Source organism: Anser anser (genome assembly GCF_964211835.1).
Source record: "Anser anser genome assembly, chromosome: 2".
Taxonomy (NCBI): Eukaryota; Metazoa; Chordata; class Aves; order Anseriformes; family Anatidae; genus Anser; species Anser anser.
Genome location: NC_139721.1, coordinates 25,940,201 through 26,165,622, shown reverse-complemented (window position 1 = coordinate 26,165,622; position 225,422 = coordinate 25,940,201). Strand labels below are relative to the sequence as shown.

At 38.0% G+C, this 225,422-nt stretch overlaps 2 protein-coding genes and 3 long non-coding RNA genes across 12 annotated transcripts; 3 read left to right on the top strand and 2 right to left on the bottom strand.

Moving 5' to 3' along the window:
* The first annotated feature begins 2,605 nt into the window (after positions 1 to 2,605).
* OTUD6B (OTU deubiquitinase 6B) lies at positions 2,606 to 11,979 on the top strand. The gene is made up of 7 exons (XM_083824793.1): positions 2,606 to 2,830; positions 5,070 to 5,224; positions 7,083 to 7,178; positions 7,798 to 8,110; positions 8,450 to 8,511; positions 9,193 to 9,299; positions 9,832 to 11,979. The coding sequence occupies exons 1-7, from the start codon at positions 2,737 to 2,739 to the stop codon at positions 9,914 to 9,916; spliced, it is 912 nt and encodes a 303-aa protein (XP_083680919.1). The 5' UTR covers positions 2,606 to 2,736; the 3' UTR covers positions 9,917 to 11,979.
* Positions 11,980 to 17,448: 5,469 nt separating this feature from the next.
* On the top strand, positions 17,449 to 107,959 carry SLC26A7 (solute carrier family 26 member 7). 7 transcript variants are annotated; one of them, XM_083824784.1, is made up of 19 exons: positions 17,449 to 17,872; positions 41,588 to 41,880; positions 53,810 to 53,920; positions 57,378 to 57,550; positions 65,179 to 65,343; positions 72,195 to 72,347; positions 73,739 to 73,821; positions 74,671 to 74,818; positions 76,965 to 77,078; positions 80,104 to 80,181; positions 82,003 to 82,098; positions 89,135 to 89,241; positions 92,033 to 92,099; positions 97,051 to 97,188; positions 98,935 to 98,983; positions 101,913 to 102,013; positions 103,931 to 103,985; positions 104,075 to 104,178; positions 106,043 to 107,959. In XM_083824784.1, exons 2-19 carry the CDS (start codon positions 41,691 to 41,693, stop codon positions 106,076 to 106,078), a joined length of 1,968 nt encoding a protein of 655 aa, XP_083680910.1. In that variant the 5' UTR covers positions 17,449 to 17,872; positions 41,588 to 41,690; the 3' UTR covers positions 106,079 to 107,959. The 7 variants fall into 7 exon arrangements, 6 of the variants coding, with proteins under 6 accessions (XP_083680910.1, XP_083680911.1, XP_083680912.1 ...); XM_083824785.1 differs by lacking the exon at positions 17,449 to 17,872 and adding an exon at positions 28,478 to 28,558; XM_083824786.1 differs by lacking the exon at positions 17,449 to 17,872 and adding an exon at positions 31,598 to 31,647.
* A 15,382-nt stretch (positions 107,960 to 123,341) lies between these two features.
* LOC310894552 lies at positions 123,342 to 140,214 on the bottom strand. The gene is made up of 3 exons (XR_014580002.1): positions 140,121 to 140,214; positions 131,327 to 131,378; positions 123,342 to 123,677 (listed from the first exon to the last, which is right to left on the bottom strand). It is a non-coding gene; the product is annotated as an uncharacterized lncRNA (long non-coding RNA).
* Positions 140,215 to 165,068: 24,854 nt separating this feature from the next.
* LOC310893684 lies at positions 165,069 to 185,941 on the top strand. Its single transcript, XR_014579205.1, has 3 exons — positions 165,069 to 166,570; positions 167,254 to 167,331; positions 180,743 to 185,941. It is a non-coding gene; the product is annotated as an uncharacterized lncRNA (long non-coding RNA).
* Positions 183,653 to 198,970, bottom strand: LOC310893685. 2 transcript variants are annotated; one of them, XR_014579206.1, is made up of 4 exons: positions 198,293 to 198,970; positions 195,945 to 196,071; positions 194,626 to 194,727; positions 183,653 to 183,779 (listed from the first exon to the last, which is right to left on the bottom strand). It is a non-coding gene; the product is annotated as an uncharacterized lncRNA (long non-coding RNA). The 2 variants fall into 2 exon arrangements; XR_014579207.1 differs by lacking the exon at positions 183,653 to 183,779 and adding an exon at positions 192,162 to 194,050.
* Positions 198,971 to 225,422: the final 26,452 nt, after the last annotated feature.

The window sequence follows — 225,422 nt, the reverse complement described above, 5'->3', positions numbered from 1 at the left end:
GGTTTGAGTTTCTCTTTCCAAAACAGATTAATAAAATCCTAAATTTTAATACCAGAAAGGGTGATTATAATAATCCATTCTGACTTCTTTGAATTCTGAGAGAATTTTAATAACATTTCTTGCATGGAACCTGTAATTTACAGATGAGCTACTGCATATCCATAGGAAGGCACCCAGACTTGATTTAAAGACTTGTGTGAGTGAACCTATCACATCCTAGATAAAGTGCTTCAAAGTTAGTTACCTCAGATTTCAGTTGTTTTTTTTTTTCCCAGTTTCTAACTGTTAGATTTTATTATGACCTTATTGTTAAATCATCCTTTCTGCCCAGGAACCATAATCAGCTGAACTGAGCTTAGACACAGTAAGGCTTTATTTAAACATTTTATTTAAGTGCTGGACAGGAAGAAGGCACAGGATATTTTTGGGAAAAAAAATGCATGGACCTGATCCTGATGTACATGTTCCTGATGAGCTGGCAGGTCAAGACATCCTTAAGGAGCCAGGGATCATGGGGCAAGCAGGCAGGGGGCATCGGGACCCTTAGCACGGGCAGGGAGAGCAGGTAGCACACTTGCAGCCCTGTCAATACCCCCACATCATGACTGCAGATCCCCATAATGATGGTTTGCCCGAGACAGCTGGCAGGCAGCCTTTGGACTACACCCCTAAGCTGCACGCACACCTTGTGGTACTGCAGAGCCCTCCTTTCTCAGGTCTCAGCAAACGCCTCCTGTTGCTCAGTTGTTATTCTCTTGCTTAGCTGCTGTTCTTTGGTATGCTCAGAGGAGTCCTTCTCATAGCTTGCATCCTATGAGAACCAGTTGTTTATACTGCTGGGCTCTCGGTTTTCAACCTGTTCCAATATTTTCAAGGCCTTTGCTGTTATCCCACATTAAACTCTAGTTCATAATAGATGTCTGGCACCAAGCTCCCATTGACAGGTCAGGTTCTCACAGCAGGTTGATAACAAACCCCGTAGAACAGGACTGAGGCCTTGAGAAGTTGGCATCGAGCCTGTGGCCTGTTGCTAGCAATGGCAGTGCTCTTTTTAGTAATCTTCATTCATTCTATGCTTCACGGCAGCAGAGGAAACTCAGGTTTAGCTGGCTGTGTAGCACAACCTCCCCAGCACTTATTATACGACTAGTCTCAAAAATGTACTCCCTCATACTTACTGTGTACTAAAATCTCCAGTCTCATGAAACCTTGATAATTAAGATGTGTGGTGTTCAAATGTGGGTAGTGTATCATGAGATCACTTGTATCAGCCCACCTCTATCATCACAGCACTTTGCATTTGGTCAGCTTAGGAACTCACTGGTATTTGTTTTATCTATATTTCAGATTACTGCTGAAGATGTGACAGAAGTCTGACAAAAAGTGTAGAAGACAAAAACAGTATTTATTATTTTTAAATATAAAGCATTTTTAATGTATTACATCAGCATATTCATATATGCATACATGTGTGACAAACAGGTCATTAACAAACTGATAAAGAGTACATATATATGTTAATCAAGACAAATCTATCCCAAATCTGAATTTGTCCTTATTCTGTATTTGTTAGTAGTATACAGAAATACTTACAGGGCCAACACTATTGAGTTCCAGTGCTAGCCTTTTTTTCTATCTGGAAGCAAACCCCTCCTCATTCTTTTTCAATTAGACTTTTTTTTTTTGGTTGACAATCCAGATAAGGTCTGTGATCTGGTTTTATTCCAACAGGCAGCAAAAGGCAAATGGAGGGAAAAATAGAGCATATATTCAGGATACAGATAGTTGTGTGGTTCTGCATAGCAAAGGAGTCTGACCCATCATCTTACAATTCTGCTTTAGGTCAATGTTCCCTTTCTTCGTGCTTGGCACTGTACTTCTTGCAGAGGATCTGCTAATTCAAGTGGAAAACAATAATAGCAATGCCATAACAGATGAACACAAACATTTCCACTAGCAAGATTTTTGCTCAATTTACATAATTTCAAAAACAATTATTAAAGTTTTCAATTTTATTTTTACCCAGATTAACTCAACACAGAAGAATGTCAGTGGCAGCAGTGAACAGAGCATCTCACTTACTCCACGCTAACTCGCAGCAACCTGTAGCTCCCACAACATCCTTAGGAAGGTTTGCATGCTCTTCAGCACACTTTGCGGTGGGGATTTAAATCCCAAACAAGACATTTGGGTTTTACTATAATAAAACGACAAAAGATAATGAGAAATCACTTCATGGTGGCGAGGAGACACGAACTTGGAAAAGCCGGAGTCTATAAGGTACTTTGTAGCTTTAATTAACTCCAGGTAATAAATAAATAAATAAATGAACAAACATGTACATAATACTGTATATTTTGCACAAAACTCAAAAGGTTAAATAAGCTCCTCATCGAGCATTGGACAGGAGGTCGGAGCACGGAACTCGGCGCTTATTCTCGTCAGGGGGCAGAAAGGAGACGGGGGCTGCTCTCCCCCTAAACATCCCCTGCCCCCCCTTCACGGCCCTACAAAGTAGAAACTCGTCCGGGGTGGCTCCCGCAGCCATGCCGGCGGCTGAGAGAGCGGTGAGAAGCCCTTGGCCACCGGCGCCCCCCGGCGACAGCGGCGGGGAGAGCGGTCGGTGCGGGCGGGCAGGAAGGGGAGGGAAGGGAAGGACGGGACGCGTCATGGCGGCCGCTTCCCCTCAGCGCTGAGGCGCCGTGTGCGCGGGGCGGGAGGTGCCACCGGGCGCCCATGGAGGGCTGCGGGGCCGAGGAGGAGGAGGAGGACGGCGGGCCCTTGCAGCGGCTCGTCAAGCGGCAGCGCAAGGAGAAGCGGGAGCTCCAAGGTGAGGCGCCTCGCCGGGAGGAGGGAGCGGCCTTCCCCGCCTAGCGCCTTGCTCTGCGGGGGGAGGAGGAAGGTTTCGTGGTGCTCGGGGGGGGGGGGGGGGGGGGTTACAGCGGCCCCAGCTCCGGGAGAGCAAGGGGCATCGCTCACGATAGGAAGGAATGCGATAGTCGTGATATTGCTGCCTGCCGGCCGAGGTGTGAAAGCTGTGTTTGGCCGCGTAGGAAGGGCACGGAGGGTGAGGTAGCGCTGATACGGGCAGCCCCGCCATAACAGCCTGGCTTCCAGCGCCAGCACTGCGCTGCCTTGCGCTGAAGTTGAGGGGGGTGTGTGCTTTTATGAGGTGTTTTGGGGAAGCCTGCCTCCCTGCTGCCCATGCGGCCACATTTCATCATCCCAAATGCGGCTGATCTGCAATGAGCTTCCACCTCCTGCTCAGCCATACCTGGAGTAGAGGACCCATGTGGGCTTACAGTGCCACACCTGACTCGTTCCTGAGCCCCTGTTTACTGGCCCCATTATATATTAACATAATTAGTTCTGTCAGCTGGATTCTGTTGAGTTTCATTGTTGATTATAACCTTTTCATTAGCTACATTGATACGGCCTTTTCCTTGTTTGGTTTCTTTGGTATGTAATATGTCAATTGCAGCCTTCTTATCAAAGGGTTAAAGAGGCGGAGAGAAACTAGGTGGCTACATATTAAATTTGTAGGAACTTAGTATTTTGAGATGGCTTTTCATCCCCTAAAGTTAAGTGACACTGAAAAGACAGGTAGTAATCAAGAATTAGGTTAGGTATCTGGAGCACATGGTACGCTAGCTGGGAGATGCTGAGGAATTTCAGTCCTCCCCTGCCTAAAAGGATGGCAGGTTCTTTACAGAAGACTGATTCAGTCTTCTTGGTGGAGAGGCAGGTAACTTAAAGCTACTCACTTGAAAAACACATTCCTGAGAAGTACAGTGATTAACTGACAGCAAAACAATTTGTTCCTAAGAATTAATGTAAGGTGCATCTCAGCCTCAGAGAACCCAGCGTCTCTTCCACTTAATGATCCTTGTAGCTGCCACCCCACAATGTACTCTCCTTAGGCACTGGTGAGTCCGTGCATGGATTTCCTTCTCCCTCATTACATCAATCTTTATGAACAGAACTGCGTCTTTGTCTAACTCAAGTGCTTCATCTGTGAGGCCGAATACTTGACATAAATCTTTTAGTGTAAGTATTCTTGTGGCCTCTTTTTGAAAAGTTTCATTATCATCGCCATCACCCAGTCAAGGGTGAAGGGCAGTAAAAATGTACTGGTGATGAATGGCAAGCAGGGTGTTAAACAGTGCTGGAATGCTGTAACAGTGAATACAGAAGTGAGGAGAGCTATCAGGGCATATTCTTGTAAGAGCAAAGGCTGTGGAAGCTGAGTTTATTCGGCCTGGAGAAGAGGTTATGGGGATCTGCTTGTTTCCACTACTAAATGGAACAGGTGGAGCCAAACTCTTTGAAGCAAAGCATAGTAAACAGGCTAGAAACAAGAGTTGGAAGTGGTAAGAAGAAAGATTCTCTTGAGAAGAAAAAAAAGGAAAACATTTTCATAACAAGAATGGTTGAATACTAGAAAATAATGCCCCCAAAAGTTTCAGAATGTCCATCACTGGAGATACTCCACAGGCATGTGAATAAATTCCTGATCAACCTGATCTAACTTCGACATCAGTCCTGCTTTGAGCAGCAGGTTGAACTAGATCACTTCTAGACATCCTTTCTAACCAAACTATTTTGTGATTGAAGAAATGAAGCCTTGACTTAAGGCCTAAAAATACTTAAGGAACTTAAGCAAATTGATGCTTTTTCTTCTTGAGTACCCATTCGGCTTTTAGAAGCTTTGTTTTAAGGACAGGTAATCTCTGTTTTTACTTTCAGTCTGTTATTAAAAACATACACATCTTTGATGCGACAGGATTTGAGAAATCAATGCCCAAATAATTTTATTTGAAAGAAACAGGCTGAGGTCTGTTGTGTTGTTAAAATTCATAAGTATTTTTAATAGCAACCCCATACAAGTTGTTTTCTTCTTTGGATGTCATGATTGTGTCTGTTAAGAAAATATATGTGATTTTAAAATGTGATAATTGTGATATCTTGACACGTGTAATTTCTTTTAAGACTTGCAGTCCTCCTTCCTCCAATGATTGTGGAGTAGCTATATTTAGAGGTAACATTTTATCACACTGTTTCCTTAACAGCAAAAATTCAAGGCATGAAAAATGCTGTTCCCAAGAATGATAAAAAGAGACGAAAACAGCTGGCTGATGAAGTTTCCAAACTAGAGGCAGAACTTGAAGAGAAGCACAAGGAGGAGTTAAAGCAGCTGAAGGAAGCTACACCTGAGCAGAATAAGGTATATGCCTTAACTCCAGCTGGAGCTACACAGATACAATTTGTATTAGGAATTCTTTAACTTTTTTAAATGATTATAAAGTAATGTGTAATGATTTAAAGCATTTCTTGTTTTCCTTGCAGTGTTGGTAATTCTGGAAAGATCCAGCTGTTACGCTGGAAGGGTTATTTATCTGTATTCTTGTTGGTGAGCAGTATTTGGTTTTGCTCTTACGGTATGTTAGTAGCTCAGGCTTCTTAACGATTTTTTTTTTTTAGTTCTGTTCTGTAGTAATTCTAATTATCTTATGTAGGCTACTAGGGTATTGATGGACTTTGACAGGCAGTTGACTAATGCAGTGTGATTGTCTTTGCAATTCTGTCTGCAGTATAACAGACCTTGTTTTTAAGAACACACTTTCTGCAGACATGGGAGTTGGCTCAAATGCTACTGTTCTGCCGTGTTGGCAGCATAGCTACTTACTTGTTTGCCATCCATCTGGAAACTGGAATCCTACTTAATTTTTAACAGAGGCTTAGTTTTACTCAAATCTAACTGAGGGAAATACTGAGTGGAGTAAATTAGATACAATTAAATACTTTACAATATATAAAAAATTTACGTACGTTTTAGCACTTAATAAATAAAGTGAATCCCGTTGTTGCAATCCATAGACTTAATTCTGTATATCAAGTACTGAGAAGATCTCTTTATTTGTATTGTGCGCTTGAATTTAAGTATGGTTTGTGCAAGTAGGCCTGTGCTCCACCTCTCTCCTACTTTCTCCACCTAAACAGCAGTACAGCTTACGGCTAAATTGGTGCAATATGGTTCTCTGTGACTGATGCTAATGCTCCATGCTTTTCTGTCTCCTTGAGTGATTCCATAACAGTATGTGGCTTTTGGCTAAGTAAATCTTGTAAAGAAACAAAAATCTGTCTGATTCTTTCTGGACCAGGTGTTTTCAGATTTGTAACTTAATGGAGACTTAAGCAGATTGCCCTTTTGCTTGAAAACAAGACTGAAAAAGATTTGTGAATGACTTTCAGGGAAATGATATTGACTGAGAATCATCTGCTGAGAATCCTTGTGAAAAATGCAAGCACTATAAAAATCTTACATAGTAGTCTTTGCTCAGACGCTTAAGGAGATGATTAATTTGTAAGCGTTAAACATAACGTGTCTTAGATTAGTTACAGGAATTTATTTCATTTTGCTAAGCGAGCTGTCAAAACATTGTGATGGAGGACTTTTCAAGCTAACGTCTTTGCCATGGTCATAGACTTCCCTGAGAGGATTTTGGTTTGAGGTATATGGCTTCTTTTGTTTCTCGACTTTCTTACTCATGTTGAAAGTATTACTGCGCATGCCAAGGCGACATCTGGTTGATACCATAATGAGATTAGTTTTGACTTTCTTTTTGAGAAAGGTCAACCCTCTGTCTTTTGCAACTGGTATTTATGTTTTGTTATGGATGGTGGAGCCTTTTCCTGCTTTAATTGTTACAGAACTGGGTAACAGCTCTCTGGGTGCTTAAGCTTAACATTCATCTGTTGGTAAGGCGAGGAAAACTTTCCCTTGCAGTCTATAAGCAGTGTTCACACAGCTTGAATTAAATTTGAGCTATGTGCTTCATAATCATTTATTTTCTGGGGAATAGTGGAAAAAGTATTCAAGCCCATTACAGTGGGGTTGGGGTATGAAATGCTTGACTTGCAGCTTTGACAGGCTTTGTGCTACATGGATCTTTGTGGAAAGCATTGTAAATATACACTGGAACTACCTGGAAACAGCTTAAAACTGTTTCAGGAAACGCGCATCTCTTTTATTATTTATACTAATAGAAACTTTTAACACTTTTTTTTTTTTTCCTTTTCAGATAGATTCTGTAACTGATGGGGTTGCAAATGTAGAGCTTGAGCAACTGGAGCAACAGATTCAGCATCCTCGAATATCAAAAGCACAGAAGAGGAGGGTATGTAATGTTTAAACATTTTACAAATATGTTTCAGTTTAAATTAATATAATTGAAGTTTAACGATTTTACAGGAGACATCACCTGGCTAATTCAGTATTGATTTTGTACCTCCTGAATGTGTTCAAAATCTGTAGGTTTGCTACACAGAAATATGTAAGGATTTTTTTTAAAAGGTCTACTTTTTATGCTCAACCATGAGCTGGGAAAAAATAGGAGGTAAAATAGGAATCAAAATAGGAGATAAAGACGTAGGAGATAGGAAAAATGTCTAAAACAAATTATTTCTTTATTAGTATTTTAGTGAAGTTCTTATGAAAAATATGTAAGATACTGTGTGGGGGGAAAAAATTGAAGTAGTAAGACTTTACAGATTTAACAAAGGAAGCTTACTTCTGAAGTTCTTGTAAATATTTGAGTTTTAGGATGTATTGGTCATCTAGCATTTGTTAGTGTTTAGGTTTAGAAGGATTCTGAGACTTAGTAGTAATAATTCAGCAGAACATTTCACCAACATGAACATACTGGGGAAACATTTGAAGAGTTAGAGGCAAGTACTAAGCCAAGAACTGTACAGACATCTTAATATTTGATGTAATTTATGTGTTTTCAATCTAAGGAAAAAAAAGCTGCCTTGGAGAAAGAAAGAGAAGAAAGGATAGCTGAAGCTGAGATCGAGAATTTAACAGGTGCTAGACATGTTGAAAGTCAGAAACTTGCCTCCCTGTTGGCAGCAAGACACTTGGAGATTAAGCAGATTCCTTCCGATGGCCACTGCATGTACAGAGCTATTGAAGATCAGCTCAAGGATCGCCAGAATTCCTGGACTGTTACAAGTCTGAGAAACCAAACGGCAAAGTATATGCAAAGTCATTTTGATGACTTCCTGCCGTTTCTTACAAACCCCACTACTGGAGACATGTATAGCAGAGGTAAGAATTGCATAAGAGACTTCAGAAAACTTTATTTTATAATTATTCTTCTTCATAATGGTATGTTTGTTCCTGAACTTTATTACTTTGTTGGTTCTGCTGTGTTCTACAGAACACAGAAGATTTACTTTGTTACTTGGTACACCTGAGTCATAATTTTATTTTATTAAAGGATTCTAGCAAACATTATTCCTTCTCTTCAGTGAGCATATATATTTTCCTGCATTTGGACTTCTCTGGTTCTAGTTTTTCACTTCAGGATCAGTATTTTTCCTCACTTGCTTTTTCTTTGCTTGTTTAGAGAGAACTACTAAAAGTTGACTTTTTCTTTCTCCACAGAGGAATTTGAAAAATACTGTGATGATATAGCAAATACGGCTGCATGGGGTGGTCAACTGGAAGTAAGTATTCACTCACTTCACAATTTCACAAATTATCAATATATCCTCAAAAAAGGATTTATGAAGAAGTAATACCTGTAGGCATAAGGAAACACATTCATAATTTTATCAAGAACTTTCTCCTATGGCTATAAATAGTTTCCCCACATCAGTAGGTTTTCTGATGGTCCCCTGCTGTCCTGATAAACTTGATGACATAGCAGTTAAAGAATTTGGTTGTCTAAAATATCACTAGAAAGAATGACAGAAGGTGAGGGGGAAGAATATTTCTTAAGGGGAAAGCATCTTATTATGCAGACTTAGATCGTAGCAAAGCTGACTATGATGGAGCAATGTTTTTTTTTTTTTGTAATATAAACTTTGAGTTTGAGAAAATGTTTTCATTTATGCCTTTGCTTCTTATCTTTTACTGCTTTCTAAAATAGCAGTTATTAAATTACTAAAGCTAGCACAATGTTACCTGTTTTTATCATCAAAACAATAATTAACTTATGGCAACCTGTTTTAAATTACACCTCAAAAAGTTGAAGCTATTTTGCTTATTTTAACAAAATTTAATTTCTAACAAAATTTGAAATGTTATGCCTAAACTCATATTTGCTAAAACTAAATATCTTGTTTTCTTCCCTCCTCACCATGTTGGATTTAATCCTGTTGTTGAATTCTTTTTATGCCTTACAGCTAAGGGCTTTGTCGCACATTTTGCAAACACCTATTGAAGTAGTGCAAATGGATTCCCCTTCCATTATTGTTGGTGAAGAATATTCAGGCAAACCAATAACACTTGTGTAAGTGTGTCATTTTACCCATTTTTAAAATTATTGCATTTATTTCTGTGTGAGAGAATTCACCTTTGATTCTCATTTGTTTTGTTTCATTTTCATTTATATGCCTGACGTTGACCTGCAAGATCAATACTGATTTTTTTTTCAGAACTGGTAGTTGTGATTTACAATTTAACTTTGAAGATATTGTGATTAACATTCTTAAAATGCTGACAATGAGTCTGAAGTGTGATTCAGTCACTACTTTTTAGAATGCTGCAAGGTTATTTTACCTGCTAATTCCAAAATCATTGTGAAATTGATTTTTAAAAAATGCATCAGGAAACTTTACTTGTGTTCAAAGCTTATGTCAATTTATGTCTGGAAGTCACCAAAATTAGAAACTCTTCATTGACCGTATATATTTATATTTATTTTCACTCTTTTTTTCTGTGCTAAAACTTGAATTTACTTAAGCTGTCTTCAAGTGCTCTTGATGTTTGTCATGCAGTATATTTTAGCTAAACTAAACATTTGTTTTCTAACTTTTTTTTAGGTATATGAGACATGCCTATGGATTAGGAGAACATTATAATTCTGTAAAACTTCTAACAGACACTGCTACAGAAAATGGCAGCTAACATAAAAAAAAAAAAATCCACATGGATAACAGTTGCATCTTGATACGTTGGGCTCCAAACAATTCTCAGACAGACTGTAAAGTAAAACTACCTGGAAAGGATTAACAATAAAAAGAGATGTACCAGGGTTTTACTGTGAATCAGAAAAAGCTCTTGATTTGAAACAAACAAAAAACGCAAACAATGCAACAGTATTTTGAACTTGTTGGTATTAATCTCTAAAATGCTGGCTGTATAGATCAGAACTTTTTGTTTTAATAGAGCTTTATCCCATGCCACAGTGAAAATACTCAGCAGTAAATGTTTCGATTAATCTCCAGTCTACTGAAGAATTAAGGTTACCTGAAGGTTCCCATCACATTATTTCTGGCAGATTTTCATGATCATGGAAGAGTTGAGGACTTTAAAAAAATTGGTTTGTTCACATTGACAGACTATCCTTTGCAGTGTTTCTTTAGTTCCATCAGAATCTAGCTTTAATACTGTAATAGGGATCTGCTTCTTTATTTGGGCAGCGAAGAGCTGGAGAGAAATTCAGTAGTAGAATCTCTTGCTTGGCTGAAGGAATTGCAAACAGTCATACGATTTTATGGACTTAAAAGTTTTTGCCAAGGTTTGAGGGATTCACTTCTGTTTTGCAGCTGGCAGTAGGAACAGTTGATGCTCTTCCAACTACTAAATCTGTTTGGAAGAGGATTGCTGTTTATGTACATCGTAGCATTGATGCGAGTTCATCCTTCTTAATCTTCATCTGTGCATTTTGATAATATAGAAATCTTACAAACAGAAAGATCCTCAATTTCTTCAGTTCAGGTAGTGAAATTTATCTGAACTCGTCATTTATGGATCCGCTGATCTAAATGTCACCTAAAAGGCAGTATTTTGCAAAGCTTAAAAGAGACGGTTGCATACAGGTATAAAAATAACCACTTTGTTTTATGCCAGTAACTTTGAAGGTGAGCTGCAAAATAATTAATTTTATTTTCTTTGCTCCTTATTATGCACAGAGAAGACTTGAAGGGTGTGTTTTTTTTTTGTTGTTTTTTTTAAATATGGCTTGTCTTTTTACATTGGAAATGAAGATTTTTGTATTGAGGTTGCTATAATTATGACTTCAAAATTAGCAACATTACTGTAATGCAATCAGTTGGTTTTAACAATAGATTTTTTTTTTAAAGCCTTTGCCAATAACATCATAATTGTCTGTGTTATTTTAATGCTGATAAGTTGTTGTGGAGAAAAGCAGTTCTTACCAAATTTAAACAGGTATGCCCTGAATTGAAGCTTGAGCTAACAGTGCACATTTTGCAATCCTTCGGTGAACTTAGCCAGCAGATTGACCTTCTTGGGACTTACAAATTAAAAAAAAAAAAAATCTGCTCTTACTCAAAGAGATAAATGTTCACTTTATGGATCAGATTATGTCTGGTTTAAAGCACTTTGAGAGAGGAAAAATAAAAAATAATTATAGCAGAAGTCTGGTGGGTGGACAGGAGCTGGTTCAACAATGAGAACCTGTGTATTTTAAGTTCTTTAGACTGGTGCCTGTTGGGATAAACCAAGTATTAACCAGATCAAGAGTTTGCTACATCCTTATTTATCTGATACAGTATAGCAAATATGGCTGTATTTATAACAGCTATTTTACTGCAGAATTTTTTTACTACCTTGATTATATGAAACAGTGATTTTAATTTCAAACAAAAAATTGGTTACATTAATATGTAGAAGGTGTGTCTATTCATAATACCACTGAATTTCGCTAAAAATAATAGTTTGAAATACCCTTCTTGGTATTGCTCAAAATTGATATGAAATGCATATGCTGCTTCTCATAGATACCTTGTGAAAGAAGGTTGGTTTACTGGATTTTCATTCTTGTTTCTTTACCTGAAAGAGAGAGAGACCAGAATCCTGGAATGCCTGTACCAACAGTTTGTGCTGCTACTGATGTTTACAATCTGTATAAAGCAAAAGAATGTTTTAATATAGTGAGCGAAAGATCCTTGCTCATGCTGTATGGAACTTGCCAAAAAGTAATAAATTGGTTTATTTGTGGCAAATCTTGTTGTGGTCACTTTTAATTTTAATTAACTGCATAGTAGTGTCATTTTGTGGACACAGTTTTTGAAACATTATATTCTTAAAGTGAAGAACTGAATTCTTGTTGGCCATCAAATCTTGGATCTTGGAGTGATATTTGAGCATGTTTCCACTGGCAGCCAAGCTGGAGATATAAACTCAATGTAATGGGTTTAATAAATTAGTCAATTTGATGGTGAGGATGGGGACTCGATTCAGCTGTCTCCTTAACCTGTTTTGGAGAGTTCTTGGATGAGAGCACGAGGCTGCGTTACGCAGCCCAGTGAACATCATGAAATTGCTGCCTTAGTAGATGCAATGGAGGACTGTGGTGGGTTGACCCTAAGACAGTTTTCTCCCCCTCTCCTCAGGGCAGGGAAAAGAATAAAAAGAACAAAAACAAGAAAACCTGTAGGCTGAAATACAGGAGGAGAAAAATCCATGCAATGCAAAGGCTATCTGTAGCCGCCTCTCACAACGATACTGATGCTCAGCCATTCTCCAAGTCCTTTTGAAACAAAAAAACCCACCCTTCTTGCGTCTGCCTCAGGTTTTGTCACTGAGCATGATGTTACCTGGTAGAAATACCCCTTAGGTCAGTCTGGGTCACCTGTCCTATCTGTGTCCCTCCCAGCCTCTTGTGTACCTGCAGCCCACTCACTGCTGGGGCAGAGTGGGAAATGGGGACTCTAGTTATCTCTAAAGAAAATCGCCCTATTGTGTCTGAATAGGTGGTTGTTGTCCAGAAGTGTCCACTACAGATGAGCGATTCTCAGTCTTTACTTCTGTCACACGTGTAACACACAGCCAGCTTTTACTTAATGGTTAAGGTGCAGTGTTATTGTGGCTCTTTGGAAGTCTCACTATACACACGGGCTAAATACGTGTTTTTTAGAGGTCCTTCCTTTGGTCCAAGTCTTCTATGGAGAAGGGGAAAAACAAGAAATGATGACTACAGTACCTATTGCTCTATTTGTGTTAATCTGAGAGGGGAGTCCATGTTAAAATAAGGCGTGCGTTGATCTGAATGGCAGGGGAGAGACACATAGGCATGTGTAAAATTTTCAGTTAATTGAAATGAATAAATAGAATCTTGAATAAAGTTAGATTTCTAGCTGCTTATACTTTTTGTTATTAATCTATTGTAAACTGGTATATGTAAAGAAGGCGTTCCACTGCTCTAATAGCTAAACAGGGAGACCATGTGTACAGTGTCTGACATTTATTTTCTCTTAGTAAGACAAAGTGGCAGAGACCCATCCTTTCCTGATGAAAACCAGTCAGACTCGATAAGACCGTGTTGATTTCAACCACAGCAGTCTGCTACTGGTATTCAAGGAAAGGCTTTAGAAGGTCAGCAGATGAAGGCATGATCAGAACACTAAGCAGAAAGACAATAAGCAGATTTGAGTATGTGTATTTGATATAAATATTATAGTTTTATAGAGACATCCAGGTCAACGTGCCACGCTTCGTTTAGTTACTTGACAAGTGAACGCCATGTATTCTGCTGAAGGCCAAGGGGAATTTTCTCTTTATTGTCTTTGATTTGTTGTAACAAACTAGTTAGAATTAGTTTTTTGTTTTGTTTTTTCCAAGTTCGTTATACGAGTTCCAATAAAACAGATATAATATCTTTTAAAATAAACAGGCAAAAGATTTGCCTTTCGTATTGTGTCCTCTGAAGGAAGAGCCACATAAAGATCCTTTCTGAAGAATCCTGTTCGCAGTGGATTCAATTGCAGTGCCATTTACGTGGATTAAGTGTATGTTCTCAATTATCTCTTGCTGGAATTCTAGATGTTTTAGCTTTTGCTTATTGCCTTTTTTCTCCCTGAAACTGCTTGTATTTGTGGTGGTTGGGGACCTTTTATTCACATTTTCGTTTGCTTTATAAGGAGCTAGTGCAATTGTGGGTGATGTTTTATTATGTCAATACTTGGGAGAAAAAACTTTTAGGTTCTGTGGAGAATTTAGTCTGTGTAGAATCATTTTCTCGTATAAGTGTCTATAAGTCTCGTATAAGTGTCTATAAGTCTCGTATAAGATATCTTTCGTATCTGGTCACTGGAATTAATGTTGAGAACAACAAATAGATATGAGAGAAAATGGATTAGTCTGGCTCTGTTGCTTGAATATGGCTCCTGGTAGGCTTTGGGCTCTCTCTGAAAGATTATTTTTACGGCATTACAATTGCTTAATATGGATTTCCATTGGAATGTTAAACCAATTTCACATCTGATGTGACAGCACAGATAGCTATTACTTTACAGAGACCCTAACCCTAGTCTTCATGAATACTTTCCAGCAACAAAAAGTTTAAAATCCTGAATCTTGGTTTTTAGTATACAAGACTTTCTAAATTTTATTTTTAAAGAGCAACAAAAGGTTGTCATAATTTGGTTGAATTCTATATTACTTTTGAATACTGTATTACTTACATAAACAAAAGCTTATTACAGAGATTAGACATTTCTCTTGATGCAAAATAATACAGTATTTTCCTGCCAAGCCACTCTGCCTGAAAGCAAAAGCTATCCAGTGTGTTGGCTTTACTTTACCTCTGGGAGTGTGGGAAAGCCCTGGGAAGCAGGGCGGGTGGGGGTGGGAGGGAGGGCAGGAGTGCTCACCTTTTGCCATAAATTATTTAAATCTTTCATTACTTTCAAGATTTTTTTTTATTATTATTTTTAGTAAATACACAATATGAAACGCAATAAAGCATTTATATTCCTTATGCGTGCATGTATGATTTTCATAATCTGTTGTGTTTGCATATATTAAAATATTATCCCAGAGCTAAAACACCGGGAAGAGGGAAATCTGTTTCATAACAGCTTGCTTTGGGGCAAAAATTTCACTGGGGATACATTTTGCCAGCTGTCCATGCTCGGTCCTTACCTTCCCTTTTTCACAAGCAGTTTAACTGGAGTTGTGACAGGCCACATTAAATAAACCACAAGGCTGAAATTTCAAGTATATGCAGAGCACGTCACCTCTGGTCTTACTCTGCCTCAAGGTGTAAGAGGTGCTAGCAGCAGTGTGATGGGGCAGAGCCGACAGGGTAGGATGCTGGCCCTCCAGCTGCCGTGTTTTGCTCGAGTGTAATGTTTTTACGAATTGCAAAGGTGGGAATTACAGTTAACTGCGCTGGCAGCAGGTGGGGCAGGGACACTGCCTCACGCGGTTGGTATCGGCCCTGTGGATTTTGCCCAGCTCTCCAACCTTCCTCCTTGGCCAGCTCTGGACACCTTGGGGCTCACGAATTCACTGATGTGAAGGTTGAGTAAGCAGAGAGAGGCAGCAGCTCTTTCATAGATGGTGTGGGGGATCACAGTGCAGGGGGTACGTTGCGGTGTGTGTTCCAGGACATCCCAATCAGCTGTGTAGGACAAGTGGCATCTTCAGGGGTTCAACAGTCTTTGTGCAAGAGGAATGATGCTGAACACCTGAGGGATGCCCTGAAGGCTTTGGTGAGAGCGTGTGTCAGGATGTCCCATTTGCATCACCTGGTTAGTCTAAAAGACAGCACTTCGGGCCATCATCTTTCATAAGCCATGAAACTGTTGCAAGTACAACTTTTTTGATTTTAGTTCCCAGACACAAGCTGCCCTTTATCTCCCAGCTGCTTTCCTGTGATGTATTTATTAATGACAAGCAGCCCGTGTTGATTACTTAATCTATGTAAGCAGCTGAGCAGACATAAAAATAAGACCTGCTATATAAAAAGCATTTTCTTCTGCTTTCTTTGGCTCTAGGAAGAACACTAACCCACCAATTCCTTTGTTTTGAGACGCTAATAAAAACAGCAGATGGGTTATGATTAATCACCCGAGGCATATGGTATGTGTACTTTCAAATAGAATTAAAATCCTTATCAGCTGCCTCCATATGTTAAAAACAGGTATATCATAAAATGAACTGTTCACACATACACACAGACACAAATCAGTAAAATTGCAAATAAACTGACATAATCTCTATGTTCCAAATTAAATACATAAAGGTGTTGACTGAAAAGCTTTATCCTCTTTAAAAATTAGAAAAATTGGAGTGCATAGCCTTAGATAGTAACAAAAATTAAAAATTATATATTTCCAGGGAGACAGATTTTCTGCAAAGGCTCCCTGAACTTTATCTGTCTTGCAAATGTTTTGTCATGGTACCTGAAGAGATTAGATTTATGAAAAGTCTGAGGATGTTGTGTTTGTTCAGAAACAAACTTAAGGGCCTCTCAGATGTGAGTAATGCTGTTTTATGTTTTAAAGGATTTTTTTTTCTTTTTGGAGAATAATGTTTTTTTCAAAAACATTTGTGTATATATATACACACACACATGCATAAGTATATATTTAATGATTATTAAGTCCTGAAAATTCACTCTAGTAATTGCATTCTGGAAGGTACTTGAGGACCATTCTGATGAAACTAAGTCTTTCTTCCTCATTCACATGCATATCCTATAAAAATCAAAATACAAACGAGACCTGAGTGGTACAAAAAGTCAACAGTTTGTTGTTAAAACCTATTAAGGCTCAACTGAATTTGGAAACAGTGGGGGACAAAGAGCGGCACATCTACCAAAGAAGCATTTTTCTCTTGCATTTGTATGCAGAAAGTTGGAGCACAAAACACCAAAAGCAGAATAGAGAAGGCTGTTGGTAACTGGGGATGCCTGTGTGAAATGCACAAAAGCATCCAGGCAAAGAATGCAAATATGAAGGCTAGGTTAGCTATAAAATTAGCCACGTACAGAGATGGCAAATTAAACCAGTAGCATGCTTTCCAGAAAGAAAACATGATCTGCACAAGGTAGATTGTGTGCTCCTCCACAGGATCTGTTCTTATGCTAAAAGACATTTCTTCAGAAGGGGAAAGAAACAAAGGCAGAGGTTTACAGGATTTACTGCTTTTTCTAGCTCATAATTTTCTTAATGAAATGAAAATTAACAATATACTGACAAGAAGTTGGAGAATGTAATAAGAGGATATTTTAAATCCAACTTGAGAAACCGAGCTATTTCAGTAAAAACAATAATGAAAGGGTTCATAAGGAAAAGCCAATAACAAAAGGGTTCTCAAGGAAAATGACCTACCCGTTATTCCAAAACTTTAAATTTTAGTTTTTCTGTTTTAGTTGCGTCAAAGATAAACTTTGTTTGTTTATTTTAATAAAGAAGAAACTGGATGTCACGCCTCTGATAGTGTTAATAGTTTTTGCAGATTCTGTTATTTCTAAAAGAAATAAAAAAAGCTTTCCCCGTCATAACAAGTGATCTTCCCCCTTCTAGTGCAAGGACACATAACAAAAATTGTGATAAGGGTCTCTTTCTATTTGGACAGCTTTTAGATCCTAACATCTTCACTAAAATAGCCTTGATGCTGTGTGTAAGAGTAGGGCTGCATTTCTTATTTTTGTTTTTTTTTAATTAAGAGAAAGTGAATTCTTCACACGATAGGTCCTTTGGAAAAACGTCTTAGCTACTGAGTTTTTCCCGTGGTGCTGGAAGTCTGTGGACCGTTGCAGATCTAGGGCATGGTTATAAAGAAACTAGGACTAGGTTGTGCAACTGAAGGGGTGTGTTGGCTGGCTGCGGGCTGTCCAGGGAGGGCAGGCTGGGAAGGTGAGGAGACGAGGCTTGTGCCCTGTGAGAGAAGAGCCCTGACACTTGGTGCTCTGCTGTGGGACCGGTGACTGCTCTGTCCGCAGCTTGCGGGTCAGAAACACCGGGGTGCCTTCAACACACCAACCAATATGGAAAAGAATGTATGCGAAGCCTTTACAAACAGCTGGAAGAGCCTGTAAAAGCCATTGGAAGAGCCTTTAAGAAGAGGTTTCTTGGTTGCAGGCCCTGAAGTTAAGGTCTATCACTGGTAAGTTGATTTCATGCATGACTTCTCAGGCACTGCATCGCACTCATTAAAAGAAAACCATTTCTGTGATTCAGCGTGCCAGTGATGGAAACTTAAAGTATCAGGATTTTGATGTCTGACGAGATCTGAGCACCTCCTTGCTAATCGCTTTCCGGGACACAGACTTCTCTGTGTTCCTGATGCAATATTTGAGAACATTTCTAATTACACTTACCACAGGCTTGATGTGAAAATATGTTGAGTTGATTGTTCAAGACAAAAGCTTCCTAGACAAAAACACTTGAAAAATGCAGATAAAATAGCAAATTAAAGAGTGATTAAAAAGAGCATGCCAAGAAATGTAAAGGTCATCAAAACCTGGCTGTGCCTTTCAGAGAGAAAAAGATTTTCCCAGAGAGCATTTTAGTAACTGAAAATGTATTATTGAAATAAGGTCAAACAATTTTTTTCCGATGTCATTTTTCTCCTTTGAGCAATTCACAATTGTTTTACTGGATTTTTTTATATAGAAATTAAGGTCTTCCATTTTGCTTCATTTTCCATGATTCCAGAAAGAAACAGAATCATAGAATGGTTTGAGTTGGAAGGAGCCCGAAGGATCACCTAGTACCAACCCCCCTGCCATTCTAAGCACATTCTAAACTGTCATTCCCTTACAGAGGTTTCCCTGTTCACTTCATGCCTTCTGTAAAAAACATAAGACAAATTACACCACTTTCATTCTGAGTATGTTCTAATAATCAATAGTTGCTACTGTTACTCAGAAACACATGATGACCATCTAATAAAGCAGGAAAATTTAAATTGTGGATGTGATTTTGTCAGAGTATTGCATAGTCAGCTACATTTTAAAGCATTTTTAATCAAGCTAAAAGATTTTAGTGGTTAATATAAATTAAAACTTGAAGATTTTATTCCTTTTTTATTGTTTCCAATTTTCTAAATATTTTTTTTCTGCTCCATAATTTATCTGAGAGAATAGTATCTACAGATATTATTTATCTGTATGTACCTGTCTTTGACTTACTGTGTCTTGTCATATATTTTTTTTGCTTACTGGAAAGATGCTAAAATTTAATTTTCAGATAATGGCAGTTTTGTTGTAGTTGTTGTTGTTTTTCTTTGATTTATTTGTTTCCCAAAGAGGATCCCACTGTATTTTTTAAGTGCTGGATGCTGTAAAATTACTGACACTCAAAAAGAATAATCAAAAATCAGATTGCTACAAAGCTGGAAAAGACTTCAACAGACCCATGTCTATCCTTTCTAAGCAGGATCATGCTCCCAAAGACCATTTCTCACAGATAATATACAAATTATTTTCTTTTTTTAGTACTCAGGGAAAAGGCTGGTAGCAGTTGCCCCCTTTACATATCGGAAAACCATTCTGTTCTTTCTGATGAAAAAAAACCTGAAGGCGCTCTTCTTTTCCCTGCATGTCATAATTTCTAGTCATTCCATCTAATTGTTTCCATCACTGTCTTCTGGCCACTCACTGCATTAACTCATGAAGATAGGCACCACTTTTAAATTATTTACCCAATTTATGGCTTAACTTCTCATTTCCATAAGTATTCTTCCCTCAAAAAAACAAAGAAAGAAAGAAAGAAAGAAAGAAAGAAAGAAAGAAAGAAAGAAAGAAAGAAAGAAAGAAAGAAAGAAAGAAAGAAAAACAAAAAATCTGCTTTTCCATCAGCAATGGAGTTAGGAACCACCCTGATTTGGCTGTGGGGCTCTGTTCGTTTTTGGTCAGCCTGGCTGACTGCACTCATGGTGAGCTGCAGCAGCCCATCCCACCCCAGATGGTATGTGATAACCATATCTGTCCTGCCAGAGAATAAATGAACACGGTTTCATCTCTGATGCTTATTGCCATGTTTTTCTCGGATCTTTCCATGGTCATTTCCAGTGGCTGAAATGCAGAACCAAAAGCAGCTTCCCACCTCCTTGAAAATCAAAGGTGAAGTTGCTGCTTGTCTGTATACTCTACCAGAAAAGAATAAGGGGGAAAAGATTTGATGGAACATTTCTGTTTATTTGTTTATTTATTTTAATACTGTTTTTTTTGCAGAGTTCTAGTTCCCTGGCTAGCTCTTGATCTTTAATGAAATAATAAGACAGAGTAGGCTAAATTTGAAAACTATTGCTTAGTAAATACATTTTATAATAAAGTCTCCCTTTAATCCCTTATGTGTCTTTTCCTGCAAAATTTATTTACATATTTTGAGAAGAATACACAAGATAGTGTATTTGTACAACAGGTGAAATGACCTCAGTAGAGGTCTTTTATTATTGCCGATCCCTCACAATGTGTAATACATATTGCAGTGATGCATGAAACATTAAATGTTGTCAGATGGGCAAACTAGGCTATTGCCTTCAAAGACTGACTGGGCTTCCCCAGACTTATTACAGACATTACATGATATAAGAAGAGTCTTGAGCTAGTTTTTACAAATTTCATCTGCAACAGTGTGTAACATTTTTCATATCAGGTCACTATTAAGAGATCTCTTCAGTGACTGTCATCAAACATGCATTTTAGTGATGGGAAAAGAAACAACAACACTATACTGTACACTGTAAAAGGAGATGAGAACTGCTGACTACTTTTACAATGAAACCTAAGTAACCAGGCCAAGAAGAGAGCAAACAGGATATCAGTTAGATCTGTAAGCTTATTTTTTAAAAATATAATTTATTATGCATAAAAAAATACATATTGTGTGCTAAAAGTTGTTTTAGTGAATTAAAACCATCACATTGAATAGTAAGGCCATAACTAGAATGGAATATTAAATACAAAGTATTTCCCAAAGTTCCTATGATTCAGTTTTAAAAGAAACAGCAAAGATCTCTAAGGCAACTTGCCCATCTCTCAAAATTTATGCTGTTTCTCACAAAGCATTGACTAATGCAAGATCTTTGATTTCATCGAAAACAATAATTTTCAGAAAAAAATCTATAGTTCAGTACGTTAAGTGAAGCAAAATGCACCTTTGGAATGGCGAAAAAAAAACAATTTCCATACAGTTGCCTACTCTGTTCTGCTTTGTTTGTGGGTAGATTCCTGTTAATCATGACAGTGAACACCACCAGAAGAAATAGCAGAGAATAGCATCAGTAAAGTTGATAATCAGGAGTTTCTTAAAATGTTTTGCATTTCAAAATAATTCAAATAGTTGGGTTTAGTTATATGACTTTAGTCATATAAAGGAATATTTGAATTATCTCATTACTAATCTTACGAAGACAAACCTGTTCTTTCAGAATGATACTGATGGGCTTTTTCTAAAGCAGTAGATTATCTCACGTTATGATTTCCTTAACCTAAGAACCTCCCTTTACTTCAACACAAAATGTTTGCAGCATCTAATATCAATAACTAAGCAATTTTGCTGCTTCAGTTTACATCAACTGTTTTACAAATGAAAAAGCAAGTTAAAGAAATGTAAGCAGAAAGAAACAGACAATGCTTCATAAAGTAAAAGCATAAAGAAGTAAAGACATGCTCCAAGCAGTATGTGAGGTTGAAGCTCCTCTTCCTTTGCAATAATTTAGGAGCAGATAGTCCCCTAGTGCTTCTGATAAATAGTTCACATATTTTAATCAGACAGCTAATCCTTACTTGCTGTACTAGATTAATCTTGTCAGTTGAATGACAGTTTACTGGAGAGTTAGAAATTGTCAGAAACAACCCATCAAGATCAGAATCCTTGACATTAATACATTAAAATATCTTCTACTTGGCTTATTTTAGTTGTGCTTAAATTTTATCTTTAACTGTTTCAGTGCAAATGAAGAGCAGTATACTGTCTCAGTAGTGAAACACTTCTTGCTTCCAATTTTTACCATGAAAGCTGACAAATTATTTATTAAAACACTGTACAAATTAATTATTCATTGTCAAAGATAAAACTGTCAATCTTAATGGAACAGACTTTAAGATTATGGGAGCAACTTCACTTCTAATTTTATCTAATTTTATCTAATTTTATTTAATTTTATCTAATTTTATCTAATTTTTCTAATTCTAACAAACATTTATTTTTGAAATATAGAAGTCTGAGAGTAGATAACCCATAACTATGCTGAGTAACTCCACTTATATTTTAAATTATGAAAGAATTCTGCATGCCACTCATCTTCCTGTGGACATATAAAAAAATAAAAATCTACCAATTGGGTACTTTTGTTTTCTTCAGTTTATGTTCTGAAGTAAAACAGTAGTTACACAAGCTCTTTTCTGGAATCAGTACAGAACACATTACAAGAACACAAGATTAAAGCACATAACTTTCATTAATTTACTGCCTGCAATGATACTTTAACCAAATATTTGAGTGATTTTACACCAAGGTTAGTGATATGTATTAATTCTCATTTACTTTTTATCTCTAAAGGATAATACCCTATTTTCAAAATAGTGGGAAACAAAAGGTTATGGTGAGACGGGGTTAGAATATGATTATTGAAATTGGGTGAAAAAGAATTCTTAATAAGGTTATCAGTAAACTCAGTAACACCCACGTTTCAATAAATCTGAGTTTACTACTCAAGTACTCCCCGACAGCTCATTTGCAAAATGTCAACATTCAGTCACACTTCTCTGAAATTCAGTACAAAACAGAGGAATAAATATGAAGCACAAATTTCATAGTTACATTCTGTTTTAGTGTATGGTATGGCAGAATCAGAGAATATTTCAATTTTGAAGAGATCATAGAATCATAGAATCATAGAATATCCTGAGTTGGAAGGGACCCTTAAGGATCATCAAGTCCAACTCTTGATACCGCACAGGTCTACCCAAAAGTTTAGACCATGTGACTAAGTGCACAGTCCAATCTCTTCTTAAATTCAGACAGGCTTGGTGCAGTGACCACTTCCCTGGGGAGCCTGTTCCAGTGTGCAACCACCCTCTCTGTGAAGAACCCCCTCCTGATGTCAAGCCTAAATTTCCCCTGCCTCAGCTTAACCCCGTTCCCGCGGGTCCTGTCACTGGTGTTAATGGAGAAAAGGTCTCCTGCCTCTCGACATCCCCTTACGAGGAAGTTGTAGACTTCCTCGTTGTAGTTGTAGATCTCTGAAGGTCCTCCAGATGAACATCTAGCTCAAGGCACCACTAATTTCAGATAGACCAGATTATTCTTTCTTCCACTTTCTGAGCATCTTCCTGTATGTGAAAAAAAGAAGGGGAGGAAAGAGTATTAACACTCTCTACATCCAGGCAGAAGAGAAACACTGGTTCTACGTGTTTCTGACTGTGGTTCCCATATTTCTGTGGCCTGGCAGGTCAAAGGGACCACAATTCAGAGAAGTTATTTAGCTGATGACTTCCTCAGTTTCTGCCGAGTTTTACAACTTCTTTGGACTCTGCCTCCTGGTTCATAGTGACTGCGGGGTTTGATTGTTTTTTTCTACTTACTTTCTGTCCTAGATTGATAGATCCAGCTGACAGACTAGAACAGCTTGAGAGGTATTTCTCTCTCTTCAGCTTATTTATGATGCTGTGTTGTGTTCAGTAGGATAAAATCACCTGACGCTTATTCCTTTAGACAGGCCTTACATCCATTCCATTCTCATCCTTAGCCATCCATTTCTTATATGAGCTATCATACTTAGGTCTTTCCAGATAGATCATCTTATTGGAGAATCATTCAGTACTACAGTGATGGATCGTCATCATTTTCTGCTGGGGCTGGGAACAGTTGAAGTTGTTACTTAAGAACTTCAGCTCTTTGACCTCAGTCATTTCCTGAGACTCCCAGAGCTCTCCCTTGTATCACTTGGCTGTTTTGAGCACATCCCATGCAAAGACGTGTTTTGTCCACATTTGTGCAAATGGTGAGCAACTCATACTTTGTTTTCCACTTGAATTTCAGTTTGTTATTTTTTCATTTGTATTTCCAAAGATCTTTTTATTATTGCATCTCCATCCAATTTGGCATCAGCTGCCTATCTCATTAAAGCATTTTCTATTTCTTGCACCTCATTAAATGAATGTTATGTAAGACTGGGCTGGACAGCAGTAATGTACTTTGTCACACAGCATTAGCTATCTCACTTAGCTAATGCAATTTGCCCTGAGTCTATTTCTTGGAGCTCCAGTCCCAACAAACATGGAGCATTTCTGGCAAATTTTGTTATGTGGTATTGAATAGCTTTTTGCCTATTCAGACCTAAACTGCATCAACTATCACACATTTAATATAACTTACACCTCTTTTGAAAGCACTTCTCCACCTCAGAGTACATAACAATTTCTCTGCATTGCCAGTTCTTAACACTTCTGCTGCAACTGCCAGTAAGAATTCCCACTGTACAATGATTTTTTTAAAAATCTGGGCTTCATCCATGAGTATCTGGATTCAGGCCATGGAGCTAATACCAACTAGTTTGTAGTAACAACTCTCAATTATTACTCATAGAGTACATAATGAAAAGAGTGACTTAGAAAAAGAGGGTCCTAAATTCCATTGCTATCTCCTGCAGCCTTTCAGTCCCCAAGACACACTTTTATATATATTTACTTTCTGCAGTGCTGATAATTCTAACTTTTCCCTAGATCCTCTTAAAGTTACAGAGTTTTTGGAGTAAAAGATTTGTGTGTTGGGTAATGAACTTTCAACCCCATATTAAATGATGTAATGCAGTTAAAAACTACTCTTGAAAGAGATTGAAGTGGATATTCCTCATTACAAATGTGTGTGACTTAAAGGATCACATTATGGAAAAACAAATATAGCTTCATAGCCATAATTACTTTAGCTGACGTTCAGCTGAGTAGCAATAAAACATAGATCTTCTTAATATGTATTGTTGTTAATCTTACCGATGATTTATAGCATGCAAGCTAAAATTACCTCACTGGGTTAGACAGAATGAAGTCAGTGAAAAGCAGCTAAGCTTGATAATTAAGCTAGACAAGTGGCAAGTAGGTTTTTGTTTTTTTTTTTCCTGCTTAATATGTATTACTGTAATTTATTTAAGTACTAAAAGACAATGTGAAATTCCTTATTTTTAGCCATGATTTGTCCTGCTGAGAATACATTCAAATAAAACAGATATTTCAGGTATTTCATAACAGTAAATACACAGTGTTTTATTTAATTAGCAGAACAGTATTGGAATGTGTTAAGATTTTAGGTTAGGAAATACCTCCAGCCTTGAAATTCTTCTGGTAACTTGTGGAAGCAAAGCAACAAATGAGAACTTCATTTTTTTTTTTTTTCATTTGTTTTGTTTTGTTTTGTTCTTTTTGTTGTTGGTGGTGGTGTTTCTTTAATAAGTTTCTTATCCTGCTTGGGATATGGCACTTTTGTTTAGGCGGTTTTCTTGTTTTCTTTTCTGATCTGAAGCAAGCATAAAGCTGATAGGAACTGGGGATCTTTGTAATAAAAGAAAAATCAAATTGTGTAATCCTCTACCTTTTTCCATTTGATGGTAATAATTATTTTTTAGATCTAATGCACAAGATTTTTATACTTATCAGGATATTTTCAAGTACTTAAGGGCAAAATGAGATAGTTATATTTCATCAGTCAACAATATCTTTCTTTTCAATGTGGTCTTTGGGACTATATCTGCAGCATCATTGTGCAAGATGGACTTCTCTGTTCACTAACTGTTTTTTAAGAAATCCATGGTGGAAATCAGATGAGCAGTTCCATTTAAAAGAAATAAGAGTGGTAAACCAAACTTAAAATTTGGAAGAAAAGAAAACCCATCTATATTTTTGTTGTTGTTGTTGCTGCTGCTTGATATTCTGGAAAAACTTGGAGCAATGTCTTAGTCCAAGATTTCCAACAGGACCCGACTGGCTTTTCAGTCACAGACACACCGTCACTGAAGTGCACTAGCACTTCTCTTCTGTAAGCCAGAAAGCACAGGGGAAGATAAATCACTTCAAAACAAAGGCCTGATCTGATAGCCTATTTCAGTTCCGCTTAATTTTTGCTCATGACCAAGTCGTAAAGTATGTGCTCGTACACAAACCTAATTTTTATGAGTTGTTGTGAATTGTGGTTGCTCTTTCTATGCTATCAGTTGAAAACAGGTGCATCTTTGCGCTAGTTACACAGACCACCGATTTGCTATGGTAGATAAGGTCACGGAGGTTAAATGACTTGTCTGTAATATGATGAATAGTACAATAGAACAGAGAATTGGGTTACGTGCGGATGTGGGTTGAGAAATTGAGATGGAATTGTAAATCTGTAGAATGCATTTGGAAGTGCAGTACTGAAAAACAGGAAATCCTGAATGTGTATTATTCAGCACAAGCATATGTTTCTTTGTAAGTAAATAGACTTTAAGGAAGTGGCTGAAGTATTTGGACTTAAAGCTCTGTTGGAGGATCCTAGGTATGTGAGTTTACAGTAGTTTTCTTAGAAGGACTTAATATTTGGTTGTTTTTATATAGCTTCCTATTCAAAGGCTTTATAGTACATTCTGCTTAATGATTTATAGAATTATAAGGCATTTTCAAGACATCACGTATGAATGCATTGGGTCCCCATACAGGTGATGGAAAGAGGTTTGAAGAAGTTCAGCACCTTGGAAAACCAAATCTCTTAACAGCCACTTGAAGGTGGACTTGTTCATATCCAACAAAATTGTTGGATTTCACAGCAGCTTCAGCAGCCTCCCAGATGGATGTTGCTTCTGCTGCCACTGTCAGGAGCTGGTGTGATCTCTCCTTGTGTTACTCCAACCACTGCTTTCACTGCTGGACACCATCTCTCTGCAGCTTCCTGTCCCTTTCCACATAGTGGAGCTGTTGGCTTTGGTGATCTTCTTGGTCCCACAGTGTGCCTGTGGCTCTAAGGAGCAGCCCTTATTCTTTGTGTGCTTTTCTCATTTTAAAGTTTCTGTAACAAAGTGAGGGCTGTTTGTCCAGCCCACCAGAAGGCATGTAAGCATGTTTTATACTGCACCATCAAGATTTTTAGGGGATGCAGAAACTTCTGGGCTGTAGTTCTGAAGCACTGGGTATGCAAAAGAAGGCAGGACTGATGTAGCCTTATCTGTGCTGCCTTTTGGCTCTTTTTTTGGAGTGAACCTTCCTCCTAACTTTGCTCAGTTACTTGAAGCAATCCAAGAGATCAAGGGAATGAGCTAAAAATGAATCAATATGGGCATCGAGGGACCAAGGCATAATTTCATTTTTAGGCCCTCAGCTATTTATCTGTGTAGATGGTTCCCATGAAGTCCAGGCTAACTAGGCCTGTAGTGCTGCTGTGCAATCATTCCTGCTTCTTAATTTGAAAATAAGCTATGTTCCTTCTATGGTCTCAGGCAGCTGTATATTCCAGAAATAATGTTTTCACATATGAAGAGTTTTTGTTTGTTTGTTTCTTTGTTTTTGGTTTTAAATATATTTCCTGCTTTAACTGTAAAAATCTGTCTGAGTTATAGAGTTGCCATCAGCAGCTGCATAATAAACACACTTTAAGAAACTGTAATTGCAGATCACCCTGACCTAACACTGATCATCCAGAGTCTCTGGACATGAAATGCAATCACTGACTGCCATTACTTAGTATCTTGTTAATTTAGATATTTTAAAGAAGCAAATTCCTTAATATCTTGTAGTACTATCTCCTGTTATAATGTCTCAATTTTTTGAAGTAATTGAAAATATAACTATTCAGACTCTGTCAAGTCTTTTCATAGTATGACCATATTTAACTTCATTATATCCTAATGCTCCAATTTTTTATATAAGCAGTATTGCTGTCTGCTCCTAGCTTAATGTTACATGTGACCCAGGAGATAGCAGTGGTCCCTGTCCTAAGGATCTTTAAAAGAAAACATCTGTCTTAAAGATGAAATTTTAGTTTAAATTGTGCCCTTGGAAGCCTTCATGCCTTGCAAACTTTTTAAAAAAGCTAATAATATTTACAGGTTGCTTGACAGAATGAGAAAGTGAAAAGTGATTTCAAAATACTGATGTTACAACTTTTCTTTAAAAATTATGTAAAATATCACTGGGTTTTATATTTAAAAAAAATCATTTGTTTTACTGTTACTATCAGAAGAAAATGAAAAGAGTCCAAATTGTACACCTGCTGTCTATAGGGACTTTGCTGTGCTCCTGCCCATCATGGTCTTTGCTGCTGCTGCACCACAGAGTAAGGAAAGAATGTGCTCAGTAGATCAATCAGATTGCTCTCTTTGGTATTGTTTACAATAATTGTTAATTAGTTTCCTAGCATAGTACCTCATTTGTGGTCAAAATAAGATGCACACCAGATGGAGAGAAAATTAATTCCAAAGTAGTAATCTATCCATATACATAATTATTCCTTGTAACTGTGTAATGGTAGTGGTTTTGGCTGTTTAAGCTCTAGCAATGGATAGATCAAACAGATGACATTGCTTAAACATTATTCAGGGTTTTATTGGGTAAGCTGTAAACAATTGATATATGATTGCTTTTTGATTGGCTTCTTCTTGCAATCCATGCCTTTTAATGTGATATTGTGATTTATGTTTTTTGTTTACAGACTTTGGGTTCAAATTTTAAATTTGCATAAAGTGTTGCCTGTTAATGTATTTTGTCATTTCCATTATAAATCCTACCTTCCATAAGTTTATAAATTGTCTTTTAAAATTTGTTATACAGATGTCTTGATATGGAAGAAAATGAAGAAATGATGAAAAATATGGAATAAGAATCAGGTTTGAAATGTTTGGAGTTGGTTTTTTTTTGCTTTTTTTTTTTTAACCTTTTTTTTCTCAGTGTGTTTTGTTGTTGTTGTTTGATTGTTTGTTTTGTTTGTTTTCCTGGAACAACTTTACACTTAAAGAGTCTCTTATGCCTCATGGAAAACACTGAGAAAGCATGAATGAATTTATATTTACAAAAAAGATTTATACTCTTTGTTCTTACTTCTATGGACCTTTTCATGTGGAAGCAAGATTACTCTTTCTTTTATGGTAAGAATCTGATTATTCATGTTATTTCTCCCTCCTCAGAAATTACAGTTGTTTGTTATTTCCCACTCTTTGGAAATCATTGTGATGTTACACAGACAGAGCTGATTCAGGAAACATAATCCTAAACTTAAGTACATAATTAGTCAGTAATTTCAGAGGGATTCTCAATGTGCCTGAATTTAGGGATGTGCGTTTTAAGCTTCTTCAGCTGGTCCAAAGTTGCTTTGAAATTACTTTGCTAATTACTACTCCTATTATAGATACTGTAAGGCTTAAGAATGAGTAAATAAAAGTTCTATAAACATGCAGATTCTTCTGTAATTGAAGTACTTCTATAAGATCTCTGTTTAGAATAAAGGATCATTGGAATGCAAACATTTCTGGAGACTTTTAGCTTATAGCATGGTCTTTTCACTTTGAAGGATGCAAATTGCTGAGAGGAGATGAACTTTTATACTGCTGTGCGGGTTGTGAGAGGTACAGGTTGGGTTATCTCAGCAAAGCTCCAAATATTCTGACACCTTCCTGGATCTGAACATTTGAGCAAGAGAGTGGTTTAAAAGCACTCCATTCGTTGTTGACACTGAGGCAGAATGGCTATAAGAACTGTAAACATGGCATATTAAATTTATATTTTTGTCATGATGAAGATGTTGTTAAGAAGGCTGTGAGAGGTGCCCAAATGTATGAGAATGACAAAACCAGAGTCAGAGGGGAGATCTTAGTGTTTTCCCTTTAAGGTCTTTAGAGATTATTGTCTTATATGCAGTCATATTGTGCTTCCAAGTACAAGAAAATCAGAGTCAGAATACTTTCATATGTGACTAGTCTAAGATGTAATATTATGCATGATTTAAAGATCAATTATTTCAATAGTTTAAAGAGAAAATATGCAGTTTCTCCTTTGGGTAGGGCATAAATCAAAATCCATTTGCGACAAGTAGAAAAACATCACTGATGTTTACACAAGTGCTGTCTGTGTGGGCATTTGTACAGACTTTGTCTTTATGTAGGAATACACACACACATGCAGGCTTACCATTTAAAAACCTCTGGAAAAAATTGTATAATTTGAATACAAAAAATATTTCATGTCTGCTACAGGTTTTGTTGTTAGATGTAGATATTGTAATTGATGCTGTTTATCTCATTTTTCCTTTTCAAAAACACCTTCATTCCAGCATCAGGTTTCTCGGTGCTTCCTGTTTGACTTTATACTGACATTGGTTTAAGTGGCTGGCTCTTTAAATAACACACTTTAAAAATCAACACACATGAAAATAAGGCAATATAATGGCAGATATATATGCAAATAAAGTAAGTTGTTACTGGCAAACAAGAGCCTCATTTATCAGACACTGAGATATAAGATGGCTGGAAAGGAGCTAAAAGAAGAGCTGAAAAACAAAGTCATGGTGTGGCTCTAATAGCTGCCCAAATCTCTGGTCTTTCAATGTCAGTTCCCTTTACTTCAGTTTAGTTCTGTACGGTTTGTGTAAATGAAGGTCATCAGGACTTACCACTGCTTTCCCTTTCCATCAACTTCTCTGTAAAATTTCCTCCTTCTCTTTACTGATGTCCAGAGGGCATCTGCAAAGTAATAGAAGAGCACATATTTTGGCCCATGAAGACTGAAATTTTAGTTGAAAATGACAAACTGATGTCACTGCACGTGGGTGAAATTAGCCTCCTTCCTCACTCAAAATGTTTGAGTAAGCACACCAAATTTCTTTGAAGTATGGAAAGTCACTCTCTGAATCTGAGTTTCTCTCTCATGACAGATATCAAGTTTTCTACAGAAATTGTCCCAAAATATGTTTTAAAACAAGATTATTTTTTAGATAACTGTATCTTGGAGAAAGCTTCCCCTCTTTCCAGTGAAATCCTATTGCAATTCCAGCTTTGTCAAAAATGGCTCAAGATTGAAGCAACAAATCTGTGCTATATGTGCCTTGTTTGAGGCACTGTTCTGCCTAACTTGTAACCTACAAAACCGTGAATTTCTGAAGGGCAAGGAAAGACTCATTTGAGGGAAGTAATTCCAATCTGGGAAAGTGCACAACTGACCTATGTGAGAAAAAAACATTGAATAATCAGGAAAATTCCTGTCCCATCAACAAATTTGAGCACATGGTTTCAACCAGGTAGAAGGGAAATGTCTGTACAGAATGTGAGAATCAGAAAGTGGAAATCTTGCATAAAAGGAAAATGAATTGCAAGCCAGTGGAAGAGAAAGCAAAACATAAGCTAAACAATATCAAAACTTCAAAAGTAACAACATAACTATGAGGGGAAAAGACCAAAGAAGGTGGTTTGTGTTGTTTAAAAGAATAAGGAACTAAACAAAAGCAACCGCTAAGCACCTGAATCAGCAGACTATCCAGCCATATGCTCAAGTGCATTTTTTATTTAACAAAACACTCTACAGTCAATTGAGTAATCACTGGGGTCTGCAGAAACCTTTCCATAGCTGCTCTGAGAATTAGTTTAATCCCTTGGACAATTTTATTTATTTATTTATTTATTTATTAAATTCAGTGAGACATAGGTTTTGTAGGATTACAGAAAATGAAGATGAAAAGATGATTATAAAGATTTTTAAGAGTTTAACCTGAAATTTTTAATGCATATACACTGAAAAACACAGTCTTCCTGATTACTTTAAAAACTGTATTTGGAAAATCTGCATATAATCAATTGATATTTTTCTGTTTTGGCAATACATCTTGAAATACATATTATGAGGAGATACTGAGGACATTTGGGCTGTTTAGTCTGGAGGAGAGAAGACCGAGAGGTGGCCTCATTGCTCTCTGCAACTTCCTGAGGAGGTGAACTGGAGAGGGGGGTGCCGGTTTCTGCTTGCTGGTAACTGGTGGTAGAACACGAGTGAACAACACAGAGCTGTGCCAGGGCAGGTTCAGACTGGACATTAGGAAAAATTTCTTTGCTGTGTGGGTGGTCAAACACTGGAACAGGAACAGGCTTCCTAGTGAGATGGTTACCCCACCTGCCAGTTTTCAAGAGGCATTTGGATAATGCCCTTATTAATTTGCTTTAACTTTTTGTTAGTCCCAAAGAGGTCAGACAATTAGACTATATATGATTTTTGAAGGTCCTTTCCAACTGAACTATCCCATCCCATCCCACTCTTTAAACGTATTTAGAAGAGAGCAGGGTCTTGAAATGGTCTCAGCTGTCTGTGTTCCCTCACCATGACAAAGGACAGATGACAACATCATAAGAGTTGGGGGTGTCAGGGGCATTGGTTGGTTGGAAAACCAACTGAAGTTCTGCAACCCTTTATAAGTATCTGTGGTGGGTTTCTCTTGCCCCAAGAAGCACATTTCAAACATCTTAAAATCATGATTTAATTAAAATATGTGCAATTCAGTCAGATGATTATGAATTTATCTTTTGTTTTTATTGGACCATGACTGAAGGTCTTATCCTTTCTCCCTGCTCCCAACCAGGTTTCAACGCTATACACCACAGCAATGCGAAGATGTAGTTGTAGTGATTTAAACAATAATTTACTGTTTTCATTGTAGAATAATTCAGTCATTTCCAGGAAAGAAAGATATCTAGTTTTAAATTGTCTAATGTGAGCAACAGTGGATATTTAAGAAAGCAGCCTTTTCTTCATAAATGCAGTCTTTGTCATTCACATAATAGGAGAACAGAAGTATATACTAATAAACACGTGGAGCAGAGGTACAAAGATAGAATGCATTACTCAAGATGATCTAGAACAGATTTTTCTGCTGCAAATATAGGCCAGTAAAAATTGGAGCAAAAATGTCCAAATGATAGAGTCTAAGCCATGGAAGTCTTGCCATATGTAGACTTGCTTTCTCTTATATTTAGTTGTATAAAAGATGTGCAGTTGCATAAAATGGTCAAGTAGCTGCATTTGGTTGGGTTCTCATCTCAATTATTCTGTATTTTAATGCAAATTAAAACCGGACAGTGCATTTGAGTGCATTTGGAATTGGGGAATATGCATCTGTGGAGTGGAAACTTTAAGTGAATTATATGGAGTTGTCTGGTGGTAGTCTTTGGGTAAGTCATGGCTTATTAAGGAGCTGGCATGCTGAGTCACCCTGTGCTGGGTGACTGCACCCAGACTGGGCTGGTTTTGTTCCTCACACTTGGGAAGAAATTGCTGGAGAGGTAGCAGCACCATTCCTGGTTTCTGAGCAGTTGGCAAGTACACTGGAGGACTTAGTTTGACTTATTTCTAAACAGTTAGCATTTGCAAATTTTTTTATAAGCTATGGAGACATTATGGAGTAATTTAAAATACTTCATATCAAGCCTAATTATTTTGTGTGTCTAGATCACTCAGTCCCAAGCAAGGCTGAGACTTTTTATTGAAGCACAAAAAGACACTTCAGCACAACAGTTTGTTGAGTTTTCTGAAGTTACTATCCTTTTTGGTAGCAAAGTTTTTTATAAAAATAATGTTCTTATGAATATATATATCTGCCTGGTTTATATTTGGTATCTGTAAAAGCTGATGTTACAATTCAGAGTATTAACACAAGTTTTGTCTTCTCTCTACCTTCTTAGCCACTAGGATAGCATTGTGTACAATACACTGGATTTTCATATATTTGTGTTGATATTTTTTAAAGTGAATTTAACAAACAAGTTTTGGAAGGGAAAGCATTCAAGTCTTCTGGGGCTCATGCTTGAAAAGTAACTTTTTTTTTTTTTATTTAGCATGGACTGTACATTCTTTTTGTGAAACATTTTTGCAAAGTATGCAGATTACAAGATATTAGTCTCATGAAGTACATTTTAAGATATTTGAAATTACAATGAGGAAACCAAGGATTATAAGTATTTGTTAATATTTTTAGACCACTTTTTCAAGAATTGTTTTAGCTGTTTCTCAGCTTCGGGGAATTCATTTGGTTGCCACTTTGGAATTTCTCTGGCTTACTGTCTCTGAGGGCAGTAAAATGCTAGCTATTTAATTACTAAATTTTAATTATTACCCTTTATAGGCTTTCCTTTTTGAATGGCCATATTTTCTGTCATAAGCTGTAAAATATATTACCATAGTAATTCATATTATGGCAGCCTACAGATCTGGTTTAATATGGTGCTTGATAATTGAACTCTTTCTTCAGTTAAGTGATTAAGTATCCTTTTCACTTGGTTGAAATCAACCCAACGAATAAAATCTATGAACACTCCAAAGCTGCAGGTTTTTGTAACTAACACTTGCACTGAATCATGCATCTCTGTAAAACATGTAGCAGCACGGTATACAGTAAGAGTGGGTGGAAATTAGGTATTTAGAGGCTTTCACACAGAGAAAAATGAATGAGATACTACCATGGGATGCAAAATAAGGGATTTCATCTGTTGAAGTATCTGGAGGCAAGCTATTGCTGATTATTCATATGGCAGTATCTTAGGTCTGTAACAGTGTCAGAACAAACACATTAGAAAGAAGGATACAAAAAGTGGGATAATATTTGATTTAGTAGTCTATCCCCCTGCCATAGATGACGTAATACTAGAGACAGCGTGAAAAACTTTCTACATTGCTCACACTGTTGAATGTAGTGTATGTTTGGAGGAAGAAATGGCAACTTATGGGATGCAACAGCAGTGATTCCTTCACAATGGTGCACATTTTTGAAGCAAAAGGACAGCAACATCACATTTTAACATTCTTTATCTTTTCCTTGAAATTCATTTGATTGATCTGTTATATGGCTCTGAAAATTATCTTTTTTCATGATCCTGATGGTGCTTAAGGTTTTCCTGTTTTTAGCGTGTTCACAGGCTCACAGTAGCTGTGGCACTGTGGGTAGCTCTTTTGAGTCACACATTGCTACCATTCCAGGAACTGAAGTGAAGTTCATTCCATTTTCCTTCAATAAATATTTTACGTTTGAAACTTGAAATCAATTTATGTTGTCTATTTATATTAAAAACAATTACCGTTTTGAATAGCTTCATGTATGATCATTTTTGTAATAAGACTATTTTGTTTTTATTCTTCTTGAAAGTGGAGTAATGTAAAACTGAAGCAAGGGGCTCTCCTTTCTGAAGAAGAAATACCAGAAGGTGACAGAGAAAATAGAACCAGGCTGTTGTCAGAGTTGTATAACAAAAGGATAAGTGGCAATGGTCACAAGTGGCAGCAAGGGAAATTCTGTTTGAAAAGAGACACACAGGGAAAAACAAAATGCAGTGGGTAGTTAAGCACAGGAATAGTTTGTCCCCCAGCCTTGGAGGTTTTCAAAATGCTTCTGAACAAGGTCCTGAGCAACTTGAGCTGACTTGGTGTTATCCCTTCTTTGAGGAACTGTTTGGATTAGATGGCCTTCTGAGGTCCTTCCTGACCTAAATTGTTCTATGATTCTAAGGATATTTGGAGATAAAATTCCCCAGGAATGCTTGTTTCACAATAGTTGTTCTCAAATGCTTTTCTGGTAAGACAAACTGTAGTTAGTGAGCACCTAAATGAGAACATTTATTCAGGTAAAAAGTAACTCAATGTATGGGTCCTTTGTAGGCTTGGGAACAGCGTGGTGTATTTTTTGAATGTACCTACATTTTAGATGGGGATTTTGTCTTCCCAGCAGCATCAGTGCCTCAGTGTCCCACAGCTGCGGGTGGGCCAGGTCCTGGGGCAGTGTCTCATGTTTTAGGTCTCAGACACAAAGATGGCTATTTCTTCAAGAGATTTTAATGCTCGGCACCCACTAATCTTCAATGGAATAAGATTTGGATTGAGCAGAGAAGCTCATTCTCGGGAGGACGAGGTTAGATAGGTCACTTGAACTTAGGCCTATCAGTGTCCAAAACTGAAGTCTGCTTTGTGCACCTGGAAATCGGAAAATCTGGTTTATTCACTCTGTCTCAACGTTCAAATAAGCAAAATAATAACAAAAAGCTGATGTTTATGACTTAAGTATTTTATCAACTTGCATTTTTGGTGTTGAGTGCTTAAATAGCATCTGTTTTGGACAGATGAGACTGTGTCAAGGTTACCACAAAATATTTCTGTGTTTAATGTCATTGTATTGATGTGTCAATATATTTCTGTATTTTGGCTATGAGTTGTCAAATGTAGTTCATAAGCCTCAATTTCCAGCCCATTTTGTGACCTTTATCCCTAATTTAAAAAGAGCAAAATAACCTTTTTTTCTTCCTTTGAAGGAAAGTTCACCTTCAAACAGCTGCTAGAAGCAATTTTAAGAGAGAATGAAAAAAATGAGATTTTCTTTACAGAAGACTTCCCTAAGAGCTGGACACAGTTAGGTTTCTTATGCTCATTTTAAGTGTGCTAAAATAATTCAATATCATTTCACCATCATTTTTTTTCTTCATTAGCTACTGTGTAGCAGACAGTGGTAACACAACAGGAGTGGAATTTAAGAGAATGGGTGCAGTATTAGATTTTCTTCCTGTTTGTGCTTACGTTTTTCAATTATTAATTAGCTGAGGGCAGACTGTACCTGAGCACTGGGAGCACTTATGGTTCAGTACTTGCTAATCTAGCAATCCACCTTCAGTCTTCAGTTTCAGACCAGCAAATACATTTGAAATGTACTGAATAATGTACTGTATGTACTTGTATTGCTGCTACAGAACTTTGATTTTTACCAGACAGTGTCATTAAGCTGTATACTTAATGTTATCCAGTTCGAAAACTGTCATGTAGTGTGGCAGTCCGGTCTGGATAGTGCTCTCAGACCCTGCGACAACTGAAGAAAAATCCCAAGCAAAGCCACTGGGTGACAGTGTTGCTTCACACAGCTGTGGATAGCACAGCCTGATTGAAGAGTTCTGAAAACCCCATTTGAAGACGAGATGCTAAAGCTGAACCCCAGCTTTTTGGGTCAGGATCTGACTTCTGTGCTGCCTGGAGGTTCACCTTTATCTTGGCATAATTCTGGCCAGTCCTTGGCACAGGAGGTGTTAGTGTCAAGCCACAGCAGCTCCTAAATATCTTATATGGTGAAGAGAGGGAGTTTTTAGCTTAATCCGTTTTGTGAAGGGCTAGGATCTTATTTTTTCACTCTATATACACATTTAAGTATTTGATGTTTGAAATGAGCATTCTTAAGCTTAAGTATAACTGAAAATAAAAGTATTACATCCAGTTTGGAAGATGTATTGGGAATCTTTGGACTTTGTGAAGTATATTTGGTTTCAATGCTAAAATTGTAGGGCATGAAGTTCCTTAAATTTCAGTAGTAAATAATTAGCATACTTAAGGGATACAGCCTCCGTGGCCCAGTTTAATATTTTATGTAATATATGTAATTGTTAACACTTTTTTTTTTTAATTCTCAAAATTCATGAATACATTTTTGAAGGCATGGATTTTTGTCACTATTTTTGTTTTGTTCATTTTTTTAGCACCTTCTTATCATTCCAGTAGCTTGTATAATATAATAGCGATAGTTCAACTTGTTTAAATTCCTACATACCACACTTCATTTTAAATACGACTTCCATTCATAAAATCACAGAATCATAGAATATCCTGAGTTGGAAGGGACCCATAAGGATCATTCTCAATCTAGTTGTGTTTTGTCAAACATACTTGGAATTTTTCATATGATTTCTCTTGGAATTTTAACCAGCTTTCCTAAAGAAATAACGATGGTGTGGCCAAGGTTTTTGTTCATCTTTTATTCTTGTCTTTCATGTGATATCCTCTGAATCCTTTAACCATTTTTATCTGAATTTGGCAGAAAGATAGTAGTACCAAAACTAAGGTCAGATATCAGGATAGAGGACAAGAATGAGTGGAAATTTGTTTCACCACTTAAAAAAAGGTGAGGAGACCTCAATAGTTGTATATTTCTTGATCACAGCATGTACTTTCCCTTGCTCATTGAGGCTGGGTGAGAGACCATGGGGCAGTGATTTGGATGAACACAATGTTCTTAGGGAACATATGATGTAAATCAGCAGGAACACAGGTTCATTTAGCCCAAAGTCCAACTGCTTTAATATTGGCTGCTTGCAGATATTTAGTAAGTGATCTGTCTTCTTGAAAAACCTTGCAAAAAGCAACTCACATTATAGCCATCCTGACATCAATGACAGTCTAAGGTAGAAATAATTTAATTTATCTTCTGTGAGGATAAGTAAACATATTTATAGAACTTTATAGAACATCTAGAACTTTCCAGTTAGTTTATGTGATACAATTTTTGTGCAAAAGTCCAGTGATTTCCTACAAAACTACCTCCATATGAAGTGGGGATTAGGACTTCTGTCTTAAAGTTTACCAGATTTTTTCTTTTTCAGGCTTAGGTGGAAATAAGGTGTAAACATTTTATTTTTTTTCACCCTTTGAGGCCAGAAAATCAAACCTTCTAACTCCATGTATCCACCACGTATGTGTATCCACCATATCCAGTGTATGCAAATATTAGAGGAACTGATGAAAATACAGCCTGTCCCCACAGAAATTAACCCATTTGTCAGTGAACCTATTTTAAAACAAGTATGAAAAGCTCTCCAGATTTGATGTACAGTACAAAAATTCTTTCCTTTTGCATAGTATTTATATACTGAATTTTGACTTATGTAGTTGTCATTTTAGCATTGTACATATGTCCACTATTAGAATCATAGTGCTGTGTATTTTCCAGAAAAACAAGTACTTAGTCACTTGAAAATAGGTATTACTTCTGTAAGACCATCAAAAAAGCTAATCGTAAACTAACCTTACAAATATGTGCGTGAACACACTGACTTAAATGCATAAAACCAAAGGTTTCTCATGGTTAGCATTTAGCATTTCAGAAAACTGAGTTTTATGCACCTGTTTCAGGAAAGGAGAGGTTTTTGGAGCCTTGGTAGCTCATAGGCATTGTAATACAGTTTGCAGTATGACAAGTCTCTGTAGTTTGGGGGTTTGTGGATTATAGATTTATAGGTTAATGGGAGCCACCTGATGTGAAAATATTTAAACATTGTGTGTCTGGTATGGTATGTCTTTCAATTAGGATACTGATTTGTTTTACAAAAGAACAAAAGAATTTTCGATGTTTCCTTTAGGTTGCACTACTGTGTAGTGAAAGGTTTGCTCTTCTATGTATGTATGTCTGCTTTCCCTTAAAAAAAAATAAATAAATTGATTTCTTTGTCTGGGGTGTGGTAAATGATATATTGCTTTGTGTCACTGCTGTGAGCACTTTATTAATTTCTGAAGTTACAACGAGGAACAATGTTTTTCATGACTGCTGATGATATTGATCAACTCCAGATCTAATGATAATTCAATCTGTCTTTTTCTCATCAAAGCAATTGTTGGAGTAAAATCAAATTTCCACACAAATGCTGCAACATCGTGGACATCCTAAAGACTCTGCATGTTCAGTTCTGTCTGAGTCTAACTAGCAGTGCTTATTTTCAAGTCTTAGCTGTAAGATGCTTGCACTCGTGTGTGCTCACACCCATAGAGAAAAACCATCCATTGTTATTGGTGATGGACAGAAGTGTGTTGATACAGCTAATCCTAGGAGTTCAGATACTAATCTGGGCTTGATGAAACTTTCCAAATTTACTGACACTGCAAATACTAGCTGGGAAAATCTCAATTACAGAGTTTCTCAAACAGCTTCAGCTTTTGGATGTGACAAACCTGAAGAATAGCGATTATATTCCTGTGTGTTTAGTGATGAGTCTTTGGTTCCATAATACTTTCTCTGACAGTTTCAGAATATTCATTCATAGCTTCTAGTGAACCATGTATTTATTAAATTAGGATTAGCCTGTTTTACATCAGTACCCATATTTTTGTACATACATATCTATGTGTAGAACTGTATTTAGATGTATTTTTGTTCTGTAAATGCTGTTACAGTTAGAGGTACTGAACGTTTAATTAAAAATAAGCAGCTCATGACAGGTAACTCACTGTAGCTAGACGGATTCCTGTCCACTGTGGATCATTTGAAAATAAGCAAAAGTCTGTGTTTTGAAAAACTTGGCAGTTATAAAAACCTCGATTTTGAACTCCACAAACTGTACTTTTAAGCTATGGCAAGGCCTGTGCCCCCTCACCCCCCCCCCCCAAAAAAAAAAAAAAAGTCATTATCTTGAGGTTTGTTACAGTGAACAGAAGTAAAACAAACCTGTCTTGGGTGTTTCTTCTGCTCTTTAAAAGATGTACATGTTTAAAGGATGGGCAGGGCAAAAAGTAAGTGTACTGGTGTAGTCCTACTTGGGAACTTTAGTAGAAGATATTTTTTGTGCCTTTCCTTTCTGTTCCGTTCCTTCTTTTTCCATTTTTCTCTTTCCAATTTTGAGTGATACAACAGTGGACATCACCTGAATGACACAGTCTGTAGTGCATTTGCCCTTGTGGTTTTTTCCTTTTTTTTTTTTGTATACAAATTGTGTTTATTTATTTATTTATTTTGGATTGGTTTGATTTCTTTTCAAAATGTATCAATTTTAAGGTTGTACACCCAGGAGCCACAATGTTTTGTCAGTAATATTTTGATCATTAGATGTGCTGGCAATGTGATTTAGAAGAAAATTTCATATCACAAAAAATTAGCTAACCAAATGAAACTTTTACATGTTAGAAGAAAAAAACATTAAATGTGGTATGGACTGATATGATATAGGAGATGTAATAAAATTCTGAACAAGAAAAATCAAAATGGAACTCAGGAACAAGGATGTAATATACATTGTAAAAAACATTTATAACTATGAAAACCATTAAAACCATAATATTTAGGACACCACCAAGGTCATATTGAGCATTGATTAACTCTGAAATGTTAGAAACCTAATCAGATATTTGCAAAACTGGAGCTTTGTTTCAGAACCACCAAAGCCAGGAGTTAAAAAATTGAGTCAAGTTTCAGACTACCAGGAAGTTGAATTAATAGATTAAAAATGAAATTTAATTATTTTTATTTGCCATTTTAAATTAATTCTAACCTTTTCAGGGGCTATGAAATAGCTTTTATTCGAGATGAGAACTGAGATCTCCTTTAAAATAGATGGCTCAGCGCTGCTGGTGATTTGAGCAGAATATCAAAACCACGTTACCGTGCTGAATGGATGGTGTGTTTAGCTTTGCTCATCTTAAGCTAAACAATAAAACGTAAATTAATGTATAGGAGTAAACCTGAAATATTTAAATATATTTTTTTATTTTTGTTGCCTGTTGCAGAGCAATGATAAGGAGGGCACTTTTGTGAAGATGATGGATCTTCTATTTTAACCTAATTATTTTTTCTGCCATCCAGAGGCACGAAAGCCTTACTGCCACCGTGTCCTTGCTCCGTATGGGACAAGGCGTATAAACTTGACATTTACACCTCCCCCGTGCTCTTATCCCTCTGGATCTGCACGCTGCCTACCACGGACGAGGGGTACAAGAGCAGCAGCTACCGCAGGACCAGCACCCCGAGGGCAGGGCGGCCACTGCGGCCGCGGGGGAGCCCCGGGGGACCCCCGGGAGGGAGCCGGGGGGGGAGCCGGTGCCGGTGGGGGTCCCGCCGTGCTAAAGCTGGAGCGAGGCCAAAGGCACAGGGGCTATAAAGCTGCCCGGGATATAAAGCGGGAGGCGACGGGCAGGGATCCCAAACTAAGGGGAGGCGAGCCCAAACGGAGTCGGGATCTCTGCGTTTCACTTTTAGATGATTAAAAGCGCTTAATAAGTACTTTTATCCAGCGTGGTTAGAGAACGGCTGCAGAAACCTTACGTGCCCCTGTTCCTTTCTATTTTACTTTTTTTTTTTTTTTTTTTTTCCCCTGTAGCCTTGGAACTGCAAACCCTCAGAAGCCACCTGGAGAGCGCCCCGGCGCGGGGTGGTGCCGAGCCGTGCGTCCCGCTGCAGGGGAGCCTCGGCCGGGGCTGGCAATGCCGGGGGGCAAAAGGACACGGAGTGAGGGCTGGAGGAAAGTTCGGGCTCTTCGCCTGGAGGACATCAGGCACTGGTGGATGAGGCGGCTGCCCGTTTTGGAGTGGGTGCCCGCCTACGACTGGAAGGAGAATTTGGTTCCCGACGCGGTTTCTGGGATGATGCTAGCCGTTCAACAGGTGACACAAGGTACAGTTAGCACAGCTGAGAGTCCTGTTTGGAACCGGGGTCCTGCTGAACTTCTCTGGTCTTCTTTTATCCCCCACCTTGTTTACTATTATCCTAAAACTTTCTTTAAGACAAATACATGCTTACCTTTTCAGTGCTGATTTAATCTAAATAAAAATATGAGTTTACAGTATTAACTCTTATGTGTATATAATAGAAGTACAAATGTGGATGGAAATACCTCGTGTTATTTTAACTGATTGCTCTGAACTGAAACTTTACTATCCCATCCCTCTGACAGGTTTTCAGACCTAATATTGGAGGTAGGAGACCAGTAAATCTGTTCATACACCTATATGGTTGTATCTGATGTTTTAATCAGTTAAATGACCATATTTTCCTATTTTACATGAAAAAAACCAAAATATATCTATATGATAATTGCACTGTAATGTGTCTATTTTATAACTGAATTTTAAGAAATGCCGTTCTGGAGTAAGCATTGGCATGCTACTATTACCTGTGTAAACCCAGTATGCAGCAGTAAAAGTTAACAATGTTCTGTAGTTAAGAGGTGTTTCTGCCAGAAACATTACCCATGGAGAGGGTCTGTGTGCATACGCAGCTTGCATATTTCAGTTCCTATGTTGATTTAAGGCTGTATTACAGTACCTAGCACACCTCTTGTCAAGCAGCGATACAAAGTAGGGGTGGAGCTAGATTCCATTTGGCAATTTAAAAATAAAGAAAAATCAACAAAAAAGAAAAAAAAAACACTCTCGGAAAGAAAACCCTGAGGAATGACCTGCAGAAACCAAAAGTCCCAATAATGCAAGTTTGCAAAGTGATTGCTACTGGGAAATAAAAGCTTTCATCCATTTTTTATGTCTTTTATAGTGTCACCTTCTTTAGGTAATATTTTATACATGTCTGAGGCAAATCCCAGCTGCTTGTCTGCTTCAGATGGATTTCAGCTCCTTGCCTTATATAAACTATATATGCTATTTCTTAACAATTTCCAATATTAGCTATGCTTAACTATCATCCACGTTGTTAAATTATAAGCACTACTTTAATTGAATTACACTGGAGCTGGAAACAACTGGTTTGTATAAGTATTTGTGCTTTTAAGGTAATTAGGAACATCTGCATTGGCATGATTGAACTTTAAGAACCTTAATACTCTAATACTGTAAAGTATCTAATTTCACTGGTATGTACATATACAACAATTGTAATTAAAATGCTGTTAATAACAGCATGGTGAAATACATAAAAAATATTAAGTTACCAGCAGTTCTACATTGCTCATGGTTTTAGACAGAAATTTATTGTCTGAGTCTTGTACCAAGAAGTTAATTAATATGAGAGATTAATTTAAGATGATCCAGTAAAGATAGAAAATGGAAAAATCAAACACTGGTATGAAAAAGTCAGAAACGACTGATAATTGTCATGCAGAGCACAGTGTCACTGGGTGTCACAGCAACATGTTTAAATAAATTCAAGTATAAGGAAATATACTTCAGTTATGGAAAAATCTGAAGTAGTATGCATACACAACAGCTTTCTGAGTGATAAGAGCTGCATGCTCCAGGGCAGAGAGCAGTCCAGTAGCTTGAGAATAAAGAAAGACCTTTCCTCAGAGCTGTTTTTCACAATTTCCTACTGTGGGATATCTTACTCATCTGGTATTGGCCATATTCAGAATATTCAAGATGGCAGGTGCTCTGATCTGGTGTAAAGTGTCTGCGTTTCAACTTCTAACCAAAAAATTAGGAGAGAGCTGTCTTGTCTTTGTAAAGGAAGGGAAAGAAGGAAGTCACTGCCATTAGTGTGTCATGGCATCATACTAAATACGGCAAAGGTTACATTTATAATTGTTCCTTGTAGACTTTTTTAGAAATTGCGTCTGCATAATTCTTACACAAGAGCAGTTTTTGGAGTCTACCTTGTGTAAGGGAGAAAGAGAAAAGACTAAATTAATGATATTACTAGTGATCAATGTATGCAGATAATGTTTGCTCCCCAAAAGTTTTTTGCAGGGGTATTGAATAGTTTAGAATAGCTGTTTTTATGCTATCTTTTGTTTTGGACAGAATCTTAAAGAGCTACTTCCACTTATGTTGTGATTTTCAGTGTAGGAGTGATTGCTATCTAAATGTGACTTATGCCTTTAAACTCTGTAAGGTATCTTATCTTCAAGTCAGGTACTCGAAAATTAAATCACAAGTTAAAAATTAAATCACCAGTGTATATCACTTAATTTAGGATTAAAATGAATTCTATCATGACATAAAGTAGAACGTATGTCCTGTGGGGCAGAGTCTAGGAACGATGCACAAGAAAGGCCTGATACCTGGATATTTAATTGTCTTTACTTCCGTGTGCAGTGTGGAAGAAATAGACCTTTAGAAGGCTTCCAAGGTGTTATGTTTACTTTCTCATATTATCCGACTAAAATATAATCATGATCAAAGAATCCATAATGTAATAATCTCTGTAGAAAGTGAACCTTCTGAAACTGCCCTTCAAATTCTGTTGAAGCTTGTTTAAAACATGCTTAATTTGTGTTTGACCATGTGTAGGGAATTCATTGATCATCCAGTGTAAGTAGTGGATCCAGTACTGAGGTAGGGGAGACTGGACAGGGTAGGGTAGGGAGATGGGAAAGAAAGTCATGGGATTATCTTGATGTGCTATTTGGCATTTGCGAAGAAGGAGGGCTCAACACCAAGTCTTTGCTGAAACCAAGCAGTGCGTCTCCACATGCTCCTATAGTTGTTTTATTGTCTACTACAAATGCAAGTTAATCTTAATTCATGAGTCTCAGAATTCACTGGTGAATTTTTCTGTCCTGTTTACCTATTGAAACAATACCTGTACAGTCTCTGTCTACGTCCTCTAGTTTTAGTGTTTTAGCTAATTCAACAGAAGATGGTGAAAGAGGTGTCTAATATGATTATGTTTCTACAAATTGTATGAAAATAACCATTGAAAACAGACCTGCATGTTCTAAAAATTGTTAATAGAAACTCATATCTTGTTAGACATCAGTTAACGTGTAGTAGAAAAAAAAAAAAGCCTTTTAATGCCCTAATTGCTGGAAAGATTCAGTTGGAGCTTGCACTGTTGGACTGCAAAGGCAGTCAACCTTTAATCTAAAGTGACAAAAGAAACCAAGATTCATTAGTTCAAGCCCACAAAACTATAATTATTTAATAATGTCGTTCTCAATATCTCATTTTTCAAACATAGAATCATTATTCTTACTCTGATACCTAAGGCTGAAAAATAATCTTAGAATCTTAAATGAACTTGGTTATCCAGTACTGAAGTTTGCAGCACATTTTCAGAGATAGCTAAGGAATCAGAGTTTTCATGTTTTTGTAATTACTACCTAATTTGTCTGTTTCTCAAAAATCTGTTTTTGATAGACTAGAGAAACAAGTCTCTAAATTAGCAATTGAATCCTTTATTTGCTTCTCAGACTAGTACTTCATTCCCTCTTAAAACTCATTAATACCCCATCAGCAGGAAGATGATTTTAAAATATGAAGACTTTTCTTTCTGTTTTGTTCTTTGTTTCTTACCCATACACGCAAATTCAATTACTGTCTCCGTGTAGATGATTTGCAAGTCCCTAATAAGATTTTTCTCTCCAAATTAAACTTGTGTAAATAAAATAAACATTCTGCAGTGTAGGTATCTAGTTGTCAAGGAGCTGCTCTTGCATTCCTTACAGTCAATGGAAATCTAGTTGGTAAGAGTGAAATTTATGGTGTTTGACGTTGTGGGAGGTAGTGAGTGATTATCTTTACATCACTTTAGTTTGCTCGTTTTTCTCTTTCCTTCACTTACTAAACTGTCTTTGTCTTGACCCACAAGTTTTCTCACTTTTGCTTTTCTGATTCTCTCCCCTATCCTTTGGGGGGACCAAGCAAATGGCTTGGGGGTGCTTAGCTGTTGGCCAGAGTCAACCCACTACAGGTGTGATTCATCAAACTCCAGGCATCTACATTGTCAAGGCTGATTGTACTGGCAAGATTTCCACTGAAAGTAATAGGGGACTGGCTCAGGTGTAGCCACAGATGATGTAGACATGAAAATTTAGGTGAGGTATTTCCCAGCCATTATAACTGTGGTATTGTGGGTAATAAACTGTTCATGTTTAAAATAGTTAAAGGCAGATCATACTCTTTAGTGTATCGCATCCATTAACCTGTCACAGTAATACCAAATTTCTGCTTGTGGCTTTGCCATGTGACCTGGACTTCATCCACATGTGCAAGGAGCATACTTTGATAAAATTTTGTCTGAATTTTTCTGAGTTTTCTTGCATGATAACATTAAGGTGTATTATGATGTAGTCTTTCCGTGCAGCTAAATCTCATAAACCTGTCAAACTGATTTTCTGTATCCTCCTGAACATGTGCTATAACCTATTCATATCTGTTCAGAATGCAGCTGCTTAGCTCATTTTCAGTCTGTGGTAACTTTTTATTGCACTAAGCAAGTTATTCATCTTTACTTTCAAGGCCTTACATAGGTGATCTTTCCTGGCATCATTTATTCATTACCAATCTGTTGATACATCTCTGATTAATCCATTTTGCTAGCCTTCTTCATCCAATGTAATCTTTTCAAACAAATACCTCTGTGCCTTCTCTTGGGATATAAAGTATACAATGTATACTGCTTGATATATTGCATGCCCATCTCAGTTTTTGCTTCTCTTTTTGATTCTGTTTAGAATCTCTTTTTCTTTTTTTTTTTTTTTCCCTCTCAGAACTATGTGTACCGTCCACACAGTACATGGCATCTAGAAGCCATGTAGGTAATGCTTACCCATCAGTAAGCTTCTCTGACTGTCGTGGCCTGCAAAAACATAAATCTGAGTTTGTCTGAAAAAGGCTATGCAATTTTACCCTCTGTTATGCAGTTGAGTTCATAGCCACAGAAATTATCCTTAATTATCTCCCATAATCTGTTTGAATACATATATTAGTGTGCATAACTTATTTAGATATGTCAGTTCTCTGTATAATTAGGGGACACAGATGTATCCAAAGTGTAAATCAGAGTACTTTGGTTAGGACATTACATAATGTTCAAAGTAAGTTCTCTGATTAACAACTGAAGTTGTCTTACTCTTTCTGGAGGTAAATTCCTAATATAGATACCTAACTTTAGACAATATGAACCCTTCCCCCAAAACTTCTTCCAAGATCTTGATCTAGGTTTAGATAATTATAATCCTCTTCTGTAAGCTATTAATGACCAGAGAGAATTCTGCTTTGGCAAATGCATGACTTAATTTATGTTTTGTCATTCACCAGGTGATGATAATACTTGCACCTTTCACTTTCCATTGTAGGATCTTGGAGATCCTATTTTAAAGTAAAAAAAACAAAACAAAACAAAAAAACAGTTGCAGCACATGAACAAATGAGTATAAAGTAGCATGAATACATTTAGACTTAAAATCTAAAACCAGTCAATTAAAATATCAGGATAAGGAGATATATCTCCTTATCACATAATTCATATATGCATTAAATTACATTTGCCTGTTGTAAAGGGGATCAGAGCACAGTGCACAAGGGGATCCTTCACAAGTTTGTTTCCCTACAATATCAGTTGCTGCTCCAAAAACTGAAGTTTTAAACTACGGTATAAGATAGCGGTATAAGATAAGTGTTTATCTTAAAAACAAACAAATAAACAAAAAACACACAGAAATCTTCCACAAATCTTCACTGTATTTCTGATTCCATCTTCATCTGGTTAAGTTCCTGATATTTGGTGGATTCATAAGCATTTTGTTATTTGTTCTGAAATAAAGGTGTGACTATGTGCTATACTGCATATACTCAAAGGGTACCCATATGGAAGCATGTGGGTACAAGATTTGGACTTTCATGTTTATTGGATTTGAGATTAGAGTGGTGTTCTGCAATTTTTTTAAAAAGTTTATTTTTGTAGTCAGTGAGAACATGGATATACTTCATATAGAATTCATATGTAGTGTTATACATTAGCTGGCTTTCCTATGACCTATCATGAGAAAGAAATGCTTTGGCTCAAATAGGTTTTGGTGGATTGTTTTTTGGAGGCGTGGAGGGCCCTTGAGGCATATTTCCTCTAAAAGTGAAATAAGTAGATGGCATCTGATGAAATCAGGATTGTTATTCTTGCCAACTTTTTTTTCATTCTGCAAGCCCAATAATAACTTGCCTAGGATTGGTGTGTTTTGTATGTTTTAATTAAAGTTAATTTAATCTTGAGCTGGATTTATTGCTGAACAACTAATTCCTTAACACTAGCTGGAGACCATGCTGATAAAAAAAATGGACTATACTGCCTTCATGCATTCCGGAACTGGTGCCCAGTGTTTTGGAAGGCACGATGCCAAATATATATATATATGTATATATATACACACACACACGTATCTTTTCATGGAGGAACCCCAGCTGTCTTCTCAGGGGTGATAGTTGCTGTTTCTTTCTTTTTTTTTTTTTCTCTTTTTTCTTTTTTTCTTTTCAGGCTCTGACCATAAATGTAGACATAAATATACTCTGAGCAGACTAACTAGAGCTAATAATTTTATTAAGGAGTAGATCTGTCTTGTAAATATACATCTGGCTTACAAATAGCATGTGTAGATGAAATTGAATAAGCACGTTTGGAATGAGAGCCAAAAAATTTCCTAGAGAATGCACTGGAGAATCCATGCAGTTCATAAATGATTTGTGGAAGAAAGTCTCCAGCTGAACTCTGGTATAGTTCTCCCTTACAGAGAATAATGATGTAAGCTGATAATGAAATGTAGCATATTAGTAAGTAAATGCAGGGCAATATTTCGTATTTATACAACTTTCCAGCAGACGACTAAGGCATTGGTGCTGCTGTGAATGCACTATTTTCATTCCTAATGTCTGTTAAGATTCTTCCAAGTTGCACATGTGCTAATGTAGACCTGTCTGAGTGACTCCTAGGAATGTGAATTCAGCTTCTGAATGACCTCTGAATCCTCTGGAGCTTTAGGTACAGGTATACGTGTCAGTATGACCAGATAAGCTGTGCGATGTCCTATCCCTGCGCCTGGGAGGTACCTGAGCACCATGGACAGAGACTGACAAACCCAGGGAGTGTTGACTCCCTGAAGAAAAAAATGACTTCACCTATAAACTTCTAGGTCAGAGAGATCAAGAAGACTATTAGTACTGAGCTCCTTGACCATCATTTTGTCAAAATGGATGTTTTTCATCATACGTCTCATAAAGTCGGGTTCATCTTGGGTTAAGGCCTGTTATCAGCCAGTGACTGGTCTTTATTTCTCTACAGTGCTGAAGCTACTCAAGAGGCTACCTCATAGTTTAGTTCTCTGATTATTCTTACTGAGGTGCAGAGGAGTTTTCCTGTAATACCCTTTCAAAATACTTATTTAATTTTATTTTGGAGATGGCCAGGTTCTTCATGTGTTATGGCTGACCGGTGTATAATAGTAATAGGTCTAAATCTTTAATATCTGCCTGTCTGTCGATGGTCTTTTTGTTTTTTTTTTTCCTTTCTTTCCTAGATCTTCATGAAAAGAAAAGAAAATTCTAGATTTTTTTTCTATCTGTTTTTGGGTGTAAGTATGTAAAATTTTATGTACAGAAAGGTCAAGATACCTTGATTAGAGAATTCATAAATGAGTCAGACAGTCCACTTGTTTCTACTACCGTAATACTTGATTATACTTTCTTTTGAACATAAAGATACAAGTGTCAGTATCTGGAAATCTGCAAAGTGGAGGAGTAGAACAGTGCTTTCCCAAAAATACTTTTGATGTAATTCTCAGATGGCACATGGGGAAAGATGCAATTCATATACTGTATGACTAATACAGCTGAGATACTCCAGTCTCCGTGGACTGAAGGTGATGGTTGCTTGGGAAGGTGCTGCACTGAAGCATTCCTCAAAAACCATTCTCTAATGGTTGCTAACACTTGTGTGGACTCTGAAAGATTTTGCTAAATTTTGCAGAATGTCCTCCCATTTTGCTATTAAATTCTTCATTTTCTTCAGGCTCTGAATGGCAGATGAACTAAGAAATGATTTTTAGCTCTTTGTACCTTCTCTTCAAATAAGTTAGGCAGAAGGTAAAATCCACGTGCGTAGCCCCAGAAAATTATGCCATTAGGAAACAGGGATCTTGCAAGCATGAGCTGTATGTGTGCACCATAAAAGAACTGATACCGAGCTTTCCAATTTTTGGAGGAAAATATTATTATTTACAAAGGATCATTTTTTGTGCTAATAGCTCTTAACACGCCAGTGCCAAATAATCTCCCAGGGCTGTAGATTTGTGTTAAGCAATTGTTATGAAATATATATATATATATATATGTATAGTTAACTCAGTAAATATTATTAGCCTGGAGTTAGAAATTAAAGCCTTAGATATGAATCATTGGCTGTTTAATTTGTTGGTTTTCCAAGAGGGATTGATAGGAGACTCATTAAATATGTGTTAATTCTACATTTCAGGACATCTAGAGGAAATGCTTTTCTTATTAAATAATTCAGCTTTGAAAATAAGGAGAAAAATTGACTTTTTTCTGAAGCATCAGAGATTTTTCTTGACTGCAGATAGCATTTTGAGAGGGATAAGATGTATTAGTGTTGTTTGGAGTTCCATAAACTTGATGTTTGGCCCTCTTAATGTAGTCTCATTCAAGAAAAGAAAAGTTACAATAACACATTTTTACTTGAATATATATGCTACAGGAAAATCTATTAAATGTATAGTTTTTCACAGTAAATAGTAAATGAAGAAAATTTTTAAACTCCTAGGATTAATTGTAGACTTGCTACTTTTTCTGCTTCTGGTTTGCATACAGAATTTCTAAAAGACATGGTATAGATATCCTCTGAACATACATATGTGTCACCAGCTTTTTTCCAAATGCAGAAGATTGTTAACTACTTGATCATACTATGCCGATTCATAGTTCTTTTTATGGAAAGTATTTTTTATTTATGTGACTGTGGTTTTGCCTCTAGCCTAATTAGGAGAAACTATCACATTAGCAAACTGAGAGACCTTTCTCCTGTGGTAGGCCTTATTTCTATTTGTATCAAGCTTGTTATTCTATAGTTAACTTCATTTGACAGCTACCAACAGTGGTGTCACATCTCTTGCTTTTCAGTGTGGCAAGCTGTGATTGTTATGCATCTGGTGCTAGCCAGAGAGCATGGTTTTCAATGAAACTGCGTGGCACACTGTTATCTTATGATAAGGAGTTAGTTAAAGCAAAGAACCACAATATTAATGTACTGTATTTGAACTTATTGTTGTTTGCATTTCTTTCCATGGAATTTATATTCTTATATGAGAACCTTAATGTCACTGCCATTGAGGCTTCTCCACATTACCACTGAGATTACATGGGATCCTTGTTTTATGATATATTTCTTCTGAGTATTATTACTGTTTGGAATGAAAAAAATTAAAATAATGTTTCTTGTCTTTTGACTAGTTCTTGAGCATATGGAATGCATTGTAGCAAAGTTTAATATGAAAATTAATGAAGTGAGCTGAAATATACTACTGCTTATATCTTTAAAATGTATTTGAACTTTTAGAACATTATATATCGAACCAGAAAGCCTGAAGTCTTTACTAATTCTGTTTTATAATGCCCCTCTGCTCTTACACACAATTGACACTTTTCAGTAACAGGAACAAAAACCCAACAGAGTTAGGACTGGAATCAAAGACTGGTAATTTTAGCTCTGTCTTAACTGCTATGACCTCACCATGAAAAGAATGAGCCACCACTTCTAGAAACTTAATACAAGAAGACTATGAAAAGTCCACAAGTGAAAAGACAAGAACAAGGGCCAGATTTATGTTCAGATTATCTGCCTATAGATGAGATGTGTTTCCCAGCAGTAAGTCTGTGAGCAAAGAAAAATTCCTTCATGGATCCTGGGGGTTTGCTGGTCTGGATAGCCCCTTTCACAGTTTTACAGAACTTGGCTGTAGGAGTTCAGCTTGTGCCTCCCTGTTTTTCTGTGGCCTGTTCAGAGAGCTGAAATGAGATGTTGATGCAGTTTTTGTGTTGCTTCTTGTGCTCTACACACAGCTCGTACAATTTATGCTGGATCAAACACATTCTGGCCATAATTGTCAAAAGTTTCAATTGTCATAATGTCCTAGGAAACATATAAAAATGTAAATACATGTAGAGAGGCAATAATTGGCTTTTACAGTCAGGTGACAACAGAATATTTTGTGGTAGCTGAACCTTTGTTTTCCTTTTAAATACTGAGAGGAAGAACAATGTATGCTGTTCTTAATCCTGTATTAATTGGAAATATCAAATAGGAAAAAGTTAGTGGTCCCTCTTCTAAGTATTTTAGCTTAGCTAAAGTGGTATAGTATAGTGGTATAGTGGTATATCACAGTAACCTCTAGTTTTGTTTTGTACAACTTCTAAGGTAACCTCTTCTTGAACTGAATTATAAAGTTTCTTAGGGTGAAAACTTATTAAATGTGAACCATTTCCTTTTATGAGGAAAACTCTTCAGTTCCTTTTAGAAGGAAAGCTTCAAGGTCCAATATTAATACAATTTAATTCTAATGTTAGGTATTATAAGACTTTAATCTGCTTTCTGCAAAAATGGATGTTATTTTAAAACTTGCTTTTCAAAATTGTTACTTTTTCCTAGTGAAGAGGGAGCTTTTGTGCTTCCCTTGTAATCACTGATGGAGGCCGAACACTTAATGCAAGATGGAGAGCATATAAAAGAACTAATGATTCCTTAGATCCATAGGTGTGAACCACCTCTCTGTCCCAGACCATGCACGATCATTCTCCCAGAACACACACATATATCCATATAAAAGCTTAGACTGGTCACTCACATTGATGGTGGACTTCAGAAAGGCACCTTGTGTGTTGCACAAGCCAGTCCTGTGTTCCCTACTGCAGGATGTGGTATCCAACAAGATTTACGGAGGTACTCTGCCAGGCAATTTCTCCTAATCTTAGTTGCTAGAAGGAAAAACTGAAATGACAGACAGAGGAGTCTGTCTCTCTGCTGCATTGTAAGAAGTCAATGTAGAGTTGCTTGCTATCTTAGATATCTGAAATTGAACAGCAACCACAGCTGCTGCTCTGCAGATATGTCTCTGTTAAAAGAAGATTTCCTGGAGCAAGATAGACATTGTCCTCTATAGCTAAGCAATGAAGGTAACTAGTAATCTGTAAAGTTAAATCCTAACCAATTCAGTTCATTTTCCATTTCAATATAAAAATCAAATATTTTCTGAGTTTCTGGACCCACAGCTTTACATAATGAAAAAAATGTTAATATCTGAAGGATTAAAAAAACCCAGGCACCTAAAAACAATGAACTCTGGAATATTTTTTTGTTTAAAAAATTAGAAGAAAGCAGACTGAAAGGGCTCCGTCCAAACCAAAATTATAGGTTTTGAACTGCTTGTAAGAAATAACCATCTGACTGCCTGGAGCCCTGGCAGTTTCAAACCCTTGTTTGTTGGGATGGGGATGTGTGGAATGGTACTGCCTCCTCCTGTGAGGGTTTTCTATTAAAATAGTTTGGAAACACTTATGGAGACAACCTGAAAAAACAGTAGCTGAGGCCATAGATCATATCTGTGACCAATTTGTTTCTGTTGGTGGTGAAGATGCAGAAGAAAGTGTGAAGACTTTGATGATAGACAATAGATGAAAAACCTTTCTCAGTTCTTCCTGATCCTCATTGAAAAGTTGTCTTTGCAGTGGCTTATGGTCTAGACTTTTGTAAATGAAGGTGTTTCCTTTAGTGCTCTTAATAAAATCATAGACATTTCCTCATTTAAAAAAAAAAAAAGCAGAACAATTTTATTTTACCTTCACGCAAAGAAGTAATTTCATTTAACTTTCCATAGGGCTGGCCTTTGCTGTTCTGTCTTCAGTCCATCCAGTTTTTGGTTTATATGGCTCTTTCTTCCCTGTCATTATTTACGCCATATTTGGAATGGGACGTCATGTTGCGACAGGTAAGTGTCTATTCGTTAAAATGTTTTCAGAAATAAGGAACTGGCAATTGAAGTAAAAGTGTGTTATAAGATCAATGGAAGGAAATTAAAGACTAAACAGAAATATATTTATATATTTTTTTCTTCTTTTTACAATGATTTCTTTTTCCATTTTACACAATGTTGAATTACCCAAACACCAGGAGATCCACCTCTTCCTTAAATGAGGTTTCACCTAGTTCAACAGGGACAAGCTTGAGGAAACGATAGCCCAGAAGTACCAGACTCCTGACATCAGCAGAGCTGCATATAAGCCTAGTCCTGAATATTCTGTCCAGTCCTGGACAAGTAGTGTGCACTCCATGTTATATGATCCACTCTTGTGGCATCCCGTATTGCTCCCACTAATGTATGCTTGTGGGACCAGTGACTGGATCTGAAAGCATTAATAAAGCTCTTTTTACCCATTAGAAATATCTATCTGTATATCTCTATATACAGTACAAAGCAAAGTGCGTCTGAATTATTTTAGTGTCTTTAGGTTTTGCAATATGGACAAAGAAATTTGGTAAATTCTGTTTACCTTTTAGGGGAAAAGCTATCAATGCTATGTTTGGCTGACTAGTAATTCTTATGCCAAGCATTCTAATATTCAGTTAAATTATTTAAAATTTCTGAACAGCTATACATTATTTTAGAGCGGGAGGAAAGCTGGAAGTTTGTTTTCCTTAAAGGCGCAGAAAGTTTTTGAGCCTTCTGATGTCTGAGAAGGAGCTGTGGATGCTGATATTAACTTGAAGCTATAATGAGTGATGGAATGTACTCCGCTGATTTAAGAAATATTTTTTAAAGTGAAAATTTAGAATATGGAAAATAATTTTGGCACTTGAGTAGAGATAGATTAGTATACTTTTATTTTTTTTCAGAACAGTTTTTTTTTTTCATTAAATATATTAAAACACGAATCTATAACAAAAAGTTGTTTAAAAACAATAATTTGGCAGTGGATTGTCAGCTGTTTGTTATTGTGAGATTACTAGGAAGATAAAAATGTCTCATATGTAGGAAAGTGGATAAATCAGTATCTGGTTGACCTAAATTCTACTAATGAAAACAGATAAGGCAACAGGTAAGTGCAAGCAGCTAAGGCTGATCTTTTATCCTTTTGAGAGAATAGCATTCAAAGAGTGATTTGCTGAGAGTTCCTCAATTCTATGGCTGAGGATTCCTGCACAATCCCTTTTGTGAAAACCTGGAAACCTGTTCAGATGTCTTCCAGACAAACAAATTTATTATTATTATTATTATTTTAAATAAACTTGTGTGATAAGTGTTGTTGATCCTTTCAGTAGAAATGTCTCATGTAATTATCCCATCAGCCACAGTTAAGTAATTGTGGTAAGCAGGCTGAATTGGAGCCATACTGCCTCTCTCAGATCTCCAAATGCTCCGTAATTGCCCTTGTACATAGTTGAAAATCTCTTCTCCTAACAGCAGCTTCTATAATATCAACGGGACTCTCTATATGTGCACAGGCTACAAGGGTGTCCTTTGTTAGTTAAGTCACTTACGTTAGCATGAAATGGGAAATTTCATCAATGGCCATGTTCTGTCAACTTTTACTTGAAATATCTCTTCTGTGACACGGTTGATATAATTTGAAAGATTATTTACCTGAATAACAAATCCCTGCATGTTTTTCTTGTCTGCTTTTGATATAAGTGATTTTGGAGGATCCTCTGACAGCATCTTTATCTGTGATAGGAAGGCCATGAAATGTGGTAGGTCAGACATATGCAGGAATTTTAGAAGGCTAAAAAAATGAATTTGAAAACTGCCATGGAGAAGATGATCAAACTGGTAGTTAAAAGTTCTTTAAATACATAAAAATGAGGAAGACAGGAAGGAAACTGTTGTGACACCTTTCTGACAAAGACATAACTGGGACATTCTGTGACAAGGTCACAAGACTGTTGAACTACCAGAGTGATTTCAACTGCCAGAAGGGCTCTGGAGGGAATCCTAGAAACTGTATTTCTCCCCTATTATTACAGACTACAGTAAAAAATAAGATCACTGAAAGTTATGTATGATCAGAGTTTGCTGGAAAGGTGTTAGCATGACTTTTATGTAGGAAAAATCCCATCTCACTAACCTCCTAGAGTTCTGTAGGAGTGTTAGAAAGCACATAACAAAAATAAATACTTTGTAAGATATCAGAATGGTCAAACGGCTGCTGATATGGTTGCACACCAAAGGTTATTAAAGAAACTAAATTGCCCTTGTGATAGAAGAAAAGTTCTTTTATTAATTATTAGCTGGTTAAAGGACAAGAAGACAAAGATAAGACTCAATGGTCATTTTTCAGGGTGGAGGAGTCCTAGTAGGGTCCCAAAGAACTTGTGATGGGAGTTTTACTATATTGAGGCCAAGTCGACGGTAGAACTGTTCTCACCAGGTTCTGTACAAATAAGAAAGAATAGGAATAATGAGAGCTCAGTGAAACTGATGAAAGATCACTTTAAAAGAAAGTATAGAATAAAGAGAATACTATGGCAGATGCTGAACCTCTGGAACCTGCTCCCAGAGGACGCTGTGGAGGAAGAAAATACAAGCAGGCTCAAACAGAGATTTAACAAATTCATGAATGCTAGTCCATAAGGAAAATCTAAAAGGACCAGGTAAGGATGTACCCACTAGCATCCTCAATACAACACCTATGGATGCTGTGGTTTACGAGGGGAATAGACCACAGAAAGTGGCCAGGCTTGTGTACTTTCCTTGAGTAATACCTCTGATTTCAACAGCTGGAGTCAGAGTACTGGACCAGATGTGCCATTGAGGGGCGCTGACATAACTGGGCATTTTCTGTGCTATTGGAGCTCCATGTGATATATTTGTCCTTTAAAATATTGGATTATCATCCTTCTTTATCTATGTTTCATTAAACTTGCTTTACCTCTCTAAGAAAAGATTTTTTTTTTCTTAACCTGCTTCCAGTGCAAATTTTCTTTTTTTTTTTTTTTTAAACATTCACATCTGCTAACTATATTGTGCTAAGTATTAGGTATATAGCATGATTTAATTACCCTAGAAATTTGAATGGTGAACATTTGGGACCTTTAGACAAAAAATATTTCATCATACACATGGTAAGTCAAAAACATCTGTGATATCTTCAAATAATTGTGAATAATTATGTTTCAACCTCTTTTATTAATATGTCTAATATTGTCTAATATGTTTAATATAAGAATAAGTATTCTCGTGAAAAGTTTGCATTTAATTTACATGTACAAATGGTATTTTACATGAAGAAATTAGTAATATGTAAAAATATTATCTTAGAAATTATTTTTAGGATTGCACAAAATGACACTCACTCAAAATGGTGAAGTTTTGAAAAAGGGACCTTTAGTGATGAGTACAGATATACAATCCTTGGTAACTAATCTGCGGCTTTTTTTTTTTTTTATAGGAACATTTGCTTTGACTTCCTTAATATCTGCCAATGCAGTTGAACGTCTTGTTCCCTCAGCTGGCACTAATTTCACTGCAAACAATAATTCAGGAGTCTTGGGCCTATCAGAGTTTGAAATGCAGAGGATTGGAGTTGCAGCTGCAGTTTCATTTCTGGGAGGAATCATTCAGGTAAATGGTGAACACACATTCTGTATGCTGCTGATGTTTGGCATTTGTGACAGCTCTGACTTCTGTAATATACTTTTTTCACTTCTCTGAGAAAAACTGACCATGGGTCTGGTCTGATGTTCATGAATGATAGACTGAATGTGCTTTAAGAATTTGCTGGTTGAGATGCAGTAATAATTTGTATACATGCTCCTAGGGTGTTGTAATGTGAAGTAAAACTACATTCAGTCAGCTCTAATATAACATTCAGTTGCTGTTGGTGTTCCCTTTCCTTCTCCTTCAGAAACAAAACATGAATCAGCTCTCTGGTAAGCACTGACATATTCCTGAGGTTTTCTATTGCTTTTGGCCTGAAGAGAAATACTATACAATATTCAATAATTAAAAACAGTAGGGGAAACATCTTTAAATTCTCTTTAGAGTTCATACACCCATCATTAAAGCAAAATAAATTAGTAAAACAGATGTCTTCAAATGATTCTCCAAAGCTTATTCAAATGATCAGAGGTCTTTTAAATTTTTCTCTCTTCCTATTTTCACCACAAGCACTGAATTCCTTTATCCATTGCCAGTTGCTTAGGTCTTCAAAGAAGGCTTCCATCTTTCCTTGTAAATATTAAAATGGAAGAAATGTTCCAGCACTTGACATTGCAACACCTCCTAGGTACCTCACCTCCTGGAAGAAACCCAGATCTCTACACTTGGTGCTTTGGGTCCCTCTACCATGCAAAGGATGAGCTAAGGAGCCCACATTGGCATCTCCAATGGCTTGGGACTTGGAAGGGACTGGGGCATGTGCTTATGCTAGTTGGTAGGGAGTATCAAGAAGCGTGGCCATTTCTGCTGTGTTGTTGTTGTTGTTATGTCAGTTGTTGTTGGTTTTGTTTTCTTTTATTGGTTACAGACTTATAACTTGAGTTTGCCATATGAAGGAACCCCCAGAGACAACATATAGGGTAGATAGACCTGGTGCAGATCACATCACGCCTTTCCTAGAGAGACTGTGGAGTCTCCCTCCTTGGAGACGGTCCTGGGCAAACAGCTCTAGGTGGCTCTGCTTGAGCAGAAGGTTTGGACCAGGTGACATCCAGACGTCCCTTCCAACCTCAACCATTCTGCGATTCAGTGACTCTGTAATTGTGCCTGGCTTCTGTATGTACACCAATGAGTGTAACACACCACTGCATCATGTGCAGAGTGCTTATAACAGCTAAAAGTCCTCTGAGCATACACATTTGGGAGTGCTGTGCTCAGAGAATGGCAGTCTCTTATGTCATCCCCACGTGTGTTAAAATGCCCAAATGCCTAAAATGGGAAGTTTCCTGCATTTGATCTAAGTTCAAAATCCAATGCAGAAAAATTTTACTTAGCTGCTGCAGAATCCCATTAGGTGTGTAAATCCTCTAGACCTCTTCCTCTTTCATTCTGAAAAGTTCTGCTTTTTCATATGCTTTAAACTGCCCCAGCTGACTTGTCTTAGCCTCCGTCCTATTTATGCCTGATTGGAATGAGAAGAACTGGAAAATCCTCTGCCTGAGTCTTCAAAGTGAGTCTGGGAGGGAGCTGTGCCAAGTGTGTGGGCAATTCTCCCAGGTCAGTAAGGTTGTTTTTATTACAGTCCTACTAATAGAGTCGGCGCTTGTTGTGCTGCCACTAGTGCTTAATGCAAGTGCAATGATCAGAGCATTTATCTAGGACACAGAGAACAGATTAAAATATGTATTTCCCATATCCCAGAGGACTGCCTAGAGGCTACGCATCAGTGACATTCAGGTGGAAGTCCAGATAAAGGCTGTGATTAAATTTTGCCATCATCTTAGGTGCTGTGAATTGTGAGAATCCACATTTCTCTTCTTGATTCCATTCTCCTGGCTAGCAGTTGCTGCAATTATCAGATAAGGAGACAAGGTGAATCTTGCTGGTAGTGGAGAGCTACATCAGTGACCTGTGTCGTCTTCTGATCAGATAAACCAAAAATTAATGAATCGTATAGAATAGGTGTGGTGTTCTGTTATGAGAAGGTTTATATGATGTATTTTAGGGCAAAAGATTTCCATTGAGGACATTCTGAAATGTGAAAGGAAGTGGAATCATCACTGTAGATGGGACTGTACTAGTCTGGGAAAGGAGCAAACCTTTGTTTTGTTATCTGCTCATAAAGCTGTTTCTTTATACTGAAACACAGTGTTCTAACCAGTCCCTAATTACATATAAATGGCTGACGCTATGACTATTCCTTACCATGGGCATTTTCCACCCAAAGGACGAACTGTCCCTCTCCAAAACAGCATGATCCTTGTTAGAAAGGGTAGGTAAAGACTTGAACCTACTTGGCCAGAAAAATGATTTGACACTATTTTTCAGCTACTATATTTAAAAAGCATTAAACTCTACTTTTACACTTGGTTATTTATGTGACCTGCTATAAGTTTGCTTAATAAGGAAGGAGTACCTTTGAACATGAAGTATGTTTTTGTAAGGCTAATATTCTCATCCAATACTTGTCTTCCCTGTGGAGACAATTATGTTGCGCTATTGTATGTAATATGTAGTTCTTTCTGAAAACAAACATGAATCTTTATTATACGGTGGTAATCAGGAAAATAGTTCATTTTCCTTTTCCAATGGAAAGCTTTGGTTAATGACTTTCTGCAGGCTGATATTCTGCATTTTAGAAAGGACAGCTAGGCTGGGAGTTCTGGTTCCCACAATGGCAGCACAACACAGCATGCTACTTGTTAGTCTGAACCACAGAAAGAAGTCTTCTTCAGGTCCTGGAGTGAAGAAAGCTCATTCCACACACCACCAGAAGCTACAAAATACTTCTAACTCAACTATAATGAACTTAAGAGCAGTAATCCTAGGAAAAAAATATTTACTCAGAGGGTGGTGAGGCACTGGCACAGGCTGCCCAGAGGAGCTGTGGATGCCCCATCCCTGGAGGTGCTCAAGGCCAGGCTGGATGGGGCTTTGGGCAACCTGGTCTGGTGGGTGGTGTCCCTGCCCGTGGCAGGGTGTTGGAACTGGGCGGGCTTTATGGTCTCTTCCAGCGCAAACCATTCTGTGATTCTAAATCAAAAGAACAAAAGCTACCAATTATGTCTATTTAAACAGGCCAAAAAGAAATTTAAACTGGTGACTCAATGAAGCTGAACTGTCCGTGTCATGTTGGTCTCCAGAAGTTCCCCAGATATCTTCACTTTTGCAACCTCTGATTTTGAGATAATCTACAGAAAATACCAAATGAGAGGCTCACAGTCTGTACTGTTTCCTTCCAAGAGATATTGCCTCTGCTTGAACTCATCTTCTTAGCCCAGGCAGCAAATGATCCAAAAGAGTACCACCACTTCTTGTTCTGTGTAATGTTCAAAAAAGAATCATCTCCTTCAAGAACATGAAGTTTTGAGGGTTTTAAAATGTTCTCCAAAACTGAATTCATGCAACAGGTAACACGTTATCAGACTCAATTACTTTGGACAGAAAGTTTGAGATTAGTGATTTCCAAAGAGCCTGTTCTGCGTGAAAAATTCTTACTGGCCATAAAGTTAAATTGGCTACACAATGAGAGTGGAATTTTAACAATAATAAACTGAGCTCGTTGTCATGGGAAGTAAGTATTGAAAGTGGACAAGAACCAAAAGTGCTTGAATTAATGAACATAGAGGAGTCTGCTTTTTGCAGTTACTCATATCTCTTCTCCTTGCTAAATCCCCATCTTTTTCTTCTACTCCACCACTTCTGTTTAATCACTTGGTTTTATAATTTGTTTCTGTGATCTCTTTTTTTTTTTTTTTTCCCTCACTTTCTCCTGGGTATTTTCCCTTTCCCTGACAGCTCCTTCTGATTTCATTTGCATGAATTTTATCAAGAATGTATATCTGGTGAAAACAAAATCTCAAGAAAATTTACTTAATGCAATTTTTTTCCTGTTGTGAGGTACTGAAAAAGACACAGAAAGAAACTAGAAAAACTGTTTTAATTTTATTTATTTATTTTTTACTGAGATTACTCTCTCTTTGAATTACTTATCCCCTCATCACCTAAGAACTAAATTTTGAAAAAGGAAAAAATCTGGAGACAATCTTAAACTATCTGAAAATTTTATTCCTTTTACAGTTTTAGAAAAAAACAGCATTAGTACAAATAACAAAAAGAGAAACTTATTTTCTTTTGACAGTATTTTGCATTTTATTATTTGCTATTCTGAAGCTTCACAGTCAGTTTTCTCTGTAGTTTTTGTGCATCAACAGGGAAGGAAAATCATACAGTATACCAGAAAAGACTAGGAACCTACAAAAATGAGCATCATGACAGTAATGAAGATAAAGTAGATTACTGTAAATTTCTTTAAGAATATTAAACTCTGCATTTTGATTATTGCTCAGTGGGTGAAAGATTTTATGACGTAACCTGGTGTGCTGCAATTGTGCAGCACATTAGCTTACTCTCAAATAGTGTTTATCCAAAAACCAGTGGTAGCCAAGCTATGGACTGTCTGTTCTCCAGCAGAGAAGGTTAACTTGAGACTTGATCTATGACTGTATAAATGCTAAAAATACAAAGTATATATGTCACAAGAAAACTCACATGAAAATGGTTTTGGGAAGTTGATTTCCAAACAACTTTTTGCCTCCTCTCCATCTAAGCAGTTCTGTACATTACATGCAAGGACAACAGGAATTTCACACTTTCACACTTATGCTGAAAATTACACCCTTCCTTTCAGGTGTTTTCTCTTCTGGTTGCTTCATGGATGCACATTTAATTAATTTAGCTATATATATATATAATATATTATATATATATGTAATTTAGCTATTTATATAATTTTTAATTAATTTAGCTATAAAGTAAATAAAGAGCAGGATGTACATGCTGATGAAGAGTTGCCTTTGTTTCTGGAAGTCCTGAGTTACCTTCTACAGTAAGAGACTGATGATCAGCATAGGCTGGTGCTTGTTGTTTCATTGTTGTTTTATTGAGTGGCTACAGAAATTGCCCATCTGAAACCATAGTCATGATTTGTATTTATTTTATATAACCCGTAGTTATACATAGTTATACAAAAACAGTAAGTGTGCTTTAAATGTGACCAACCTTTTAGTTTCTACCTGTGAAGTAAGGTCACATGGCCTCAAAATGCTGAAAAATTAAAGTAAAAAAAAATAAGGTCAAAAAAAAAAAGTAAATGTGAGTGTGATGCAGAAGTTGTAATGTTCTGCAGTCGTAAATCTCTGTAATTCACTATAGTAATAATAACTTTATCTGAAATGCTAATATTAACTACTATTTCTCAGTGATATTAGTTACTTCACTGAACAGCCTCCGTGGTTTTGATTCCACAACTAAAGAAACATCCATTTCATCCTCTGGAAACTAAAATATAATATGTTTAGAAATTTCACAACAATATAATACAAACTGATCTTAAGAAACAAAGAAAAACTCACTAGAGGAGGGAAAATTTATTTCTTATTGAACTTTTCTCCTGTGAAAAATATTTTAAATATCTGAATAGGCACACTGTTGGAACAAACAGATAAACAAAATATTTTGAAGTTAGTAATTACTGGTTTTAGGCATGACTAACTAAATTACTACTCACTGAGAGTATAACAGTAATTATCTTTATTGGGGTCCAATCTGGAATGGCAATCAATATTCTGATTTTTTTTTGTAGTACAGAGCAGTTCACATGCTATTAGTTGGGAATAGAGAAAAAGATTCTCATATTTCATCTCTTGAAGGGATTAGGAAATTGCTCACTAGAGGTTATTCTGTTAAATAAAAGCCACTCTGTTTTTATTTTATTTTATTTTTAAATTTATTTAATTTTATTGTTGTTTTTTTTTGTGAGCTTTTATACTTGTAGCTTGCTGCATACAGGTGAGAGTTATGGTGAAAAAACAAATGGTGGTCATGTGTAAGGAATAATAACAGTTGAAAAGGATTGTCTTAACCTCAAAACTACAACAAAAACAAAAATAAAGGAGATTGATGTGTTCTGAAATGACTGTATTTAATATGGTAAACACAAAATAATCCTCATGGAAAGTATTGTTATAAACAACTCTGAGCAGAGTTGTTTAACTTTTCAGGCAGAAGAACAACAAATGCAAAAGGATATAAAAGTTAAAAAAAAAAAAACAATTTTTAATCTAATGATTCTGCAGAACTCATTGTAAGGGGAATAATTTAAATGTAGTTTAATGTCATCCAGCAAAGTATTGCATGTTATGCAAACCACAGTAGCATCTGTAAGTCAGTAACAACCTTGGTCAAAGAAATAAACTCTGTCAAATCTCATTCTTTAAAAAAAATAAGTGATTGCAGTCTGGGATAAAGGGAGATAATGTAGTAGTAGGACACTTAATACTTTGGGGTTTTGTACTATATTCGTATGAAGAATCTACAATAGTTGTAAACAGATTCCCAGATTAGAGAGGAATAATATTCTATGATCCCTGCACTCTGAAATAACTTATGTAAAAGTTGCAGGGCAGCTGAAATTATCTTCAAGATCAAATATAGCTGAGCCAGTGTCTACTTTTTTTTTTTCTTTCTTTCTTTCCTTTTTTTATTTTTTTTTTCCTAGAGGAGAAATCTAGTTTGAATATAGGATTGTGTTTATGTAATTAGATTTTGAGTTTTTCTTCTTGTTTTAAATATTCTGATTGTATACAGATATTCTATTTTAAGTTAGTTCAAGTATTGCCCAAGTACATAGGAAGCAGATTTTTAAAATCTTTAATATATCTTACTTTTACTATAATTTTATAAGTTTTGTTGAAACAGGACATGAAACTATATAAACTTCTCTGGTTTTCTGTAAAGAAGAAAATATTTTTGTACCCTCCATCATCTAAAGCAAATTCTGTAGCTCCCTTACTTGAATAGATGCAAAAACAGAAACCTCTGCATTTGAAGTTGATGTAACTAGAGATACTGGATTGGTCATACGAGAAATATTTGATATTATGATATTGTAGCACAAGAGCACCAAGTATCATGATATATCCGACAATATGCTCAGGGTCAGTAGGATATCAGATGGCTAAATTCTGCCAGAGGAGCTAAGATGATGTGTGACTTTGTGGGATGGGGACACTGGTAGCACAGTGGCCTGGGGCAGGGCAAAGCTCAGTGTAAGCCTCATGTCTCTGCAGTTTTAGCACCTAATAAATTTGGTAGCTATTGACATTACTGACATTGGGAATCATGCTATTGACAAGTTGGCATTGGTTAGGTGGACCATGACCCTTTGCCTACTCAGTATGAATATCAGAGGAGCAGTAATGAATCTTAGCACCATGCTTATTCAGCTGATGTTTTTATAGTATTTGTTTTTATCCCATATTTGAGCAAGAGAGAATAATAAGCATCACATGAAGACAGCTTTTCCAAGTTGGCTTTCATTACTAAGCTAAAGGTAGAGTCTGGTAAACCCGTGATGTGAATGAGATAATGCAGATGAACCAGCGGGTTCAGTTTTAAGTTCAGTTCATCCTTCAGAGGACTTGTGTGTTCTATTCTCAATTATCTTACAGTTTATTAAAAGGACTCACTGCCCTATCACCAGGAAGCTGCACTTTATTACGCTTGCTGATGCATATACCTTTGCTTTCCAGGTAGCAATGTTTATGCTGCAGTTGGGCAGTGCCACCTTCTTGTTAACAGAACCAGTGATCAGCGCAATGACAACAGGAGCAGCAACACATGTGGTGACTTCACAAGTGAAGTACTTGCTGGGAATGAAAATGCCATATATATCAGGACCACTAGGATTTTTTCATGTGAGTTCTGTAAATGAGATGGGTTATTTCATTAGCTAACATTTTCTTAACACGCTATGCTTTTTTTTTCTTTATATATATATATATGCAGAACTTGTGATGCAAGTGTGTGAATGAACAAAAAAGTAATACCAAAATCTTTGTTTCGCTACTTCTGTTTTTAGAAACAGATTAGAAAAACTTGATGAAGAGTTAGCAGGACCAGTCATATTTTGAAAGGGTACAATAAACAATTTGCAATATAAATGTATTATAGCATCAATAATTCCTTTCATTAACATGAGCAATTACAGATTTTATATACTTTTACAGGGAGGGTTAACTCTCGTATGACCAGCATCTGAGAGGGAACACTGTATATTACAAATGTCATTATTTTCTTTATATTTTGCTCAATGTAACCTAACCATCATTGTAGTAAAATAAACGTGACTCATGATTTGTGGACTTGTTATGCAAAAAATTACCCTAGATATGTTACGTGTTACTTTATGACATGATTTATTTATTTATTTATTTTTGGCCAGAAGTACAGCAAGTATACAGCTTCAAGGTAGCTTTTATAAAGCGCATAAAACCTTTTATATATTATCATGTTGGCTCCCTTTGGAAAGTAGATATTGATGGCTGAAATCTTTCAGGGTTTCTATACTGTATGATTTTACTGCATAAAAGATCTGAGAATAGATTCTTTAAGTTAACTTACTCTAGCAAACTCTGAGTTTAGGTGTTGTGAGTATAATATCTTGTCTGAAGAATTAGTAGTATTACAATAATATCTGTCAAAATGACATTTTACTCATAGCAAAATTATCTTTACTCGCTCAGTATTTACTTTGAACTGATAGCAACAGATGATTCGGTTACCAGATGAGGGAAGAGGTGAGGCTTGTTCTAGTTAGCTACTAAATTAGGACACTTTATTTAAAAAGATTGACCAGTTTCTTGCATTGCTCAACACTTCATTTTCTCTTCTTATTTTGGGAACTTAGTTAATTTAGACTATGTGATTAAAAAAAAGATGTTGCTTTTCAGAATGTTGTTTTATAGTATTTTATACATTTGGTAACATTTTATTTGGATAATACATCAGTAAGTTTTTCTACAGGAACAGTTTATTGATGAGAATTAGGGACATATAATAAAGACAAGTAAATATATCTTGTAAGAATAAGTAAAAATGTCATAGTCATTTTTATGAGTAGTTGGTTGGCCTGTGAGACTATTACAAATGATTCACCATATATTAAAAAGTTGTTTATTCTTTAAAAGCCTGTTCATAAATACTTCTTAATATAAAATGAGAGCAGCTATTTTTTCCTTTTTTTGTTTTTCATGATATTTCCATGGTGATTCTACTTACATATAGGCATATTATCATCTTGTGGAGATGACTAGCGGTCAGCACCACAGCCAAGACATAATCAAAACATACATTATGAGCAATAATAAAGAACAGAAGTAGTAGAAGGAAATATTTCCATGTTGGTGTGTTGATGATATCATAAGTGAAGTCATTCAAATGCTTTGAAAGAAATCTATTCCCTTATCCCTTGTATTTTTAATGTGTTTGAAACAAGGTCTTTGCCCTTCATTTCACTTTTGAAATCAAACTCCTCTGAGCATTTTCCAAATATATATATATTTTTAAGGTTTTCAATTGCTCTGTAGAATTGTGTAAAAACAAATGAACAACAACAACAACAAAACTCTGTGCAACTTAGAATAATAACAAATGAGAAAGCCTTCATATGTAGAAGGGACAATTTAACCATAAAAGTATTTTTAAATGCTTCTGGTATCTGTTTAGACTTATGGATTGCTTCAAGAAACTCCAGTATCTCAGTCAACAGCACTGAATTTGGCAATGTGTTTCTGGACATGTTCTTTACTCCAAATTCATGAAACCCCAAAGACTGGTATTTTTGCGTTTTATTTGTATTTTTTTCCTTTCTCCACTCCAGACCACCTCCCACTCACAAAGCCCATTGTTTTGCTTCAGGCAGCCTTTGGGTTGGCAAAGCAAGAAAAAGAATGTTTAATAAAGTGTGATAGGAGAGTTAAAAGTAAAACAAGCCAGTAAAATGTATTCTTTTACAGTGAGTGAGATCACGAATAAATATGTAAAAATGAGCACTGTATATGGAGAACAAATCTACTAAACTGGCATCGAGCCTATGGGATTGTTGTGTTTACACATAGCTTATGTAATATATTACATTTCATTTTCCCTGTATATGATTTGTAACACTGCAGTTGAGCTGCACATTGCAGCATCAATAGAGATTTTACAAAATGGAATGGCAAGGTAAATGTGAGAAAAGACAAATGGTAAGACAGCGCTACACGTGAAGCCTAATTTTCACAAGGGACAGGAAGAAAACTATCAACAAGTTTTACTTAGTATCCGAAAACAGAAAGATATCTATAAAAAAATATCTATAAAAATATCAGAAAAATATCTATATTTGCCCTTTATCCTGGTGTAGATATGTTTATCCTACCACAAGTTTCTGAGAAAATGCAGCACTACAAAGTGATCTCCTGCGATGTAAACAAACCTACTTTGCAAAAACCAGTCTTTTGTGGTTGTGTTGCAACTTGGTTGTAAAATCCTTGTGGTGCTGCAAGTTAGCTGAGAAAGTCTTCATGATCCCAATATCAGTCCTTTACCCCCTCTTTTTCATGTTTGTTCCCTCTACCTGAATTTTTTTTCCTCACACAATGTGTTGTATTTGTCAAAAAACAAACAAACATTTTTTTTTAAAACATAATAGGGCCATATACTCTTAAGCTGTATAAGGTGTTATAACTAATTTGTTGCTTTTAATTCTTCTTTTGTTTGCCTCAGCTTCCATACTCATTTTTGAAATAATCTTTTTTGGCCTTTGACACTGCTCTCCACAAGATCCTCAGAGAATCTGTCTACACTACAGTGTCTAGTGGCCAAAGTCTAGTTTGAGACCAGTAGATAGCAGCGTACCCCAGGTATCAGTAGTGGGTCCAATCCTGTTTAACGTCTTTGTGAACAATGTGGATGATGGGGTAGAGTGCACTCTCAGTTAAATCACAAATGACACAAAATTGGGGGAGTGGCTGCTTCATCAGAGGGCCGTGCTGCCATCCATTGGGACCTCAACAGGCTGGAGAGGTGGGCCGACAGGAACCTCATGAAGTTCAACAAGCAGAAGTGCAAAACCCTGCACTTGGGGAGGAACAACCCCAGGCACCAGCACATGGTGGGGCCACCCAGCTGGAAAGCAGCTCTGCAGAAGAGGACCTGGGGGTCCTTGTAGAAACTGAGTTGAACATGAGTGAGTGATGTGCCATTGCTGCTAAGAAGGCTAACAGTATTCTTGGCTGCATTAGGCAAAGTATCATCAGTATGGCAAGGAGGGTGATCTCTCTGTTATACTCGGTGATGGTGTGGCAGCACTTGGAGTACTATGTCCAGTTCTGGGCCCCCCAGTACAACAGAGATCTGGAAATTCTGGAAAGAGTCCAACATAAGGCCAGCAAGGGACTGGAACATCTGTCCTATGAGGAGAGGCCGAGAGAGATGAAACTGTTCAGTCTGGTGCCCAGTGTGAGGACAAGAAGGAATGAGCACAGACTGGGGTTTGTGCCTAAACACCAGGAAGTACTTTACAATGTGGGTGATGGAGCACAGGCTGCCCAGAGACTGTGGGGTCTCCTTCTTGGAGACTTTCAGAAGCTGTCTGGATGTGGTGCTGGGCACCCTGCTCTGGGTATCCCTGTTTGAACAGGGGTGGGACCAAGTGGCCTCCAGAGGTCCCTGACAGCCTCATGCATTCTGTGAAAGTTCTAGGAGTCTTGGCTATATATTTTTAGAAAAATAACAAATCTTATTTTTCAGTCAATTTGTAAAGAAAGAAAAACATTCTAAAAGTTTATGCACATTTCTTAGTAATCCTTCATTAGAATTATATTTGTTCACCCTTCTTTATATTTCAGTTTGTCTAGGCAAACTAAATTCAACACCAAAGCCAGAGATAACTAATGCTGACAGTGCTCATTTTAAAAAGGCCGACATCTCTTTGACTTTAGCAATTAAGAATCAATCTATTTCTTCCCTTTTCTTACCTCCTTACCTTAGATCTAGCTCAGACTTTAGTGACTTCGTGGGCACAGCTTGCAATGTAGTTTTCCAGATTGCTTTCTTTGTCCTAATTAATCACAGCTCCTGCTTGGGCACTGAGCCAAGGTCTGCACTCTCTTAAAAATGCATTTTTAGAAAATTATGGATCAAAGACTCATCCCAAGTCACTCAAGACACAGTCCACATTGTCTGATGACAATGGGACAATATGTGGTTAAAAACTGTCATTCGATTACCATCCTTCAGACCTATGACATGTAGATCATTTTATTTAACAAGTCGATTTTAAAATGTTTTTCTTCCAGATTCTGAGAAATGTTTGTGCTGGTTTACACTGTTCATCCTCAGTCAAAAGTCCAAGGCTAATGGGGTGGTCTACATTTTCCCTTTTATGAGAAAAAAATACATTTCTTCTCCAATTTCTTCTTATTTTCCATAACTATTTTTAGAGTTTTTCGTTGTATTTTTTTTTCCTTATAAATTATGAAAAACTTCATAGAAATGACAAGAGGAAAAATCAGGAACCTATTTGTAATTTACTCATTCTTCAAAATGAGCATTGTGTCTTCAAGGAGTGATAGAACTAGAATGGGGAAAAAATGCCATCATATTGACTACCTTTCTCCTAGAACCTTTCCTAAGACAATTTTTCTAGTCTTTTTTTTCTCATCTAACATAAATATCTGTATTTAAACTCGAAACCACCAAACCTTGTTAGCATTATACATTTGTTTGAAAACAGATTCTGTGGGGCAGAAAATTATTAATCTATATTTTGATAAAACTACAAATGCCACTTCTAATTTATTTTAGTGATCTTTGTTTTTGTCAGAAAAAGAAACACCTTTCATTTGTTTAATTAAATATCTCAGTCTCAGTTGTTTGATTTTATTATCCTTTATGCTGTCTTTTTAAAGGAAGATACTTGTAAGGCAGTCTAAATCTACAGCCTAGATTTCAGCTTCTGTTCTCTATACAGTTTGCATTTCAGGCTACACAGTAGTTACCAAAACCTTATTGCAGAATTCAAGGGACTGAGCCTACCTTGTTTTTTCCCCTGCAGCTTTATTAAGCATATGCATTATTTCCATTTTCATTACTCTTTTTTTCCTCTAGGCAATGGACTGCTGCTTTTATTCATAAGGCCTGAAAATACTTTGTGATGGGGATATAATTATTCCTTTGTATATCATGATGGAAGTTTCCGCCAACTTTCACCAGCCCTTTGTAGCCATTACAACTGACTTGTGATTTTTTTCATTACTTTCTGTTAATCTGTTATCATACTGATTTATGCCTCATTTTCAGGAACCTTAAATTCAGAGTAGAACTGAAATTACAGTTCACTGATAACTGTGTCCTCAGTGCTGGAGTGAAGGCAACTGTGTTTTTCCAAGCCTGTTACTTATAATTTTGTATTCATCATCATAGATCCCTTTTATTCATTCATAGTCTTCCTATTCCTATTCATTCATTCTATTCCACAGGTTCCTTATGTTTAGCATTATGTTTTCTTTCTTTATCACAGATGCAATATTATTCTGACCATGCTTTATGTCACATTGCACCATGCCATGCCATAGACTTCGAGCAGCTGAGGCCTCCCATTTGCAGCTCTGTAGCTCTGCTCCAGTCTCCTTTTTTAGCACTGCATTCTGTCTCTCCCTTGCAGTACTGTAGGCATTCCCCAACATCCCAGAGTCTGCTGTGTCAGGACTTTTAATCTTGTGGTCCAGTGTGCTTTGCACCCTTGCACCTGCAGATTCCCACACATCACCATGGCTGTTTTTCCCATAGAAAAAGTTTCCACTGATGTGTGAATCATCCTTTCTCCCCCCAGCCTCTTTCTATCTCTTGCTTTGTGGCTTTTAACCTATAACTTCATGCTAGGGAAAGAAATAGAGCCTTGTAGATAGCATTAGTCATTTAAATAGTCATTTAAATAGCCAACAATACACACACAAAGCATGACAGCTAATTAGTGTATGCAACATCTGGACCTGATCAAAGTGTGCTCTGTGGAGCGCTGTTAGTATAATGGGCAAGAGCAACCAACACGGAGACTGAGTGCATCTTGATGAAACTATACGGTTACTCTAGAAACTGTACCTCCCTGAGCGCTGAGAGGAGGCCATGAAAAGGACAATCATCTGGGAAGATTCCTCTTGCTTCTCTTCCCAGCCAATACTGCATTTATTCATTCTCTTTTTCTTCTTGCCCTCTCTCCTTCTTCTTCTCCTTCCTTTCTGTCTTTTAATTTTTTTCCTTAGATGTTACTTTTACCATTGGAGTTGATGGATGTCACAAGCTATGGACACCTAAAATAAATCTTTGTGTGAGCTTTTCTTAACACTTTTGTGCAACACTCATTTATGTCATTGAATTTAATAAAATGGAATAAGAAAAGGATAAATATCAGATGTACTGGAATTTTCTAGCTTCCTTCTACCAACCAATAGAAATGTATGAATTTTTATATACAAATATTCACTACAGATTTTGAGTCTTTGAAAATTCATAGAATTTAGCAATGGTATGCTGGTGACTTTTTTCCTTGCAAAATGTTAAGTGGATGCCAGCGTGTCAGATGACTCAGATCCTGGAGCACTGATTCTCTTCTCCTGGGTAATTCAAAGCATTTGAAGTTGTGTAGAAGATGTCATAGCACGTGACCCAGAATGGTGTATTTTGTAATCTGGTTCTAATTTGTTGTTCATCTCAATCACCGTAGATTTATGCCTACATATTTGAAAATATCAGATCAGTTCAACTAGTGGCCTTACTTCTCTCCTTGCTGAGCATTGTGGTGCTTGTTCTTGTTAAGGAACTGAATGAGAAATTTCAGAGAAACATTAAAATTGTTCTTCCTATCGATCTAGTTTTGGTAAGTATGAAGCCAAATATCAGACGTTTTTCTTTACAGAGTTTTCAGTGGTTTAACTAATCTGCTAAAGTTTACTGTGTTGTGTATAGTTACCCACAGCCACACCTGCCGCTTATTAAATGGATAGCTAATTTTCATGGCTGTATGTTAAATGTAAGAACAGGAAACAGTTTGGCTAAATAATTAAGAAAGAAGTGACATACATTCCCAATTTGTGTAATATTTTTCATGTGCTTACTACTTTTTACATAATTACAAGAATATGGAGCCTAGAATGTTAAAGTGTAAGTCTGAAGTAGAAAATGAAAAGTAACTGACACATTGTAACTCCAGGCAAATCTTGTACTGGGTAGTTCTGGCTTAGATATTGCCTGTTAATTATCTGCAAGAAATTTAAATACCTAAGCTATTGCTCTCTGTAAGTTTACTTACAATTTTCCTTTCATATGGCAGAGGCTAAATTGAAATTAGGTATTGCATTGTAAATCTCTACTTTAAGGATTAAGCTATGGTCAGATAACCAGCACCAGGACAGAAGTTTCTGATTTTCTCTAGACATCTAAGAGAAAATTTTAAAAAAGTGAAAGATTCTTTTCAGAGTGGATCATCACAATTACTCTTTTTAAAAAAAAAAAAAAAAAAAGTTTACAAAAGAATCCTTTTTCATGGGAAAAATGCTGGAAAAGGAGGTTCTGGTCCCTGCTCTAGGATCTATTTCTGTATTGTCTTTTAAACAATACCAGAAAATGCAGCAGACCAAGGATGATGGACTGGAGCTTGATCCTGTTCTTTTGGGATTTATGTGATTAGCTCACAAAAAGTACAGGAAACAGGTTGAACCTCCTTAGGCCTAAAATTTCCTCTCCCTCAGCAAGGTTTATCCGTGCTGGAACATATATATAGGAGGCAAACACACCACCTCTTACTGGGTTTTGTGCTGAAGTCAACTCTGCCAGTCTGGATTAGATGTGCTCAGACAACATCATCTGCCTCAGACCACTCAGGAATGGCTAAATTATGAATTACTTTAAGCTGTTGGCATGAATGGAAGTGGCCTGAGGCACATGCTGCACAGGGACAGTTTGATTCTGATTGTCAGGAGGCTTTCCAGAGACTTTTGAAGATTTTATTAGCACAGAGCAGCCAAACTCCACTATAGACCTTATTCAGACGTATTTTCTAAACCCATTATTGCATCCAGATCTTAGATTCTTTTGCCTCACTTCCACATTTGCTGAAATTTTAGTAATAATACTTCCCTGTCATAGTGAATTGTAGTAAGGATAAATTCATGAACACCGTCATGTGTTTAGCTATGGCAATAACAGGGACCATGTGAGAACCTGAAAGCAACAGAAACATAATGTCTTTTTCTGTATTGAATCAAATAGATAATTGCTACATCTGCTGCCTGCTACTATGCTGATATGGAATACGCCTATGGGCTAGAAGTTGTGGGACATATTCCTGAAGGGTAATGTGCTTTTTATTAGCTTGTGGCTTTTAAATATGTTTAGTTCTGCAAACAGCTTGCTAAGAGGTCAAAGTAGTTTTCTGAAATAAGAAATAGCAAAAATCTATCATGTCCATTTTTGAACTCCTCAAATACCCTCTCACAGTTCAGTCCCACATTAAAAAGGTGTATTGGTATAGATATTATGCAAACTTTCTTGTACATTTTTGTAGTTATTTCAATACTTTATGGAGTACGTATGGAATACCTGATGATGTCTGATGGATATATGATAGAAAGGAGATCCCGAAATCTTTTCGTGGAGTGCAGAGGCGGGCTGGGGTGATTCAGTTCTTAACTGCAGCATTTCATAGCAACCCCCCTCAGATTGTTTGATGGAGTCTAACATCTCCCTTAGATGGAGTATGTTTCCATACTGTCTATAACCTATGAAGATACTAAATGGTTTAAAAGATTGAAAATGAACTTTTCAGGAAAGCCAAGTATGAAAAAAGAAAAAGGATATACAGTCGAATCTCTTCTATTTCTCATTACAAAATTAGTGAATTAGGGATTTTATGTCAGTGGAGAGAGCTAATTTAAAGGGAGTTCTCCACAAATTCTCAAACCACAATTTACAAATCGAATTATCTATCTAAAATTTTCATCTGCCAGTACAATTTTTTCCCTGCAGTTCCCAATATACTGTTATCTTACTAATCTAAAATATTGATAAATGTCACAAGTATTTAAATGTTAACCAGGCATGCAGAGATTGTTTCTCTGTTTCTCTTGTATTTTCATGAATTGCAAAAAGATTGTGTTTTGTTTTGTTTTGTTTTTCTTTTTTCTTTTTCCTTTCTTTTACAGGCTACCACCACCAAAAGTGCCACCCATGAATGTCCTGTCTGAAGTAGTCACTGAAGCTTTTGGAGTAGCACTGGTTGGTTATGTAGCATCGCTAGCTCTAGCCCAAGGCTCTGCTAAAAAGTTTAAATATACTGTGGATGACAACCAGGTAAAGCTCTTTCTCCTCACTTAAGGAGACCTTAAGGTCAGTAAGCCTTGAAATTGCTTCACTATTTTGGAAAAATGTTATAGATGAACACCCAGTAGGAAAAGGTAAGTTTCATGTGGCATCCTGAGGCCTTCCAGTGATTACTGTAAAACCACAATCTAGTACAAATCAGCTCTGCAGAATAGCCTAGTTGGTTGAGATATACCTTTTGGGAAAGTGAATCCTTCAGGATAATCTCACAATGCTGCATTTGGTCCAGCCAGCAGCCAATTTAGGCGTTAATGTGATTTTCCAGTGTTTTAAGGCAAGACAGCTTCTCTTCTGGCAGCTGAGGTCTTAAAGACCAGCTAAGATTTTAAATCAGCTACTGATTAAAGAAACAAAGCAGTTTTAAAAATAAACTAGGTACTTACAGCCCCAGGACATTTATAACATTTATCAGTTATAAAATAAGGGTTATGCAGAGTAGAAGTCCCATCTGAAATAAAGCTTTATTTATATAAAAGAAGCAGGGTGAGTTCAGAGAGCACTGCCAATTTTTCAGCTGTAAGAGCTTTCTGTGCAGAGTTCCATTCTGCAGCGGGCAAGCTCAAATAGGAGTGGGATGTTTGCTTCCTGCACTACCCCACTGCTGGTCATCGTGGACAGGTAGCTTCAAGCCAAGTGGAAATCCGTGGTAGAAAACATTCAATTTTAAATAAGGTCTTAACTACCAAATACTGCTGTGTTATGAGAATGCTCTCCGCCCACTTTTCTGTTAAATGGTTTGAGATAAATGACATAAAGCTGGATGAAGGACAGGTGGTTTTGCAGCTGGAGACATATTTGGTCATCCTATCTCGACAGATCAGTCTTGCTACATCAGTGCATGTGCTTTGCAGCTTCTGCTATCACTGGAAAATATGGTGACAATGTTCTTGTCTACTCAGTTCTCTAAAAAAATGTTCAGAATGAATACTTTGTTTCACGAATTTCTGTTGATGCTGCAGAACAGTGTTTCCTAGGTAGCAGTGTAAAGTGCTTTGTTTGAGCTGATACGCTGTAGTGTCTCAAGGGCACTAAATGGAGCACAGCAGCCTGTGTGTCTTTCTGCATGTTTGGAAAACTTGTAACTTATGCTCCTTAATTACTGAAGTGGTGGGAACGATTTGTATGTCTGCACAGAATAATGGAGCAAAGAGCAAACCCTTCATGAGAACAGAGCATACAGTGTGGCAGCATAGTGGCAAAGCTGCATTGCATTCAGGGACCAGGCACAGGGCTGTACATGGTGACACGTGGGTGCGCAAGGCTATCTTGTGTCCTTTAAAGTGGTGCTCTCGTGTGCTGTGGAGACCCACATATAATCACGTGTTGTCCTGGCTGGATATAATACCATTTGTGTACTGAGCCCTTCTAGAAGTACAGATGTCTTCTCTTACGCATTGCCCTCAGGAGATGAATGAGCTCCTTACAGCCTGGGACAGGAGGCTGACGCTGGGTAGCCAAGTTGGGGTGCTTTTGAACAGCTTTAGAAGCTGTTCATCTCAGGCTGCAGATACAAGGTAGTTTCCCCACTGCACTTTTTTCTTCTGTAAGTCATTTTCCAGACACGTCTGCATTTTGATTGTGAATATACATCAAATACGTTTGTAATGAAATACAGTGCACAGATAGTGTTTCTGCCATACTTCACTTTCACTAAAGCATGCTATGAAAGAAGAGAAAAGAAAAAAAAAGACAGTGGCTGTCTTCTTCCAGTAGAGTCATAAGCCAGAAAAAACTTGGACATTCTCCAGATCCCACTACTTGAGACTGCTGCCTGTTAAAAAGCAGATGTGGATCACGATGTAAATATTTTTGCTGAATTTCATCTTCAAAACTTAGCACTATCATTTGTTCTGTGAACAAAATGTGTCGTCTTCTGCTTTTGATGAATCTGGGTTCAGCAGCTCTACCTTTCAAGATAGCTCTGTGTTGCAAGAAGATATATTATACTGGGAGATCTTTTATCATGTATGTATGTGATATTTTCCCTCAAAAAATATGCCCATCCTTTATCGTTGCTAATATTTACATAGGGGACTCGTTTGTTGGCTAGAAGCCTTGAAATGGCAGAATAATAGAAAGAAAAAAAAGAAAAACATTCTTTTTAACTACTTTGCAGGAATTTTTGGCTCATGGTCTCAGCAACGTGATTCCTTCATTTTTCTTTTGCATACCAAGTGCGGCAGCAATGGGACGGACGTCACTTTTATATAGTACGGGTGCCAGAACACAGGTAAGGGGTTAGAGTGCAGTCAGTAGGAGAAATAAGTCTACGATGCTGCTCACTGGAGCTTGCACTCATTGATCCATTGTACTCCTCTCTTCTCCCTTTTCCTCTATCCTGGAAAATGACTCTGCCCTATTAATTCTAACAATCTGCATGGAATTACTGCATGGATCAGCAACTGCCTTACTAGAAAAGCTAACAGTGCCCCTCATGCACTTTTACCAGTTTAATTCAATACAAACTCTAAAGTCTGGGGCAGTAAGGGGTCTGCAGTGCTTTGTTTTCAGACTGCAGGAAACTCTACAGAAGCCTTTCTGGTTTTTTTGGTGAATCTGTCAGCACTGTAACAAAAGTGCCCTCTAATGGTGTCTAAGGAATTTAATGATTCAGGCTAAACTGTTGTTTTTTGTTGTTTTTAATTAATTTGGTGCTCTTATCTGATTTTCAAAATAAAGAGGAAGTAATCTTAAGAGCTGCTCCTAGAGGAAGCAATGTTTCAACTTCTGCCTTGTGACAGAACTTGTACTTGTGACCTGTACTTGTCCTGTCCCTCAGCATTCATTGAGCCCACAGAGATGACATTTCATTTTTTCAAGACTTTTTTTTGTCTTTCTCTTTCTGATGGAAATGAAATCCAAAAGATCCCATGGCAGTAGCTTGGAAAAGAGGGAACTGTAATTGAAGAAAATGCTCACTGTGACCCTGTAATATTGTTACCTGTGCCTGGGAACAAGAAAGGCAGCAAACTGCTCTGCTGAGACCTTGACATATGGATGGCACCATGTGGGCCACGCCAGCTGGGAAACCCTAAACACTGCCTCTCCCTCCTTCCTCTGAAAATCAAGTGTCCTGCCACATAAATATTATGTCCCATGGAGTTTGTTGCAATTGTCCTTTTATAACTGCTGTCCTTGCCTGTATAAAGGTCATTAATTACAATGAAAGTGCTAACAAAATATGACTGACAAGCTTAAGCACAGTTCATAGGTACTGATTCTTCTTGACTGTATTGTGCAATTGTTTCTCATGCAGACACCACAACACTGAGAAATGATACAGAGTTTTATTTCAAAACTCTGCATGTTAATTACTTGCTAATTAGCCAGCACACTTCTCTGAACACAGTTAACAATAATGAATAATTTATCCAATAATCATCTTTGAAAGCATTTATATGCAAATAGTTTAGCTACCACTTTTTTATTATCCATTTTGAATTTTTGTGTTGGATTCAATGTCATGCCATGTACCTTCACAGATATCCTCTTCTGTTACCTGCTCGTATCTTTTGTTGGCAAAGTGCAGTTTTACTGCATTGTGGGAAGCTTTAGGGTATCCTGAAGGCCTATCTGAGTAACCTGTATGGGTAACCTGAAGGCATAAAGGACATCTGAGTACTGGAACATATAGGAAAATGACCCACTAGAACATTGTTCATGATAGGAAATGGAAAAAGAAACCAACATGGTTTGAAGTCAAGGTAGGGAAGTCCATGGTAAAAATAACAAGTATTGGCTTGGTTTATCCAGAGGTTTCATAGTATTACAGAGTCTGCATCCACAAATTGGAATGTGGTCATACGCTAGGATTATAAGAATACTTTATAAATAACAACATTCTCTCTCCTGTCTTCTTTGCCTTTGTTTTGGAAAACAACATATCTGCTCCAGACCCTTCTTTTGGGTCTGTCTAGGCAGAATGAACAAATTAGAAGAATATCACTAATAGATGTTTGCCAGATCATAGGTAAAAAAAAAAAAGAGCAACAGCTTGATTTAAGTACACAGAGAGACATGAGAGAAATGTGAAGAGCTTTGCAGAGGCTATGCATAGCCTTCTTTTCTCCAAAGACTACGTTTTGCATTCAGTGATGTCGCTTATTCTTCACTGACATATTTTCCAAAGAGACAACAGAAGTGAAGGACTGTATCATGGACTGAGTTGTCCTTCAAGTAGAATCAACACTTTTTTTTTTTTGGCTGGGAGGTGTGCTGCTTTTTTGAGAAGGCAGAGAAAGGGAAAAGCTCCTTGTGACTCTACCAGCAGATTTTGTGTCCCTTTTTCTGTAAACACTCTGTCTATCCTCCTTGATGGTATTTTTAAGTACACCATGGCTCTCTTCTCTAGTGTTTTAACAACTTGTCTGGTTTTGTTTTTAACAACTTGTCTCTTAAAATTAAACAATTATTTTAGTAAAGAAAAATTTTATCAATATAAAAATAAAGTGAGCATCTGTCTACTTACCATCAAAACCTTCTGTGAATCTGGACTGTATCTTAATGAGACCAGAAGTTCTCTACTTTGTGAACAGTCAGAGTGGAGAAAGAGATTACAATTTTACTGTAGTTTTCCATCAGATTAATACCATGAATACTGTGAAGTAACATACTATTCTTAAGCCATATGTTTGTCTGGATTCATGTTACTTGCATTAATTATCATTATATATACATATAAATGTAATTTGCTGCTACATTTTCTAAAATAAAATGCATAGCTGCTAAAACACGAGGGTCATTGGTGGTTTCTGACTTAACCCAATCGCTTCCTTTCAGTGCCAATCCCAGTAAAAGAAGTTAGAAAACTTTTCCTGTGCAAAAATAATAATACAGTTCTTCATATATAATTTATACTCAGTGTTATGACAGATCTGTGATTCAGTGCTACATAGAATGCAATTGCTATAAATATGTTATGGAATGACACTGGATGCAGCAAAACATCTGAAATGAGATAATGCTTACACACGTTCCATTTAACAACTACGTCAATGGTGTTGTGGTCTCAGTCTGTGTACTGACATCATGGTCTAACCCAGATATTGGTATCCCTTACTATATTTTCACTGTTGTTGGCTGAAAGTAATCACCCTAGATAGAAACTGAAACTACATATTTCTGCAATCTATAGATACATTAATAGCTGACATATTCAGCATCTCATTCTTGACTATGTCTACAACTTTTAACAATAAAACTTTTTTTTTTTTAATTGACTGATTGGACTGGATTTTCTTCTTCATTTATTTTAGGTGGCTTGCCTTATCTCCTCTGCATTAATTCTTGTGGTGATCTACACAATTGGACCAATGCTATACTGGCTGCCTATGGTATGTTCCTTATCTTATTTTTTAAAGATTGCATCAAATATTTTCTAAAGAGTTAATTTCTTTGAGGGAAAGAAATGTCATACTATCTGAAATAGCTCCCTTTAATTTCAATGAGAGAGAAAACAGCAAGGGTAGAACATGTCCTAGAATAATAAGATATAGAGGTTACTGCATAGTATATGTAGATTTTACACATACACATTCATATACATAAGATATCACTGAAGCATATAATAAAGTATTTCTCTTCTACTTACTTTTGACATGTAGTTTGTGAAAAGCATTCAGCCAGATTGCTGTGGTTTTAAATTGACAGAGCTTGGTAGAAATTAATGAAGATCCACAATATTACTCCAGTTTTGTATATGATGTATGATTATACTTTTGAAATAAATGTAACAGAGATGATTGAAGATAGTGATCTAAGCTTAATTACAGAAAAATATGAGATATTCCTATAACTGTCATGGAATACATCTTCTACATTAAGAATCTATGAGGTAACATGATGTATTTTCACATAAGATATATCTAGCTTTTGATATTGAAAATGAATAGTTATGTATTTGTTTATTTATTTTTAAAGGGACTCTAACAGGGAGTGTAGTGATGGGACCAGGAGTAATGGCTTTAAACTAAAAAAGGGGAGATTTAAATTAGATATTATTAGATATAAGATTATTAGATATTATTAGATATAAGATTATTAGATATAAACTCTTTACTCCGAAGCTGGTGAGACACTGGCACAGGTTGCCCAGCGAAGCTGTGGATGCCCCATCCCTGGAGGTGTTCAAGACCAGGTTAGATGGGACTTTGAGCAGCCTGGTCTAGTGGGAGGTGTCCCTGCTCGTGGCAAGGGGGGGTTTGAACTAGATGAGCTTTAAGGTCTCTTCCAACCCAACATTCTATGATTCTATGAATTTTATCTAAAGATGTCAAAGATGTTGAATACAGCTCCAAAATTATCTAAAATATTGCTATGTTTGTATACAATTTTAAAACTTACTTCATGCTATTGTTTGCAGTGTCAGATGAAGGCAGAACACTTTTAAAAACATCCTGTTATAGCTTATTCTAATCATGCAAATCAGAGACATTTGAAGATGCACAATATGTCTTTTTTCTTACTATACTCTTTTCCCCCCTTCATTTTTATATGGAATATATGTAAGTTTTGACTGTTTTCCTATAGATTTTTTCCATATTAAAAAAAAAAAGAAAAATGTTTCATATGTTGCTTTCTTGATATTTTATTACTATTCTCCTACGCTTTTTTGGTTCTCCCCACCTCCCCGCTGCAAGTTGATTATTCTCCATCACTCTTGAGCTCCTGAAGATTTCTTCATCCCTTTCTGCCTCCTTTTTTGATTTGGAGAACTATAAATTATCTTGTCTGCCACAAAATTAATGGATATTTATTTATTTTTTATTTTTGCATGAAGCACTTTCTGTAGGTAATTATGAAGGGAAACTTAATTTCTTCACTGTGGAGAAGTTGGGTGCTGATTTGCTTTGGGGTCCCCCAAATGTGTCAGAATGTAGTTGGTCTGATGATCCATGGAGAGTCTTGGAATGTCCTGAAGTTTTTGTCATTTTCTCATAGTCAAGTGCCCTCTAGAATGCCTTCAAGAAAGAAAAAGAATGTCTGTGATACTATTATATTTACATCAGAAGAATACTTGAACTTATCCCACTTTTGAAACACTAACTTCAGATTTTCAATAGTTTAATTACCATATTGATCATTGAACTGAAGAAAGAACATTCATTTTCCCTACTAATTCCATAACAAGCTCTTTTTTTTTTTTTTTCCTTCAGTGTGTGCTAGCAAGCATTATCATTGTGGGCTTGAAAGGAATGTTAATGCAGTTCCGTGACTTAAAAAAATATTGGAATGTGGATAAAATAGACTGGGTAAGTGAGACTCAATCCGAGGAGTTTTTCTTGAGAGCCTTTAATAAATACTTGCTAAATAAACTTTAATAGTTCTATGGCCCTAGAATAGATAAGTGCAAGACATTCAAGACATTATTATTAGGGTTTTTGTGTATTAATCAGCTTATTTTCTGTCTCAGAATAGCTGCATCTGAAATGTCAATTGTATTAAAAAAAAAAAAAATTAGAAATTTTGGCAAGTGATAAAGAATCAAACCCAATTTAATGCTGAAAATGTATATACAGTCAGACCAGACTAATTGGGTCAGATATGTATCTAATTTTGTAAGCCTACTCTAGCCAGTTAGCGTGTTTTTGCTATAGTTATATTTTTTTAATTATTATTATTTTGTTATTGTCAAAAAGATCCCAGTATCTTTGTTCTCTTTGGATATGGAATGACCACACATTACAAGCAGAACTGGAAACACCAGAGATGCAGAAAGATGTAAATTGCCTTACCTCAGAGATTTTGCAAAGAGAATACGTATTTGATCATAATGAGAGATTCTGCAGTATTAGAGATAAAATAGAGCAGAAAGAGCAGATAGGTAGAAAGAGGCATAATATGAAAATACAGTTTAATTCAAAGTCTGAACAATCTGACATACCTTTGCACAGAATTCCCAGCAAATATTAAAGAGGACTCCATGTTTAGGAAGACTTCCAGATTTCTCTAGCAAGGGAACCTTTGAATACATTACCAAATTAGTGGAACCAAAACTTCTAACAGCTTTCTAGATCACACAAACACATATTGATATTCCATAATCATTCTGAAACTTCTGCTTATGCAGTTTCAGTTAGCAAATATTTATAAAAGTATTTGGGGCATATCCCCCTGTTCTGTGGTGGGAGGTACAGGTTTCTGGAGGTAATATTCAATTTTGTTGAACTCTCCAGTGACTTAGTATTCTGCAGGGGTAATGGTTGGTCTAGCCTGATTAAAATATATATATGTTTATAAGGTATCGAATTTCAGTATGGAAAATGGAATTGAGTAAACATCATCAAGTTTGACTGTGTGAGGTTTCTCATATTCAATGATAGAAGACTAGGGTTATTATTATTATTATTGGTATCATCCAGAAGAAAAGAAGAAAAGGTCTGTCTTTCATGAAGCCTTATATTCCTCAAGCAGCAAAATTCTGAAAATATTTTCTATCACTTGTACTGTATTTGGTCTTCAGCTTGACCCAGGCTGCCACTGACCCAAATGATAAATGATGTGGATCAAGAATTATTTTGGGGACAGTGGACTTAAGAAATTTGGTAGTTATGGGAGGCATCTATAGCTTCCCTAACAATGCATTGAGAAAATAAATGGTTAAGTTTTCCAGCAGAATGTTCTAGAAGCTCACCAGCCTTGATGCATCTTTATAGGCAGACTAGCCTGACTGATTTTTGCTTTCGTAGTTTTGGCAGAAAAGGATGGGTGAGTAGTTATTACATCTCTGACATCTGTCATTATTTTTAAGAGAGTTTATAGAGAGGGAGAGTTTGCTGGGTTTATCTTTTTGACTGAACGTACTTGAACAACGATTTATCTTCAAGTAGTTGTACCATCAATCCTTAGCCTGACAGGGTAAATCATCCTGCTCTAAATAGCATAATCTAAAGCTCTAAACATGGATCTTATGTTGCTGCCTAGGCTAGGGAGCCCCACCAAGCCCAGTGATTTGAGAAATTACAGTGGTGTTGATTTTGGCCTGAAAACATTCACCCAAGACCTGACAGCTTGTTGGAAACAAATCAGTTCCATTACCAGGTTATCCAGAGCATTTTGAAGAGAGAAACTCTAACAAAACATTTGGAAGTAATTAGCAGCTGTCCTTTCTGGAACTGATTCTTTGAAGGGTGTGTGTCATGTAACATAGAAGTCAGGTTTGTTATGCTCACGTGTCTGGCAAATGATAGTGCATGGAAACAGAATGTTATAGTTTTTGTTACCTTGTTCCCTCGCACTTAAGCTTCTCATTGAACACAGTTTGTCGACTAGTGATTTATACATCATAATCCTTTTAAATGTAAAAGGTACAGCTTGAAATCTCTCCATTCAGCCACGGATTGCTTTTTCTTGCAAATTTAATATAACTACATATAGTTGTTAATATAATTACATATACTTGTTTCAGTTTTCTTTCAACTTTTTTTTTTTTTTTTATCAGATTTCAGGAATGTCCTGCTTTTAAATCCCATCCCTCAAATCACAATGAAATTCTTTCCAGCTAGAACCTCACTGCTCTTGCTCCAGAGTCCTGTCATTCACAACTTTCACATTAACTTTAAAGGTCTCTTGCTTCAATTAAGATCTTCTGTCAGCCCCAGCACCTTCTCAGATTACTTCAATGATTTCAGATAAATAATTGTTCTATTCCACTGATATGTGTTTTAAAATAACAGTATGTTTACATAACTATATACATTACAGATTTTCTTCTCCCTCCATCTTTTGGTTGTTTCTAAGGTGTTGATCCCTGTGTTATCTGTGTTTTTTACGCTGACCTGAAAATGATTTGTCATGAATTTTTGTCTCTTTTTTTCTTTTTTTTTTCTTTTTTTTTTTTGGGGGGGGGGGTGGGGAAGGAGGGAGGCAAGGTGGGGTGGGGGAGGGAAAGCGGACTTTTTCTGTGTGTCATCAGTTCAAGCATTGATTTCTGTACCCTTCCCCGCAAGGCTAATTCCTTCTACAGGCCTACTTGTTAACATATCTTCTCTTTTCTGTTCACCAACTTGAGAGTGCACTTTCCTAGTATCAACAAAAAGGCCAGTAAAGTTCTTGTTAACTCTCTTTAGGGCTGAAAATCCCAGATGAGCTGCAGCTATTCTAACTAGTCAAAGACTGATAATGGACTGCTAAAGAAAAATATTCATTTTGTTGTTAACATTTGGAAATAGAAATTACCAAATACAGGGAAACTGTTTTTCAGAAGGTGAAAAATGACAATAGAATAAGGATTATTCTCATGAGTTAAACAGCTATATAAAAGGGATTTAGAGTATTGAACAGAAAAATAATATTTTATTTAAAGATAAAAACTGTTACAAATTGTACAAATGACTTGGCCAGGAAATGACCTCAGCTGAGGCAGAGCTAAGTTGTATGCCTGACTTGTAAAACAGAAAGAACAGCAACAATTTATGGTAAAAATTACACATTCCTTGCATGGTGCTGTGATGCGAGAGGTAGTTATGGATGAATGAATTGTAAGTGTATGCACATTTATTAATATGTAAAAGATGTAATCACTGATACCAAGTCAGCAATTAAAGTAGAGCCAGCAAGGGAGGGCTTACTTTCAACAAGTGCCCTCCAGCATCTCGCCAGTGTGGGTTTCTGAAACACAAAACCACCACACTGTCAAATTACTTTGTCAAAATAGATTGGAGTAAGGGGTGCAGGGAAGGTCTTCCATCGGATTTTGGAGCCCATTGGTGTAATTTCATGCATTTTTAGAACATTTTATCTTCTTATCCTCATGAGAATATCCTCATGATAACATTGTAGATTTGTTCAGGTATTCATCATGGTGAGGCCCTGTTTCATGAGAGATCTCAGAGGGCTTTGCTAATCAAATTTCCACAGAGTAGCAAACATTCCAGCTCTTCTATGACAATAATTTTACACAAATACTTCTAGGTTATGAAGTCCTAGATTTTCTATCCCTCCTGCATTAATGAACATGCTACTCTGTGTTACATTAATTTTGCTGCAGTTTGTCTAAGTGGAGTGGGAAGAGGTTTACAAGTGCCTAATCCATTGAGAGTGTGATTGCCATATAAATTCTTTTTAAAAAATAATATTTATATCAGTCCATCTGTCTCCAGGCAGTCTGCAGAAACAAAAACCCTCTCAACTCTTGAGTATGGAATGCTTGTGAAAAATGATATTAAAAAAGTACCGTATCATCTACTATTCAGCAGTTCTTCTTGTATGACTATAGTTGACTTGAGCACTCAAATGCTGAGTTTTGCTGCAGGGTACTCTGAGGAATGTATGCAGACATCAGTCATTTGTCTGCAGAAGGATGTTAGGGCATGGATGTACTATGTATCCTCCCTGTAGTCTGAGCCTCCTCCTGGACTCCAGCACCTTCTCTGCCAAGGCAACTGCTGAATGAAGAGGACTTTAATAGGATTCTCCTGGCTACATGCAAGTGACTGGCATACTTCACAGTATATACAGTGCAAGGCTTGTCAGTCAAGTCATGTTAGGGCATGATTCATCTCTTCCTTAAGTAGTCACCAACATAATCAGGAAGAATCATCCTAAATTCCCCTCTCTCACTGATAAGCAAGTCTCCATTGATTATAGTGGGAATCTAGATAGCTTACCCAGATGCAGACATCCGTGCTGTAGATAATGTTAAGTGAAATGAACCATACCCATACAGTCAATAGTTGATCATTTCAGTTTGCAATTAAAAGTAAATCTATCATCAGTTTTCAAAGTGGTACAGAAACTTTTAGTATCACAATATTTTAGTGTTGCATTGTTTAATCATTGACCTAGAGAGTATTCTCCCACTTCTGTTTATGTGCTTTTATCCCACCAAGTTCCTATTGTAGCCTTCCCCCAGTGGTGGATGTGTAGATCCTATGAAATTCAAAGGTCTACATGGAAACATACTGCCCATAGAGTTTCAGAGATAGTTGCTACATGCATGCAGTCACAATACCCCCCAATGCTTCTGATACTTTCTGATACATGCAGGATTCAACATAAATCTGTATCTTCTACTTGTTTCTTTTCTCCCTCTTTAAAATATAGTACAAGCATATTTTAAAGTTGGATTTTGTTTTGATTTTTGAGAGTAACATGTACCTATATAATACATTATCTCTGAGGTTTGAAGAATGAAGTGGTTAGATTCTATCCATCCTGGAGTATGTACTAACAATCTTGAAGTAAGTTGCCAAAGAAACCTTTGATGTTTTTATGACTTCTTTGTGAATTAAAAAAAAAAAAAAGTCTAGCAGATTAACATAACTTCTTCCTACAAGTTTGATGCTACTCTGCATAAAAAGTACTGACTCAAGGCCAATATAAATCACTGAAAGGGTGATTGGCAGATGAGAATATGCTTGTTTTGGCTCGTCCTCTACAACAATAGGAGTCTGGTTACAGTTAAGAGGTAAGATACTATGCTGCTAAAGGGGTACTCAACTAGCTTTCTCAGTACTCAGCAGTACTTCAATATTTTTGGCTTTGATTCTTCCAGTGTGGACTTTGTTTTGGGATTTCATCTTTCCTTTTTTCTTCTGAGACTAAGAAGAATTTTGCAGGTCTTGCAGCAGATATTTAGTTAGATGTGATATCAAGAATAAGGTGACAGCAAGGCACAGGTCTGCAGTTGAAGTGGATTGCTTGATCTCAGGCTTTGTCAAGGGTTCAGCCTTACCAGAATGGGCCAACTCTTGATCCAAATGAATTTCAGGTTTGTAGTCCTTCTGTTAGCCCTTTCATATTCAGAAAGCTCCTTTATAAATATATAATAAATAAGTTTAGAATTAGTTTCTTTCTGATCAGTCAGTACTAAACATGAGTTGCTTTTTTTTTTTTTTTTTTTTTTTTTTGTGCAAATATATCCACAGTAATTTGTATAAGATCTCATTTTAAAATATTACTGGAGACTGAGAACTGTTTCAAAGAATGAACCACCTCATTTCCTGGCAGCTGGGTCATTGAGGAGACTGCAAAACCTTTTGCAGTAGTTAAGAATTTTTGAAGATGAGGGAGGAAAAGGTTTCTCAGTAGAGTCATGTAACACTCTGTCCTCCATGAAACGTGAGTTAGTACAGTATGACTTACAGTTTATAATACATAAAATAACAGTTCTGAAATCTAATTGAGCAAAATTCCTGTGGTTAGGCTGAAAGTATGCTATTGTCTCTGGCTTTCCTGAGCTAAGTGAAAGCATCAGAAAGGGTAATTTTAACACCAATTGTGCCATTGTAATGTGATCTGTTCCTCTGCAAACATTAACAAGAAGCACTGTAATTGTTCAAAGGGGCACCTGTGGAGAACAGTATATTCATAGGAGTGAAAATACTTGCCATTCTTTTTTAACACTTTTTATATAAAGATTAGGTGGGAGTCATTTCTTAAGGGTTCCTCAAGGAAAGAAATATGTGCTGAATATCCCTAACATTAAAGTTATATAAGAAATCCAGCCATTTATATTTCTCTCCTTTTAATTTAAAAATCTATACATCGCTATGCCACATGGAGTGTTATAGTATGGAAATATAGATGATTATTTTTGTTTAGAAATAAATTAAGAAAAAAAAAGAAATGTCTTTTTTTTTTTTTTGCCTTTTAAATATTTAAAAACCCTTTTAAAGTGACTTTTGTTTCAGATATTCTTATTTGTATTTTTTTTTAATTATATTTAAAATGAATTCAAAGTATTATTTATCAAGCATTGAAAGATGGGGAAGCAATCTGAAATCTTACAATTTTCATGCGAATAAATTCTTTCTCCACCATTTTAAAATTGTTATAGAATTGATTTAGTCAGCTATAGTCTGCTAAATGCCACTTTTAATTAACTTCCTATCAAATTATAATTCCCAATTAAATAATTAGTGTGAGACGAGCTCTCTGTATGTGATCTTTAGGGTACTTCATTGTGTAAAAGGAAAGGAGGATTTTAACTGCGTGCAGTGAAGAAGCTGACAATAACTTACAATATGAGAAAATCAAATATAGCTTTAACAAACTGAGTTTATTCTGAATTACACTGTTAGTGCAACTTCATATACTGTTTTAAGGAACTCCAAAATGAACTTCTGTGAGCATTAGGATGATGTGTTCTCTAGTGGAGTGACGTTATTTTGATCGATAATTCAGTCTTCTGTATTTGTCAGTTCAAAGATCCAAATGTTCACCTCTCTTTTTTTCTTTTTTTTCTTTTCTTTTTTTTTTTTTTTCTGACTCATATAATGTGGACTGTTACAAAATTAAAGCTAATCGCCATTCACCTAATCAAGTTTTTTTCTTCCCTCCTTAAAGAGCATATGGGTTAGTACTTACGTGTTCACAATCTGTTTTGCTGCTAATGTGGGACTGTTGTATGGTGTTGTCTCCACTATAGTAACTGTGATTTTCCGCTTTTCCAGGTAAGATATAATTTATTGAAATGTTCTAGTACCACATCATTTTGTCTTCTTTCTGGCATATTGCTTCACTGATGGGATATATATATACAGTACACTAAATTTAACAATGAGACCTCAGTTTTTAGTTGCATAGAATCACAGAATGGTTGAGGTTGGGAAGGACTTTTGGAGGCCACCTGGTCCAACCACACAGGGACACCCAGAGCAGGGTGCCCAGCACCACGTCCAGGCGGCTTCTGAAGGGCTCCAAGGAGGAGACCCCACAGCCTCTGGGCAGCCTGTGCCAGGGCTCCGTCACCCGCACAGCACAGAAGTGCTCCTGGTGCTCAGGGGGAGCCTCCTGGGGGCCAGTTTGTGCCCAGGGCCTCTTATCCTGGCACGGGGCACCACTGCACACAGATCGGCTCTGTCCTCACTGCACCCTCCTTTCTAATTGCAGAAAATTATAGGATAAGATCATTCAGAAGGAAAAGTCACACCTGTAGGCTAAAACTTTTTATACTACGGCATTATTTTGTGATTTCTCTTAATATTACACATCTCTAGGACCCATTAAATGAAGGTAGCACAAAATCAACAGGGCAATCAATAATATAAATTTGCTTCCATTCAATACTTTTTTGCCTTTGAGGAAGAGCATTTCTGAGAAGACTAGCACAGGATTGGCAAGCTGATATTTGTTTTGCTAAAACACGTTAATGAAAGATAATTACACAACATTTTCTGATGTCTGAAATGTTCATTGTAAATTCTATGTATGAATTAGAAAAGTCAGGACAAAGTAACTAAATCTAACATATTCATATATTATTTTCAATATATTACAGTTGCTACTTTTGATCATGAGCAAAGGAAAATATCATCGTTCATGATCATTTCGTACTACAAAATTAATCCATAACTCACCAGTCCTACAAATGACTTGTAGGCAAGCAGGCAGTTGTTTGCACGAACATTTAATTGCACTGGAATTAAATACCATATAGACAGTTTAGTTTAATGCTCATTAAAATTGTGCAGAGCTCTGTTCTCACAGAATTAATTTGCAGAATCGGCATGAAAGTAGCTCAAAATTGCAAGGCAATTGCAAATTATGGCAGATGGTTTCTGCTTGAAACAGTCAGAACCTTTCTTGTAACCTTCTGCTACTCAGCAAACTAAACTATGAGTAAATTCTGCTAGTAAAAGAAAAGATAAGTTTCCAAGTTATTTACATACTGTGTTTGGATGACTGAGGTTCTAGTGATAGGACTAGAGGGAATGGCCTCAAGTTGCACCAGGGGAGGTTTAGGTTAGAAATGAGGAGACATTTCTTCTCAGAAAGAGCAGTCAGGCATTGGGACGGGTTGCCCAGGGAGCTGGTGGAGTCACCGTCCCTGGGGGTGTTCAAGGAAAGGTTGGACGTGGTGCTTAGGGACATGGTTTAGTGGGTGATATTGGTGGTAGGGTGATGTTTGGACCAGATGGTCTTGGAGGTCTTTTCCAACCCTAATGATTCTATGATTCTATAACGGAAGGGTAGGGATATTTGACAAAAAAAAAGCTTGATCCTCTGCTATTGGGCAGAGACCTCAGCCTGAACCTGCACAAATTAATAAATAAGACTCTTTCCAGTGATTTTTGTGGTCTTTGATCATGTTGCACATGATTGTCCATTAAATATAAAGGCACTGAAAGATCTAACAATCTTAAAAGTTGTACTGCACAGGTAAGTTTAGCATGGGAACATGCAGTAAGTCACCCAGTCACGGACAAAAATGTTCTCACTAATGACTTGCAGAAGAGTTAGACACTAAAGCACAAAAAATGTTGTAGATGATTTATTGTGAAACCTCTGTTCAGACACCAGAGTATTGGACATGGTATGTTATGTCATGTATCAGAATATATTAAAAAACAGCAGCAGCTACAGCTAGATTTATGCAGACAGGAGAGAACAGCTGAGTTTTGCAAGCCTCATTTAGCTGACCCCAGTACCTGCAGTGACCCAGTACCTCCCTGTGCATTGCTGCATCTACTAAATGCTTGTGTTCTGGGATGATTTCCATTGCTTTAGGCACATAGCTCAGGTGATGGCTAATTTTATATATATCTTGTTCTCTACTTAAATGTGTTCCTGCAAAGGATGTATGGAAGTAGAATATCTTACACTGAACTGCCTTTTCAAGGCAACTTTCTCTTTCCACTGACCATATAGAGAACATAGGGACACTGGCTTTTCCAGTTAAGTCCTGCACTTTGACAGCTATAGCATAATGTTTTGTTTTATCATACAGAGGTGCATCAATTTTAATGACAAAAAAAATCCTTGAGTTTCATAACTCATATCTATTGAGTATCTTTGTTTCCTTTCCTTACAATATGATTTTGTAGGTAAAAAATATTAATTAAAATTAAATTGTACATTTGAAGTTGTAATTTATATGTTACATATCTTGACATAAAACTAGCTCTCTGGCCAGATATAAGTCAATAATGAAATTTAATATAAACATTTAATAATATAAACAAATAATGAATTTTAATATAAACATTTTATTATTAATATTTGAATAAATATATAATGTTATTAAATTTTCAAATTGATATTCTATAATTCTAAAATTTGCCTTTTACTCTTTTAACTTCATTATTATTATGATTAATAAGCTTTTTATGCACAAAAATATATATGGATTGCATTGTCATAACTTTAAACTTGCATGTTGTAATTTTGGTGTGTTTCACTTTCTGTTTCTGTTCACAACTATTACTGTTTGCCTCACAGATTTTCTGTTTGTATTGGTTACAGAGTAAGGACACTGAATTTGAAAAATATGAAAGAAGTGGAATATAAATACAAAACAGAAGATAATTGTGTAAGTTAAATTATCCTTTTCTTTTCCCTTTTTTGTGTCCTACTAATTTATATTTGTTTATCTTCTGTAATTGTTTACTAGCTTATAATCAGTATTTTCAGAACATTTTTATGAAATGATCACTTTGAATCTAAATCCTGTGTGACATAGAGAATAGAAAAGTAGCCTCAGGAAATTGGAATATTTTCCTGGTTCTGTTGCTGGTCTGCAAAGTTAAGTTTGGCAAGTCCTTTTATATCTGCCTGCCTTGGTTTATTTGTTACTTTTCAGTGAGGAATTGCTCTTTATAAAGTTTCCTAAATCCTGTCTGTCTAGGGAAATCTCTCCTCAGCAAGAACAAGGGTTATCTACACAGATGATAGCTGTGTAGATAATAAATATTCTTTTCAGAGTTCCTCATTTCTTGAAAATCCTTTGATGCCCTCATCATCCACCACCTCTTTTCCACCCCTGGTTCTGCCACCAGCCCCTTGTGACCTGGCTGTCCCTGAGGACACTGTGTGTAGTAGGAAGAAGAGAGAGCAGCATGCAGTTGTCAGACCACTTCACACATCGCACCACCCTGGACTCAAATGAGGGTACTGTCATATGAAATATGGATGGAAGCATCTCTCGCAAAGAACGTGGTTTTCAAATTTGCTTCTTACAAGCTTAAACCTACTAGTCAAGGATTCTATTTTTTTCCTTTTATTCATTTTTTTCATTACCATTATTATCAAAGTTTCTTGTGGTGGGGTCTGTGGTAAGAAGGGAAGGGTAATGACCCAGGGAGGTGACCTTCCTCCTCCAAAACAAAACAGTAGGTCAGCAGCCAAGAAAGTAGAATCATGTGTCCGTTCGGCATGGAGTCCATTCACTAGGACACCCTGACCTCTTCATCCTGGCAGTTTCTACTATGCCTGCTTTACTTTCCCAACACATATGAAGGGTCTTCTCTACAAGTAAGCAATGTGCTCAGCAGTTATTACCCTATTATTAAGAGGCACTCTTCTGAAGAATTTATTTTGTCTGGCAAATGTTTTCGATCAGAGCTATCTCAGGCTCAAAATCTGAATTTGGCTTGGGTGGGTTTACTGTTTTGGCATGCTGAACAATGCTGGAATGTGAGAGGTACATGAGAATGGGGAGGATTCTAAAATGTAAATTAAAAACACTATTGTTGAGGCTAGCCCAACTGTCAATTATTATTATCACTTTTCATTCTTAAGAAAATTGGTGGAGTAAATTTGTCAGAGATGGTAACCAATATTTGACTTGCCTACTTTTTTTTTTGTGTGTGTGTGTGTGTCAGTTAATAAAATATCTGTACAAATCCCTATGCATCATTTTTAAGCTAACTGTTCCCCATCTTTTTATCCTGAATGATTAAGATTAGTGCCAGTAACCAAGTAATAACTAAGCAGTGTCTGCAGACACTGGGGAAAATAACATTTTGTTAAGAAAGCAAATTGCTCAAGAGGTTATTATACAGAAAAAAAAAGGAAAATATTTTTAAGACTATACTAAATATTTTTAATTTAATTTATGGAGTCAGTGGGTAATTTGGGGTAATTTTTAATGTATGAATGTTAGAGTAATCCAAGTTCCACTGGTAAATAACAGCTTAGACATAAGTAACAGGACTTTTAAACATGAAAATATGCAAGCTTAATGATCTACCCCACCATTAAGGTCTGTGGATTTATAGGGATTATTTCATCAACAGGAGAAAAGATACTTTAATGTGGAAAAAATTAAAAGGGTATTTAGAAGCTTGTTTGAAACACGTTGTACCAAAGGCATTCACTAAACTGAATTCTTACCCAAGTGTAGAGAGAGCTGTGCCATGTGTGCAGGGCAATTGGCAGCAACCTTCTAAGTGACAGAGTAAAAACACCTCCTGAGATGATTTTTTTTTCTTTCTGAGCAAGAACAGACAAAAATAAGTTATTTTTTTCTCAGAAGAGTTTTTACTGAGAAAGGAGCTAGAACTAAACCAGAGCCAGGACTGATAGACAAATTTGGCTTCCCCATCCTTCCCCATGCATCTTCCCTATGAAGAAAGGCTGAGAGACCTGGGTCTGTTCAGCCTGGAGAAAAGACTGAGAGGGGATCTCATCAATGCTTATAAATACCTGAAGCGTGGGAGATAGAGGGATTTGGCCAACCTCTTTTCAGTAGTTTGTGGGGACAGGACAAGGGGTAATGGCCACAAAATTGAGCACAGGAAGTTCAGCACCAACATGCGAAAGAAATTCTTCACGGTGAGGGTGATGGAACACTGGAACAGATTGCCCAGGGAGGTTGTGGAGTCTCCTTCTCTGGAGATATTCAAGGCCCGGCTGGACGCCTACCTGGGCAGCCTGCTCTAAGGAACCTACTTTGGCCGGGGGGCTGGACGACGATCTTTCAAGGTCCTTTCCAATCCCTACAATTGTGTGATTCTGTGATTCCATACAAAAGGTTATACCTAAGTCTTCCATCAGCTTGATTTGGCCTTATGATTTGAGACTTTCAAGTCTTTCACCTCATATTAGCTCGTTGAGGATCACAGGCTTTGATCTCTGCACATCTGCCTTATTTTGTCTTTGTTTGCACATTCTACTTTGTCAGTTCTGGTATGGCACCAAAGCGTCCACTTGTCTCCATACTAAGCCATGTATAGAATAGTTTTTAAGGGAATGTTAGACTTCACAGTATTTCTACATTCAACCATATATTGACCTCTGTTTTACCCCTATTTAAGAAGTTTTATTTAATTAATTTATTTATTTTTCATATACTCTTACCCTTTTTAATTGCTGGTTAGGCTTTACCGCTTGACAGACTGAACTATGTTGGTGATATGATGATTGCATTCACAGGTAAATTGTACTAAGTCACTATATATAGTCTGGGGTTCATTGCCTCAGTTCTGGATGTCTGAAATGTTTCATTAGCCTGTATGATGTCTACTATGGTGGTGTCTGAGAGTTTGTCTGCTTCTCAGAAGTCTACAGTAAGGAGACCGTTTGTGTGGTTTGTGGTAAAGATTTTCAGTCATGTTTTGCTTAAGGTCTGTTGGGAAAACTGTGTATCTTCAATGCAATCCCATGATTCTTTGAACTTCTACAAAATTGCCTCTCTGTCAGCTCCACTTACTTATGTTTAAGTACGACCTAGTTAAGTAACTTTGCGTGTCTTTGACTTTCATGAGGAAGAATAGAGGATTTTGGAGTTTATATTCTCTTGCAAACTCTTGGAGTTTGTTTGTTTGTTTGTTTGTTTTTTTACTTCCTATTACCCATTGTCATGAGTAGTTCACTTCTGAGAACTGATACTTGCATAAATCATATATTTTACTTTGGTATTAAAAAAATATTTCAGTAATGAAAATAAACAGAATCATTACTGTGAAAAGTTCAGTTGTGGATTCAACTATCCTCTTTTTTTCTCATCTGTTCTCATCTTCTCATCAAAATGCTCTGAACTTCCATGTGTAATCCAGAGGTCCAGCCTCTATGAAAGACATACCTGAAAGGCAAATTAATCCTATTGTGTTTTTGCCAACTGGAGCTTATTAGCAGTGTTGTTATGGATATTTAAAGATCTCTAGTTTCATGCCTGTTGGGTAGAACATGCTACTGAAAATATGATCCTGCTTATTCCTGTTTTACAACACTAGAGGCATAAAAGAATCGTTATTTATTTGAATATAGATAAAAAGCATGCAGATGTAGTATCTTTTACTAGATTAAATAGTACAACTGGAAAAGTAGAAGACCGTAACGGCCAGCAGACTTTTCTTCAAGTCTGAAATACAAGCAGCAGGCATCAAAGCAGCTGAGAACAATTGCTCCACAATGAGTCAGGTCTGTCTCAGATGGTGATAGAGAACAAGTGGTTGGTATCTATCACATAGATGGGATATTTGCAGGGAAAACGGCAAGAATAGGGTTCTTTCCCAAGGAAGAGAGACACACAGTTGGTTTGTAATTTGTCAAAAGTGAAGACATCAGTAGAATTAGGTTAATTCTACTTAGAAAACCTGCATGTCAACTGATGTTGATATCTAATATATTCATATATAAATATATATATATACACATATCGTGACTGGCTTTTTACAGTGTGAAGTTTGGATGAAACTTTTTTTGATAAAATGCAAAGACAGGATCCAGGGCAGATGATGGTTCTTGTGTGGATTATTGATTATGTTGGTTGTAGATAAATGCTAGCAAAGTTTTAAATCAGGCTCAGTCTGGATCCAGTCAGTACAAGTGGGACCATCAGGAATTTGCTTTTGCTGAAGGGCTTAGTGAAGTAAGAGTGGCTACAGAAAGGTTTCTTCCAGGGCAGGTGCTTCTGCTGCAGGATGTACTTAAATGATTTTCTGCTTCAACTTCAGCTCAGGGTGGTATGAGAACCAGACAAGTGGGGCTGGTGGGAATTTCCTCCCATACTGAAGTCAGTGGTTGCTTTTTTCATTTCCATGATAAAATATCCCTATTGTACTACAGTCATCTTCAGATGACCGAGATTAGCATTATGACTGTTTCCTCAAACCAGCCACATTGTATGCTCCAAAAACTTGTTCACTTTTTACAATACATATAATACTTACCTAGTAGAAGATTTTCCCAGTCTGCAGACCTTGTCTTGCTTGTGTCTGGGAATCACACCAACTGAAACAGTGCTCCTACTATCTGCCAGATGATAGTTCTTAGTATTGTGCATTGGAATTAATATGATTTTGCTTTTGCGCTAACCTGAATTAAGGATAATTTTCCTTATAGATTACTTTTTTATTCAGTCATGTGTGAAGCTGATCAAGATGGTTATCCATTAGATCATCTTCACAATCCAAAGTTCCTTCTAGGTTGATTTACAGGAATTTTCATTACTTTTAAAGAAATTACTGCTGTTGTTATTATTATTATAATTTGTAAAATGAAGATAAACTTCTCAGCATTTTGTTTATTTCATTTCACAGAAATCATTAAAACAGGTAAAGATAGTTTCAGTCAACAACCCATTAGTCTTTCTGAATGCCAGGAAATTTCAGGCAGACCTTACAAAAATAATCCAGAAGGATAGCACGAGCAGCCAGACATGTGAAGATGTAAACAAGGTAAGATGTGCTACATGCTTCTGTAATCATGGTGACAATGCTGAAGAGTATGATTCCTTTCTTTGCATTTTTTATTATAATTACTTGAAAATAATATCTTTCCTACCTCTCAATATAAGGTCCTGTAAAATACATTAAAACACTTAGCCAAAGCTCTTCAAAATTTCTGGGAACCATTACATAACCTCAGATAATGTGAGGTTGTGACTTCGAAAATTCAATGAGTAGCTAAAATTCTACTTGAATAAAGTTGTGGGTTTGTTTATTTTGTTGTTGTTTGTTTTGTTTTTAATTTTTTCTTCCCTCTGGAGATGAGTCCATGAGAGACAGATGCTTCATTTCTGATTCTAACTATGAATAATTTTAATAGATATAGGAAGAAGGTACAAACTGCTTGAAGTTTTCACCTAAGGCGGTGTTTCTTTTTAATTTTCTGCACTGATTGTATTGGAAAAATAAATAGCACAAAAATTTTGTATAACTTGTTTTTGGAAAATGTCCCAGTAAGGACTGTATTTGTAAAGTTTATTTGCACATAGCTACTGAAAATTCCTACAATGTTCCCAGAAAGAGGGGAAAAATGTATTGTTTTTCTATCATTACAATGAAGACATTCCAATCCAATACAAAAAATGATAAACTGTAGGCAATCTCATCTGGTTTGGTGAACTGGACTGAGAAAATCATAGGTATTTCCTAGATGGTTTGTTAAAACAGTAATATTTGTCTACCACCTCTGCTGTCTCTTGCTAAAGATCTGCACTACCCGTTCCTACTCTGATGGGTGCCTTCTTGTTATTCAGAAATCCAGCTCAGATATTGTGCTGCTTTTTTTCCTTGGCTCTTCTAGTTTAACTGATTTGGATTACCAAGATAACAAACTCCCAAACTGAGAGAAATTACTTAGGATTGACATGGAATTAATTTATGAGTTAATTTAATAAGTGTAATGAATTAATAAGTTAATTTAATAAGTTAATTTATAAGTTACTTAGGAGTGAGATGTTATCCTTTGTCTATTCTGGAAGTTACTTGGCAGTACAGCTGCCTGAAATACTGTGCATAGTTTTTTGTGTTTTTTTTTGTTTGTTTTTTTGTTTTTTTTTTTTTTTTCTTTTGTGTGTGTGTGTTTGTGTGAAATAATAGTCTTTCCATGGAACATAATGGAAATGAAAAAGTATTGCACTTTGGATTTTGTTTCCATGGTATATTTCTGTTTTAAACATAGGTCTACTGACAACTTAACATTCATATCGAAACCATTACAAAAACATTTCTCCAGATAAACATAACTCTTTAATATATTTACATCATAACAATTCTCACTAAAATCTTAGATGAGATTGCATCAAGTAGAAGTTAATCTTAAAAGTTTCCTAACTTGAATTTATCTTTTCAAGAACATCTTTCTCATCTTTCTATCGCTTCTTAACCCCTGCTTTCCCAAGAGCATCGTTTTCATAATATGTTTTATAATGGATACAAATGTCAAAGAGATTGAGTCATCTGAAGGGAAAAAAAAAAGTGAGGTTACAGTTTTATATGACATTAGAAGAATAATGAAAGGCTTGCTCAGCAGTTATAACATATCCAATAGACTGTTGCATACAATATGGTTTTTGGAGAGAATGAGTTAATTTTGATATTGAGAAACAGAATTCTTGTGCATTGCATTGATTTTCTCTGGTTACTCTGCATTGGATTAGTTTTCCTTGGTATGCTAATTGTTCATTGCTTTTATTTCAGTGTGAGCAGAACACATTACTCTGTTCATTTTCCAATGGAAGTTGTCATGGTGAGTTTATTATCTATAAATTATATTAAAACTAAGATGGATGTAAGTGTGCAAAATGGCTCCAGGTTTTTCTATTTATTTATAGGTGAACTCAAATTGTCTGGAAACTAATATTTCAGATAGATCACACCTTCACTGAAACATGAGTGCTAAAAATTGTTAAACTCTGTTAACCTTGGCCTAACAGGTCCTGTTTTTATTCTGTTCTTGACTGAGTTTATAAGATTTCAAAAGTGGGAAACCAATGAAAATATTTTTGTCTGCAGGAGTCCCTGCTTATTTCACACAAATCACTCTATGCATACGGATAGGGGTACCTAGTGGGGGAGGGGGGGGATCACTTCCAGCATTGCTGCCTGTATTGGTCTTCAGCCAAAGGCCTAATAAGCTGTTTTGCTAAGCTGTGTTCTTGCTTTCTTGTGTTTTGTTTGTTTGTTTGGTTGGTTTGGTTTTGAGCTCATCGTGGGACTTGAACATTAATATGCAAAACTAAAAATAGGGTGGGATTAGAGCTATGTGAAGTCTTTGTGGACGTTAAAGGCACTGAAGAGAAAAATTCATAAACGTCATCTGAGTTATCAGTGACACTGTGGCCACCAATACAGCACAGTAAAACAGTACAACACAGAATAAAGAAAAAAAAAAACCTAAGGGTTTGCTTTTAATTAAGGATTAAACTGGATAATTCTACTCTTCCCACATTTTATAGAATTTAAATTAAACCAGAGCACATACATTCCCATGGGATAGCTGCTAGAACCTTTTGCAGAAGATACTTTATACAGATGACTTCATCATGGATGGAATTCAGATGCTGTGTTTATTTAAAACACTTATAAGCATTAAGACCACAGTAGAGAATCTGATTTGGGGGCTGTTGTCTGATAGTTTATGCTTATTAACTAGGCTCATGACATTTTTATGTTTTTACAGTGTTTACTTTACTTGGGGTTGATAGAATGTTTTGCTGTAGCACAGCAACATAACGATAATGTCTATTGAGACTATACAGTGCTATACTGTAAAATGGTAAATGAGCACACAGCATTGTGTTTGTGGGGAGATCTTTGGAAGGTCTTGTCAGTACACATTTCAGGTTTCGCTGAAATGTGGTTTCATTGGATGAACTGGTATCTCACATTACAGAAATGACAGATAGCACAGGACCTCTTTTCTGATTCCTTAAGTCCTGTCTTGGGGACTTAAATGTTGTTCTTTGTACTAAGCAGAGTATGGTGACTCTTTGTGGGAGCTTTAAAATAAAAACTGGAGAGGAGGAAAAAAAAAATCACTAAAAAAGCATAACTGCATGGGGCTTAAATTTTTAGGAAGGAGGGGAGCAGGAAGACATAATTCTTGTCCTGACATCAGTTGTCCTAGAAGGTGCAGCAGCATCTTTGTCAAAACCTTTATTTTCGACCTCTGGGGAATACCGACTTGACATTGTCTATATCAGCAACAAGTTAATTAGCTTCTGTTGCCCTTGCCCAGTGGTTCAGAGGCAGCAGGTTTCCCCACCACCACCACCCACCTTCAGAGGTCAAGCAGCCTCCAGTTAATGGCAGGATGCCAGCTTTTGGGGAAGGTAATGCGAGCTCCAGTCCAGCATAGCCTCTCACTCTCTCTATGCATATGTACGTGTGTACATATGGTTTGACCTTCATGCGGTTTGTCAAGGAAGAGATTTCAGAGTATAGTTGATAATAGTAGGGTTTCATGGTGTGCTTGTGCAACATATCAGCTAAGCACACTTCAGGTGTAAGGTGAGCTCAACTTCTGTGCTTGAATGTAGTATTTCTAAGTTAAATCAATTCCCTCCTTCCTTCTCTATTTCTTTCCTTCCTTCCAATTTCTTTATTATTGCTTCTGTTATACAGAAGCAAGTTACCTGTAATTATATTTATTCAAAATCTGTTTTTGAACTGTCAAACTTTTAACTTGTATTTAAGCAGCATAACAATCAAAAGGGAAAATTAACCTCAGACCACTTTTTAAGGTAAAACTTGTTAGACCCTGCAGATACAAATGTGCATGCTTTTGGGGGGTGAGTAAGTAACAGGGAAAGAGTAAGTTCTTCTGGTTTGGAGACAGAGTTTTGTAGAATTGATTACAGTAAGCAGACCAGCAGATCTCATAAATCCTTCCTGGTTTTCCACTGCAGTAGTGCCAGGCAGGCTTTCTTTGAAATTCTTTATTTTTGTTTGCAATGTGTTTATTAATGTACATTGGACAGTACAAAGAAAGTAAATCTCTGGAGGTGCGAGTGCAAAAGACTCAGACTCCTGTCAGAAAGGAATTAGCACCATTATAAATCTACACAATAAGAAAATTCTAAGTCCCCTCAAGATTTTAAAATCTTTTCTTCTGCTGTGTCAAAACCATTTCAATTAACCTATCTTTACATTCATAATTCCTTTCATTCATCTTTTTTTTTTTGAATTTTGTTTTGTGATAACTAATATTAAAGCTGTTATTTGTCCACAGACCATTGTAAATAAGATGTACATTGTTTTCTTTTTTTCCTTTTATGAAAGCCAGGAATCATCTGCATGCTAGTTCAGGACACATTTAGTATGTACGCAGTTTCAGAATCTGAGAGGTATATTTTCTCTGTGAATCCTAAGTGAACTTTCCCAAACAAGCCAGAATCATGTAGAATTTCAAATCTGAAGAACTTTTTTTTTGTGCTGGAGAGACTATTTCTGTCTAATACATCTCACTAATAATATATTCTGCCTGTCGACTTCACCCCATTGCTCTGATGGCCCTTCATTTGTCTGTACTTCTAAAATGTGCCATTTGCTTAATGCATGTCCCAGTAAAAAATAGACAAATTTTACTGTGATATTTTGGGCTTATTTTGTTCTGTCGTTATACACATTTCTTGACTATTTGCTAATTAAAGCTTTCTCCCATATCAAATATGCAGGTGAGTCACTGCAGCCATCTCAGAGTGAGCGACGTGTTTTGATATTAGACTGTAGTGGACTGAGTTTGTTTGACTACACTGGAGCCTCCACGTTGCTTCAGGTATTTATAACACCAGACACGTTCTGTACATAGAAATATATGATTGCACACACAAGTTATTGGGACCAGCTACTACTCACATCACTCACATTAGTGGATAAACGTGGTCACTTATGGAAAAGATGAGCAGAGTTTTGGTACCGAACTGCACTATGTTTATATAAAATTATATACAAATAATTCTAAATATTTTAAGTGACATTCAGTGCAAATGTAAGTATTCATATTTAATGGAAATGAGTTTCTGAAAGCACTCCTTTTTATGTATTTATTTATTTTTAAACTGATTTAGGTCATATTCAACCCTGTCATGTCAGTTATGTCAGTTGTAGCAGACCTCTGTGTGGATTTACACCATTAAAATTTCAGCTTTTATTTCTGTGATTTTATCTATATGTCCTGCTTTCTTCTAAGCCAGGAGTCTTAATGATCTCCATGTTTTCTTCTGTGGGTTACATACCTAGAAGGTTGGGTTCCTTGCTCATTGCAGGAGCCCTGAGAAGACCAAAACCAGCAACCATAATGATCAGTTCTATACAGCAGATGAAAAAATATGTTCAGAATCCGTTTCCTGTGTTTCCATAGGGTTTGGCATTTAATAGAAGATGTGCAGTTAGTACAGATTTAATTGGGTATGCAAGGTTTGGTTCATATATTATTTTTTTGTGTAAGATAGAAGACTAGATTTGAACTTGGGTCTCAGCCCAGGACTTTTCTTATCCTAACTGTTTTCTCAGTTTACTGAAGTGAATAATGAAGTGCTAAATTAAATAATAATAATAATAATAATAAAATTAAAACAACATATTTAGGTGTGCATATAGTCAAAAGGAAAACTGGGATAATTAAGTAAGGTGAATGGGAATTATTCTTTATTACATCCCCCCTCAAAATAAAGGCATTCAATAAGCTTAGTAGGTAAAAATAAATAAATAATTTGTGAAACTAATTTCCAAAAGGTCTTTGAGATCTCAGAAAGCAGATTAAATCAAAGAGGCATTAGACAGATTTGTGGGATACAACTCCATCCTGGGCTATGAGATACAGTTTGGGGTTGCAATCTCTATCTGAAAGACAGGTCCAGAACTGAGTTACCCGAAGGAAGAATGCACTTCTTCCATGTTACACTCATTCCCTAATTCCCTAAATACCATCACTTCTGCTGGAGTTACAAGGATTTTTATTCTGAAGCAGGCTTTTGGTTCCTTTTTAAAAATCTGTTATTCTGATGTGGTTCTCATTGAATCTCTTCTATTAGAACTGTTCCACTTTACATGGATGAATTAAGCTTTTTTATTTTTATTTTTTATTTTTTTAATGGGGACTGCCTTGGATGCTTCCTCGTCTGTCAGAAAAGGCCCTACTCTAGTTCTAGAGTTATTTTCACTTTTTGTTACTTTCTAGCTTATTGGATACCTAGTCTCTGTGAAGTTGCATATTTTCAAAGAAAGGAAAAAGAACAACTTACTGCAGGATGTAGCATGATGGCTATGGCAATTTTTTGATAGACTACTGGAAGTTTCAAAGTTTCCTATGTCAAATTCCTGTCTTTCTGGACTGGTTGGTAAGCATACAGAGAGGAGATGCAGCAACTTGTTGAAAAAGGCATACTGGAAAAACTAATCTAAAAAATATAATTATAAATGCTATATTATTAATCAATTTAGTTTTATTGCCAGTAGAACTGTAGAGTACTTTGTGGAGGGGGGAGGAAATGATGCTTTCCTGTTCAGTGTGGGTTTTCCTTGTTTGTGTTATAGAGGGGCTCTCTCTGGTGGCTGCTGTCAGCATAGCCTGAACAGCAGCACTTCATGCTCTGCCTGCTTTGAATACATTCTTTTTTGTGTATTTTATTCTCTGTTGGTATTTTAAACAGTTTTTTTTTTTTTTTTGAATTTCATGTTTTCACACATATAGATTTACATGGATTGCAAAAACAGACACATTGATGTGTTGCTAGCACGCTGCAAAGGCAAGTATAAGCTTACAGCAAAATTTTTAACATGACAGTTTATATATCCTCACTACCTTATCAGTGCTCATATGTTTGTTTTATTACAGCTTCCTTGATAAAAGCAATGCAGTACGGTGGAAATCTTGAATCCGAAAACCCTGTCTTCTTTGAATCTGTTTCTTCAGCAATCGATGCCATTCAGATTCACAGGGTGAGACTTACAGCAGGGGTAGATGAAGTCTGGAGGGGCTTCTTGGATGCTCACTGCACTTTGATAGTCTGGGGAAATCTCGTTTATCCAGTGAATGTTTTGTGCAGAAATCTTTTATCTGTATTCTCTGCAACCAGTCCTCAGCCTCTGGGGCTGCAGTTATCACATTTTCCCTGCTTGCATTCTCTTCCTCTTCTTTTGCAATAACTTCTATGTCTTCTATGCTGGATCCAGAGGCATGATGTTCAGGTGCGTTAACCTGGGTGCATGGTCCACTGGAAAGCATAATGTCATCTCAAAATACCTAACGTAGCCTCTCGGTGAGGGAAATTACCTTGTACCCAGCTGTGCATAACTAAAGCTACACTCTGTTCCTCAGTCTGCATTGCTTAAACAGCATGCCTCCAGTTAGCATTGCCCTGAGATGCACATGTGCTAAGTAACAGAGAAGGTGGATAAATTCAAGTTGGGGTTCCAGGCTGTTCTGACCAAAACACTTCTGGATCCCTGGCAAATTTGTTCAGAGCTAAAAAGCCCATCTCTGCCCGGCCCTGCAGTGTAATGTGTTGGCTCACTGGTGGAAAGAGGGGAGAGGACATGTATGAGGTGGAAGGGAGTGCTAGAGGGAGGAGGAAGAAGGATTTGCTCAGAAATTGAGGCTAGAGGCTTGAACATGCATTTGCTTAAACATGTATTTATTTGCTCAATAATAATTCTTCCATTCCTTTTTAAAAGGCTATAAACCTGGGCTTTCCTCGTAAACTGTATAAGCCTTTTCCATTGTAATCCCAGTGTAACTGAGCATGCATTATAAGCAGTGTGCTTTCCCATGGTTGTATTTATGATTCCAAACATGGCTAGAGCTCAGTTCAGAGCCCTCTCCAAGAGACATTAAACTAATCATGGTCTGTGGTTTCTGTTTGCTCTTTCTCCCCTTTACTGTGATCTGGCACATTTTACGAATTAAATTAGAACTGCCTATGGACAAAATACACTTTCCATTGATTTACCCAGATAAGGCGAGTTGACTCTTGTTCTGGTGGATTGACTAGGAAAAGTATGTTCTCTTTGGTGCTTTTCAACATTTTTCTTTGTTGCTCTGCAAAAATAATTTACTGAAATGGTAACTGCAGGGCAAAAATAATGGGGATGGCTATTGTATATTTTGCCTGGGTCTGATTAGATGAATTAGCATGATCGTTGTGTTATAAAAGGTCTACATTCTTTATAGACACCAATTAATGTTCCTAACATTCTTGTAAGATAGCTAGTATTCCCATTTTATGCAAATGGGATGTGGAAAGACCAGGATAAATGTTCAAGTAAAAAGGAGCTCAGAAGTCCATTTTTCGAGGAACTGATAACATGCTTCTACCGGAGCTGCTAAGCAAGTCAAAACTCTGAATAATGATTTAGTGGAGCAGTTTGAAAAACTTGCACACAGTCTCAAATTTTGAATGTAATTATTATAGACAGTGTATGTATGCTGCCAATGACTCTTCAGAGCACTCAAAATATGTGAGTTGTTTTCTTGATGTGTTCCTTGACTTTAGCAACTGAAGATAAGATGGACAGGAGTAAAAAGGCACGGTGACTGCAGTAGCAGCACCACACTGTAACTGTGTCTACGCTTCATATGACTTTTTAAGACGCTCAGGTCAGCAGGAATTTTGAGTGAAGAAAAAATGGCAGGATAGAATACAAAAGAACAGAGCAGAAAGAGGTGGAAATTTATGGAAAGTGATTTGTTTGGATTTACATTTCTGATCCCCTCACATCAGTCTTTTGTCCACTACTTTTACGTGATATTCTAGGAAAACATTTTAATACTTTTTTTTTTCTTCTTCTGTTTCTCACAATTTAGAATTACAGCAAGTTCAGTGAACAGAGTGAAGTGTGATGCTGACCCATCAAATGTGGCTAGTCTGATCAACTCATACAGAATGAACTATACCACGGTTTCTCCTTAGCATTTTTCTTTTCTCCAAGAGATCTCATAGATGTTATTTTGTATGCCATACATATTTACAACATTCAGTAATGATAGATCTGCCATTCAGAAAAAAAAAAAAATCTTTAGCTGCCATCACTCAGAGAATGTTCATACAATTGTTCTATAATGGTTTTATATTATATTTTTATACATGTTTAGACAAAAATTATTAGAAAGCAGATGTGGGGTATTGACTGTTTACTATCTTTTAGATATCTTCTATTATAACATTAGTTGTAATATGCATCTGTAGTTTTGTGCATGGAATAAGGAGACATTATGAATTCTTAAAAGTGGTGTGTTATAATTGATACAGTATATGCAGGAAGTCATACACCAATGCATACTCTAATAGCTTTACTTATCCTTTTTGCTGTTCAAGATAGCTATTTGCAATAACAGCATCATATCACAGCTAACATATCCTTGCATTTTTCATACTTGGTTATTATATGCTTTTTAATGCCTGCCAAGGTCAGCGAAAGCACAGTATATTGAAAGAAGGCAGATGGATGTTGGCTAAGTGCACTGGATTGTCTCTTCTTCTAGTAGATGTCATGAGTTATTATAAAGGTTTGCTATATTTTCAGTGCCACAGGTATTCTCTAGCTCAGATTGAAGAGGAAAAATTGGTAACATTTTTCCAAAACTTTTTCTTGTTTCCAGCATAGTCTGCATTTCCGAATTACTGCTGGAATTTGATCAGGGCTGGAATCTTCAGCTATGGCAGCTGGGAGGTGACCCTAGAGGGACACAGAAGGCATGTGTCAATTTTCAGCCCAAATTCCAGCGTGCAGTACTCTACGAGCAAACAAACGGGGGAAGAATTCACAGGTTGAATTCACACGTTTGGCTTGCAATTATGGATTGCCATCAATCATATTAGATTATACTATCACATCAATATCGTATTATTTGGCAACATATGTGAAGATTTTTTCCTCTTGTCTTTGCCATATATGTACACAAGCTGTAAAATATAAAAGTTGAAGAGAAAAAAAAAAAGAGAATGGATGAGGAGTAGGTAATTACCTCACTGACCTTAAAAAAAACTATGGAAGCTAAAATGTAAATGAATATGGCATGGCTGTAATGGTCATCTTAGCACTACAGAGAGGAGAGAAGCACAAGGATGCTCTGTGCAGCTGGAGTGCATAGCCAAAATCTAATGCTAAGCATCCTCTTTTCAGCAGCAGTTACATCTATATATTTGTCTAGACTCTCTCAGCTGTCTCTGCCTAAAGCAGCTACCTGAAGTACATGGGACAGCTCATGGAGTGATTTTCACATCTTGCATGTTTTTGTTAAGGCAAATATAAGCCTTTCTTCTGTCCTTGGTCATTCCACACTACTAAAAGACAATGGGAGAGAGCCTTGTGTTCTTTTAGCCTTTCAGTCATAGGTGACTATTAGGGTTATTTCACACATCGTACCACAGATGAGCAGAAACATTCTCTACGTGTTCTACTAAGATAACTTTTCAAAAATACTATGCAAAATGCTGATTGGTAACTGTGAGAAGCTTGTTATACACAGAAGTAAATTCTGTTCGTTGTGCCAAGTGCATTTGTGTCAGATGCTGCAGTTGATTGCAAATGACTCATTACATCCTTGGACGTAGTAACAGGCTATAACATTTGATTATTAATTTCCTCAGACAGTTTTAGTAATTTATGAACACTTTAGAAACTGTTTACATTGTGCTTTAATTGTAGAAGAATCAACTGTATGTCACAGCTGAATGGAGATCTCTACTTAACTGCAAGCCGAATAAATGAATAAAAGTTATCTTTTCTATTAAGTTCATTATTTCATCTTTGATGGCTAAATGTATCTTCTAAAGATTTGTGGATATGTTGGTTAATGAAATTGTTAAACCGTGGTCTTTAGCAAAGATAGCATCGACCATGAGACCTTCACTTTTGTTCTGAATGATCTTGTTAATGAAACAACACAGATGCTGTTAAAATTATTTGTAATGTTAGTGCCTGATGAAGCTCTCTGCATCAAATTAAGAAATTTGTAGTGCTAATCAAAATATCTTCCGCTTTTCCCTGTGTTCAATAGAAATAACTTTTCTACAGCTAAATGGCTGTTTTGAGATGGACGTTTATCTCCCATTAGGTCAAAGACCTTCCTGTGGCACAATATCACTTACAAATGTGTTTCATCAGTGTAAGGCTACAAATTCAAATTGTCTTAATGCTGTGATTACTGCTTGATTGTCTCTCAGGGTAGAATCAAGGATGAAATACATTTCTTACCTTATGACTCTGACTTCTCTAATCTTCCAGCACTGGGGCTTGGGATACTTGTAATATTCCTGTAATGTATTTTACTTTGTATAATTAACCTAAATTTCCTCTTATTTCTGAGAATATAAATTGTTAATTAGCTTCCCTTTCTGGCAAGTAGCACCACTAATGACAATTGTTTCTCAGCAGAACAGAGCATTCGAGGAGCCCATGAAGGCGTTTTGAAGCTGGGCTGCAATGGAAGCTTCCCTTTCAATTGCTTCTAAAATATCTGTACTGAATTTAGGCTTTGCCAGACCAGAACTGCTTTACAGAGCAGTGGTTACTGGGTGAGAAAGTCTTTTTTTTTTTTTTTTTTCTCCTACCAGTGACCTAGGAAGGCAAATTACTTCAGTGCTGATGTTTCTTTTATTTTATTTTTTTATTTTTTATTTATTTGACCACCAAATTATTGACATTTAAAAAAACTCGTAATTGTTGCCTGCCTTCAGGTGACCAGATGTTGTTAGATTTCATACAGCAGTGACTGACTGCCAGGGAGTCATCATGGATCTCTCTGCTTGTGGCCTGTGAGATGCTGAGTGTCTCATCTGCGTGACTCTGCAAATCTCTGCTGATGGTGTGTGTGCTCCAGTTGTACTGTTACCTGGCAAACAACTGCCAGATTCTTTGGTGAAGCTTCAAGTAAACACCCTAAACCTTTTAGTTTTGGAGTTCAATATCAGTTTTAACCCGTTCCTCAATGCTCTTCTGTATATACTGTCCACTGGCTCTGGCTCACAGGAAGCATTAGGCTGTAACTTATGCTGAGGTCTGTAGCACCTTATCCCCAGACCTCCCATCAGCTGCAATGTACTTGTTCTTCTGGGGCAGGAGGGCAGAGTGAACAAAACCCACCCCGTAGCAAAGGGGCTGCACAAAGCCTGGGTGCTATTAGATGCCCTGGTATCACTCTCACAACTGAGATGAATTGCAGCCAGTAAGAATAAGGGGGCTTTGTTATTCTGTCCCCTTGAGGTAGCCATGCATCTTTGTACCTTCCAGCCTGATTTACCTGAATATACATAGGGACTTGTCAGAGTAATGCAAAATTTTATTGCTTGTGCTTGCATGTGTAAGGCCATGTGGTGTTAGCAAGAAGAGTCCAGTCCTGCAAACTGCTGAGCTTCCTTGGTTCCTGTTGGTTTCTGAAGGCAAGAGATTCCACTCCTCACAGCAGAGGCTCAAGGAAGCGTCTCCTCACCTAACGTGCCATTCTGCAAGGTTTCACCTAATGAAACCAACAGGGGCTCCAGGCAGTAAACAATTCTGAAAATCCAGCCATTTATTTTGGTTCCTATCTGTGTACTCAGATGCATAGATTTTACAGCCCTAAACTCAAAGCATATGGAACATGTGAGTTACAAAGATCCACGTTTCAATATTGCACATTTTGATGTATTCTGCACTACATAGGAAAATATTAATATATTATTATTTTCAAGAGTTGCTCAATATTTTTAGAGATTTGGTATTTGTTTGATGTGTTTAGGAATTCTTAGCTATTTTTAGGAATTAATTCTAAATGTTAGATATTACATGACGTGAATGAAGAGTTTTCCCATAAAATTTAAGATGTGCAAATCAGAATATGTTAAAATGGGGATCTTATCATATGCTTCTTACAGAATTTGTGTTTCACACATTCCAAAACAAAGCAAGCAATGAAGAAAAAAAAATAGAGTGCAAACTGATGTTAAGAAGTGAACATAGTGACAATTATAAATCAGGCATAAAATGTGTAATAAGGAAAAGACTGTTAACATTATATTTATGCAAATTAAATGGTTCTAATTCTCATCATATGTCTTTCTTTTTAAAGGTTATTTGCCCTGATTCTATGATTCAAGTGTCACAAGGTCTGACTTCAGCTGCTTTGACATAATTTATTTGACAGCTCTGTGTGCCATAAATATATAATGTAACAAGGAAAGGTATCTTCACTGTTGAATGAAAACATTAATGCGTCAATACTGTGTATGAATACTGTTTGACATTTACTAGTTACAAAAATAAAATACACAGTATGCCTTGAAAATATGGCACTCCTATTTTTGGAAGATACTTTCTTTGTCTACAGAAAGTAGCGTCTCATAAATAAATGAACAAGTGCACTTCCAGTGTGGATGCTAAATGGTGCTTTCATCATTAAGATGGATTTTTAGTAAAGATCACATAATCTGCATGTTTCCATATGTTTTTCAATGCATTTAATTTTTTTTTGTTGTTTCAATTTTGTGTATTAGCATACACAATAAATTCATACAGAAATAAATTGGAATATGAGACAATTTACATGTGGCAGCAGGAAGATGCCCTCATTATTTCAATACTTAGCAGCTTTTCTTTTTTTTTTTTTTTTAACATTTTGGTCTAACCAATCTGTGATGAGATATTTTTCTTTCTCCAACCTGAAAATATATTAGATCTTAATAATGAGAGAAGAGAAATTGTATTATATTCAGAAGTTTGACTTTCTCACAATTCTTAGGGGAGTATGGCATCTAACAGATGTTTTTACCTATATAAAGAATACAGAAATCTTGGGCTAATTTTCCCAATATTGCCTCTATGCATATACAGTCATTTGAATATGTCTTGTTTAACTCGGTAGTTTACATCTACGGATGGTGCACACTGATGGTATAGCATATATAAAGTCTGTGGCTTACCCCAGTATAAGGGAAATTATGGGTAAATCCTCCCACTCCCTTAATAACTGCAATGGCATTAACAGAAAAAGATTGACATCCCTTTAAAAATTTGGTCTTGAAAGTAGTAGCTTAATTTTTCAAGCCTGGTAATTTATGAAAGCATTTACCTCTACCAAAATTAATACAACCTCTACATTTTTTAAAATTTAATTTTACAATGGCTTGCAAAATATAAATGTCTTGTAGCGTTACCAATTTATAGTAGATATTCTTAATGATAAAGGTTTTTTTTGTTGTTGTTGTTTGTTTTCTACAGCTATGCTTCTTGACTACACTCACAAAATGGCAAGGAAAGCACTCTGGAGTGAGATGGCTGAGTAACCTCATTCTTTTCATTCCCAGAACTGGTGTGTCAAAGCCCAAGGTGGGCTCTCACCAGGGATTTGAGAGGTAGCTTGAGGAGCAACTTCTTCCCTAACAGGAGTCCTCTGACTCCACAGCATTTCTGGAAAGCATGACTTGCAGAAGCAGAGAAATGGATAGCTGTTTAATATTTTCCTAATGTGCCTTCCAGTAATAAAAAGGCTTTTTGTGCTGGATATGTTCAGGTGATTAAGGATTAAGAAGAACTGAGGGAATGGATGCACGGGTGGTCATAAAGGTCTGTGCTGCCTCTGTCTGACTAGGTGCTTGTAAATGCTTTTTATGCCCGTTGTGCTTTAAAACTGCAGCCAGAACTTAAGAATTTTTTAAAACTCCACAACGCTGGATTAAGCTGCACCCGGTGCTTTCACCTAAATCCCACAAAGTACATCCCACAAATTGGACACACTGTCTTTATTACATCTGAGACAGAAAAGAATTTGATCCCTTAATTGTTACTAATAGTTGTCAGATTTTGTTGAACATCATTTTTTTGCACAGTTTTGCTTGTCTGTAAATTGCTTTGTTTATGTAAAAAAGCCAGCAGCAAATAAGCTGACATTTGTAGACCCAGGTAGTGTGGATAAAAAGGCTTGTTGCTCATCAGTTCAGGAAACAAGGTCTCTATTAGCCTACTGACAAAGTGCCAGGAGCATTACAAAATGACACACAATCTCTCTGGGGTGGTTTCAGGTTTGGACCACTTGAAGCTTCTGAAGGAACTGAACCAGCACAGCGATAGAAAAAGTGATTATAGAAACATGAGGACAGGAGAGGACCTGTTCCATTACAGAGCTGCGTTTTTGGTGTGATCTGGTAACCATGTTTTTTAGTCTCGAGAGAATGGTCATTAAACCAAACTCATGATGGCAAGGGACTTGACTTGCTATCACAAACATTTGAAGCCTGAACAGGCTATAGTAATTATAGCAACAATTCATCTGTGGCAGTCTACAGATGGGAGAGTTTCTGCCACTGTGGACCTGCTGTGTTTACATCTCTATTACTGAAGTCCTCTTCTAATATGTTTTAAAATAATATTATGACATTTCATATCCAAGAAAGTTTAGTAGTCACAGTACTGGAATTGTCAGTTTATACTTCAGTGTAGTTAGTTTAGACTTCAGTATAGTTAGTTTATACTTCAGTATAAACTAATAATTTTAAATGCTCTCTGAATTTTCTTTCAGGTTCCTTTTTCTCTTTGCTTTCTCTCTAACTCCTTTTAAATCTTTGGAACTTCATTTCTTTCTGTTTCAAGCTTTCTGCTTGATTCCTTTAGCCAAAATCTTAATTCAGAGTACTTCCATAAGGGAAGACATGTTTTGAAAGAATGAGAGCAATCCTAACTGATAAGGAAAAAAAAATCAACCTCTCTTTCTTGGTCTTGGAGTGTTTCCAGATTTGAAACAGGTTTTGGAATATCGCATTTGCAATCTGCATTTTCATTTTATTTTCAGCAGTAAATTTGTGTTTAAATCTGCCGATCTTCAGGTTCATTGCTGGCCTGGCTCCACTGTTGCTTCCACTTCACATATCTCCGGCATGCCTAATGTCTTCAATTCCCAGCACCATGAAACTAAGATGGTGACTTTTAGGGGACCCATGATGCTCTACAGACGTACAGACAGAAGTCTTGGAAGGCTTCGCTCCTTCCTTCTTCCCCTGTCCTCTCTCCTATAGGCTGCTCTACAGCTTGGGTAGCCCAAGCACAACAGCGACTGTGACACACGTGCAATGGTTCAGATGCAGAGCTGGAGACCAGGGCTGAGATGCTGGTGAAATACGAGGCCATGGTGCACAGGACTGAGAGGAAGCAGCAGGGTGTGGGAAGAGGCCAAATGAGAGAAGAAATATCAAGGGAATGGGAGTGTGTGATACTGTGCATGGATGAAAAGGCTGAAGGCATGTGGGGCAGCTGGGATGTCAGGCTGCACGGGGATGCTGCATGAGGAGGCACGGGATAAAAAACTGAACCATTTGCTATTGGCAGGCCCTTGATCAGCAGAAAAGTAATTTTTCTGCAGAGGTGCCACTTGCCTCACACAAAGATAGTTGCCCCACACTGCCATCGAGCCTGTTAATGTAGTTGTAATAACATTTAAATTACTTCATAGCAGTAAAAGAGGGTGTTGTGGTTTTTTGTTTTTGTTTTTGTGTTGTTTTCTAGAGTAAGATTTCTTTTTTCAGACAAAATGTAGTATTTATAGGTGTTCCATCTATAACAGTGTGAAGTACTTGTATGAGCAAGCTGACATCTGCCTCTTTTAACATCACAGACTACACCTTTTCAGAGAGACAGGTGGTCCATAAGGAGGAACAGGTGTATACTGAGAATTAACACCTCTGTGTTGTGGACAGTCTTTGCAAACACAGCACTCAAAGCACTTCAATCATTTTTCCTCCACCAGTGTAGCTACTCCGATACTTCAACCAGAACCAGTGGGGTAGTGTCAGGCAGAGTTCACGGCATGTGTCCAAGAAAACTTAGGATACGACTAGAAGTGTGTTAACTAGAGGAGAGAAAGGTAAAGGAGAAATATGTTCAGTCATAAGATTAATTCAAAGCTAGGATAATAGTCCTACTGTCCCATTTATCAGGAGACATCCATGTAGGTTTGGATGGCTGTTGAACCTTCCTTCTCCCTGGTCCCTGGCTTAGAAAGGCAACATCCTGCCCATCTGGGCTGTGTGCTCCAAGGTGTGGTCTGAGAACTTCAGCTGTGTGTTGCCAGATCACCAAAATCTGCCCCAAATTTGCTGTGCCCAGGTCTGGTGCCACCAGAGCTGCAAGTCTGGGCACCAGGTAAAAGCAAATAAAGTGTCCTTATGGCGCTGCGCTCATCAAGGTCAGGAGCAACTGCCAAAACCTCAACCAAGCTTTGGAGGTGCTGCCTCTGCCCATGCAGGTATCAGAAAGGATCTTCCCATGCAAATACTATTTTCATTAGCAAGTAGCAATGCTTAATTCTGTGGGGTGTAAAGTGTGTCTGTACCAGCAGTTTCTTCCCCATGGAAAACAGCAGATAAGTGTTGGTGACATTCGAGTTCAGGATTTCTTGTGTGTGTTTTTTTTTTTTTTTCCCCTCCAATTTCTTGGCCATGTTAATTTAAGATAGGTCCTTAATGTTATATTAACATAGATTTTTATGTGTCAATTAACAAATAAATTCATTATGAAAACTCATTTAGGGAAGGGCTGACACCAGACAAAGCCTTGGGGCAGCTGTGGAGTGCCGGGATGCAACATCTGCTCCATCAAATTGCACTCAGACGTTGCCGTTCCTTGGCTGTTCATCGCTGCTCGGTGGCGTCTCAAGCAGCTACATACCTCCCCAGGACATACGAGTTCAGACACAGACCCACGAAGGCCAAATGTCTCCTTTGAGTCTCGCAGGCATAACCAGCTAAAGGAAGTTGTCAAGGCACACAACCCTTTGACATCGAGAAAGAAAAAAAATCCTGAACAAACTACATACCATGTTGATTTGTCATGTGAGGTTTGCTTTTGTTGATTTATTTAAGCAGTATTGAGTTTGACATCCATCTCAAGCACTGAATATACCTTTGAAGCCCACCTATTTGTTATGTTATGAACCTCACTGCAATTTAGCTAACGTAAAAATACCTCCCATTACTAGCAGTGGCGCCTCTCATGACATAACAGAAACTGACTCAGAAAGTAGCATATGCTGTTATCACCCATAATAGATCAGCCACATCTCAAAGACTGGAAGCCAAAATTACCATTTGGCATGTCTGTAAATTCAAATATACCGTCTGTCCTGAGATGAAAATTAATGGAATTTTGTCTATTTTATATATATATATCAAAGGCTTTGCTTTCACTATTGCCATAAAAGATTTTTCATTTAGTATTGGTATTATAGAAACTCTCCACGGGTGTTTAATGTTGTTGCAGTCCTCATGAGGCTGCAATTTGTAAAACACATCCCCTTCTGCCTCTCTGTAGATTTCTTCCTCCACATCTAGGTTCAATGTTCCCAAAAACATAGAGCTGGGAGGGAGGACGCTGAGAGGCTGTTAGACCATCTTTCTGTCCCAAGGTAGGACCCACAAAACCATCCCCAGCATATACTTCTTAATAAAACGACTGGAAATACTAAAATTTTACACATACACACATATACATATCTCAGTCTACATAACTGTAGTCTATAGATCTGTAGCTTATGGTCTGTATATCTGTATTATGAAGATTCTTCCAAGTGGGCTGGCATTATTTAACTTTTGTTTTAAAAGGCCTTATAATTCAGAAAGGGGCAGTTACTGAAGAGGAACCTTATCTGCACACTTTCTGAACAGAAAACTTCCCGAGAGCAGCCAGATTTCCATGCATACGCATGGCAGGATCAGACCTTTCATGGGTAGCTCATTTCTACACCTGTAGCTGTGGCACACAGACAGCACAAAAACTCCTGTCGAGGGTATGTTGGTGTATTTTTTGCCCAGTTGAATTCACGGCCTTTTTTTTTTTTTTTTTTTTTTTTCAGGCAGCCTCTGCCACTCATGTGTTTGTGATGAAGGCTTCTTTTTGACAGCTACAGTTTCTAAAAGGGACAAATTATGCGTCCAGTCCTGCAAGCTTGCCTGCAATGAACGCCTTTAGAAATCAGTGGAGCTTTCACATGGCAGATGGCTCCCTAGAATTGAGCTCTACATAATTTTGCGATATTTTAGCTGGGGATATTTTAGTGGCTTTTTCCCTATGCATGACAGCATGATTTGCTGGCTGCTAGAAAATGTCATCAGACCCTTTCTCATTCCACAATGAAACCTTTGGATTATTTTTTTTGAAAGAGAAATATATATATATATATTTTTCCTGTTGCACAGGATACTGCTATCTGATAAAAAAATGTTCCAGATAAAAACTGTGACAGTAGAAGGGTGGAAGGGCAAAATAGCCACATTATATTTCAAAATAGGCCTAAAGCCAAAAGAAAGGGGAAGATTATTCATTTATTTATTTATTTATTTTTAATACCACCTTAAACAAATGTCCCTCTATTGAAAATATTTCTGTCCCTTAAAATTTATGTGGAGGATACTCTTATGTATCTGATTTCATTTAGGATGTCATCTGTTTTCTCCTGGAATGCATTAAAGGCAAGAATATGATAAAATCACCAGGCTGAGTTCTTTTGCATTCTTTCAAAAAAAAAAATTTGCTCAAGAGTAAATTCAACAGTCACTGCAGAGCAATCCACAGTCAGCCTGCCTCTTACAAAGACAGCAAGGGGAAAGGCATCACTGCAAACTTCTGTTTTGCCAGCCTTTGTCTGAGTTCCAGAGAAAATTAATTCATTATCCCTGGCCAGGGCTATGTCTGCATGCAAAGATTGCAGTGTGTTAACTTGTACCAGACCTTGCAGTGTATATTCTGCTCCTTGAAGTTGGTGACACAAAGGGGTTAATGGTAACAAGACATATTCCTAGCAGCTATTATAGTGTTTGAAATGCCCTTGCATGCCCAACAGATGTTTAAGTTCAACAGACCAGTCAGTGAGTGAAGCAAAGGCTGTCTGACTCCTTGGGCAGTCTACCGAATGACATGGGAGTCCCATTCAGACAGTTCACACTTCCCAGTGTGCTATTCCCATTGAATGTGCATGTAGCTATGACTTACTGGCTCTGGTTAGTAAGTTGCCATCAACCTTTTGAATATAGGTGTAATTCTAAGCATCTACCTCTGTATTATAGACAAAAATTGGTAGTCCAAACACATCTTGCTCCTCCCAAGACTGTAATGTCATTTACAGCTCATAGAAACACACCCACCTCTTCATAGGTTTTTCCGTTTTACTTTGTGAACAACTATTCCTTTCCAATAGTTCTAATTGTTTTCATTAAGCATTCATTTGTCCTTCACCCTTCACTATGATGAGTATTCAACAACACTAAAATTAATGTGGTTTCCTCATTTCCGTCTTTATACAACTGCCATAATCAATGACATTGGCTGATCTCTGAAGACAGGAACTGCTAGTTAACCTTCCTTACCACTCTTGGCTGAACAGTTGCCTGTCTTTGCAGAGCATAAGACACTAAATTAGAGAGAAATTGTGGCTATATTTAAAAATATGGTGATACAACAGCAACTTTAATGTCAGGATATTTTGATTACAGACCTTCGTTGTTCAGGTAATAAACTCTTCGGGATATGAGTCTGGGCTATGGATAAGGATTTTTTATTCAAAATTATTTTTAACCACTGCACCAACAGTGCAGAGCCAGACTCTATATCAGAAAGGTTTGAAGGCTTGGGGGAGCGTGCAGAATCCCACCTCATGTCTCCATGGGCATTTCATGTGCTGGCCATCTTGAGCTTGGAAATACAAATGAGTAAAAGCCTCCTCCTAAACAGAGGCCTAGGCATGATGTGGGAGTCCACCTTTCCTTTGGAGGATGTTCCTGTACTAAACACACAAGAGAAAGCTATATAAAAGGGGAACAACAAGACAAAGACTTTGCCTTGGAAGCTGAGAGTCAGGAATATTATTATTTTTTTTTTGCATCTGGTAACTGGTGCAGCTCATTACTGCATCAGTAACAATGAGTCTCCACATGAAGAGTTAATTAGCGCAAGTTTAGAAAATTAGGGAAATTGGACCTTGAGGAAGCACTCTAAGGCATAACATGCAAAGCCATTTTGCTAATCAAGAGACATTGCAAGTTTGGCTGACATTTGTTTTAATGAACAACTTTCATTGTCCACCTCCTTCACAGAGTTCAAAACCATGTAGCTATATTCTAACTTGTCTAATATTTTGTTGAAGGACTGGACCATTTTTCAACAGAGGAATTAACAGTTTATAATTTCCCATTCTCCAAACAATGTACAACCCATCTCTGTCCTCTTTGCTTAAGTCCATAGACCTAGCTTGGTTCATAAGGAGAAAAGAAGAATTCATTTTGTTACAGGATGAATATGTCAGAATTAGCATACTTTGTACAGACTTACTGAACCAAAACAGTAAGATTGATCCTCTCTATGTTTCACTTTGAGCAGCACACTATTTCCTTAATATGCAAGTACTCTTCTCCATATTTTGGAGGAGCCTCTGGTTTTTGAGATCTTGACATAATGCCATGTAAGTAGTAGATTTCACATGCACATGTGCTAAGTAACAGCCCACAGCAAAGACAGTCTCAGTCTCCTTTTATGTTCCAAAAGCTTAGTTACATAAGGATTTTAACCTTGAAGCTGATACATCTGTTAAAGATCTGCTCCACCAGAAGTCCTTAAAAAATTCAGTTGGTGTAACTTACATTAAAATTTAGCTACAGAGGAGTGAAAACAGGGAATACTCATTATCAGAGGTAACATTTTTTGGAACTGACAGAATTTTTCAAAATGGTTTTGTGGGGCTACATCTGGAATAATGGCAGTGGTGCTGTCTTCTTCAATCTGGGATTTGTGAGGAGCTAGTTTTTGTAGTGACAGAAAAGGCAGAGCATTCCCAAGAATGGATTTTTATCAAGACAACAAGGATCATTTCGTTGGTCATCAAAAAAGATAATTGAAGAAGTGCTGGATTCATGGAATGACCCCTGAAAAATATTTGATGTGCCTGAGACATTCCCTGATGTGTCTAGAAGGTGAATTGTGACAGTACCCAGCAGCATCGTAAAACAGAGATGTTTAAAGAGAGGATAAGTATGTCAGAACAAATTAATTCTTATATTTTATTCTAAAAAAAAATAGTTTCATATGTTTAGGATGGATTTTGGGGGAAAAATGCTGTTTTCATTAAAAAACAAAAACAAACAAACAAACAAATAAACAAACAAAAAACCTTTTTCCAGTAGTTAAATTGATTTGGCAAGTAAAATAAATGTGCACATAAAATGCCTTTTGTTCACTACTAACGGAAAATATATTTATATTTCTTTAAAATATTTTTTTCCATTTGATTTTTTTATCATTAATTGAAAGATTTAATATCCTTGAACTCTTTTAGTAAAACTTATGTGTTAATTGCAAAATAATTTTCACAGGGGAAAACATTTTGATAGAAAATTGTCAATTTAGTCTGATGTAAATGAGAAATAAATCATTCCATATTGGTGGAGAATAACAATGTAAATGAAATTTTAATGTCTTGGGGAAAAGTGAGTTTAATTTAGGGAGACAAGAACTCCAATGGGTCTGCAGCTGAACATCTGAGTTGCATCTAACGTTTTGGACGATTTGGACTGTTTAAGATCCAGATTTTAATTCAGAAAACAGAGCTGTCTTGACCAGAACTTCTGTGTTGGTTTGTTTCTAAGTTGTTAACCATTCCAGGAGATGCTAGCATGGGCAGCTTGCGAAGGGCTGACACCTTCCAATAATTTGATGCTAATTCCTGAACATCAACTGAGCTGAGATGGTTTTATTTATTTATATTTCATCTTTCAATCATAGTAAAAAAGAAACCTAGCTAATGTAGACATGTATTTCATGTACTATCAACATTAAAAAGAAAAAAGATTTTTTCATGCTACATACTTTGGAATTAAATTCTTTCAAATATTTGAACAACAGACATTTACAGATGCTCTGCTTCATTGAAAGTGAATTTGAAGTATGTGCAGCTGTGCTTGTAAACTGTATCCAAGAATAAATGAAATATAAAAATACTCTCAATCTAAGAACAGAAACAATATAATTTGATTATTTGATTCCTACAACCATTTACTGTAGATGTTTATAACAATAATATTGATTATATAGTTTATGCATTGTTATAGAATTACAATTAATATTATTGAGTCCATTAACGTGTTGTTATTAAGTATATTCCTGATGAAAAATGCTTGCACTTGATTTGTGCTCAAAAACATTTTAAAAAAAGCTGAATTGAAACTAAATAATGAACTGTATGGGAATTTCACTGACTACCCAGGCTTGTGACTTACTATCTAAGAGTAGTATTGCCTCAAAACTATTTAATAGAAGAGCTTCCTGAAGAAAGTGCAGTTTCCTTATTTTCAAAATACTTAATTTATTAATTTTGAGAAAATGTACTGTGAAAAAAAAATCAAAAGAAGATTAATTGTTTGACTATCTTATTCAAATGATTTGACGATTGATTTTTTTATATAGTTTTAATAAAAAATCAAATCCAAACACAATGTCTTACACAATAACTGCAAATTCAGAATTTTTACAGTCTTGAGTTGAAGGATTTTTATCTTGTCAGAATGATGATACTGAGGTCAGAATAAAACAATGTTGAAATATATTGCTTCAATGAGCATGTACTAACATTTTCTGGAATTTTTATATCATGAGTAATTTTGGAGTTTCGGCTTACCATTTCAATAAATTCAGAGCAGAGAAAAAGGAAAATATTACTTAAAGTGGAATAGAACTCCACAATAAATGGAATATCTTTATTCCAAACACTATGGAAACAAAAAAGAAGATGGAAGACCTTGGTCTGTGAGGTTGCACTTATATGCGAAAGGACTGATATTACTTGCTATATTAACAAATCTGCATATGGACATATGTTAAATGAAAACAAGGATTTTGACCTGACAGTTAAAATATTTAGGGATTCACTCTCTATATTGCCTTACTTTTCAGTATATATTTATCACTTTTATAAGGACACATAATTTATACCTACTCTTCACTTGACCTGAGCCACTAAAGCAAAAGTACTACCATTAATTCAAGTCAGTTTATACAAAGGCTCTTTTCACTGGCAATGTGCTGCTCCAGCACAATAACCTAACAAAGGCCCCACATAAAAGATTTTGTAATGTATTTTTAGGGTACTTTGTATAATTTTGATCTACTTTGGTTTACTTTGCATACCTTCTCTATGTTAATATTATTTGAGTTCTAACTACAATGGACATTGTATAAAACTATACAAGAACCAAAGAGGGAATTAAAAAAAAAAAAAAAAGAATCCTTACTATCCTTTCATTTGTGGTCAGTCACCACTGTACTCCCTCTCATTTCTTTTGAGATTTGTAGCCAAGAGCAGATCTATGGCCATCTGTTTTTAATCTGCTATTCAGGATGATAGTCTGTGGATCAATGAACTCTAGCCATAGCCTATAGAGAAACTGCAAATCTTTTTGGGATAATTTCCAGAGGATAATAATATTCACAAGAGACTTCTTTTGCCTTCCTTATCTCAAACTACAGTTTTTCATAAAAGAATGGTATCATAGCTGCCTGTTCCAACAATTGCTTCTGTCATGATGCATTATTGCCACTGAGCTAAACAATTGAAGCCATAAATCTCTGAGCTTTTAACTATGCTACTACTGCCCAAAGGAGATTTTGTGAGACAGCAGTGGGCTAAAGACAGTCAGGAGACTAAATGCAAAAGGGTAAAATGGGACAGACAAGCTTCCTTCTAAAACATTGTTCAGATTTTCTTGCAAAAAGAGCATAGCATGAAATAAAGTTACTTGGCAACTATGAAATTAAGCAGGGTACACTTGCCTCAGTTAATGCCCAACAGACACTGAACTTACTGACATAAATGAGCAGTTCCGCTGACTGTATGCTACCCTGAGAAAAACATTTAGGCAGGAAATGAAAACTACTTCTTGCTGTCCTACTGCCCATTGACTTGGCATCTGTTGAGAGTAAAATACAGAGCACCACTGTCCCTGGCTATTGCATACTCACCCAGTGAGTACTTCCCTATACTCACACTTCTGTGCACGACCTGCAGCCATCCAGCCAAAGCCAAAAAATACCAGGTTTTTAACCCCTGAGAGGGGCCTGCAGTGCTGCTGCTTCTCCCCTCCCTTCCTGTTCCTGAAGAAATAGCTGGGACAGTATATTGAACTGAAGGAGATGCAAGTCTTTTATTCACAAACTGAAGTCCCTCTCATGCTGCTGGACAGCCCAGAACACTCTGCAGGGTTGGCTGGAATCCCTCCGCCTTAAGGACGCTCATTACCACATGCTCATGCACCACTGTTGCTTGCAGAAGGGCATGAAGGCACAACAAGGCAGCCTACTAAACTGTTCCAAACAAATATGAATATACAGCAGTCCTTAGCCATTAACTCTCAGATCAGGCTTTGTTATTTCTTTCAGAAATCTCTTGGAAATTAAACCGGTGTAAACTCAGGAATGCTATTTGATGCAGCCCTGTTTTCCAAAGTGCATCACTACACTGAAATCCTCGTTGATGTGAATACTCATATTTTCAAATTATTGTTATTTATTATTGTTATATACTATTATACTTATTATTGTTATATACTATATACTATATATATAGTATATAGTATATAGTATACACTATAGTATACTATACTATAGTATACTATACAGTATATATAGTATATACTATGTACTATATATACTATATACTATTATATTTGTTATTGTTATATTCTTCATGTAAGCTGCAGCATCCTGATGTCTCTTGAGAAAAACCTAAGCTGTCCATTCTTTCAGATTCTTCTAACACTATTTAAGTATGTTGAGATGCTGCATTTTAATATGAACAGCCAAAATCTCCCCTTAGGTACACAAATGGAATTCCCAATGAAATCAATTAAAGCTGTCTTGGAATCTTCCAGAGTACCGTAAGCTTTATATCCATTTATATCTTAGATGTAATTGGAGATATAACCTGAATTCTCTAATGGAATGCTGAATCACCCCCATTTCACTATCTGGATGGTTCAGATAATTAAAGCTTTTCACTTGCTGTGAGCTTTCAGAACTGGAGCATCTTTGAACACCTCCATTTGTGCAAATCACTTAAATTTCTTGGTGCTAATCCTTTTTTTTTTTTTTTGGGGGGGGGTATGGAAGAAAAGAACTATGGGGAAAATTGTATTTTAAGTTTTAACCGAGGCAATTCTTACATAAAATATTTCCATATTACATAAAATATTTCCACTCTAAAATAATACAGAAAGCATTTTGTAGCAAAACAGATTTTATACATAAATCAGTTACCTAAATACTGGGAAGTATTTTCCAGGGAAATGACTACAATGATGAAAATTCAAACTGTTGAAGTATAGTGCCTGCCCCATCCATGTCCATAGAGTTTTCAACACTGTTTTCTTGCTGTGCAGGATTTCACCTGTCCATGCGGTGGCAATTCTCAATGATCAGTGGAATATTTAGAGCACCTAAGAAAAGAATGGAATGGAAATTTCTTCCAAAATACTCTTTCAAGAGCACCTAGAAACACTAATAAGCTTATTACTGAATCTGAAATGACTTTTTCCTGCCAAAGTATATTTATTTTATATTAAAAATAATAAGCATTCCTAGCTTACACAAAATATGCCAAATTAATTATAAAATATGTAGTCTGAAGCAATTTCTGAGATATTACTTTTTTTTTTTAATATAAATGCTTTCTTGATTTTAACCGTTTCAGTTTAGACTGAAGTAAAGCTAAGTTACAGTGGAAAATCCATATTTAAGGCATCTGTCTGGGAGATATAAGTACAAGTCAGAATCATAGAATCATGGAGTGGTTTGGGTTGGAAGGGACCTTAAAGATCATCTAGTTCCAACCTCCTTGCCATGGGCAGGGACACCTACTAGATCAGGTAGCCCTTCTAGATGGCCAGTGTGAATCGTCTTTGTTGATAATGGCAGTGTGAGGAATCATATAAGCAGAAGGTAGTACCTTGATTCATGGACAGGAGAAAACACCTTTTCTGTTTTCCTTTTGTTTTGGCCACAGAGTTAGTTAGCTTCAGATTCATGTAAGAAATTGCCTTCCCAACCACACTTTTTTTTTTTTTCCCAGCCATGAACTTTTAATGAAGAGATAATCTGAATGAAACAGAATATTTTCATTGAGTAACAGTCTCCTGCTGTCCAAGAAGCAAGGCATTTACTGAAATAAGATTTATCTTCAAAACAGAATATATTGATTATGTGCTATCACAGTAACTGTAGTATTTCTTTAACCAGGTGATTGAAGATGGTGCAATGATTTTGTTTGATGGATGTCAGTGCACAGGAAAGACAAAGGTTTTATGTGATGTTACCAAATAACAGATTTCTGAAGAGTTCAAATCATAATTGTCTTTTATGGGGGTCAGGAATCCAGGAAGATTTTAAAAAATAATTGATGTTTCTTCCACAGAACAGATTTTTCATTAAAAACACCATAAGATTAGGGTACCATCTTGGGTTTACGTGGCAAGAGCATGGCAGGGGGGCTGAAGGGCTGGCCAATGTGAGCAGAGCCCAGCAGCTGCTCCATGTCAGATCAGAGCTGGCTCCAGCCGGCTCCAAAGGGACCTGCTGCTGGCCAGAGCCGAACCAATAAGCAATGTTGTTTGCATCTCTGTGAGAGCATTTTTAAGACAGGAAAAAAAAAAAAAAAAAGAAAAAAAAAAGATCTGCTGTGCAACAGCACCTGGGAGGGTGAGGAGTGAGAAGCAGCCCTGCAGCCCCCCAGGTGAGTGCAGCAGGAGGGCAGGAGGTGCTCCAGGCACACAGCAGCAGTTCCCCTGCGGCCTGTGGAGAGGCCCCTGGTGGAGCAGGCTGTCCCCCTGCAGCCCACGGGTCCCACACGGAGCAGATCTCCACGCTGCAGCCCGTGGAGGAGCCCCCGGTGGAGCAGGTGGATGTGGCCTGGAGGAGGCTGCGGCCCATGGAGAGCCCCCGCAGGAGCAGGCCCCGGGCCGGAGCTGCAGCCCGTGGAGAGGAGCCCACGCAGGAGCTGGGGGTCTGGGGGGAGCTGCCGCCCGTGGGGGACCCGTGCTGGAGCAGTTTGCTCCTGGGGGATGGACCCCGTGGTACGGAGCCGTGTGGGAGCAGTTCTTGAAGAGCTGCTGCCTGTGGGCAGCCCCCGCAGGATCAGTTCGGGAAGGACGGCATCCCGTGGGAGGGACCCCACGGGGAGCAGGGGCAGAGAGTGACCGTGAAGGGGCGGTGGATACGAAGCGTCAGGGACTGACCGCAGCCCCCATTCCCTGTTACTCTGTGCTGCTCGGGGGGGAGGAGGACGTGGAAGAGGGTGAATGGGGGAAGGTGTTTTTGGTTTGCTTTTAGTTTTTCACTGATGTAGTCTGCTAGTGAGAGGAAATAAATTTTATTAATCTCCCTATGGTGAGTCTATTTTGCCAGTCATGATAATTATTGAGTGATCTCCCTGTCCTTATCTCAACCCTCGAGCCCTTTCCATCGTAATTTTCTCCCCCATTCCCTTTGAGGAGGGGGAGTAAGAGAGTGGTTGTGGTGGAGCTCAGCTGCCCAGCAGGGTAAAACCACCACTGGTAATTCTTAATCGGTGGGTTTTTAACTACTTAATTACAATAATTTAAAATTCATTCAATAAGTGCTTCCTAGCAGTGAAACAATTTTACTAATAAAGTTTAATAAGGAATAAAGATTATTTTTTTTCTTTTTTACATTTGTCCTTGGAGTTTTATCCAAGATTCATGCAATGTTTCCATGAACACAGAATACACCTGCTACGCTCATACATTGTGCGTTTTTACATGTGACTGTATTTGTCCATGAGTTTCCTGTTGGGTTTTCTGGTATCCCTCTCTCAGGGCTATGGGAATCTGAGTTATTCCTTAGGAATGGTAAGGAAATCTGTGTGTGTGTGCTCTTTAAAAGCAGTCATGGTTAATTCACCCTTTCTCAACATATGCAGAAAGTACATGAAAGTATATTCCTTTAAAGAGAAGAAGTAAAAAAGCAGTTGTTTCTTATGGTGGCCATTTTGTGCTAAGAGCGGCAAATGGGGCTTCCTTTTCAAGAAAAACAGAACTTTAAGTTATTTTCCCTTCTTTTATTTTTATTTTTTCAATTTATTTTATGTCTTGTGCCTGAGGTCTTGGTATATGCTCACAACTACTGAATCTGCTCTAAATATTGTGGTTTATTAGTTTTACAAAATTTTAGGCCTGTCTGAGCTGAACAAAACAATACAATGATATTGGCTGAAATTATGTAAACAGTTTTATCATTATTTCTACTTCTTTAATTCATTTGCAGGGGTTTTAGCAGCTGTGGAAAATGTTTGTTTCCTGCAGCCCATTAGATGTTATGGAGGGTTGGGAACTTTACAGGAAAAATGAGAAATGATACTCACCACTAAGAGTTTTCAGATATTTATTTGTTTGACTCCAAATCCTCTGTGTTTTCAAATAAAATTAGATACAGGTATGAATAAAACATTCTTAGAAGATTGAAAAAAATCTTTTGCCAAAGATGGGGCATGACAGGTCACGGCATATTCAGTCAGATGTAGATCAGTGCTGTGGGTACTTAATGAAACAGCCCTGCTAAACCCTGTGCTTATATTCCCTTGCAAGTGACCACAAAAGGTAAGAGTTTTTGAAGATCTTCAAAGGCAGATCATTTCTGGCAAACTGAGGCATCTAATGACAGACAACCCCCCACTCCGGGGGCCTTAGAAGGAAAAGGAATCTAGGTTTTCCTATTGATTTTACAGGATATTGCTTTAGCCAGAAAGACTTAACTGAACACCTATGCTGAAAGTTTTGTTGCCTACCTTGGGTGGCTCTTTTGACCAAATATTGCGCCCCTCCTGCTCCTGCTGCAAGGATGGAAGGACAGGGTCAGGGTGCAGGGACAGGGACAAGGACAGGGACTGGTGTTTTGGCTTTCACCAGATGTTTTCTTGGTATACAGCTTGCTCTCCATATCTGTCTGGTACTGCATTGGTATCAGCCCCAGCGAGTGCTGGGCTATGTACCTTATAGCTATGCTTTAGTGAGGTACAGGAATATACTGAAATTTGACCATGAAATGAGGCAGGATATGAGGGAGAATGAATACAGGACTTTCTGTTTTTAAACTGTTCCTCGGTAAGAAGGAGTGATCTTGCCATTTCAGAACCTCAGGGCAGAGCGTATTTTACCTCCCCCCCTCCTGGCTCCCTGCAGCAGCATCAGTGAGGAAGCTACTAGCCTGTGCTGAGAGCCGGGGCAGCAGTCTGTCCCCAGAAATCCCCTAGCTATCAACCCCAGCTTGGGGGAGAAGCCCCAGGGGGAGAAGCCAAGTCTTCTCCCTTCTCCATGGTCCCTGCCTGGGCAGGGACCCTGGCTGGTCCCACCACAACCTGTACCACTGGTGGGGAGCAGCGAGGTGCGTGTGGGGCTCCTGCCAGGGGCCTGGCAGCCAGGCAGACTCTGGGGGGGCTGCTGGTCTCTGCATGGGGGCACAAATGTTTCCTGGCTTCCTGTTGTTCCCATCGTCATCGGTGCCTGCCCCCAGGGCCTCCGCTGCTCCCTCCCCAGCCTCTCTATGCTGCAAGCGCAGCTTGTCCCTCATTTGAATAAAACCATCATCAAAACCATTCAGTTGAGTCAGCTATTAAACCACTTAATTCCAAAATCCATACCATGGGTGATTTAGAAAGGACAATTAAAAAGCCAGGGAATGGTCTCTATGGTTTTTTTATTGTGAACTTCATCAGCTCAGACTGCCGCTTGCCATCAGCTTTGCTAATAAAAGTCTTGATACACAAATTGAAATAGTGTTTTATAGGTGCCTGCTTTGCTTCCCCTCCTCTAGCCCAGTCTGTCAGAAAATGCTTTCTTGGTTATAAATCACTCTTTTATTTTATTTTTTCTGACTGCAGATTTAGAGCCAGATTAAGAGCAGCCATGACATAGCCAACAAAGAGAGATGGTGATGAAACAGCCACCTAGCACGAGTCATGTGGCTCCTCACAGCTGGGTGCAAGGCTGGTCTGGGATGTCTGGTGAGCTTAGCACCCTTCTCCTGGTTAAAGTCAGGGCTGGGGAATGAGGGAGCTCCATCACAGCTCTGCTACTGCAGTGACAACTGGTGAACACAAACCCTCCTTGGGATGAGGAGCAGGGCTTCAGCCTCACCCATACCAATCTATGGCAAAGACAGTGGGACTTACATCTGCAATTAAGCTGAGCAAAACTTTGCTTTAGTATCTATTAATTCCAGATTAACAAAACTGAGAGGTGAATGACTAAAACTATACAAAGCTCAGAGCAGGATTAATATGAAATTAATTTTTGTTCTCATGTTGTCCCCGACTGCACAGAAAGGAAGCTGGTATCCCACTAAGGTTCCTTTTCGTGACAGGCTATGTGAACCTTGCTTGTTCACATCCTGCAATGTGTGAGCAAAAACCTGGCCCAGATCATTCGTTCTGCCCTTCCGTCTCTGCTGGTGAGTCAAACTGCTCTGGGAAAAGAGCACTGAGAGATCCTCATATTCAGCCTAAACCAGTGAGAATCTGATGTGCTAGGAACTTGGACTGAGCTCAGCTTCCCTTTTGATGAAAACAATCCAGGCAAACGCACAACTGAAAATCTTTCCCTCTTTTCTCAGGTAAAGCGGAGGGCACTTTGGAGCAGGGCTGTGCCCTCACTGCCGGAGCAGAGCGGTGCGACAGTGCCGGAGCAGCAGGGGTGGGAGCTGCCTCTTTCGAACATCAGCATCACACCTGATGCGAGACTTAGCAGACAGAAGTCCCCAGGGGGAGTTAACATGGCCCACGGCAGAGACCCTGACTGTGCTGCACCCAGTGTGTGGGCCTGTGAAGACACTTCGTCTCACATTCTTCTCCCTGCCAATTCGCTATCCCAGCCATTTGCCAAGGCAGTGCTCCTCGCTGGATAGCATTAATAGAGGTGTGTTTCCTTGCAGTTTCTACGCACGTCTGGTTTTCTATTTCTCTCCCTTTTCCGTTTCCTGTTGGCGCTACATCCTAAACTCCTAACCTCTTACACACATGCACATTTTTTCCCCCCTTGCTGGGAGGTGCCGCACAATGAAATCCATGTAGTGAGAGTTCGGTTTGCTGTATGTTGGAGCCGCACATATGCTAGCCAGTTTTCTCACCCACACCCCTCTCCGTGGGATTTCTCAGCACACTTGCTTCCCAGCTCCTGCACTCAACATGTGGTACAAAGTGTAGTGGAATATCCGGGTCTGAGGCCCTGCAGTGTACACAAGGACTCTTCCTGACTTGTATTAACATTACTGCCAGTGAAATCTGTGGCATTTTGATTGCTTTGGAGCTCCAGTCCTGCAATGCCTTTCTCTCTGCTTGCCCATATGAGTCTCCTTTCGGCTTTTTGTCTTCACATGAAAGAGAGGGCAAAAAAATTCTTTTGATGTTTTTGAGAATATTGCAAGATATTCTCAAGAAAACACCATTTCATTTGCTCAGGCTCTTGTTCATACAGGCTTTCATGACTTCCAGGATTGACTATTTTAATTTGTTCCTGGTGGTGTTCCAGATTGTTTGCTAAACTGGCTGCAGATGGTTTTGAATGTTGCTGCTGCCAGAATTGTTACTAGGACTTGATCTACAGATCATATTTCTCCAGTCTCACGTTCCCTCTACCCCAGTGCCTGTTAAGCAGCATATGGCTTTAAAATTCCTTTACTGACTTACAAAGCTTGCAGTGGCCCTGATTCTGTTTACCTTCCTGACCTTTTAACTCTTTAGACTTTGACTTAGGCTCACAGCTTTTCTGATGTAAAGTCCACTGCTAGTTCAGAGCCAGCGTTCAGAACCAGGGTTGAGTATGGCTTGGGGTTTTGCTGCTTGTCATGCCTTTCCACAGCTTCAGTGAAGTGAAAGGAGTGGGATTTTCTTTCTGCTTTGTTTGCCTAATATTCAATTGATTATTCCAAGCTAAGCTTTTCTACATAGATGTACACACAGACACAGGCACACACAAGGTCAACATATAGGCAGTACACTGCTACCTTAAAAATAAAAAGTGCAAACAAAGACAATTTGATTCTCAGATGGTGTACAAGAGAAGTGGTGTAATAAATCCAGGAGAACCAATTCCCAGCTACCCTGTGCAAAGAGGGAGAGCTCCTTGTATGTGCATGGCACACAAAAATCAGGAACACCACCTTTTATTTGTGTGCCCTTCAAGCACTCCGAGTACTGAAAGCTCAGGAATATCACTCATAGCTAATTCTGAATGATTGCTTTCTATTAACATTGTGCCATCTAAGCTGAAAAGCAGGTATTCAGTAATATTACCTTGATCAGCTGAAATCTGTGGGAATTTTGTGACAGCCAAGACTTTAAGGAGTGAGGTTTAGAAGCAGCTTGTTTAGCTAAGGTTGGCAAGTGGATGGAAAGCGTCCTTGTTATCAGTAACCTAGGCCAGGATTGCCCCCGGGGGGCACTGAGATTTAATCACGGGACGTCACAGTCTTAGGGCCCCCTTCCAAAGATGAGCCACTCTCCAAGCCAAAACAATGGCATTTATTCTTCAAGGGTTAATTCAGGGTGGATTTCAGTCCTCTTGCTAGCCATGAGCCCCTGTTGAGCAGTGAAGTTTTTGTCCCAATCTAGGACTTCAAAGTGCTCCCTTCTGTTCCCACTGAAACCCGCAAAACCAGGGCAAGAACCCCAGTGCACTTCACTCCTCTGCCTTCGCTGACAGTCATGCAGTTATTTCTGAGATGATACATAAGAGTTTCTGTGATCTGAGTAGCTCTGCCTTTACAGATCTCTTTTTCTTCTTAGTCTCCTCAATCTGATTCTTGTGAGGAGCTCTTAAATCTTTTGCACTTATTCCTTTTATTCTGTCTTTCCATAAACTCTCTTCTGTTCCACTTTCTGGTCAGTCTTCCCTATAGAAATCCTTCCTAGCCTTTTTACTTCTTAGTCTTCTGGAGTTGATCAATGTTACATGCACACACGTATATATATTTATATTATCTTGTAGATTTATTTATTTATTTTTAATGAAAATACTTGACTAGGAAAAACAGGGGAAAAAGGAAACAAAAGAAAAACCAGAAAATTCTGAAAACTTACCTCTACTGCCCTTTAATTGACTGAATTCTGGCTGTTTCGCTTAAGTATTGTTCTGTCAAAAAAACAAAAAAATGGGAAAGAAAGGGAAGAATGAATGGAGACATCACCACGTCTTCATAAAAATCCTTCTCTCAAGATAATTGCATATATTACAGAAAAATAAGTCGAAGTTCAGATTAGTTTTTGGAGCATAGAATATATTAGGTTTATTGCTGTATGGTAAATTTGACAAGGGAAAGTTGTAGTACTTTATAAATAGTTAGTATGCTCTAACAGAGTTTATGAAGTATATGGAAAGGAGCTGTAAGGGAATATAAGACATAGGACATGAAAATTCATTAAAGTTCATGACAATTTACAGTTGTGGTGGGGAAGCCAAATGACTTATACAGTCCCCAAGTATACAAGTAGGTCAGCCTGTAGAAATTTGGAATTATTTTTCTCTTGTGTGTGTACTGGTAAAGCTAATATGAGAACATGGCACACAGGTCTACAACCAGATTTTCATCAAGATGTTGACCACTTGGAAAAAAAAAAAAAAAGAATAAAGGAATATGACCAAACTTAAAGCTCAATGTGTTTATTCGAATGAAAAGATGGATGTTGAAGTATCCAACAGATATGGCCATAATAAGAGTTACAGCTGGAGGCTCTGGCCAGATGAAGTCAGAAGAAAACATCAGATGTGCTCTGAGAAACAAGGGCAAATAGCTGCTGCAATAAAATACCAAAAATAAAAATAAAAATAAAAATAAAAATAAAATAAAAATAAAAATAAAAATAAAAATAAAAATAAAAATAAAAATAAAAATAAAAATAAAAATAAAAATAAAAATAAAAATAAAACCACCCAGCAGTGATATTGCCTAAACAAGTCTGAATGCTTTTCTGGAAGATGTGCTTTTACTCAACATAAGTTTTGTTTTAGTCACACATATTAGTGGACTCACTCAGTATGTGAAGCCTGCATAAAATGTTGGCCTTCCTGGCCTTAAACTTTAGCAGTCTGGGAGATGACTTACTGGGTCCACCCAGGTTTCTGTCACCCTTGCTTAACACATAAAGGTGGAACAACAATTGAAGGATTATTTCTATTTGCTTTTAAAAGGAGGAAAACAACAAATATCATTTTTTACAGAACTAGTTAAAATGTATTTCAGCAGATCTTTTCAATTCTTTTGATTGAAGTTAAGTGCCTTAACAGTTCCAAATAAAAATGTCTAATTTTGGTTTGTTGACTTCAGCTAAAATGTTATCCGTAGGAGCTCCTCTGATTCCTCCTGGGAACTGTAGCTTAGATGCAGAGTTCCCATTTGTCTGTCCACTGTGGTTTGGGGTCTCCAGCTGAGCTGGATCTTGTCCGATGTTTCAGCTTCAGGAATGTCTATGCTCAGTCAAGGAAGCTTTGGCAAAAAGAACTGGGGCAAGCATTATCTGAACTAAACTCCCTTAAGGTACTGCTATGACTTCTGTGACCATTAAGTACAGTCTAACTGATCTGATTGAAATGTTTTAACTAAGCAAAACATTCCCCTTGGAGTCAATGTTGCACAGTGAAGACTCAGAAACCTCAAGGAATATTAATATTTCCTCAAAGTTCAGTTTTGCAGAAAATGCATTTTCTATGAGAAAGCATTCATGGAAATTTCCTGACTATTTTTATTTAAGAACAAGAGAACCAGCTCTTAATTGAAAGGGGGAGCATGCCAAATATTAACACCCCCAGGGACAGCAAAACTGATTAAATACGTGTCTAGTGTTCTGTTTTTAATCCAAGGGAAACTACATCGACGACGTACATGTTGTTTTAAGTTTTTTTCTCATTTTTATGAAAAAGTGTCTAAGTAAAACAGCATGTTCTTTATACTGGGGTTCCATTCCCTCGGGTTGCTCTCATCGTGCTCACGGCTGCTCTTTTCTCTGCGCGAGCAGACATGCCAGAAACATGAGGGCTAGGAGCAGCAATGAAGAAAACACTAAAGTGGTCCTTGTGCACGCCCGACTAGCTGCCATTGTGAGCCATGGTGATCTTGAGACCTGAGCTATCTTTCACGAGCATGATGATAGTTACCATTGACTTCCCACACAGCACTCACTTTTACCCTCTTACAGGACTGGCCGTGGCACTGAAACCCTCAGGGCGTGCTGAGACCTTTGTCATCCTCAGTGACAGGTACCTTCCTGAAGCCACAGCTGTTACAAACAGCCCCACACGGTGACTAAAATGGGTGAAGTGGGATGTTAGAAGTGGCCAAGTCTTCCTGCTACTGACAGAGCTGGAAAATGCAGATTTTAATTGGAAGTATTATTTTGGCCCCTGTTCAATCACTCAAAGCAAGCTCTGCTACTTAAGCATCTCCGGATCCAGATGCAGGGCAAACTGCAATCTTAAAAGACTTGCAATGATGTAAATCAGATATTCTGGTGTGTAAGCTTCAGTGCAAGGGAGATTTTTGCCTCTTAACTGCACACAGATTTGACTGGTGTGAGACAGTTTGCAGAACTTGTATATGGTTCAGAAACTTGTAGACTTTAATGTAAAACATGAGATTTCAAGGAAACCTTGAACTCTGCTTGCTGAGCCACCGCAAGTGCCTCTTATATTTCTGTTTTAGTAAATATTGCCTTTTCAGATATATTTTCCTCTATCTGTACACATAAAGCTATGCAGAAAGAAGTATAACAAATATTCTTTTTTTTTTCTTTAACATAAAAATCTCCTTTAAAGTCTGTACCTGCATGTCTTAAGGAATTCCTTGTAAAACTACTTGTTACCAGATAATGATTGTTGCTGAACAGACACAAATTACATTAAAATATACTAGATAATGTAAGAAAATCATTCTGATCTTCTGTCAACACTTACTGCTTGTGTACCCACCAACTGCACCATCAGAGAGTCATCAAAATATCTTAGCTCCTGCTATACTAGATCCACCTGTTCCAGAAAATGTGCATCATTGATCAATATACTCTGACAATGATGTGAATGTAAAGATGTGGAACTACTGAGACTACTCTTAATACTGATGTAACATTAACCAAGGCTTTCAAATCTCTGGCACAATGTGCCATCTCTGAAAGCAAAGCTGCATCTCTGTGGAACAGACCTTTAACTTCTTGACAGTGATCACACAGTCTATTGAATTACAACAAGGTGACTTAAGGAGATATGGATCAGAGTCAAGATTGCTTGAGCAGTAGCTTCTCGATGGTTTTAAATTTGTAGGACAGGTTATAGCAATGTTATTGTAATAACTGTAATATCAGCTGATTAAGTGCTCATTAAGTTGCAGCGAACTGCATGATTTTTCTGGAAATATGTTGCATATTTTATGTATGTGTGTCCATATACACTTTTTTTTTTTTAATGAAATTGATACAATGTCCAGCTGGCATAAATCTAGGTACAGTGCCACACTCTTCACTGGTACTTATTTCCCAAAAAGTCTGGTGGATAATTGTAACTCTGGCAAATGTATTTCCTTAGGTGACTTTAAGGCTGGAATCCATCTCTATCATCTGAACTGTAAAATACCTTTCAAGAAAGAAAATGTCTCGTCCAAAAGTCACGTTAAAGCAGTCAAAGGTCAAATCTGAACCTCTTTTACAGTACAGAAATGCAGAGCTGAGATCACATTAAAACACAGTCCTGTTCTATAGACATCCTGAGAAAAAGCAGAAATTTAGAGAAAAAGTCATCCATCCATAATGAGCAGGTTCTTCTCATCAGTGAACACAAAACCAAGGAAGCAGAAAAGACCGGCAAAGCAGTAGTTTACTTTTACCACTAATATGTGGATGGCTAATTGGAGAGCACTGTGTGACAGTCAGCAACAAATGCTCAACGTTTGTATCAAGTAATCCATTGAAATGGTCAAAGACAAGCCAAATTGTTTACAGGAGGCTTTCAGTGTGGCAGAGGGTTTCAGAGCAGCTTTGCCAATACACAGCTAAGCTCTGTTGGAAATGTGTGTAACTGATTCTCAGTGGCTGATCCTGGTCTCCCCATACAAGAGTAGTGACCATGTCTGTCTGGATAAGAGCACTAGGTTTGCTCCCTACACTTTCTGGATGATGCTGTCTTTCATATGGGTATGTACATGGGGTAAGCCCCTCAGGATGTCAAGTAGTGTTTAACAATTACATGCATTATGCATTTCCTTTCATGAAGGCACCTTTACAATATGACGCAGAATGAATAAATCTTGACATAACTATAGATTAAGGGTGGGAAAAGAAGGGAAACCTATCAAAGAGCAATGTTAGAAGAAATGTAAATGTAATAGTTCTCTGCAGCGTGTTGTGGACGGGTAGCAGATCCACAATCTGCAGTGCCTAGGACATGCCTAAGGGAGAAAGCGGAAGAGATGCAGTGATTGACACTTGTTACCAGAACTGCTTCTGGATTAGATTAGAACTGTCACATTTGTGACAGGGGTTTCCTGGCCAGAAATATGTGTGCATGCACCACCCAGACGGCCTACACATGCACTGGAAGTGCATCCCATCCTCATGTCTGATGTACTCTGCACGTGCTGTGCAGCTGTGCATGCACAGTTGTCAGATGGAACCAGTGCACATTGCATTTACACTGTCATCTGTACAGTCTATAAACTACTGGGGGAATCACATATGGCACGTGTACACAATGTAGGATTTCTGTTTGGTTTTGGACTTCCTACATCCTGAGATGCAGCATGGGGGTAAACAGAGGGCATGGCTGGGACAACTCAGACAAACGGGGAATGTTCTTTCTTGCATATGTTTTACCCAAAAGGTGATTTTGTAGAACTTGGAAGATGTCTGTTGTGCATTTACAGACTGACACGGGCAGCATGAGCAAAACCAATGCTTTGTTCATGTAGTTAAAAAAAGTGTTTAATACACAGCTCCTGGACTAGGCTGAGAATGAAATAATATCAAAGCAAAAATGCATTGTTCAAGCAATGCAACAGAGCTCCCAGATGCATAAACCTTTGGAGTAAAATAAAAGCACATGATCCCCATTCATAAAAGCAGCCTTTGGTGGCATTTGCTCTGCCTTTGACTTGCAAACATTCAAGTGTGAAAGCTTTTGTTCATGAGGATATCTGAAGGACTGTGAATACTCCATATATGCTAGTGGTAAAAAGCATGTATGTATGCAAACCTCTTTGCAAACAGGTATCTACTACAGTGAGTGTCTTGGATGCTTCTCTTAATTTCAGAAGTCAGGAAGAAGACGGTATATGCTTTTGGTGACCAAATGCAGAGTTGGTAGAAAGGCGCAGATAAGCAGTTCATGTGATAAGCTGTTCATATATTCAGAATTATTTGATGAAATGTGTGAAAATCAGTTCTGTGCTTTGATAAAGCTGTGTCTGGTAGTGAGAATATAATGGAGCGAACACTCACTGTGATAGGTGTGCACAGATTCCAGGAGTGTGCAAGTTAACATTTTACGGTACACAAGCAAAGACGGTTGAAAGATTTACAGAAAGGAAATTCAGAATAAAAATATAGCGAGCATTTTTGCCAATAACAGAACCTCTCACAGAACGTTTCTCTCCCTTGTCATTTCGATTCAAGTCCTAAATGTTATTCACTGACACGCAAACTAACAATGACATTTTAAAGCTTGCACAGTGCACATGCATCCAGCTCCCCTAGGAAAAGTCAGGCAAACACCTGACGCCTGCTGGGAATTTCGCTGTGGGTGCCAGACAGCTGCTGCCCATCAGCGTTTCCAGGTGTGCTTATTCGGTTGGGAGGTCGCTCCAGCTGCAGACACAGTCATAGCAGGGACCCAGGCAGGCTGCAGAGACAGAGGACATGCTCAGATTTTGCTGCTTGGGCTGCCTTGGTTTTGCCCTGATTTAGAGCACCTGGCTTGTTGCAGGATGCAGATGTTTGCTCTGTTCCCCAAGAACCAGCACTTCATTCCCTCTATAATGAGCACTGTGACCTGGGGGAGTTATTAAATCTCTGGTTCAAAAGAGTCTAGTTTTCCTCTCTTTTTGTTTCTCAGCTGATAGTCTGAAGTTCACAAACAGATTAGTGGAAGGAGTACATAGAAATTAAAAACTTAATTTTCAGATTCCTCTGAGTCAAATCTAATTGACAATTTGAATTATAGCCTGCACTGTTCTATGTTTCATTTTACTTTGGGGAAATCCCTAGTTATAGTTTTGCTTTGTCCTTTACTATAATTTTAGAAGCCTATATTTAAAAATTATTCTGAAGCAACTTCTAGTGTCTGAAGCAATTTTAGGACTACTGCAGAGTTGGTGTGAGACCACGCAATATTCAAAATTGAAGAGATTATACCTTACTCAGGAGACTAGGTACCTTTTTTAAGACCATCAATTTAATTAAAAAACACAGGCACTATATTAGCAGTAAGCTTATGGATCACCATATGCCAGTCAAACATAATGAAATACATGCAAATGTTAGATGGCATATTCTTTTGTCTCTGAAATTAGCAATCTCAGTGAATACTCTCTATGCCATGTGGGGGGATTTACTTATTTATTTGGCTTTATGTATAGAAAAAAGTGCCTATCCAACTGTGTACCTTTTGAATGATAAGAAAGGTTATAAGTAATCCATTGGCAACAATGCTTTCTTTATAGCTTATGGTTTGGCATTCACACCTTCCATCAGGGATGTGTGCATTCTGCACAGCATTTACACTGAGTTGAGATACCCCCTTTTTCTATAAACATGCTTTTACCTTTGTAGGTTATTTGCGTTGAAGGGGAAAAAAGTCATGAAACTGAAGCCCTGGAGAAAATCACTTATGCTCAAGAAACACATTTCATCCTTTCTGTCTGAACAAGTTTGTTTTCTTTTCCAACTTCATTCTGCATCATTGTCACCCATCCGCTCAGCCATTTGTACTTGGGAAGTCAGGGGACAGGAGAACCTTTGCTCTTTGTATTGCTGCCACTGTCAAGAGCTGTAGTGGAAACTGGGGAGCCATTATTTAACAGCTCCCATGACTTTGTGTCCCTGGGAATCTTAATAAAAGCAAACTAAATGTAAGAAGGGACAAGCTCATGACTGAGGAACATGCAAATGACAAAAAATATACTAGAGGAAAAATCCGGTATGTGAATCACATATGAGGAAAACCACAGAAATTATCTTTCTGTAACATACATCTAAAAAGAAAATAGAGCCTTAAGACAAGTTCTTAAGTATGTTGCCAGTATATGACATTAAGTTAATGCCGGGGGAAGGAATTCTGCCATTCTTTTCTCCTATGGAAATATGATTTTGATACCATTGCAAAGTCTTTGAGGCATTATTTTGGTACGTTATCTTAAATTGTTGCAGCTTTGTCTAAAGACATTATTTCTATCAGTACAGGATTGTCAGAAGTTTTCTAATGTCTAAAGAAGAATAGCTTAAAAGAGTCACATGTAAGGAAATTACCTTTTAAATCAATGTACCAGAATTACTTCCTTATTTATTTATTTATTTATTTTTCTTTTCCCATGAATATGAACATTCTCTGCTCAATTATTACATCTGCTAGTGCTCTTGGCTTACCCTGGAAATATGCCATCATATTCTGATTAAGGTGAATTCTTTCAAATACATTCTGGGAACAACAGTAACCAAAGTGTTTCCAAAGATGATAAGTCCTAAAGGAGCTTATGAGAGAAAAAGCTAGATACTAGTTCTGATGTGACTTTGTTTTTCAAGTCTGAAAAATGTAGAGGATTCCACACAAAAGCCATTTTTCGCAAGTGTTTTAAAACTATTATCTAAATGTTTAAAAGTAGTCCTAGTGTATTTTGGTAAGTGTTTAACCAAACATAAAATGCCATATTTGTTAAAAGTCTTCAATATACTGACACCTGTAATCTAATGTTTACAGAAAGCTTATTGCATTTATAAAGTGCTATTTGGGGCTATCCAATCAATATTCTTTTTTCATGGTGAAAACTTGCATTGTTCTTAAGTCATATAGAAAAAGAGAAATGACATCTGTGTGACAAAATATACACTTTTCCCACAGTTTAACCACAGGATGTCACTGTTTCTCTTTCCCAAGAAACAACCTTCACATGTGAAAGTAGACCAGATTCCTCTTAAGATGATAGAAATGCACAGAAATAACATAAAAAGCATAGAAATTAAGTCAGACGTTTCCTTTTGTATGTGTGAGTCAACCTAGGCAATGTGTTGCCTATGTAGAATAACAATTTAATATTCAATTCAGTCTCATAATGTACCAAGATTGATATATTTTTGGTACATCCCTCCAGACAGAACTGACACATATCAATATGTCCCATATTGCATAAAGAGTCAGGCAGAGCTGAATAGAGTTCAAGATAAAGTTAATGTAAGACATTAAAACTTCTTGTAGCCTTCCCTATTTAGCACTGAATATTTCGAAAACTTAGCACCCTTCACTGCCACAAAGCTGGATTTTGACAAACACATGCTGTTTCTTGAGACTTCATTTGATCCCTCTATAGGATCGTCGGTTGCCTTCATAAGGATTGTCCCATCCTAGATGTCCCAGTGGGATGCTTGAAAATGACTTAAAGAAGCTTCAAGAGATCAGTGAGCTTCAGGCACTATTTTTCAGAAGGTCCCCAGGGCACTTCAGGAAAGGTCCTTTTCACATGGTCATTTTGATTCTTCCTTTTACACATAGAAATAAGTCTCTCTTCATTGTGATGCATAGGGGAACTCCCTCCCTCCTTCCAAACCTCTTTCCGAAGTACCTTGTCCAGAACTCCAGTAACGTCGATCTACCAATTCACACAAGCAATGTTATTTATTTACTTACTGTTGGCTGTTAATTCCACTTTTAGTTTTTGTAGGCTTTCTAGGGCAGGAATCTTGGTCTGTCTGAATTTCTTCTCTGTCCTAAACACACTGCTTGCAGATGATAAATAATGAAAGCATTGTGTTGGTGTTGGTGCCAGTGTCTAGATTCTTCTCATACTCTAAGGTCTAGTGGCACAGGTTTTAAGAAATATTGTGTGTAGGAGATGACTACTCCCTGTGTTTTTGGAGTAGCTTGTGTAAAATGGAGGCATTCTGGCACACTTTACTCACCTCTCCGATTTCTATCCTCTTCTCACAGCTTCAGTGAAAGGGACTTTTCTATTTTCATTCCTTTTGTGGGATGACATATGAAATATATGGAAAATGTGTAGGAAGGTTCTTCACAATTGCCAATTTTGTCCCTGCAGCCCACTGAGATCTCGAACTGAATCACACCCCATCTTCTACATGTCTGAAATAATTCCTATGCTATTCTTTAAAATGGCAGCCAGGAGTATGTGGGAGGTGGGTGCAGTGACATGAAACAGAAGAGAGCGCAGCACCTGAGGAAATTGTCTTTATAAAGTCAAGGACTAGATCATCTGACATCTCTAAAGTCTAAAAATTCATATCACTGAAGAGCTCCTAAAAATAATTATGCTTTTAATCTTCATTATAAACAATGAGGGTACTTTGCATGAATCAGTCTCACTAGTTTTCCTTCCAAAAAAGAGAGGAGCTAGCAGTCTGGGGTGAGGGATTGTGTGGTGGTTAGCGAGACATATGGTGTGCAGCATAAGGACCATACTGGATGCAACTGAAGGCAGTAGCAGAATTCCTACCCACATCAGTGGATCCAAAGCTGGCCCATAAACACTTTCTTTATTTGACAACCATAGTATAAGTGACTTTACGTTTTATAAATGGACTTTAAAGAGGGATTATGAATGCCATTGAGCTTGCCCATGCCAATGGCATCCTTGTTGCCATAGGAACTAATGTACTTGAAAGGTGGGACAAATGTATGGAAATTAAGGAGGGCTGGTAGGGCAGGTACCTAAATAAAATGCATGGTGACAAGCACTACCTAGAAAAATTTCCACTCGGTTTTTAAGAATATTTAGCTGAATTAGACAAGGCTCTCCATAGGCTGGAGGAGAGGGTTGTGATGCTTTATCTGTTGATATGAGGTGGCCAGATGACGTGTTTGTTCCCTGAGGTACAGTCAGTCCCAAACTGGCATAAGAACTGCCTCCAGACTGTTTGTACTGCTCTCAGAGGGTGACTGGGGGTCTGACAGCAGTGTGGATGGGCACAACTTCAATCACATCAGTCAGGCAAGCATGAGAAGCAACAGAAAGGAAGGTGCAGTAGCATGGATATCTGCATAGGCTACCAGCTAAATGCTGTTCTTTTATAACAAAATGTAACCCTTACTCTTCACTGGGCAATATTACTGAGGCTGGTCAAAACATGGTGCCTATGCTGCAGTCATACCTTTGGGTGCAGTTGTAAATCACTATATGAAAACAATTTCATTGGAGCTTCTCTGTAGAGTGTATATAGATGCACTGCTGTCAGAATATGCAAACAAACATACAAGCACCCCCAATTCACACCAGACAGTGGAGTTATGACAGTAATAATGTTTGCCTTTTCCAGACCATGTGTCAAATTTTACTTTGCTCTGAATGAAAGGAGAGGTTTCTTCAGAATAAATGATAGGGGAGATCCTCGTAGATAGAAGACAGAACACCACAGGGAGAATGATGGGGTTATGAAGCTCTCTGGTGTCTTCATTTTAGTTGTATTGAGGTTTTTTTCTAATTTCTATTTCATTTTAAATGAATAAAAATAATTTGTAGGCCTTAGGACCCTCAGGGATACTGAAGCCTGCAGCAAATTTAAGCGTACTTACCACTTCAAAGTGAGCTGGGCTTTCTCTTACAGCAGACTAGTTAGCATTTCAGGGGGGAAAATTCCAGGATATTTATCACCGGAGATGAGTGTAGAGGAAATGTACTTGGCTTCCAGCAGAAATAAGGTGTTTTTGAAATGGTATGTTTTTTATATAGGGTTGTTCCCTTTAATATCTTCTCAATTCTCTGCTGTCCAGACAGTCACAGCTTCAATTAATACTCAGCTGCAACATTCAAAATCTCTCCAAATTTAGGCAGATGAACACTGTGAAGGCTTCCAGGTCCTATGAGTTCTGGTTTTAGTAATTAAAGAGATTTGTGGAAAGCTGTAAAATTCTGATTTGAAGGGAGAATTATTACAGTTAGGTTATGGCTGCACTAGCAGATCCCAGCAGAGATTTGTGCCCAGCTGTGCTATGTACCTTTCTCCGGGGTCAGACGATAGTAGACGTGAGGCCTTCCTAAATAGACGACTTTGGTTCAAAATCTGAAACTCAGCTCATAATCCAGCTGATACTGATGACTGGAAAAAAAAAAAAAAAAACATTTCATGGGGTTTTAATGGAAAAAAACATTTCATGGGGTTTTAAGTGTCAGAAATTGTAGGGCCAATCTCCCTTTTGTGCAGCTGGAGCAGTTGCACTGACCCTTGGAGGCCACAGGTGCTTGACTGCTGCCTCCCTGGGGAGTTCTGCCAGAGATTCCGTGACAGAAAATTTGTTTGGCACTGGTGGCATGTAGGCAGTTCCCACTGTCAGAGACTCAGTAGCCTGTGTACCTCAGGCACTTCCAGGATAAAGCAGCAAATGGGCGAAACAAGTCTAAATGAGTTAGAGATGATATGCCAAGTCCCCTCATTAATCTATCTATAAATGAAAATTTCAGGAAGATTCTTTCCCAGCTTCTCTTTCTCTAACATCGAGACTATATTGGATGAGTAAACACTGTTCTAAGAAAAACAGTTTCCTGTTTAAATCTGCCTGAACTTAAAAAAAAAAAATGTTGTTTCTATTGCATTGAATGAGATCAGTTCTAAACTTGGGACAATTAGCAAGGAGAACACAGTGAACGCCTTGGTTCACTTCAAAAACCTGTGGTGAAGCCACATCAACAATTTCTCATAATTCTCAGAAGTACACAGGGTACATTTCTGAAGATCAGAACTTCACAGGCTTCCTGAAATAAAAACAGTGCAGAAGAGAAGGGGAGAAAACGGGTGGCTGGAGACTAATGTCCTTCTTGCTTAAGTTAGCAGATCTCATTATGATTTTGCATAACCTTCAGCTAACTCTGAACAAAGTCCAGCACTCAGTGATATTGTGCTCATTCATTTTATGGGCTAGATCTCCATAGGCTCATAAAACAAGAACTGGATAATGCTTATTTCATTTTCTAGTACAAATGTAAAAGAAAATACACTTAGTACTCCAGGTTTCTTTGTCATAAATCTAAAATAAAACCAACCTAAGACCCAAATAATTTCAACTCTCACTAGAAATGTCTTCCCTTTATTCTTTCAAGGCCTTCTCTGCAACAACTCCCCAAGTCTTTAAAGGTAAATGCTGCACTGGGAGGATCATTTAAACCTCTCTCTTTTTTTTTTTTTTTTTTTTTTTTTTTTTTTTTTTTTTTACCAAGTGGAGGAGGCAGGTTCAAAAGAGAAGGCTTCCCAGAGAGAACAAATTATTCAGTGAACATCAGAACTACTGCAGTCAGAGTTTCTACTAAACTGTGTTTTGAGATTTACTTTGGTGTCTGAGAAGTTGTTATTTTGACTGATATTTGAGGTACAACTGTTTTTGATGGTTTGTTTATTTGTTTTCCTTTTCTCTCTATAGTAGGAGAATCATTAAGTCCCTCTCCACAGTGGATTCTCTGGCTGTTTTTGTGTCAGTGTATTGTGGGATTTCTCCCTCCTTAACTGGTCATATTCTTTAAAGACATTAATTACCTTTGAGACCTCTACTTCTGTGAAAAACTTGATTGAAATAATCCAGAAGGTTCAAAAACCTTGGCATAAGTGTGGGAAGATAGAAATGCAAAACACCTGTATATTCTAATACAGGAACCCTTATTCTTTGATTATTCCCTTCTAAGCAATAAGGGCTGTCCAGCCTCTGCTAACTGCATCTCTGGCAGTATCCCACAGACGTGGGATCCCCACGTGCAGCAAGCAGTATCACTGTGTCACAGTTTAATGAACTATCCAGATACAAAATGAGACACAGCTTGCAGGTAGGATTGCTTTACACAGGAAGCCAAGATTGCTCTCATTGTCTTTCACTTCCTTTGCCCAGTCGTGATACCAAAGCTGACTTCAAAGGTAGCTCTGTCAGGGCATCACCAGTGCTTCCCTGAACTAAATGGTTTCCTTTCCCATCTGCAAAACTGCCGATTGGCTCAAAGATTGTGCAAGGTGGCCTTCTTTGCTACCTCAGATATTGCCTTCCCTCCACACTTGTCTCAAGACTGTCTTATGGAGAAAAACTAATGGCTTCCTAGATAGACAAGCAGAAGTCTTCTTTGATCCACTTTCCAGCTTCCCTGGCCAAATGTCTATTTTAGAGATCTAACGACAAGGTTGGCCCAGAGATGGGTATTACTGTCTGGCTTGCCCAGTGATATAGCTTAGTCTCATGATAGTGGTTAGAATTTGAGAGAGATTGTGAGATACAGGTGTTTCTTTTTGTTTGAAAAAAAAAAAATCAGGAAAAATGCAAATAAGCAAATACAAGGAGGAGCTGAACTCCCTGGGGCATCACCTCAGGGCTGGACATGGCAATTCCTTGCTCTTAAAGCTGCCTCCAGCCCAGCCTGACTTGTTTTGATGTGCTTAAGAATTCATCTGTGTGGAAATTGCTGAACAAAACATGCTGTAATGAGTGTGGGTGTTTCACTGAAGTGAGAGACGTATTGCACCATGTTTTGTCTACTGACTAATGCCGCAGTCTAAGGGATAGGCATCACATCAAACAGATGAGAACAAGAAAATGCAGTGGCAGCCCCCACTCACCCCAGCTGTGTTCTCTTGGCTCAGTTCTGAACGTGGTGATCATAGGCTGGCAGAGCTGTTGTAGAAAATGAGGTCTGGAACATTTAGAAACATTTTTGAATGAATTCTGTTTATTAAACACCACTGAGACCTTTTATATTAATTTTCAATCCTTTCAATAACTTGTTTTCTAACAGCTCTAAATCACCCACCTCTTCTTCAGATCTTAATTAGGCCGTCAATTAGGTAAATCACATCTGCTTGTCCTTTTCACCACGGTTCCCCATGTACAGTAGCTCTGGATATTTTAGAGCATATATCCACATTGGCAAGGCAAGATTGGCATTGCTCCCACTGCCACTGCCACCCACCCTCTCTTTTCGCAAGGGTGCACACAGATGCAGCAGGGTTGAGGATCACTTCTGCTGCAAATGAGTTGGGTTTGAACAAGGGAGTTACTCTTGGCTGAAAAACCCTTAGTACACGCAAGTATAAACAAAATCAGCAATAAACGTGATCAGTTTGCATGACTGTGTACTTAGTCTAACGATGAAATAGTTGCCTGGGCTTAAACGGCTGCCAACTGCTGTCACTCTGCATATTCCTTGTCGTGTGCAACTTTTCCACAGCGCGGAGAAGCAGCTACTATTTCAAAGAGGATGCAGGTGTGGACTCACACCTGGCCTGTTAGGATTTCCCTGCCTCATCCTGCAGCCCCACCACGATGCTGGCAGGCGCAGCCAGGTGTGGTGACCTCCCTCAGGCTTCTCAGTCACACTTACTGTGCGCAGGGTGCTGGCAATGTCCCTGCAGAGCAGGTCCTTGGTCTTGCCTGCAGCCCTGCTCCTACTCACTCTGGTTGTCATTGCAGGCACCCAACTGTGTGCCTACCCTGTTTGCAGTGGGGGTGAGCCTACCCATGATCAGTTTGTTAATCTGGATCAGCACTGTGTAGCACATCTTAAACCCCTCTTGCTGTAGATAGTGTCAAGATATCCTGCATCCTCCCCAGCTCACTCACCAGATGCCTTTCGCTTCAGTACCTCACAAACTCAGGTTTCTTAAGTTACAGGAGACGACTGAAGAAATAACTTTTAAATGAATGGAGGCTGCAAAGTCTGTCTTTAAGATTATAGGTCTGACTCTTCTCTTCTGAGTCCCTTACAGAGTCATTACCACTAGGAAAATGGAAGTACAGAGTGGATGAAAAACACTCAGAACTCCCTTTGCAGAAAGAAATGTACTTATTACACTTCCCACACTTGAAAATTGCTCACCTAACATGAAAGGCAGTGTATAATTGGTCTTTCATAGTTAATTTGCTTGTGGAACATAATAATAGCATGCATATTGCTGAAGAAGGCAGTTCTTAAAAGTATTCCTTTAACAACTTAAAACAGTTGGATGAGACATTTTAAAATAATTCTACACTTTTCAAAATCCAAAAAGTAAGTTTCAAATTTTAGCCTTCAAAAGTTAAGAAATTACTATATTAATCTGCGTCTAGACTTTATTTTGCTGCTTCATGTGTGCACTTTGAAGCAGACTACTTACATGAACTTACAACTTCTCTGCTGGATCTGTCTCATTCGATGAACGGGATGAAATGCTCTGGTGTGCAGTTATGATGGTGTAGTGAAATGGGACTGTTAGCTAGGAGATCCGTGCATAATTTGTTAATGAAGTTGGGGGTCTGATTCAGGGGGCTGCAGGCAAAGAAATGATTTCATCATTAGTTTAATCAAATGCAAGTTGAGAGAGCTGGATCCTAATTTAATCTACAACATGGGTTTCCTCTGCGATACTAGGCAAGTCATGTCAGACCTTATTTTCTTTGAGGCTCACTAATCTGTCTGCTCCTTGTTTTCTGGATTCCCAGGGCAAGTTGCTGAAAGCCAGCCTAGCAGACACGCCAAGTGCTCTTGAATGTAGGACTGGTTGATTGGAGCCATGAGAGAACATGCTATGGGCTAAAAATTGCTGAGTGCTCTGAGATATCAGGACCTTGTAATTTCCAGTGTGCATCCAAAGGAGGATGCTTGGGCTTGTTCATGGTTCAGTTTCTCAGGAGTTAAATAGTTGGTGCCGCAGGAATGCTGTGTAACTAAACAGTAATGTCTGTGGAGGAGCCAGCCAGAAGAGCTCCGTGAGAATTAAAATTGTATTCAATGTCTACTTTGAATGTTGTGTGTTAAAATAGTCCTCGCCGTGCCTAGTTGTGTTTTGAATGGGGAACGTTAGAGGTGCAGAATGGGACGGAGGTCCTCCAGAGTGAATACCATGTGAATACTTAAGCAGAGTGCTACACCTGCGCAGTGGGTGTGCAGGGAGGAATGTCACACATTCATGGTGAACATCTTCAATGTTTCCTTGGGCAAGAGACACACCCAAAACTCATCTGACCCTGACTAATCTAGGGGATATATAAGGCATTACCCAATTTCTCTTTCTGAGGTAAAAGTATGACACACGTGACATAGGCCAATCACATCACTTCATCATCTTCTGGAAAGCAGCAAGAGATACTGTGATGAGGGAATGAGATCCGCTGGGATCACACTAGTGGTTCCAGGGCTCATGGCAGCATAATTCTGGAAATTAATTCCTCACTCATTTTCTTCCTTGTTTTCCTTCCTATTGATTACAACAATCCTGTCTTCCCGTCGTTCCTCTGGGACAGAAAGCATCACAGGAGCAAAAGCCACACATGGTGGGAGAGTTACCACCAGGCAATATGGCATCAGAAATGCTTTACCTTCCTCTCTTTTTGGGAAAGGAAAGGTATTCTCAGCAATCCTCACCTGTCGTATGAGCAAGCTTTGAGGACCCCAGGAACAAACCCCATCAGGGGTCTAGCTGCCGGGCTCAGAGAAGCGGCAGCTGAGGGCAGTCCCTTCCTTCGGTGATGTGGGGAGGGGCTCTCAATTCATCATGCTCTTCTGACCACAGCTGTGTCTGGCTGAACTCCTGTTTGTGAGGCTGAACACTGTGAGACCACACTTCTTTGGACTGCCACAGAAGCTCACAATTGTGCAACAAGGATCAGTCAAGCTACAGTCTCTCCAAGTGAAGCTGCAGGGCTCCAAAGAAATCTCCTATGTCCAGATCGGGTCTCCCCTAGTGCTGTTTAATGCTACGCTTTCAGGGAAGCACAACCAGTTTTAAAGATTTCCATTGTCTTCCCACCAGATTCTCATCCTCATCTGTCTGCCACAGTTTTCTGCTGCCCTCCCCTCTCTTGTGCTGATGTGGGAGTATGATGTCAAACAAATCAGTAGAAGGATTCAGGATAAAACATACACACAAACTTCCCCCACCAAAAAAAGTTTGCTTTTTGAAACTCAATTTATTTCTCTGGGACCCAGGCTGGAAGCACAGGGTTCAGCATAATCAATGTCACAGCTACGGAGATTTTGGCTCCTGTATGGCTTTAAAGAAGACTCTGCTCTCCTCGACCATTGATTGCCTTCTTGTTGGTATGTATGTGACAAGCTCCTCCAAGAATTATCATTCTGATCTAGCAGTAGAGAGCTCTACAATAATAACGGGGAAAAAAAAATTGTCTATACCTAACAAATAACACAGAAATGTTGCAGTCAGTTCTAACATCCTTCCCTCATTAACTAGTTCTATGCCCAAGTTTTCTTCTCCCCATGCCTCAGTATTTACTGGACTTTTCAAACTCTAAAACTTATGAGTCACAGAAAACCCGTGTTTCTCCAGCCCAGCTGCTTGAATTCTCTGCAGGTTTTTTTTCCTGGCCTCTCTCAGCTGCAGAAGGGAAGACTGCCTCTTCTTTAAATTCCCAGGTGAATCACAATAAAAATAGTGTGGTACTTGCATTTGTGTTAATGCACCTGCAGTATCATCTGTCTCCCAGCTATGAGGCTGCAAATTTCTTGTCTGTGCATAAGTTTAAATACTTATAACTCTCTGCCAGCATAAAACGTACCTGCAACTTTGCAAACTTTGCAGAAAATGAGCAGATAGACGGGAGAAAGTGTACGTCCTGAATAATCTTGAGTGATGGGAAATACATACAGCATCATACTAGTTATTTAGATTCACAAGTTTAGATTTAGATTTGGAATCACATGATTTAAAAGTTTTTAGGCCAGTCTCCAAAATTCTTTATTTCTCATGCTATGTTATTTCCATAGTAATGAATTAGTTTCAGTTCTTACTCTTTTTTTGTCTGCAGCTACTTTGTTCTGGTTTTTATCTCACCCTTATTAAAAATCCTTGTTTTGGAATGCTGTCCATTTTAGCCCTCGTTTGTCAATGCTAGTTCTAATTTCATCTCCACTAAAATATTTATTTATATTTTTTATAACATTGTAATTGAATTTTCAGTCTACTGTGACACGTACAGACATTAATCTTGAACATGTTTATTTACAGTTCATAAATACATAATAGATTACTTTTATATTGATTTGATATTGATTTTTGTATTTATATTTATATCACTGTTTAGTCAGCTTTGCAACTCAACACCGTTCATTTTCTCCTCCCATCCCCATAGTGCTCAGCCTGCTGGTTCTGCTTCTGGTCCAGTTCTGACAAAGTTGTGCAGCTCTCCTACTGGACCCATAAGAAAACTGCACAGTTTTCATTTCTAATCCACAAAATTTTGGTTCTAGTGCTATTTCTTGCTAATTTACGTGACCTCTTGGATGTGGGACAAATTCCGAGGCCAAGTTATTCTGGAGGCTAAACTTAATGGAAAATGAAAAAGAGTTGGACAATTCTGAAAATTCTTTCCCTCTTTCCTCTTCTAGATGATATTACTGCTTGCTTGATGTCTTGTGTCAGTTATTGAATCTTGATGCACACAGCATAAGTGGATGTGGGGACACTCAACTGGTGGATTCAGTAACAGGAGATTCTGTTTATATAAACAAAGACTTAGGGGGGAAAAAAACAACCCAAAATAGCTTTGGGGGCACTTTAAATGTATGTCACGATCTCACAATCTCCTCCAAGTTAACAAATTGCAGTTTAGAACTGTGTTTGGTAATTACTGCATTCATACCTCAGAAGTAAGACCCAGGCATTATGGTTGGTTGGAATTCATCTGAATAAATAGCAGTTTGCCACATTCCTAACAAAAACATTATTCATTAGAACTATTACGTATTAGCAGCCCTGAATAACATTTGGCAATTGCTTTGGGTATACATTACTAAAAGGTCCATAGACGCATACAAATCGCTCGGTGCGCTAATATAAAACAGGGGCAGTAATGAAATAGTAAAGTGAGTATTAAGCTCCGGGACTGCAGCTTTATTCTGCAAAATGTTTCTCTTGCAATTTGTAAACATCTTAGAAATGTGGCTGTTTTCAGGCTATTTAATGATTCTTAGTCATGAGACCTGAGTTGTATTTACTGCAGGACCCACCTGCTCCGTTCCTTCTGCAAAGGGCATGAGTAGCAGTCTGACTTGGTCCAATGTTTTTTCAGACATGACAGCAATAAACCCTAAGGTCTTCAGAGTCTTTTGAACACAGATTCCTGAAGGCAGCTCTCATAAAACGATGCTTTGAAGAAAGTAGCCCAATGGGTGCTATGGCTAGTGGCGCTGACTGCTAGGCCAGTAGGAAGTATATGGATATGATGGGAGACTTTCTTGGCAGCTTCTTAAAATTAAATGGCATTTCTTCAAATCATGTGTGACCTGCCTCTGCCACTGTACATGGCTTTTCATTGCAAAAAAAAAAGGAGAAGACACCTCTAATGAGCCAGAAAATTACCGCTTTTAAGAGAAGCTTACATTTTTCCTTTCTCAAAAGAGATAAGGCCAGGGAGAAAATATTCTGTCTCTACATTAAAATTTTCCTTTATCATATACAAGTGTAATTTCATGAAAAAGAAAGAAGGGTTTAACAAGAGAATTTCTGGGATCTCATTATAATATCTGGACACTATGGGATGTTTAAAAAATTTAAGGATGAATGATGCCATGAGATGGATATGCTGTCCCAAAGAAAAGAAAAAGCTAGACACGCCTCCTCAGATCTATTGAAAATACTTAACTTTTAAAGCAGCCTAAATGACTTGCTCAAGATCTTGCAGAAAGTCTCTGAACAAGCAAGAAGCTGAATTCCTTTATCTCAAGTTCTAGCTTTATGGCTTATGACTCCAGTCCAACCACTGAAATCTGCACACAATCTTTTAACCAAATAAACAATCCCTCCTTTATTGAAATCCAAATGGTTTCCGAAGCATCTGCTTCCAGTTCAGTCAGCAATCTGGAGGATACATTGCAGCCACTTAAAAGGTAGAAATAAGGTTCAGGAGTCATAGCTTTGTATACATGTTACCCATCACTGTGACAAGTATCGGAAATGAATCCGTAACGCAGCCAACTTTAAGATTGGTAGGAGCAGTTTATTTTCTGTAAGGGGAGAGGACTAGAGTACTTCTTCTTGTGGTCCATTTTAAAAGTATTTTATAGAAAGTTAAGACAATAGCAAGCCTTGACCTGATTTCTGATTCATTGATGTGAGAAAGTACTTTGGAGGGAAAGAGTAAAGGAAGGAATGTGGAAGGAAAGAGTAAACAGCCAGTTGTTTATTGTGTTCTTGTGATAAAGTCTATGGGTAGGGACCTGTGAAAATGCATTTGGAGAACAAAAATGCTAAAAAAAATATATCTGAATAGAGAGTGTTTTTTCTCTGTAATTTTTAACAGTCTTTCTAATATCTGTTAGGATGTTCTCAGGACAGTCAGTAGAATACATGGCAAATAATTTGTCTGTATGCATCAATGTAATTCTTTGATGGAACAGTTTTGTTTGCTTGCTATTGGTATTTTACAAGAGTGTCTAACAGAATCTAGAAATTCACATTTCACAACCAATGCCTGATTTTTGTTAGGTTTATGAAAAAATTTGATAAGGTTGTGGCAACAGAAGATACTCTCTTAGCCTTGAGAGAAAAATCGTTAGTTCCATAGCAGAATAGTAATCACAAAAGGGATGGGGGTGTGATAGAGAGTTGTAATTTATTGCCTTTGAGCTTCTGCTGTGAACAGAAATTAGCACATTCTTATTACGGTTTCCAGTGATGAAGTATTTAATTACGGGGAATAGCATCACCTAACTATATTTTAGAAATGGATGTTAACTTGCCATCTCTGTTTAAATTATTTGAAAGGCTTTTTGCTTTCTTGCAGCCAATTTAAATAGGAAGAAGAAGAATCTACAGTTAAAGGCCAGCCTGCTCAGTTCTTCACAGGAAGCCAGTGACTTTGTTTGAACTTCCACACTAGAATAATTCAGATCTAATTCACATGTGCAGTATTATTCACTCTTTTATAGTTGGGCCATAGAATCAACAAACCAAATTTTAAATGTATCCGTGAACAGAACAAGCTCACTGCTCCTTGAAAAGGAGAGAGAAAGAGGGAAGCAGCTTGATCAGATGAGCCTGTTCTTCACTTTAGAATGTTCTTTGAAAAGGCAAATATGTGACATACAGAGCTAATTCTTATTCCATAAGTTGTTTAGGGTAAACAGGATGGCAGAAGCTCTGGTCAGAGCTGTTTCCAACAGCTGACAAAGTCATTGCTTACCTTTCCTTAGTGGGGGCTAGCAGGGTGCTCTGAGCATCTGTCTCCTCTCATTGACAAGCACAGTGTGGGGGAAAGTGGAAGCCCTCACTTTCTCAACAAGGTCCCTTTTCTCCTAGATGAGCATAAAAGTGCAGTTGGGTTACATGGGCACTAAAAATGGTGAAAGGATTGTGTAGATTTTCTGTCTGATGATAATTTCTGCTCTGGGGTCTATTTTTATTTAAGGAATACAAAAGTACCAAAGAGAACTGCTTTTTATAATATTCAATATTGTTTATAAAGTAACATTGTTAAAATGTTGGCATTGGAATTAATTTAACTGGAAGTATGGTCATTTAAAAAAGGTGAGAATCCTGAAGTTTTGCTTAAATTGTGTTAGTTACACATATCCATATACAGTAAAGTTGCTGGGAGGCAAATTCATAGCATATACAGCACATTACCATTGAGAGACAGGCAACCATGTAGGGAGTATGAGCAAGCCAGAGTATTTTCTCTCTACTGTGAAGCTAAACAAAGAGCATTGTGCTACATTGACTAATGCTTGAAAAGACTCTGGGTTATATAATAAAAACTGTATTTACTGAGTTTCAGGTTAACGTGGGGCACCTGAAGAAAAAGATGATCACAGGTTTTCCTGTCTTTTAGCTACAGGTAAGAGGGCTGTAAAGAGAAGGAACTGTTCATGCTTTTAGCTTGAGTATCATTGAATTTAATGGGAGACGAGTGGCTAAAACCTCGTGCAACACTTTGAAGATACTGGGGTCACAGCCTGCTAGTCTGTTGGAATGACTGTTAAACCAGACAGGAACTATACATAGATTTTGAAACAAGTAAATAAGTCAGCACTACGGTAACAGTGGTATGTTTGGCCAAATAAATCAACATATTAGGGAAAATGAATTATGCAAAAATAGGGCAAATTATAACTGACTACATGACAGCTGAATTGAGCTACTGTAGAACACTTCTAAAGATATCTCCATCAATTTACAAGATGACAATAAATAAAATGGCATAATTTATAGGACATCAGATCAGGCCAATAATTATTTTTTTTTTAATATTTTTGTTTAGATGTAAATATGGTGTGAGAAAGCACCCATTTGAAGTGCCATTTGAGGTTAAAATCACAACACACAAATGATCACAAAGCTACAGCAGGAATATGCTCAGTCCTTGGCAATGACATAGTGGTCCTGACCAAAAAATAATTATAGAACAAAATGTTCTGCTCACACATTAGAAATAACCAGTTATCAGGGCTGATCCTCGCCTCCTGGTACCTTCTCACCTCCCATCTCTGACAGTCTTCAGATGGCTATTTAACCATCTTGGCTTTGCCTGGAAGCATTCCCAGAGGCCAAGAGACTCTAGATACTAAGTACTTGTCTTTGTAAACAGAGATACTGTCAGCTGCTGCATTTAGGCTGTTTTTGCCTGGAGGAGGAACTTGAGGCAGAAAAGGTGAGTAAACAGACTCTAAACACTTATTTCATATGAAAATTATTTTCAGAACACACCAGTAAGTTAAATGAGGACTTGAGAAGATTGTTGGGCACTCATATGTCAGAAATTCTTTGCTTTGCCATTTTCTCCTAAGAATGTCACTGTACATGTTATTGTCACATAGAAGACCTACCACCTACCCAGTCTTAAATTCCTGGTTTCTTGGCACAATTCACTCTACTCGCACCCCAAATCAGGGATTTTTATGGCTGTCACTCCTTGACGGTTTATTAGAAATTGGTTCTCCAGCTGAGTCCTTGAGCAAAGGAGTGGAAGTATTGCTGCAACCATGGCAGCCGAAGGGCAATGGAAGATAAGATTTCGAAACAGAGATTATTCTTCAGATGAACTGGTAGAATTGGAAAGATGAAACAGCTTTGGTGCACTGAAGTTCTTTTGCTCTGAAGTAAACACATTTGGCCATTAGTGTATATTGAGCCTGACAGTTTTTACACAATTCTTTTCCGAGTCTTGCTGTTAACTACTATTCTGGTTATGCAGAAATAACTATCAGCATCTTAGTCCTGCATTAGTGTTCACATGAGCATGTTCTTGACTATAAAAAAGGTGGTGAGGGATTCACATTTATTGTGCCTGAGTGACTTGAATGACATTTTCTCAGTTTAGAAGCATCTCCACTTGCAGACTCAGCTTGGGATCTGAAAGTCAAGCTGTGCATTTTCTGGCTCATACAGCTTTGCCATTAAAACTTCATTACATCAAATTCTGTTCACAATTAAACCTGTGCAAATAAATTGTCCTATGAGTTTGCTAAGGAATAGTTGAGGAAGAAGCATTTGGTCCTGGAATTGGAAAGCATTTAACAAATCATTTTGTGATGCATGAGCCAGAACAGAAATCCACTTTTTCTCTCATACCTTTGTAAACACTGAGGTGAAAGTAAAAATGCAGTAAAAATGTATTTTAGTACTAAATACATTGGATATAAATACAGACAAGCTATAAATCTATTGAGTGAAAGGATGCAATTTTTTGACAGTCACTTTTCAGAATAAAGACACGTTTTAAGACAGACACAGGTGTGTGTTGAAAGAAATAATTTTCTTTTATATATGAAGGTGAGTCAGACTGTCTTGGGACTTCATATGGTTAACTGACAGGCAGAAAATAGGATTCTGACTAGTACTGCAGCTCCTCTAGCTTCATATGGGAGTTGAAACTGAAAGTAATAATAAACTGTAATGTTAATCACTCCTTTATTAGAGCAGGGACTGAGGATCAAGGAGCCTAAGTTCTTTCTTGTTAGAAATGAGAGGACCATGTTCTCCTGGGATCCTAGGGACTAAAAGGTAACCCACATCGCTGGGGGCAGTGCTGAATGCCAACAAGCTGAGAAAACATTCCTTTTCTATTGCAATTGTTTCTCAAGGCAGCAGCAGCAGATTCCACAAGTCATGAATGCTTTCAGAACAAATCCTCTTCCCAACCACATATCCTAGAATTATTCGTCTCTCTCAAAACTCTTTCCTAGCACTGACAGCTAAGTCAGATATCCCATGCCTGTGCCCCTGAACAAGAACAGTTGTTCTATTGGATAATGCTGTGTTGAGGATCCTAGAAAGCTGTGTGTGGTGTTACCAACTGCAAAAGATGTCAGCTCATGCATTTTTTTGAACTTGTGCTTACTTGTTAGCTTAGTTGTTAGGCTGACCTGCATGATAATAACATTTATAATGAAAGAAAACAAAAACATTTCAGAGAAACACGACATAACTCTTTGTGCACTCAGCACTTATAAGCAATCTTTTCACTTATTCAGGACTGTAAATTGGACCCTAAAATGATCTCCAGGCATCATCTGAACTGAGACTTCAGAGGATGCTCATGTTTTCATCCCGTTTCAACTCACTTGTGATCACATGTCAGCCACCTGCCTTCCTTCAGTCTCTATTAACACAGCTGGGCCTTTTAGTTTGCTTTTTTTTTTTTTTTTTTTTTTTGGAAAATAGAGGATTTCAATGAAAACCAGATGTTCCATGTGATCCGAACTTTCCTGAGTAAATAAACGCTCACTCTGTTCACTCTGTTCCATCCACTTAGTTATAATATACCAAACCATCTCTAATGGAAATGCTTTCACAGGCCGTTTAGTAAAAATAAAGTCACAGTTCTCCTACAGACATTGATCCTGTGCACTAATGCAGGAAATAGTGGCAACAGTCACTCTGCCCTGGTGCCTGTCCTTCCTGTGCACTGTGATGAGGTCGTAGAAGAGAAGAGAGTTTATCAGAGCTTCTGAAAGCTCTAGAAAAGCCTTGGGTGAATTCCGCAGCCCAGAACTAGTGTTTATGTCATGGGCACCCTGCCCCACCAGCAGGGGGATTGCTGAGATCTCGTGGGCAATCCATCAGGTGAAGCAGTAAATGCAGGGTCCCCAGCACACAGTTCACATAATGACCTGGTCATGTGAATCCACCCTTGTCTTTTATTCCTCCAGCTCTTTCAATCAACTCAGGCAGGGGGTGGTGATTTGCTACTTCTGGCTTGGAAGCAGGAATCTCACAGTAGGAAGGAGGGTAAACGGGGGCTGTCTCTTAGGTCCTTCACTGGAAGACGATGTTTGGGAAGGCTTCATCAACACCTAACCAAAATTGTTTAGATATGAATAAACAAATGCTCATTATTTTAAGAATAGTCCTTTATGGGAAAACAAACAAGTAAACAAACAAGAATTATTCTGATTCTTCCTTGTTAAGGAGAGACTGGTTTTTATGGCCATCCCTAACGTCAGTGTACTTTAACTTGAGATAGAGCTAATCATGGCATTTTCTTTAGTGGGCCTGTGAAAATATTTTTTCCAACATAAACAGTTTCTGCCTAAGCATGTTTATATCACTTCACACTACACAAAACTAAAACTATTTAAAAAAGGACGGCGAGATATTCTAGACATCAAATTTAAATTCTTTTATAAAAAAAGAAAGGAGGAGGACATATACTGTATTCCAATACACTGTATTCCAGTGCAGACAACTCTAGTCTGCTTGCTCATGTTGTCATCTCTCCAGTTTTCAATATTTAAAAAGGCTTCTTAAGAGATTCTACAGACTAATGCAGACCATCTCCAGAAGGAGTCCTTGGAAGAGCTCCAGTGGGAAGCAGGGCACCGGCTGAGATCTGCAAGCAGAGCTCACCTCCAGTGAGGCAGCAGCTCTTACCCACAACTCCCACTGAGTTACTTCATCCGTAGGAGCTGGGAAGGTGAGCTGGAAATCTGTGCCCCTGCACTGCAGAGAGGCAAAATACTTCCAGTCGGCTTCAATGGGAGGGGTTGGGTGAACATGAGGAGGTTTCAATGACCTGTATTCTTCACATTGCCTCCTCCTCACATGTATGTATCACAGCCTCATATGTACCTGATTTGTACTAGAACTTATACAGGTCAGTATGTACTTGATCTGAGGAACAGAGAGTGGGATAACACAGTTAGCTGATCGTGCATAGTTCTGCGTGATAGTCAAGAGCTAAGCTGCTTGTGGAGGACTGCAGGAAAGTTTTACAGTTTTCTTGTATCTTGGCAAGAACAAGGGAAAATTAAGCCAGACTGCATGTGAGCCCTCAGTCAAGAGCTCTTGGAGGCACACAGGTGGCTGGAACCTCTTAGAAGTTAAGAATGGAGAAGAAAACAGAGCAATAGCTTTATGCAGTTATATCTATACTTCAGGCAACTTTTACCCTCTTCTCTACCCCCTAACTGTCTCGTCTCCAAAGAGACATGGTAAAGCTCAGGGATCAGCAGTGAGGGAGAGCACAGTCTTGCACACAGCTCTGAAGGTCTTGAGCCCTGCCAAATGCAGCCTTACCTCTTGGGCATCCTGAGCATGTGTCCTCCATTCTCCCATATCCCTACTCTGAGGACTTCTCCCTTAAATCAGGCATTTGCAAAATGTTATCTGCTGGAAGCATGCAAATTGTTCTGTCTGCACAACATGCCTTAAGGCCAGTAAAAATGAGTTTTCCCATTCAGCAAAGATGGAAATGAAAATTGTTAAGTGACTTGCTCAAAACCCAAGAAGAAGCCCACACCAGAGCTTGGAGAAGATTATAGAAATCACACAGTGCATTTCCCAGGATGGCTCTTTTCTGAAGGACCCTCATGTCTTACGCTATTCTGCTCAGAAAGGGCCAATCACAGATTCAGTCAAAGAGGTAGAAGTGTTCAGTGACTTTTCAGTTGGTGTCATGGTTTCAAAACCCTTCAGAATGTCTGTATCTGACTTAAAACCAAAATGAGCTCTGCTTCTCACAGAACACAAAATCCAGCCCTAGAGAGGCCATGAACTAAATGTAGTCCTGAGGGGAAACAATGACAGATTTTGAATCTAAGGCTTTTCCTTTACCATATCCCAAAATGCCAGTTTAAGGTTGATAAATTGGAGATTAGAACATACAGAATTTTCAACAAATTAGTCTGTCACGGTGTATTGAAGGCTTTTTTAAATAGAGAATTAAATGCATTTTTAGAAAATATGTAACATCTTAGAGCCACTCTGGATTTGGAACAAAACATGTTTTCTTTATTTAAAATGTAATTTTTATAGATGCATTAGACTTGGAGCCAGAGAAAACATTTTTAACTGCTGAGGTTTTACAGCCACTCTAGGGTTAGGAAAGAAAGCTGAAAAAATATTCTGCCTGGCAGATTTTTAATGCTTCATTTAAAAGTAAAAATAATAATAATAATAATTGTAACCCTTCCACCTGTGTTATAGTTCATCCAAGTGAAAGAGAAACCTTTCATTTCATCCCTGCCACAATGAACCCAAATTTGGGATAACTTGTCTTGTGTGAAAAGAAGGAACCACAATAGTAGTGAGACTCTTTGATTAACTGCAAGCCTCAGTTTTACATGTGCAAAAAGAAGAGAAAATATCTTTCCTTCTCTCTTTACCTGAATCATTTAGGTGGGCTGGGAAGCAATTTGGGCTGTCACTGTATCTTGTTATTATAATGCTTTTTGCAAAGAAACCTTCAGACATACCTGTTTTTTGACATAATTCAAAGCAATTGATGACAGTCCAAAAATCGGCTTTTGGAGGTTAAAATGTGATTGATCATTTGTTTAATCAAGTAAATAAAAAGGCATAATGCCTTCATTTGTTAAAAGTAAATATATCCACTCTCCAAGTAAGGTCCTATGCCCAGGGAAAGACCTAAAGAAGGTCCTAAGCAAACAGGATCTCCCCAGCTCCAGTGTGTTGAAAAGACACAGGGCCTGACATGGTGCTTTATGCATTTCTTAGAGAGAAACACAAGCCAGACTTGTGTGTAACTTAGTGTCTGATCAAAAACATTTCTATCCACATTTTTTTCATGTTGAAATTCTTGCATGTGGAAGCTTCATAACTGTGGGTGAGAGTAGACCCTACTGATGAACGTACCTTATATGAAAAGGCAGAGGAACAGTCATACTCTTTGTTTGCATTCACGAAGAGACTCATCTACTCGTATGAACCACTTTACACCATTCTTAATGGTGTGCTGTTCTCCCTCTCTCATACAAGTTGCCCTGAAGTACTTGACTTTCATGTGCTGTAAATCAGAAGTCTGACATCTGCTCCTGCACCGTGTTCAATATAGAGTCACTGAGATTTGATTTCTGCATAGAGATCTTACTGGCACTTTCTTGGAAATGTGAGTGTTTCTGAACTGGATGGTTTTGTCTGTAGCAGAGGTCAAAAGGCCACACTCACCATATGATCATATAGCCCACAAAAGCAAAGAAAAAAGGGTTGAAAGAGAGCAGGAAAGGCCATGTATTCTATTTCCTTGCTTCATGGCAAGATCAACATTATCATGATGGATGTTATCAATGTCTGGCCTGGCTCTATATGAAAACAAGAAAATATTTTTTAAAAGGATGATATTTTTTTTCTTCCAGCTGTAGAACTAGTTTCTGGGAGGTGGTATTGCCCACCAGCCCTCAGGATTTGATGCCCACTGCATGACATGAGTTAGTCCTTTTATATCTGCACGTTTTTGTCTCGCACTTTCTATGAACTGAAGAGTGCAACTTATCTATCTCCTAGTATTATGGAAGATCACATTCCCATTCACATGCAACATGTTCACAGAATCACAGAATGGTTGATGTTGACAGGGACCTCTGGTTCAACCCACCTGCTGCAGCAGGGACACCCACAGCTCGTTGTCCAGGACCATGTCCAGGCAGCTTTGGAAGATCTCCAAAGAGGGAGACTCCACAGCCTCTCTAGGCAACCTGTGACAGTACTCCATCACACCTACAGAAGTGCTTCCTGTGTTTAGATGGAACCTCCTGTGTTCAAGTTTGTGCCCATTGCCTCTTGTCCTGGCACTGGGCACCGCTGGAAAGAGCCTGGCTCTTCTTGTTAAACCTAAGCATGTCAGTGAAATCAATTGTTCCTGTTTCTCTTGCATGGTCAAAAATACCTCATTGCTACCGCAGGACTTAGCCCTCAAACTTAGATGAAAATGAAAAACAGTAAAAAACAAACAAACAAAAAAAACCCACTTGATTATGGTGGGAAGTAAAGCAAGTGATGAAAAGCGAAACTTCTGACTATGTCCGTGTCAAGTACCTGAATTCATAATTACATGTCAAAGATTATCTCTTATCAGTTTTGAGAACTTCTTCGGCAGGGGTGCTTTATTAGACAACTATAACTGCCAAACAAATGCTCTTTGAGATCCCTAAGAACCTCCATGGTTATGGGTTCAGACAAACCAGGATAACAAAGGAAGTGGCAACACACACTCTTTGGGAGAAATAGACAATTTAAGGAAAGAGAAGAAGGTGAGGGTGAGGAGAGGGACAGATGGGGAGTAGTTTTTAAAATAATAGAGAAAGGTGGAATACCAGCAAGCTACCAGAACTTTTTGGGAAGAGAGAGACTGAAGGCAACCAGACCAAAGTATGCTTTTTGCAGTAGAATTTTTAGAGAAGGGTGAGAAAAGGATGAAGTTCATTGTGGGAGCACCAGGGAAAATGAAAGACTGACATGTTTCACTTAAAATGTGACTGCTGGAAAAAAAACAACAACAAAAAAAAAACAACTTACTGAAAACCTACGGCAAAAGCTGAACCCGGACCTAGAGGAAATGGCAGCCTGGATTATGGAGATGCTCTAAGTAGTTCTTAGTTCTTAGTAATATATGAAAATTTATAGGCAATAATATGGGAGAGAAGAAGGGAAATGGATTTAAAAGCAGCAGCAGTGGAGGGACAAGGGCAATATACTTCTGGTGCTACATATGAGTGTTGTCTCCTTTGCAGTTTAAGTGCCAGAACTGCTCAGCTTTGCCTCATGGTTCTCACACCTATTCTGCTCATGAGACAACACTTTAATATCACCAGATGTAACCCAGATGGTACATATTAATTTATATATGGATGCTGGAAAATACATATATAGTTTCCATTTGAAATCTTTTAAGTATGATTTTTATATTCATTTGAAAATTGTTCATTTTTATTTGAGCCATAAGGCAGCCAAAATACAGCTCCCAGGTGAATGAACATTTATCTATTCCATGCTGAATGATTCCAGGTTTCTGTGAGACTACTTTTGATGGTGTGTGCTCATTTCATTTCAGAAATGATTCTCACTGGCTCAACAACAATGTGTTACTGTCAAGCGTCCATTATTATGTTGAATGAAAATGCTGGGGAGATAAATTTAGAATATCTTTCATCTCATTTTCAATATTAACAACTGTTCCATAGACTTGCCAGCAGACCCAAGTGTGTGACAAAGTAGAATGCCTTGATTTAAGCATTTCATTATTTTTCTGTGTCAAACTTGATTTAATAAGTGATGATAATTGTAACCGGACATGATCTTCAGATAATCAAGCAATCGAGCACATCCAGCAGAGCAGAAAAAAGGTGGTGGAGGTGTTTGTTTTAGTAAACTGTGCAACTTACAAGTATTACCCTTGCATTTGGAATCACTGAGAAAAGGCAATTGAAAAAGAGAATACATAACAATTACAAGAGAATATCAAACCGACATTAAAGAACAAACTTTATTTCTTATTTGGTAACTCCCAGATTCTTCAACTCATTTCTTGCTTTCTTGTTCCACTCCAAAATGGACACAATATTTGCAATTGCATTTTCTAGACTCGAAACTGAAAACCTAAGTGACGGTGGCCAGCAGTGGACTTTCTGTTCTGGATAGCAACAAAGAATAGACAAGGAATAGTAAACACCTAAATATATCAGTAAGTAAATAAATGCATTTTTTTTTCTTTTTAAGCACTTCCCCACAGGGTCATCTGTTATTATTTCTGCTGTATAGAAGTTATAGAAGGCTATACAGAAAGAAGGAAGATAAACACAAAATCTGACTTTAGTACCATTAATAACAATTGGAAATGGTATTTCCAGGCCATTCTGTTCAATCTTTGCCATAAAATGCATTATGCCACGACAGCAGAGAAGACCTTTCCTTGGGAGGGACACTTCCAAAAGTAGAGCAGACAGTGGGAGTGATGAAGGGGTAGAAGGTAGTCCTCTGTCTGTGTGTCTGAAATACTCAGTGTAGGAGCTCCCAATTGCTCCCAACTGTTTTTCTCCCATAGTCCCTCAGCTTCCCGACCTACCCCCTTCCCACCAGCCTATTGAGTTGCTTCACTCCTACCAGCTCCTTTCCCACAACCAGTCCCTGCTTACCAAAACTGATTGGTTTTATTTTCATAGCTAGTAGGTGCAAATTTCCAATCTTATTTGAGGCAAGGACAGACAAATGAATAGTATTCAAAAATCAATAAACTGTGCATGCAGACAACAAAGGCTTCCATAATTGTACCAGAATAAACAATGAAATGATAAATCACCCTTGCTACTTCAGGACAGAAAACACCACCAATTCCAGATCTTAGGCAGTAACTTCTTCTACAGACATACTGTTCTATTATTATCTGGTGTAAAGATATTATGAGCCTTGAATTATTTGCTGTTGGCTGCTGTCAGAGTACAGTCACTGGATGAGATGGATTGTTGGTCTGATGAAACAGGACAGTGCTTTTGCTCCATCCTGCCTGTCCCCTAAGTCATCTCCTACTGAAATTATATTTAGCTACTTCCCATAAGTCCAGTGCTAATTCCAGTTGCTATTTCCTGAACTCTTTCTGGTTTGTAGCATTCAGTATTTATAGCATCCTTTTGTTAATGCAAAAGTATGTGGTAATGCAATATTTCAGGTATATTCATTAGGTAAAGTCGCATCTGAAGAAAGTACCAAGGGACATCGCAGCAGTAGGCAATTAATGATTACAGCAAAGGACAGTAAGATATCCTGGAGTAACAACGGCACACGTTTTCCAGCAGTCATTGCCCAATGTTTGGAAATAAACACTCTCTTGTTATGCTGCTGCCTGTTAAGTATCTTGGCATTTATCTCACAGCAGAGACCATTCGCCTCTGCCAGAGTTCTGTTCCATTGACGATGTTTCTTAATTGCCTTGTTGTTTAAATAAACAAGACAAGATAATTAAGAGATAATGACAAAGAAATAGGATGTTAGTTATAATGGGTGGTAGGTCCCTCTTCCACTCTAACTTCCCTCCTTAGAGCAGCACAGTCTCTTTGTGCCTCGATTAAATCTCATAACAACCTTTTGAGTTTCAAAAGGGACCTTTTGTCCTTGCTGTTTGTGTTAAAGAAAAAAAAAAATGTCTGGAGGAAGAAATCGGGTCTGGGAATCTGAGTGGATCAGGTGTTGCAAAGGATTTGGAAATGTAGAAGGAACAGACCTGCAACACAAAAGAAAGGGGTTCTATGCAGAGAATGATCCAGAGGAAGGAGCTGCCTCTTTGCTGCTTCTGTGGTCCTGAAAGTGTGGCTCCAGCAGACCTAAATGGTCTTGTTTCTGCTCCTGGCCAACCATGTTCAGCCACACATCCTCTTTAAAGGGCTGGCCAGCAGGAATGCCTCCCTGCTGATGCCAGCTACCTGAACTACCGTTGCATACATGCCTTTTTGGTGCCTCTGCTCACACTTTCTTTGCTATTCCCCGATATTGAGGGTTAATCAGAGAGACTGCAGTCATGCTTTGAACAATCCATTAGGCACAAATTAACTGCAATGGGACATTCAGCTATTCAGAGCTAAGAACAAGGCAATTTTAAGGTATATTTATACACTTGGGACACTAATAAAATAGACCAGCGGTCCTTTCTATTCATTACCTTGTTCACTCAACAGGGACTAACATATGAAGATCCAAGTCCCAAAAAGGCTTGATATGTAGAAATCTGGGAGTATTTTTTTCTTATTCAAACTACTGAGAAGCCACAAAGAGTGCATTATTGCTTACCGGAGACTTTTGATTTACTTTGGTACTTAATTGTGTATATAGTAGACAATGACCAGTCCTTCATATGATGTTACCAGTGTACATTTCACTGTCTGCATCAGAGTAGATTATTCTGGCAGAAACACATAGCTAAAAGCTAAGTGTATGAACTTCTGCTGAGCAAAGAACAGTAGTGAGAGTGAAGAGAAGTTCCTTTGAACTTCTTTGAAGTTCCTGTTCTCTCTCCTGGCTTCCAGCTTGGCTGTACACTTTTCTTCAAAGACTAAAGCAGTAACATAACAGATTTGCTTCCAGTTGTCTCAGTCCAAACATCTTTCCTGCTGGTTATTGATATTGATCTGACAAGCTCTATGAAAGGATTTCAGGGCATTCTTAAAGTACTTGTGCTGGCGTCAAACTGTTCAAGCAAGCTGAATGTAAAAAAAACATCATGGAACCATCAAGCCTGATTTTGTGTCTGTCCTAAAACAGGTTACACATTACCAAGAAATTTTTAATAGTAGGAATAAAAATTGAGACAGAATTTATTGAGAAATTATTGAGACAGAAGGGCAATGTTTGCTGCACAGTTGTGTCTGCCTATATTCCAAGTCAGCAGTCAAGATGGACAAGAAGGTCTGGCGATGTCATCATGTTAGTATCTCAGACATGTCAGATGAGAAAAGAAATGTACAGCAACCTTGCTGAGTGTTAGTTTCTTCACTTATTGAAAATCACTTTACAGTCAAAGGATGTGTTAATTTTGGAAATGAAGGTATGAGAAAGATTGCTTGTCATGTATTGGGAGATCTACAGAGATGCATACACTCATCAGCAATCTTAAAGCCTGCTTCTGGAGACTGGCAGTGCCTTGTGTAACGCTGGCCTGGGGGAGGTTGAAGAATATTTTTAGTAAGACTGAAGTACACTGAAGTAAGACTGATGCTACAGAGACATTAGAAAAGTCTGTAGGTCTTTAGGGCTTTTATTTTATTATTATTATTATTATTATTATTATTATTATTTGTTGTCTGTTATTTTCAGGGTTATAGACTAAACAGGTAGGTTGATGTATGATGGGTATCTTTTATAAGGTCTGGTCTCGTGTTAGAGAGGTAAATTATAGTGCAGCTCAGAAAAGAATGTATTGTGTAATATTTCCATATAGCAGACCACGAGGTTGATTTAATAACATTAAGGTGTTTAATCAGGTCAGCACAACCCACTCAGTGGCAGAACCAAACCTGAAACCTGCATGCTCCAGGCTCTTAGGGCCAAAAAGCTGCTAGCATAGAGTGTTTAGATTGTTCTTTAAAGGCTAATGATTAGTAAAGGTATTTCAGCCACTTTGGACAGAGAAAATGAGGATACATGGTACATGGATCACCAGCACATATATGACATATGCTTATGTGACTTGAAAATCACAGGCAACGAGCTTTTACAAAAATACTTCATTACAGCATGCTTTGATGCTGCCCACACCAGCACTGCTTTCATGAAGAAGGCCCTGATAGAGACAAATGCCTGCTTCTGCGATTTAGTTTATTTATTTATTTATTTACTTATTTTGGTTATAAGAGGAGGATTTTTGTCATTTTATATTCATTTATTTTATTCTGGCTTATATTTTGCAGTCATTCATAGGCAAAGACATGGGTTTATTTTATTCATGGGAATGGGAACTTGCTATGGCTCTATCCCCCAGGAAATCTTCTGGAATAATAGAGGCATTGAGTTTAAAAAAAAAAAGGTTTGAGCATCTGATCAATTAACTGTGCCACTATTAGAAAGAAAAAAAAAAAAAAGAAAGAAAAGACAAATAAAATGGAAGCTTATTTGCATCTGATTTACATTATCCTTGTGAACATTGATTCCATTTTTATTTCATTCCTTCTAATACTATTCAGATTGCAGACTGTAACCTTGCTGCACATTTACAGCTGAGTTTCATTGTTCATTTAATCATCTCAGGTGTTACTGAAATAGGGAACAGTGCTGCTTGAAAGATTTCCCCTGGGGGTCTTGGGAGCTGTGTATATTCTGAGGCTGGAGGAGGGGGGCCTGCAGATACATTCTGGTAGTGTACATCTGAATTTTGATGGTCATCTGTTGAAAAAAATCACATGGACCAGGCTGTGTTGAGACCATCACTGCTGTCTCTTCATTTTGGTCAATAATTTGTCTTCAAGCTTGCTACTTTGGTTATGTCTTTTTCTTCTCTCTCTGTAAACCCTTGTTTCAGTTTAAATATTTGCAATAACACACGTTTGCCTCTCCCTCTTTCCTCTTATGGGCAGGAACAGAAACATAGTGTCAAAACTATGCAGATATCTTTTAACCTAGCAAATTATTTCAGTGAGTTTGATGGTGAGATATGAAATCTACACAGTAAGCTCATAACACAAGATTCTTTGTTAAATGTAAGTAATTTAACAGAGAGTTATCTGCATCAGGAATGGTTCTTCTTTTTCTGTCCTAGACTATTGCTTTGGTTCAGAGAACCAAAAAGTTAAGTCTCTGGCACTACGCAATAGCATCCATGATTTGAAATTCTCTTTTAAGTAATATTTTATAGTGTTTGCTTAAAATCTGTTGTGTCTGCAAGCATCCCCACCTGTAAAATCATTTACCATTGAATATTTGCTGAAGTCAAACATAGAAAGCATTATCATATTCTAAGTTAATTTGTTAAAAAAAATAAGCAAATAGCAATGAAAAATGCTTTTGAAATCTTTGTTTATCAGTAGTCTGACTTTGTTGCCATAGACATACAAGAATATTGTGGATGGGGTTCTGATCTAATTTTTCTACTCTAATTCTTCAATTCAAGTTTTTTTCCCCATTTTTGACAGGCAAAATTGTGCTCAGATGTGATGGCATCATAATGATCAAACGAATTAATAAATAAGAATATAAAAATTTCCCCTCAGGTAAGAAATTTGTTGATTTTTATTGCTGGAAGTGAGGGTTAAGTGCAATGTGACAGAAACTGCACTTGCTGTTGCAAAAGGAGCTGCTCATTTTGATCAACAGCAAAACATTTGCTTTTGAATCTTGAGACTCCAGTCCCAGTTGGAGCAGCAACCTTTCCCCTATAATTAATTTTGGTGTGCTGTAGTCCATTAGAGAAGAGAGTGACAGCCTCTGGACACAGATTACTGTCTTATGTATGGCCCACAGGAACATTATGGTCTTAATTAAAGGTGGCTCGGTATGTCAGCCATTGCAGTAGTTTAAGCATTTTTAATACCGTGTCAGTATCTAACCACCTTAAAAGAATTCTGGTAGCAAGCAAACTAAGTAATTTAAAGGCAGCTCATGTTCTCTGTAAGTTTTGCAGGACTGCTATTGGGAATACTTGATAATTTATGAAGGCTTACACCACCAAATTAATTACATTTTCCTGATGCCACATGTCCTTTTCATACAAGCTAGCTCTGAATTATAAGTAACAATATTGTCCTTGTTCATTCCTTCAGTACAGGAGACAGCTTACTAATAACACTGGTAGAATTCAGTTGCTGTATTTTAGAAGTGTCATTTATTAAAGCATCACTATAGTTAAGGTGGTGTGTGCTCCTCTGATATTAACCCTGATTTCTGCTACACATATAACTGAATCTTGCTTTTGAGCCTTTAGCATGGATTTGATTTAGGAGTGTTTTCTACATGGTTTGGAAAAAAATAAGTTAGCGGGAATTGGCCTGTGCAGAGGTTGTGATATGCAGGAGGTGCAAATCCATGTACTATACTGGTCTGTGTTGGAAAGTGGTTACTGGTCTGTGTTACAAACCTCTGTTCTGACAAACAAGAACTCCTAGGGATCCTTACCACAGATAACTCATTGTGTTCTTATTCAGTGGTCTTCCTCTGAGGCCCTGCAAGTTTTGATTCATGTTTTGGTATTGCACAGTAGATACTTCTTGTAAAGTCTGGCAAACTCTTAATAAGGTTGGCTTAGAAAGAATAAATTTTCCTTTTTTTTTTTTTTAATTAACTACAATCTATTTGAATAGATGGTATATAAATACAACAACCACCTGAACTTTAAACTAGTAAGGAGCATCTATATCCTTAACTAAGATTTTAGAATATTGAAAGATTATTTTTTGCCCCTTCCACTTTTATTTTATTTTATTTTTTAAAGATGATCGCAAAGCATTTAGGGATGCTTTTGGGATCCTTTTCAAGAGAATAATTTGTACAATACTCACATGGTATGCTATTAGTTGAACAACAACAACAAATGGATTGGAGATTAAATTCCAAAAAAGAATTTGCAGGAGGAGAATTTTTCACAGAAAATATCAATTTTCTACAGTTCCTTTAAATTATAGTTTGGTTTGTGAAAGAAAGCTTGCTGTTGTGAAGTTTAGGCAGATTCACTGGGTTGGTACCATTCAAGCTGGGTCTTGAAAGATGAAGAAAAAGCTGATTCTATCTGGTGAAGACCAGAAAGAAGAGAAGAAACTTGCTCCTTCTGTTTCCATCCTTTTAAATGAATCATGAATTTCAAAGCTAATTGAATTGTGTAAACAACATCATTCTAAAGCAATTTATTTTATTCTCCAAACAAACAAATATGCACAGACCCAGTCAAAGTAGAAAATGAAATAAAGAAAATTAAATGCAAATAAACCCGCTTAATATAACATTAAGGACAAGACCTTGGAAAACATTGGCACTCAAAAAGTATTTTGATGTTAGACCTTTTTGGAGTGAGCCCCAAAACAATGGATCTCAAAGCTAATTACAGTTTAGTTGTTTTCTATTTTCATTTGTCAGTCTTGGGTGGCCCTAATTCTGCAAATACTTCTAGAAACCATGATGTTTAATTATTTGCCTTCAACTCCTCAACTGGTAGGCTTAATGTAGTTCACATGAGTTTTTTCAGAATCTGGGCCTGAACGCTACTAACCATTTGAGCTATTATAGTTATTTTTTCTTCATTTTTTCATCAAAAAACACGTGTAATCCCAAGCCAGTTTTATTTCAATGCATATTGAAGTCAACATGGAAAGGCAAGAAGGGAGGAGGAGAGCCCTGTCTTTTTTTTTTTTCCTTTATTCTGTTGGAGGAAGTTGGCAGGTTCTCATGGGGACAGGGAGAAGTGGGACTCTCAGAAGAATGGATGATTTGGTTTGAGGAACTGTCCTGGTTTTGGCTGGGATAAAGTTAATTTTCCTCCTGGTACCTAGTATGTTGCTGTGTTTTGAATTTAGGATGAGAACAATGCTGATAATACACTGATGGTTTAGTTGTTGCAGAGCAGTGCTTACACTAAGCCAAGGACTGTTTTAGATTCTTGTGCTGCCCTGCCAATGAGGAGGCTGGGGGTGCACAAGGAGCTGGGACAGAACCAGGACACCTGACCCAAACTGGCCAAAGGGATATCCCACAACTTATGGTGTCATGCAGAACAATAAAACTGGGGGAGTTGGCCAGGGGCAGGGGGCTCCTTCTTGGGGAGTGGCTGGGCATTGATGGGTGGGTGGTGAGAAATTGCATTCTGCCTTACTTGATTGGTATATCCTATTATCTCTATTGCTGTTATTTTCCCTTCCTTTTCTGTCCTATTAAGCTGTCTTTATCTCAACCCATGACATTTTTTTGTTTGTTTTTCAATTATATCCCCCATCCCACTGTGGGGCTTTGGAGGACTGAGTGAACGGCTGTGTGGGGCTTAGCTGCTTGCTGGGATGGGAGGTCTGGAAAGTGGTTATCTTGGAGGTGGAGCATTGTTAAGGTAGGAAGATAAGCCAAGAAGGAGAGAACAAATTAACATTAGAGAAAGTCGATAGGATCCTGAAATATTCTGTCAAAACCATGCAGGAACCAAATCAGGTCTGATGCTAGCAGTGCTGTCAGTTAGTGAAAAATGGGACAAATGAGGGAGAGAGCAAAGAGGGGAGAAAAACAAACCCTTATAATGGAAGGAAAAGCAAGGAACAGGGGATGAATTTAGTTTGTTGATGCTGACAATCTGACATTCACAGAAAGGTCAAGTTATAAGATATTAATGACTTTTACTGAAAAAGGGTAAATGATGGTTGAAAAGGACTGAATATAGTAGATATAGAGGGATTAAGTCAATAGCAGCAACACAAAGGAGAAAAACAGATATCTTGGAGCTAGCACCTCTTTAGCACTTAGATATAACGCTTTTCCTGATGAGGTTTTCTGTTCCAGTATTTTTCTTTTTATTGTATTCTGGAGCCCCACTCCTCTTTTCAGATGTATTAGTGTAATATACTGAAGGTCATGCTCCAAATACTAGTGATTCTGGACAGTCAACCACGCTAAACTAATAGTGAATCACTTTTTTTTTTTTTTCTGTGTTTAGTCTTCAGCTCTGAATAATGTTTGGTCATCTTCATGTTATGTTTAGTACAATGCATGCTGAAGGCCTTCCAGGTAGTGACATCTGGATATGCTACTTTACAGTACAAAAAATGCCTCAAGGAACTAAGCCTCAAGTAGTTCAGCATCTGTTTCATGTTGTTTCAGGAGATGGTATACTCCTTGTAAGATTGCCCATGAAGAATTCTTACATGAGCTTTGACAGCAGCAACATTTTTCTGCATTTTCTGCAGCTTGAATTTAGAAGTTTAATCTTTTTAAGAACTTGTTTGTAGTCTGAAATTTAAATCTATTTGAACATGGCTGATAAACTATATTCATTGAACATGAATAATACTGTAAATAAGGGCCAGAACAAAGACGTATACAACAGCCCTTCACTGTTTAGATGGAATGGTACTGAACATGCCTTATTCCCCTATCTGCTTAAAGCTAGAGCAAATCAAGTTCTTTGTCAGCCCTTTCAGGATGTTGCTCAGTTTTCTCACATCAACAATGTTCTTTATTTTCTCTTTATCACAAATAGCAAAATTTTCTAACAGTTGCACAACAGGCAATTACTTGTATCGAAATCATTCCTAGAAGATAAGGGATTTTTGGTTTCTGATCATCTTTTGTACTGCCTTAAGCCTGTATAAATTCATGAGTCTTTGGTTCAACTCAGATTGTTTTGTTTTGAATTAAACCTGAAATAAGAAACTGGAAAGAACACCAATTAAATAGTATTGCAAACATTTTTTTTAGTGATGCTAGTATAAATGGACAATGAATATCATCTCTAGGCCAGAGAATATTAGCTGTGAAACACAAGATGGTACCACTATAGATGGACCAGTTTTACTCTAGCTCTGTTCAATCAACAAGAAAATACTCTTACCTTCTCTCCTAAAGAGGCAAGAAGAAATGACTTAACAAGAATCCATTATTCTGTTGTTCTCTAACACATTTATAGCAATGTGGAATTTATTTTTGAAGTGTCAGGGTGACAGACAGACCCACTGCCTATTCTTATCTATTCTTTAGCTGTTCTGATGGTTGAGTTACTCTACCTTGTGGGAGTTTCTTTATGAAATACAGTTATATTGCAAGCTATTGTTCACGGTCTTAAGGAAGAAATAATGCAAGATGCCTGGTAACGTCATATCCAGACACAGCACTGCAGACAGAACTGTGCATAATCTGGGAGATGTTGCCATAACTTTAATTAGTGAAACACCCTCTACTCATAGTTCTTTGAAAGAGAAGGTAAGAACAGTTGGGTATCTGCCAGCCACATTGGGGTGTGAGTAATTCTCTGATCTCTAAGAAAATAAGTACTCACAAATTACGTAGGAAAAGTCTCCAAGGAGAGAGGTCTTCCTTAAAGGTCTTCTGATGCATCTTGTTGGGAAAGCCTAAAAGGTAATTGCACTTACTCCTCTGCTGAGTTTCTATTCCTCCAGTCATTGCCTCTGTCCCCTCAATGTGCTGATGGGTATGTGGATGGATATAACTTCCCCTTGCTTCCTCACTCTGGTTTATCTGTGTCAGGACTGCTGCTCTATGGTGGGAGGGAATATGTGTCCAGGCCTTGGAGGCTACTGCTCCCTGCAGTTGGCGTGCTGAAATGCCTAGCAAAGGTACATGGCTGTGGAGGTGATTGGGAGCACTCACTGGCACACATGCCCTTCTGTCATCTCTGCTGCTGGGCAATAATTGCTGAGAGATGACTGTGAGTATCTAGGAGCTTTAAAATGTCCCAGAAAGTTCCACGTGGTTTTCCTGTTGGAGCCTTTGCATTGTGCTCCTTTCACTAGTTTCCATGTATTGTTTGTCCTAGTCCAAGTGAAACTGCTGAATGAAAGGGACAGTTTTTGTGATGATAATAACTTTAGTCTCTGCTGGACTATGACTTCATTTATCTATCAGCAAAAAACAAGGCAACAAAAAGGTGTATACAGGAGCACCTTAAATAGACCCATAAACAGAATGTAATTGTTACAGTGAACTCAATAAATAGCCTGTTGGCTGCAGTGAAAGAGGAACCGAGAATAAACTGTGATGAGAAATAGCATGGATGTGTCCATATTTGCCATGAAGGAATCAGCAGGGATAAATAGTCTTCTTTTTTTTTGTCTTTGAATTACAATGTAGTTGTTTTGAGCACATACACATGCACAGTAGTAGTGCATTCTTTATTTATTGCATTTTCACCAAGGAGTACTGATAAAATATGATGAGAAACAGTTCTTAAATATTGTATAATTATCTGGAAGCAGAATGAACTTGATGTGTTTTCATATAGTCTGGGTTTGTGTGAATATGTTCGTGTTTTAGCACGTTGAAGACTAATGTTGGGTTGATACATATACACAGATGTTTAAACTGCACCCTTGTGGTTTGTTCTGCAGAATTCTATGAACATTTGGATTTATGTTGCCTCCTGCATAACTCTGGTGCTGTTCATTGGGCTTGTGATGCCAGAGGAAGTGGTTTGATTTCCCTGTGTCTGCATGAATAGTGTAGGAGAAATTCTTTACATGTGATCAACCTCTTTTTAAGGTCTTATGTGTGATCTGTACTTTAGAGAGATGTTGGAATGGACACAGGGATATTAAGCAATTTGTTAATTCCTCTGTGTCACCTAGATTGTGGGGTTACTTTTTATGCCAAATTGGTGTGACATAGATTATTGCTGGCTACCTCACACACAAGGTACTAATCCCAACAGCTTCAAAGAAAAATGGAAAATAACAATTTTAAGAAGGAAGAACAAGGATTCCCTCAAACCTCTTTTTTGTGGTCAAAAAATTATACCTCATCATCTTTAAACTATTTGTACTCAAGTACAAATAATCAGGTTGACCGTGCGTGTGTAGCTGATGGCTTCAAAACTTCTCACAACTCCTTGCTAAAAGAAAAACTACCACTCCATTAATTGTTTTCTGTACCTGCATTTTTGTACCTGCATTTTATTTGTTATTGCTCTTTCCTTTAATATCTTTCCCCACAATTTGTAACCAGTTTATCTAGAAGACCACTGACAGTTTAACAGTTTGCAAAAGTAACTGAAGTCCGAATGTATTTCTACTATGTCTGTTGTCAATAGGAAAGATGTTCTTGAATAAAAATTTAAATGCCAATGCCAAGGTGTTTTTAAGCTTAGAAAACAGCAGCTTTTCTAGGAACTCATTCATAAGCTTTATGAAGATTTGTCCTATATAATTTCTGGTTGCTGTTCTGTGGGCAGTTTTGAAGGCAGAAATGAAGGCAGACGAATACCCTTGTTTCCACCTCATTGGACAGGGAACAGACCCCACAGGTTCAGTATGAGTAATTGGGTTTGCCTCCTTGAAAAAAATGGTTGGGGGGGTGGGGGGTGGGGGGGGGGGGGGCGGAACAAGACCTGGTCCTGAAGGTTAGCCTGAGGGGCAGTCCCAGTGCCAAAAGCATGAAGTAGTAGTCTCTCATCATTTGTCCTGGAGCTGTAGGAGCCCAGTCACTGTTGTTCACAGGGCCTGTTGACATCTCATCATTCTCCCTACTGTAGCACAGCCACTCAGAACATCCTAATTTTTATATCTTTAGCAAGTCCCTTTTGTAAAGTAATAATCAGCTGTATGCTCTCACACTGTCACTGCCTTGTGGATGGAGGTGAAGAGCATGTTTCATGGCATTTGGGCATGCCTGGGGCTGGTGACCAGGTTGGCTTGTGCTTGGCATTGACATTTGACCAAGAACACTGCCATTTCAGAATTACTCCTTAGTGCTTATTGATCTCTGGTAGACTCAGCACCATACAAACCCTCTTTTCTGAGCGGCTCTTATCTTTGGTTCTCTTCTGTGCTTCAGCAGAGAAGGATTTCTTTCTCTTGCTGGCTAGAGGAGGTGAGGTCAGAAGGAAAAAGTGGGTGGCCAAGTCACAGGTGGCGAAAGAGCTGGGAAGGGTCTCCAGATGGCTGACGTCAGACTTCATAAAACGATGAGGACCCAACCCTCATCATTCCTTTAAACCTAAATGTTTGTATGTGTTACCAAACCATCATGTAAAACTATATAAACGTTTTCACATGTTGAACTACAGATTAACTGTGGTGCTTATGATGATAATTAAAACCACAAACACAACATATTGTGAAAAATACCACATGCACATTTAATTATGATTCACATTTCCAGGCGTGCAGTTGGGGAAAGGAATTACTGAATGCCTCTCGAAATTTGTTTTTGTATTCAGCAAATCTTAGGAGATGTTGAGTAACTTGCACGACTGGACCTCTTTATTTGTAGATTTGGAGATCTTTCATTATTTCTGGACTTAGCGTTTAAATCTGTATTTTTTGAACTACTTCTTAAAGTGAAAAATCTGGGACATAGGGTTTTGATATGATCATTAGTGTTGTTTTTTCTAGGTATTTGATATGAAATATTACATTATTTTTTGAATATTTCAAACCATGCAGATTTGCGGGGGGGGGAGATTTACAAATGTATGTTTTCATTTGCACTTGTAATTATTTTTATTTGATGCTTATAGCATTGAGACAAGTGTTTCTGAATATTGCTTTATGTATCTGCTTTTGGGGACATTTTGCCATGTTTTTTTCCTGTCCTGCAAACCTTGCCTTGCAGCAAGGGGGCTTAGAACTGAGCAAACAGGGCACTGCCATTCCATGAAGAAACACCAGTTAGCCTGAATTAGCCACATCAGCAGCTGAAGAAAATAAAAAATGGGCCATGAATAAAAATTATTACATTTTGGGGGGGGAGGGGGGCGGGAATTTTTTAACCAGTCTCATAAAGCTTTTAATGTTTGGCATGTGTTTTTAAATCTTGGTGGTAAGACTGTAGCAATGAGGCAAGCAGCAGATTCTTCTCCAAACCAATTTACTGTGGTGATGTAGAAGGCCAAGACACAGAGGTCGTGACTCTTACCAGAAGGGCGGAGACAGGAGACTAACCTCTGGATGCCTTGTCTGGGTAAAAACATACCCTGCTTTGCACAAACAGTAACTTAAAAAGAGGACAGTTTGGTATTTTGGCTTCTCCAATTTCATTACAGTACCTATATTCTAATGTAATCCTGCATTGTATTTTCTATTCACCTACAATCTTGGTGCTAACCTGCCAGTAAAGAGGTGTCCACACATTGCAGAGCAGCACTGCAGGAGAGATGCCATAACCAGAGGCAGGAGCCTCTCCACTGCACACCATTGCAACATGCACTGAAGTTGGTGTGAGACCTGGGAATACTGTAATGTTAGCACAGTGCTGATGGGGCTGTTTGCAGGATCTTTATTCTATCCTGTACTAAGCAGTAGAGATATGCCCAAGCTACATGTATAAAAACCCCAACTACTTGTATAAACATCTCTCCCAGGTTAACCAATCTAGCAGTAAAATCTTGATGATGTAGGAACACCTTTAAAAACAGCCAAGATTTTTTCAGCCATCAGAAGTGTTCAAAAATTCAGACCTTTAAACAATAAAGAAATAATGGGTCATGCTTAAGATTTAAACAGCTAAAGATTCTAGGGTACTTAAAGAGTGACCCACTTAAAATTGTTTGTTTGTTTTAAAAAGAAGCCTTTTTTTTTTTGCTATAAAATGTTTTGTCAAAATTGTTGAGCACTTGAGCCTATTTTTTTTGTTTTATGCAGTGTTTTCTTCTCCTTTTGGTTTCTGATTTTTTTTATTTCTCTGTAAATATTTATCAAAACTGTGCAAAGCCATATTTCTTTCAATTAAAAGATTATTTTTCCCCACAAAAGGTAATATTGTTGGGGGGGGGGGGGGGGGGGAACCACAAATCAAACCCACACCTTTTTGTGAAATATTACACTGGGGGGGGGGGGGGGGTGAAGACGCTGGAGAAAAAGACATAATGTTAAATTCTGACCAGCTGTAATCCAAAACAACACCTTGCAGAGTGTTGAGAAATTATAGCTATGGAGTCAGCAAAACACAGGTGTAAAGGGCTCCCTCTGTGGAGCACAACTAGCTGTGATGTTTGCTGTGCATTTGAGTTTATTGGGATGTTGTCTTGGGAAGAGTTGCTGGCAATCTTCTCTCTAAATCTGAATGCAGCGTGAGAAAAATCACAATGGGCTGTTCAGCTTGAACCTTGCACTATACTTGCCATGATGCATACCATTATTATTACTATTATTTTTGGGGGTGGTTTTATTTTTCTTGCTCTGCATTAATGTAACCGAGATCATAACAGCAGCATATGCACAACAAAGCTGCTAACTGAGGAAATATCAGGCTTACAGCAATTCTTTGCACCACAGTTGCTTATCAATGAAGCGTATATATAGCCTAATTAACATAACTGGAACGACTATAATTATGCTATCATTTTGTTTACTTTAGCACATTCTGTTGAGGTATATGGGTAGCAATATTTGTTATTGAAATATTCCCCCTTGCTACATTCAGGCTGTTTAATTATCCTGTTAGTCTATTTTATTTATGGTGTGATTTAGTTGCTTAAAAGTAGGGAAAGTGTTAAAGTCCACAAACCCTTGGCTTAGATATTCTTATCTATTTTGGATCTTGGACACAATCTGATAAATCTCTGAGCAGTTCTTACTCATGCAAGTAAGGCAGTCCTGTTTTAATTAATATCACTATTGGTTTAAATAAGACTTTGGAGGATAAAAGCCTAAAAAGAAAACTAATCAAGAACACGCGCAGCGAGAAGTCTTTCAGGCGTCCTGTTTGAGAAAGGTCAATGCAAAAGTGAAGCTGTTAGTTTGCACTGCTAGACAAAGACAAGGAAGGAAACTGATCGCAAACGTTGGCCTCTCCCTGACTTTGACTGCACTACTGAAATGACATTATGTCCCTTTTTGGTAAAAGCAAGATACCTCTCCCACAAATGTTTCTGTAGAAGGTTCCTTGTGCAGGCAAACCTTGGAAGATGGGAGCTGGCTGATTCTGCAGCACCACTTGGTGAAGTCTTCTCGTCGTCGTGGTCACTGCTGCAGCTGTGGCACAAGGTGCTCCGGGCAGGTTTGCTTTATTCCTTGCTTTAGGGCGCAAGCTACTGACACGAAGCTGAGACTGGTGTTTGGCTCAGCTTTCATATAGCTTCAGTGATGGTGTCACCAGTGCTCTCTAGGTCTATGAGAGCCTGAAAATCCCTCATGTGTTGCAGTGTGAGTGCATCTCAGGAGAGGCAACCACAGCACGTTCTTATCCTTCATGCCCTTGTGTTAGTGCAAGAGGGGAAGGGAAAGGCACATGAGGCTTTTCTTTTTCCTGATGTGTTTTTCTGGAGGTCCAAGGAGGCAGAAGTCCCCGTCCTGCTGTGATATGATGCCGCGGCCTTGAACTTCCTTCACCCCCATGCACCCACAGTGCAGGCACACAAAGCCTGGCTTTCACTGGTGGGAGCACTGCATAATCCAGATCCCTCACATTTCACCAGGATTAATGACTCTTGCTTTGTGATGTTGTGCAGAACATTAATAAAGCAAATCATGTTTGTATGGCTATATGAGTTCCGTAATTAGGAATATCAAGAGTATATGTTAAGTTAAGGCTGAATAAATTAACATAGAGGTATCAAGAGTGCTGGCAGTTTACCACACCTCTGGGCATAGTCCAGGGTCTTTGTTCACATTAAAAGAATAATAAAGATTCTCTCAGGTCACTTGCTGAGTTGTCTTGTTGGCTAAAAGGCTAGAAATTTCTTTCTTTCCTTTTTCTTTTTTTTTTTTTGGCTTCTTCATGGATCAAAACTGTTCTTGGTAGTTTTTTCATTAGGAGAGTACCTCACTATGTGTTCTCTAGCCGTCATGCTCAGTCACCTCTAGTTGGGAACAAGTCTCCTGCTCAAGCTGACATATAACACAGATGCAGTACCTGCAGTGTGTGAGTGTGTGGTAGGTCAGAGATGTCCAGCTCTTCCCAAGGATCTTCTGATGAAAACACAGAGGTCTGCCATGTTCTCTCTCCTCTCTCTACCAACTGATTTGTACAAAGACAATGTAGATGTGTAATTTGAAGGCCTCATGTATAAAAGGGTGGGGAGAATTTCCTGAAAATTGCAGTCACACCACAGTTGAAAGAGGAGGAATAAAGAGGAAGCATATTTCAAGCCCACTGTTGAAGAATTCTCACAGTGGCTTTCTGCCTGCTTGCATTTCTTTACCACTCTTGGTCAGGCACCATATGTAAATGAACACTGCTTACATGCAAGCTCTCCCTTAGAGTTACATCAGCTACTCCTAATAAAAGCTCAATATGTGAAACTTAATCATCTACCAGATGTTTTTATTTACCAGTTCTTATTTTCTATTTAAAATTGCTCATGGGGTTTTCTAGTCACTTGGATCTAATTTAAATGAGTAGACCCAAATTCATCCCTGACAATACATCATTAAAGTGATGCAGTTTTACATAAGAGATTAATATTGTCCTCAGACTATACTTTTTAAGAATAAAATAATCCATTACTGGAACTCAACCATGTATACGCTCCTCCTAATCCCTGGCCATCCCCATAAATATGAAGAATTGAGGATGTAACCTATGGAGACAGATACACACGTGCATCTCTTTCTATTTCTCTCACTGCTATCCCAAGGATTTTAGCAAAAGATGTTAGTAAATTCTCCTTTTCTTATATAGGACACAGAAGGAGAGGGAACTGAGGTTCAGAGCCAAGGATCTAAATGTCCAGTAAAGCAGGGAAAATTGTGGCTTAAGAAGAACTGCAGGACTGAACTGCCACTGCAGGGCATGAGGCTAGTCATAATTTTTATCCACCTCCTACTGTCTTCCTTTGACTTACTTGTGGCATTTGCTCTCTTCCTGTAGCCCAGCAACTGGTAACAGGGAGCAAAGAAGTGGTTTGTGGGCTGCAAAGAGCAGAGACCAATGTTGTGATGTGCCTGCCAATGACCATGGCTGGACTTGCTGATCCTTGTCTTCCACTTTCATGCTCCTGTTTCAGACACCACATATGCAAATGTATTTGCTGCTTGGCAGATTGTCCTTGAAGTCTAACTCTTTCTATTCCCAGCTTGCCTTTTCTTAAATGCACTGTCATTTTTTTTTATTATTATTTTTTTAATGTGTGATAATTTATTCAGTTTTTTTGCAAATAGTTATTGGTTTCATGTGCTATTAATATATGTTTTAATTTTCCACAGTGATTTATTACATTCAGATTGAAGAAGAGAAGTCCTTTCTGGTTTATACATCTTTCTGGTATTTTATAGTTGTGTGTAAGAACAATCACCTCACTGGGAAGTATGTGACAGACAGCATGGTCACTTCCTTGGGTGACACAATATGGCAACGTCCTCCTGCTCTGAAAACTTTGGCAGTGACTGGAGCCATGAATGTGAGCACATCCGGATAGCAAATATAGGATTGTATTTGTTGAAGACCAGGAATTCCTCTTTCAATTCCTTGCTGCCCTTTAGCCATGGGCACCCCTTCACAGACAGTTGCAGACAGCTAAGCATACTGTTTTCTTATGCTCACAGCTTTATTCAGCCTGATTGAACTTACTACTGTGAGTATGTGTGCACACGAATTGCATAACACCTAGATACAGAGTCCGACCACCATGGAAAACTGATGTGAGACTCTCTCTGACACAAAGACAGCCTTGCTATATCTGCTGTGGCTCACAGCAATACTGTGCTGTGAATTATTTTGTCATCGCCGTTCTCATCTGGGAAAACAAAGAGGATCTTGCCCTTTATTTTGGCGTTGTTTATGCTTGCCACTCTAACTCTTGCCCTTCCCATCCCTCTTCCTACCATAAACATCACCAAGCTTCTGCTCCCATTCCCCTCCCCGTTCAGTCCTTTTGCCTTTGTCCTTTCATCTCCCACCGTATGGCTTGTGTCTCCCTTGCACTGGGTTATCTCAACAGTTTATATAAAACTCCTTTCAGCCTGCACTAACCACATGGAATTTGTGCAGCTGCATGCCCCACTCAGGCTTATTGCATGTCTTCTTTGTTTACTCTCTGTGCAGGTGACAGTGGTGCAGGCCGGAGCTGCCAGCTGGCGCTGTCAGGAAGAGCAACGGGTATAGCTTCACTTCTACAAGCCTGAACTCCTGTGGTCACTAACATTTTGTCTGTGTGCCCAGCCTTCATCCTGGAGAGACCTACTGGTTCATGCAAGTGAAGGGAGCCCTTTCTCTCATGGCACACCCCATGTGCAGCTGATGGTGTATGTGGTTTTATGAGGATCCAGAATTTTGTCCACTGCTGTGGTCCGTAGGGTAACACCTGCAATGGGCAAAGCAAGAGGGAAAACGACTACAACCAAAGTCTCAGTGAGAACACCCACATGTTCCTAAACTGCAGTTTATGGTAAGGCACAGGGGCTCTTCAACAATGGGCCTTGAGGATCTCATGACCACAAGCAGTAGAGATTTATGGTGTTTACTTGCATGTACAGCTTCCACACATTACTTTTCCAATAAGATTGACCATGTTGACCACTGCAGTGATGGAAATATTTGTTTGTATGCAGTGGCTGCTCAAACCACTGCCTTTGCAGAAGACAACTACTGTGCAGAGTATCTTTACCTACCTTAGTCATTTCCCAGCAGATGAGAAACTAATCCTTTTCTCAGACCAAAGTGTCTCTTGTGACCTCAGATACACCATGAAAATATTGCATTTTTATGCAAACCAGTCATTGTTTAATTTTTATTGTTATTTCTATCAGCAAATTGCTTTCTTTTAAAATTTCCCACATCTAACAAGTCATGTTGTAATGCATTACTTCAGGCAGTATCTTTCACATTGCATTAGAGTAAGACAAACTTAATATGATTTGATGCTTGCAACCTGCTTCAAACATGGCATGTGAAAGATTTGAAAGAGATGCATATTTCATGGTAAAGACAGTTTTTTAGACTTCTTTTCTCTTTTCTTTACATTTTCCTGCCTCTTTAATTTTAAAATGAAGTTAATTATTGGGCTTGCTGGAGAAAATACAATTAATCAATGCATCTATTTTTCATACTTGCAAAAATTCTATCAATTTCCAGTTGTTTGTTTGGTTTCTGCTTTATGTTTTCACAGCTTTCTGATTGAAAGGAAAAACTACCTGGTGACTATCAGGATTTTTTATTTATTTATTTTTTCTAACAACGAAGCAATTAGATTGCAGAAAGAATGAATATAGGTTCTCTGATAACAGAAGAAACAATTCTACTTTTGAAAGATGAGGGATTATATGACTAAATCCCACATGATCAGCCTCTAACATTTAAGACTTTTTAAATTCTCTGCTTCAAAGGTGAACATAACAACTCTATCATACAAATGAACATACTTGCTTCACAACAACAGGGAGGAATACAAAAGAAAAATAATCCATGATTTTACAGTGGCTTCAAACAATTTAATTTAGCTTGTTTATTGTAATTAGTTTACACTTAAAGCAAATATCTCATAGTAAAATGCATCTTTTTCTTAGGAAAATAACAAAAGGAATATTTTTACATATGAAGCTTTTCTTTCTCTTAGAAATCTGCTTTGTCAAGAACAGTTTTCTTGAAACATTTCTGAACATATTTTAGTTTCTCCAATGCTATGTAACAGTATAAACATGCTGATGCTAGAGCTTGCAATAAGAGGTTTGTTCATTCTACCATTGCTTGTATTTTATTTTCTCTGAGACTTTTAGTAAGTTGTATTTACAACAAGAGAGCATAGACAAGTATGAATATAAACAAGTTTATGATTCACACTGGGCTAGACACTGATGTTTTTATTCCTTCTGAATTGTCCTATTTTGCCTCATGAGTGATCCCAGTAATTTCAGTTGGATGACTTGGACTATGAGCTCAGTTCATTATATGTGTAGGTAATGCATTCTGGTTTTACAGACCATTTCAGCGTGGGGATCTTTATTTTAACTGCACATTTCATCTGGTATAGATGCTAATATAACTTCAGCAGCCTAATTCTCCATCATCTTAAAATTATGATTTTTAAATAAATGCTCTGGACCAACCAAGAAAGAAAAACCAAGCTGATGTAGGAGCTGCTGGGTAACACTGTAAAATTCCTATGTAGGAAATCAGAATACTTGACCAAAACAGTCTTTTTTTCCTGACAAAGTCTATTAAATTATAACTTCATTTTTTGTCCTAGAGACACAGATCTGATCAAAAATAACCTCAGCCAAAATGAGCATGAAATGTTTTATCTGGATTTGCTTTTAACCTGCTTTGTAGTAGAGAGAGATTCCATGAATCTTTCTAACACCTCTGTCTAGCAATTCTTCTAATTGACTTCACAGATAAGAACAATGAGTAACTCTCCAATAGAGGAAGAAAATGGAAATAAGAAAGGCCACCCCCAATCCACAAAACCACTTCTTAAACAGAACTCAAACTTTGAAATGCTCGTCCTTCCATTTCTGAAGTGTTTCCTATAACATAGGTGTGGGAAATAAAAGACTAACTTCAGTACAAGGGTCACCACTCAGTGTTTCTTTATAAACCATATATATTTGTTTCAAAAATTAAAATATTTTACCTGCTTTTCTGGTTTCACAAAGACTGGGTTGTTTGTTGTACTCTTTTAGTGGCCTAAGAAGCAGTAGTGCTCTTAACCTGGAAAAGAGGCATCTCGGGAAGATCTCATCAATGTGTACAAATATCTGAAGAGAAGGTGCAAAGAAGATGGAGCCAGATTCTTTTCTTTTCAGTGGTGCCTGATGCCAGGACCAGAGGTAATGGGCACAAACTGGAACACTGGAGATTCTGTCTCAACATCAGGAAGCACTTCTTTATTATGTGGGTGACGAAGCACTGGCACAGGTTGCCCAGAGAGGTTGTGAAGTCTCCTTGGAGATCTTCAAGAGCCTTCTGGACATGGTCCTGAGCACCTGCTGTAGGTGGTCTTGCCTAAAAAGCGGTGTTGACCTCCAGAGTTCTCTTCCAATCTCAACCATTCTTTGATTCTGTGACTCTGTGACTCTGTGACTCTGTGACTCTGTAATTCTGTGATAGAGGTAATGGTGGTTTTTAGCTCACCCCTATGTGTCTGCATTTAAACAGAAGAAAAAAAAAAAAAGGTAAATGTGGTAAATGTGGTGGTCTTTTCTAGGGTTAGCCACTCTTTCTTCTAAATGAGATTTTCACAAGCTAGCAGGATATTGAGTTTCATGGCTGGATCCATAGCCAACTATTTGATTTATTAATATATCTCAACCATTAATAACTATAACCCATTGATGTGAAAGAAAGCAGTATGTCAAGAACATACTGCATGATGCTACCATACACTCCAGGTCAAAGTGTAGTAACATCCAAATCCATGGGCAAATAGTTAAAGCTGTTTGAAGCAGGCCAGCATAAATCTAGAAAGTCATCCAGCGTCTTTTACTATTTTTTTCCAGAGCATGTGCCAGAAGGTGTCTGTTGTGTTAAGCACCTAAATAAGTATCCTGATTCACAGGGATGCTAAACATTGTCAGTGCCAGCTCTCTTCATACAAATAGCTGCATGAACAGCAGTGGAAATTGCTTGATATACAGAGATTTGCCCCAAAGCCCTGAGGAGTCCTCTGTGAGCTCCCCGCCTCCTCACTGCACTCTGATGAGTCTTCCTGGTTCTCTCTGGTTACCAACAGATACTTCCCTTTGTTACCCCTAAAATACCAGTTCTTAAATGGTTTGTGCACATCTGTGTGGGCACAGCTGAACAGCAATGTGGATACAGCATGCTTCTTACGTTATCACAGTTCCCTATTTTTCTGATTTGCCTTCCTTTTGAAGAAAAATGCCTTTATGTAAACTAAACCCTAATGCAAGTCAGGTTAAGGTAAAAGGCAGATGGAAGTATTAATTCCCAACATCCAAAGCAGACTATAAAAACAAATGCATGCATAAGGTATGGGCAGAATGAAAGAAAAAAGGCACGATTTGTCCACATGACCTTGAAATCACAGAGTTATTTCGTACTACACTTAGCTGACTTGCTGAAGGTACCTCAGGGTGATTCTCATCAGGATTTTGTTTTCCTTAAAATCTATAGTGTCATCTTGCATCCCTTGGAGAGAAGCCTCCCTGGGTGAAGCCAGCAGCTTTAGGGGGTCCTCAGGACTGCTACTCACATCAGGCTTCCCATGCAGGCAGCATGGATTATTCCTTGGAAATCCGATCTGATTGATCGCTTTCAGCCCTCTCACAGGTGACAAAACAGAGTTTGGCTCTCAGTGAACTTTAACCAACTTTTCATTTGTCATGTATTAAAATTTTCATTCATTCATTAAAAAAACAAAAAACTAATTGGAAGTTCTAATTTTGAAGTCACAGCCGTGCAGTATATAAAAAAATCCTTTATAAAATATCTAAATAAATACATCACGGAAAACAAATAAATCCTAGTGATGATAAAGGGCTAATCCAATAAACTAATCTGATCAAAAGATCAGTCTTGTAAAATCAATTACATTCGTCTTCAAACACAAAGACACAGACAAGGTTCTTAGAAGAAATACGTTCTCTGTAGGGATTAAACCACAAATTGATTTATGAATATACTCCCCTAAGAGAAACTAGAATATAATTCCTAAAGTATCTCCATCAAGAACCAACAGGAATTTTGTCTCTTTTGTACTAGTTTAGCAACTCACTTGAAAACATGTAAACAATGTTTGGTATACAGCGTGTGATTTATAGCATACACTGTTTTGTCTCAGTGCTTTTAAGGAGAACAACAGCAAGCTGTAAAACCTTCTGCTCCATATCATTCCTTCAGAATAAATCCAGTTCAGATGCTCTGTAAGGACTGGTATTTCAAAGTGATAACTGACAACTTATAAATCACCCACTTTATTTTGCAATGAGACAGCACATCTGTAATCCATATTTATTTCCCATTAATAACTGTGAGGGTGCTGCTGCATTGTCTCATATTATGTACAATTCACCTTAATAACTAACCTTGAAGAAGACAAAAAAGGAACATATTTTCCTCTTTTTTTTTTCACATCTAGAAAATATTCTAAGATAAATCGTTTAAAATATATTCAAATATGATATTAAACCAAGAGAAGCTCAAAATTCTTATGAGTTTATTAATGAAATCCGTTTGGGCATCATTTATGCTTTATTCTCTTTTCAGACATCCATATCAAATGTGAAAGCTGAGCAACACAAAGAAGAAATACTTTAATTAATAAAAAATAAAACAAAATTTTAAAAAGAAGTCAAAATGTTGAGTCACTTCAGGGTTGACATTGGTAACTGTGTGACTTTGCATGCCTCCAGGATTTCTGAAATTGCCAAAATGATTCAATCACAGATTTTAAGAAGCTGGTGGGACTAGACTACCGTGAGGATGATTTAGCCGTGAGAAGATGGATTGCAATGAACTCTAAGGGAGGGTTATAACATGCAAAGATGCATTCCCTGCCTGCCCTCAGGCTGGGCTGCCTGTTGAAACCCAGGAAAAATGTGTAACCTGGACTGTTCCTAGTTGCTATTCTAGCTTTCCTGGCTTGGGAAATGACCACACAAATCGCAATTGACTTTGTCCCAGAGTCCTATCAGAAGTGAGCCAAAGAGAAGGCTCCCATCACCCCACCTACGGAAGTTTCTTTTCCAGCATGTAGCCAGGACTTCATGTCTGGCAGTGAAGAAAACTCTGTATAAAGTAAGTCTTACTGAAGAAAGAACATCTTTTCCACTTTACCAGTTTTTTCTTTTTCTTTTGCCCAATTCTATGTTTGAAACAATGGCTTCTGTGATAAAAGCCATAACTTTTTGAATTCTTTTAAATTTAAAATGTTTATTTCAGCCTTTAATTATTGAAACATGATAATCTCTATTAATAAATCCTATATAGGTAAGTTAAAAAATTAACCTCCCAGGCAAAAAGAGATGTGGAACTGCATAGGAAATATTGTATGTGTACACCACCTACTTTGTAATGCAGATCCTAATCATCACTAATGGCTCTTGAGTCTGTTTCCTTCCACTGCGTAAAATTGGCATGATTAAAAATACCTTTACAACAGGGTTCTCTCTCTGTTCCTGCCTAATATTGCTCATAAATCAAAATACTGAAGATGTAATCATTGGCTTCATGTCACACTAAACATTCAAAATCATTATCCCAAAATCCTTCGGGAAAGCAGACGAGATGCTCTCAGTTCAGCTCCCTGTAGATTGTAGGTCAGTAGCACAAAGACAGAGCATATAATTGGACTCAAGTGGTAGTCTGAGCTCAAGAGGCCACGGACAAATTAGTCCAAATCACCTCCTACTTTTAAAAGAGATGTTTCAACATGGGCACAGTTCAGATTTGCAGCTGCCTGACCTACAGGTAAATACAAGGCTTTAATGCTTCCAGAAATTGAACAGTGAACAATTTGGGTGTCTGAATATGACAGGAAACAACAGCCTTTTTGATCCAAGACATTTCTGTGAGCATTATGGCTACAGGATGAACTCTGAATTTCTGGATTTATATTGAAGAGTACAAAATTCAATTTTTAACTCTAGATTATAAAAGGAAATTAAGTCCAAAATGAAAGCATCATGCAAATACTAACTGTGAAATGCTTCCAATAAATATCAGATATTAACATTTAAGGTTATATGACATTTTGCAGATGCAGGAAATAATCAGACATCTATTGTCAGCCAATTAGGAAATTAAAATACATGCAAATGCAAAAATCACTGATCTGATATCAGCTTTGATATCATGTAAATGATACGTGTTAAATTTATTGTACGAAGGAAATTTTTAAATGACTAAGTACTCATGCTGAATAATGGGAGAATAAACCAGGAAAGGATAAGTCTATATTTGTCCTCTTTCTTGTATTCTCTTACTATCCAATAGCAGCTACAGCATGCAGCAGAAGATGAGGGTTAAGACTTTCTCGTAAGCCTTGAAGTGACAAATATGTTCCTAAAATTCAGGAGTCAAAGTTGTCTAGAACTTAGGTTCCCATTCACATCTAATTGACTCTCAGTTCATACATGGTAACACTGAGTGCATTTCACACTTTGGGTAGAGCAAACAAACATTTGCTTCCTGAGAAACTGTTTGCAATGGATCAGTGGCACTTATAACACAGTCAGTTTGGAAGGAGAGTGACGTGGCTAAGGTACAAGCCCAGGATATATAAGAATCATCTTTCAAGCTTCACCCCAGACTTTCTTGGTGATGTTGGACTAGTCATATGGCCTCCCATATGCCTCAATTTCCCTTCTGTATTGCAGGGCAAATAGCTTCATTCTCCTTCAAAAAGGAGGACATTCCTGTATGTTTGTGATTCAGCCTAGCTAGCCTGGCAGGAGGAAAAACACGTTGTGCTTCTCACTCTCTACGGTTATTTTGGGAGCTTTACAAAGAGGTGGGAGAGATGAAAGCAACATCTGAATTGTGCTTTCTACGGCTGTAACAAAGGTAATGGTGTCTATCAGATTTGATCAAGCTGTTGGGCTGCTTTTACTCTGGTATACTTGAAACACTGAAGTACTTTGTTTTCTTTGTAGTGTTTTGATGTAATACTTCTCCGTTGGTTCAGTTTATGCTCAAAGAGATTTAGAATTTGAAAAAAAACTTTTAAGTGGTACTTCTACTGTTTGCCTTAAGGGCCTGACTCACAGGATCTGTCACATTTTCCCAGTGCACTAACATTTCCGCTGGAGAATTTCAGTCACCATATTTTACATGTATTGCTTTGTAATGAGTAAAACAGTTCCTGTTGAAAAGAAGCTGGTAGAGCAGTAGGTGTGTCATGGTTTCAGCTAAGATAGTTAGTTTCCCCCCTAGTAGCTCATATGGTGCTGCCTTTGGGATTTAGGATGAGAATACCGTGCTGATGTTTTAATTGTTGCAGAGCAGTGCTTACACTAAGCCAAGGACTTTTCAGCTTCTTGCTCTGTCCTGCCAGCGAGCAGGCTGGGGGTACAGGAGGAGCTGGGAGGGGACAGACCCAGGACAGCTGACCCAAACTGGCCAAAGGGGTATTCCATACCTTATGGTGTCATGCTGGACAATTAATATGAGGTAGCTGGCCCGGGGTGGAGGAACTGGCTGCTCAGGGATAGGCTGGGCATCAGTCAGAGGGTGGTGAGCAATTGCATTGTGCATCACTAGTTTTGTACACATTATTATTAGTAGTACTATTATCATTATTATTATTATCTTCCTTTCTTTTCTGTCCTAATAAACTGTCTTTATCTCAGCCCACAGGCTTAATTTTTTTCCCGATTCTCTCCCCCAACCCACAGAGGGAGGGGGGAGGGTGAGTGAACGGCTGTGTGGTATGTGGCTGCTGGCCAGATTAAACCACAACAAGGTGGCAGGTTCCAGTTTTTACTTCAGGGAGGCATCACAGCTGCAGCCAAAAACAGCCAAGAACATCCATGGCAGACTTCCTTTTGACCAGTCACGTGAGATAGGAGAGGGGACACATCTTTATCAGTGTAGCACTTTGTGAGGCTAAGTAAGAAGGATGAAATAAGAGTACACAAAAATCAATGGCAAACTCTTGTTGACTTCTGCCACATGAGAATTTCATTCTCAAGAATATAGCATTTTTGAGCAGTAGGAAGAGCAGTTCTTACACACACCTGCTTTGTGGTAGTACTATCACATCATTCATACAGTGGTTCTGGGCACTGCCTGTCTTCTACAAGGTGCTCACACTTACCATGCTCTCAGCTAAAAAGGAATGGAGACACATTTTGTTCTGTGTATTTTTGAAACTGGTATTTTAGTTTCTTCCTTTTTTCCATCCTTCCCTGTCTTCCCCATTGCTTTATTTTTCCCCCTCTTTGCATTCTTTCTCTCTCTAATATTTCCCAAATCAGCTTTGAAGTCATTGACCTTGAAAACAAAAAACAAAAGAGCAATTCACTTGCCAAGTGCAAATACCTTGACAGATGCAGCATACAAACCAAGCTGTGAAATCAAACAAACTTGTAACATCTCACATCAGAAGCCCTTTTTCTCCCTCTGTCTGGGTTTCTACACTGTATTATTTTTCCCTTGATTACATCATTCCTTTGTGAAGACCTTAACTCCTATGTAAGCTTGACACAATAACTACCCTAGTCTCTATATTAAATATATCATAGAAATTGTGTAATTTATTGATTTGGGTAGTATTCTTAACAATGCTGTTAGATGCTAGCAGAGATTTCTGGCAAGGATCCCTTGATCTTATAAAAACAGCCACAACAACCCAAAGAACCTCAAGAGCCTCTAAGTCTTAGGAATCTGTAATGCCATGTTGTCAACAGGGACAATTAATATGACACACCGTATTACTATGGGATTCACACTAAGGCTGCCCAGGAGCTCCTGGGAACTTCAAGGGCCACAGTTGTTTAGCTCAAAGCTGCAAGGACCTCTTGCAGTGTTGAGGCTCACAGTAGGTATTTAACCCTAGACCTCTACTTCAACGATGCAAAACTGAGCCTGGAAATACTTGAACCTCTGGGTCAAGTCCTCTAGCAGAGAGGCAACAGTAGATTCACAAGAATTTCTATATGTAGGCAAACCACTAGAGGGAGGGAGAGGTCTACAGTGCCCAAGTAGCACTTCCCAAACCAGCTTCTCCACCTCTACTCCATCACCAAATGCAGACTGGACCCTGCCTTTTTATAGCAAGTTGAGACTTCAGTTTTGACCCTACTCATAGGCCAAGTGAAGGTGGCAGCAGTTCCCCAAGGTCTTCAGCATCTGACCCTTCAGAAAACGACTAACAGCTTTCCTTCAGGCCTGCCTGCTGCTCCCACATGGATGCAATTTCTCAGCGCCAAGGCTGCAGGCCAGATGGACGTGTCCCATGGGCTGAATGCGGCCCAGGAGCCATGAGCTGCAGCACCATATGTAAGTGGTGTTTTACATACATATCAAATGTCTGGCCTCAGCTAAGATGCAGATGAAGTATAATGCTACTACTGTAGCACAGTGCCCTTAATATTATCCCGCAATGTGGAAAAGCCCTTCCTCCAAATCATTAGCAACAGATGAGCTCTGTTCTTATTATAGGCCCCCGAGTATTTTGTAGCAAAAACATACCCAGAACAAAGTATGTCTCCGTTCCTCCTCAGCTGAGTTTTAGCAAAGAATTTAATAAAGATTTATAGGTTTTCAGAGATTGTTTTGAGCTTAGCCAAGGACTCCTTCTTTAATCAGACTTTTCCATGGGGGGCAGGGGAGGAAGTGTTTTCAGGGTAATAGAAATTGAAGCAATATCTCAGGTATCTCCAGCCTCTCTCAGTGTGCTACCAGCCCTTTAACTTATGAGAGAACAGACTTTGTTTTTACAAGTCTCATCCAGAAAAGCTTTGTGTGAGTAATAAAATGTTAGGCCCCATAAGCTTATGCTAATGCTCATGTCCCTGGACTTTATTAGGTTTGGAAATCAAAAATTAATCCTATATAATTTCCAAAATAATAAGAAAATGTTCTGAGGGCAAATAGGTGAAAGCTATTCTGTGTCATTATTCACTGAAGGCCTTTTGGATGATTTGAGATGGACAAATGCCAGAACAGAACTTCCACTCCTGCAAGGAGCTTAAAATATTGCTAAGCAATATTAGTTTGGATTTGTGATAGACTTCATTCTCATGTAAGTAGATGTGTTCATTCTTGTTAAATTAATGTTTCGAGCATTCTGAAATGCTTTTCAGAGAAGGCATGATAGTTTTCCAGGTAACTTGAATAGAGGCATTGAATCCAGGGAGGAATGGTATTTAAGTCTGAAGAGAGTGTAGTCAGTTAATTACAGGGAGTAATGCGGTAAGAGTTGGAGGAAGGACTAGTTTGGTGGACCTTGGAAATGGTGACCCCTGCCAGCAACCCAGAAGAAGCAACCCAGGTCTGTTCATTTTTTCCACATGGGTAGTGTTTGCTGAACTACTGATCATTCAGGTTGGTTTCCTGCAGACTCTTTTTGATTGAACAATATTTTTTTTCTGGGGGACAGTCCACAAAATGTGACACAATATTCAAGATGAGTAGATCAAAAATAGGGACAATAACAAAATAATTGTTTCACATGTCTAGCATATTTTTGTGTTTGTATTTGTTCTGGCTGGAATTCACCGTCTTTTCTGCAGACCTGCAGTCCAGCTCACATTCTTCTCCTTTAAGCACACATCTGATTATGGCTACATGTGTTTTACTTACCCTATTAAACTGCATCCTGTTTATTCCAGGGTATTTTTATTTATTTATTTATTTATTTAATTTATCAAAGTCATTTGGAGTTTGAAGAGTTTGCTATATGAACTCCTCATGTCACCATCTAAGTCTTTAACAAAAATATTTATTAACTAATGTCAGGCCCAGAACTCTACTGTAAAATCTGGCTTACTACATCAGTCCAGTTGCCAATTGTTAGGGATTTTGGATTGAATGTGAACCCAAAACTCTTGGAGAGGGAATCAACAAGCAATTGTGCTGTTAGTAGATGTGGCAGAGTTTTCTTACTCTACCAGAACAGATATCTAGTCCAATAGTCTGTTCCTAACATCAACCAGTTTCAAGGACAGTTTTAAGAAACTTCAGAATGGGCAGCCGTGGAACTAGGGAAAATTATGCTTTAACCAGAAATTACAGGTGACAGTATGATAGTGCACACTGTGTTTATGCCAGACAAAAATATCTGGGTGTCTGAACAAGGGAGAAAGAAGTAAAAAAGACTTCTTTTGGAAGATAAATAGTACATCCTTTGAGAGAGGATGGTGTTTTTTTAAGCCCCTGACTGCTCAGCTTTGCTGGACATCTGATAAATGTTTCTACCACATGCTTTTCTTGTGGATCTTGCACAGATCAGTTAATCTCTTTGAGCATCAAATCTCTATAAAGTCTGTAAAGTGAGGGGAGGAGCTCTTCCTGATTCTGAGGGATACAGGCAACTGAGGCGTCTGAAGGACTCCATGATACCGTAAATGACAACCCCTCCCCCACTTCACCCTTGTCCCCCCAACAAACAAACAAACAGCAACAACAACAAAAACTCTAGAGAAGAAAGGATGAAGCCAGAAGACATCAAAGATTAATAAATACCTTGACTGGAACATGATTTGTGTCTGATGAGACACCCAAACAAAGTGAGGAGATACACTGCACAGCTTAGGTAAGAGAAATGAGGAAAGACAAGAGTTATGTGTGATAAAAATAAAAGAGCCAGTCAGGTACAATGGAAGGGATTTTTACTTGTATTCAAAGCATTTGTATCCCATATAGAAAGCATATGCAGATTGAGAGTTTTTGAGAGTTGCCAGACATTGTTATGAAAAGTCAAGTAAGAGACTATGACATGAGAGTCCCATCAAGACCACAGTCAAAATAGATTTATGATCCATTAGGACTCTGGCAGAATTTAGACAGCAACATGTCTATCAATGAGACTCTGATTTGTACCTAATCTAAGAAGCAGCAAAGCTCAAGACTTAGCTTCTGCCTGTGTAGTAGACAAAAAGAACTGAATCTTTTGTAATACCAAAGAAACCCATCCCTCTATGGGATTAGCAGGATTCCTTGTGGCTGGAAGCAGGGATCCCTCTCTCCTTGCTAACTTCCCTTTTATCCAGATGAACTGACTGGGCACACGGAGACTCCATCTCCAGGAGTGCATGTGAACTTCTCTCCCCAAATAGGGCTCGTCCTTGGTGATCCTTACTGACCCCATTATGTGCTCGCCCATCTGAGTGCTGGGGGAGAAAGTGGCTTCAGAAGCAGCTGAAATGTTGTTTGACCCTAATCAGGAGAAAGGACAAAACAACTCTGTGGGGAACACGGAGGTAGATGTGCTCAGTGTGACCAAGCAGTGCAGATCAGGGCTAGGGCAGCCCACACAGGACAGCACAGAGGGGGCACGAGGCTTAGCATCACAGTCAAATGATATTTCTACCATCTAATAATTTTGGTATTTTTTGTACTGAGAACCATGTTTCTACCATATGCTGATACCAACCATCACTGTGCTTGAGGCTGAAAGGATCTATGAGTAATGAATTCCTTACGTTAAGTCTCTCTGAAGTGCTGGATTCAGTAGTGTTTCTCACAGTGTCACACATACACACATACGTGAACACGCATGTGTGTGTGTGTGTACACAAGCCAGATTGGATTCTTCACAAAAAGCAGTCATAACTTCTGTTTTCTGTGGAAGTGACTGAATGAGGGCAGGTTAGATTTATGTAAGGGCCCAGCAAGTGATTCATTCACAGCAGATGTGGAAGGCTTAGCATCATGTCCTTTCTTCAGGTTCAGTTCCTTTCTTTGTTTGAGGGAATCCAAACTCAATCTCTCTCTTTGGTAGACAGCTTTCTGGTGGAGAATGGTTAGAGTAGAACAGACACGACAAAGTACAGCAACAGAAATTACTTTCTTAAAGGCTTAAAAGGAAAAACTGATTTTTCTTGCTTCTTCAGGAAGAGAATCAGCTCACACTTTCACAAGAACTGTTCAAGCAGTTCAAGATCATCCCTCAGCTTTGCAACACCCAAGTCTCCTGCATAGCCCTCTTTGCTTTGAATGCCCTTGCACAGATCCAGTTGCCTCATATTCTGCAACAGGTTTTCTGCAAATGTTCACATCTCCTTTGTCTATATGTGCCAAACCACTGAGCTTATGAAGCAAGAAAGTGAAAGTAATTTATAAAACTAATTTCAGATCCCAGAGGAATAACGCAAGGAAGAATTGAGAGCTTATGTCTCTCTTCTTCTTGTACATTCACTGGATAAGAAGTAACCTATTTTTAAGTATAACTCATAATTTAAAATAGTGTGTCTCCTTTGTTTAAAAAAGCCTTTAAAGGAAACCATTTGTTCTGTTTTCCTTCCTGTTATTTTTTTTTCTTTCCTCCTCCCCTTTAAATAGCATAAGTCTTGTTTCTAACTTACAGGGATGGTCATCTGCTCATCTCATTCTCATGTGGTCTCTCTGGAAAGAAGAGAAATGATGAGCCTTGCATTCCTTCACTGTCTTCGTCCCCAGGGAAATAACTGTAGCCACAGATACAGAGCAGAAAAAATGAGTGAGCTGGGCTTTTTCACCATCCTTTATTTACACTTTTCATGGTTTCTTTTCTTTTCAATATTGCTTATGTATTTATGTTCAGCTAGTGTCTCAGCAGGGATCAAAGTCTACTCTCACTCGTGTAGTTTCTTGCCACAGCAAGGAAAGGGTATAAAAGCCCAGCCAAAAAACAAAACAAAACAAAACAACAACAACAAAAATTCTGTAACTTGCAACACAGTTTGGAACTACCAAAATTATGACACCAGTTGTCTGGGTCAATCTAGAGTAATCCCACTGGTCTCAGAGTGGCTCAGGATGCACTGAACTCTTGGTGCCCACTTGGTGCAAATCTCCCTTTTATAAAGCACCTGGCTGCAAATGGAGCAAGATATGATACTGTGCTCTATATGGCACAAATAGGGCTGGGAGAGGGAAGTTAGGGGGGAGGGAGGGAAGGCGAATTAGTGTGCAGCAATTTTATAGCATAAACTGTGATAAAAATCCTGGCAGATATTAACATTTGCCTGGTTTCAGAGTTCTTTCCAAACTCAGATATTAGATTAGATTAGATTTAGCAGCATCTTCTCCCCCAAAGGCCAGTGAATTTTTGCATAATTCTTGAGAGCAACAGGGAAAACAGATCTTTCCCTGATTTTTGCATGGAATTTATAATTATTTTTGATTGCCTGAGACAAGACCATGTACCCAGAAACAAGAAATACTGCTATAAAAAGGAAGTTCATCAGGTGAATATGGAAGGAGAGGGTGAAGAGGGGGATGTTTTAGCTGGCTTCATGGTACCAGTGAACCACCAGACATCCCAGAGTGACTACCCTGAAACACACAGAATGTTGCAGGCGAAACAGGGAGCTACTGCCAGGTAACATTGCACAGGATTTGAGAAGGAAGGAAAAATTACAACAAATTTTCTACACTGAGGAAACTACTTCACTTCTACTTTACAAATAGGATTTTTCAAAAGGGTGTTTTTTTGTTGTTTGTTGTTTGTTTTTGTTTGTTTGTTTGTTTATTTGTTTTTACCAAAGAGCTTGGAGTGATGAACCTAACAGAGGCTGAGCAGAAATATCATTACTCTGCATAGCTTTACAAGTAGGTAAATGCAAGGAGAGAGAGGAGCCCATGTGCAGGTAGGCACTCTTTTTGTACTAAGACCAACAAGAGGACCCACCTCAGTTCTCACCTTCCACTCAGTAGCCTGACATCAAGGAAAACCATTTTCAAATTTCCTCTTTGTTGGAGAGAACCTGAGCCCACATTATCTTCTTTACCGATCCGTCTTCAGGCTTTCACACACTCTCAATTTGGACCTGTTCCAGAGAATGGAAAGCACCAAAATTTCTTGTCAGGTAAACATTAATCACTACGCTCATACATAAAGAAATCATCTCTTATTCCACCTATGCATCCAGTCTGAGAGCTCTCGTGGAGTGGGATGTTATGGCAAAATACCAGTCTGTGGGCCCTGGCACCACAGATTTCAGCTCAGCATCCAGTTACGTGGTGATGCTGAGAGCTGCTGTGATATAAGGGCACTGAAAAAGAAAAAAAGAAAAAAAAAAAAAGGAAAAAAAAAGTCTGTGACTATGCTGCTTACATGTACATAGAAAATGTGGCTTGGCACAAAGGCAGCTGCCTGTGCCCATATTAAAGCCAAGAGAAGCATCACTGGCAGGCCTGAACTGGAACAATATACCCAAGAAGTTATCAACAGCACTCCAGGTGGTGGTTTTTGCCCACAGGAAGAAATTTTGCCTGGAAGTTGTATCTCCTCCATGCACCATTCACTGAACTCAATGAATGAAAGTGATCTAGATTAGACTCTTTGATGATGAATTTAATTGAGGCAAAGTCTGATGAAGCAGTTACCTCAGCTCCTACAAAAATTAGTAGGAAAGGGAAAATTTCTCAGCAACCACTTGGAGGGGTGTGGGGTGCTCAGAGGAGTCTGCAGCTGCTGTTCCTTCAAGAAGGGTTGATGGAGCTATGGGGGATCTCAGATGAGCACAGGAGTGCCTATGGGTCTATTATCTTAAGTTTGTCCTACAAAGAGATGAAAGAAAATGCAATGGGGTAACTTTTAAGGCACTTGTTTAAATCTAGTCAAGGTTTTACTTATCATCTCTTTTTAATGAGAAACAAAAATGCTAAAGAAGTTGCATAGAAATTAAAAAGCAGGGGTACCATAAAGGACTTCAGTGCCATGAATTAAATATCCTCTTGTACCAGGTGGTAGTGTAACGGACTGCAGTAAAGATGTGTACTGCGAAGAATTACTGCATCTGCAAATCATTATTTGCAGTAGAAATATCATGTAGTTCGATGAGCCACTGATGTATCTCATGGGGAATTTGCAAGAGATCTCCTTTAATTAACTTGAATGTAAGTAAATAAATTAATGCAATCTTGGTCTTAGAACTGAATGGGGTGGAAGGTTTCCTCATTGCCTCAGGAGTGTCTCTAATGCATCACTTCTTGGTAATTCAGATTAGAGTCATAGAATCACAGAATCATTTGGGTTGGAAGGGACATTAAAGCCCACCCAGTTCCAACCCCCTGCCATGGGCAGGGACACCTCCCACCAGCCCAGGTTGCCCAAAGCCCCATCCAGCCTGGCCTTGAGCACCTCCATGGATGGGGCATCCAGAGCTTCTCTGGGCAGCCTGTGCCAAGGCCTCACCACCCTCAGAGTAAGGAAGATTAACTGAACTATTCAGTGTGGAGATACAAGTTTTCCTCCTCATGTCTGAGTATGTTGTCAGCAGCAAAAGAAAGGAGTTGGACTTCCTTGGAGCTAGCACAGGGTTTCAGAGGCTAACTGCATTAATGGCACAGTTAACATGACACTTTTTGCTCCCCAAAGCCTGCCCTTTTTCCCTCTCAGTGTACATGAATTAACACACCAAAGGTGAAATTTAATACCAGGATCACCAGGAACTTTGTTTTAGGGAGTCAGTAAGATCTACTAAAGCAAAGGAATCTGTGTCAGAATGAGATTTTCTAATTGTGCTCTTGTTCCCAAGATGAGTTTTCAGTTATATTAATGCCATTAGCTGCCTGTGAAGGGAAAGAGAGAAACAGGTTGGAACTAGCAGCAAGTACTGAACAGTAAGGCCTGAATATACGTAGGTTTGTATTCTTCTTTGGCTGTGACTTAACAGTTAAATCACATTTCACGTTATTATTCTGGGTTCCCTGGCTGGGTAAATGCTTCCTGATCTAAAGCCCACACAAAATTTTGTGCAGAAGTCTGACTGGCTCTTTTTCAGTCCTTCTGCAAGGAATGACTAAGCTGGATTTGGAGCCATTTTCATACTGGTCACAGCCAAAACAAATGCGAGGACTGAGACATAATTCTATAGCTTTGTGCTTCAAATTTACATTCTCTGTTGAGGTCAAACATTTGTTGGCTAGTGACAACAAAATCATCTTATATTACATGTCAAGTGTTAGTATAGCTTAAAAGACAAACCAATTTCAAACATCAGAGGAAAGAATAAAATTTAAACCTTAGGAACAGTAATTTCTTACTCTGGAAATCAATAACATTGCATGGAGCTGCATAACCTCTCCAGTTTCTATCACCATAAGCTGAGGCTCTGATATTCACTCCAAGCATTGCTCAGTCTCAGCAGACTTTGATCCTCATGGGGAGGAAACATGGATCCGACCTCTGCCTGAACTTGGGTCCTGCAGAGAAAAAGATTCCCCAGTCAGGAAAACAGAGGTTTCTGAGCTTCTAATACATCTGTTAGATTCCTACCAGGCAGTGTGTGCACACTCCTGTGAAGTGTCCTGAGTAGTCTCCTCTAATTAACCTCTCAGAGAAGGCTGACAGCTAATTTGCTGACCAACCTGAAAAAACTGAGAAAATAAGGAAATATAAAAAATGCCAGGCAATGATTTTAGCATGATTCTTGAATTAATTTTGCCAGCTACAGCAAACAAACAGCCCCGGCTGCTGTGCAATAACCTCATTCTTTGTTCAGCTTCTAACACTGGTCCCTTCTCACCTCCAGCCTTTCTCACTGGGAAGTTTCCTGATTTGATTATTCATTATTGATTTCACTGGATGGACATAATGGAAATCCTCAAAGTGGAAGGAGCTGTAAACATAAACCAAAATTCAGCTCATTGCATCTCCTAACAAATATAGACAAAGGAACAACCTGAGTTATGCTTGAAACTCTTCCAGGAATTTGCTAAAACCCCCAGATTAGGATGCACTAGCTTATTGCAGCTTGGGTGGAAAACCAGAATACACCATCCCATACAACATAATTTTTCATCTCTGTTTCCTCTAAGGTCCTAAGGGCTGTCCTCCAAAAGTTATTAGCCCCTGAATAAATGTTGCAGTATTGAACACCTCAGATCAAACATAGCATCTGGGAAGATGAAGAGCGGCCCTTCCTTGGACAACTAGGTGTGGAGTACACACCACAGACAGTAATCCCCTTGATTTTCAAGACAGTAAATGTGACATGAAGCTCTTTTCTTCAGAAAAACAATCTGGCAGGAATCACTTATTCAGCAGAGGTGAAGTTTCCACTGGGCTTGTTGGATCTGGGCCCAAAGTCCCCTCAATCCAGTTGTGGATACTGGTCCGTGTTTCCCCAAAGATGGCACTTAAAATGATACACCTGCCTCTTCATAGAACAAAGTGGTTTCCATAGCTTAATGGCCTTTGATCTTACTGGGATAAGTCAGGATATATCAGATGAGGTTGCTATCTGCTCAGGTTATTTGTTTAGAGCCCTTAGCCATAAACAAGTTCATCTCTCTTCTGCCTTGTTTGAGGGCAAAATCTTTTGTGCCACCAAAATACTATGTTTCACTTATTTATAAATGTTTATCAGATCATTTGCCAGTACAAATTACAGCCCAAGTATTATCTGTGAACTGTGTATTTCCATTATTCATCCTGGTCTCCACTCCTGATTGGATGCCTGAAACTTTATGAATAGAGAAAAAAGTGAATGATGAATAGTGAATCATGAATAATAAACAGAAGATGAGTACACTTTTTCATACTCCTATTCCTGCATGAATATGTGTATTCCTCTATATCAGTTTTCTTCACCAACATTCATATGCAGAAAAAAAAAATAGATTGAAATAAGACTAACAAAAAAGGGCAGGCATGCAGCTGAATCAAATCAGGAACCGTATTTTTTGTGCATAGTTGTGAATGCACTACTCAGCAGTTATTCAGTTCCAGCAAAATCCAACTGTTCTGGGGACAGCGTTAGCTGGAGAGCCAGGAGCAGATTTTTCTCCATGAATCCCCCAGTACCTTCCCCATGAAGGTGGACATGTTGCAATGCTTCTGCTTTCTTCTGCTTCCTCAGCTGCAAAATAGAAATAATGATGCCCTTTCTTCCTTCCATAACACCTTCAGACATCTGAATAAATCAAGTTAAGTGATAGAGAAGCATTTTTAGTCACTTATCAGTAACAGGCATAAATCAAGTCAGCCTTTAGATTCTTAACCTTTTAGGTAACTTACAAGTATGTTCAATGCAGATGTTGCTTAGAAGATTATTCATAAATTTTATTTTTCACACTACAGAAAATTGATAGCTTCTATGTGCCTGACTTGTCAAATTGTGTTATACTTAAAAACAAACAAACAAATAAACAAACAACCTTTTTGTTCATTTAATTTTTATTTTTTTTCTGCAATGTCCAAAACTTAATTACTATTTTCCTAAACTGCAAAAATTTGCCCTCCCAAGCCTGTAAAGTCTCCTAATTTAAACCTGTAGAAACATCTTGGTAGAGAATGTGGGCAATTACAATCATTCCTGTTCTAATTTATACAATTATAAGAAATGTATTTTTTCTTAGCTGTGGGCTCCAGCTGTCTAAAGTTGCTGACCAGAATGGAAACTATGAATGTACTTTTTTGAAAGGAAGAAGATTTTGTTTAGATTGTGAGATTTGTACTTCTCTTTTGCATGTCTTTAAGAAAGGTTCTGAATTAATTACATGTGCATTTCTATCTTGCTTCTAGTTAGGGATTCTACATAACTCCTAAAGTTTTGTACTGAAAGGCAATAGGGTTTTCATCTTCACAAGGCAAAAAATAAAATCTCTAAGGTCTTATCTGTAAATGAAAAAATAAATAAGCCGAGCCTTCTATATGCGATCCATCAGTTTGTAGCTTAGTTATTATCAAGCCATTTTGAACATTTTGAAATTCAAAGAAATGTTCCTAGCCTGACTAAAGGTAGACAAGCCCTTCAGGAAATGCTGGAGGGTACTCAGCCAAAATCATCCATTAGTCACCCAGAATTACCCCTCTAAATCAGACAGAAAAGGGACTTAAATCTGCTTTTCTCACAGAGTGAGTGTCTCAACCTGGTTCCAAAGAGCCTTTCGCCAGCTGGGACCCAAGATGGTTATGCTGAAGCCAGCACTGTTAGAATAGTTTTGGTGGTATAGCTCTGCTCTTTATTATTTTACTGAAGGAAACAACAGAAAATTCTGCATTTATGGGATGCCAGGATTTGAACATTTTCTGAAAGAGTTTTTAAAAATAAAAAATGTTTTTAACAGCGTTTTATACTATTAAAGTATGTAAGCATTTTTGTAAGTACTAGATATGCTTTCGTCAATCACAGGAATATGTGGTGTGTCTGTTTAGATTTTAGCCCTGACTTTCTAAAAACCTATAATCAGGAAGTTCAAAGTACCAGCCTAGTCTACAACTCAGTTAATGGAAGTTTTGTGACCATATTTTTGCCACTTTAAAACATAATAATACAGCTTTGTTGATGCTTCCTTTGGTGCTCAAATGAACGGTAAATTAGGGTTGCCCTTTTAGTTTCCTTCTGAATCATCAAATTATAAATGCATTTCATCTGTCTCAAGGTATCACAGTTAAAATTACAAGGTGACCTTTAAAAATGGCTAGTAAAGCACCGTTGCTTACTTTGTTCTAGATATCACCTCAGACAATCACTTGTCTGTCATTTTCAGAGATAAATTGCTATTTCCACTGTGCCTACACCTGTAATAGCAGCTGCCTTTTCACCACCTAGCACTCACTTTTCTACACCCATCCCCATGCTTGCATTTATTTCTTTCTGTCTACACTGCAATTTGCAGCATCTCCCTGTGAAGGAAAAAGTATATATTCAATATATAAATACAAATATAAAATATACCTTGACCTTCCTTTCTTTTTCCCCTTCCCTGTCCATAATATAGACTGTCACCTTTTGCCCTTTCCCCTTACTCCTCCCTTTGTTCCAATTATTCCATCTCATCCCACCCACAGATCCCAGAGTGGCTGAGGCTGGCAGGGCCCTCTGGAGACCACCCGTGCCCAAGCAGGGACACCCAGAGCAGGTTGCCCAGCACCACGTCCAGGCGGCTTCTGAAGGGCTCCAAGGAGGAGACCCCACAGCCTCTGGGCAGCCTGTGCCTGTGCTCATTCCCTTCCTTAGTCTGTTGCTTAGCTTCTCGGTATGCTCTGTCTCTTTTTCCATCACTTCACAATCAGATTTACACAAGTCTCAGCTTAACACCACTCTGTCCCTCCAACCCCTGCTCATTTTGACCCCGGTACCCTCTCAGCTCCCAATGCAGAGTGGCATTGCCCTCCTTCCCTCACCAACCTGGCTGCCTTGAACTTGAACACAAATGAGCACAAGCTTTTGGAAAACTCATCCTTTTCTTTTTTCTATTTTTTTTTTGGCCTCACTGAGGTTTTTTTCTTTCTACTTTCTTCCTAACTGCTTGTACAGAAAGTCCTCTGAAAGATGTTTTTGCTCTCCTCCCTGATTATGGGGGAGAGAGGAGTGGTGCTCAGTAATGTCGTATTCTTTATTATGTTTCTGATTTGATTCTTCTCACTTTCTTCTGTGTCTCATTTGCAAATACAAGATCAACCAGTGTGTCTGTGTCAAAAAGATATGTCTTCCATTTATGTCTTTACTTCATATCTATTTCTTTATGTCTAAAGGAAAACCTTTTCTTGTCCAACAAGCAGGCCAAGCTAAACACAGGTAAAATAAACTTCTTAATCTCTCTTTCTTGCTCTTCAAACTTCTCACAACTGCTTTTCTTAGCCATTGGTACAATACTACCATGCTGCTCTTCAATGAGTTGTAATCTTCCTTTGGGATCTCAGACACTTAATACTCTGGTATAGATACCATCATCTTACATCTCTGTGAGTACACTGACATTTTAACTGACTTTCATCTAACTTAAGCTAATGAATGTCTCGCCTCTAAAGCATGCACAGAGCCACTATGAGGGTGTGTTTTTTGCTTGTTTGTTTGTTTTTTTCTCCTGTAAATCCTAATTTGCTGTAACCATATTGAGATCATTGCCCCCCATTGTGTCCTGTGGGTTACATCTGACCAGATGCAGACATCTGTAGATACAGGTGTGTGTGCAACAGCTCATCTTGACTTGCTCTGTTGTGGATTGAAGGAAACAAGGCATTGCCAGATCTGATCCAACAGGCTGATATCTAGTGGTGTCTGTTTTCCTTCATTGGCTGTAAAGAAAGCTGGAGGTAACTAGCTCAGATGACAACATCTGCAGCTGAGACATTTGGAACTAATTGAGATGAATCCCACTTTTGAGTGTTTTTGAAATATTTCATCTTCATTTTTAAATTATATGTGGTTGAGAGCAATTCCATATCCATACCTCCTGGATCTGTACAGGGCCTGGGGTTAGAGGCCATGATTATGTTCTCATGGTGCCACTATAACAGTTAGACTTTAAGTTATCAATAGCATCAGAATGCTGTAGAGAAAAAGACTGAAGAAAACATCTTGCAAAGGTTAGAGGAGCCACAGTGATGTATAGCAAGAATATGGAGGCATTCAGAAACAGTTAATTGATAGCTTGTGTGGCTGCTATTCACAGTGCTGCAGTCCCAGTGACTCTAAACATATGGCAAAAAAGATAATGCTGAAAAAGAACAATAGCATTTAGTCAACTGCAGTATATAGCACTTATTTATTTATTTATTATTAATAGTGGTACGTAAAACTTTTCTAACTTCCCTTTGGAAGAGTTTTTAAGTCTAAGCCACTCGGAGAAAACATGAAGTGCTCAGATTTTCATAGTTATGGATATCATTTAGTGAAAATTTTGCCTTTGTTTTGCTGCAGGATTGCTTTTAGCAATAAGAGAAATTCCAGGGTTTGTGCTAATTCTTTTCACTTCTTCTCATGTCTTTCATTTTGTAAACCACAATGACCTTGTTTGGAAATGAGATGACTTAACAGGGATATGACTGAGATATATAAAACTAGGAGTAGCATGGTGATAATGAATGAAGAATGTTTATTCAGTGTTTCCCACAATACTCTTGTACTTTTCAAGGAGCATCAAATGGAATTACCAGGCAACAGATTTAAAGTAAATAAATGAAATACTTTTCACTACATGCTACAGAGTTGCCTGAGGAAATTGTTATCAGACCGGAAGAAAAATACCAGACGTACACACATTATACAGTTTTCCCATGGAAAGCTTGTCATTTCGTGCAACATAAAAGCTAAGAGTTGCAGTAGAATTATTCTTCCTATGTAAATCAAATGTGACTTTTTGTCTTACCTTACTCTTGTTATATATGTTAGAAGGAAAAGCAGGGCCCCAGGGAAGAAGGCTACTGCTTTACCTTTCTTGGCTGCTTCACTCTGGGTTAGATGGAATCCCTGGTGGAAGGCAGAGACTTTTTCTTCCTGCAGACCAACCAAATACTGCCCATGAAGAAAGGTTTTGAAATGCAGCATGAGATGGACAGATTGAGCCCAGACTGGGAGACTGCTCAGGAAATCAGAGAGCTCATACACGGGCAACTTTCAAAGGTGATGGAGAGAAACAGAGCTTTCCAAAGAGCTCATAGAAAAATTTTTATATATATATTTTTTCAACTTGGAAACATATACACACAAAAAATGCTGGACTAAGAGAAACTCTGGAGGAAAAGACTTGGCATGCAAGAAACAAGGAGCAAAGCAGAGAGAGTTGCTTCCAAATCCATTTATTTTAATTCAGTCTTTCCCAGCACATCTGGATTTTTCTCCGCTTAAAAAGTGTGTTCTCTAAGACATCTCTTTTCAGATACAAATTCCTTTTGGTGCTTTTGTGGTGTTCCAAAAGGAAACTACATTAACAGATGCATGTCAGAGCTTTGGCTTTTGGGGTCATGTCATATCCCCATCACGGAAAGTATCTAGTCTCTATAGTCAGTGGAGAGAGAGAACTACCATCGGAAAGTGACTCATACCTAACTCAGGAGAAGACAAATGAACCTTTGGAGGCAGCTGTTTCTCCAATGGCTACACTAGGAACCTTGATGTTTAGACTATGCTCCTGACTTTCAGATGCCTATATTTATGCAGGAAAAATCTCATCATTTCTTTTTTTTCCTCATTGGAAAATGTTGCTCTTGCAACTTCCCAATGTGCATATGCATGAGTAAGCTGGTGAATGTAATATATGTGCTGACCAGTATAGTATGCAGAGCTGTCGGTTCGCTGATGACAATAATCCTTGCAATAGTCACGTCTCTATGTTGTGGTTCAAAATGCCCTGTCTACATTCATCTTCATAATGAAGCTCAGACCAATTTTTTATTTTCATCCCTCCACCAAAAGAGGCATTGGCTCTTCTGACAGGAGAAAGCACTTCATCATCCCTAAGAGCATCATTTGACAATAGGCTAACAGGCTCAGAATGTGATCTGATGTTGTGAAACAATTGCTTTGATGGCTTTCCTCAGCTTGGTTACAAGAAACCTTGCTTGACAATTTATTTTGAACATCTGGCCTACTATTATTGAGCGTCTATTTATAAAGTAGTCCTCAACAAACTCTCATAGAAGTGTCTGTCTTCAATCAGTTTGTGTGTGTCTTGTGGCAACAGAATATTTTACAGACATTAGTTCCTAATTGTCCAGGGTTTTCTTATACAAATCAGCATTCCCTTCTGGAGCTACTTTATTTATATATGTTTTTTATTAACAGAGCTGTTTCTGCATATAACATAAATGAAAACAACTCTATTAGAAAAGATGTGAGTCATTGCCGTCATATTATTAAATAAATGATTTCAAGATCTCAGATGAGGCATGAAAAAAACTTTAACAAACAGCTAGCAATTCCTTAAAATCCATTAAAAACATCTCCTTTTTTCTACATTTGTATTAAGTTCATTCAAAAATCTTCTGTTTTTACCGAGGGTAGCGAAATAATTGTAAGCACATTTGGAGATGCTATGGGATATTAGAGGGGAGGGGAGAAAGAGAAGGCATGATTCTCATTCAAGAACAAAGATACAGCATGGAAAGTTTCGATATACTGCTGTTACTACATGGGTACATCACACATTCAGTGAAGGCATGTTGGGGAGCGATGACAGTTCTGTGTCTACCATGGGCTTAACTCATCATACATTGCTGCTCTTGCAAAGATCCTCCTATTGCTTTTCTAGAGAACACTGAAGTCTGATGCTGTTAAGCCAGAAATATGTCTCTCTGTAGGAGCATTTTCTTGCCCTGTTACATATGACAAAATCCTTTGTCCCCTCATAGTCATTCAGCTCAAGCTGGATATTTGTATTTCATTGAATCCGTGAAATACACTTTGTACCAGCTAGGGTATGTAAACTAGAAAAAAAGGGTGTTGTTAATGGGAAAGAGCTTAGAAAGAGCTCCTTGCCTCATTGATTTCAAGAAAAAATTTGTATTTGCTTTGAATAGAATCAGATTTTTCCCCTAGCTTTTGACTATAAATTTGACAGAATCATTTTGAATTTATCTGAGCATTATATTAATCTGTTGATGATATACGCTGTGACTGAGAGAAAGACAAAAGAGGGGATTATTTTTTTACACTTTAATCTGCTCATACCTTTCCTCACTGTGAATCTCAGGGAAGAATGTGGTATAGAATTGTATAAATATTTCTAATCACTTGGATGCTTCTATTTTGGATGATCTCAGGAAGGATGCTAACACTCAGAACACTAAGTGATCCATAGAAGTAGATGCATGCCCTGTACTCAAGGAAACATGTTGTGAGTGATGATTATCACATTGATTTAATATTTTTAGAGTTAGGAAATACTTTCACCTTGGTTAGCCTGTCATCTTTTAAAATAAAATAAAAATAAATAAATACAAAGAAATCTTCATATACTACCCCTAAAGGATCAAAACTCTACTGTCAGTATAATGTTGTTTTAAGACATTGGATTGTCTGGAAAGCTTTTCAGTAGTGGAGTGAAGTGTTTCTGCATGAAACTCATTGTTTGCATGGGGTGACTATAATCATGTTACCTACCGCTCTGTCTGTCACTGTCTTAGTCCCATACGCAATGGTTCAAGAAAGATAAATTGAAGGAGGGTATTTCTGTATTCCACTTCCAGGTGTGCAACAGCTGGTCAAGGCTAAGGGACTTTGGGGCTAGAAGCTATAAATTTGGCTAGAACATGGGCCACTTTCCATCATTCTAGCTTTCTCACATTAATAATCACTGCAGCTGAGAACATGGGAGCTCAGGTGTGTGCCATCACTTTCCTCCCTATCATGTATGGGCACGCATTGACCTGTCTGGGATTCACACTGGGACCGTGAGAAATGACAGGCAGAAAGCTGTGATTTATACAGCACTGTTGCAATTAGGGCAGAACTCAGAAGTGCTGTTAGAGTTTGGCTGTGCCAGTGTTTCCATTGGAAATTTTTGTGTGCAATGTTTTATAATTTGGTCATAAAATGTCACTCCAGGCTGCAATTTGGCATACAAGCACCAGGAGAAATCTTACAACAAAACGCAAAATCTATTTGGTGCTTTTAAAATCATTTGGATACTTGTATACATGCACACGAGCATTTCTGCACATCACCAGAAACTGGGAACAGGAGGTGCATAACTTAAGTTGCATACGTTATTCAACTCAAACTTATCAAAACCAGAGATGAGAGCAGAACTGCTCTCCCCTGTGCAGCTGTCAGGGGCTGGCCAGTGTCCTGCACCTACCACCACAGGGAGAAATGCCACCTGTTTCCCCTGCAAGAGCTGGAGCAGGGGGTTCCCTCACTTAGTAGTGCCCATTCATCTTTAAACACACGCTGAAATCTGTCAGAGCCCTAAGAAGCCCTGAGCTGACCTGCCCACTGATATCTTCTCCCTCCATGTGCAACACCAGCGGGTAGAGGAGCTCATGGCAGCACTCATCTCGACTGGCTCCTCCTGACCCCCAAACTATGTTCCTCCCATCCCTGGACTAGAGCCATGCTCAGCCCCATGGTCCTCCTCCCTGGCTACAGCGGGGGCCTGGGCTCCCGAAGGAATTTCAGTCCCAAGGTTGTGACTAAGGGTGAAGTACCAAATCTTGTTGTTAGGTTTGCCTTGTGCTCAACAGGGGAATGAATGCAAGTCTTCCTCTCAGGACTGCTGAAATACCAGCGATGAGTGCCACAGATGTGCCTGTAAATAACTGCCTAGATCTAAGAGCAAGCCCATGAATGAAAAATCATTCATAGAATATTTCCAGAAATTGAACTGAAGGAATTAGGAAGGAGGAAGCAAATTCATGGCTTTGAATTATGCTACTTTTTTGCTGTGTTCCCAGTACATCACATGTTACAACCCCACCTGAAAGTCACAAACACAGAATAATAAATGATGTGTATGCAACATTTGAGAATAGTAACCTCCAGATATTCAGCAGCTTGCATACTAATAGCATTTACAAAAGTTGTTTCCTTCCATAAGCAGAGAGGAAATATCCAGTCAAAGTAGCTGTAAAGAAAGGAGTACAGGAGCCAAGAGATCACAGAATATGAGGTAGGAATAGGTGGCCATTTCAATCAAACAGTCAGCATGAGCATTCTTATTTATGATGTTATAAAAGGTTTATTGACCATTTTACAACTCTAGCTGCCCAATGTTTGATTTAACCAGAAAACATGCCAATAAGGTGCATTGCCATCAGGCCTAGCTTTCCATGGCCTGGAAGTTGTGACAGCTTAGCCCAGAAGTTTCCCAAAGTATTTGTTAGTAAACAAAGAATCCTTCAGGTACAAGGGAGAAAGCCTGCACCTTGACTCATGATCTTCTAGCAGTCGAGGAGAAAATCTGCACCCTTACTATCTACCAGTGAATAGAAACACCACTTGTGTTATTATTACCTGGATAAATCCCTATTTTTACTGCCCTATACTGGAACACACAATCTACACCACTGGGTAATTTCTAAATCACCACTGGTGGTTTTTGCCATTGTAAGCACTGAAGTATCCTCTTTCAGTCTGCTGTGGTCCTCCTGTGCAATATATGTTGCTTCCTGTCAGGGTCAGAGTGGAAGTACAGGTGGGGAACATCACTGACTTACTGGATGTGATCACCCTGATCTAGAATAAGATGAGTGAAAGACATTTCTTAAATTGGGAATTTAAAGCTCATTTTTTAAATGAGCTCCCTGCAATATGGGCAGTGGCTAAAACAAAACAAAAGCAAGAAATGTGCCATTGCACCAGTGGACTTTAGACCTCTCAAGCATCACTGTTTTGTTTCCTCAAACGGGAGAAACGAGCACGTGGCAGTGATTTGAAGGAAGTCAGCTCAGTTTCCTTGGCTACACTGTGTTAGGCCATACAGCTCCTCACTGAGTTCCTTCAAATGCACAACTATGGGATGAGGGGGAAGGCTAGAGAGGCAGCTCTTTCAGTGAATTAAATATAACAAACTTCCTTTGGCTAGTTAAAATTCAGTGTAAGCCCTCTATATGTGTATGTGTCCTGATCAGCCTCCTGATCATCCACACATGGTTGTCCCATGCTGATGATGCGTCATGTCCTGTCTCACAGACATCAAAGCTGCACACTAATCTAGAAGGAGGATGCCAGTGAATGATGCATCAGAGATGCAGTGCTCCCTGCACTTCGTCTGCACTTACTCTGGATCCAAAACTCCTGCTGAGCCAGAGGACTACAGCAGCAAAACACACGCAATCAAACAGTCGTCAGTGTAAAGTCTGTCTGTCCTGAGTTCCAGGAAAAGTACTCAGCCTACCAGGAGATTAACTACTGCAGAAGCATCAGCACACAAAAGTGCCTTTTATACCCTAATTATTTTACAGTATGTGATGCAATATCTGGTGCTCTTAAACTCTCTCTCTTTACCAAGCATCAAAATTGCTGGCTGCAGAAAAGTCAGCATATTGTGTATAGATTTTAAGCCAAGCTGCTCTCTGGTACTGAACTGCTAAATTACATAAACTTTCTAAATTCAGTGATATTACTTGAAGTTACAAGATCTCAGACTTAGGTCCTATATCTTCTGGCGAATGGATTTATGTTCAGTGATTAAAAAAAAATGTATGTAGGGAAAAAGTATAATACAGTACATTTATTGCTGTGTTCTTTCCTTTGTGGAATTCATCAAAAAAAAAAAAAAAAGAGCTGTTAAAATAATGAGCCTAATCATGAAAATGGAATAGGAATATGCTTACCTTCACCTGTTTGGTAGACGAAGCCTTTACCATTCTGAATATCTTTTGGACTAGTAGGAGGGAAATGATGGGAAAATACAAAGCCTTTTTGGAATAAACAAGAATGTAAATCATTCCGAGTTCAGACAGTGCTCAGCTCAAGAATGCATCAGCTTGGGAAAAGATTAATAAACCAATATTTCTTTCTTGTGCTGTTCTTTGGAGAAAACAGCTGGCTTTGATTAAGTAAATGAAGATCAAAAGAACAGAGAGAAACATATTGAATAACTGGTCCTGAATAGGTACACCAGTCAAAAGAGAAAGTTTTGTTCTCTGTGTCTTTAATTACTAGGAGGATTTTTTTGAAAAGTATATAGCATTATTTATAGTGGTTCTGTATGGTAGGATCCAAAGTACTCCCAAATAATGTTTCTCCTATTGAAACGGACTTAATAACTGGTCTAGAAAGACCATCTGTGTATAACAGACACTAAAATTGCATGAAGTGAATGATGCTAAGTTAGTCTGAAGGCAGAGTACCTATTGCACACCTCAATGTCCTGTCTGTATTGCTACATATTGAATCAGCCTAGGAAACTGCAGAGCCAGATGATAGCCTTTGTCTTGTAAATGTACCTTAAATTTGTCTTGTAAGTATACTTTAAACCACAAGAGGGAAAAATGGGGTGGAGCTACAGGACAGGAAATGTAGCTTGCCATTGATACTGTGGTCAACGAGGTTTGAAACACAAGCAGGGACACAGTAGGTGAGAAGCAGGACAGAAGGACTGACTTTAACAAGCCAGAAAATTTTATGATGACAGAAACTATCAACCTCAGAAAAGCCAGACAATTTCCCTATAACATGTTGGGAAGAGTATTTTTAAGACTGATATTCCTTTTAAGGTGCAGTCTTACATGGTGATGAAAGAGTGCCTGTTCATCCTTTTATTAATTATGGTCTGAATGCATTTTAGATTATTTTTCATGAACAGCTGTCGACATTTTTTTTATCTCAGTAACCTCACTCACTTGAAGTACTATTGTTGGTGACTTCTCTTTACCGCTCTGATTTTGGATAACAAGCTTTAATAGGAGACATGCTGTTCTTTGGATGAGACAAAATGTTCTCACAACTTAACAGATATTTCCATTGTAAGATTGGCTCACACGACCAGGGGTGAATAAGCTACTGAAGTATATCATGCCATCTACTTGTGACTCACCTGCTCCATTTTGTTTTTAAAATAATGTGGAATAAATTATGAAGTAATTGAAACAGAGCAGAAATCTCAAGTTTTGAGCTGCAGGGAAAAAAAAAAAAAGCTTGAATCACATCAGTTTTCTATATTCAGTTTCACTGAGTTCTCCATTTCCAAGGTCTACAACGGATCCTGTAAACTCTTTCGTGTCTCTGCAGCTTAAGTACAGGTATAGTTCCATTAAATTAAAGGTAAGTAAACATATGATTAACATTAAGAACAAGATTAAATATTAATAATGTGATGGCCTCTGTAAAGATCATCAAAAGAAGAATAGCATTGCTACAAAAGAGTTAAAGATTTTTTTTTCTCAGCTAAAGGAAAGACTGAAATTAATTTTTGAAGTGGCTGCAGGTATGTATTCTTTGTACTCTAACAGGAAATATTGAAACTGTACAGGATTTCTGGTTTACTTCAGAAATATCTGGAAAGCTTAATCTGTGGTGACACTATGTCCATGAGATTAAGGTATGGTTCATTTCCACCAATGATGGATCCAGAGTCATCGCCAGACCCAAAGCTCCCTCAAAGCTTGGAGATACTCAGATTCACCAATATCCCTAAAAAGGCATAATCCATTGGAAAGAGGCAGTAGGTTACAATCACCGTAAGAGCAGTAAACCATGTGATTCAAACCTGATGTTGTAACATCTAGCTTAAAAAGATGTCACATATGTACAAAGTGAGTAGAAAGATGGGTTCATGAATAGGGTTAAAAAGAGGGGACAAGGCCTCAGGGTCTGCACACTGCCAGTAAGGTTGGGTTAAAGCCTGCAAGTAGTGCAAAAACTTTTTTATAATCCACATTGCCAGAAGACTACAAGAGTCCTGACAGCTGGCCAATATCCAATGGAATTAGGAAATGTCAGGGAAAAAAAAAAAAAAAAAGAATCTAAGGGTTTGGGACAAATTCTGAAAATCTAGCATGTTTCTGATGTAGCACAGCAGTAGCACAGCTCACTCTAACCAGCCCGTTTTGGAGACTGGAGGGATTTTAGACAGCCTTGAGCTCTGTAGGAGCTGATTTACCCACATGAAACATGTCATTAAACTAAACCAAATTCTAAAACTAAGCAAAGAAGCACTAACATAAATATTAGATGAGCACTATTAAAGACAGTACCAGAACGTGGTTGATTCTGCCCTGCAATTTTAATTTAAGTCAGAGATCGGTTTTCCTTTAAGTTAATGATGAAGTCTCATTTAACTTTAATGGATAGGGAACCTTTTGAAAAAGGAATTGGACATAATATACTTGGTTAACATTTTAAGTAGGCTTGGTTTCTTCTGTGTGATCAATATTGATCAATATTAGGAAATAAACAGTCCTCATTTGCAATGTGACCAACACAGTTGTGCAACCTGGCATAAGAGCTGAGATTCATTTGTGCGCATATTGTAACTCACATCTTGTATGGTTTCAAATTATGGTTGTCCAATTAAAATTTAAGGATTTATTTATTTATTTATTTTTCTGCAAAAAACGAAGGAGAGCAATTTGTATTTAAAAGTCATCAATGGTTAGAGCAGCAGTTGCTCAGATAAATTAAACATTTAGGGTTAACAGAGACTTATGAATTCAGTCTAAACCTCAGATTACTTTTCAGAATGAGGGGCTGGAGGAGCAAAACCCAGCAGTGATCACTGGGCTAATGTTGGGACTGGCTCCAGACAGGAGCAGATGCTTAGTCTTATCCTCAGATGTTTGTTTTCTCACAGTAAAACAAGAATTAGGGCTTGGGATAGGAGTCAGACAAGAGTTCGGCATGGTGGAGAAAGGCAAGATGATAATATGGTGGTTTTACTCAGGTAGGCAGCTGAGCTCCACCACAACCGCTCTCTCACTCCCCCTCCTCAAAGGGAAATGGAGAGAAAATGTAATGAGAAGGGCTCAAGGGTTGAGATAAATACAGGCAGATCACTCAAAAATTATTGTGACAGACAAAGCAGACTCAGAGTTGGGAGATCAGTAAATGTATTGCCTATTACTAGAAAGCTAGAGAAGTGAGAAACAGAGGAAAGAAACCAAAAACACCTACCTCCATTCTCCCTCTTCTAAGTCCTTCCCCCAAGCAGTGCAGGGGAATGGGGAATGGGGGCTGCTGACTCTAAATCTTCAGATTTAGCCCCATCATCGTAAAGGGCCATTTACTTGGGTTTAGCTATACCATTAAGTGAGGCTGCAGGAGCTAGCTGAAGGCAGTTTTTAAGGTTGGTCTCAGAACATGGAAAAAAGGAGGGCAGTGGGCAAGAGTCTGGGCAAATACCAAGGGTTATTTTTCATGGAGATGCCAAGTGTTCGTCACCCAACTTGGTATTAAGTCTGGGCTTTCAGTGATCACAGACAAACTTCAGATTCGTACATTGAAAGGCTAAAGGAACTGGAAGTAGGACTGATAATTGCTGGTATTTCAAGTCTTGGATACTAAGTTTAAGACATTTTAAATGTTTTAATGACACATATTTAGCACCTTTAAAACCATTTTCACTACCACGGTGTGGGTTTCCATAATCACCAGACCACTTGGAATTTAATCGCCTTAGAGCTCTACTGAAATTAAAGGCATTGTTATCTAATGAATTCATTTTGACAATGAACACTGATTTGGAAACTGAAGTCAAAGTGTGAGTTGAGGGAAACAAATATATATATATATATATATATGTTTAGTTATGTTTGTTTGTTAGTGTATGTTTTAGGGATTTATTTCAGCTTCTCATTTCTACAGCTTTTAATATTTAATTTTTTAAGGGATGTAATGAAAGGTTTGTCTCCTTTTAAATTGGATGTAGAAATCTGGGGCCAAAATATACGGGTACTAAGTAAGGAGACTCATCAGAATACATCACCTAACTTAGGGGAGAAGCTTCCAAATTCCTTTAGTAGCTTGGAACTTAGATGACACAAAGACACTGTTGTTCCTCCTCTTCTGTGAGTCTTCCTGAAGGATAAGATAGAATAATTTCTGTACATAGTGAATTAGTATGCCTGAATGTATAGAAACTACTTTACAAAATCATCCTAAAGTTCACACATGAAGGTATTATTTAACACATAGGTTTAATATGTGGATAATTTTGGATACAAAGCTTCCTTCAGTTCCTGAATTTTTCCCAGAAATATCCACCTAGAAACTGATCTGTTATGACCAGTCTGAGTCTGTGTGAGCACATCCTGAGGTGGAACTGCTGCAGGCCAAGAGTAATATTTGTCTCCCAATCATGTTTGCATTTTATTTATATATTTATTTATCTATCTATTTATCTATTTATTTATTTATTTATTTTTGCCAGACCTCGTAAGGATTTCTTTATTGATCCAGGTGAATGATGTGAGTGGATTTAACAGAAGTTAGGCACTGAGTGTTGTTACCAGCCAACACATCTCCAGTGGTACATTCAAATTCTTGGTGATAGAGGGCATGTTGGGGAAAGAGATATCAGAGGACTATTTCTAGTAGAAATCTTCTTCCATTTATTTTAGTCCATTTTTCCAACCAGTGACTCCCTTCAGAGACTAGTGAATATAGACATTTTCAGGGTTTTTACCAAGAACTGTGTACTGTGACTGGACTATCAATGTCAAAAGTACATTAGGTAACGAGTGTAAAGGGAGTATAGAAGTAGGTAGTCCTGCGTCCTTGACAGTAGCTATAGTGCTTATCGTGACATGTGCACTAGGTAAATACAAAACATCATCTGACAAAATCGGGGACAGTCAACGGAGATTTGTCATGCTTAGAATTCTATGACTACAGATCTTTATTAACAGACCCAGAGATTGCAAATGGTTGTCCACCTTCCTCTAATATCAAACAGATAACATCACAACCAGCTGTAGGGATGCAAATGTTCCACATTTCCCCTTTCCTTTTGTTGAAACTGTCTTGGGTGACTGCTGGGCTCTTAGTTTTCTGTTAATGATTTTATGGAAGAAGACGGAATACCAAGTCAAGAGCAGAAGTGCCACACACATTTTTCTTCTCCTATTCCCCTCCTTCCAAGCAGTCTTGATGTGCTGGTGGCCACCAGGGAGCCCTCTGCCATTGCTGGGCAATGTGCTACGCCATTTGAGTGATTATCAGTGCACAACTACTGCTGCAGCATCCCTAAGTGATTGCTATGGTAAAGCAATTCTTCATGTGGACGGTAACCACTGCAGAGAAATGCTGTCATGTGGCTTGGTGAGGCCCATGTCATGGCTTGGCCATTTGCACCCAGTTCCTGGTGGACTGGTGTGATCACTGAGGCCAGGGAAGGTCCATTCATGATTCAAGTTGTCCTTCAACCCCAGCTATGCCCTAGTACAGAGATATTGCTGAGTATCTCACCTAAATGATGAGTACAGGGAAAATGCCTTACTGATGCTGTCACATCAGTTGATTTTGAAATAATTCATCACATGGCTGATTTTTTTTTTAATAAATAAATTTAGACATGCTTTTGTTCCTTCCTACACAGACTTCTCTGAAGACAGTGGGTGGGATGGACTCATTCTTCCTGTTCCTGAGTGCTCATTTGAAGGATTATTCAGGAGTGTGTATTCTTCTCACCTTCAAATACAGTGCCTGTCTCCTGGAGATATGCCAGAGAAGCTAAGAAAAGTGCTGTATCACAGAGATGTTTAAAACCAGAGAACCTGACAGCATGTAGATCCAGACATGGACACAAGGCCCAGACAGAGCAGCCTGGCAACTTTCCGGCAGATATCAGTGAAATAATGAGACACATGGGTCTATCACAAATCCAAAACACATTATGCTCAGGAGAAATCTTTGGTTTCGTATAGTTAGCATAAAATTTAAAAAAATAATAATAATATACGGCAGCACAGGCTGGCTTATACTGAATACATGAACGGCATTTCCTGAAGAGTCTATCATGGGTGGTGATCATGTAAGTTGAGAGAAGATTAATAAAACAAGGAAAGCCAATCAAGTGCTTTTCTTGAACTGCTGGAATTAGTCTCTGTGAGTGTGTGTGTAAAGATAAATACGGTCTCCTGTCCAAACAGGACATCCTATTTATTCAGTTTGATGCTTCAGATTTAGAGCAATGTTCTCACAGAGGGGTGGTATCTAGCAGCTCCTGGAGGAAACTCTGCAGGCACCAATGTGATTAGTACCTCTGAAAATCCGCCCATTTCAAGGAAAAGCATCATGGATACCTAGGCTTGCCTGAATGACCCCCTCCAATCACAGGTGCTGTGTTCACTTTTTCAGACCTAGACCTTCAATCTAGGGACATTGAATAACCTCAAAATTTCAAATACAGACATCTTTCTATCTTGTTCTTGACAAATTGTTTCAAAGGAAGTGTCCTTTCTATTTTAGAGTCTTTGTTTAGCCACTGAAAAAAATAAAAAAGAGGTAAAAATTCTAAACAAAGTCTAAAAAAAAATCTGTTACTTGATGAAATGCTTCATAAGGCATACCATCCTCCATTAGTCATTAGATTTTTTGCACAATGACTTGGGCAATCATAGTGTTTGAGCGAATCTGGGTTAGGTGTGTTTGACAGGATCATGAAGGAGAAAGAGGTGAAGTGCAAGAGTCCCTACAAAATCCTGGCACAGGAACAGAGCAAAACATGCTCTGTTGATGACAAGACTGAACTGAGAACAAAATGCTGTCTCTGCTCACATTTGCTTCAGGAGTTCAGCAGATGCCACCTGGGTCAATATTAAAAATCAAAAACAAACAAACAAACAAACAAAAAAGCGAAAGCCTCCAAAACAAAACAACAACAAAAGTTCAACTTTCTTTTCTGCCCGTGGAAATTTCTTCAGGAATATGCCAGAAACCTTTTCTGATGCATGAGTAGAGTGGTACTACAATGAAAGATTTTGATTTCTTTAACAAGTTTACCTGTTCTACAAGTATCCATTCCTAATTGTGTTTTGAAGCACATGAGTAAGGAAAATTCCAAGCTACGTAATCATTGAAACTTTTAAGGGCTTTTTTTTCTTTTTCTATGTTCTTATTGGAATAGTTGTACAGTAACAGTAAACAGACAAATACACTACAAAAGTGTGTTTATGTGATATATTTAAAGCAATTAGGTAATCTCATTTAAAAATAGCAGATGAGTTCCTTTTTTCTTTTTTTCTTTTTTTTTCTTTGTCTTTTTAAACCTATACTGAGTAGTTCTAGTGTTATCCTTTATTAACCAAGTTGTATCAATGATGGATGTGTGCATTTTTGCTTGGAATTGACAGTTCACTAAGAAGCTACATTTGTCTATCTCATCATATTCTTTCTTTTCCTTTTATCCCAGAAACTTTCTTCCATTCCTTGGGGTCCTTCTCAGTATTCAAAACATGCTGAAAAATATGCTGGATGATTCAGACTACTCCTAGCCTAACTAACATGGACTCTAGCATGCAAATGGGTTGTGTTTGTCACTGTTGAAAAATCTACCTTTAATAGCTGCTCTCTAGTATTTTCCTTTTTTCATATTTTCATTGGTGCATAAATCACTTCGCTGTCAGTATATGGTAAGACCACCTCTTTTAACAAATACGGGACAGAAATGTGCCCAATGTGTTTCAGTATTCAGAAATTCCCCACTTCCAGTAGTTTTGAGCATTTGTTTTGATCCTAACATATTTAAAATTCTCCTTTGTATGGTCTTATTAGGTGACCCTAGACAACTTCTGTTCTTTATTCTTCCTTATTTTTTATATAATTCATATTTTCTAATTTACATTAATCACTATGAAGATGCTTTTTTTTGTTTGTTTTTCTCAACTGTTTTATATTACTCTGTAATTTTTTATTTATTTATTTATATTTTAACATTCCCTCTAAGACAATTTGTGTGTGTGTGTGTGTGTATGTGCTTTTTCCCATGTGGCTGTCTTGTCAAATTGCAAGATCGTGACCAGATGATATTTTTAAACCAGTTTCCAATTCAATTCTCTTTCACATTTGTTTGTTTAAATTCTTTTATCCAAGCTGATCTGAGTCATCTGCTTTTGAGATGCCAGTAACTTGGAAGCAAATATTGCCATACACAGCCTTTCTCTTCCTCATTTGTCCATTTTGCCTAAATAGGTAAAACCAACTATTTTAACATATCAGCTACACAGATTTTCCTATAGAAATACCACTGAAATGTATTTACTCTTTCTGAATGAGCTCTGCACTGATACAAGGGCAGTTGATGCTCTCCTTTCCTTCAGTTAGCAAAAGGTCTGGGTCTGCCTTTTCAGTGGTCTATTGCCAAACAACACCTCCCTAGAATAAGGTCACAGAGAGGAACTGTGGTTACCTCCAGAGACATCCAGGTGGAAATTCACCATCACCATCACCCTTGCCATTTGGCAAACATCAGTATTGGCCAATCTCCTCAACTTGCACTCCAGTTCAACCTCGTATAAGCAAATTTCAGTGAATATTATCATCAGTGGAAAAGTTGAATATAAAGTTAACTGTCTGAATCATTAGAAATGCTTGAATTTGCTTCATTGCTCCTGACAATGTCAGAATTTCAGCTCTTATTCCTGCATCATAACATATTGCAACTACCTTCAATAGTCAACTGTTTACTAGCAGGTTTAATTTCTCTGTATGAGGGTCTACATACCTACTGGGAAGCACTTAAGGACTTGAAAATCAAAGGGGGTTGAAAATTATAACCATGGTAATATATGAGTGCCTCCAAAGTGTTTAGAAATAGCTGTTCCTATCTATTCTATTTTTTGTGGACTATAGAAAATAGTTTGATTAGCTTACAGTTTGACTGTCTGAAGAATATATTTATTTTTGAAAAACAAATCATTTCAAAGAAAGGAATTTTAACTTTGAAAGGTCTTTTTAAATGGTCATTTTCATTGTACTGAATTCACCAGAGACTAGTGTTTGGGAGATATTCACATTCAGCTATGCAAGGTGTTTCAAAAGACCCTAGCACAATAGAAATTTGGATATTGATAGCTGAACACCGAGCATTTGTCATCCAAATGACACAAATATCTCCTGCTTCCCACACGGGCAATTTATTCTAAGCTGGCAACAAGCCCCACAGACTCACCCCATCCTGGGTCCTGGGTCTGCTCTGCTACGCCTTCCATTTCCGAATCTCTCCTCCTGTGCACTTGAGTCAGGCACACACATCTCTTACTTTTCTTTATTTGGTCAATCACTGTTTTTTCTTAGCCACTGAGTTTTCTAACCAGCTGCATGGCACTTGCCAGAAAAAGTTTGCGGCTTCAATTTATTTTCCTCCATCTCATAAAGGAATAACAATGTTGCTTTTCTGAAATTCGAAATGACATTTCTTTCTTTTGTCTATCCTAATGTCCCCTCTGTATTTCATAGCTTTAATGAACAGAGTCTCTTGTCAGTCTCTAAGCATTTTCTTTATTATTAAAATTTTCTAAAAAATTGACTTTTGCCTTTAAAAGTGAATGTATAAAGTGATATTGTGTCATGCAACTCCACGCTGATCTTCAATCCTTAATTAAAACCTGTCATAGAAAGGTGATGTCCTTCCTAAGGAATGAATTTCCTTCAGCAATAAAAGTCTAGGGGGGCAGTTGTCTCCCTGTCACAGCTCGACTTAAAAGACCAGAGAGACACTCAGGAAGACAACTAACAGTTCTGTGCATATTTATGGACTTGTTGTGCATGTGGTAAGTACTCTCCTGACAGCTAGTGTTAAATCCAATCAATCATCACTTAAATACATCACTGTGTATATTCACCTCACTCCTTCATTAGCATTCATTAGCAATTAATCAACACAGCAGTAGTCTCTGGAAAGTTCAACAATCCATAAGGTACATTTACATTAAAGATGAGCAAGTGAACATTTGTTCCACTTCAGCTAAGTCTTGTGTATTGTCATTTCTTCAAGGAGTGAAAGACATCGATCAGCCAAATGATTGATTGATTGATAGATATAGCATGCCATCTATTTCCTCAGAAGAACATCTTTCTTGAAACCAGAGGACAGTAGTTTTACTCAGAAAAAAAAAAAAATCTGTCTTCAGTTTCACAGTATATGTTTTGCTGTACTGACTAGAAATGTCTTCCTGCCTTAAATCCATTGACTTTTCAGATAAACTGTGTTGCTGCATGTCTTTCAATTTACAGAATAAGAAGACATTCAAGGATAGAGAGGTCCTGACATACACTTCTAGTATCAGACACAAAATTGATTTTGTTTTGCTGATTTGTTTCTTCAGCCAAAACAGTTAATTCGTAGTATTTCCTATGTTAAGTGGAAGAGAAAACAAAAAAAAAGGAAAAAAAAAGTATATTAAGGGGTATAAAAATATAGTTTTACTTCTTGTTGTATTACATTTAAAAAATAATAAATCTTAGCACTTTCAGAGCCCTTTATAAGCCTGCAGGAAATTAACTAAACTAAGTTTAATTGAAGTAGTTGTTCATCTATGCTTATGGCATAAATATATACTGATAACGATATCTTTAGTGTTTATCTTAAGTACTCTTCAGACTTTATAGCAATGAAATGATATAATCAGGTTTTAATTTGATTGTCTCTTTTCTTTTGTGATGGAAAATATGTATTTCAAAGTAAGGATTTATTTTTAAATGCGCAAATTAATTTAAAAGAGAATTTGCCACCTTTTACTCAAGGAAATTTAAATATTTATTTTGATAAAAATATGAAGTTGTTGAGACAATAAGTAGATGTATTTCTTTTGTATTGCTTTTCCTCACATGGAGCTGTGTTCAGCAGTTATTACTGTGTTATTAATGTGATAAAATATCCAGTATGTAATATACATACAATGTTATGTGAGTGTTGAAAGCTTTATTTTTAAGGCACCTATTATGGATATGGTTGCTACTTTATCTGTTTCAATATATCTGTTTGTACTTTACATAGAAATAATCTTTTTTGCTATAATTTGATACATCTTTAGACTTAATTGACTGGGTGTATGAGACTGATTTCAATGTGGCATATCTCTGATATTCTAAGCCATTCCAAGCCATTCCTTAGCACACCGCATCTCTAATTCCCTCTGCGGCAGTGCTCTTCTTTGTACATGTTTTTGTTCCTTTGTTTATTTGTTTGTTTTAAAATGCACCCGTTTCATTAAATACCTCTTTGTTGTTGTTGTTGTTGTACCAATATTTCAAGGCAAGCATTTGGTAAGGTTAAAATAACATGGAAATGAATTACTGTGAATATGTGTAAATAGTGGTTTATATGTCTTACATATGTAGTGCAGGGGTGGGAAGAAGAGGATTTGTTTTCCATGTTGCAGCAAGAGAGAGATGTATGGTCATTCTGTTTGATGAAAGATTTTGGTGTTTTGATGCTCTATTTCAATATGTTTTGAAATGAATACTTCAGCATATACTTTTGGAAGTCCTCATCTCCTTAGTAGGAGATGTTCAGATCCATAGACCCTGAAATCTCACATTAGGGAACAATAATGGGTTATAAGAAATTTGTTAGCTCATATCTCACACATGAATACCTACAGGACCCTTCTGGAAATAAAGCCTTCTCCACGATAATACATAGATGTGATCAGAATTCATCAGGATTTGAACACAATAAAATATTAAGCATAATTATTCTAAGGATTTTTAATTATACCCAAGCCTACTCAATTCCACCTTTCTCCCTGCTTGATTAGCTTCTTAGAGGTAGCTTGCTTGGATTCATAGTGGTCAGGGTAACAGAAATGTTTGTTAGAGATATTACACAAAGTAATCGTATGGATTCCCATATGGGTTTATCTGCCCCTTCCTTTGGTACCACCTTTATCAAAAGGCTTACCCAACACAAAGATAAGCATAGTTCCTCTTTTTCCCCAGGCAGCCTGTCTCTCGTGCAGGGAAGGCAACATTTTACCTTTACATTCACAAAGTAATTCTTTAAACTTCATTTTCCGTATGACTTTGATTCAAAATTTTCTCCCACTTGAAAACAGCCCCTCAAACACACACGTTTTATTTTCCACATAAGCACTGAAATTTGTTAAATTAAATCTTTATTTTGCAGAGGGAAACCCAGCGGTGATTTTTACTTTTTAAACTCATTTTCTATTTCTAGGAATCTTCAATGAACCGTTTTATGGCATGATGACAGTGCAACGGGAAGAACTTGTATTCAAGGCGATTAGACAACCACTAACATAAGGCACTACTGAATTTCTCAACCCTACGGGCAACAGAAATGGCAGAGCAGATTTTAGGGAAATTTTACACATTAGTACATAAACAGTCTGTCAAGAAATCGCACCCTTCAGATGTCTGCCTCTGACAGTCTTCAAGACATTAAAAAAATCATAAATGTGATTTGCAATAGAGACATTCACTAGCCTTAATATACAGAGACTGTCATCACTAGGCAAATCCAGGAATGTTAAGTGAAGATTATTAGATTCTGAAATGCTGGTACAGCAGGGCGGTGCGTATGGGTATTTGTTACCCAAAAGACCATGAACTTCTCTGCTCAGTGACTGGTTTGATCTTTAGCCCACAACCCTGTGTATTGTGGTCCTACTTGCTTTGACAATGTGTAGACATAACTGTAAAAAAGGAAAGCAGGGGTCAATGAAAAGGGTCAGTAAAATAAGAAAACTGGAGCTTTGCGGAGTTTAACATGAATTATTAAAAGGAATGAAAGACCGGCATGGAGATTAAACAGAACTGAAAGAAGGACTAAAGGAAGGAGAGAAACAGGACAAAAAAAAAAAAAAAAAGTAGGAAGATGAAGAGCCTAGCCCACACTTAGAAAGAAAACAGGGAGCTTACTTTCAATGAATGTTTTGAGTGATATGCGACTCCATGGTGTTTCGTGTTCAAGTCAGTATGTCCAGGCAGTAGCCACAAAAATGTGTGCAGAGGTTGCAGTGGGCTGACAGTCTCAGGCGAGGTCTTTTGGGACAGATGTTTAAATTACCAGGGCTCAACGGTGAAGCAAGAAACTATGGAAAAGGAGTCTAAACCACATACCCAGAAGTAGAGATGTTCTGTCTCTTGGCTGTGAAGACATACTAGTTGTCTTAGAATCAGCATATATGGGGCTGACTGTCAGGTCTCAGGAGCCAGTGTTATCAAACTGGTACCTTTCAGGTCATTACAGTCAATAATTCCTTTTTAAGTATCAAAAAGAAAAGAAAACAAAGTGAGATGATTGAAAAGCCAATTAGCAGATCAAAGTATGAGAAGCCAAGTCCTGGAGGGGAAAAAGAATTCATGTATGGTAATTTAGGTAGTAAGGAAGATAATTAGAACAGGATAGTGATAATGGGATAAGCTGGGGATCAAAAACTGTGGAGTTGATTGGAAATAAAGGAGAAGAAAATTAAGGGAAATTTTAATGTCGCTTTGCAGAAAACAATTAACAATATAAATATTAGAAAGAAAGCTTGACTAGAAACCACCCTGACCTCTTTGTAAGGACGATGCTGATCCTTGTTTCTTAAAACACCATAGTTTTGAACCTTCTTCCCTGAGAATTATTTCAGTCTCTCTGATGCAAATATATTTTGGGATAGGGAGATGGCTATTGAAAGTGTATGTGAAGCAGCCAATAGAAATTAAAGATGTTAAGGCAGAATTTCCCATCTCATCCTTCTTTATCTTTTCAGAATTTTACCCCTCGTTCTCAACAAAAGCTTCAGAGTTTTGGTGTTAAACCTTGAGGCCTGATTCACTTTCTAAAGTGACTTTTCTTATTTCTCTTGACTTCCTTCCAAATTCTTTCTTCCTCTCCAGTTCTCACAGCTCTAGCTTTCTCTGATGAGGTTTGATCTTGGCCAAAATTTCTCTTGGCCTTTTCTCCCGTTGTTGTGAGCCCCGCCCCCCCCCCCCCCCCACACACACCCTGCCTGAACTCCTGATCTTATCCCTGCTGTTGTCCATTTGATCAAAATATGTTATTCAGAGACTTACTTCAGATGGGGCAAGAATGAGGGGAAACAGAAAACTTTTTTTTTTTTTTTTTTTTTTTTTAAGGTTTCCAGAAAGACCACCCTTGATTTTTGGCTCCAAATGCCTCACAGCATTGAGAGTCCACAGATTTCTGTGTTCTCCTTCACAAAGTCCTGTGAGCCTTTAAACAGAAAGGCCCCTAACAGTTTGCTCCCCATGGCTCTGTCAAAGCAACAACATGCTTACATAAATATTGTTCAGCTCTAACCCTTTCCATGTGGCTTATACCACAGGAAGTTCACTTTCTTCTAAAGAGACTGAACATGAGTGGGGGTAAGGATGAGTCTCAGGCTGTGAAGTATGAATTACCCTTTTAGAAACAGCTGGGACTCAAGAGAGAACGAAAGGTTTACAATTTAATAAGTAAGAGCAGGAAGGATCATAACTGTGGAGAAAAAGAAAGAAATCAGAGGCATAAGTAGAAGAATAAACACCTCCTTTCTATTACCTAAGGAACTTCCTAAATAATTTCAGCAAAGGAATATTACAGTCACAGCACGAAGAATGTAGTCATTAGTGCCAGCACTGTATCTCGTCAATAATACCAAAAAAAAAAAAAAGATTCTTCTCTGAAAAGCAAGTGGTAAAGATCAAAGAGTGCAGTATGAGAATCCCCTGAATGAATGATATAAACAGTTCCTCTCTTGAGTGATTACCCATTGCTTCAGTGATAAACAGAGATAAAAGGTGGATACCTCTGTGAATATCTCCTGCCTCCCTGGCTGGTTACTCACTTCAGGGGAATGGAAAGCTGAAGCTGACCAGAAGACGAGCACAATACCTACTTTCTGCTCATATTCTTCCTGCCCTCTTGAGACACAGTAGCTGTGCTTGAGAATATTATGTCACTGACCCATATCTTTCTTTTCTTTCTGAAGATAACTCTTATCAGCTCTTCCCGGTGTGGAGAGAAAAAGAAGAGACATATTTCTGATTGCTAGCTGATTGCTCTATTCTACAATCATTTACAAAACCACTGTTATGATCATAAATAGCTATTA

What these genes read in the sequence shown, in the direction of transcription:
- SLC26A7 (XM_083824784.1), top strand. Translation starts at nt 41,691, where the DNA reads ATGCCGGGGGGCAAAAGGACACGGAGTGAGGGCTGGAGGAAAGTTCGG. An exon ending in TTCCTATCGATCTAGTTTTG is followed by an intron (nt 72,348 to 73,738) that starts GTAAGTATGAAG and finishes TGAATCAAATAG; the next exon opens with ATAATTGCTACATCTGCTGC. An exon ending in ATACTGTGGATGACAACCAG is followed by an intron (nt 74,819 to 76,964) that starts GTAAAGCTCTTT and finishes ACTACTTTGCAG; the next exon opens with GAATTTTTGGCTCATGGTCT.
- OTUD6B (XM_083824793.1), top strand. Translation starts at nt 2,737, where the DNA reads ATGGAGGGCTGCGGGGCCGAGGAGGAGGAGGAGGACGGCGGGCCCTTG. An exon ending in CATGGGGTGGTCAACTGGAA is followed by an intron (nt 8,512 to 9,192) that starts GTAAGTATTCAC and finishes TATGCCTTACAG; the next exon opens with CTAAGGGCTTTGTCGCACAT. An exon ending in GGCAAACCAATAACACTTGT is followed by an intron (nt 9,300 to 9,831) that starts GTAAGTGTGTCA and finishes ACTTTTTTTTAG; the next exon opens with GTATATGAGACATGCCTATG.